This window comes from Ictidomys tridecemlineatus, chromosome 4, assembly GCF_052094955.1.
Source record: "Ictidomys tridecemlineatus isolate mIctTri1 chromosome 4, mIctTri1.hap1, whole genome shotgun sequence".
Taxonomy (NCBI): Eukaryota; Metazoa; Chordata; class Mammalia; order Rodentia; family Sciuridae; genus Ictidomys; species Ictidomys tridecemlineatus.
The window spans coordinates 189,776,263-190,046,417 of NC_135480.1; the positions used below are offsets into that span (position 1 = coordinate 189,776,263).

General features: G+C 43.5%; 5 protein-coding genes and 2 long non-coding RNA genes across 7 annotated transcripts; 1 reads left to right on the forward strand and 6 right to left on the reverse strand.

The window, feature by feature from the left end:
- Window positions 1-10,865: 10,865 nt before the first annotated feature.
- On the reverse strand, window positions 10,866-12,735 carry LOC144377334 (uncharacterized). The gene is made up of 2 exons (XR_013438232.1): window positions 12,444-12,735; window positions 10,866-12,296 (listed from the first exon to the last, which is right to left on the reverse strand). It is a non-coding gene; the product is annotated as an uncharacterized LOC144377334 (long non-coding RNA).
- On the forward strand, window positions 11,487-118,252 carry Snx30 (sorting nexin family member 30). Its single transcript, XM_005329699.5, has 9 exons — window positions 11,487-11,914; window positions 63,198-63,389; window positions 74,844-74,954; window positions 82,952-83,110; window positions 86,426-86,621; window positions 87,529-87,728; window positions 98,623-98,709; window positions 108,931-109,083; window positions 112,322-118,252. The coding sequence occupies exons 1-9, from the start codon at window positions 11,759-11,761 to the stop codon at window positions 112,379-112,381; spliced, it is 1,314 nt and encodes a 437-aa protein (XP_005329756.1). The 5' UTR covers window positions 11,487-11,758; the 3' UTR covers window positions 112,382-118,252.
- A 728-nt stretch (window positions 118,253-118,980) lies between these two features.
- Window positions 118,981-130,991, reverse strand: Slc46a2 (solute carrier family 46 member 2). The gene is made up of 4 exons (XM_021729411.3): window positions 129,536-130,991; window positions 127,392-127,475; window positions 126,847-127,003; window positions 118,981-121,804 (listed from the first exon to the last, which is right to left on the reverse strand). Exons 1-4 carry the CDS (start codon window positions 130,662-130,664, stop codon window positions 121,747-121,749), a joined length of 1,428 nt encoding a protein of 475 aa, XP_021585086.2. The 5' UTR covers window positions 130,665-130,991; the 3' UTR covers window positions 118,981-121,746.
- A 48,202-nt stretch (window positions 130,992-179,193) lies between these two features.
- Window positions 179,194-185,236, reverse strand: LOC101955209 (major urinary protein 4). The gene is made up of 6 exons (XM_078044981.1): window positions 185,152-185,236; window positions 181,623-181,839; window positions 180,552-180,625; window positions 179,783-179,893; window positions 179,403-179,504; window positions 179,194-179,231 (listed from the first exon to the last, which is right to left on the reverse strand). The coding sequence occupies exons 1-6, from the start codon at window positions 185,234-185,236 to the stop codon at window positions 179,194-179,196; spliced, it is 627 nt and encodes a 208-aa protein (XP_077901107.1).
- A 16,529-nt stretch (window positions 185,237-201,765) lies between these two features.
- LOC144376713 (major urinary protein 4-like) lies at window positions 201,766-204,714 on the reverse strand. Its single transcript, XM_078044982.1, has 6 exons — window positions 204,619-204,714; window positions 204,188-204,324; window positions 203,125-203,198; window positions 202,356-202,466; window positions 201,976-202,077; window positions 201,766-201,803 (listed from the first exon to the last, which is right to left on the reverse strand). The coding sequence occupies exons 1-6, from the start codon at window positions 204,712-204,714 to the stop codon at window positions 201,766-201,768; spliced, it is 558 nt and encodes a 185-aa protein (XP_077901108.1).
- Window positions 204,715-220,592: 15,878 nt separating this feature from the next.
- LOC144376912 (major urinary protein 4-like) lies at window positions 220,593-224,844 on the reverse strand. The gene is made up of 7 exons (XM_078045174.1): window positions 224,710-224,844; window positions 224,088-224,224; window positions 223,040-223,113; window positions 222,262-222,372; window positions 221,833-221,934; window positions 221,617-221,662; window positions 220,593-220,868 (listed from the first exon to the last, which is right to left on the reverse strand). Exons 1-6 carry the CDS (start codon window positions 224,803-224,805, stop codon window positions 221,637-221,639), a joined length of 546 nt encoding a protein of 181 aa, XP_077901300.1. The 5' UTR covers window positions 224,806-224,844; the 3' UTR covers window positions 220,593-220,868; window positions 221,617-221,636.
- Window positions 224,845-250,285: 25,441 nt separating this feature from the next.
- LOC144377335 (uncharacterized) lies at window positions 250,286-257,674 on the reverse strand. Its single transcript, XR_013438233.1, has 2 exons — window positions 257,018-257,674; window positions 250,286-251,765 (listed from the first exon to the last, which is right to left on the reverse strand). It is a non-coding gene; the product is annotated as an uncharacterized LOC144377335 (long non-coding RNA).
- Between the last annotated feature and the right edge of the window lie 12,481 nt (window positions 257,675-270,155).

Here is a 270,155-nt window from a genome sequence, read left to right on the forward strand (position 1 = left end):
ACGGGCTGGGGTTGTGGCTCAGTAGAATAGCACTTGCCTTGCACATGTGAGGCACTGGGTTGCATCCTCAGCACCACATAAAATAAATAAACAAAATAAAGGTATTGTGTCCATTTACAACTAAAAAAAATTTTAAAAAATACATATAGCTAATATAATAAATGCCCTAACAACTAAAAATATTTTAAAAATACATAGGTAATATAAAAAATAATAAATGCCCTTGAACATACCATCCAACCTAAATATAAAACATTTCAAGTACATTTGAATCTTCCTGGACATCAGTCCTCCATCATGTTCCTCTTCTCTTCCTCCACCTCTGAGGTAACACCACTTTCTTTTTTTTTTTTTTTCTTTTCTTTTTTTTTTTTTTGGTACTGGGGATTGAACTCAGGGTCACTTGAACACTGAGCCACATGCCAGCCCAATTTTGTATTTTATTTAGAGACAGGGTCTCACTGAGTTGCTTAGTGCCTTACTTTTGCTGAGGCTGGCTTTGAACTCTCAAACCTCCTTCCTCAGCCTCCCGAACTACTGGGATTATAGGAGTGTGGCACTTTCTTGAATATTTTTTTCATTGTTCCAATACATATGTAAACTTTTCCTACACTGAATCTCTAAAATATGTATTAAATTTTTCTCAATGTTTTAAACTTCATAAAATATACATTATTTTAACTGTTTGAGTTTTATAAAAAGCCAATAAAATGCTTTTTTTTTTTTTTTTTTTTTTGGTGCTAGGGACCAAACTCAGGGCCTTGTGCATGCAATGCAAGCACTCTTCCAACTGAGCTATAACCCCAACCCAAAAAGCCAACATGCTATACTATATACATGTATATCCTAAATATGTGAGTGTGTATGTGTGTGTGTGTGTGTGTGTCTTGCAATTTACTTTGAGTCTTTTCAATTTGCCTTTTCATTGATTACTTTCTACATGCAAGGCACCCTGTTGGGTAGTATGAATGATTCAAGACAAATCAGATAAAACCATTTTGTACCAACATTAGCTAATTTTGCCTCTTAGATTAGCTAAAAATGCAATCTTTCACAGGTATTTTCCTTTTGTTTGAAAGGAAGGTTCCTGCTCAGTATTCACCATCTGGTACTTATGTAAGACTGTAGCTTTGAGTTCATAAAATGCCAGTCTCCCTTGCTGCTACCCATGTGGCCTCTTGTAAGTATGTAGTTCTAAAAGAAATCATTTTATTATTGTGAGAAGTCTTTCATTAATTAGAAACAGGGATGATAATTTTCCCTAATTCACTCCTAACAGCTGTCAAATCAGCACATGTCCTACTACTGCATATGAAGATTAATTATCTTTACAAGATTTCCAAAATAAATATTTCTCAAAATTAAAAATTGCTTAGACTTTAGGTTTACAACTTAAACACAAACAAGACCGCAAAACTGGTAAATTTTCTAGTCAATGCATTAAATTTTGTGTGTCAATTGTTGTTTTGGCAAACTCCATTACTATTCACAGTGTGAAGAGGATGCCCTCAGCAATGGCATGGATTTCTTTGAGATTGTTTGCCTATGTGACCACATGGCCTACAGTAATTCAGTCCTCCCAACAGCCTGAAAATCCTTCATCCCAAGCAGGCTAAGGCAGAGTTTTAATATGATAGGTAAATTTTTGTCATGTTAAAATTCATTGTGATTCATTTCTGAATTTAAATATTACTTTAAGATTTTTTTTTCTTATTCTTTTTGGTGGCGCTTACTAAAACAGAATACAAATTCCTGGGTTTCTGGGCCAAAAATCTATAATGTTACTAAAACACAAGTATGTCTGGTAGAAACCCTGCCAAAGGTCATCAGATTGCGTCTTAACAATTATACCTTTAATTCATCTGGAATATATTAATTCTTTTTTATTAAATATCTTTTTAGTTGTCAATGGGCTTTTAATTAATGAAGTAATTAATTTATATGTGGTGCTGAGAGTTGAACCCAGTGCCTCACAGATGCTAGTTGAGCGCTCTACTACTGAGCCACAACCCCAGCCCATTAGAATATATTAATTCTTAATCTTTTCATAGCATTAACCAAGTAGACTCCTATTTCTTGACTAGATTTTGGGAAGAAATTTACTCCATCTCATGAGAGAGAAGACTCTCTTTCAGAAAGTTTTGGGGGAGATAAGTCCATGGGGATCAGGCCCAAAGGGCAGGAGCAAGGAGGAGGAGCCCTTTCAAAAGGCAGTGTCCCCATCAAGCCAGGCATGATTATGGCAGGGTATATATGTTTGTTCAGATGATGCTTTTAAACTAGCCTCAACCACACATGGCCTTCTTTTTCAAATAAAGAGTTGAGAGCTGGGGTTGTAGCTTAGTGGTAGAGCACTCACCTAGCACATGTGAGGCACTGGGTTTGATCCCTGGCACCGCATATAAATAAATGAATAAAATAAAGGTCCATCAACATCTAAATATATATACATAACATTTATATATATATATAAAGAGTTAAAAATGGGGTTCCAACAACAATGGTGATAAATGAGCCAATCTATGTTTAGTGACATGCTTCTGAAGACTAAAATTTAGAAAGCAGGGAGGGAAATAAATTTACTTTGGAGCAACCTAGTAAAGACTGCCTCAGCCAGGAGGTTGAGTTTAACATCTGTGGTGATAAACTGTGCATGTGCCGTTGATATGATGTGCTGAGAATGGCTTCTTACCTCTGTGGTCTTTTTCCCAGAAACTCAGGAACCCATTCTCACCAAAGAGAAATATAAGAGAAGCCCAACTGAGGGATATTCTGCAAACTGTTTGTCTAGTAGTTTTCTTTTTTTTTTTTTTAATATTTATTTTTTAGTTTTCGGTGGACACAACATGTTTATTTGTATGTGGTGCTGAGGATCGCACCCAGGCTGTTTGAGCCACATCCCTAGCCCTTCTTTTTTTAAATATTTATTTTGGCAGACACAACATCTTTGTATGTGGTGCTGAGAATCGAACCCGGGCCTCACACATGCCAGGTGAGCGCACTACCGCTTGAGCCACATCCCCAGCCCCCTGTCTAGTACTTTCCAAAACCATCAAGTAACTGGGCCCAGCTGCCTGTAACCCCAGCTATTCAGGATGCTGAGGCAGGAAGCCAGCCTGGACAACATAAGCGAGACCCTATCTCAAAATAAAATAAATAAATAAAGGTTTGGGGATGTAGCTCACAGGTAAAGCACTCTGGGGTTAAGCCCCTGTATTGCAGAAATGAACAAAACTGTGAAGGTGATTCTAAACAAGGATGGTCTGAGAATATGCCACAGACCAGAGGAGTCTAAGGAGTTTTGACAGCACAATGCAGTGTGGTATCCTGAATGGGATTCTGAAACAGGAACCACATTAGGGAAAAAACTGTTAATAACCTTGTGCCAACGATGGCTCTTTCCTTGTGACAAATTCACCATAATGAGGGCATAAAATGTTGTGAGATACTCTCCAAACTATCTGTCATTTTTCCGGAAATCTAAAGTCATTCTAAAATAAAACAGTTTAAATTAAAAGGGGAGGAGGTCAATTATTATTGCCAACCACATCCTTCCTGAGAGAATATGTCTAAGCCAAGACAGTATCCAGCATTTGGAAGCAGAGTTGGTACCTCTGCAACCTAGGGCTTAATTTGAGCAAATTATATAGGTGTTCAGGAAGGAATTTTGAGATGTCATTTCCCCTGGCCAAATCCTCACTCCCACCAGCTCAGAGAAGCCTTTCAAAACAAGTCAGTTCTGGCTGCCCTGGCCATGCCCTCCATCCTACCCTAGCAAGTGCAATGGTTCCAGTTACAGCAGTGCCCACCCAGGTGCTGCTCAGGATGACCCGAAGGCTCATCTTCTAGGTCTGCTAGTTCTGGTTTGTGAGCCCTGGCTCTTTTCTAGACTTTTGACACTTGCTTTTGCAATTACCCCTGTTCCCCTTGTTTTCGTGTATCACCAGGCGGCCAGCATCTTGCAGGGGTCATTCTTCCTGTGGAGGGGATAAGCCACCTGAGAAAATGGAGTCTGAAATAATTAGTGAAGAAATAGAAGAGCCAAAGAATAAGTTTTAAAAGCACATAGGATCTTCTAGGAGCTGGAACAGAACAATTAGAAAATGGCTCCAGTAGTTTTATTTAAGGGAGTACATCAAAGGCAGGGATAAAGTTTCAGGGGTGGAGCTTTGATTCATTATGTCTTGCAATCAACAGGTTGATTGGCATCTTGGCAGGTTACACCCATCTCTGAGAGGCTGTGTGGCTACAGCAGGTCACCCCATCTCTGGTGCTGTGTGGGACCTGGCAGAGCTGAATAGGACTCACACGTATCTGGGTGATCTCACCAGCAGAATTGCTGCTGGAAGTTCCCAAATACCAGATTTTCCTATTCAATGGGCTTCCATACCTATTTGGTCCACATAGTCCCCAGATGGCTCTCAACATTAGTGACCATCAGACTCCTTTTGATCTCCTAATCTTGGCCTCTCACTTTACTCAGCTCTGCACAATATCTTGATTTCTGTACTGCCTGGAGCTGCAGGTGGGAGATATTCCTTCCACCCTTCTTCACTTGCCTGAGTAACCCAGGCCCTGCTGGGACCCAGTAGAAAGGGGCAGATACTGTGCAGCTTCTCTTATCCTTGCAACAGAATGCCACCAACAGCTATATCATCAGATATAAAGGGCATCCTTCCTACTCTAGGAAAAATACAGGAGCTATCTAGATAAGAATTGTTATGGGTTTTAGAAATTTGTTCTTTTTAGTTATGACAGTAGAATATATTTTGATGTATTATATATACATAGAATATAACTTCTTTTAGTTAGGATCCCATTTTTGTGGTTGTACATGATATGGAGTTTCACTGGTTATGTATTCATGTATAAACAAAGGAAAGTTATGTCTGATTCATTGTACTATCTTTTCCATTCCCAACCCTCCTTCTTTCCCCCAATACCTGCTGTCCAATCCGGTAAACCTGTACTCCTCCCTCCCTCCACCTATTGTGAGTCAGCATTGGCATATCAAAGAGAACGTTTGACCTTTGTTTTGGGGGGACTGGTTTATTTCACTTAGCATGGCAGTCTCCAGTTCTATCCATTTACCGGCAAATGACATCATTTCATTCTTCTTTATGGCTAAGTAATATTCCATTATGTATATATAACACATTTTCTTTATCCATTCATCTGTTGAATGATACTAGGTTGGTTCCATAGCTTAGCTGTAGTGAATTGAGCTGCTATAAACACTGATGTGGCTATGTCACTGTAGTGTCATTGTAGTACGCTGATTTTAAGTCCTTTGGGTATAGGCCAGGGAGTGGGATAACTGGGTCAAATGGTGGTTCCATTTCAGGTTTTCTGATGAATCTCCATATTACTTTACAGAGTGGTTTCACCAACTTGCAGTCCCACCAACAACATGTGAATGTACTTTTTTTCCCAATTGTGCGTGTTTTTTAAATACCATTACCTTCTATCAGTAATTGCACTAATCTGATTTTATGATGTTTAGTATATGCTGTATTTTATCAAGTAAACAATGACAGTGTTTAGTTTTGGGTGTTCTACGCTCCCTAGGGGGTACTGGGCAGGAACCCATGTATCAACATGCCTGGAGAGTGGGGCTGGGGATGTGGCTCAAGTGGTAGCGCTGGCCTAGCATTGACGAGGCACTGGGTTCGATCCTCAGCAACACATAAAAATAAATAAAGATATTGTGTCCACCTAAAACAAAAAATAAATATTAAAAAAAAACCCAACATGCCGGAGAGTGCTGGGCAGCAGTGTTGCTCATGGACAGGAGACAGACCTTAATTCTAAAGCTGAAGAGAGATCCAGTGGTGAAGGCAAAACTACTTTTCTCCTACTTCTTAGTTAAATTACTAGTAATATCAAAACCTCCTGAGACACTTAACCCTCAGGGATCAGATGTGTGAGTTTCCAGGAAGAACTTAGGTCTGCCTTGACCTGATTTCAAGAAGCTGTAGAAGGAGTACATTTGGCAAGTGACAACTCCTCAAGGATGTGTCTGGGAGGAGCCAAGATTCACCAAGTGCCCTAGAAACTAAAAGCTGAATGAACCTTCATCCCAGCACAGGACAGGATGGCTAAGAAGTCTAGCAGAGGCCTGGGTTTGATTTTGGAGAAATGAGCTTTCCATCAGATAAAAAAAAAAAAAAAAAAAAAAACTTCTAGAAGTTTGCATTTATTGGCATTAATTCAAAGCTACTATTTCAGCCAGCAGAGGAAATCAGATGAATGAGTGTGTGCTGAGTGCAGCTTCCAGAGCTTGCCTCTTGCCTGAGTAGTGGTGACGGTGTCCTTCATCACAGGAAGCCCTGAATGGGACCAGGACAAACCGAGCCACCTCCCCTGTGAATCAGAGAATCCTGAAACTCCAGCATAATGGATAACCTTATATAGCTGGGGCATGCAAAAGCCCTGTCTTTTTAGCAAGTCATGCCACCTGTATCGATGATATGGAACAGAGTGTAATCTTCTTGGTGTGCCCCCAGCCCATCTTGCTCCACTGCCCACAGGTTAAGCTGAATGTTGAGGCCTTGTGCTCTCCCTGATCCCACCATCTTTGTAGTAAGGACTGGTCTGTGGGTCTGCCCAATCATTTATCACCTGGGTTACAGAGCCCAGGAGGGACTGAGCAGAGAAGGCCTGGCTGGAGCTACCATAGTGGAAGAATCTGGGGCAAGGATCTGGGAAAGCCAGGGGAATTCAGAGGCTTTGGGAAGGATCCGGAGCTCTGCCTTCAGAAGTCAGCAATGCTATTCTTCTTCTGTTTTGAAACTTTTCTTGCTTTTTCTCCTATTTTGTTTTTGTGGTGCTTGGAATCAAACATAGGGCCTTGCACATGCCAGGCAAGTGCTTTGCCTCTGAGCCACACAACCAGCCCGTTTTTTGCATCTTTATAAATAATTTCCTTTATCAATGATGCTAAGGCTTAAATTCTCCCCAACAAGAAAATTTGAATACTATCAATAGCACAGCAGTGGAGATTCTTGGATCCATCTTTTGGTGAATATACTTATGGATTTCTGTTGTGTTCTGGGGATGTAGAAAAGTTCATCTCCTACATGCCCTTTGGGGATCTTTCCTGATGAAGAACCAAGTACCATAGTGGGAACACATATCCACTAAGTAGGTTTTCCAAACTAACCAAAGACTCACTGCTGTTAAAACTCAATCAATGTCTTGGGCTGGGCTGGTCAGCTCAACATCTTCTTGAGCCCAACCTCTCTGATGGGTAACCATGACAAAGGAACATGTATCCACATCCACATAACAGGACCTGCTTTCATAGAAAGCTAGGAAGTAGGTATACTTCAAGGATGGCAATAAATTGCATTTGTATGGCCAGGTAAGGTCCAACTCCCAGGAGCCTGTAGGGTAGGCCAGAGCAGCTCAGGGAGCTCTGGGAAATATGCACTTCACTGTGATCCACTTCACAGCCAGAGCTATGAAATGAATCTGTCAACAGTCAATCTAGTTCATCTGAGTGCATCTCCTAAATGTTAAGTACCTGGTAGATGTTCAACATAAATAACCATAGCAGTTTAGGGGCAAAAAGATCCTGTCATACAATTTTGAAATAGACAATTTGCCCTTTCAGCAAGTTTTCAGAAAATAGGAAATTTCTTCAAAGTAAGCACTTTACAAATGCTATTTAAAAAAATGAGGTTTGGATGGAACTATGAGAACTGTGCTCCTCAAAGTACAGTACACAGACTGGCATTGGCATAAGCATCATGTAAGAGGTTGTTAAAAATTAATCTTATTTTAAAATTAATTATTGTGGCTGTGTATGGTGGCCTATGCCTGTAACCTCAGTGACTCAGGGGGCTGAAGTAGGAGGATTGCGAGTCCAAGGCCCGCCTGGGCAATTTATGGAGACCCCGTCAAAATAAAAAAAAATAAAAGGGTTGGGGATGTAGCTCAGTGGTAGAGTGCCCCTGGGTTCAATCCCTAGTAACACACACACACACACACACACACTCACACACACACACACACACACACACTCACACACACACTCACACTCACACACACACACTCACACCCACACCCACAACTAACACTGAATCCCACTAATATGTATAATTATAATGAATTAATAAAAAATTTTTAAAATGATTAAATTAAAAATTTTAAAATATTTCAGGCCCCATTCCAAAAGCAGAATCCTTTGGGTGAGGTCTGGAAATCTGTATTTAACAAGATCAGGTGGTTGTCAGGTACTACAAAGTTTGAAACTATGTTCATCCCTCCTACATGAGGGTCCCCATGCTTTGGGGGAGACAAGAGCCTTTTGAAACAGATAAAATGATCCTAACATTTACCCAAAAACTGCTCTGCTGGTTCTGGGACAAGTTCCAATTCTTGTTTGCAAAAATTTTTTAGATCTTGGCCTCAAGTGGACCTTGCTTCTTTCCTGGGACACCACTGGTTGAATTAAACTGCTCACAGTTTTGTCTTTGTTGGGGATTGCGCCTTCTCAGTTGACCCCTTGTTGAGACAGCCCTCTGTAGTCTACTACATGTCACTCTAAATGCTCTCTGAAAACCTCCTTTGTCCTCATCAGCCATCCACTTCAGAAGTGGTGGTGTTATTTTGAGGCAGGGTTTGAGATGTCATATAGAATAAAGCTATGATTGTATTGAAAACCAGGAGAGGATAAGCAGCTAACACAAACATGAAGAAGGCCCAAGCACATGTTGTACCAGGATAGAGAATGACAGCATGCTCCCTTGGGACTGCTTTGTTTCTGAGGTCTGGGTATTCATGCACAGAGCTGATAGGCTTGCTGATGAGGTTTATAGGGTTCCAATTTGGACCCCTAAATGGATCAGCTTATATGTCTACCATTCCATGTGGATGGGAAGGCCCGATGCGATGTTCGTGGGTACTGGTGGCACTGGGGACCTCCTCATCCTCCAACATCTTCATCAGAGCTCAGCCCTAAAAATCCAAACTCCTGTTCCTAAATTCCACCCAACACCACAGCCTTTTGCTCTGATACAGAAACTTCACATGCTTCCTCCTCTCCACCATGTTGTTTTAAAAACTTTTAATGGAAGCAGAATAATATGCTCTGGGACACTTTTTGTTATTTTAGTGACAATTTCCCACCATGAAAAAACACTTACATGCAACAGGAAATGGAGAATGTGAAAAGACAGGCCTTGGGCTAAATTTGAAGGGTGGAAACTTTCTACTAAAATATTTTCCATAGAAATTCACTTTCTTTAGTTTTGATGACTACCCACTAGATCATTGTGGCTAGATGCCACTGACCAACCAGGAAATTGGAAAATAAATAAAGAAACCGAGAAACTGTTTCATATGGCCTTTTAGAAACTGTTTTTTTTTGTTTTGTTTTGTTTGTTTTATTGGTTTTGTTTTTGAGTGGGAGCATAGAAAAGCTACATTCTGACCCAAACTGATCATACAGAGTTTGGAGTACAGCATATTTAATTACAAAAACTCTATGACTGTTATTTCATAAGACTACTGAAAACTTAAGGGAAAGGAAAGGACACTCAGGGGACAGGGCAGAGGAGCTGAGAGTGCACTTTCTGCAGCTCTGGAGGGCAAGTAAGAGTGGAGCTGCCTGCCTCCCCTCCCCAGAGTCCCAGATGTGGAACACCTGTGATATTTAAATACTGTATGCAGTATAATCAAATAATACATAATAAAATTATATATAATATTACTACTGCTAATATGCTAATATATAAGCTCTAGATTAAATTTCCAACTTATGTTAATGCATGTATGTCAATTTCACTGAAATATTTGAAGAATTGAAAACTGAGGACTTAATGGGTTAACATTTAGGGAGCATCTATTCCAGGCCAGCCTCCTCCTAAGACCATGATACAGTGAACCCTATTTAACTCTCATACCTACCTTTGTGAGTATGATGACCTGCTCTCCATCTTCTCCCTTTATAGGTTAGGAAACAGGTTTGTTGAGATTAACTTGTGGTCACCCACTTGTAGTGATTAAGCAGAAATTCAAGTGTGGATCTCTTTTCACTCAAAGTTCTGTGGTAAGATCTCTATTATATTAAGGTGGCCTGGTTGTTAAAATAAATAGCACCATTTGACAAGAAAAATCTGTTATATAAGTATAGAACACTCATTTCTAGTTATATGTATGCTATTTATCTTAATGATGATTCAGAAGAACAGATACTAAGGGTCTGTAAGTAGCTCTTGAACTTGAAAGTATTAAGTTTTACCTAACTCCAAGAGAACAAGATATTGGCATTCCTCTGAGGAATACAGCATTTAAAATTGTTGCCAGTGCCCTCTGAATCCATGTTCCCTAACCAAGGGAGATCCTTACAGGAGAAATAAAGATGACACTAGGGGACTATGGGTCCAACCCTATGGCTTCCAAAGACATAAGGGAAGGTCTTGGAAGCTCAGTGAGTCGCTGACTGATATTTTGGTCCATTTGAACACTGCTTTTTCCTCTACTTGTTTCTAGAGGAAACAGTACTGTAAAGACTTTAGTGAATCCCACCTCAGATCTGTCACCACTTTTTCACAAGTGTGTAGGAATGAATGGGTGGGGAAAAATACCTTCCACTAAACAACCCTACCCATGACTTTGCTGGAGGGATGACTGGTCTTACAAACTGAAGCTCCAGAGACAGGTAAGGTGGAAAAAAAGGTGTGAATTCACACCCCAAAGAGCTGGAAATAAGGTCTTGACTATCTTCACCTTGCCAGCAAAAAAGTTAAGAATGTAGCTCAGCCAAAGGCAAGGAAACATGAATGTATGAAAAATAACTTGAATCTCATAGTTTTTGCAAAAGATCATTTGGCCCAAAGTGTGAGTTTCAGAGCCATAAATCATTTGTAGCACACACTTTTCTTTATTGAAGGATGCTCAGTCTCCTGAGATTTCACTTTACATAAAACTGGCATAGCTCAGAAGCGAGATGGCATGAGAATCTATCTTAGCGTGACTTGGAAGAACCCCCCGCCTCACTCCTCCTGAATTCTGTTCTAGGTTCCCAACCCCATGTTCTCTAGCTCCTCTGAGCCTCATAACTCTTTATGTTACTCCTATGATATGCACTGTAATTCTTTCTATTTTGGGTTATTTCTGCGTGGGCCTTAGGGGCCAAAAGACCGTGATTCACTTGAGTGCCCCCAAAGCCCTTCACCCACAGACTGGCTGCCGGTGGGCACATCAGTAAGTACGGGTGGAATGGAACAGGATCCCCCAACGTCTTCTTCCACCTCGGCTTTCCGTTAAACATTGCTCTGAAGCTGCGAAGAGCCTCCGCAAGGCCTGCCTCCCGTTGGCGAGGCCGGACACTCGGAGGACAGGGCAGAGGGCTGAAGGCTCACTTCCTGCCGCGCGGGGGCGAGGGCGGAGCTGCCCGCCTCCCTCCGCACTCGTCCCTCCCCGCCTCCCCCGCTCTCGCTCTTCCCGCCCCTGGGGGCGGCCGAGGCACCGCGGGGGCGGGGCCGCGAGCGGGTGGGCGGCGTGGCGGTGCGGGCTGGGCGCCGGGGCCGAGGTGCTGGCGGACCCGCGGCGGGCTGGGGCGCCGAGCTGGGGCGCGGCGCGGAGAAGCCCAGCAGGCAGGACCAGGAGTCTGCGAGCCGCGGCTCCTACCAGGCCAGTGCAGGGACTTGGCCCGAACGGGGTCTCGGCCCGGGGGGCGCTCGGGAGACCACCGCAGCGGGCAGCGGGAGGAAGCGGCAGCGGCGGCGGCGCTACCGGAGCGGTGCGCGCCATGGCGGGCGGCCCCCCCAAGGCCCTGCAGTCCACGGGGCCCTACTCCCTGCGCGACATGCCGCACCCGCTGGCCGGCTCCAGCAGCGAGGAGGCCGTGGGCGGCGACAGCACGCCCAGCCCGGACCTGCTGATGGCCCGCAGCTTCGGTGACAAGGTAAGACGCGTGGTACTGGGGACTGGGAGCCTCCTTCCACCTCACGGGGTGGGGGAGGATAATTCTGGAGCCGTGCTGGGCAGGGACCGCGCCCACCCTGGCGCCCCTTCCCGGGGTACGGGCGTGCCCTAGCCCCCAGAACCCTCTGCCGCCCCCGTGGGGTCGCAGCTGCAGGGGAGAGCGGCCAGGAGAGGAGCTTCTCTGGCGCTGACTGGTTGAGCTCGGTGACAGCTGGTGGGGAGGGGTCCTGCTTGCGTGTTGGGGCGGGAGGCTGCGTGCGGTGCTCTGCTCCTGTGTCCTGGGATGGGGTCCCAAGTTCCTCCAGGTGCATCCCTGGGGGCTGAGCTGCTCAATAACTTGTAGCGCCTCCAGTTTCCTGGGACTGCAAAAAAAAAAAAAAATGCCGGAGTTAATGGCTTTCCGGGGTAGGACTGGGCAGCCTCGGGCTTGCGGCGAGAACTGTCTTCTTCCCCACTAGTCATGTGGGTGTGATCTTTGTTTAGGTTTGCTGTTTGCCCCGAGGAGTCACCTGACTCCGACCCTGGCCGCGGCGGGAGGAGAGTCTCGCTGTGGTTTTCTGTCTGGGGCTTCATTCACCTCCGACGGCCTACACACTGTTTAGGTTTGGCACAGGCTGGTTTTGTGGTTGATGGAGAGAAAGCTCGCCCTTTGACCTTCTTTGTGCAGAGAGAGGCTTCTGATTTTCTTAGAGTGACACAACCCTCCTGCTGCTGTGAGAGACTGTGAAGTCCTTTGCGGGGAAGGGAGGACACGTCTCCCCAGTCCCCATTTCAGCTGTGAGCAGGACATGAGCAGTGACTCTGTCAGTACTCCTGTTGCCTCTTGGTCATTAATTGCTGAAATTTTGAATTTCAGCACTTGTGAGGAGGGACAAGCACTAGGAGGATTTTCTCCTCCTATTAAAATACTAAATGAATTCTTCCTTGTCTCAATATTAATGAAATCAGAAGACATAATGTTCTTCTCCCCTTAGATGGAGGGTATGTGGTACAATAAAAATCAGTATGAGAAAATATGATTTGATGGGTTTACAATTAGAAGGATCTTGAGCACTCAAATTAGTTAGGGAGTGGGACTGATGTTATCTCCTAGAGGTTTGTAAAGCATTAGAAAGAAGAAAACTTAGGCTTGGTGTTTTTTTTTTTTCCCTTCATTTTATAGAAGATATATAGAGTATATGAGCACTTTCGTAGCTTGGAAATATCTTGCACGTATTTGACATTCAAAAACTAATTGTTGAATGGCTAAATGAATACTGTGTTGTTTCTTATGGACAGAGAAATTGATCTTAAATGGACATCTGTAGGATAGGAATTGAGGTTAAACCTTCTGATTTCCTTCTCAGTTCTGTGTAGGATAGTGAATCAATTATCTATTGCTTGTAACAAGTCCCCAAAATATAGTACCTGGAAATAATGTCTGTGGGTCAGAAATCTGGGAGTAGCTTCTCTGGGTGTTTCTCACCTAGATCTTTCAGGAGGCTGCAGTGATTTGAAGGCTGGATTGAGGGAGAATCGGCTTCCAAGTTCACTCATGTAGCTGTTGGCAGGCTTTAGTTACTCTGCATGGGGCAATTTGACATGGCAGCTGGTTTCTCCTAGAGTCAATGAGCCAGTCTTATATAACTAGCCTCTACTGTGTTCTGTGGGTCACGTAGACCAACACTGGTACAACGAGGGGAGAGGGTATGAATACCAGGAGGTGGAGATCACTGGGGCCATCTTGGAGGCTGTTTAAAATATGTGCTTAATGATTTGCTCGTGGGTGACACCTGACTTAGCAGTGTGATTGTTTCATTAATAAGTTCTTGGAGGGAGTATGCCCTGCACCACCAAGATCTGGGTGGGTCAAGAGTGAGGCACAAGTCTGATTACTGATGGCTTCCTTCCCAGGATCAGTTCTTTGAGAGAGACAATCTTGAAGGCACTATTATTAATTATTGGACAGCTATGGGGAAGATCTAAATAATACCAGTCTCAAGGGCCTGATTTATAGTAAGCCACTTTTCCTTAGAGGCTTAGCATTGTAATTTCCTTTTCTAACTGGGAGTAACATTTTCCTCCAATCTTGACTACACAGGTGTTCTTGTGAATTTCTGTAGAGAGAAGCTAGCAAGTGGCAGAGGTACGTCAGAACAGGAAGCCTACTCTTTGCCCTGCTTTCTCTTGCTTAGGCAGCCTGGGGGTCATTGGTGGGTGGGTGGGTAAGTCAGGTGCTGTGGTCTTTGGATTTTAGGATTGTGATGACAAGCAATCAGGGTTGAAGAGTGAAGGTTGGACAGGCTGCCCTCAGTGCATTGTTATTATGCAGAGGGGACTTGGTTCTGTGGCACAGGGTGGTGCTGTGAAATAAGATAACCTGGCCCCTTGGTCCAGCTGACACTCTGAATGGCTTCTTAGTGCTCAAGTAGGGCAGAGACCAAATATGGTGGATGCTCCATCCATAAAGTTCTCAAATCATTCAAACCATGGGGTGATGGAGGAATTCTTTATATTTCCCTAGGGTTGCTAGGGTTAATTCGTCTGATGCCAGCTAAACCCACAGGCCTTATATCATCACTTCTCTCCTCTCTAACTAAAATTTTAAATAATTCACTTGATGTATTTGTCCTCTTTTTACTTTCATCCATGGATTTCATCATGTTTCTCCTCTGACTCAGCCTCTGATTTCTGTATGCCTTCCAGAAGGGAATACCTAAACCCTCTTAAGCCCTGTTCTGTGACTAACACCTCTTCCCATATCCCCACCCTCTTTACTGAACTTGTCCTCCTCCTTCCTGCCCCCTTAGGTCACCTAGATTTCCCTGAAATCTTAGAAATGGAGGTGTCTTTTCATTCTATACTTCATTTAAATCAGGGCCAGGAGGTGGGCTTCAGGGTCCTTTCCCTCCATTCTCCATTGCCTTTTTTAAACCAAGGTCTGGTCTTTTGAGGATCATGTCATTTTTTTTTTATTCATTCAAAAAAAAAAAAAATAGGACTTCCTCTGAGCTAGGCCCTGTTCTAAGAACTTGAGATGAATAAACCAGCCCAGGTCACCCTAAACCTGCCCTCAGGGGGGTACATTTTGGTGACTTTGTACTATATTATGCAGTAAATGCCTTGGAAAAATGAAAAAGTTGAACGGGGAGGGGGTCTTCAGGATCACTGGCCGTGGGGAGGGGAATTTGGGTAGGCCTTACTGAGACTTGACGGAAATGAGAGAGTCAGCAGGTGGATGTTTGGAGAAGTGTCAGGTGGAGGGCAGCCGGAAGCAGAGGCCTGAGATCACAGGCCTGGTGAGTCTGGGAGACCTGGAGACCAGCGTGCCTGGGGCAGAGTGAGCTTTGGAAACTCACAAACCAAGGGGTACAGAGGAATCAAATTGCATTTGCCTTTGGCAGCGCTTCCCTGAGGATTTTGGCCTTGACTTTGAGTGCCACAGAGAGGGGGCTTTCCAGGGTCTGGAGCCTGTTTGGACTCTCGTGGTCAAAGGAGCAAACAGGCTGTGGAATTGGGAATACCTTGTTTGTGCTGCAGAATTAGGACTCCTTTAAAGGTCAGAAACCAAAGCATACTGATGAACCAGAGCTGGGAAAAGTCTACTGCTTCCTGTTGAAGAGGCCCAGGGACTTTGGCTTCAGGAATGGCTGGAACAAGGTATCCAGATGATGTTGGAATCTGTCACTTGCCATCTCTTGGCTCTGCTTTTTTCTGTACTAGCTTTTTTTTTTTTTTTTTGCCTCCTCAAGCTAGTGGAGGGATATGTTTCACAGACGAGCTTCACGGCTCCAGCAGAGAGCTCCTCTTTCCTGATAGTTCCAGTGAAAGCTCTGGGCTGGTGTCTTGTTGGCTTAAATTGGGTCAGGTACCTAAACCTGTCTTTGTGACTCTAATTGCTCAGACCTGATCTGAGCGCTTTAGCTTTGTAATGAGGAGAGGGATTTTTATTTTTTCTACAATAGTGAAGTATACAAGTGGAGCATTTAAAAATGTCTGGAGATTTTAAAGAATAAAATGTATCCGTACAGTTTAAAGAATAATAAAATGAATGTCCATAATAAGACATAGACTATTACAAATACTTTGGAAGCCCCTCTGTGCTTAGGAAGGAAAGAGATGGTTTTCACAGTAAAATCAAGGTGGGGGCCTAGCTCAGCCCTGGAGGACTTGCTGAGCATGCCTGAGACCCTGGGTTTGACTCCTCAGCACCAAACAGCAACAACAACAAAAACCCAAAGCAAAATCATGGTCTTCCTGTAACCAGAAGGAGGAGGAGTGCACGTAGGACAAGCAGGAAGCACTGAATGTTCACTGCTACCTTTTTCTTCCCTGTAATTTTCTTTTTTATTATTTTTATGCTGTGCTGGGGATTGATCCTAGGGTCTTGTGCATGCAGGCAAGTGCTTTACTGCTGAGCTGCATCCCTATCCCATTCCTGTCATTTTCTAACTTCATTACTGTTCACTCTCATTCATTAAAATCTTTAGCCCCTCAACTTACTGTCTTTTCAAAGCACATCCTCATCTTAGAGGACTTAACCATTCACATGACTGATCTGTCCGAGTCTCCAAAACTATCTATTTCTTGCCCTGTTTATCTCTAATCACTTTCACCATTTTTATAGCTCATCTGCCTTCTCTCTGGCCACACCCTTATATTATAATACCTACAGTTAGTCCAGCACTGAAATAATGCTATTAGATACCTTTAAAATGTTTATTTTGTGTATTTTAGGTATATAATGTGATGTTATGGGATACATAGAGGTAGTAAAAAGGTTACTGTAGTGAAGCAAATTAGCATATGTGTGTGCATGGAGGGCCAAGGGCAGCTAAAACCTCACTTTCTAGCCCAGTGAAGACCCTACTGTCAACACCTGAGTGTGCAGACCCCCTCTGTCACTGTTAGAATAAGCTTCTGTATCCTTGCCCAAAGGTTCACGTGTTGGGTCCATGGTCTCCGGGTGTTGGTAATGGGAGGTGATGTGAACCTGTTAGAAGTGGCTGAGTGAGAGATCCTTGTGTCTTTGGGGTCATGACCTATTGTGGGGTCCCAGTCTTTCTCTCTGCTTCCTGGCTCAAGATGTGACTTCTGACTCTCACACACACACACACACACACTCCACTACCACCCCACTGTGGGCTCCTCACCAGAACAGAGCTAATGCAGGTGCCATGCCCTTGAACTTCCAATTCTGAGCTAAACAAACCTTTCTTCCTTTTTTTTTTCCCCCCTAATGCTGGGCATTGAACCCAGGGCCTTTTGTGGCTAAGCATATGTTCTACCACTGAACTACACCCCAGCCTAATTTTTTTTCTCTTTATAAAATGAGTTGCCTCAGGCATTTTATTGTAGTAACTCAAAGCTGACATTAAGCCCTCTCAACTGACTCATTCCTATTCATGTTTAAACATCCTCAAAGTGAATATGAAGAGAAGTGCCCTGTCGCTCTCTTGCCCTCCATCTCATGCCCAATTTTGTGATTCCCCTTTATACTCTTTGAAAGGAAGGTTTGCTGTTCTCACCTCTACGCTGCTAACCTCTGACTTATTGCTCAGCCTCCTGCCCTCTGGTTTTGAATTTTGCTATTCAGGGACTGCCCTGACTCTCTTATTGCCAAATTCAGTAGGTGCTTCCTAGGTCTTATCTCACCTGGCCTCTTGGCAGGCAGCACTTGATCCTGCTAAAGTACTTGCCGCCCTTGGCTTCCTGTTTTAGAGTGTGCGCTCTGGAGTCAGGTCATCTGGATTTGAATCTCAGCTTCACCATTTATGATCTGGGCAACTGCAAATTGCTTAACTTCTCTGAGCCTCAATTTCCTCATCTGTAAAAAGAGAGTCACAGAAGTACTGTATAGCTGGGTTGATCCGTGAGTTTGGACAGTAGTGCCCGGCACATCAGGACGCTTTAATCAATGTAAGGTGGTGGTTATTATTCCTTGATATTCCAGATTTTCTTTCTGCATTTTTGTCTATTTGTCAGTTTCCATGTCCGTTGCAGTCCCATCAGGGAATAAAAAAGACTGAAGGTGTTTTGTATGGAGAGGCCGTAGTACGGGGAAGTAGTCACCTAGCGGGTGGAAAACCTAAGATGCCAAGGGCAGGTGAGGAGCCCAGAGAGCAGCCATGGCAGGAAGCTGCCGTCACCCTCAGGACCAGAAACAGTGAAGAAGGTGGTGTTAGCAGAAGCCGAGAGCTTCTGGGGGAGCTAGCCTGGAGGTGGGGCTCCTAAGAGCTGGAACCACAGAGGAAGGGGTCCTGGAGGGGAAGCTGCACGGCCAGGGACACTTGCCGGAGAAGAAGCGGGGAGTTGGGCACTGAGGAGAAACACCTGGCTGTTCTTGTCCTGCCGCCTGTCTTTCCTGTCTTTCACTGGCCCAGCTGTGGTCCTGAGTGGACCTGTGCCCCAAGGGGCGCCCGAGATTAGTTAGAAGGGTGCTGAGGGAAAGGGCTGCTTCTGTTAGATGGTGAGCAGCTGTTTCCTGAGTGGGTTATCGTGCCTGCCTAAGGATGAGCCAGAGAGGGAAGTGGAGCCCGGAGGGGAGAGGGCAAGCACGTGAATTCTGGGCCAGCTGTGCCTGGCTTCCTGGTCACAGGAAGTAGTCAATTCCCTTTTGTTTGATTTATTACTTAAAACTGGGGGGGGGGAGTTTGACAGTATATTTACCTTGAAATATGGAGTGAAAAGTTAGTTTTACTTTGGGAATGTTGAGGAGGGTGGGTTTAATTCCTGTCGATCAGACCCATTATTAAGGTATATGTCTGTGCATCGGTTCAGGTGGCGGAGGTGTGGCTTCACCGGTTTGTGAGGTTTGAGGGGACAATCAGGTGTGGGGTGGGCTTAGGTGTAAGGTGGTGTTATTATTCCTTGATATTCCAGATTTTCTTTCTGCATTTTTATCTTAGCCCACCCCACAAATAGACAGAAATGTAGAAAGAAAATCTGGAATACAATGTCAAGGAATAATAATAAATGCTAGTCCAGAGAAGTGATGCTCAGATTGGGAAGCAAGTGTGACGTGTACAGATGCCTGTCATGTGGTCTTATGAAGCCAGAAGTTCAGGAGCACAGCTCCCAAGGTGGGGTTGACTGTGCTCGCAGGAGGAGGATTGGGTTGGGCCATGTGTGGAGAGAGGGTCAGAGCATCTCAAGCAGGGACTGGTGCACGGGGACCTGGGTAGACAGGTCAGGAGGGGACTGCAAACTGTTCTGAGTGCCATGATGTGGAGGTTAGCTCCTTTCTTTAAGCAGCAGCAGCCTCAGAGGGTCTTTGAGCAGGGAAATGTGTGATCAGCGCTTAGGATGGGGAGGGACTGGCAGTGAAGAGGTACAGTAGGAAGGGGTTAGCCTGGCTCATGACTCGATGGGCAAGGTGCACCTTATGCAGTTGAGGGGGAGAAATAAAGAATGTCCATGCGCTTCTGCCCTTTTCAATGCTTATTCACTCAAATCACTCAGTAAAATTTCACTCTATGGGTTCTTTTTTTAAAAAATATTTATTTTTTTAGTGGTTGTTGGACACTATACCTTTATTTTTTTAATTTTTGTGGTGCTGAGGATTGAACCCAGGACCTCGCATGCGCGAGGCCAGTGCTCAACTCCAGCCCCCACTCTATAGGTTCTTTTTATTTATTTATTTATTTTTTAGTTTTCGGCGGACACAACATCTTTATTTGTATGTGGTGCTGAGGATCGAACCCAGCGCCGTGTGTTATGCCAGGCGAGCGCGCTACGGCTTGAGCCACATCCCTAGCCCGTGGAGCACAATTTTTCGTGTCTCTGTTTCTTAATCAAGAAAATGACAATCCTCAATGCTAGGCACTGAAATGGACATAATCAGTTCACAGCAAACAATTCTAGATTGATTCTAAGCATTGCAAACACACTTAATCATGCCAGGCTCATGACAGACATTCCCTCTGCAAGCTAAGCTCAAGTGTCACATCAAAAGTCTCAAGCCTTAAGCTCTAAGTCCAGCAGATGCACACTCACTCAGACCATGTGATCAGATCAGGAACCAAGGCAGGCTTCTCCTGGGGTGGAGCAGAGTCCTTGTCTCACCAGAGTCAAGAGGCTGCTGTAGTTTGAGAGCCCTGAGAACAACGCAGAGGATCAGGCAGATGAGAAGAGTTGGGATGTCAGTCCAGGTCCTCCTCAGGCTCTCAGGCTTGTGTGCATCAGTGTTGGCTGGCTGAATGTCTGTTCATTTGCTCCATCATTTATACTAAATTTGGGGGCTTATGACCACCCTTTCAATCCCTATCAGCTGCTACTCAGTGACGTCATTCGTCCTGAGGTTAAAGCATCTGGTCTGGTGGTCCCCTCCCTGATTTTCTTGCTTTTATCAGGGCGAGGGCAACAAGCCGGAGACTTCACTCTGAGTTTTTCAGGGTGGAGAGAAGTGACTTGTTTGTGCCTGGGGGCCATGCTGGAGGGCTCCATAGTTGTACCTGGTGAGATGCGGGTTTCAAACTGGAGTTTTAAAATGGAGTTGCTTAGGCTAAGGCCTAAGGCCATCCTTATAGCTGAGGTTGAAGTTGTTGCTTGGGAGAAGGAAGATTAGTAAAGATGATTACTTTTGGTGTCCAGAGGAGGACTGGTTTCCTAGTCCAGGGGACTAATGCTCAGACTGGGAAACAAGTGTGATGTGTATAGATGCTTCTCATGTGGTCTCATGAAGCCAGGAGTTCAGGACAGAGGTTGTCAGAAGCCGGCTGCTGGAAGCCTGCTTGAACAAATCCCATCTCAGGGAAGCGCTTCTTTGTCAAACAGACATGTAATCCCCACAGATCCAAACAGATGGGAGTGGGAGAAGAAGTGAGGCCAGAGTTTAGACAGAGTGGATGTTGAAATGAAAGATGTGACAGCAGTTTGAGGATTGAGCTTTGGTGGAGGCAAAGGAAGTATGTAAACATTAGCATGGCCAGGGCCACAGATGCATGTGTGATCCACTGGGCTTGTTTATTAGGTATTAGATCATATGGTGTTTCAGGCCTGCCTTGCCCCGCAGAATTCTTCATTTAGCTACCATAGAAGGGAATCAGGAATTAATGCCAATGTGTGAAGTTTTGTGTGTACGTAGAGGCAGGGGAAAGAGGGATTTTGGGGAAAAGTGTTTCAGGGTTCCTGTTAGAGAACATCACAGAGGTCGGGAGAGCAAGCTGCACGCTTGAGTGGCAGAGTACAGGTGCTTTTCAAAATTCTAGTCTCTTGAGCATCTGCTACGTGTTGGGCTCTGTGCTAATGCTGCAGATGTAGAGAAAGATTAAAAAAAAAAAAAGCCTTTCCCTTGAGATGTTCGTGGTCCAGTGAAGAAGAGAAACACACGAACAAATGTTTGTGTGTAAAAAGTGCTGAACTTATTTGCTAATTCTATGACTTTTGACAAATATCTTGACCTTTTTAATGCTTTTATTTCCCTGTCTCTATATTTTGGAATGTCCTACAGGGATGTTTTGAAGCTTAAACGAGTATTTTTAATGTTGTCTGCACTACAGGCTGAGCATCCCTAATCCAAAAATCTGAAATCCACAATGCTCTGAAATCTGAAACTTGAGCAATTTCAGATTTTGGATTTTGGGGTTGGGGATGCTCTCTCAGTAAGCTATGTGTAAGTATTCCAAAATCTGGAACTTTTCGTCCCAAGCATTTTTGGATAAGGGATACTCAGCCTGTATGCCAGTGCTAGATGGTGGTGTTGCCCTGGATGTAGACCCTGAGAACAGTTGCTGGTCATTTATTTGAGGGGTGAAGGAAACAGCATTAGAAGAGTAGGGGAAGTGACACAGGGAAGGGACGTTAACCACTAAAGGGTATGTTACCAAGCCAGTTTCCACTGAGCATGGACCAGCAGGGAGCCTCTCCGTGGTGAGGGAGCTAGGGCCAGCAGCAACTCTCATTGGTTATTGATTGAAGGCTGCTTGGGTGGGGTGTTTGGGTATTAATTCCCAAGCACTTGCCAACTTGCCCCGTGGTGAGCAAAGTAGGTTCAGCAGCCAGATGAAGCCGTTAGGCTGAGAAATGCAGGTGCTGGGGCTTGGGAGTCAGGTCACTGGGCACTGATAAGGGGATATACAGATGGGGCCCCAACAGCATCTGTTACAGTAATTATGAAAGTGATGTATGAGGAATAAAGCAAAGGTGACCTTGCTTAGGAAGAGAGAGTGGCTTTTCCAAAGAAGATAATGTTTGCATTGGAGAATGAAGTAGATGGTTTACAAATGGACAGAGGTAGGAAGAGCGTCTGAGGCCCCCAGAACCCCTCAAAACCCAGAATGGGTCATCACTTAGCAGTGTCAAGTAATGTACGTTGTGCACCAGGGGGTCAGAAAGGGATGCCTGGAGAGGTAGAAAGCATGCAGATTGTACCCTGTAGTGACAGATACTAAAGCCTGAGCAGTCTGGAGGTTGGTCAAGTATCACACAGGCAACAGCAGGACCATGTTGGTGGTTTTAAGAGAGGTTACTGTGATCAAGTCCCTAGCATGGATTGGATGGATAGAGCCTGGCTGTAGGGAGTCCAGGGAGGAGGCTGTTGCAGCAGGAGATGGGGATGCGCGGGGGTGGGGGGGTGGGGGGGTGGGGTAGGGGTGGGGTAGGGGGGGTGGGGGTGGGGAGGTGGGGGGGGGAGAAGTATTAAACTCGGGAGTGTATTGGTCAGTTTTTTGTTTTTTGGTTTTTTTGCACATGATAGATACCCAACTTGCATTAACTTCAACAAAAAGCCAAATCTGTTGACAGGCTCTTTTAACTATAGGAATGAGCGGAACTTGTGAATGCCACTGAGGGTTGGTATTCTCAGACCAGTTTGGTGCATGTCAGGAATCATGGCAACTGGTAGACATCTTGCATTCCTCACATTATATAGCTCTGCCTCCAGAGGGGTTGGGGAGAGGGCTTCTCTTCCCAGGGAAGAATGTCTTGGACTTGGAAATGCCCATCCTCAGACCAGACCAATCAATTGGACCTTGAGAGTCATGTACTGTGATTGGTCCAACTTGGCTCAGGAATTTCCTGGGCCAATCAGTTGTGGCTGGGGTAGGAGTCTGAAGATATAAATGAGCTCTATTCCAGCTACAGAATCCCAAAGGCAATCGCGAGGTGTGCTGGACAGGCGACAAAAGATCTCTACAGGGAAGACTCTGGTCATTGGCATTGTGACTGGCTAATGATGGCAAGACTAAAACAGGAATTTGAGAAGCAGGTCAACAATTAAAACTATATGTTTTCTAAGGCATATATGCTTCTTTTAAAAAAAGAAATATAATTTACATGCCATAAAACCTTTTTTTTTTTTTTTTTTTTTTGAGATTGATCTCATGATACCCAGGCTGACCTTGAATTCTTGGGCTCAAGTGATTCTCCTGCCTCAGTTTCCTGAGGGACTACAGACCTATGCCACTATGTCCAGCCACAAAATTAATCTTTTAAAAAATATTTATTTATTTATTCAGTTCATAATAGTTATATATAACATTGAGATTTATTTTGATATAATTATAAATGCATGGAGTATAGTTTGCACAATTAAGTCCCCAGTACTTAGGCTTAACCTCCCCCTTCTCCCTCTTGCTGTTCCCTTTTTTCTACTCTACTAAATCTATTTAATCTTTTTTTAAAAAATTAGCATCTTGTGGAAGTACATAATGATGAGACTCCTCATTGTAGTGTATTCATATATGTACATTGGAAAGCTAGATTCATTCCACTCTTTTTCCCTTATCTTGTCCATTCTCCCTCTCCCTCAGTCCCCTTCTTCTATTCCTCTGATTTTTATTTTATTTTGATGGAATCTCCCCATTTGTTTTCTCTCTTCCCCTACCCAATTTTAGACTAGCTTCTGCATATCAGAGAAAACATTCCACCTTTGACTTTGAGTCTGACTTATTTCACTTAGCATTATAGTCTCCAGTTCCATTCATTTACCAGCAAATGACATAATTTCATTCATTTTCATGGCTGAATCTGTGAGTATATATGTGGTATGTATGTATACACACACACACACACACACACACACACACACACACCCCACATTTCCATTTTTCTGTTGAAGGGCACCTTGGTTGACTCGATAGTAAGGATATTGTGAATTGTGCTGCTATAAATTGATGTGGCTGTCTCCCTAAAATATGCTGATTTTAGATCTTTTAGATATATATTGAGAAGTGGGATACCTGGGTCATATGGTGGTTCCATTTCTAGTTTTTGGAGAAGTTTTCGTACTGCCTTCCAGGGTAGTTGCACTAATTTGCACTCCTCCTAATGATGTATAAGTATACATTTTTCTTCACATCCTCACCAACATTTAAGCATTATACAGATTTAATGCAATTCCAATCAAAATTCCAATGATATTCCTCACAGAAATACAAAAAGCAGTCATGTGTCCATCATCTTTTCTGGAAAAATAAGAGACTCAGAATAGCTAAAGTAGTCCTTAGCAGGAAGAATGAAGCAGGTGGCATCATATACCAGATGTTAAACTATACTACAGAGCAATAGTAACAAAAATAGCATGGTTTTGGCACCAAAACAGACTGGTAGACCAATGGTATGGAATAGAGGACACAGAGACTAACCCACATAATTACAGTTATCTTTATTAGACAAAGGCTCCAAAAACATACCATACATTGGAGAAAAGATAGGCTCTTCAACAAATGGTTCTGGGAAAACTGGAGATCCATACGCAACAAAATGAAATTAAACCCCTATCTCTCACCATGCACAAAACTCAACTCAAAGTGGATCAGGGACCTGCGGCTAATAGAAGAAAAAGTAAGCCCAAATCTCCATCATATCGGATTAGACCCCTACTTCCTCCTATAGTGCAAGAATTAAAATCGAGAATTAATAAATGGGATGGATTCAAACTAAAAAGCTTCTTATCAGCAAAATAAACAATCAGTGAGGTGAATAAAGAGCCTACAGCTTGGGAGAAAATTTTTACCACTTGCACATCAGATAGAGTACTAATCTGTATATAAAGAACTCAAAAAACTTAAAACTCCAAAAAATCCAAATAACCTAATAAATAAATGGGCCAAGGAACTGAACAGACACTTTTCAGGTGATATACAATTAGTTAACAAATATATGAAAAAATGTTCAACATCTCTAGCAGTTAGAGAAATGCAAATCAAAACTACTCTAAGATTTCATCTCACTCCAGTCAGAATGGCAGCTATTATGAATACAAACGGCAGTAAGTGTTGGCGAGGATGTGGGGGAAAGGCACACTCATATATTTCTGGTGGGTCTGCAAAATGGTGCATCCAATACGGAAAGCAGTATGGAGATTCCTTGGAAAACTGGGAATGGAACCACCTTTTGATCCAGCTATCCTTCTCCCTGGTCTATACCTAAAGGACTCAAAAAGAGCATACTACAGGGTACACAGCCACATGAATATTTATTGCAGTACAATTCACAATAGCTAAACTGTAGAACCAGACTAGATGCTTATCCTTCAGTAGATGAATTGATAAAGAAACTGTGGTATATATACACAATGGAATATTATTCAGCAATAAAAGAGAATAAAATCATGGCATATGTAGGGAAATGGATGGAGTTAAGTGGGTAAATGGATGGAGTTGGAGAAGATAATGGTAAGTGAAGTAAGCCAATCCCAAAAAACCAAATGCCGAATATTTTCTCTGATATAAAGAGGCTGACTCATAGTGGGGTAGGGAGAGGGAACATGGGAAAATTAGACGAATTCTACGTAGAGAAAAGGGGAGAGAGAGAGAGAGGGAGAGGGCAAGGGGGTAAAAAAAGATGGCAGAATGAGATGGACATCACTACCTAAGAACATGTATGAAGAAGACCCAAGTGGTGTGAATGTACTTTGTGAACAAGCAGAGATATGAAAAATTGTGCTCTATAAATGTAATGTGAATTGAAATGCATTTCAAAAAATTGAAAAAAAATGTGAGGAGAGCTTATAGAATGGGAGAAGATCTTTTCCACTTATTTCTTAGGGCATTAATATCCAGAATATATAAAGAACTAAAAATTTAACACCAAAAAATCAAATAACCCAATAAATAAAAGCAAAGAACTAAACAGGCACTTCTCAAAACAAGAAATACAAATATCTAACCAATATATGAAAGAATGTTCAACATCTCCAGCAATTAGAGAAATGCAAGTCAAAACCACCTTGTCAGAAAGGCAATTATCAAGAAAATTCATTTTTTAAAGCATCCAACTTAGTGGTTTTTAGTATATTATTAGACACCCTGTACCTGCTAGCAGACACTCTGTTTCCTTTACTACCAACCCCTGGCAACTACTAATTGGCTTTCTTTCTCTGGATTTGTCTATATTGGATATTTTTTGTAAATAGAATTATAGCAATAGGTAGTCTTTGGGTCTAGCTTCTTTTGCTTTGGCTAACATTTTAAAGGTTCATTTATGTTGTAGTATATATCAGTACTCAATTTTCCCCCAGCTATATTGAATCATGGTTGATACAAATGAATATATTTAAGATATACAATGCAACGTTTTAATATATTTATAGATTATGAAGTGATTACCATAATTAAGCCAATTAACATGTCCATCACTTCATAATTACTTTGGTGATACCCTTTCGATCTCCCTTAGCAAATATAAAATACTTTATTATTATTTGCAGTCACCATGTTATATGTTAGGTCTCAAGAATTTATTATATAACAGAAAGTTTGTACCCTTTGACCTATCTCTCCCTCTTCTCCCTACCCACCAACATTATTATTATTTTTATGAGTACTGTTCTATTTTATGTATGAACCATATATTATTTATTCATTCATCAGCTGATGAATATGGGGCGTATATGTACTTTTTTGGGGAAAAGATATTAACTGTATTTTATATAATTTCATACAATAATTTTGACATTTGAAGTTAGTGGAAATTTTAATCATTTTAAGTGAATGTGCAATAGATGCTTTCCATTGACTTTTTAAAAATTGTCTTAACCATTTATAAGTGTGCAGTTCAGTAGTGTTAAGTCTATTCACATGTTGTGCAACAGTTTTCTAGAACTTTCTCACCTTGCAAAATTGAAACTGTGTACCTGTTACATGACAACTCCCATAGCTATCCTTCCCCTAGGATTTCCTTTTTTATATTCCATTATATATATATACCACATGTTTTCCATTCATACAGTGGATGGTATGTCACTTTTGCCTCTTCTGAAAAATGCTACAATGAGCATGACTCTGCAGGTGTCCCTTTTCAAGCCTTTTGGATGTATACCTAGAAGGGGATTGGTGGATCATATGGTGATTCTATTTCTAATTTTTTTGAGGAACCTCCATTCTGTTTTCCAAAGTACTGGTACTATTTTACAGTCCCATCAATAAGGTACGGGGTTCTGATTTCTTCACATCCTTCTTAAGGCTTATTATTTTTTTCTTTTTGGTACCAGGGATTAAACCCAGGGGTGCTTAATCACTGAGCCACATCCTCAGCCCTTTTTTGAATTCTATTTTGAAATAGGGCCTTGCTGAGTTGCTGAGGTTGGCTTTGAACTCATGATCCTCCTGTTTCAGCCTCCTGAGCTATTTGGATTACAGGCATGCCCCACTGTGCCTACCTTTTTTTTTTTTTTTCAAATGTTGTCATCATATTGGGTGTGAGGTTATATCTTATTGTGGATTTGTGGGTTTGATTTGCATTTGTTTGTTCTCTTTGTTTTTTTGTTTTTTTGAGTCTGCGTCTCAGTTTGTGCTCTAGAATGGCCACCATACTCCTGCCTCAGCCTCTGGAGTAGCTGGGATTGTAGATGTGTGCCACTATGCCAGGCTGTTTTGTATCTTTTCATATGCTTGTTGTCCACTTGTATATCTTTTTTGGAGATGTATCAGTTCAAGTCCTTTGTTCATTTAAAAATTAGTTTATTTGATATTTTTGTTATTGAGTTTTGGGAGTATATATATTCTAGATATTAATCCCTTATCAGATATGTGGCTTGAAAATATTGTATCTCAGTCTGCAGTTTGCTTTTTTATTCTATTGATTGTGTCCTTTGCACAATTTTTGTTGTTGTTGTTGCATAAGCTTTTGGTGTCCTATCTAGTAAATCATTGCCCGGTCCAATGCTATGAAGCCTTTCCCCTATGTTTTTTTCTAGGACTTCATAGTTTGAGTCCTGTGTTTAGGTGTTTTATGCATTTTGAGTTAAGATTTTGTGTATGATGTAAGATAAGAATACAACTTCATTTTCTCAATACTTGTTGAAAAAGATTCTTTTTCCCCATGGAAGGTGCATACGCTTTTAAATTTCATTCATTTCTTTCTTTTTCTCCCACATTTGTTATTGGTGCGTTTGATTGTACATAATTATGGGATTTGTTATTACATATTGGTACATCCACACGGTATAACAATATAATTTGGCTGGTATCACTCCCCCACCTCCCTCGCATTTCTCATCCTTTTCCTCTACTGATCTCCCTTGATTTTCTTGAGATCTTCGCCACTTTTCTTTTCCTTTTTCCTCTCTAGTTTCCACATACAAGGAAAAGCCACATCCCCAGTCCTTTTCGTGTTTTATTTTGAAACAAGGTCTTGCTTAGGGTCTTGAGTTGCTGAGGCCCTTGCTAAATTGCTGAGGCTGACTTTGAACTTGTGATCCTCTTGCCTCAGCCTGCTGAGCCACTGGGATTATAGGTGTGCACCACAGCGACTGGCTATATTATTTATATTCTTTTTTTTTTTAAAAGAGAGAGTGAGAGAGGAGAGAGAAGAGACAGAGAGAGAGAGAGAATTTTTAATATTTATTTTTTAGTTCTTGGCGGACACAACATCTTTGTTGGTATGTGGTGCTGAGGATCGAACCCGGGCCACACGCATGCCAGGCGAGCGTGCTACCACTTGAGCCACATCCCCAGCCCCCTTATTTACATTCTTGATGACTGCCATTTTGAGTGGTGTGAGATGAAATCTCAGTGTAGTTTTGATTTATTTTTCCCTAATTGTCAATGATGTTGAAATTTTTTTAATATTTGCAGCTCATTCATTTCTTAATTTTATATATATATATATATATATATATATATATGTATGCGTATGCACATCTATGCCCACCTTATTATAATCCTGGAAGTGCTGGGATCAACTTATTCTACCAGAGTTTGAGTACCTTCTTATAACATGTAAGCATTATTGGGAATTAAATATCTAAATTCTGAAAATGTCATTAGTTTGGCACAGGTCATTTCTCAGATATTCCAGGTAATTCTTCAACCTAGAATTTCTTTAATTAAAAAAAATCACTCTGATCCCCCTTACTGTAATTAAAGTAAAAGTGGGTGTGCAGTTGGCTGTTTCGTTGCAAAGATGGAAGCTTGCACCTTCCCCAGGACTGTGCAGATAGGACAGAGGTGTGTTCTGAGGAGCTGGTCTTGTCATCCTGCTGCCGTCAGCATCTATGCTGGGAAAGTGCAGTACAGCCGCTTCCTCTGAAGCACCTGTTCAGGCAGATCTTGTTTATTTCATGACCTTCATCAGCAGTTATGAAGGGCACTTGGACTTTTGTTCATTCCTCAGAGATTTATGTGGGCCTCTCTTGTGCCATGCCTGGGGATGTGTAGTTACATAGCCATGGCCTTACCTTGTAGGCACCCAAGGTCCAGGCAGGAAATACAAGTGAAAACTGCCCTTAATATGATGTAAGGGACGTCTCCAGAATGTCATGAAGGGGGATCATAGTGATTTTTTTTGCGTTAAAGAAATTCTAGGGTGAAGGAGGCCTTGGTTTACCTATTTCAGATAACAACTGCATTTTGTCTTTTAGATTAAAGGTCAGTTTGGGGGTTTCAAAGAGAATTTGCATGATTACTTTTTGGTTTAATGATTACGGGAAATTCTTTATTTCTTTTCTGCCCTTAGATTTTCTTAAGTATATAAAGAACAGTTACAGTTAGTGTTCTTTATCCCTGTATCCAAGATGAACTACATAGTTTGTGGGACCCATTGTAAAATTAAAGTGCGTGGCACCTTTAGGATAAGTATTCAGTGTTCCAAAATGGTGACAGCAAAGCATTAAACCCAAGGTGGAATCCTTCTGAGTACAGGGTCTGTCCAGCTGCATAAGATCGCATGAATGCAAAGCTGGCCTTGAGTGTATCCTTGGAGGTACGGGTTTCCAGGTTCTGTGAGATCCCCTCTTATTCATGCTGGTGTTCTAGGTCTGCCCTCTTCCCATTCTCTGGGGATGTTTGAGAATGAGCTGGGTCCTCTGGGTTTGTGTCTTCAGTCTTGGTGGACTGTGGGGCCTGCCTTGACTATTCCGTTTCCTGCCTTCCATCAGCCTTCATTACAGCATTCCATTTGTAGAAAAGCTTAACATGCTTGCTCTCCCCAAGGCCCAACCTTTTATATCATATCTGCTTGGCCTGATTTTCATTTCTCTTTCTGTTCCCTTTGTTCTTGTCTCTTCTGCATCAAGGGCGTCCGACTCATGGTCCCTGGGTTACCCTTGCCCTCTCCCGGAGGTAATAGTACTGTGTGTTCTGTAAGCACCGTTAGCATTTATGGAGCCCTGGCTTTGAATGGGAGCTTTCCTGCATTATTTCAGTGGACTACCCAATGGGGTAGCTACTGTCACATTCCCCTTCGACAGCAGGGAAAATAGGCTTTGAGAGGTGAAGTAACTAGTCCGCAGTTATAGAGCTAGAAGAGAGTGAGGGCTGTTCTCTTTTTGTGGGGAGGGGGACTACTGGGGATTGAACTCAGGGATATTCAACCACTGAGCCACATCCTCAGCCCTATTTGGTATTTCATTTAAAGACAGGGTCTTAGTGCCTCTTTGTTGCTGAGGCTGGTTTTGAACTCATGACTGCCTCGGCCTTCCGAGCCACTGGGATTACAGGTGTGCGCCACTGTGCCCAGCTTCAGGGCCCATTCTTGTAACCACCATCTTCATACAACATTGGCGCTGAATTGAGAATGTTACTTTTTTCCCCCAAGTACTTGGGATTGAACCCAGGGCCTTGCACGTGCTGGGCAAGTGTCCTACTACTAAGTTATCCCCAGCCCTTTTTAAAATTTTATTTTGAGACAGGGTCTCACTAAATTACCCAGGCTGACCTTGAACTTGTGACCCTCCTGCCTCAGCCTCCTGGATCATATTTCTTATACAGAGCTCAATCTTCAGGCTAACCTCTCTCCCCATCTCAATTCCATTTTTCTCCCCTTTGGCTCTCTTTCCACAGTGTACCTGTCTACCTTGTTAGAGGAGTTTTCAAAGGCTGCTACCTCACTTTCCCCGCCACCACCAGGCTCCTTGGATGAGTGGTCTCTCCATTGCTTCCATCTGCCTTGCCATCTGTCTCATCTTGCCTTAACATGCTTGTGTGGTCCAGGTCTTGCCCCATCACTCATGGCTTGAAGAGATCCAGTACCTGTTTTTGTTTTTGCTGTAAACTCCCAGGCCATCAGAGCTGCAGAGGCCATGGAAATCATCTACTTCAAGGCCTAACATTTTTTTTTTTTCTCTAGTGGACGTGATTTGGCAGATCAGAGTTTCCCAAACAGCTTATGACAGAGTTAGAGTTAGTCCCAGCTTTTCAGACCTCTGGTAAGGGTCTGCGTTAGTTTTGTGTTGTTAAGACCAAAAGACCTGACAGGGACAACTTAGAGGAGAGAAAGTTTGTTTTGGCTCATGGTTCCAGAGGTTTAGTCCATGGTCATCCAAGTCCATTTCTTCAGACCAAAGTGAGGCAGAACATTATGGTGGAAGGGAGGGTGTGACAGAGGAAAACCGCTCCATCCTTGGAAGCTAGGAAGCAGAGAGGGAGGGAGGGAGGGAGGGAGGGAAAGGGCCTCAGGGAAGATGAACCCTTCTAGGGCACGTCTCCAGTGCCCATCTCCTCTGGCCACTTCCTGTAGTTACCACTCAGTCCATTCAAACTAGGATGGGCTGATTAGGATACAGTTCCTAAAATCTAATCTTTTCACCTCTGAACATTTCTTCATTCATATAGGAGATTTGGGGAAACACCTCGTATCCAAACCATGACAGTACCTTTCTTGATTGACATGAACCAACCCTCTCCATTTTTCCTTTCTTGGTCCTTCCTCAGGGTCACCTCTGGTCACAGCTGTTTTCTGGTACATAGCAGGTGTTTGGTAAGTGTTCACAGAATGGGTTGACTGTCTTTTTACTTGGTCCGCCCTGGTCTGCCTCTGCATCCCTGAGCTCTCCCTTTTTACCTACCCAGCCGTGGTTCCCAGTCTTTGATCATTCCTCATAGACCCTATCTGGATGGCCTTTAGTTGGGCTTATGAGTCTCACAACTTCATTTCTAACTCCAAACTCATCTGTCAAACTTTTCTGTGATTCTTGTTTTTAGTACCTCATTATCACTGTGTGGTATGATTCTTTAAAAACCACACTTCTCTTCCCGAGACTCCCCTTTCTGCACAGGCAGCCCTATTCTTCCATGTTTCTTCGTTTCTCTTGTGACTGTCAGTATCTGCATCAAGCCTGTGATTGGCTGGCCTTGCCGTTTGGTGCGGCCTGGTCCCCTCTCCTGTAGCCAGGGTCTCCCTTCTTCAGGTTCTGGCTTGTGTATGCTTGTTATGCTCGAATTCGGGACCCCCAAAAGACCACCAGAGACCAAGATCCATGTAAACAGCAAAGAGGTGTTTATTGGGAGCCAGCTTGGTCCTCCACGCGCACACACAGCAACTGGTGACCCTGAGAGGCCCTGAGCCCAGGGTTTGCAGCAGTTTTATACACTCTTTGGAGAAGGCAGGGACCCCCACACACATCATAGCATCTCTTAGCAAATCATCACACACCGCAGGAAAATCAAATAACAACTCTAAAACATGATTAGCACATTCACTGGCGGGAACAAGTTGGGTAGGGGTGATTGGTTACTACAAGAGGGGGATTCATTTGAACTGATTGGTTTGAGCCAAGAGGGGTGTTCCTGCTGAACTACATGGTTTCCCAACACGTTATCAACCACCATAAACTACTGGGGGGGGGGTCATCTGGCATCCCAGGTATTTCCCTGTCTCATGCTGATTGGTGGCTGCTAGGGGGTTGCTATGGGTCCCCACCTAGCCTGACTGAGTCAGGGACACCTGGCGCAGCAGATCTCTCCTGTTATTTGTAGATAAACAATTTATTAGGGTGGGAATGTGCCTAGGAGTGCACTGTGGGTCTTTCCAAGGACAAAGGTCATGTCCCTTCCTTGGACAGGCTTTGCTCTGAGGTAGAGGCTGGTTTTTCAGCTGTTCCCCTCTGCTGAGACCTGCAGTGGCTCTTCATTGTTTACTCAGTGACAGTCTGAGTTCTTAGCCTGACTTTTTATTTTTATTTTTAACAATACCTTTATTTCACTTATTTATTCTTATGTGGTGCTGAGAATCGAACCCAGGGTCTCACACCTGCGAGGCCAGCGCTCTACCGCTGAGCCACAATCCCAGCCCCCCCCTTTAATATTAGTTGTTGAGAGACCTTTATTTGATTAATTTATTTATATTTATGTGGTACGGAGAATCGAACCCAGTGCCTCACACATGGTAGGCAAGTGCTCTGCCACTGAGCTATAACTCTAGCTCTTTTGTGAGCAGGGACCCATTCACCTCCAAGATCCTCTCTTAGGAAGTTATGTCCCTGCCAAATTATTTTCCTCTTGAGCTGCCTGGCATGTCATGTGAGTTCTTCAGCTCAGCTTTGCTAAGCCTGTTTCCTGTGTCTGTCGTCTAGTACAGTGCTGCTCTCTCATCCAAGACCTCTAAGGGATGCCTAAAAATATCCATAAGGCCAAACAAACCCTATTTATATTATGTTTTTTCTCTCTCTATATGTACCTATAATAAAGTTTAATTTTTAAATGCGGCATAGTAATTAACAATAACCAATATAAAATAGAACAATTATAGCAATATAATATAATAAGGCTTATATGAATATGGTCTCTCTCTTTGGATGTGGTGACACATGCATATAATCCCATTTGCTTGGGAGATGAAGGCAGGAGCACCACAGATCCCAAATGTTTTTGTGCTGTAAAACTGTAGAGTGCTGTTGACAGCAGGAAACTGAAACTGCAGATAAGGCAAGATTATAGTATTGCAGTAGAACTTTGCTGCCCAAGTGTAGCCCAGGACTAGGTGCACTGGCATCATCTGGGAGGTTATTGAAAATGCAGGATCTTAGGCCTGATTCCAGACCTACAGAGCCAGAATCTGCATTTTAACACAATCCCTAAGTGAATTGTGTGCATGTTAAAAATTGGGAAGCCCTGTTTTAGAACAAAGTTAGCAGTCTTGACTACACATTCAGATACTCTCGGGACCTTTTTAAACAATACTGATGCCCAGACCCCAGCTGTAGAATTTTGGGTCTAGAGCATGATCCATGGATAAGTGTTTTTTTTTTTTTTTTTTAAGTTTATTTAGATTATTCTAATGGGCAGCCAAGATTGAGATCATTTACCTTCAGATAATTCTCTGGTTTACCCAGAGGGAATTTGCCTTTAGGAAAGCACGCCTCCCTATTCATCCTCCCTGGTAAGAATAGTCTTCTATATGATTGATGGACGGAAGCAATTTGGCAACATCTGTCAAAATGACACTTACGTATTTTCTTTGATTTAGTGATTCCTTTTCTATCTGTGTCTATCCTACATATAAACTGGCGTATGAAGGGGAGAACTGTTCTTCTGTCTGCAGTCAGTATCCCTAACCACCTCTGTCAATGTCACTGGTCTTCTCATCTTTTCTTTACTTAGCACCTGCTGTGGGGCAGGCCCTGGGCATATTCCTTCCCTGAGAGAAAGGCTCAACAAGCGTGGTGTCAGGGCTCTCTTCCCTTTTCGGTGCAGCTGTTTCCCGTGTAGTTCCCGTGTGGTCATCCTGAGGACACAGCCAGAGCATCTCTGCTGCTGGGCGTGGATCATGTGCTACCCTGGCTCAGACAGGAGGAGCTGATCCTTCACCCGGCTTCTGGGATTTGCACTTTTGATTCCCTTTGTGCCTTACTGGCTGTTCTTCTCAGCCTCCTCATTTTCCTGTCTCTAAATATTAGAATGCTCCAGTACTTAGTTCTGATGTGGCCTCTTCATCTGCGTGGTGCCCATAAGCAATCTCATCTATCTTCACCACTATAAATACCATTGTGTACTGGTGACTCCAGTGAAAAACCCTCTTTTGAATTCCAGATTCCTATCTCCCACTGCAGTCTTGACATCTAGACCTGCATCTCCAACAGGCATCTCAAGCTAGCCTGACTGGACTGCTCTTAATTCCTTCTCGGAGATGGAAAAACCACTTCTCCCAGTTTTTCCTGTCTCAAATTGGTGCTTTCATGATTTCTTAGGCCAAAACCCCTAAAAACCTCAGATAACCTTGAAATTATCCTTAGTTATTCTTTTTCAGTCCATCAACAAATCCATTTGAACTATAACCAGAATCTGTTCACTTGTAACTCCGCTGCCGCTACCTTGACCCAGTCATCCTCATCTAAATCCACAGAATCCACACAATGCACGCCTGCATTACTATTATATCTTAGTAGCCAACTCATTAGTCTTCCTGCTTCCCACTTCGTCACCTTAGTCTGTTATCCACACATCAATCAGAGAGATTCTTTAAAACACCCAAACATAAGACCTGTCATGTCTTTGCTTGGCCTTTGCTTACAACCAGAAACTTTTCAGTTCTCTGTACCCTTCCAGTTCTCCCCAGTCTCCAAGGCACTCCTGGCCGCTCCTCTGTCCTCCACCCACTGTTTACCCCCTGGCCTCAGGCATTTTGCATTTGCTGTTGCTTCTGCCTGGAATGTTCTGTGCCCTGATCGCATCAGGGTTCATTCATTTATTTCAGTTGAGCCTTAAGTAGTTTTACAGCAGTTTACCCTTATCCATGGCTTTGCTTTCTGAGATTTCAGTTACACAGTCAATCATGGTCCAAAAATATTAAATGGAAAATTCCAGAAATACATAATTGTATATATTTTAAAATATATACAATTATGGATAGCACCCAGGACATGAATCATTCCTTGTCCAGTGTATCTGACTTGTGTATTCTACCTTCTCATTAGTTACTTAGGAGCCTCTAGGTTCTCAAATTGACAGTTGTGGTACCGTAGTGCTTGATTTAGAGTAACCCTTATTTTACTTAAGAATGGCCCCAAAACACAAGAGTAGTGCTGTTGGCAATTTCATTACAGCACATTGTTATAATTGTTTATTTCTTTAATAGTTATTATTCATCTCTTGGTATGCCTAAGTTATATATTAGGCTTTATCAGAGTTATGTATGTACAGAAAAAACATGGAATATATAGAGGTAGGTACTATCTGTGGTCTCAGGCATCCCCTACGGGGATCTTAGAATGTATACCCTATTGATAACGTGGTCCTATTATAGTAGTAGCCCCCGCCTCATTGCCAAATTATCTTCTTTTTTTTAAAATTGATTTTATTATTTTTAAAAAATACACGACAATAGTGGAATGCATTACAATCCTTATTACACATGGAGAGCACAATTTTTTGAGAGAGAGAGAGAATTTTTTAATATTTATTTTTTAGTTTTTGGCAGACACAACATCTTTGTTTGTATGTGGTGCTGAGGATCGAACCCGGGCCAGGAGAGCACACTACCACTTGAGCCACATCCCCAGCCCATAGAGAACAATTTTTCATGTCTCTGCCAATTATCTTCTTTACCCTACTTTACTTTGCCTCCCAGAACTTAGTCCACCAGACATATTTTGTTTATTGCCTGTCTCCTATATTATGCTATAAACTCCTTGAGGGTAAGTTCCTTTTCTGGTTTGCTCACTAAAGGTAATTTCAGTGTATTACAAAACCTAGATGAGGCAGGTACATAGATAATGGAAGTGTGTTAAATGATATGTGTACAAGGATATTTGTTGCTGTATTATTGTTGTATTTAAAAAATTTTTTTTTTAGTTGTTGATAGACCTTTATTTATTTATTTACCTGTGATGCTGAGAACTGAACTCAGTGCCTCACACATGCCAGGCAAGTGTGCTACTGCTGAGCCCCAGCCCCAACCCCCCCCCTTTTTTTTCTCCCTTAAAGCAGGATTGTCACAGCAATTTGGACCTTTATTTTACTTTATTTATATGTGGTGCTGATGATTGAACCCAGTGGGCCAGTGCTCTCCCACTGAGCCACACAACGCCAGCCCATATTATTATTGTTGTTGTTACTGATGATACTAGGGATTGGGCATGCTAGGCAAGTGCTCTACCACTGAACTAGATCTCCAGTCCTGTTACAGTATTATTTTTAATAGCAAAAGAAATCCTAAATGACCATCACCAGAGAGCTGGGGTTCTTTTGGCAGTACTGGGGATTGATCCCATACACACTTTACCACTGAGTTACATCCATGGTCCTTTTTATTTTGAGAAAGAATTTTGCTAAGTTGCTGAGACTGGCCTTGAACTTGTGACCCTCCTGCCTCAGCCTCCTGAGTCGCTAGATGACAAAGCATGTACCATTATACCCATTGAGAGCTAGCTTTAAGCTATAGTAATTTTTGGAAAGCAGTGTTAAAAAGAATAAGGTAACTCTGTATATACTGATATGCAACAACGACAAAAAGAAGTCAGACTGTGTATAGTCTGTCATTTGTGTGTGTAAATTCATGTGTAAATGTGTTTTCTCTCCTTGGAGGGATGCAGCTTTGCCTCGAAGAACAGAAATTTTCTGACCCTTGGAGAGTGTGATCTTTATACCTTTGGAGCTTATTTGACCAAATTAGGGAGAAAGAATCCTCCCTTTCTTTCTCCGTTCGGTTAATAATAGTCAATGTTGGTTATAAAGGAGCACCTAGACTAATCAAGCCCTAACCCTTTATCCTGTTTCAGAGAGTAGGGAGGGCTCTCGCTCATCCTCCAGTTGCCCCTGCTAAAAAAAAAAAAGAGTCAGGCAGCTCAGAACCTTAAGATGAGGCTTGGCTGTGACCAGGGTGATGGAAGACAGTGTTGTTCTCCTCCTGTCTGATCTGTCTTATCAAATTCCAGGAGTACTGGCTTGTGGTGGTTTACTCTTTTTCCTCCAGGTCAATTTGTGAAACGCCTTTTTGCCCTGGGTTAAATTCTTGGTTGGCCCCAGTTGTGAAGGAGGGCAGCACCTTCCCTTGCTTCATAGAGCTGCCGACTTACCGGTCTCCCATCTCCTGCTCTTGCCTCTGTTCTCTGGCCAGAGGACTGCCCTGGACATCACTGTCTCTGTGAAGAGGGAGGAGACATTGAGCCCAGCCACACTAGCTCTTTCCCTTTCTGGTTTCCCTCATAGCAAGCCTTACTCTGACTTCCCTGTAGCTTCTCCCCACAGAGAGGGCTGGCCACCTTTTCAGTAAGTGGAAACGAAGAATGTTTCTGTGAGGTGATTGTTAGTCTTTCAACTGATACCTCTTCTCTTTTTCTTTTTTTTTAGTTTGAGACAGGATATTGCCTGAGAGTCTCCCTAAATTGCCAAGGCTGGCCTTGAATTTGCAATCCCCCTGTCTCAGCCTCTTGAGTCACTGGGATTATAGGCGTGTGCCCCCCTCCCACTGGCCTGTCCTGCTGTTTTCCTCTCCAGGTGTGTGGAAAGGCCTGTCACATTATTTTAGGTTTTCTTGAAGCTTTTTGAGTAACCCAGAACATATCTTTTGTAGTATCCTGAACTAGACATTGTTTAACTTTAGTAATGTGTTGTGGCACTGACAGGTGCATCTGCAGATTTCTGTGCAAATGACTCTAGCGATGATTTGAGCAAAATGGTTTTCTCAAATTATTCTCTTAGACCTTACTGTATTCAGTGCTGAGTGTGAACAGAAAGGGTTATATTTCCAAAAGATATAAAAGATATATTGCATTGTGCCAAGATTATAATTGTAGAAGCAGGGTTTGTATGTCACATAGATCAGTGTTGGTGTCACATAGGTGAATGTATTTTCAAGTGTTGACTTAGGCATGTCTGTATCTTAATTTACAAGCAAAAATGCAACATTTTCCACTTTAAACTTTTTTTCCATTGAAATTAAGACGACGCTGTTAAAAAAGCCTCACTGCTGATGTATTAGTGGATCAAGGCAACTTCATCTGTCTATAGTTGCAGTGACTGGGTAGAGAATCTGTTCACTGTGAGAGAGAATGTCTCCAGCAGCTGAATGAATTAAGTCTGTTTGCTACCAAATATTTGTTCCAAAGTAAGGAAATCAGTACACTGTGTGAAGGAGTTTAGAACTATCACACGTGGAGATGTTATTTAGAGCAAGGTAGGTCAAGGGGTTTGGAGCTGAGGAGGGGGAATGGACCTTTGGGAGTCCGCTGAGGGAGTCTTGATATGGTCACTTCCTGGCTGGCAAGTCACTTCCCCCCTTTGAATTGTGATTGTTTCATCAATAAGATGGAGATAGTTCCTACCTCATAAGGGGTTGTATGAGATTATGTCCAAGGGGGTCCCAAGGCTGTTCTCATAAGTGATTCTCATAACTCATGCAAATGACATATTTTAGATGTTTGCAAAAGAAGCCTCTTGGCCTGTCTCTGATAGGTTCTGGTAGTGGGGATAGGCTCATCCTGCCACGTGAGGGGTACCTAAAGCACTCAGGAAGTAAGAGGTGAAATAAAAGAAAGACCCTCCAGAACAGGGAGGTTGTAGAGTGAAGGTTTATCATAAAACTGATTGCATTATAGGAAAGAGGGAGAAGACCCAGTTCTTGAGAAAAAGTGCATAAATTGAGGGGAAGAAACTCCTGAATCAGCTCTCCGATCCATTCACTATGACTTCAAGGCCAAGTCATAGAGAGCTTTAAAAAGTAAAACAATCTGCAACAGATATTTACAGTCGTGTTATATTTACATTATCATTTGATCTGATTATGATTATGATTGATCTGATCTCATTATGGCAGACTTTTTCATTTCCTCTTTTATTTGATTTTCTTCTTGTTTGAACAAGAGTGAATTACCCGGGGCTCATTCAACGTGATGATGTTGAAAAGCAAGAGAGGAGTCTTTCTGATGTGTGAGCTACATACCTGGAGAAGAAAGGGTTATTTCAGCTGGCAAGAATTCTTTCCCAGAGGAAATAGATGAGAGAAATTAGACTTAATCAGGAAGTCCATATTCCATTCACTTATTCATCAAATATTTATCAAGTGTTGGGTAATGTGCTAGGTTGCTTCTAGCCACATCCCCTATGGACAGCCATTGAATTGCAGGGCTTTTCAGGTTCCGGTTTCTTTTCTTCTGCTCCAAGATTGAAATATGACGATCTAAGGGTCTGGGGTTGTGGTTCAGCGGTAGAGCTCTCGCCTAGCACGTGCGAGGCCCTGGGTTCGATCCTCAGCATCATGTAAAAATAAATAAATGAAATAAAGCTATTGTGTCCAACTGCAACTAAAAAATAAATATTTAAAAAATATAAAGATCTAAAAACAAAATGATTGTTCTTTGCAATTTCTCATTGTCTATTGCCATTATGTAGGAAAGCTGTATTTTTCATATTTTATTTTGCATCTAGCCACCTTACTGAATTCCTAACGTGTTTTGAATAATTTAATTATCTTAGAAAATGTAGACTAACTTTTATTGCTTCTTTTCAAAGGTTTTTTATTTTATTTTATTTTATTTTATTTTATTGTGTTGATCTAAACCTGTGTAAATTCTTAAATAAATCACTGAGGGCCTTCTTGTTCCTTGTTAAAGGGAATATATTGAGTATTTTCCCATTATATATAATGTTTGCTATTGGTTTTTTGTCAAGTTAAGGTACTTTTTTTGTGTGTGTGTTCTGGTAGCGGGATAGCAATTCCACTCAGGAGCACTTGACCACTGAGCCACATCCCCAATCCTATTTTATATTTTATTTAGAGACAGGGTCTCACTGAGTTCTTAGCGCCTTGCTTTTGCTGAGGCTGGCTTTGAACTTGCAATCCTCCTGACTCAGCCCTCCAAGCTGCTGAGATAAAGGCATGCACCACTGCGCTGAGCAAGTTTAAGGTAATTTTTTCTATTCATAGCTTATTATTAAAAAAAAAAAAGTCAGCGGGCTGGGATTGTGGCTCAGTGGTAGATCACTCACCTAGCACGTGTGAGGCCCTGGGTTCGATCCTCAGCACCACATAAAAATAAAATAAAGATATTGTGTTCATCTACAACTGAAAAATAAAATGTTTAAAAAAATCAGCAATGAATTGTTGAGGGCCATTGCCAAGTAGGAATGACGCATCGAAATTTCCTTGCCATCGTACCCCGTGTTAAATGGACTTGCCTTGGAAATTCGCTGTGACATGTGTGTTGAGAAAGGCGACCCTGCTCAAGGACCAGGGTGGATCCAGGTTTAGGGTGTATCCTGCAGGTTTTAGGAAGTTCCCGGTTTAGGACAATTTGGCTTTAGGGCGTTCCCAGTTAAAGACAATCTGGGTTTAAGGCGGTACCAGGTTTAAGGTTATCCCTGCTGGGAATAGGGCGTATCCTGTGGCCTGAGTTGAGTTGGGATTGAGAAGGTATTTGGGATTCTAAGCCTGGTGGAGTACGTGAATTTGCGGGCAGAACCTGAATTTCCCCAGAACGTGTTTGTAGAGGGCCGGTGTGAGTTCAGGAATAAAGAATTGCTGTTTGAAATAAAAGCTGTGAGTGGCTCGTGATCTTGTGCCCAGCCAGACTGCGGCAATGAATGAAATGGGTTTAGTAAAATGCTGTCACAGTATTTATGGATGTAATTTGAATTTTCCTGTATTAATCTTTTAACCCATTTTTTCCTCCATCATCTTAGATGTAGAATATTTATGAAAACTTCAGTTGAATATACACTTAGGGTAACTTTGAAATAATATTTGAGTATTTATTATGTTGCAGAATTGAAAACTTGGGACTTAATGGGTTAATATGGTCAATTGATTTCTTAATAAAGAACTAATGTATTTACATTTATAGTTAGGATAAGTGCTACTTGGTCATAGGTTCCATCTGGTAATATTTCACATGGAATTTTGGATTTTTTTTCTGTTTATTATGCTTTTGTTTCTCTCCCTTTTCTACAATTCTTGACTTTGGTTTCATTGTTTAAGTTTGCTTTGTTCAAGTTTATTTTTCTCTATGGCTCTATTTCCTGTTTCTATTTGACTGATGTTTATAATTATATTTTTCAACCATAGGCAGATTTAGTACCTGTAGCTTTCTCCAAAGCAAAGAGGGATCTTTGGGCTTGTTTTTACTTCCCCTTCTAGATATTAATTTGATTGTGACTTTTTTTTTTTAAATTAATGTTCTGTTTAACGAGTACTTTTCTTAACAGTTGCTTCAAACTTGACAGAAACATAACACTATTAAGCCAATTCTCTTTTTTTCTTTTTCTTTTTGCAGTTCTGGGGATTGAACCCAGGGCCTTGCATGCTAAGCCTGGATGCTCCACTGCTGAGCCACAACTCCAGCTCTTGTATTTTTTTCTTGAACAAACTTTATTCTGATTTGTTTTTCAGTGCATAGCATTATGTCTATAAGTTAAGAGAGGGGCGGACAAGCCCTAGATATTATGCCTGATAGAACAACACCTGGGTGTGGTATATACATTATTCTTTTCTCCTCTGCCTGGAGATTTTTGCAGTCCACCTTTGCCCTGCTTGCAGGGATTGGGTAGGTGTGAACAAGGTAAAGGGTGGGGAGAGAATGGAGACCAGATCCTTGACTTTGCTCTTAGGCAGCTTTCTGTGGGGCAGTGGGGCTGTGGGGAAGATAATAAGTCAAGAGGCTGATAACAAGTCAAGACCCTTTTCAACTGAGGAAGTGGGAGAAGAGTTGCCCTGCAGATGGAGACTTTCCTAGCTGTTCCTAATGTAAAGGACGATGGAAAGTAAACTCAACAAGCCAAAACAACCGTTTACCTGTCGAGATTTTATTAGTAGGACCATAGCAGTCAGTCGCAGAAGAGAAGGGAGTAGAGACAGAGAGAAGAGAGGAGGGGGGGAGAGAGGAGGGGAGGGAGTAAGAGAGAGTAAGAGTAAGAGAACATGAACAGGGTATTGATATTTATGGGCTTAACACAGGATGAGGAGGAGCAAGGCGAGTGGGCTGTTACTTCTTCATTGGCTGAGAGTTCGCGCCACTTCAGGGATTGGAGGTGCACCATTCACAGGGATTGGATTAGCCGGCCATTCAGAGCATCATGGACCTGAGCTCCCGGAAGAGAAGTGCTCCAGACGCCATCTTTCCTGAGCGCCCAGAAGAGAAGCACTCCTGGGCCATCTTTACCAACACCTAAAATATTCCTTCCTGTTTTATTCTCCAACTTGTATTAGCAACTCAGCACTCCCAAGCCCTTTGATCACCTCCATCTTTCTTTCTGGGGCTTCTTCCTCCTTGTTGTCTCTGAATCCCCATCCCCCGCCCACCCGCCCCAGGCTCCAAGTAGAAAATTCTGTCTCTTTCCATATCTAGCATTTCCCACTGTGGCCCATTTAGGTTTTGGTTTCTCAACTTGGGTTAAATGCAATTTTTTTTTTCTGTGAATTTGATCCTGTCTGCTGAATCTCTTCCAGAAATTCCTCAAAGTTTCTTATTAACTGATGGCATCCTTCCCTGTGTCCTGGATTCATTTTTATGGGCCAACTCTTCCTTTTCTATTTCTTTTGTCATTTCCTGGGAACTTGGAGGGACCCAGGAGTCAAACAGAACTCAGCTCATCGTAGTGCACTTAATGTGTCTCATGGCTTTCCGCTGGCAGGGACGTAACAACCTCTCCAGCCAGTTTCTCTCCTTGTTTATTCCCCTTTCACATCATTTTAATAACAGCAGCAGCCATTGATTTGAGTGTTTGCTGTGTGCCCTGCATCATGTCACAGCTGATGTAATTGTTCTTTCATTTTTTGGCCCTGTTTACCAGGCAGACTTTGTTCTGGTTGTCTTCTGCAGCATAAGGGCCATCCCAAACTAAGGAGATTAACACACAAATTTATTGTTGTCTCTCATGCTCTGTGGGCCCACTGGCCTCAGGTGTTTTTGTCTTGGGAGTCTCGTGCAGTTGGAGGCAGATATTGGCTGGTGATGCAGCCAGCTGAAGACTGGTTTCCCGAGATGACTCACAGCTGGAGCTTGATTGGTGTTGCCTATGTAATGTAGTCATGTGGCTCAAGCATGGTGGATGGGTTTCTGGAGGGCATGTCCTAAGAACGAGCATTCTGAGAGAAAGGAAAAGGGCAAATTCTGGCCCATTTAAGGTCTGTGTCCAGAACCGGCATAGAATCACTTCCATATTCAAAGCAGTTCAAAGGCCTACCCAGATTCAGCAGGGTGGGCTGGGAGACTATCTGTTGATGAGAAGCAGCCAGGACACCTGGCAGGTAAGCATGTGAGATGGAAGTTGTCGTTATGGTCATGCCACAGACACCATGCTGGAGATACCAAGATAGTAGTACAGGCTCAGGCTTCCTCAACCTCATGGTTCAATGGTGGGTCCAGGCAGATAAACAGGCAGTGGTAAGGGATAGGTTTGGGGCATGGTGAGAGCATTGTGGGGTTACCAAGTGTGGCCCTTCCTGGGGACTGTAGTGGGGCAGTACATCATGGTGGAAGCATGGGGCAGAGGAAGCTGCTCACCTCAAGGCCACCAGGAAGCAAAAGAGCTCAGCATCCTGATTTCCTCTCCAAGGTCATCCCCCAAGACCTCATTTCCTCCGACTAGGCCCACCTCCTAAAGGTCCACCACCTCCCAAAGGTCCACCACCTCCCAGTAGCACCTCTGTGGACCCAGCCCTTAACACCTGGGCCTTTGGGGACGCTGATTTCAACTATAGCACCACCATTATACTTGAGTGCTCTCAGCTTTTAGTCTGCTGTGGTCATCCACTGCTTCTTCCTTGAGAGCCCTGTTCTGTTCCCCAAATAGTGAGATTTGTTATTGTGCCACCATGGGGGTGGGGGTTTTGTGGCTATGCACACGTCACTGTGTGCAGGCATGTACATTTGTGTGCACAAGGGGACAGAGTGAGGGGAGGGGGCAAATCCAGTCATGGCCCCAGAATACTTTGATTAAAGAAAAGAATGAACAGAGGTTTGGGGGGGACTTTCACAGCAGCATGGCTGTACTCACCACCAGTGAACTGTACACTTAAAAATATCAAGATGGTAGGTTTTGTTATGTCTTCTACCATGGTTTTTATAAAAAAGAGAGAAAGTTTAGTTTCTGCTTGGTACCGCCTAAGGAAATCATCCCAGGGTCCTGAAAAAACTTGACTTGTGTGTTTGCTAATGGCAGGCAGAAAAGGATCTCTGAGTCTTTTACTCAAAAAAAAATTTTTTTTTTTTTGTAATGGGGATTGAACTCAGGGGGGGTCTTTACCTCTGAGCCGCATCCCTAGACCTTTCATTTTATTTTATTTTTTTGTTTATTAATATTTATTTATTTATTTAGTTAGTTTTTGGCTGACATAACATCTTTGTTTGTATGTGGTGCTGAGGATCGAACCCGGGCCGCATGCATGCCAGGCGAGCACGCTACCGCTTGAGCCACATCCCCAGCCCCAAACCTTTCATTTTATTTTATTTTAAAATTTTGAGACAGGGTCCTGCTAGGTTGCTGAGGCTGGCCTCTAATTTGCCTCAGCCTCCTGAGCAGCTGGAATGACAGGAGTCCATCACGGTGCCCAGCTACTTGCACTTTTGGAGCTGTTTCCTCCATGCCAAGAAGGGGTTTCCTGCCTTCTCTATCTGGGCTCCTCCCTTGGTGCAGTAACACCATTGTGCACTGAATTGAAACTGGTCCCTAACCCTAGCTCAGCACAGCATTTGGCCGACTATCACTGAGTCCGGTGCTCCCCTGGGCGATTTTGAGGACTGCTTTCCCCTGTGCTTGAATGTGGTAGTGAGATGAAATTCACCAAGTGTAAATATGACCATCTGCTGTTGGTCACAACTGACAGAGGAAAAGTGCTTGAGTCATTGATAACAAATGAACGTAGTACGTGTCATGAATCTTTGTCCTTGGCCCAGGCATCGACCACTTAGGCCTGGCTGGGGATTGAAGACAGGCATCACTTCGGTTACCAGCATGTTCTGATGGTTCAGCCAGACAGTCCTCAAACTGCGCTGTCCTCATCCAGCCCAGAGTCCCCCGGTCTGTTGGCCATGTCCTTCCTTTCTCTTTTTGTTCTGAATAGGACTTTGAAAAGGACTCTTTGTTTTGGGGGTGTTGTCCTACGTATATTTTGAGTTTGGTGCAATAGAAGCAATGGTTTTGGAGTCAGAGGTTCCCATTTGATGGGAGAAATGTATGTTTTAATTTTCATGTTGTTTTTTTACTATTGATGTCAAACTGTTATTACTTATTGGTCATATTTACACAGTTGTTATCTTTCTTTTTTATTATTAGTTGTTCAAAACATTACATAGCTCTTGACATATCATATTTCATACATTTGATTCAAGTGGGTTATGAACTCCCATTTTTTCCCCCGAATACAGATTGCCAGTTGTTATCTTTCTTTTGGACTCTGTTTTTTGTTTTATGTTGATTTTTCAGAATTTTTAAACAGTCTATTGTCACATGTATCCAAATCTTTGTCCCAGTTTGCTGTTTATCTTTCAATTTTTACTAATTGTATTTTTTTGAGAGAGAAAGAAATTGTTAAATCTGTTAGTCTTTTCCTTTATGGATTCTGCTTTTGGTTTGGGGTTTGAAAATTGCCTTTCTCAACCACAACTATTATATACTATTATCATAGTATACTAGTCATCTAACTCAGAAGTCGGCAAACCAAGGCCATGAATTAATGTCTTTTTAAAAAAATTTTTATCTTTAACTTTTTATTTTGGAGTAATTATAGATTCACAGAAAGTTGCAAAACTTGTGTAAAAGGGGGTCCCAGATACCCTTTACTCAGTTTTCCCTAATAGTAACGTCTTATGTACTTGGATAACAGTACCAGGAAGCTGGCATCAGTGCAGTGCACAGACTCATACACATTTCTCTGGTTTATATGTACTCATATGTGTGTGTGTGTGTGTGTGTGTGTGTGTGTGTGTGTGTGTGTGTGTGTGTTTCTTTGTGCAGTTCTGTTGCATGTGTACATTTCTGTGCCCAGCACCACCATGATCAAGATGCAAACTGTTTACAATTACAAGGCCCCTTCTGCTACCCTGGTATTGCAACATCTACCCTCAATTCCCTCTCCAACCTCTTGCCACCATTAGCTTTAAGGGTGTGTGTGTGTGTGTGTGTGTGTGTGTGTGTGTGTGTGTTTTACACTTTAAAGGGCTGAAAAAAGTCAAAAGTGTTATATTTTGTGCCATCTGAAAATTGGTGAGTTTCAGGCTTCAGTGTCTATAAGTAAAGTTTTTTTGGAACACTACACCCACTTGTCTCCCTTTTGTTTGTGGCTGCCCCTGGCAATACAGCAGCCTACTGGAGATGTTACAGCAGAGGCTGTGCCATCTTCAAAGCTGAAAATATTTCCTCTCTTGATACAAATATTTTAGAGACTCTTAATATAAATCATCATCTATTACTCTGTTTTAAATATTTTTATTTAATTATTTGAACAACCTGACATTTGTTTTTGCATTTAGAATTAAAGAAGGTTGTTTCTTGCTTTATCCTTCTCTAAAGAGTTAACCAATGTTTACATCAGCATGAATCGAATACTCTATTCTCTCTTCACTATTTGAGTTCCACAGTTATTTCATATTAAACTCAGATCTGTTCCATCAGTTTAGGGGATGACAGTCATTAAGCCGTTTGGACGAGATACATAATACCCCAGAGTTCTCTGGGGATGAAGACCCCTGCCTTGTGCATTAACACTGGATGCTCAGGCCAGCTGTGCCTGTGCACATGGCATGTGGCGACTTGGGTTTACTTCTAAGTGTAGTCGCTATGGTGGGGTCTCGTTTTCTTTTCCTGGAGTCTGTGGGGGACTGATGATGACTAAATGGAGCTGTTAATGGTTTCTGTTACTTTATGTTGGATCTTCTCTGGAGCTTGGCTGGCTCTTAAAAATCTCTGGAGAGGAGATTTGGCTTGGTTTATTTCTCTGACATTGGAGTATCAGAAATTTCATTGTGTTAGGAAACACATACGAAGAATTGCATGCACCAGGCACTCTCTAATGCCCCAGATAAGAGAGTGAGTGTGGTAGTACTCAGAGTCTTTTTTCTGGTAGGTGCTTGTTCAGTGAAATCCTCTCTGGCACTGGTGGAGGATACTAGCCTCTGTGCCAAAGTCTGCAGGCTGGGTTCCTTGTGACTGCCTGCTGTTGATGAGTGACCTTGGGCCCATCTTCCAATCTCTCTGGTCTTTAACCTAGTCTCTTAGTGAAACAGAGATAATAAAATTTCCTCTCCACTTCCAAGTTATTTTAAGTGTTAAATGAGACCCAGTGTGTGAAGTGGTCTGATTGTATAGTGTCTGGCAGAGAGTGAATTTAGAATACTTAATTTCCTTTTTTTTTTCTTTCTGTTTTTTGGTACTGGGGGTTGAACTTAGAGGGACTTTACCACTGAGCAACATCTCCAGCCCTTTTTATTTTGAGACAGGGTTTTGCTAAGTTGCTTAGGGCCTAAGTTGCTGAGGCTGGCTTTGAACTTGGGATCCTGCTGCCTCAGCCTCCCAGGTTGCTGGGATTACAGGTGTGCCATGACACTCAGCAAAATACTTACTTTCTTAATCTTCACTTCCTTTGATTTATAGCTGTATGTGTAGATCACTATGAGAAGTGTGGGTTTTGTCTCCAATTCCTATAATCTTTCTTAGCTCCAAGAGTTTGCTCTCTATTTTGGGGGTTTGTTGTGTTTTTGTTTTTGAATCAACTTATAGCCCAAGTTTCTGGATGCTCTGTTGGCCACCTTTTGCTCTCTGCCAAGGGTGGGTTCAGATGTCCCAAGGAGAGCACTCTGGCCAGGTGTCAGGGCCAGGCTGTGATGACCGTCTGTGTACTGTTTGTGTATCTGGTCTCCTTAAATGAAATATGGTCAAGATTCCCCATGAGAGTTCCTGTGGGGAGAGCTGCTGGTCTTTGAAAGTAGAAAAATGGCCTGAGTCAGGTATCATGGAAACAGATTACTGAAGGGGAGTGACCTGTGGGAGGCAGCACATGGATACAGAAGGTCAAATGTCCAGTGACCTTGGCTTAAACCTTTGCTGAACACAGTTTTTTTTTTTAATATATTTTAGTTGTCAATGCATTATTTATATGCAGTGCTGAGGATCAAACCCAGAACCTCACACATACCAGGCAAGTGCTCTACCACTGAGCCACAACTTCAGCCCCTGAACAGTTTTTTCAGCAGGACTTGCCTCTTGTCATAAGGATGGAATCCATGGGCAGTACGTGGGTCCGTTGAACTTGGGTTTACTGGATTTTGCTAGAACTCTAGCAGTTTTTAATCCTTTGTAATTTACCTGTGTTTGAAATATGATTCCTCTGGTATGGCCAGGTTTTATTCTGCCTGGGAAACATTCACGAGAGTATCCTGGGCAGCTGACCTTAGCGTTGAGGGGATTTCTCACCTGTCCTTGCCTCTTCTGGTATCTCCCACACAGTTTAAGTACCACCGGGGCAGGCAACAGTGATAGGTGCTGGGACAGTTACAACAGCTCCCTAACTGTTCCTTCTCTCATCTCCTATATCGTTTCTTTATGTGTTCTGCATGCTTTTTCCTAATTTTTTGTTGGTAACACTTATGCAAGATTGCCACCACTTTCCTGTTTAAAAGCCTACACATTGGACCGGGAGGTAGCTCAGTCATAGAGCACTTGCTCAGCATGTGCAGCACCCTGGATTCAATTTAAAAAAAAAAAAAAAAAAAAAAAAAAAAAAAAAAAAAGCAGGCTTGAGCATTTAGAGTGCTTCTCTAGCTCTCAAACCTGTTATTTAAGATCCCTGAGTCTGGAGCTAATCTGCTTTCCTGGCTGGATTTCCCATCACTTCCTCCCAGTGGCTTATGTCCATCCATGGTGACTGGTCCTGAGTGGCGCCTGCTGCATTCACCCCCTGGCAGTTTTGCTGATGCAGTACTCCGAGCCAGGAATGTCTTCCTTCTCCTCTGAGTGGCTCTTCCCTCTTTACAGAGGGCTTTCACTTACAATCTTAATAATTTCTGTGCAGCTTCGCCAGGACAGAGTGGTCTTGGCATCTTTCTGCCAACATTGGTGAATGTAGGGGATTTTCTTACAACCTCAGAGCCAACAGGCGATCTGAGTTTCAGCCCAGCTGCCCTCAAGGAAGCCTTCTGCCACCCTAGGAAGCTCAGATCCAGCTCCCCTCGGGGAAGCCTCTGCCACCCTAGGAAGCTCAGGTCCAGCTGCCCTTGGAGAAACCTTGCTTCCCAGCTCTAGTACAGCAAGCAGGCTCTGCTTTACTCATGAATTTCTCAGGGTGTATCACGTTGCCATTCCCCATGCTGCATCCTGGACTAGCTCCCTCAAGTGGATTTCTTCTCAGCCTGCTTTCCTCTGCATCTGTAATAGCACCTGGCAGTAGGTGAGAGCTTGGTGTTTGGGTGAATATGTGTGTGAATAGATTTTGCATTCCATATCCTCTGGTTTGTGGTCTGGGGGAGTGTAGCGGCCTGGTAATTAGCTACTCAAGACTCCATGTGTTGGAAAAGCCCCTACATTATGTCTGTAGAGTAAATAGGGTCTGGTTATTATTTTGTTCCACTCCCTCTGCCATCTCATAGAGACATAATCAAGTATTTCATTACTTGATGAAAGGTGCTTAAAACATTATACATGTTTTAAGAATGTAATCTTTCAGCTAAATTTTGTCAGACAACAGTTATACTAGGGAGAGGCTTCGAGGAAAGGCATTTCTGTAATCTACCAGTGCCTTCCTCCATAATAACCTACACAAAAAAATAATGATGTTCTTTAATTTGGACAGCTGGTGTTTTTCTTCTTCATATATGAAGTATAAATAAAAGCATCTCTGGAAACCCTCCTGTTGATCCCTTGCATGCCAACTTCAAGACGAGCCTAGAGGCCTCTCCATATAGATGAGCGTCCCCTGGCCGTAGCCGTGCCACATGCAGGAGTGGGCTCCTTTCCGACTTTTCTTTATGCCTCAAAGTTTAAAGACAAATCAGTAGTAAGATTTTTTTCCCTCATTCTTTCCTTGACTCTCTTCTTTGTCTATCTGTGCTTCTCTGTCTTCTGTATGTGGTCAGAAATAAGAATCGCTGATCATCGGTGCTTATTTGCAAAGCTCATTTCTGGATCTGAGTTCAGATTGCCTCTATGGAAGGACAAGGCAGTCTTGAGTCATTTGGCAGTGGGGATCCAATTTGAGAAATGCATCCTTAGGGGACTTCATCCTTGTGTGAATGTCATGGAGTGCACTTGTACAGACCTAGATGGTGCTGGTAGGCTGTGTGGGTAGCCTATTGCTCCCAGGCTACAGACCTGTATAGTGTGTTACTATACAGAATACTGTGGGCAATTGCAACACAGTGGTAAGTATTTGTGAATCTAAATATATCTAAAAATAAAAAATCTACAGTAAAAACACAGTACAAAAGCTAAAAATGGTACGGTTGTATCAGTTACCATGAATGGAGACTGCAGGACTGGAAGCAGCTCTGGGTGAGTCAGGGGCTGGAGAGCAGATGTGAGGGCCAAGGACCTCACCTGTACCACTGTAGACTATAAACACTGTACTTGGTCTACACTACATTTATAATGAAACATTTTTCTTTCTTTAGTAATAAATTAACTTTAGCTCAACTGTAACTTTTTTTTTTTGCTTTATAAACTTAAAAAAAAAATTTGTAATAACACTTAGCTTAAGTTCCAGACCCATTGTTGTAAGAATACTTTGGCCCTTTATAATCTTACAGCACCACTGTCATACTTGTGGGTTGTTGACCAAAGCGTCGCTGTGTGGCACCTGACTATGTTAGGTTTAAGGCCCTTTTATGTCTCTGCATCCTCCTCCTTTCTTCTGCTTTCTTTACTTGTCTGATTAGGTAGTTATAAATCTCTTTTTCATAGTTTTGGTTTGGAATCATTCCTGCTTTGTCTTTCATTCCTTAATTTTTTGACTGGGTTGAGTACCTTTTTCTTTTTCAGTGACCATATGAACTATGGAAATAAAAAGGAATCAGCCACATTCCATGTGAGTCATGTCGGTAGGAATGTAGGAACCAGGTCTGGAGCAACCAGGTACCAGCTAGGTGGCTCTGTAGCCTGAAGTCCATCTGCACTTTTGGGTTGGAGGCAGGCACTCTTCACAATTCTAAAAAAGGCAACCATGGGGGAAATTGCCCCTGGCCTTGAGGACTTGCACAGCTCCTTCTTGGCAAGATGTGGATCTGAGTCATTAGGACATTGCTTAATGCCTCAGAACCAGTACTGAAAGAGTCCTGTCTTCTCTGCACGAGGAGAGGGAGATGAAGTGAAAACTTTTTCTTAGGGAAGTGGGGACTCTTTTAATATATTCACACATTTCCTTCTAGTATAGCATATTCTTGTCTTGGGTTGATTTTAGATTTGGGGTGTGGGTTTAAGGGCATCCTAGCCCCAAAAGTGCAGGGTGTGTGTGTCATCAGTCATTGAGTGTGAGAGTGCTCTACCAGAGGACAGCTTGAATTTGTGTAGCCAAGGGAATGCGAAATATGTTCTGTTTCTTTTTCTGGATCAGAGATACAGTTTAGAATCTGGAGTGCCTAGAGTTTTCCCATAGGTATTTTTAAAATTTTTTAGTTGTAATATGGACTCAATGCCTTTATTTGTTTTTATATGGTACTAGAATTGAACCTAGTGCTTCACACTTGTGAGGCAAGTGCTGTACCACTGAGCTACAACTCTAGCCCCTCCCATAAGTATTTTTGAGAGTCCAAAAATGATAGGTTCTGTCCCAAGGGAGGGTCACATTTGCTTGTGCACATGCAAATCCTGGCACATAGTTTTTGGCCCTAAGGTGCCTGTGGATTTCAGAGAGTCTGTGTTGTAAGGGGAACAGAGGTTTTTGGTAATCTCTGAAGCAAGGACACTTGTAACGTCTTGCTAAAGGTGAGGGCTTTACAGACACACTTGAGAAGTATGAATTCTGAGAACAGACTTTATTGTAGCCACTTGGTGCTAGTGGGGTTCTGCCCTGTTCTGTTCCTCGCTTGAGTGGTTTTTGCCTTGAGAAGGTTTGGCCTGGGCTGATGATTAATCGACAAGTATTTGATCACCAAAAGCCTAGGTAGCTCTCTGTGGAGTATTGCTGTTTTTAATCCCTTGTTCATGAAGTCCAGAATGCCTTTCCTTTGAACTTTCCTTAAGCACCTGGTTTGTTTTGTCAAACACCGAGGGAGTTTCATGTGAGTAGTACCGTGTCAGATGACAGCACAGAAAGATGGAAGGGTAGGAAAGGACCAGGCCTTGCTTAAGGGATCATTCTAGACACCTTCTTCCCAGTTGAGATGGAAGAAGGAATGTGGTGCAGGTAGCACAGCCCTGCAGGAGAGACACAGGCCTGGCACCTCCTGCACCAATCGGTGACCGTGACTTCATGCACATCACTTTGGAGCCTCTTCCTTTTATGTAACACACACAACTTGGGTGACTGCTGAGGATTTTGCACCTCAAGCCCTATGTGATTTGGGCACAGAAATATCAGTGGAGGAATGGATGCCCTAGCTTTTCAGGTTTTCCATTGGCAGGATGTTGAGACCAGGGTTGAGGTAGACAGGTAAGAGTAAGTTTTTAGGTAGCCTTCTCTTCTCCATGGATCTGTGCCTCTGGGAGATTTTAATCTTGCTTCTTAGAAAGCTGTCCGCTTGGACTTTTGAGTCCTACAGATGGCCTGATGTACTTGGCCAGCAGCAGAAGTGGAGTCTTCCAGGTTGTGGCTCTTGGTTTATCATCCATTAGATATAAACTTTTGGAAGTGACTCCCTTCCTTTAGTGAGGTGATTCCTCATCCAGGAACATCTAAGCTGAACTCTCTGTCTTGCTTTTCCATTTGGCACATGTGCTCATTTTTCTCCAGGTGCCTCGGCCTCCACTTGCCTTCCTCCATGCGTGGAGCTCTTTCATGACCAGTCCTGCATTACGTCCTTAGAGGTTTTTTGTGTCCTTATCCCCAACCAGGCTGAGTTGTTTAAATACTGATGTTCTCACTCCTGTTTTTTGGTAGCCTTGCACTAGCACTTTGGTTGACATCTGTAAGGTGTTCAGCTGTGCTGGAACCAGTGGACCCTCCTTGGAAGGAATATACAGGAATCATGTTTAAATTCAGCTGAGTGTTGGGGAGAAACTTTCCTCCCAAGAGTCACAGGAGAGTTTAGAGAAGGGAGTGCTAGTCTGGAGAGTTTTAGAAAGGGCTAATAACAGATACTGGAAACTTTGCCAAGGAATGTGGACTGGGGTGCTTTCATTCTGACTTCATTTATGATCTTGTTGGTTGGTGGTCAATGGGTGGATATTACTCAAGGGGTAGATTTTTTTCATTGAAAAGCTAGGGAAACATGTTCAGTTTCAAAATAGCTTACCAGCCTGTAAATAAAGGTTTGAAGCAAGTAGTCTCTGAACCAGTATCTAAAGAAGAGTCTTTGTCCTATAAGAAATGTTCCCAGAACCCCAGCTACTCTGGAGGCTGAGGCGTGGGGATGGCAAATTTGAGGGCAACCTGGGCAGCTTATTGAGACCCTATCTATAAATAAAAAAAGATGGGGATGTAGCTCAGTGGTAAAACGCCCTGGATTCAATCCTCAGTACCACCAAAATAATAATAATAATATAAAAATAAAAATAAAATAATAATAATAATATAAAAATGATAATAAAAATAAATGAAAACCCCAGAATCCAAAGTAGGAAATTGTAAACTTATCAGGGAAGATGCTAAGCCTAGAAACCTTGGAGTAGTGGACCTTGGGAACTGGGAGATACTCGTGCAAGCAACCTTGGAGGTTTTGGAGAACATTTGACATGAAGATTTGGGGATGGCATGGTATAGGGCATTGAAATTTGTATCAATAAGCAAGGAGGTCCCAGAACTTGAGACATACATTTGGATACCTCTGGGGGGAGGGTTTAAATCTTTGAATCTTTAAATTCCATACTGTTTTGCCACTGCTTCCTATCCAGATTTTAGACAACTTTTAAAATTATAAGTACTAGTCAGCTTTGCTGTGGTAATGAACAACTCCAAAAATTCAAAGGTCTGCAATAAACATTAATTTCTAGGTCATGTGACATGTCAGCTTTGCTGTGGTAATGAACAACTCCAAAAATTCAAAGGTATGCAATAAACATTAATTTCTAGGTCATGTGACATGTCAGTGGTTGAGTCAGCTTTGCTGCTCCCTCCTACAAGTCATCCCACTCTGAAGGATCAACCCTTACCTGGGACCCCTACTTTCAAGGTAGAGCAGAAAGAACAAGAGACTTGCTGGAAACTCCCAGTGGCTCACACAGCCCCCACTCTGCTTGGTTCATCCCTGTGCCTGAGTCATGGGGCAGAGCTGTGTCTCCCTGCAGGAAATCACCGGGCCATAGGAAGGACCGAGCTCCTCACAGAACAGGGGGTTAATCATTGCAGATGTTAATTCCATCTACCATGTCATCTGTGACCTCTACCTTTTTTATTATTTAGTAAAGACAGGTTCACATTTATCATTTTAAAATGGACAGAAAACATTTTCTTCCTGTTGTGTGTATTAAAATTTTAGATTTCTCTGAGAGAACTTGATCTGCTGCCAGGAAGTGATGTGGCAGATCACTATGTGTATTCCACATTGTGTGTTCTTCTAGCTCATCAATGCATTCCCTAGAATCTCTAGAGTGGTTGTGAATGCTAGTAAATACCAGGTGTCAGAATGAAGTTTCTGAACTTACTAGCTGTGCAACACCACCCCCCCACCCCACCCCCCCACCACCCCCCCCCCCGTTTCATTGTTTGCTGTTATTGATTGATTGATTGAGCTGTCATTTACATACCATGAAATTCACCATCTTGAAATATACAGTTGAATGGTTTTTAGTATATTCACTGGGTGGAGTAACCATCAGCAACTGATTCCAGAATTTTTCTTTCTTTCTTTTTTTTTCTTGGCAGAGCTGGAAATTGGATCCAGGGCCTCACACACTAGCCACATGCTCTACCATGGAGCTACATGTTCGGCCCTTCAGAATATTTTTGTCATCGTCAAAATAAATCCCATCCTCACTAAGCCATCTCTTCTGATTAGCCTCTCTGTCTCTCTGTCAGTGGAAAAATCTGCTTTCTGCCTCTAAGGATTTGCCTCTTATGACAGTTCACTTAGAACAATGTAATCAGTTTCATTGCTGATGTTTTCTGGTAGATACTGTGTTCTTTAACATATTTAAGAACTTTCCCTTTATAAATCCTTAACTTTACTTTGAAATTTTAATGAATGATACTTACCAGTGAATGATACTAATAAACATTTTGATAGTTGTGGACATGATTACCTTCAGTAGTGATTTACATATGCATTCAGTAATATAATGAATTGCAATAATAAATTTCCTGATGTTAAATCATTTTTGTTTTCCTAGAGTACCTTTGGCTTGATCCTGGCACGTTCTTCTTTTTAAAAATTCTTTTAATGTACCATTAGCTGTTACTTTATTGGCAATGTTTATATTTATATCTGATTTTCCTCTTTGTCCTAAATTTTTGATATCAGATATTAGGTGATCTTCATAAAGTGATTTGAAGCCAGGCACTGTGACACACACCTGTAGTCCCATAACTTGGGAGACTGAGGCAGGAGGATCACAAATTTGGTGCTAGCCTCAACAACTTAATGAGGTCCTAAGCAACTTAGGGTCTCAAAATGAAAAATAATAAAAAGGATTGGGGATGTGGTAAAGCACCTCTGTGTTTGATCATCAGTACATAAATAAATAAACAAATGATTTGAAAGGTTTCTTCATTTTTAAAAGGTATATGAGAATATTTGAGAATATTTGAATGAAGCAGGACTTACTCCTTGAAGGTTCATTAGAGATTAACTGTGAAACCAGGAGGGCCCAGCTTGTGTTTTCGTGGAGGTCTCTGATTCTCTGGCATCACTTCTTTAACCATATTTGTCTTCGGATTTCTGTCAAATATCATTTTCATTTTAGCTTCCTATTTTACTCTAGAAACATCTAACATACACATTTCCAAGCTTTTACACATTATTCACAGCACATCCTTATAATTTATTACATGGAGATAAGATTTATTTATTTTTTTTTCTTTTTTTTTTTTAATATTTATTTTTTAGTTCTTGGCGGACACAACATCTTTGTTTGTATGTGGTGCTGAGGATCGAACCCGGGCCGCACGCATGCCAGGTATGGCGCGCTACCGCTTGAGCCACATCCCCAGCCCCGGAGATAAGATTTAAATACTGATTTTTTTCTGTTCTTTTTCTTTTTTATCATTTCTATAATTGGTGAGGTTTCCTAAGTTTTACTTTATCAAATTCCTCTTTTAGAATTAAGTTTTGACTTATGACTTTTGCCTTTTTTGGTTTTCAGTATATACTTATGTGAGGTGAGCACTTTACTATTAAGCCTTGTCTCCAGATGCCATGTGTTTTTTTTTTTTTTCTTTTTTTAATGAGAGCACACAGTGAATGTGGTATAAGTGTTTTATTTCACAGGCTGAAGCTTTTTCATGTATATTTGCTCTTGAGGATTCTGTGGGACTTTGTTTTTTTTTTGTTGTTGTTTGTTTGTTTACATGTATCTGATATAAGGATGCAGGCCTGAAGAGTGGATTACTGGATTGCCATTGTTTCTACTTGATGTCATTAGAATTCTCCTTTGGGATCCTTATGTTGGTACCGGTTGAGCGAGCTGGGAGCGGGGAAGGGAGGTGGAAGGAAGACTGGCAGCATCCTGAGCATTCCCCTCAGGGAGACTTGGTCTGGCTCCTCTGGTGTCTGGACCACCTGTCGCCTGGCTTCCTTCTTGTTTTAGCACCTCTCCTCCTTGTAGAGCCCCGCCCCACCAGCATTTGCAGTCTTGCCTGTTGGACATCCCCAGACCTGCTGACCTTGGGGCCACCTTGTTTGTTCTTGACCCTTACCCTGCATTTCTACCCCTGTGGCCGGGATAAAGCACTGTGGGCAGGGAGCCCCCTACTGGTAGACCTTGCTTAGGGCGTCTACCTGTGCTTGTGATCCACTTCACAGCAGCCAGAAACCCTGGCTGTCCTCCTTTGTCCCATCATCAGACCTCCCATGTTCCCTTCCCTCCTGACAGTTGCACTTTCACATTAGGGTGCACATGAGATGGGGGTTCGAGACATTTTCTACCTTTTAAGTAGCCTTGATTACCTTAAGTAACCTGGCGGTGACTCGGGTTCAAGATGCCTCTTAGTTACTTTTCCAGTTATACCAATAGAAAATCTTAGAAGCTTTGGCATTTGGATGGCACCCTATTCTAGTTTCCAGGATCACTATGACTCCAGTTGCTGTATTTCTTGTCATTTTTCCCCACTGCTTTTTCTCTCCCATTCTTAAATAAGTATCTGGAGGAAGGAAGAGAAAGCAAAGACTGGTGGTCAACTCGCCAAGTTCATCTAGAAGTCTAGACCTACAGTTTTTGAACGAGTGTGTAACATTCTGTCTTATTAATATAAACACAATCATTTCCTGGTTATTGAGCCTTTGGGATTTTTTCCAGGTTTCATTGTGTTCTTTGTTCTATTTTGAACACCATGAACCCCCTCCCCCACTCCCTTACAGGGAATTGAACTTGGGGGCATTTACCACTGCACTACATGCCTACTTCCTTTCCCTTTTCTAAAATTTTCAGATAGGATCTCACAAATTTGAAAAGGCTGGCCTTCATGTGTAATCCTCCTGCCTCAGCCTTCCAAATCTCTGGGATTATGGGTGGGCACCACTGTGCCCAGCATGAATATCTTTGAACAGAACATTCTGAGATTTTTCCCTTTGAATTTGTTCTCCAAAGTGGTTTTAGGGGCTGGGGATGTCGCTCAAGCGGTATCGCGCTTGCCTGGGTTCGATCCTCAGCACCGCATACAAACAAAGATGTTGTGTCCGCCGAAAACTAAAAAATAAATATTAAAAAAATTCCCTCTCTCTCTCTCTCTCTCTCTCTCTCTCTCTCTCTCTCTCTCTCTCTCTCAATCTCTCTTAATCTCTCTCTTAAAAAAAAAACAAAGTGGTTTTAAATTTAACTTTACAGAGTTGGGTGAAGTAGCACACACCTGTAATCCTAGTGACTTGGGAGACTGAGGCAGGAAGATTGCAAGTTCAAAGTCTGCCTCAGCAACTTAGCAAAGCCCTAAGCAACTCAGTGAGACCCTGTCTCAAAAGGAAAAACAAAAAGGGCTGGGGATGTGGCTTAGTGGCTAAGATAGTCAGTTGATAAATATATAATAAATTTCAAATAGTGATAATTCCTGTAAAGAAAATAAAGCCCAGGAAAGGGGCTAGAGAGTAATGAAGGATACAAGGATACTTTTAGGGTTTATGAGTAGAGAAGTTCTCTCTGAATAGGTGTCAAATGAGCAGAAACCTGTTTGATAAGCAAAGAGGCAGCCCATGGAGATCTGTGGTAGAGGAATATTCCAAATAGAGAAAGCCAGCAAGTACTAAGGCCCTGAGGTCAGGATGAGCCAAGACAGTGCCAGGGCCAGAAGGAAGGCCAGTCTGTCCAGAGCAGGATGACCTGCGTAAAAGTGCTGGCCATGAGGTAGGAGGTAAGGGCAAAGACCAGTGGTGTTGGCGCTTGCAGACGGTGGGAGTTGGATTTCCTTCTGAATGTCATGGAGTGTCTTTGGGAGTTGTGAGCAAGGGTGTTGATGTTTTGTTTTACATTTTTAAAAGAGCGCTCTGGCTGTGGTTTGGAGAGCTGACTGTAGGGTAACTGAAGGAAGGCAGGAGGCCTTTCGGTTAAGCCAAGGGTTTCCCTCACTTCCTGAGCTGCCCCCACACCACACCTGCTCCAGAGCTCCGCAGAGCCAACCCCAGGGCTGGAGGACTGTGATGGGCGGAGAGACCTGGGTGGTTCAGTTCACCCAATCCCTTGCCCATCCCCTAGTACTTTCATGTTTACCCTCCATGTTTGTTTTTGTGGGGACCGTATCTTGAGAAAGTCATTTTGGGATAACTTGTATTAAGACCTTAAGGAAGATGTTAGCTTTCCTGGACTCTCTTTAAAAACAGAAGCTTCGTGTTTACCCACAGGACTTATGACCTGGGAGTGGAGCTGAAGGACAGTGTAGGGGCTGGAGGAAAGTCCCACAGAGGGAACTTCTGGCAAAAGACACTGACCTAGGAAGCAGAAACCCCATTCAACCTTTGGTGTGACAAATACTAGCGTCTATACATTTGTGCAAGTTACTTCATCTTTTCGAATCTGCTTCCTTACTGGTGGAGAAAATATCTGTTCTGCTGATCTCCAGAAGCTGCCCTGGGTGCAGTGAAAGCAGACCGCAAGCGCTGTGTGGTCCATGGTGGTGGCCTCAGGCTCAGGAGACCCGAGGCTTCTGTAGCCGGTAGTCTATTCCCATCAGTGCAAGTGATGTTCCAGTGAACACTCTGGAACCAAGGGGTGCCCGTGCTTTCCCTGGCTGTGTAGTCCCAGGAGGAAAGAATCTGGACTGCGTGAGGTCTGGTTCACCATCTCCCCTCCACCCCGTCTGGCCAAGGCAGTTCAGACCTGTATGCCGGCTGTTCCAGGAAGGTTGTTGGCTGAGGTCACCAGGGCCAGGTTAGGAGAGGCTCCTATAGTTGCTGCTGGACCTGGGGCGAGATGGCAGATAACCACACAGTGTGTGGATGAACCGACACAGTTACAATCATGGGAGAGTCGCAGTGTTTGTGCAGAAGTTAAAAGTGTAAATTAAAACTGTGAAAACTGCTTCAGTGCAGATACCTTCAAAGCAGTGGAGGAGGGAGAAAAGGTCAGGGAAGGCCTAAGAGGAGAGAGCATTCAATAGATTCCTTTTTTAAATTTTTGTTTACAGTTGTACTTGGACACAATACCTTTATTTTTATTTGTTTATTTTTTATGTGGTGCTGAGGATCACACCCAGCGCCTCATCTGTGCTAGGCGAGCGCTCTACGGCTGAGCCACAACCCCAGCCCGTCACTGGATAGTTTGGAAACCTCAACAAGAGAAAAGGGAGGGAGGGCTTTGCAAGCAGAGGTGGGAGGTGGGGAGAGCATGGTGGGTTCTGGTGTCCAGGGCTCGTGGGGAGCCGGAGCCCAGGCCAGCTCAGAGAAAGCCACCGTCAGAGCTGGGGTGGGCTTATCTGACAAGATTTTGTTTCTTTAGTGCAGTGTAGAGCCACTGGCAGGGCGGTCCTGAGGGCCTGTGTTTTGAGGCTGTGTTTATAAAATGTAAGGGTGGGCCCCTGTGGTGCCCAGCACGGTGTTTTGTCTGAAGTCGGTGTTTAAATATTTACTGAAATGACAAAGATACATGATTATCTCAGAGTTCCAGAAAAGATGATGTCCCCCACCCGATGTCCCAGGATGCTGGGTGTGACGCTGCATGCCCTGTGGTCTCAGCACACTGAGAAACCAGCAGGTGCTGCTGTAGCAAGGCCCCCACCTGAGGTGCGCCCTGCTGTGCTTTGTAGTCAGAGGTGGAGCTGAGGAGCAGTGGAGGGGACATCCAGGAAGCACCTTCTGCAGAGATGCCAGTAATGACAAAAAAGCGGTTTTGACTCGCTTAAGTATGCGATTAAATGATCTGGGGTTAGTGGCAAAGTGAGACAAAGGAAGGAGACTTTATTGTACTTTCTGTCCCCCACCAAGTTGGGTGACATTGCCCTTAATGCCAGGCCATGCTTTCCTCCACCTCGTCTCATCCCTCTTCCCAGGTCTCCCGTGAACTGGAGCTCGTGGGATATGACGGCTGGGTTGACCTCTTGTGTGCTGTGTGTCTCCTCACCTGGGGGCCGGGTCGCCTCCAATGTGCAGAGCTCCCAGAAGAGAGAAAGGGGAAAGTGCCTCCTTGCCCACCCAACCCATGGTCCAATGGCCCCCAGGTCACCATGGCCCTTTCCATTGTGTTGTGGCACTGTCTTGCCATGTCCCCTCAGTCTTTGTCTCCCAGTGATCCAGGGTGACATACAGAGGCCTCCACACCTAGTGCTGGACAAAGCACTGTTCTGTTATCAAACCTTGAAACCCAGAAGGGTGACTGTAAGACTGGCCTTCCTGTGTTACAGCCTTTGGGTGTTAAAGGGACATAATGTATTGAGGTAGCCACAGGCCTAAAGAGAGTGAGATTTATAGTTTTTAGAACTTTTCTTTTTCTTTCGTGGCATTTGCCTCTCTGACAGCCTCCCTTCCCTCTAATGTTTTTATCGTGGGAAATTTTAGTCATACAAAACAGGACAGATTGTGTGATGAACCTGCAAGCACCATCATCAACACCTGGGTGTCTTATATCATTTATACCCCCTTCCCCAGCCTTATTATTTTGAAGCAAATACTGGATCTCTTATCATTTCATCCATCATAGTTTGGAAACCTCTACATGAGAAAAGGGGAGGAGGGCTTTGCAAGCAGAGGTGGGAGGTGAGGAGAGCATGGTGGGTTCTGGAGCTGGTGCCCAGGGCTCGTGAATATATTTTAAAAGAAGACGACTGTAAAATCATGGCACTTCCATTATCATGCCTAATTGATTCCTTAATGTCGCCTGTATGCCACTGATCAGAATTCAGATTTCCTCGACTCATCTCAGAATCTTACTTTTTACATTTTGTTTCATTATTATTTTACCTGTGTATTGGTGTTATGCCAGAGGCTTGTTCAGGATTCAAATTGAATTTTTTTTTGGCAGGTGGGCCTCCTCTTGATGGTATAGACTTCTTTTTAGGAGGCACACAACTTTTAAACTTTTAATTGTCTCTTTGTGACAGATGATTGCGTTTTAAGTGTGTTGAGTATTTAGGAGGGCTCAGGCCTTTTAATGTTTACCTTGGCCCAGGTGGTGGTCTTAAGAAAGGGGAAAATGGAGTGCAGTGTGCTCAGAGTTATTTCTCTGGCGAAGTCTGACCATGGTGGGTGGTTATGTTCTCTGTCCCTGAACAGAGACACTTGCAGCTGGTCACCCCAGAACTTGTCAGAAGATGATTCCACTTGAATTGGGTCTGCAGTGCCACCATACTCTCTTTCTCTTGGTCATGAAAGATCTGTTTGCTCAAGAAATAATTAGTAAGGAGAGACTCAGATTTTTGGAAAGTAACTTTTGTATTTTAACGTTGTTCCTTGGTTTGGCACACTAGACAGTTGCTGAGGTTCTCCTGCGGTGTGTTTTTCTTCCATTTGTAAGGCAGTTCTTTTTTTCTTGTAGGATCTCATTCTGCCCAACGGTGGTACTCCAGCAGGGACTTCCAGTCCAGCTTCTTCATCTTCTCTTCTAAACAGACTTCAACTTGACGATGATATTGATGGTGAGACCAGAGATCTCTTTGTCACAGTGGATGACCCCAAGAAGCATGTCTGTACCATGGAGACCTACATCACATACAGGATCACCACCAAAGTAGGTTCCTTTGTTTTCTGATGCCCGGGTCTTGGGGAACTGGGGTCCTAACCCCGTGGTTTTCCATTGCCTTCATCCACCCTCTGTACAGCTTCATTCACCTTTATTACATTTGTAGGTGTGGTGTCTGCAGAGAGTGGATGCATTAAGATTAAAAGGATCACTCTGCCAGTGATTCTCCAGAAGCCTTCGGTTCAGGAATGGGGTGACATCATTGGTCCCTCTCGTTCTGAGGTTTCAGCATCATGGACTGTACGATACCGTTTCCTCCAGCTTGCACATAGCCATTGTGGACTATCCACCTTCTGGTTGTGTAAGCCAATCTAATAAATTAAACACATTGATTATTTACAATAAAAAGATTAAAAGTATCACATACACATAATCATTTTTTAAACTATTGAGATGAGGGAGAATTTGTGACCAAGGTCTTTTTGTGTGTGTGGTGCTGGGGATTGAACCCAGGACCTTGTGCATACGAGGCAAGCACTGTACCAACTAAGCTATATTCCCAGCCCTGTGACTAAGGTCTTTTAACCCCTATACGCTGACTTATTTCCTATCATGGTACTATTTAATGGGTTCATATTACGTTAACCTTGAAATTTTCCAGTCATTATATCTACCTAAATCTATGATGAGACCCTAATTACAATTTGTGGCCTAACTGAGGTTGATGGTTGGGGACAAGGAGTAAGAAGACTGGAACTGGTATTTATTGACTTTCTGCTAAGTCTAGGCAAGTAGCAGGCAGGGTAGTGAGATTTAATTGATTGATTCTCACAGCAATCCTGTGAGATCTATCTTTTAGCAGTGACTGTTTATCTGAGAACAGATAAGTAAGAGGACCAGCGAAGACTCATGGTTTTCTGCTATTTGGTCTTAACATATTTCTTTTTTTTTTTTAAATGAATGTGTTTATAATACTCATATAATTTTTTAAATATGATGTTTTTCATCCAATAAAAGATGGATAAACAAAATTTGAGTGTATTTCATTACATTTTTCTTTCCAAAGAATTTAAACAGGTTCAGAACTTATTAAACATTCATAATAATTTTTTTTAGAGAGAGAGAGAGAGAGAGAGAGAGAGAGAGAGAGAGAGAGAGAGAATTTCAATATTTATTTTTCAGTTTTTGGCGGACACAACATCTTTGTATGTGGTGCTGAGGATCGAACCCCGGCCGCACACATGCCAGGCGAGCTCGCTACCGCTTGAGCCACATCCTCAGCCCCATAAAATTTTTTTTATTCTACAATGAAAAAGAGAAAAGGAACAGTGGAGAAAAAAGACATGCTATCCAAGCTCTTCCTAACACCACCCATAAAGGCAACTCCATCTAGTAAAGCTTTCGAAATTCCTTGGCAATCTTTCTTCACAGTTGAGGAGACTGAAGTAGAAAGTTTGAGTAACTTGTTAAAGATTAGAGAATTAGGAAATGGAATTATAACTTGAAGGACTAGAAAGTCCATATTTTAATTTTTAAAATCCATATTCCACTTGTGAAAGAATAACTTTGGGGCTGGGTTTGTGGCTCAGTGGTAGAGTGCTTGTGTAGCATGTGTGAGGCACTGGGTTCAGTTCTCAGCACTGAATGTAAATAAAGAAAATAAAAGTCCATCTATAACTAAGAAAAATATTTTTTAAAAAAGAATAACTTTGGAGAGTGTGTGTGTGTGTGCGTGTGCGCGCACGTTCGTTCGTTCGTTTGTTCTAGTGCTAGGGATGGAGCCCAGGCCCTGCACCTGCTAGGGAAGAACTCTACCACTGAGCTACACTTCCAGCCCTGTATTATTTGTTGCTTTTGAAAGTTATTTTCTGACTATTTGAAATAGTACTGAAGTTTTAGGTGTGAAGCAGGGTTTCTTGACCTTGGTGGTATGGACATTTTGGACTGAGCAACACTTGGTTTTAGGGGGTTGTACTGTGGGTCAGTAGGTATTTTTTAGCATCATCCCTGGGCTCTGGCCTCTGGATGCCAGGGGTACCATCCTCCCCCACTCTGAGCCCCTGGTTGTGACAACAAAAATATCTCCAAATATTGACAGGTATTCTCTGGGGAACAAACTTTCTCCCTGGTTGAAAACCGCTAATCTAGATTATTTATATTATTAGGAAGAAAATTCACATTATCTCTGTGTATTTTAGAATAAAGAAGTCTTTTTGTCAGGAAACTATGTTATTTCTTGGTATTTCCCCTACCACAAACCACATAGTGAAAAAAAGACTTCTAGGTGATTCCAGATGCATTAATAGATGCAGTTACCTTTGTGGGTGGTATCAAGAAAAGCATGGATAACATTTCTTGTTTCTCTTACTGTGCCTTCTCTTTTTTCATTGTAGAAGAAAATTGATCTTTTACTGTGAAAGTTGAGTAGGTTCGAACCTGCTTAAATTCTTTTTAGAAAGAAAAATGCGATGAAATACATTCAAATTTGCTTCTTCATCTTTTATTGGATGAAAAATATTATATTTAAAAAATTATGCGAGTAATGTAAACACATTCATTGGGGAGGGAGGGAGGAGAAGAGAAGAGAGAGGGAGAGAACATGTTAAAGATCAAATACAGAGTAGAAAACCCTGAGTCCTCCCTGGTTGTCCTCAATATCTGTTCTAATTGAAAGTTGCCATTGCTAAAACGTGGTCTGTTCTTCTCATCTCTTTTCATTTACATATATACATGAACAGTTAGAATACATGTTATTTAGATTCTGGTGTCTTCACTTTCTCACTTTATCTTCAATTGACTGTATTTTTGAAGGCCCTTCCCGGTGCATACAACTGTATCTATCTTATTCTTCCCGTCTCTGCCTAATTATTTATGCAGTGATTAGGCCATTATCTTTTCTCTATGGACATTTAAGCCTTTGTCAATTTTCTGAAGTTACTTCCTGTCCTCTTCACCTGGTCCACACTTGAAGATCTGTCTGCACACGATGTCTTTCCTCATGACCATCCTGAGCAGGTGCTCACATGTGTGTTATTTCTTCCTCAGAGGTCTAGGACCATGTACATATTTTCAGGAATTATTTCTATTTATTTATTTTTACTTTGGCTGAACGTATTCTTCAACTGGTGGTCCATGAAATGCAAAACCTGTTTTTCTTGAATTGCTGCTACAACCAGGTGACAAGGTGACTGCCTTGCTGGCACAGTAACACTCTCCCAGGGTGACAGTTTTCGCCACAACTTGATTCCTATGCCTCCCTGCCCCGCTCCCCAAAGTAGATCCTGCAGGGAGGGCTTCTCTTAGCTGACTGATGGACTAGTACACCAGCCACAACCTACCAGTCTTTCTTAGGCCTCTTCTTTTTTCTTCCTTCCTTACCCTTTACCCTCCATGTTCTTATCTCTGCCCCTTTCCCTGGGATGATTCAATTTCCTACATGTGAGAAAATACCCAAGAGTAACCTTTTCCCACATTTTCACTTGGCTGGGGTGCCAGCACCTCAAGATGAACCTGGTGGGGAATTTTTACCTTTTTTTTTTTTTTTTTTTAATTTTAACATTTATTTATTTTTTCTTAGTTCTCGGCGGACACAACATCTTTGTTGGTATGTGGTGCTGCTGAGGATCGAACCCGGGCTGCATGCATGCTAGGCGAGCGCGCTACCGCTTGAGCCACATCCCCAGCCCCCCTTTTTTTTTTTTTAATGGTTATACATACTAGTTGGATTCGTCCCAACAAACTTACGCATGCATGGAAATCGATTTCCGTTCATGAGTCCCCCTCCCCCCTGCCTTTCCCTCAAATTTTACTTCTTACCATCCCTCTCTTCCACTTGTGATTCTATACCTGCGTTGTCTGCTTTTCCTGTTTCTAAAAGCACCGCCAGGTTGCTTGTCCTGGTGGTGCATTCAGAGCGTTCTTTCTGAAAGCTGTGTTAATGGATATGTAGGAGTGTGTGGGGATGAGAGAGGACACACAGGGACACAGGGCCCCACGCCTGATCTTGTCCTAGGTTTTGTACTTCTGTTGAGGTCCTCAGCAAAGTGAATGGTCAGAGGATGAGGCTGTACACATGCTTGCTTTATTACTTGGAGGTTTTGACTTCCCAGTCCTGATTCAGGTTCCTGTTGACCACAGGAGCTAACGTAAAGCTAAGTCTGAGAGCTGATCTAGGCAAAGAATGCTTCACCAAATCTATGCTGGTGGGAGGCCCCTAAGGCCCTCCCAAGGCAGGTGGCTCCTGCCGCTCTGACGTCTTCTAGAAAGAACTAATTATTGGACGCTGAGCATGTGTTATACTTTTTTTTTTGCAATAAAAACTGTTCAGTTATTATTTTATGTAAGTATAGATATTTTTAGAAATATAGATTTTATAGAAAAGTCAGAAGATGAAAGCTTAAAAACAAAAAGACTACCCATAAGGTCAGCAGCCAAAAAAAAAAAATCATTGATAACTTCTGGGCTATTTTCCTCTTATTTTTAAAAAATGAGTATCTTGCATGTGGCCAGTTCTCTTAATACGTTGCAGATATCTTTCTCAGCTAGCAAGCACCAGTAAGCACACTTTCAGGCCATCTCTTATAAGGTGGTACTAAGTGTTCTGTTTGGTGCATCTGTCATCATTTATTTTGTACTAAGTGCTTTACACATATTATTAATCTTCCCACTCGGTAAAGTAGATATTGATACTGTCTTTATGAATGAAACTGAGACACAGAGACATTAAGAAAATTGCTCAAAAACATAACTAATATGTGGTGGACTAGTGCTCGAGTCCAGGTTCCTTAACAATTGTGCTGTTTTCCACGACATGATTTGCCAGAGAGGATGGCTCTCACCCAGCACAGGAGGGCAGAACAGTGGTCCAGCTGAAATGGTCCATGTAGACATAGATGCAAGTTTGAGGAAACAGAGAGCCGCCTCCAGCTCCCTTGAGAGACCATCCTCTGACCTTTTACACTATTTCCCATCAGTCACCTCCCCAGCTCTTACCCCCCAAGGAGTACCTCTCAGATACTCAGTGGTCAAGAGAGCCAGGTTATGTCTAAGAATCACATAGTGGGCATTCGATCTAATGACAAGGTCATGGGTGACTAGGGTGACCGTTTCGTTGGTGTGGTGCAGAACCCAGTTTGCAGTGGGTTAGAGTGAATGAGAGAAGAGAAGATGTGAGTGTTGGTAGTTTGCTAGTGATCGAAAGAGTAAAGCAGAGAATATGAGCAATAGCTGCAGGAGGGGCATGGGCTCAGGGGAGGGGAAGGCTGTGTGTGTGAGTGTGTGTGTGTGTGTGTGTGTGTGTGTGTGTGTGTGTGTGTGTGTGTGAAGGATGAAGGAGACTTAAGTGCCAAGTAGACAGTTTTGGTAGAGAAGGAGACTTTGGGCTGCAGATTGACAGTTAGGAGGGAAGGTGTCAAGAGATGGTGCTCTGAGCATGGTGTGGTGGGGACTGGCCTCCCATGAGGGAGGCATAATTTTTCTGCACACTTTTTTTCCGTGGTTCTTGGAAAAAGAAGGGAAGCTCTTTTGTGGCAGGAAATTGAGGAGCTCTTTGCTTAGAGCTCCAGTTTTCTCCATGAATTAATGATGAGCTCTTCCCCTAAGAGTGAGGAGGAAGATTTGAAGTGGGCTTCAGAAGTTTTGAAAACTTGCACTGACCTTTTACTAACTGTGCGGAAAACAAGTGAGAGTTGAAGGGAGTATTAAGGTTGCCTGGTAGTGCTGAGGTCCAGCTATAGGCCATTGTGTCACTCTGATCTCCTTTTTTTTTTTTTTTTCCCTCCAGCATTGTGCTCACAGGGCCAGGCCTGATGAAACAGGAAGTGGCCAGTTGAGGTTCTGCCTGGGCTTGGACAATGGGAGGGAGCATTTAGATATGGAAAGTAAGGCACTGCCCAAGAAGGAAGGAAGGAAGGAAAGATAGGAGCGGACAGAATGTCAAGAGACTAGGTCAAAAGAGGCTGAGAAGACAAGGATGTCCACAGGTGGAAGAGCCTGAATCATAGGGGGTGCTCTTTAGGGAGGGAGATATGAGCGTTTCTGCCTGACTCCAGTCTGGGAGACCCCAGAGAGGAGGGAGACATGGTCAGCTCAGAGGCAGGTGAGGGGACCACCTGGATGGGAGGGCACGCAGATGATGAAGGGCTTTGGAGAGGAAGCTGGAGAACCAGGTGCTTGGGGAGCCGACAGGGAGTCAGTCCACCGCTGTGAGGAGGTGGAGGATGAAGGCAGCATGAGCCTGGCAGGGTTCCCGGGCAGTGGAGCAGCGCTGGGGCAGCTCCTGGCTTAGCTCCTGGCCTGGGGTGGGAGAGAATGAGCAGCACCCAAGGGATGGGCGGGCTGCAGGGAGGCTGCATTCTCAGGGGAGAGCCAGAGTTCAGAATCTGAGTAGGTCGAAGAGCCACATCTATTATGGAATGGATGTTCCCAAATAACTTGGGGGGAAGATCTTTTCTCAGAAGGAAACCTGGAGGAGAGTGAGGGTGAGTGGCCAGAAGCCTCCCCTGTCATCATTCTCAGTTGTTCTCTGAGGGTGGTTGTCATTTGATAAGCGAAGAGGACGCATTGATGGGGGACAGGTGTCACCTGGACTTCTCTGGCTCTTGCTATGGCCTGGGTGGATGCCACTTGTGATGAAGACCAATCTCTCTGGAGTGAGTCAGTTGTAAATTTTGGGTTGAGTGGACGTTCTTTGGAATGGCTCTGGGCCACAGCTGCTTGGCACGTCAACTCTTGGGGTGCAAGGGGATGCCTTTTAGGGTGGGGTGATGCCCAGGGAACAGACTGACTAGACCTAGGTCTTCCAAAGTGCTGAACTTCCAAAGAAGAAAATAGGAAAATTTCCAGAGATGCCAGAGATGAAGAAAGAGGTATTCATAGCAAGCGATGGTACTAATAGTAAAAATGAATACCTTTACTGTGACCCTGTTGCTCAGTTACCTGTCCTTCTGACTTCAGGTGTGTAATGATGACCTTGGATCTTTGTTGGACGTTCTAGCTTGTAGACACACTATATGGAAGGAAATAGATTAAAGTGCTGTCGTGGTTGTCTGTGGTCATGGAATTGTGTGGTTGGACATTTTCCTTTCATTTTTATTGCTTCTTTAGCCACCACTATTAGAAAACAGAGATAAACAGATATTTCTTTATTTTTTTTAATTATATCCTGAATTTCACAGAGGAAAAATTTATTACAAACTCATGCTTGGAGTTTTACTGATCTGCATATTTTATGAAGACTGTGAGTCATGCAGCTGGGTTTCTCTCCAGGAATCCAGTGATGTCCACGGCCCAGTTTCAGCCAGTGCATGGTGGGCAGGGAGTCTGTTCGGCTAGCCTCATTCCTGGCTCTGCTCTTTCTCTCCGTCCTTGTTTTTCTTTTATCATTCTCATCTACTTCTTTGTCATGTCATTCGATTATATTTTACATATCACTATGTCTTTTATAGAACAAGCTGCGGTAAAAATAAGGAAAAGAGATAGTGGGCCAGAGAGTGTGAGCATCCTGCTTGTGGTAGTTTTTACCTATCGCTTTCTAAAGCATCAGGCAAGTTTTTCCTGCAGTATTAAATCCCAAGTGGTACTTGAAGGAGCTATTAAAACTATGAACAGGGGCTGGAGTAGGGTTCAGAGGTGGAGCGCTGCCTAGCACGTGTGAGGCACTGGGTTTGAGGCACCACATAAAGATAAATAAATAAAAGTATTATGTCCATCTGCAATTGAAAAATATTTTTTAAAAAACCATGAACATGAGGCTGGGGATGTGGCTCAAGCGGTAGCGCGCCCGCCTGGCATGGGTGCGGCCTGGGTTCGATCCTCAGCACCACATACAAACAAAGATGTTGTGTCCGCCGAGAACTAAAAAATAAACATTTTAAAAAAAATTCTCTCTCTCTCTCCCTCTCTCTTAAAAAAAATGAACATTTTGTATGTTTTTGACTGTAAAAATATTGTATATGGATGATAAAATTTGGAAACAAGGATGATTATAAAGAGGAGTTTTCACTGTCAGTTCTAAACTTTTTTCCTGTTAAAAATTTTAACACAAGTGAAATAATAATGGATGTACAATGAATCTGGTATTTTGCTGGTTAAAACTATATTGAAGCATTTTTGTCATTAAAATATCTTAAAACATAATTACTGATAACTATAGAATAAATACACTATAATTTTCTTATAGTATTTTAAAATTGTTGTTCATATAGGTTGCTTTGATTCCTTTGCAATTTGAAATGATATTGCAATGCAGATCATCATAAAGATATATATGCCACTTCTTTTTTTTTTTTTTTTTTTGAGACAGGACCTAAGAATAAGTAACAGTATAATTCTCATAGTAAAGAATATTCATTTTTCTACATTAGAAGCTTAACATTATCACTCTATAGGAATGCTTCTTTGGTTATCTCTAGGCATCCCTGGACATTTTTTGTTTGTTTTGTTATAGCCTTGTTGTGTTGCCCAGGATGCATGATCTCCTCCTGGGCTCAAGTGATCCTCCAGCCTCAGCCTCCCCAGTAGCTGGGACTATAGGTACATGCCAACACATCCAGTTTCCCTGCTGCTTGTAAAACTTTCTTTTCCAAACCAGGCATGATGGTGCATGTTTGTAATTCCAGCAGCTCAGGAGGCTGAGACAGGAGGATTGCAAGTTCAAAGCCAGCTTTAACATTTTAGTGAGATCCTCATCAATTTAGTGAGACCCTGTCTCAAAGTAAAAAATATAAAAGGCTGGAGATGTAGCATGGTCAATTTCTTTTGGAATAAATCTCCAGCACCACCTGACCAAAAGAAAAACAAAAACAAAACAACAACAACAACAACAAAAAATACCCAACAAATCTTTCCCAATAGTAAATTCCTAGAAGTGTAATAACAGTGCTTAATGACATAAAAGAAAACCCGCAAAGGAGAGGATACAGGTGAATATGTGTATAAGCTTGCAGTGTGATGGCCTTCTGGTTGATGACACCAAAGCAGCTGCCTTAAGGGGAAGGGACACAGGAAATCTACTTCGTGACAATTGAAAGTTCTGTTTCAAAAAAAACCTTTAGAAATACAAAAGGCAAGTTGCAATAAAGAGCTTATACAAATGTAAAAGACTTGACCAAAAAAAAAAAAAAAAAAAAAGGGTGGGGTGGGGTGTGGGGAACCCTTGACAATAGAAGAAACGTATATGGCCAACAAGCATTTGAATATAAGAATATAAATTGCTTTATTTTTTGAAGCAGTGTGTTGATTAAAAATATGTATGTTCTTTCATCCAGCAATTCTGTTTTTAGGAATTATTTTAATAGAATTATCAGATAGGTGCCTACTGATGTTTATTGTAGCATTGTTTATTGTTTGGAAAGTTGGAAACAGAGGGGAGGGAAAGGAGAAATTCTGGGGAATGATGTTGGCCAAATTATTGTTACATTGTGTACATGCATGAATATGTAACAATCCTATTATGTACAAGTGTAATGCACCCATAAAAATTTGGGGGAAAAAGTTGGAAAAAACTTGAATGGGAATTTGGTTTAATAATTGTATAGCCACTCAATGGAACACTGTATATCTATTAAAAATAGTTATGTAGATCTGAACTTACTGACATAGAGAGATGTCTAAGATGTACTAAAGTGATACAGAAAATGAGTGAATAAATGAATGTTCATAGAAAAATATGGAAAGGTACAAACTCTAATGGGATTATGGCTGAGCCTTTAACTTATTTCTCCTGATGTTTTAAAGTAAGTATATATAGCCTGAATAAATAATAAATAGAAAGGAAAAAGGAAAAAAACCAGTTCCCCAAATGTGAAATTGGCTGAAGCAAAACAAATCTTGTGTTTTATTATGCTGTTTCTTGCAGTTATCAAATATTAATTTCATAGAGGAGAAATGTTACATAAAGTATAATTTCTAAAATGTATTTGAAAAACATAATAAAGAGAAATGGGCAGTTGAAAAAAAAAAAGAAGAAGAAGAAAAAGCCACAGGCTCCCATCAGTCCCATTTATAATGAAAATGAGTTGCTTTCACTTGTCACTTTTCAAAATGTCCCTTTCATGGGCTGATGATCATCAGTTCTCTGATGGAGCCTGTCTGTGGACACAGTGAGAGGCCTTCTCTCAGCAATCTTCTTACTATTGAGGAAACTAAGGCTCAGGGAGGCCGGCTGGTGCCTCTGGGATCTGGTGGGTACTAGCACTTCCCAGGCAGAGTTCTTCCCACCCTGCCTCAGGGTGAGTGTCCAGTGGCCTGTCCTCCACTGCTGTCATGTCATACCTGAAACTTCGTCAGGAGTGACTCGTTCTGTGGATTTAAGCATTGCTACCCATCCCTGCCTTCTGTGATTCCAATTCTTTGGGAGAGTCTTCTAATAATTTACAGAGAACCAAACTGAATGAATTTTTCCACATCTTCCCACCCCTGAAGTCCCCAACCATGGGGGAAGGTTGTGTTTCATGGGTGTTTGCTGATCTGGGACTTTGAAAAGACAGTCTAAGACTGAGTCCTGCACCTTCAGGGTTTTGCTCAGACTGTGAGCACAACTTTTGGGGAGGATGAGATCAAAATTTTCAGTGTCAAAACCGTTCACAGCCATTTCTTTGGATGACTCTTCCTTTTTGTCTTTTAAAGATTTTCTTGGTGTCTTGAATTAAAACAGAAATTTGGCTTGAAGGAGTGAATTTATAAAATGTCGCTTGAGCCATTTTTATCTTGGACTTTAATTTCTGAGATCAGTAACTGTTGGTGCCCTCCTAGGGAAAAGTGGCATGATTCTAATCAGTGAGTAAAAGTGTTGTTTTGATGTAAATCAACTTAATTTTATTTAACATTGGTTTTCTTACTTAAAATGCTGTTTCATGTTTTAGAAAACTAAACATTCAGGAAAGAAGATAAGGTTATTGATATTTTTATCTGGTACAGTGGTATTATATTATGTCCTAGATACTTTCTTATGCATCTAAAATACAGTATACTTTGAAGGTCGTGGTTCTGGCAGAATCTGGCAGATTAAGCAAAACCCTTTCTATTTTCCTTTAATCTGCCTCCTAAATGAGCAGTGATCCATTATCTCCACCCTTTACTTTCCTTTGCCTTTGGCAAAGCTTGTCAGCATATTTACTGGAAAGTAGAGACTCAATTTCTTTACACGGATTCGGAAATAGTTGCAATATCCTAAGTGGAATTATTCTGTGAAGAACATTCTGAGTTAAGCGTGGAGGAAATGAATCAAATGTTCTAAACAATTCTGAGTTCCATTTCCTGAGGGTAGGAAAAAACAAAGGCACAAAACCCCCCAAACCTGACGTTGTCATTCTGCCTCCTTGAATTTGTGGCTTCGACTGGTCGTTCATGTTGGTAAACTCCGCCACTTGGCTGGCACATCTGGTGGAAGGAACTTGTGTTCTTTCCCAGTTTGGTTATCCTAAGAGTGCTTTTTTCCTTCCCTCCAGCCAAGATATGCTTCTATTCCCTTATGCTCATTTTTTTCCATTTTCTTATTTGCAGAGTACTCGGGCAGAGTTTGACTTGCCAGAATATTCTGTTCGCCGAAGATACCAGGATTTTGACTGGTTGAGGAGCAAACTGGAAGAATCCCAGCCCACTCATCTCATTCCCGTAGGTAGTAAGTCAATACAACTTGTTCTCACTTTCCGCGAGTGATCTTGCCCCTTCCATTCCGGGTACACTTAGCCACATCTCTATGCCAGACTCCCCCATCAAATGTACGTAAAACACACTGGATAGTGTATTTCACCTTTTAGATTTTGATTTCTGATTGGCTGTACAGTATGCCAGTTTCTCAGGCGGGGTGGAGTAGATTTTCACTCTCATTATGGCAATGTTTTTGAGGAATGGAGAACTCTAATTCTCACTTGCTGCCTCTTTAAATGTCAAAGCTTGATAGCATAAGCCCTCCCCCAGATGGCTCTCTCCCCTCAGTGGCCACTGTTCTTGAGGTTTGGATAGCTGCCACCAGGTGAAGAATGATGCCTTAGATTGTGGCTGGCTTTCTTTGGACATGGGTAACTCAGGGAGCAGGAATCTGCCACACAATTCATTCCAGCCACAGTTCTTTAATTTAAAAGACAAACAAAACCACCTAACCCTATTTATTGAAGCAGCATAACATTTATCAACTTATGCCTACACATGTTTTTTTCTTTTTTATAGAACCAGAGCAAATGAAATTTCAAAGACTAACAAATCACTTAGCATGCACAAGACTGTGGATTTGATCCCCAGCAACACACACACACACACACACACACACACACACACACACACCCCAATATACGTATTAAATACTTTATAAAAAGTAGAAATAATTAGATCCTAGAGATTTGTTTGGGTTTTGGAGGTCTTTGGGCAGTTTGGGTCATAAATCTGTTTGGAAAGAGACTGATTTGTCCTGTAACAAAGTCCTTGTTTGAAAAACTTCTTAGCACTACCAATTTTCCCGTTACCATTGTGTCTTCCAACCCCCCCCCCCCCTTGGTTGTATGTGCTGTGAACATACTGGCCATGTCTTCTCTTCGAAGGTGGGAAAAGCCCTGTTGCTAGGGTTGGGGTACAAATGATGGGACCATTCTTTCCCAGAGCATCTCCTCTTTTCCCACCAGGTGTCCCCTCTGCTCTCCAAGCCTGAGGTTTTCCTTTTCTATCTTCTCATCACTTAAAAGCATGCCTGAAAAGTGAACAATTGTTTTTAAACAGTTGGAGCTGTTCTTTTTTTTTCTTTTTCTTTTTTTAAATATTTATTTATTTATTTTAGTTCTCTGCGGACACAACATCCTTGTTGGTATGTGGTGCTGAGGATCGAACCCCGGCCGCACGCATGCCAGGCGAGCGCGCTACCGCTTGAGCCACATCTCCAGCCCCCCTGTTTCTTAAATTAGAATCTTAACTTGGCAAAATTGGCAGCTAGTGAATCATTTTTTATAATAAACTTTTTATATGTCAGAACAATTTAAAAATCACAAAATTATTGTGAAGGTAGCAGAGAATTCTTATATATTCCACACCCAGTTTTGCTCATTATTAACATTTTATATTAGTATAACACATTTGTCACAATTTATGAACCAATCATCATTACTGTTATTTTTGAACATTATTAACCAAAACTGCTTGATTCAGAGTAGTTTTGTGTGGTGTCATTTTTCTGTCCCAGGACAGACCCAAGACAGACCCAAGACACCACATTAAATATCCTAGTCATGTCTCCTTAGGTTCTTTTTGGTTTTGACAGTTTCTCAAGCTTTCCTTGTTTTTTTGATGATGGTTTTGAGGAGTACTGGTGAGGTATTCTGTAGCCTGTCCCTCAGTTGACCTTAGTCTAATGTGCTTTTTCGGGGGTTAGATTGGAGTAATGTGTCCTGGAGAGGAAAACCACAGAGGTAAAGCATCATTCCTGTTGTAGGTATCTCTGTGGTTAACCTGCCTCACCTGTCTGGAGGAGCCACTTGTTGACTTTGTCCATTGCCGTTCTCTTGTTCTCTCCCTTTCTTTCCTGGGCTGGGGATGGAAGTGCTCTTTATGGGAGGCCCACAGTATGTTCCCCCTCCTGCATCTACTACTTTCACCAAGTGGCGCTTGAGATCAAAGGCTAGAGAGCGACACCTACTGGTGGAACATAGTGGCACTCATCCATCCACCTTGATGCATGAAGCACAGCATGGAAATCTCCAGAATGCCCAGGTGGATGCAGATCATCTCTAAGTATGGTTTCTTATGTCTGAGTAGAAACCGTAAGAAGGTACTTTAGAAGCCTGCAGAACCTTAAATTTCTTCATGAATTCTCAATACATATCTGAAGTAGAAGGAGATTTAATTTAGGAGAGCATCTCTGATTTAAATTTTAAAGTCAAACCAGAAGCAAAACTTTTTTCCCACACAAAAAAATCATTTTACAGAAACTTTATTGGTGTATAAAAACTGCTTTATTGGTATATAATTCATATATCTTACCATTCATTCATTTAAAATGTACAACTCAAAGGTTTTAGTATAATATTCAATTTTGCCACCATCATCAAATCAACGTTAGAATGTTTTCATCACCCCCAAAAGAAACTTTGAAGTGCTTAGCTCTTGATTTCAAACCCTCTATCTCCCCAGCATCTAGGAACCTTACCTCTACTTTTGTCTCTATAGATTTGTCTTTTCTGGGCGTTTCACATCAGTGGGATGATCATGATGCACTATGTGACTGTTTGTGACCAGGTTCTTTCTCTTACTGAGCATTGTGTGTTCAAGGTCATGCATGACAGCATCTGTTTCTGCTTCATCCCTGTGTTTGTCTATCCACTCACCCTTGATGAACATTTCAGTTGTTTTGCTTGTTTGGCTATTATGAATACTACTACTGTGAACATTGATGTAAGACTTTTTCTGTGGCCACATGGTTTTGTTTTTCTTGGGTCGATACCTAGGAGTGTAATTGCTAAATCCTAAGTAATTCTATATTTAATTTTTTGAGGAACTACCAGTCTGTGGCAATATCATTTTATATCCCCATATGCAGCTCATGGGGAGTTGCAGTTTCTCCACGTCTTCATCCATAATGGTGATCATCTGTCTTTAGTTGTATTCTTGCTTGTGAGTGGGAGGTGGTGTCTCACTGTGGTTTACACGTGCATTTCCCTGATGGCTAATGACGTTGGGCATCTTTTCAAGGGTTTGTTGGACATTTGTGTGTCTTAGAGAAGTAGTTATTCAGATCCTTTGCCCGCTTAAAAAATGGCCTTTTTTATAATTGAGAGGTCATATTTTGGGGGAGGAACTTCAGCAACTTTTTAAATCATGTGGGAAACTTTAGGGGCATGGTGGTGGGTTCCTGGTTTGTTTGGCGTTTTGTGTCTGCCTTCCCAAGTCTGCTGAGGTTAGAAATGTTTGAGCATGCCAGAGCTTCCCAGTGCTGTTGCTCAGGTTAGGAGTGTGAAGATAAAATCCCCACTCTGAAACCTGGGCTTCGTTGAAGCCATGTGAAGTGGTGGGTCAACAGCCATCCAGAGGGAGGCTCTGGGGAGGCACTGAGTTCTTTGATTTGCCTTTCCCGGTGGGTTGTCATAGGCTGCCCTTGTTTGCAGTCCCTGTTCTTCTGAACCTAGTAACCTTTGGAGCTCTACCGGAGAAACTCAACCCTCTGCTTCCTAGACCCGCCTTTCCTTTGCCTGAGTAGAATTACAAGATGGTTTATATTGATTGGACTTTCTCTCAACCCAGTCTTTTCTACTTTATCTTAACAATTCTGTCCTGTTGAACAGTAGCTTCCCTCTCCCCTTTATGTGGTGCTGGGGATTGAACCCAGGGCCTTGTGCGTATTGAGTATACAGTCTACTACTGAGCTACACCTCTGGCCCCTGTGTTTTACGGTGCTGTGACTTAAAAAAAAAAATATTGCTTTGTTCCTCAGGAATTTTAAAAACCAAAGAAATAACCATATGTGCTTAAAATGTCATCTTGTAACCAAAGTGTGTGAGTACGGTTGTCGTCTCATAAAAGCGCTTCGCTATGTTTTTCTGTATTATGTAACAGTTGGAGCCACCCAAAAGTATTTATTGCTACTGTTTTTCCCTCAGTGTTTTCTTTAAGCTTTATTGAAGTATAATTGGTACACACAAAAGAACCATGTGTGTCTTTAATGCCTACAATTTCATGAGCATGTGTGCACCATGATGCTATCACCACTTATGCAATAGACACCCACCACCTCCAGAATTTCCTCGTGTACCTTTGCTTGTGTGTGTGTGTAGAACACAACACTAGATCTGCCCTCTTGATAAGGTTTTAAGTGCAGAACACCGCATTGTTCTTAGGCATCATTGTTTCACAGCAGGCATCTAGACCTTGTTCATCTTGTATGACAGCAACTCTACACTAGATGAAAAATTCCTCATTTCCCCTTCCCCTCTGTCCCTGGAACCTCCGTTCTATTGTTTTGTTCTGTGTTTGCTCAGTGGTTTTAACCCTGCTCCATTTGCCAGTGCAAATGGTAGTTATGCAGCAGAGAGACTGATAAAATGATATCAGTGCAAATGGTAGTTATGCAGCAGAGAGAATGATAAAATGGGCAGGCGTAAATTCAGAAGATGAAGTGAATGTAGACACTTGACTGTATTTCACTTGGAAGTTTTCTTCATTTTTATGAAGGCACTTTATAGGAGGGCTATGTTTGCATTTTCTCTGCACCCAGTTTTCTTTTAGGTTAATACTCACAGGACTTAAGGAGAAGAAATTTGTAATTCAGTGACTTTTTCCTAATATGAAATGATCAATAAAAACTACACCTTCATTTTCTAGTTCTCTCTCTTTTTTTTGGTACTGTTAAATATACATACTTTTATTTTTTTCCAGTAGCTAAGTTAATAAGTAGTGAAACATTGATCGAACTTTCAAATACTTTAAATTAAACCAGGCTTGGCAATTATTCTTTATAGGGTCAAGGCCTTTAATCTTGATGTTCCTTTATTTATTTGAGAGTTATTTTTGCCTGGTAGCAGTATTTTCTACTAAACTGAAAAGCATAGGAAAGGATAGGTTTGTGTCATGAAGTGGGTGTGCACCAAGTATTGGATTGTATAGAAGAAACTGTTCAAATGCTGACAAGAGGAAGTTGGGCATTTCAAGTTTGAGCAGTAAAGCTTTGCAAGACAATCATAGAGGTTCAGAATGAAAACATTAAAGCATTTGTTTATGTGTGTCTTTCAACTATCCTTTTATAATGTTTGTGAATGCTTTATAATTATGTAATATGTAGTAAAGCAATGTCAGTATAATAAATAAACGTGCATATTTTGAAGGAAAAAAAAAGATTGAGCAACTAAAATGTTTGTCCAGATTTCTTACCAGAAATGTAGTGTTTCAGTGACAGTCTGTAGGAAATATGCTTTTATTTCAGAGGTTGCAAAACGGTTTTATAAACTAGTATAGAATATATGTCAAAAGTATTTTTTCCAAATACACTTGACTGTATTTCACTTGGAAGTTTTCTTGGAATGTCAGTACTTCAAGGCTAAAGCTTGAAAGATTTAACTGTAATGTTTTGCAAGTAGGATTTATTTATTTGTTGCAGATTCCAAACACTTATCTATAAATGTATCTAGTTTTTAAAAGCATTTCTGTTAGCAAAAATAACAAATACACTAACATACATAGATTTGGTGCATTGAGGCCCCACCATGGCGGTCTATCAGTTTAGGGCCTATCTTCCTTCATTTCTTTTCACTTTCGGAAATCTGCTCTAGGTCCTATTTTTTTTTAAGTGGCCTAAACAGTGCATATTTTTTTTAGAGGTTAAAAGTCCACGAGCAGTCTCATGGGCTAATGTTGAGGTGCAGACCAGGGCTGCGTCCATCTGAAGCTCTAGGGGAGGATCCGTGCCTGCTTCTTCCAGCTCTTAGAGGCACCTGAGTTCCTTGTCCTGTGGCCTCTTTCCATCTTTAAGGCCAGCAGCGTAGCCTCCTCTTGTCCCTCTGATGTCTGATTCCACCATCATATCTACTTCTGTTTAAAAAAAAAAAAAAGGGAGGTACATTCATTTAACATAAAGGCCATCACTTGAGCCATTTCATGGTGTAGTTGGGTGGCTTTTAGGCCATCATAATGTTGCATGACTGTCACCACTGTTCAACCCAGAACATTGTCATCACCCTCAGGATACCCCATGCCCACTGGCAGTCACTCCCCATGGCCCCTCTCCCAGCCCAGGCGTCATGACTCATGCTGCTAGGAATATTCGTTGTACAAGATTTTGGTGCAACGCTTTTTTTTTTTTTTTCTAACTTGGCTACACACCAGGGAATGGATCATATGGTAATTCTATGCTTAATCTTTTTTTTTTTTTTGAAACAGCCCAACTGTTTCCCACGGCAGCTGTACTATTTTATATTCCCACCAGTGCTGTATAAGGATACAGTTTTTCTACGTGTTTTCTTGCACTTGTTTCCTATTTTCTAATAACCATCCTAGTAGGTATGAAATGGTATCCTGGATTAAAAAAAAATTTAGCCTCAGTGATCCATGGAATTTCTACCCTGTGTCCTATTCCCCATTTTGCTTCTGTTTTCAGTGTTCACAAATTTAACAACCTCATCTAACATTTGTTAGGCCTCTCCCGTGTGCTTGGAGCTGTGTTGAGCTCTTGAAAACATGATCTCACTTACAGACTACAGACACACTTGACTTCACCATAGCCCAGGGTCCTAGGCACAAACAACCAGAAAGTAATAAAGATGAGGCTAAGAGCTGGTGTGTCCCATTCAGGATGTTTGAAATGAGGACAGACAAATTCCCAAAGCCATGTACTTTTGGGAATAATAACACTTAATACAGAAGGAAATCATTTGAAGAAGTTGTTTACCCTAGTGTTCCTTTAAATAATAAACTCTTGGTTCAACAGATGTAAGATCATCGAACTAACTCTGAAGAATGGACGGCTATTTCAGGAGGCTCTTTGTTTTGTGAAATGAGGCACAACCTACCACTGTGTGCTCCTTAGGTCTTCCTCCCAAGTCCTGTTCAGCAGAATCAAAAGACAGTTTGCCCGACTGACTCCTGACATAAGAACAGAAAAATGGCCACATAAATGGGGGGCTAGAAAGTCATTGTGATCATCTGAAAGCGTGGTTTCTGCATCAGATGTGGAGAGGGCAGAGAAACGCAGTCTTGACGGTGAAGTGCCAGAGCCGGCTTTTCTTTGGGTTGGAGGGAAGGTTGGGGCTTGAGAAATCAATGGAAAGAGTGGAAATCAAGTGGCTCTTTTCAAAAAGATGGAATGATTCAGGAAGTTGAGTGGAGAAGAGGTCAAGTCAAGGGATGGTTGGATTTTTTTTTTCTTCAGGTAGAGAACCAACCATATTTTTGTAGACTCCAGGAATGAAGCTGGATGAGCGGGAGATGTTGAAGATACAGGGAGGAGAAGGTGTAACTAATTGAGGGTGACAGGGGCATCTCGGGGAACCGATATGTCAGGGACAGAGATGAAACACACATTAGCTTTGGTGAAGGGTGTGCTGTCCACAGGCACCGGAGAAGCAGAGTGAGGGTGGTGCCGGGTGGACAGCTTTCTATGGAATCTCCATGTGCTGCTGAATTTCCTGAGGAATTTCCTCAGGAATTCCCATGTGCTGCTCTCATACCTGGTTCCCACTTTGGTTATCTGCTTAGCACAAAAAGTTGGGGCATGAGAGTGTCTGCCTGTAGGAACAGGAGGAGAACTGACTGGAATAAAGGAATTATCCTAAAGGACAACTGTACCTTAGTAGGACAGATCCCGTGGGGCTTTGGTTTGGGACACCGGCTGGGTGGCCTGCACCTCTGGCGAGTGCTGCATTTCCAGTCTTCTACCCAGGTGTGAGCTCCTTGTGGACTTCTCTGCATTTCAGGGGCTGTTCTACAGCGTTTTAGTCCTTGCATTGTGAAACCGAGAGGGTAGTTGTGATTGCTCCCTCTACCTTTCAGAAATCTTTATATCAATGACCACACGAAGATCCAGCTGATCAAGAAATGCTGTTCCTGGACAGATGGGTGGTAGGAATTATTTGCGAGCTTGGTGGTTTTTCCCCTGCACTGCCTCATCAATTACTGTGATATTTTTCTTCATGTTTCCGTAGCCACTTCCTGAGAAGTTTGTGGTGAAAGGTGTTGTGGATCGTTTTTCAGAAGAGTTTGTGGAGACCAGAAGAAAAGCTTTGGATAAATTCCTAAAGAGAATCACAGATCACCCTGTGTTGTCTTTCAACGAACACTTTAATGTTTTCCTTACTGCTAAGGTAAGGACACGGTTTTGTATATTCTTTCCCCACATTGTCATTCATAGGCAGGCCGGCCCTCCCTCCCTCCCTCCCTCCCTCCCTCCCTCCCTCCCTCCCTCCCTCCCTCCCTCCCTTCCTTCCTTCCTTCCTTCCTTCCTTCCTTCCTTCCTTCCTTCCATGGATTGAATCCAGGGTACTTAACCACTGAACCACATCCCCAGCACTTTTTAAAATATTTTATTTAGAGACAGGGTCTTGCTGAGTTGCTTAGGGCCTCACTAAGTTGCTGGGGCTGGCTTTGAATTAAAAATCCTCCTGCCTCAGCCTCCCAAGCCATTGGGATTACAAGTGTGCACCACTGCACTCAGCTGCATAGGTGCTTTCTTAAAAGCAGCTTTGATTTCTCACAAGCCACCTGCATGAATGGGCCTTTGCAGTAGGTTTTATAAATTGCTCAGTTTGGGGGGATGGGGGTGCCTGTTGGTATTAGCGTGGTTTCTATTTAGGGTGAAACCAGATCTTTTCCCTCCTGGACCTTTATTTTATTTATTCATATGTGGTGCTGAGAATTGAACCCAGTGCCTCACACATGCTAAGCAAGTGCTCTACCACTGAGCTAAAACCCTTGGAATAGCAGTGGAAGTTAGAATATTTTCATTTGCCAGAAGCAGAGATAAATGTTTACTTAAGCTCTCCTGGAACAATATTACTGGATTAGGCCAGTCTCACCAACAGTGGGCACAAAAGAGAGAGAATATTTATTAAGTGTTTGGTAAGGGCATTCTGCACAAGAACCTTGTGTGTAATTGCTTGTAGCCTTATTTTACAGATAAGGATTCAGAGGTTTGGGGCATTTGTACTTGTCAGGTGACATCACTAGGACTTGAAATTGGGTCTTTGAGGCTCCTGAGGCCACACTTGCCCTCTGTGTCATACGCCCTGACCATAATCCTGTTCTTATCAGGTGTGCATTATTCAAGCATTTACCAGTCCTACACATGGCCTGAGACTGTATATCCAGACTCAGGTTGGTTGGTTACCAGCTTTTCTCTGCCCTTCCCTTTTGGCAAAGCTGGCAAACTGGCCAAGAGAGCCTGGGGTGCCCCACTGTGATTCTGCAGTGTGGGGCACTTGCTCGGACATCACACTGGCTTTCCCTGCCCGCTGTGTTTAGTTTCAGGTATCAGATTTTCACATGAAGGCTGTGTGTATTATGTTCCCTGTTGGCAAGGGTATTGACGAGCACATACTGTCCAATTTTCTTTGTCAAAATTGTAAAATATTTAGAGAATACATCAGTACATATTTAAGACTTTAGTGACAGCTTCATTCTCTACCGGTGGAAACCACCTGGCAGAGACCTTCAGTTTAGTTTTGCTTTTTAACGTCGGTTGGGATTTATCCTTGTCGATGGCATCTCATTTATTGTTGTTTCCTCCCCATCCATCCACCCCAGACCCCCCTGCCTCCCACCGCCAGCCACAGGTCAAACGTGTACACTTTTATCACTTTTATTTTATTTTATTTTTTTAAAGAGAGTGAGAGAGGGAGAGAGAGAGAGAGAGAGAGAGAGAGAGAGAGAGAGAGAGAGAGAGAGAGGGAGGGAGGGAGGGAAGGAGAGAGAATTTTAATATTTATTTATTTATTTACTTATTTTTAGTTCTCGGCGGACACAACATCTTTGTATGTGGTGCTGAGGATCAAACCCGGGCTGCAGGCATGCCAGGCGAGCGCGCTACCGCTTGAGCCACATCCCCAGCCCACGTGTACACTTTTAAAAAATATGTTTCCTGGTGAACTGATCCTCAGATATAGTTTTTTCCAAGGTGTACTCAAAGTGAAGTCCATCCCGTTCTCCAAAAATGTAGTTCATTTTCTTACCCATGTTGCAGGTCATGTGCCCCAAAGGACCTCAAACTGCCTTCTTTATGGAATAAATGAGAAAGGGGTGGGGTAGGTTTCACCTGTGGTCATTAAGAATCAAAAAGATGGTAAAGATTGTGTGTATGAGGGGGGGAGGGGAGGAGGGAAGGGGAGAAGGGTAGGTAGATAGAGGGGAGAGGGGAGAGAGAGAGAGAATATGCCTGTTTATCTGTAGGCCAAGCCATATGAAAATGATTTTTAAAATGTATAGGGTCCTTCCTTTTCTCAGTGAGAATCCAGCTTCACATGAGTGAATCCAGGAGAGGTGCCTTTAAAACAGAACAGATCCAACCTAGCTCAGAATTACTTCTGGTGGTATGGTGGTGAGAAATAGATGCCTCATCCATTTCCTTTAAAACTGTTTTTGAAGGCACTGCTAAGTGACATAGCACAGCCTGAAGATGCTGTCTGTCCCTCTTAGAGTTTGGTGATGGGAGGAAGCACATGGCAAGCTCATGTGCTTTTTAAAGTTCAGATACAGTGTGTCATGCCACACGACTAAACCGGTCAGGGTCACTCCAAGTAAATTTTGGTTGACTAAATAAGACACAGAAAGTACCTTTTTGGGTTCAGTGACTGCTTCTTAGCCATAGATCCCACAAGGAGGGGCAAGGCAGGCAAGAAAGAGGAGGAGCACGCCTTGAACCCCGGTTTTACTGGGGAGAAGGCATTCAGATGAGGCAAGGGGGAGGGTTGCAACAAGTGGGTGTCATCCAAACCTTTCAGGTGACGCCCACTCCTGGAGCTGCCCCTTTCTTATCGGAGCCGAAGTAAGGTCCAGTTACACTGCAGTGTTCAGAACCTCTTTACTAAGGACTTAAAGGTGTGTACACAGCTCCTGTCCAGAGTGGGTTCCAAGACTCAATGAGTTTCCTGTTTTCGCCTTGACCTACCAAAAATTTAGGGTTAAGGCGTTGTGCTGTGACAGCATGGGTCCTTGCCTGAGTTTTCTAGCAGTGCTCCGCTCACCTTGCCTGCTTTCACCCTCTGCTCTCTGTTCTCCCTAGGTGGCTTCAGTGCGGGGGATGAATGGCAGAATCTCAGCTCTTCAGTTTTACTCATGAAGGCAAGATAGGGTATTTGTTGTTGTCATTTGAGGCTTTAAAAATCACGTTAGAACAGTGCCGTGTTTGAAGGGCAGCGAGCTCAGATGAGTGAAATAACTGCAGGGATGGAGACCAGCTCTGTGGACAGGGGTCTCTGGATAGCTCTGTGAACAACCAGGATATGAGTGTGGTTGTCCTGATGACAAGGAGGGGACACTCGTGTGTATGTGACCAGGTCCTCTATCTCAGCTCCTTGTTTTCTTAGTCTTCCATTTCCAAAAAAGAAACTGCCTGGAGAAGCTGGCCTACATAGCCTAGCCGCGTGCGTGATAGTATGCTTTGCATTTGTTCATGTCGTTCTTAGGACCTGAATGCCTACAAGAAGCAGGGGATGGCACTGCTGACCAGAGTGGGCGAGTCAGTCAAGCATGTCACTGGAGGCTACAAGCTGAGGAGTCGGCCCCTTGAGTTTGCAGCTATAGGTGAATACTTAGACACCTTTGCACTCAAACTGGGAACCATCGATCGAATAGCCCAGCGGATCATCAAAGAAGAAATAGGTGAGCACTTTGTTGAGACCCGATATCAAGCAAATAAATATGAGAAAAGGAGCTAGTTGTGACAAGAGCATGATTTTATACTCCATTCTTTGTCCCTCACCTCAATGTTTGTTTTTCCCATGCCAAACAACCGCTTCTGAGCCTCCTGGTTAATGATCAAGCTGACACAGGAAGCAGGCAGGAAAGGTTCTTTATCAGTTGCCATTCTTGGTAATTAAACAATGGCAACAGCATTCTTATGTCCTGACAAGAATCCTGGTGACAGGTGAAGGGCTGGATTTTCTTTGTGTGGGGGGGTGGGGAACACAACATTTTTTTTTCCTTTTGGTGCCTCTCCCCTCCTTTATCCAGAGGTAATGCCCTGTGGGGACCACAGAAATAGCTGTGGGCACTGTCTACTCCTAAGGGTCATGTAGAACAGAATCTGATGGGACAAGATGTTGGGATGACCACAGTGAGTGAGTCGGCTTATGGAAGACCACATCTCTTTTAGGAATATATGTTTTCTAAAATTGCATTGTTTTTTCATTGTGAATGAGTTGCCCACCCCCCTTAAAACACCCCCTGAACTTTTCTGAAAGTCTAGTAAAATACTGCTTCCCTCTATGGGGAGGCAACTGGTTATAGTTGAAGATGTTTGGGGGTGTGGCTCTTACCAGTTTTCCCCATGAAGCATCATGGTCCCCATTAACCTGAGGCCTGGATATCCTGATATTATCAGGTAACATCCGTTTTTAGAGGTTTTAAGAAGTCACGTTGGAAACAGTGCTGTGCTCACAGGAGAGTGTGCTCAGGTGGGTGAACGGCCAAGGAGACACATTATCATGTAGAGCACTCTTGGCTGTGTGATCACGAGGGATGGCCACCCAGCCAGACTGTAATTAGTCCTGTCCTCGGCCCCTTGTAGAGTACCTTGTGGAGCTGAGAGAATACGGGCCTGTGTACTCCACGTGGAGTGCACTAGAAGGTGAGCTGGCTGAGCCCCTGGAGGGTGTGTCGGCCTGCATCGGAAACTGCTCGACAGCCTTGGAAGAGCTGACGGATGACATGACAGAAGACTTCCTACCTGTGCTCAGGGAATATATTTTATACTCTGACTCCATGAAGGTAAGCTGGCTTGCCTCTTGTGCACTTAGGTGCTTTCTCGGTAATAGTCGTTATCAAGAAGTAATGGATTGTTGCCTGTTTGCATGTGGTACACATTTCCTTCTTCCTAGGAGGTCACAGATATGTGGACTGACATCATGGGACATATAAATAGAACACCTGGTGAACCAGTTATGTGAATTAAGTGAAGACAAAAAGTTTGGGAGAAAATTTTCTTTTGTAGTGCTGGGTATTGAACCAGAGACCTTGCACAAGCTAGGCAAGTACTCTACCACTGAGCTACATCCCCACCCAAGAAATTTTTATTAGTGTACTCTGAGAATTCAGGGAGATAAAGTGTCTCTTCAATAAGAATAGGATGTTATGGAAAAAAAATAATTAGATAATTAGAGCTCTTGGGAGTTTAAATATGCTAAAATAAATTTGAGGGGGTGAAGTTGGAAAATGACACTGAAGAAATCTTAGAAAGTAAGGTAAATAAACAAAAAGGTAGTTGCAAAGTAAAACAAAAATGCAAGTTTTCGTATAATAGAAAGTTAAGAGATTAGAGGATTAATCCCAAAGGTTCAATATCAGACTGAGAAGAGTTCCTGAGTGAGGGAATAGGGAAAACTTAGGAAAGGAAATTATGAAAGAAACAATACAAGAAAATTTTCCAAATTTAAAGACATAAATCTACATTTTGAACGAACATGCTAATTGCCCAGAAAAAGGAATGACAAGAGAACAACCCAAAGTATATTGTGAAGTTTAAAAACAAAAGTGGTACGATTTTGAAAGCCTTTGAAGAAAGAGGGAGGTGATAAAAAGAATAAGAATCAGAATGGCGTTGGTCCAGCAGCGATGGAGGAGAAAAGACAGAGGACCTACGAGGACAAAAGATTTCTACATCCAACTCTATATGCAGAGTAAGGGTGGAGTTCAGGATGGAATGCTTTAAAGCCCACACCAGAAACCTCCCGCACATGCAGAGACTGGTTGAAAGCATGGCCTCATGGCCTTGATGGTGGCATCAGTTAAAGAGAAAAATTTGTCTTCCTGACAACAGAAAAGGCTATGTAGCTCGGTTTGAACATCCCTAACTTCCCTTCCTACTTCCAAAGGAGACCTCTGAATTATTTGTCTGTCTCTGGGGCATTCCATTAAGATTGACCTACCAGGGACTGCTCAAATCTAGTGAGAAAGCTATCAGTCAACTGGGTTGTAAAATTGGAAAACCAGAAAAATCATAGAATTATGAAAATATTTTATAGTTTGAGAAGGGGAGTAAAAAATGAATCAATATTTATAAAGACTTTAAAAATTGTACTGTGGGAAATTTCAAGCATACACAAAAGCAGAGAGACTTAATAGTCTGACAAAATCCCATGTACCCATCATCCTACATCTGTCTTGTTCTATGAGGTGTGAATGTGTTAAGGCTCCTGATCCATGTTAAAGTGTAGACAGTGGAAAGTGGGGTCCTTTCCTGGTAGAATGAATCACAGTCTCACTGATACCATAAAGCTGCTAGTAAAAGGTTTTCAAAGGTAGGCTCTTGCCTGGATCTCACGGTGATCAGGAAATTGGTGTGAATTTCCTTACCTGTAGGATGAAATTGGTGCTGGTACTAGGATAAAGTTCAGGTGTGAGATCTTAAGTTTTGTTGGTCATCATTGGAACAGAAACTGAAAACCAAAAATTCTGGCTCCAAAGTGAACAGCTCATTTTCCTCTGTCAACATTGCTTTTTTAAAAAATGGAGATACACACATTGCATGTTTAATCCTGCAATTGAAACAAGTATGAAAGGCCTATGACTTACTTAAAATGAACCAAAATATTTCACGTTACTTATAAAGTAAGAGTGTCTGTTTTTGTGAACAAAACATATGTTTTTACAATCCCTGGGGGTGTCTCTGGATTTGTCTCTTATACAGACAAAAGCTTCCTTCATCAAAATGCTCCTTAACCTTGCTCAGGCTTTTTATCCAGTGCATGCACGGCATTGGATATGATAGTCCAAGTTACTTTGTTTTTACATGTGGCAAGAATGTTAGTACTTAATATGTATTTGTACTTGAAGCAAGATTTTGAATTGTCATTTTGCAGGGATTTATCTGGCATCTTTATTGAAACATTATTATACTGTGAAACATAAGCTTGTGTGAGTAATTGAAGTTATACATCAAAGAAACACGAATTCACTCTCTTTCTTCACCCCATGTGTGAGGCATATGTAGTGTGTTTCTTGTTTACTGAGCCTGAACAGAATTGCAGTCAGGCTAATGAGGCTGGGAGAAGGGATCATGCACAGTGCTGTCTGGAGAGGGCAGAACAGTTGCCTGGCCGTGTCTGTGACTCCCAGGCTTTGTCCAGGTGAGCTGAGCTAAACTCCACCTGCTGCCACTGTCTGCAACTGGAAAACACCTCTGCAGAGTGCTCTGGGTCAGACAGAAGTGATTGACTACAAAACCAAGACTACATTTAGGATTGTAAGAGCCCAAGTGGCCAGGACTAAAGACATTGGGACAGTGATAGGTGTCTTCCATGGCTCTCCTGCCTGTGAACATTACTGCCACCCCCCTTTCTGTTCCATTCCACTCCTTTCCTCCCTGTCCCCCTCCTCTTTCTTTTTTGTGCTGGGGATGAAACCCAGGGCACTTTACCACTGAGCCACATTCCCAGTCCTTTTTATTTTTTTAGGGTCTTACTAAGTTGCTGAGGGCCTCACTAGGTTGTTGAGGCTGGCTTTGAACTTACCGTCCTCCTCCCTCAGCCATCTGAGTTGCTGGGATCACAGGCGTGCACCACAACACCAAGCTGAACTTTGCTGCTTTTTAAGAATTCTTTTTTTTTTTGTACTGGGAAGTGAACCCAGGGTGCTTAACCACTGAGCCACATCCACAACCTTTTTTCTAATATTTTATTTTGAGATAGGGTCCCACTAAGTTGCTTAGGGCCTTGTTAAGTTGCTGAGGTTGGCTTGAACTTGTGATCCTCCTGCCTCAGCCTCCCGAGCCCCTGGGATTTCAGTCATGTGTCACCATGCCCAGCAAGGATTCTTAGCTAACTTATTTTCCTCTCTTTTCCTTCCTTCCTTCCTCCCTTCCTTCCTCCCTCCCTCCCTCCCTCCCTTCCTCCCTTCCTTCCTTCCTCTTTCTTCCTCTCTCCTTCTCTTTCTCTCTTCCTCCCCTTGCCCAAGGTCTTGCACATGCTACACAAGCATTTTGCCACTGAGGTATGTCCCCAGCCCTTTTTAAAAAATTTTATTTTGAGATGGGGTCTTACTAAGTTGCTCAGGCTGGCCTTGAATTTGCGATCTGCCTGCCTCAGCCTCCATTTTATTTTATTTATTAAAAAATATCCACTTATTTCTTAGTTGTAGTTGGACACAATACCTTTATTTTCTGTATTTTATATGTGGTGCTGAGGATCAAACCCAGGACCTCGCACGTGCTAAATGAGCACTTTGCCGTTGAGCCACAACCCAGTTCCTCAGCCTCCCTCCATTTTAAAAACAATTTTCTGATTTTTTTAGACATAAGTGAGACAGACTTTGCTATCACTATAAGACCTAAAATTGGAGAAGAAGGATTGCTGAAGACCTGGGTGTGACATCTTCCTTAGCAACTGCCGAGTGGGTTTTGGAACTGAGACGAGAGTCCTGGTTTGGTTTCAGTGGGGAGTCTGATGTGGTCACGTTTTGTCACCTTTTTACCTTGGTTTTGGATTAACCAAAGTATTTCTCCTTGTCATTTGAAGTTAGTGGCTTTTGCCTTAGAATTTGTTGAGGGTTGATTTGTCCCTAGATGGGCTTCTTGAAGCCCTCTTCTAGTAGGACTGTGGTTGGGATCCTCTCAGGGTTTGAAAGGACCCTTGGGATCACTTTGTCTAATTAGTTCATTTTGTTTAAGGAAACCCTGTAGGTAAAGCTTTTCTCTGTTCTTTGGCCACAGACAATACTCCCTAGTGGCTAGTCACCTAGTAGCCCTGTGATCACTACCTGCCAAGAGGAAACTAGGTGATCTCTAGCTTTTCAAATCTGTCTCAAATTGTATCTATTTAAGGACAATTGTGGCTGAGTACATTCTGTTCTCTTTGGAGATGGAGAGAGAACATATCAAAAGTGGGGTTGTTAGAGGCCACGTGGAACAAATGGAGCAGTGAGATTTTCAAGCAGGAAACAATGAGCACAACTTTAAAGATGGTTGAAGGCCTGTATTCCAAGGATGTGTGGAGAGAGAGCGCACGTGGAGCCTGTGGGGGAGGAGCCCTCAAGTCACACACCCTGTCGCACAAGGGCACATGTGAGCCCTTGGATGGATTTGCACAGAGAAAATTTCATTTATAGTTTTGCAGTACTGAGAATTGAAAGGCCTTATATGTGTTAGGCAAGTGCTCTTTCACTGAGCTACATCTCAGTCTTTGGATTTTTGTACCCTAGGGACTGTGTGTGTAAAATGTACTCAGTGTAGTGACAGGCAGAGAAAAACCATCTTACCAAATTCTTGCCAGTGCCTTCTGAGTTTATTGGGGTCATTATGCCCTGGCCAGGAGGCAGAGATGCTTTACTTAGGTCTTGCTCCCCACCCTGCCTTATCCATGGAAGATGGTCAGCAAGTATTTAACTGGATTTGATGGTTTAGTAAATTCAGAATATTTACAAATGTATAACTGTTGTATGTTGTGTGTCTTGTTATTTTCTGGAATAGGCTTATCTGTACATCCACAAGTAGCTTATCTTGGAGGTCTCAGTGGATGCCGAGGTGAGGTGAGGGTCTGAAGGAAGTTGAGTTGTCAGGGAAAGTCATGTGGAGAAAGTGGCTGTGGCTGAGACCTGAATGTCATGGAGGAGTTCACCATGCAAGGGTCTGAGGGTGGAGCATTTTAGGCAGAGGGAATAACTGGTGCAAAGCTGTGAAAGCAGAAATGAGCTTGTCTTTGTAGATCTGAAAGGCCAGTAGAGTGGAGGCTAGGGAGCTAGGTCAGAGGTGAAGTCAGAGAGCTGGGTAAGGCTCGTGGTCTTGTGGGTCAGAGTCTGGATTCTATCCTAAGAAACAGAAGGGAAATCTTTCTGTTTTATGCAGGGGAATTGTGGGGTGCAATGTTTACTTTCAGGAGATAGCTAGGGCTCCAGTACAGAGGCTAGATAGTCAAGAAGGGTAGAGGTGGGCCTCAGGACCTTCAGTGGTGCACAGGAGCCTGGGCTGGTAGTGCTGGGACTATAGTGGTAGAGCAGTGGATGGATTTAGAGCCTATTTTGGATGGAGGGCCAACTACACTTGCTGTATTAACCCATTACTTCCATCATCCTATGTATAAGGCATGTATAAAAACCTACAGAATTTTATAGGACACCTGTGAAATTGATCAGTTTAAGCTTTTTTTTTGTTTGTTTTAAAGGTATCCTGTATATAGAACGATAGGACATAATGTTTTAACATAAAGTAAGAAAGGGAGGAACTGAGGTTTTGGGCTTCAGCAACTGAATACATAGTAGTACCGTGTATTGGAATGAGGAAATCTAGGGAGGAACAGATTGAACAGATCGAGTTGATTGGCCATGTTGAGTTTAAAAATACCCCTTAGTCATTAAAGTGAGGATGTCATGGCAGTTGATTATAAGTTTTAGTTCAGTAAAAGAATAGGAATTTGGGAGTCACATTGTCTTGCTCCCCAAGATGGATGAGTTTTAAGTCTGCAAGGCTGAGGGAGCTCACCTGGGGAGGTGAGAGCAAGGCCAGCAGAGAGTTCAGGATTGATGGTATTTAGTGGGTCAGTGTCGGCCATTAAGAGGAAGGACTGTGGTTGGTGTTGTAGGAGGAAGAAAGTAGAGGATCGCTTTGGTGAAGCCCAGAGAAGTGCTCCTAGGAGAATGGGGTGAAGGATGACGGAGAGTTTTAATGGTGTGGAGGTCCTGGAGGTGCGGTGGAGATGTGTTGGCCCTGAGCTGGGAGGGTTCTTCTTCAGTTCAGGTGTCTGCTGCTTTCTTCAGCCTGCCCACCGCTGGGCCACAAGGTGGTGCTAATGAGCCAAATTACAGGGACCTGTCATTTGGGGACCTGGCTCATTTTTTACAACTTCAGGTGAAAACATAAAGCAGGATGTGAAATGTACTTGATGATCTTGAAGGATTTTAAACAAAAAGAAAAATATCAAAATTAAACTCAGATTCTCAATGATGATGGACTGAGTACACAATTAAACTACTACTTTATGAAACCCTACCAAAATGGCATTGGAAGTGAGTGAGAGTGTGTATGTGTGTGTGTGTGTGTGTGTGTGTGTGTGTGTGTGTTTATAATTTTTTTTTTTTGAGGGGGTGTGTGGTGCTGGGAACCAAACCCAGGGTCTTGTGCATGCGAGGCAAGCGCTCGACCAACTGAGCTATATCCCCGGCCTGACACTGAAAGTATTTAAAAAAAAAAAAAAAAAAAGCAGCAGCAGCCACTGGGTGTGTAGTCCCAGCAACTCAGGAGGCTGAGGCAGGAGAATCACAAGTTTGAGGCCATCCTCAGCAACTTTAGTGAGACCCTGTCTTAAAATTAAAAAAATAAAATAAAAAGGGCTGGGGATGTGGCTCAGTGGTAAAGCACACTCCTGGGTTAAATCCCCATTACCAGAAAAGAAGCAGCAGCTGCCCCCAAAGAGCAACAGGCAATACAATATGGGGAACCAGAAAGCCAATTGAGAGACGAGAAGTTATTTAGATGACTCAGTACCCCCCTCCCCGCCCCAAATTCAAGGACTGGAAGTCCACACCCCTCTGGGACAGGTGGAGTTGGGGCTGAAGAGGAGTTGAGAGTCTGAGGATCAGTTAGTGCTTCAGATTGTCCCCTCCCTCCTCACACAGGGGACACTGTCTCTTCTCCATGTGGACGAAACGGGCACATTCACTGTCAGAGGTACAATTAGAGGGGCTCTGGACCGCGGGACTTCAGGTACAGTTGAAGGCGTTCAGGGAAAGGTTGCTGGAAGTTGAGGTGTCATCACTTTCCCCTGCGAGGCTCCCAGCTTTCTGTCTAACAGGAAAGGATGACGGAGACTTTCACAGTGGAACTACCTGTGATTCCAGCTCCTCCAGAGGCTGAGGCAGGAGGACTGCAAGTTTGAGACCAGTCTGGGCAATTTAGCAAAACTCTGTCTCAAAATTAAGAGTGCTCCTGGGTTTCAACCCCCTGTATGAGGGGTAGAGGGGGCTTTTCTAGAAAATCTGAACAAGCCAAGAGAAGAGACTAAGAATACTGATATTGGTGAGGGGTGGGTAAGGGAGGGTCCCCATGAAAGGACCAATAGACTCCCTTCTAGAGAATTGTGAACAAGCCCTCTATGTGCAAAGAGCAAGGGTTGCCAGATATTTAAGGGAAGATTCTAGTATGAATATCAAAAGTAAAGACAAACAAGATAAAGATTGAAAGGGGAAAGTTCCTCCCCCACCACCCTTTTTTATTTTTATTTTTGTAGTTGTAGATGGACAGAATGCCTTTATTTTATTTGTTTATTTTTATGTGGTGCTGAGGATTGAACCCAATGCCTCACGCATGCTAGGCAAGCACTCTGCTGCTGAGCTACAGCCCCAGTCCAAGTTTCTTCCCCTTTGATGAAAAAAACAAAAAAATCATTGGTTTCTCCAGAAAGAGAAGTCACCACCATACAATAAGAATTTTTTAAAGTTCAGAGAACAGTGAATTCTTGGAAGTTAAAACCATGATAGAAATGAAAAAAAGAGAAATCAATAGAAGAATTAGAAGAAAAAGTTAAATTATGTATAACAAGAAACAGAAAGATGGTAGCTAGAAAAAAACATGAATATTAGAGGACCTTTAGCATCTTAATAACAGAAGCACAGGGGGAGGAAACAGAGGATGGGAAACATCAAAGGAGGTTGGAAATGAAGTAAAAAAGTATTGCCAATTATGTCTGAGAGAGGAAATTATGGATGGCGCGCACCATTTACATTTTTCTTTATTTTCCAAATTCGCTGTAGCAAATCTTCCATTAGGAAGCCCGGGTGGTTTCTGTATTACAACATTGCCCAAGGGCAGTGAGCTCACACGTAGCTCTTTCATGCAGTGAGTGTATAGAAGGAGCCTGTCTCAGGAGCAGCCTGAACTCATTCATTCATTCAGAAATTGCATGTCCGCCCGGACCAGTCATGCGTTCTCCCGACTGCAGGAGGACACTCTCCTAGAGGGCTACCCTGAGACAGGGGTTGTAGCTTTATCTCAGGTGAGCCTCTTTCTCCTGAACACCCAGCATCCTGTAGGCACTGCTCCTGGGTCTTTGGCATACCAGGGCTGTTGGGTTCGGCTAAGCCGTTCTTGTTGCTTCATGTACTCTCCATCCCTGCATCCAGCTGTCCCTCTTCCACAAAGATTGGAAGCAGCTGCCACCTATTGTTCTGGGCATCAGAGGACTGCTCTTTCCCCTCCCACGGTTTTTGGGCCCACAGCCTTGCCAGGGGGAGACACAGCCTGAGTTCCGGGGAAGGGGTATTAAGTTTTCCTGTAGACACTGACCATTGTGGTGGTGTTTTGTTTTCCTGGAAAAAATCCAGTGGCAACCCTGAGAGCCAAACCACAGAAAATGTCTGCGATCTGACTGTTCCAGACGGTTTGTCATTGTGGAATAAAGGCTTTTGCCATAAATTGGTCCTGAATGATGTGGTTGCAGACCTCCTAATAGCTATTATTAGTTTTTTGTAAACATTTGGATGACAGGTACTATGTTTCCAGTTCTTTGACTTTTTTTTTTTTTTTTTTTGTGGTAGAAAAGTCAGACAGGTCCAGAAATTGACAAGCCCACATGTACCAGCCAGCTGACCAGTTGGCCACTCACAGCCTGGCTTATGACTCTCTTTTCACCCACTCCCAACATCCCCTGCTGCCTGGATTATTTTAAAGCAAATCCCAGACATCATATCACTTCATACAAAAGTATTCAGTATGTATCTCTAAAATACCAACTGTTCCTTAAAGAAAAAGAACCATGTTGTCATCACACCTATGAAAACAAAACCCAATTCTTACTACGGTCACGTATCCAGTTAGTGCTCCAGTTAGTTAGTCTCAGTTACTGCTTTCATAGTCCCCGCCCCAAAACGTAATCTGAATAAGATCCAGACATTGGCTGAGATGTTCCTTACATATTTTAAAATGTCTTTCCATCCACTTCTTTTTTCAACTCACTTGTTAAAGAAACTGAGTCATTTGTCCTGTCTTAGTTTGAAAGAAACACTGAAAATCATGATGAAAGGCTCTGCATTTAAAAACAGGCATGGTCACACACGCCTGTGATCCCAGCGCTCATGAGGCCTAGACAGGGGGATCACGAGTTCAAAGCTAGCCTAAGAATTTAGCAAAGCCCTAAGCAACTTAGAAGACCCTGTCTCTAAATAAAAACAAAAAGAGGTGGGGATATGGCTCAGTGGTTAAGCACCTCTGGGTTCAGTCCCTGGTGCCAGCCCCCCTACCCCACAAAACAAAACAAAAACAATGTAGTGACCAAGAGAAGCTTATCCCATATTTCTAAAGTCGCTGTCTCTGTGTGAGGCCCTTCACACCCTCCTTTCTTGTTTGACTTTTCTCTCTGTGTGAGACACCTAGAGCTCTTTCACGCCCTGTTTGTTTCCTAGTTTGTTCCCTCTAGCCTGAAGGTCCGGCAATAAAAGGGTTCTGTGTGGTGTTCTTTGCTGAAACCCCGCCCTGGGATAGGCAAGGGAAGAGGCTTTAAGTCAGAACGGGATGACGTGGCATAAGGAGGAAAGTGTCCCCGCACTTCACCTTTTTGATTTGTCATGTCTGTTGGAACCAGATCCCTATGAAGTTCTGTGAAAGGCCCAGCTGTCCCTATCTTGTGCTGGCTCCTTGGTGATGGAGGGGCCTCTGTGTGGAGATGACATGGTCTGTTTCAGGCTTGGGTGCCATCTGATCGTCACAGGCTGGTTTGGCTGGTTTTACCTGCAGAGGCTGCGTGTTTGGGGTGGGAACCCATCCATCCTCTCGGCCTGTGGCCAACAGTGGCCAGAGAGCTCTCCACAAGGACAGTTATCTCCAATGGCTTGTTTCTATTCCAGACGGGCCCCTGGCTTTCTGTGTTGTGCTCAGGTTGTGGAACCCTAAGCTGGAATGTAGCAGGAAGAGGCTGGACAGGTCACTGCTGTGCTGTCAGCCAACAGTGGGGCCTCAAGCAGATCTTGCCATTGTCGCTGTACCAAGCCTCCTTGTCTGGGAAGCAGGGATAATGGCCCACAAGAACCCTGCAGAGGCGAAAGGTGACACAGGGATGTTAGCAAGATCCTCCTGCCAGCTGCACAAGAGGGCAGCATTCTGGCTGCTCCAGGGGAGGCCAGGACAGTGGAGGCTGAGGGGAGTGGCCAGGCTTACTGGGGGAAGGGGATGTGGCTGCATCTTAGGGCTCCCTTGTCTTCTCTGCAGGGTGGCAGGAGGAGACTCATTTAGACTGTTTTAGCTCTCCCCACCCCTCTCCCAGGGGCCCTGGCAACCTCATGGGGTCACATGGAGTAGAAAGCCCCACACTGGGCTGGCCTCGTTCCAAGGCATTGTCTTTGAGGTTCTTGCCACACAGGCGCAGCGAATGCCACTGCAGCAACTCATCTCCATTCTTCAAAGTGCTGGACTGGTGATGTGTGCTTCTTCTTCTTCTTCACTTTTAGCATCGGGCACGGTTATCTTGCTGGAAGGCTCAATCTCTAGGGCTGTTTCTCCTTCCTTCCCTCCTCTTCCCTGCTTCCTCCACAGTCCATGCCACATGTCATCCTGCAGCGTGTGATGGGGCCATCACATGGTGCTCTGATTTGGGAAGGGCTGGGGTGAAGGAGCTGTTGCCTGGATGTTGGAGGTCCCTTTGTGGACTCTGTGTTACATGCTTTTTCTCTCTATCTCTTCCTACAGAGCGTATTGAAGAAGAGGGACCAGGTTCAAGCAGAGTACGAAGCCAAACTGGAAGCGGTGGCTCTGAGAAAGGAAGACCGCCCCAAGGTCAGGGAAGCCCCCCGCAAGAGATGGGCTGCTCCCGGCTGCAAGCTGTAACCTCCCTGCTGGTGCTAAGTAACACGCCTCCCTAGATCTGTACGACCAAGGTGGTCAGTGTCAGCTGGGCTATGCTGATGTTATTATTTTCCTCCATCCTATTTCTGAGAGTTCCTAATGTGCACTAGGGGTTGAATTTTCTGCTGTTTTGTGGGTTTTTTTTAAAGAGACTTGCATCCCATTCACTGGTCGTTTCTTACTCTGTAAAATGGCATTACAGAGGGAGGGAAGAACAGTTCAGATCAGAGCTCTCAAAGTAAGGTTCAGTGATGGGGCCACAAACTGTTACTCACCCATGATGAGGAAGTCACGGAAGGCAGGAGAAAGTGCTTAGACATGAGCATGCAGCTGATGTGGCTGCGTGGCCAGTGGCCAAACCCCTCAGAGCATTCGAGGGGCGTGTTGTCCGACTGTAGTAGGGAGTTCGGAGGGTGCAGACTGCACGCTCCATGTGCACAGTAGGACTGCAGCTTGGCCGAATTAGGGGCAAAAGCAAGAGTCATGATACCAAGTGCACAAGGGCTTATAGTGTGCTAAGCTACTCTCATTTACTCTATACAACAACCATATGGTTTAGGTACCATTATTGTTCCCATTTAAGAGATGAACAAACCAAGGCCCAGTATCACATAACTTGCAACTGCTAGAGATAGGATGGTACCCTGTGTACAACTGTGGAACCTTGCCACTGCCACTATGTTATTCTGTTCCGTTTTTGTTTGTAATCATAAAGTTTATTTGTTTTCAAAGATAGGGATAGAGAGTGCTATTAAAAAGATAATAGTGGGGACCCAAGTTTCAGGGAAGTAGTTTAACATGAGAACTTTTCCTTTTCCTCCTTTCCTCCCTTTTACCCTCCCTCCCTCCTTTCTCTCTCCCTGACTCCTCCTTCCACTCTCCCTCTCTTCTACCTTCTGTTCTTCAGTTCTTCCATCCTTCCTCTGCTGTGGTTCTTGCTACTGCTGCTGACACCTACCTGGAAACAAACCAGCTTTTTTTATTCAAAACCCAAACTTCAGAAATGGCACTCCTTGTCTTTATGTAGTGCTTTTTAAAATATGAGTGATGTTACATGATGATGATGGTCATCTGAGGACCAGAGGGAAGGCATTATTCCATTCCCATTTCATGGGTGAGGGAATGAGTCACAAAGCACAATACATTGCCTAGCCTCTTTTATGCCAAATGTCTCCACATCCAATACACTGTACAGTAGGCATATAATGCATTCTTTTTATGTTGATATGCACGTCACCCATAGTGTGACTTTTCCACCTGAGGGTGAAGCGCTCTGCATCTTTTTTCTTTTAATATATTTTTTTAGTTGTTGTTGGACCTTTATTTTATTCATTTACTTATAATGTGGTGCTGAGAACAGACCCAGTGCCTGACACATATGAGGCAAGTGCTCTACCACTGAGCCACAACCCCAGCCCAGCTCTCTGCATCTTGTAGGGAGCTGGGCAGGATTTGGGCCCTTGTCCTTGGCCCAGTGCTGCTGGCGGGACCCTCCCTCTTGCTTCTCTTGTGGTGGCCTGTTAGCCTTCTTCCATCCTGTGTACCACAAGGGAGGCCACAAGGAAATACAACCAGGTGCACAGCTGCCTCTGTCTCCAGCTGCCTGTCCTGTTGGCAAGTTTGAAGCTGTCCCCATGATATTCTGGAACACTGTGCCATCGGCTGGGCCCTAGTCTCAGTCCCATTGATAAGAATGACATGGAATACTGCTTTTATATTTAAAACTTTTCCTTCTAATCACTTAGCCCCAAATATAAATGTAGAAGTCACTTCACAAAACCGACAAATGCTTCATGGTCTCATTTGAATGTGGCATCTACATAGAAATAAGAGTAGAATAGTGGTTGCCAGGGGCTGGAGACATCAAAACCTTCAGTTGCAAAATGAACTCGTGTCCCGGTTGTGGTGACAACGTCTGTAGGAGGCTGAGGTCGGGGGATCACATGAGCCCAGGAGTTGGAGGACAGCCTGGGCAACAGTGAGACCCCACTTCAGACAAAACAGAACCACCGCACGTTCTGGGGGATGTCATGTTCAGCATGGGTGATGATGGATATTACTTAATGATATGGCAGTCACCTCAAAATGTGTATGTAAATCAAATTCTACCCTTTAATACATACAATCTTTATTTGTCAAATATTTTTTTAACACTCTGGAAGCCACTTTTCCTGACTAGGGAGGGAAGGAGAGCCAGCAGGTCCTGCCGCTGGCCTGGTATAGAAACTGAGGATCCTGCGTGTATAGGTGTCACTTAAATAGTTTCATCAGCGTTTGCATGTGCCCAGCACTGAATAAGGCTTCTCAGAGCTTGTTCCGTGTGTCCAGGCCTGTCCTGGACATATTCCTTTCCAAAGACAGAAGCTGAGAGTGAGGAGTAATAGGCTGACTAGTTGTGCCCTCCTTGCTGTCTGCGGGAAGCTCACACCAGCTTGGAACAGTCTCAGGCAGAGGGAACAGCTGGCTTTGGCTCCCACATACCTCCCAGTCCCCTTGGCCTCCTGTTCTTGCTAGTGTGAGTGGAAGTCTCTCTTCCCAGTGTTGATTTCTTCCCCACGTGGCTTATCTCCTCGGCCACACAAATTCTTACAAGAGGGGGAGAATTTTTTCCAGCTAGTGAAACGAACAGGTTCCACACACGCCTACCTCTCTTCCTACACTGAACAGGTTCCACACATACCTGCCTCTCTTCCTACACCGGGTGTCTTCCCTCTGCCTGGTGGGAGTTTGAACCATGCCAGAGTTAATTTTATCATTACTTAGCAGGTGTGGCCATCATGGTGGTTTATCAATAAGTATAATCTAATAGCGCACTAAAATTGGGCCCCTGTTGGATCTGGGGTGGCAGCCACCTTGGTGGGCAGAGGATGGCTCATTCAGTAGCCTATCCAGGTCTACCATGGCACAGTAGAAAGGGATTAGAAGCCCAGGGGCTTGGGTTCAAAGCCAAGCTCTGTCCCCGAGGTTGCTCATCGCTCATTAATTAGCCTCCGCGAGCCTCACTGGTCTCGGACATGTGATCACTGTGATTGTGTGAAGTGCCCAGTGTTGTGTTTATCCTAGCAGCACATGAATCTCTGCTGCACATAGCTCTTGGTGTCTCCCCTGGGAATGCCGATGAACATTGTTTAAAAAAAATTTCTTTTTTTTTTTTTGCTTTCTCAGATCACAGTGTCTTAGACATTATTTCCTCATTCCCACCCCTCCCACACACCTCTCCCCCTTGACAGCAGGCAGAGAGACATGTCACAACAGTGCTCATAGGTCTGAGGCAGGGATGCAGGGAATGAGGGGCCCTGGGCCTGAGTGTGTCAACAGAAGATCTAAGAGCATCAGTGACTTGCTTCATTTTGAAGTGAAATCTTGAAACCATTGCCCCAAAGATGAGGGAACGTTGATTTTTGTGAGGCCGTGGGATGGTATTGAAACCTGATCACTTTTCTCTAACCCAGAGGAAGGAAGTGGCTTCAAGAGTCTCTGGCCTGGGTTTCGGGTTTCAAACTGGGGTGGTTGTCTTAGGACAGAGGAGTCCTAGGATGGGATTTTAGGTTGAGGTGTGTGCCCCACACTCCAGATGCCGAGCTGGGAGCCCTGTGGCTAAGGGAGGGTGACGAGGCCTCCAGTGCTGTGTGGAATAGAAGAATCATAGATTTTAAGTTTTGTTTTGTTTTTAGGCTTTGAGAAAGCTCAGCAAACACTGAGGTGGCTTTAGTCTCAGGCAAATGGATCTATGGATGGTATAGACTTAGTTTTCCTCATTTTAATTTTGAAATTGAGAAATTATAGGCATTTAGAAGGCGGCTGGCCATAGGCGTGTGTAAGTCTTAGAATTTGACCCTCCTTAGAAGTTTGGGAAGGCATCAGGCTATTACTAGAAACAAGAGGGGCCAGAAATTGTGTATGAAATTGAAGTTGAGGTATACAAACTTTAGTGTAGTCAGCAAGGGGAACTGGAGGGAAAGTTTATGTTTTACTTAATTTTGCCTTTGACCCTTTTCAATGCTAACATGTTCATGTATCATTAGTTCAGAAAAGAACAAAGAAGGGATTCCAGAAGAGGATGCTTTGCAAAATGTTTCCCATTACCTTCAAAAGGTCAAACATAAGGCAGGAAGGGGCTGTCTTAGGCCCTGATCTATAAGTGGTCTTGTACTGGGTACAGTGCCTGATGAACGAAAGGGAGATGTATCAGGGGAGGTGAGGGCATGGCACTGTGAACAGTGAGCATGGGTGTGGAGATGAGCAGGCGTGGTGTGTGGAGGTGAGATGAGTGGGTGTGGTGTGTGATGAGTGGGCGTGGCACGTGGAGATGAGTGGGTGGGCATGGAGGTAGGTGGGCATTATGTGTGGAAGTGAGTGGCATATGGAGGTGAACCAGTGTGTTGTGTGGCGACAAATGGAAGCAGAAAATAAAATGTCCTGAGCTTCTCAGGTTTAGAAGAAGAGACGTAGGAACTGGGCTTACCTGGTCAACCCAGCCCTCTTAAAAGCTGTGCGCCTCCCATCCACATGGGAGGCTGAGACGTGTATATCATTTGAGCTGGTGAGTTTGAAGCCAACTCTGGGTAACATAGTGAGACTCTGTCTGAAAAAAGAAAAAGAAGAGAAAAGAAAAAAGAGAAAAATGCTGTGCACCTTTATAAGCCCCGAAAAGCACCAGGAGGGCGGACATTCTGCAATGGGGAAGGTGTGGCAGGCAGCAAGAACTCTAGTTTTAAATTGCAGCCGGGACACTTATTAATATAGAGCGGCTGCAAACTGGGGAACTAAGCAACGCTAGCTACCTGTCATCTCCAGACATGTCTGGCAAGTGGGGAAAGAGACACCTGACAGTTGCCAGTTCTCTCCAAAGCAGCTATCATCTCCGCCTGTGTTAGAAAGCCAGACAGGCTCAGCCACAGGAGGGCAGAACTCGGTCATCTTTCTTTGTTCTCTTTAATTCCGGCCTTCTGTCCAAGGGTTTCCACTTTAGAGAGGAGGCTCCAGGGCTTAGGGAATCATGTAGCTTGTGTGCCAGAGCTAACAAATGGTGGGGCTGGCATCCTCTCCTCACCAGGGTCCCGGCCCCAGAAGTATTTGCATGTGGAAGGGAGGGCTCTGGCTTTGTAAGTCAGTGGAGATGAACCTGGAGGGACTGGGGAGAGACCGTGGACCTTCTCTTGGGTCTTGGATCTCTGTGTCCCCAGTGTCTCCCAGTCTTGGTACAGGTGAGTTCACAGCCCTCGTTTCTTGCTGTATGTGCTGTGACTCATCTTAGCACTTGCCTTGCTCTCTGGTCTCACCTGTTTGTTTTTTGTTTGTTTTTTACCCTGTCTATGTTTTCTCAACTTTTTTTTCGCAGCTCACATAGAAACTGAAAATATTTGTATGTTACACTGGGATAAACAGACAAGGTTGCTGGGAGCTGGAGGTCACTAGCCTGTTCACTCTGGCTTCCCTGAGGGCTGTGGGGATCGGTGTGGCTACTCGTTGTACGGTGCCAATCGGGGAGCTTGGCCCCATCTGCTTGCTCAGAGCCTGTGGCCTAGGAGACAGCCATCCTGAGTCAGCAGAGCTGTCCTTGATCCTGGCACCTGTCCCATGGAAGCCATGAGCACACCTCTCCCCCAGGTCTTGGGATTTTGTCCGCCTTGTTTAGTCTTGAGGGATTTTATTAACCTATGGTTGTCATGGGAGCAGACAATTTGACATGTGCAGCTTAGCTTCAAGGAAAAAAACTTAAGAGATTTATATCCTTGGGCCCCACATGTGAGATGAGCTCAGGAATACCTTTATAAATGACTGTTGAGTCAACATAGGTCCCCACCCTGCTCCCCAAACGCACAAATACACAATCTCATCCCACCGGAGCCTTTCCCAGCCCTCCCAGCCATTACATATTCTGTAAAGTGGATTCTGGTGAGAGAGAGAGGGGAACCTATGTGAAAAATGCCATTTGGTCCTTGATTCAGAAGCTTTGGGTCTTTGAGGTCTTATGTGGTGATGTCTCTTTTCTTCTGGGGTCTGCAGTAGGCACCGCCCCACCACAGGCACCGAACATTGCCATATCCACATCTTTCAGCTATGAGGAGCCTGACTTAACCATCCCTCGGTCACAGAAATGAAAACATTGAGATAGGAGGAACGCTGGATGTGACTAGTCAGTAAAGTATTGTCTCTTGCACGCTGTCCAGTAAGAAGAGCAAGAAGAACACAGGCCTGAGTGTCAGCTGCAGCGTTCCTCTTCTTCATAAATCTGGGGAACTTCGCAATCTGGTAGCTGCAGACAGATTGCTGGTTCCCTTTACTTTCTTCTTTTTACCCACTTTCCTCTCCCTCCATCCCTGGGCTTCTTTGGCCTGTTCTTTTTGATTCACCTCCTGCTACTTCTGTGCCTGCCTTTCTTAGGGATCTTTGCTGAAGCCTTTATTAATTCTGTAATTACAGGCTTCTTCGTGGATCTTCCCTTAGGCCCTGCCTTCCCCATCCACCTTTTATTCCCTCTCATATATTTTTTTTAAATGTTGTTATATACATAACACTAAATTTGCCATCTTGACCAGTTTTAAGTGCACAGTCAGTAGCATTACATACACTCACCTTGTTGTGCAGCCATCTCTTAAACTCTTCACCTTGAAGAACTGAAACTCTGCAGCCACTAGGCAACTCCCCCTCCCTCAGCCCCCTGGCAACCGCTGTTCTACTTTCTCTTTCTAAGTACTTCAACTAAGTACCTCATGTAAATGGAATCATGCAGTATTTGCCCTTCTGTCGACTGCATATTTCACTTTGTACTCCAGGTTCATCTATGTCATAGTGTGGGTCAGAATTTTTTTCCTTTCTAAGGTTCAGTAATACCCCATTGTATGTCCATACTGTGTTTTGTTATCTGTTGATGCATCAATGGGCACTTGAGTGGTTTCTTCTTTGGCGATTTTGAATAATGCTGCTGTGGACATGAGTATCCAGCTATCTCTTTGAGATCCCGGTTTCGGTTACTTTGAGTATATATCCAGAAGTAGAATCCAGCAGGATCATGTGGAAATTCCATTTTTAATTGTTGGAGGAACTGCCATACTGTTTTCCATTGTGGCTGCACCATTTTATCTTCCTGCTAACAGGGCACAAGGGTTCCAAGTCCCCATGTTATTGTGGTTTCCGTATTTTGATAGGTGCTTCCCTGTGCATGTGAGGTGGTATCTCATTGTAATTTGGAAATGCATCTACCTCACTCATGATCGGTGATTGGAAGCCTCTTTTCATGTGCTTGTGGCCATTTGGCTGTCTTCTGTGGGAAAATGTCTATTCAAATTTTTTAATCCATTTCTTAATTGAGTTCTTTGGTGGTTTGTCTTGTAGCTGTCTCAGCCTCCTTTGTGGAGGGAAGTCTCACTCTTCCCATGGGTACAACTCCCTCCTTGCTGTGGACCATGGACCTGTCCTACATCCTAAGTCCCTTTGTGACCTTATTGTTGGTCCAGTCATCTAGACTAGAAACTTAAAGCTCCTTTCTGATTTCCTGTATCTTATTTCTCAGGGTCAGTTGGTTGCCAAATCTGTCAGTTGTCTCCACCAGTTTGGTTTAATCCATCCTCTCCCTTCTGGTGTTACGGCTACCGCCTGGTTCCAGGGTGTCCAGTGTAACCTCATGCCAACATATGGTGAGGTGCTGACTCATCTTTCAGGTCTGGTGAAATCTCAGGGTGGGGTAGCATGGGCAAAGGGTGGCATCAAGTTTGACAAAACATATTTAGCAATATAACATATTTGTAAAATGGAAAAAAATCCTTTTTTTGGAATACATGGAGTAATAAAATATTCTTGAGTGGGCTGTGTAAAGTTAGATTCCTTTGTGGATAGCAATTTATAATATTATACTGATATGAACTAATATTTGTTGAGAGTTTAGTATATGCCAGGCAGCAGGTGCTTTACAAGTACTATGTCACTGAACCTCACAACAGTCTTATAAGGTGGATAGATGTTTATCCAGAAAAAGAAACCGAGGTACAGAGAGGCCCAAGTCACACATCTGGTAAGTGATAGGAGTGTTATTCAAACCTGGGAGTTTCAGACTAGTGAGAGGAAGTGGGAGGCCTTTTCTCTTCTCCAGAAGGGGTCATGAGCTAAATGGGCCTCAGAAAGACTGGCCTTCAGGGAAAGTTCCAGGATCCAAATCCTCTAACCCCCATCCCCCGTCTCACCAACTGGAGAGAGTTCTCCAGAATATGCCTTTGTGGACCCCAGGCCTGTGAGCTGTCCCTCCAGGGGGTCCAGGTACCTCCTAGCCTCTCACTTGCATGTACTTCTCCCTCTTCACTGTCATGTCCCACTTTCTCATCTTTAAAGTCATCTCAGTGCCACCTCCTCAAGGAGGCCTGACCCTTCACCCTGTTTGGACTCCTCGCGCTGCTCCTCCTCCGTGTGAAGTGAAAGTGCACGTAACTTCTCACCTCAGCATCTAGGCTTGTTCCTTTTTCTTCTCAAAATAACTGCAGGCAACTTGAGACAGAAGCTGCCTGTGAGACCTAAGGACCTTTGTGTTGCTCAGCGCCAATGTGGAGTGTGTTGTTGTAATGACAAGCTCGATATTTTCTGCATGGAGGCTCATGAAGGCTACTTTGAAGAAGTCTGCTCTTTCTTTTAGAAGTTCCTTTCTCTTAAGTTGCCAGGAAGTCTTGATATGTCTTTTTCTCCAACTCATCCTTGTCTCACTCAAGTTTAGTTCTCACCAAGCACTTTGGAGCCCCTTGCCGTGGCAGATGGCCAAGCACTGAGAAGGAGTCCGTGCCCTCGGGCCTGGCCTTGCTGGGTAGGCCTCGTTCTGACCAGCTCTTTGCCCATAGGCTTGGTGCTGCACTTCCTTGATTGGCCGAGATTGGCTCTTGGGCACAGCTTGGAGACATTCAGGTTCCTTGTCCTCAGCACACAAACCTACAGAGTCTCATTGACCCAGCTTTGGGCATGTCGACTCTCTGGCCACCAATAGGGTCTAGTGGAGCACTTGAGTGAGGAGAAGCAGTCCTTGGGCTTTGGGAACCGCTGTGACCAAAAGGCCCTTGCTGTGGATGAAACTCACCAAAGCAAAGTGAAAGTGAAAGTCCTCGTAACTTCTCACCTCAGCATCTAGGCTCCTGTATCAAGTGCCACGGTCCCTCCCTGCCCCCCCCCTTTTAAAAAATACTTCACATTTTAAAAATACCTCTATTTTACTTATGTATTTATTTATTTATTTTTTTGTGTAGTGCTGAGGATTGAACCCAATGCCTCACAAGTACTAGGCAAGTGCTGTACCACTGAGCCACAACCCCAGCCCCCCTCCCCCCACAGTTCCCTTTTTTTCTTTTTAACTTTATTTATTTATTTATTTATTTTTATGTGGTGCTGAGGATGGAACCCAGTGCCTCACACATAGGAAGCAAGTGCTCAACCACTGAGCCACAACCCCAGCAACAGTTCTCTTTTTTGAGAAAGTGTTCTGGATCTCATTAAGAAAATCTTGAAACTGCCTGCTCTGTTTGTTTTCTCTTGATACACAAAAATGGTTTCCCTCCTATTTTCTCAGGCCTAACCTCACTGTCACTTCATTTGTGATTATCTGCTATCTAGAGGAACATGAACAAGTCTCCAGTGTGTGTGTGTGTGTGTAATGGAGGGGTTCGGCTGAGGAAGCTGGCGGGTGGTCTTATTATCACAATTGATTCTCTGATTGATTAGGAAAGGCAACATGAAACATTGTAAGAAATGGAATAATTCACGGGATCCGAGGAAACCTATTTCTCTTCTAGTTCCAATGTGGGACACAGAAGAAAAGCAGGGCAAAACCCAGTACTTGCTATGTATGTGCAAAATCTGCACCCATTTGTTCAGTTTGGATGGGTGAATCTTGAAAGGAACCAAACATATCTGACTCTGAGTTGCTGTGTTTCTTCTCCCTGCATGGCAGTGGTGGTTTCCCACCTGTGTCTCTGTTGATTGGAAGATTTAGGATAGGAGAGCCCTTTCCAGAGATCCTCTTCAGACCCAGAAGCCCAGATCCCTGTCTCCAAGGGAGGGAGCCTGTTGATGACATTTTAATGTAGCACTTTGGCCTCCCACAAATCTGTGAGCAGAGGCGCCCCAGGCAGGAGTGGCCTGTCACACAAAGCCCCCGTGTGTGCCTCCCGCTTCCAGGTGCCCGCAGACGTGGAGAAGTGTCAGGATCGGATGGAGTGCTTCAACGCCGACCTGAAGGCCGACATGGAGAGGTGGCAGAACAACAAGAGGCAGGACTTCCGGCAGCTGCTCATGGGGTTGGCTGACAAGAACATCCAGTATTATGAGAAGGTAAAGGTGGGCCCGCCAGAAACCGGGAGCAGGGACCCTGCTCCTCCCATGTCCCTCCTTTCTTCTCTCCCTCTGACCTGTGTTGCTTGCTCAGCTGTGGGCTCAGGAGCCCTAGCACTCACTTGGGCTCCCCTCGCACACACTGTGGAAGCAGCAGCTTCGTCTTCTGTGCTCGCTGGTCCTAGACCCTGGCTGCTCCCGAGTCAGTCAGACCTTCTGTGCACGGCTGCTGCCAGACGGTGGAGGCCCTGGGATTACTTCACACTGCCCTGTGGTTCCACATACAGGGCTCTTCATTGTCATTGTGCCACAGACCTCTTTGGTCATCTGATGAAGCTGATACGCCCATGATCAAAATACTGTTTGTTTTTAAAAATAGACTTTAAAATACTGCTTCTAAATACCTAAGGAAATTTACAAAGAGAAACAATTCTATTAAGAACAGTTTTATTCATGGATCCCCTTGCTCCGGTTAAGCCCCCACCCCCACAAATGGTGGTTCCTGTCAATCTACAGCCCTTCTCCTCAGTCACAGTTCGCCCCTAGTGTATCCACCTCTAGATCATTTCTGCTAAAGAATCCTAATGTTCCTTAAAAGCCTAAAATTAGAGAGACTGGCACGATCATAGTTCAACAAGTAACCTGTGGGCACGACATCAAACTTGGAAACACAGCAGCCTCCCAGCTGTGGACAGGGACTGACTTGGCTCTTCCACCACAATCCTAGAAACAAACTCAACCTAAGTGAGAAGAATTCATCTTTTTTGAGGCTTTGATGGTCTGGCTGCTGCTCGGACGCTGTGTGTCTGCATTGTCTTCAGGTCTCTTGGGGGAAGGCTAAGGAAACAGGCATGGAGTGGCTCTCCCTGGTCAGCTCTTAGGAAGGGCTGATTGACAGCAGGAGGAGAAGCATACTCCCTTCCTCTTGGCCTTTCTCATGGAGCCCCTGCTGCGGTCCTGGGCTGGTGCTAGATCAGAAGTGTTGCTTGTGTCATCTCATTAAATTCAAGTCTCACTGTCAATGCTGGGAGCTTTAGGACTCTCAGTTGAAAGCTCAAGAAACCAAGGCCCAGCGAGGTTTAAAAAGCTCTGTCTGAGCTGACGCAGCCTGTGAGCGAATGCACTAGGTTTGTGGAACTGTTGGGTCCAGAAGTCTAGGTGGGTCCATCACTGTCCGCCTTGGGGATGGTTCCCTCAAGAATAGCACAGAGGTGCCCAGAGGTGGAAAGTTCACCCCATGTGAAGTTGCAGCCTCGTTCCTCTGCTTACCGTGCTGTTGGAAAGGTGCCTTTTTGTGCCTGTCTCTCTCTCTCTTTTTTTTAATCTGTGGAATGGGAGTGATCCTTCTCCATAGAATGATTGTGAGGATACTTGAAATAAAGCACCTGAGCATGCCCAGCACATGGTAGGCATTTAGTAGACATTACTTCCTTAGTAAATGTTACTGTTCAATGGCTGTCCCACTTCTCTAACTCGATCCTTTTGTCTCCTTCACTCTTCTGAAGCTGAATTCCAGCAACCACACAGCCCTAGGACACAAAAACTCAGGTCTCATTGTCGGGGTCTTCCCATTACACCACCACTAACAGGGTCGCTATCTTGAGGTGTGGTTTGGGGTCTTCACCTATATTTGACCAGTGCTTTTTATGTATTTGCTATGTGAAAGATACCGTATCTACAAAATTAATAATAGCCAGACCCTTATCCTTAAGGATTAAGTCTGTTGGAGGATTAAGTATTAGTGAAAGAAGCCCACTACCAAGAGTGAGCTGTGTATGCCAAAGGAAGAGAACAGGAAACCGAGAGGAAATACTAGGGGGCATAATTCAGATGAGGGAAGGAGGGGGGCAGATGGAATGGGCAGATGAGGTCAATCTGGAAGTAACATTTGTCCTGAGCCTCAGAGACAGAGACCTGGAGCATGGGTATTCCAGACAGAGGGAGCAACATATGCAAGGTTCCTGGGGTAGGAAAGAGCGTGGCACACTCGGAGACTGGAAAGAAGAAAGTTGCTCTGGCCTCAGTTCCTCACAGCTGATGTAGAAAGACTCTTTCAGATCTGAGGTGGTGGACTTGGAAGAGTAGAACCCAGATTGCCATGGACCACGCTCGGAGTCCCTGGCGGGGAGCAAGCTCCTTGAGGCTCTCCACCTTCCTTGGGTCAGGCTTCTAAGTCTGGCTTCTCTAACCTCAGAGTACCAAGGAGGGCGTCCAGGACCAGTTTCACCACTCCCATTTAATCCAGCTTGACCTGATGTGTCTCCTCCTCCTCCCATCTCCCCAGAGCTCCTCCCCAGATGACCTGGCACAGAGGTTACCCTGGGCTGCTTCGAAGAAAGGCCCAGAGCTGTGGGGCCGTCCTTCCCTTCATGCAGGAGACTGCTGAAAGGGAGAATTATTTCTCTTAAGCAGCTGCAATCAGAGGGCAGAGCCAGACTCTCCTAAGTTCTTGGCCTGACTCAGGATCTGGGATGAAGAGATGGATGCAGTGGAAAGGGCATCTGTTTACTTTTGTGTTAGAATCGTGAGTCATGAGCACTGTCTCGCTTAAAAGCAGTGTGTCTTGGGCCAGTGATTTAACCCATTCATTTTCCTCGTCTGCAAAGTAGGTGTGCATGTAATAGATAATAATTCCACCTCACAGAGTTGTTGTGATAAAGAGTGTAAATGTGTAGCAGTGTCTGGACAGAATATAATTGCATCGTTGGGTCTCCTCCTCCCATGCCTCTTTTGGAAGATCCAAGAGTGGTCCCAACAAGCAAATCTGAGTTTGGTGGAGAAGAGTAGATTGTCCACCCACTCTGCCTCAGGTGACTGGTCCAGTTGTAATCCTGTGCTTGTGCAAGCCCCACATACCTGGAACACTGTCGCCATCCATATGGAGAACCTAGGCCTCATCAAGGGCTTCCTCCTGGTCTCCGTTTTGCTTTTTCAAGGGGAAGGTTTTCTTCCAGTGACTCCATTTCCACTCACTGGGTCTGAGCTTCAGGCACCGTGTTGAATGCATGTAAGCCTTGGCGGGACACTGCTGTCTTCCTTAGAGATGGGGATGACACATTCCAAACAAACACCTGTCACCTCCCCTGTTGACAGTCGTTATGGATAATACACACAGGTGTCATTAGACAAAAGTGACCCAGCAGGATTGTCAATGAAAGGGTCAATGAGACCAGAATTAAGAAGCTGACCCTGAAATCTGAAACCCATTGCTGATCCTCTGTGAATGTTGTCGTTTCAGTGCCTCATGGCGTGGGAGTCAATTATTCCACTGCTGCAGGAGAAACAAGAGACCAAGTAGATTGCTCCTTGGAACAGAGACTCTTCTACCTACACAGGACTTGACACCCTGTACTGGAATGTCCCTGCAGTGCTGGAGAGGTGGCATTTGGGAAACAACGCAGAAGCACCTCTTGTTTGTGTATTTCTCTCGCCCCCTTCACCCCACAGTTGTTTTTGATTTGTATTTATTCATTGGTGGAGTCCGTATGGCTGTCATCATCTCTCAGCAAAAGAAGCATACCTCCATGTCACTACGAAGACTTGAAACCGAGCTTCACGGCAGCCCACGCCTGAGGCTGTGACTCTCAGGCTGTGACTCTCGTGACAGCTTCCTCTTTTGAGACAGCCGAGTTGCTTGTTGCAGGAGGGGACACGGGTCTTGCTTTTCAAGGTCATGGAGGAGGCACTAAGAAGAGGCCTCTGGCTTGCTGTGAGCCTGGCGGCTCTGCAGTTGACCTCTGTGGGTGTTGACTTGCCTCTGCCTAGAAGGAGGTGTTGGCACCTCCACAGAAAGTCCTTAATTTACGGTGGCCTGTATCTGTGAGTGTGGCCTGCTGCCTGTTTGTGATGAGTGACACGTGTTGTAAAGTCTGTGTCCACATGCATCCATGCTTGAGTAAGCAAGCCTTGTCCTTATGCGATGCCTTGGTAAACTGGGGGATGCTCCCTGATCTTGCTTCTGATACCAGAAGGCAATAGACTAGAAACTTTCTTGTAAAATGAAGAAAGGTGCATTTTTCTCTGTGAAGGCCTTCAATGTTTTTCTTTGGCCTGTTAATTGTCAGCAGTCAGGATTAGACCTCTCGTTTGCAGTCAGAGTAGTCCCCCCGTTGTTGAGATTGGTGGGCATATCCCGAGCCCCACCTGTGATGTCTGCTTTGTGCAGTTTGCCTTTACCTCACCAAAAATGCTGAGCTTAATGTTTCCTACGTGTCCACTGGACATTTGGGCAATCTTGTGGTGAGGGGGGCGAGTATGTTGTATTGTCATGACACAGTTGAAGTTGGTAAACTCAGTGTGAATGTTCTACATAAAGTGCTTTAACCCTTAGGATTTCCTAGTCAGGAAGAAAAGTCAGTACCAGCAGGGGCCTCAAAGGTGACAGGCATGACAGCGCACTCTCTGCTTCTAGCTAAACTGAAGTCTCAATTTGCAGCCGAATTCCTGGGTACAGCTGGTTGTGTTTAGTCTTCGTTTTGAACTGTTACCAGGTTTACTTTCCAAATCACCACAAAACCAACAGTCCAAAAGGATCTCTCTTCAAACTCACTTTTTCCCCCCTCCTGAAAAGAATCTACGTGAGTTATATGATTGTTCTTTCACTTGTGGCTTATGCTTATAAATCTGTAAATCTAAGCCTCAGACAGACAGTAGTTCGTTGTTTTAAGTGAAGCAGTCAGGACTCTGCTTCATATGCAAGTTAACCTGCAAATGCCGGTCAACGTGCTGCATATTGAAGTCACTTTATTCCACTCTGACATCAGAGTTGACTTGGGGTCAGCCACAGCTGGGATACTGTTGGAGCAGCAATCGGACAGCAGAGGGATGTTTGGCTGTTCCATCATGTTTGACAAAGTCAAATTTGAAATGATAATTTTTACATCCATCGGTACTTGCTAAGCTCCATCTGTGCCATTCTAAAACCTTTTGATGTGAATTTTCAGTTTGGTACAAATAGAAATGATTCACGGAAGCGGAAGGGCAAGAACAGTCCCTCTATCCCCATCTCCGGTGACTCAGCATTTCATTCTACCTCTTGAACCATCCAGTTGGTGTGGGTGTGGATGTCCTGGTCCAGCCTGAGGGTGCGCTGGTAGAATTGGGGTATGCATCTAATCATTGACAGCCCTGTATTGATATTTGGCAGAAGACACCAGCCTGACCCAGCAGTGAATATTCATTTTTGGAACATGTGAATCTTTGCTTCGTGGAATGTGTGCTTTAAAAATGTCGAAGGTAACAGATGTTTGGAAAGAACCATGGAAAGAGCTACAGGGAAACCAGAATCTGAGAGCCTGCTAGTTGCCAAATTCCAGAGTCATTCCTATATAACGGTTACTTGGGAAGGAAGTCCGTCCCTCAAAAAACACGCATCAGTCTCCTTACTAGGAGACATGGGAGGGGGATCCACAGTCTGTCTCTGTGGAAGGCAGAGGTCTGGCTCTGCGGGGTTCGGGCTCCTTGAGACTTTTTCTTGTGCTTTGTCTGGGCCCCATGTGGTGCTCTGTGCTTTGAGACACCAGGAAGAGCTGCAGCATTACGACCTCCTTCCTCCAGGCATGCCGTTGGTAGCAGAGTCAGGAAAACCCTGTGTGTTAGACTTGCTTGGAAGTCACGTTTGTCCCTGACTTCAGACTGGCATCTGACAAGGTGAGGAACTCTGCCCAGAAGGAAGAGGGAAAAGAGAGCGAAGGAGGCTCTCCAGCCCTCCCGACTCCATGGCTCCCTCTTGCCCCTGAAGCTCAGCAGTCCCAAGCACTGGTCTGTTTGTCTTGATCAAGCAAAATAGAGATTCACTATGAGAAGCAGAACTGGGAGACTTCTGTGCCAAAGACTGCCGCAGAGAGGCCCCAGTACCCCATCCTCCTTGAATTCACAGAGCTGCAGTGCTGAGATCACCGACTCCTCTCATATTTATCATCCATGAGATTCTTGCTTAAGGGTGCCCTTTACCCGGGGCAGTTGGACAGACATGTGTTGAGGAACAGTGAAAAGTTGCCCCACGCAACTGTCCAGGTCCTGAAAAGAGAAGAGTTTCCTTCACCCAGGTTAAAAGTCCCGGGATGAAGGCAGAAGAGAGAATTCCTAGAAGCCAGAGCAGATTTTAGAGATGCAAATGATGTCAAGCAGAAAGCAGTTTTGGTGTTCACACTGTGGACATTGCCTTTGCTCGTCAGTGTGAGGGTCCATAAGAAGATTCTGGGCCTCTGCTCAGAGCAAAGAGCCACTGCTCTGAAATGAGGAGGGAACACACGACCCAGCCTAGTTTGGGTTGGGTTTCATCCTTTGATAAGGCTTTACCAATGATGGCTGGCAAACTTTCAGTGTGATCGGGGAGATGATGGGTTTGGTGTCTCACCAGACACCTCTCTCTAGTTGAAATAACAAACAGCCCGGCTCTGGGGATCGTGGTGAATGTAAGATGTCTGTTTTCATGCCAAATTTCAGCACCCCCAGAGTGTGCTCTGGATCTTGGTCGGGGGTGTTCTCTGGGTTGCCCCCCCAGCAAGGGGAACAGAATGGTCGCCTTTATTGAGGGACCAACAGGAAGTTCCAACTCAGAGGTGGGCATGATGGCCCCTGGCAGTTGCAAGGGAGATGTCTCTCTCAGGAAGGGAGCCCAAGGGACACCAGGAGTGTGTGTGGCTCAGTCCTGCCATTGATAGCGTTGAAGCCAAAGGTAGCTGGCTCTGTTTTGATGAGACTGTCTCTCCCCTGGATCCGGAGCTGGCAATTGGGGAGGGAGAACATAGTCAAGAACAACCTCCGGGCTGTGTGGGCCTCGGCTGTTTGGGTCTTGGGGTGGGCTGGAACTGGCTAGTTGTCGTTGCTAGAGACCCTACAGGGTGATTCCTCCCAGAAGCTCAGCTGCCTGTGGTCAGGGCAGGGCACATTTACTGGGACCTCACCTTCCCAGACACCTACTTTAAGGTCTTGTAGCAACTGAGTAAGTTAATCATCTGGCTGGGGTGACATCGCTCTGGCCATCCTCGTTTATGGGAGGATATTGGAATTTGGGTTTGCCTTCTCCCTTTCAAAAGCCCTCAAGATGACAGCAGATTGGACACGCCCTATTATTGCTGAGGTGTCTTTTCAATCCAGATGACAGGTGGCATTTACTAGTACATTTGAGGAAAATGTCCTCTCCTAGGCCAGACTTGCAGACGGACCGGGGTGTGTTGGAATTGCTCTCCTCTTCCTTGTTTTAATAATCTAGGAATCAAATTTTTCACCACCCTACTCTGGGGGTTTTTGTTTTAAGTATCCCCAACTTGCACATATCAGAGTGTTCAGGAGCTGTCTGCATTAAAGGGAAAAAAAGGTGGAGTGGGGCTGTGTTCTAGGGGGGTGGACTGCTCTCTTAATCATTTGAGTTTGAAGTGTGTCCTGGGCATGACTGTCCAACCCTTAACTATGTGGCAGAAAAATGTTATCCAGGTAGTTTGTCCTGCTAGTCTGTGAATAAGTGCTATGAAAAACAATAACTTTTAATAAACCAAAAAGATATTTGTTTCATATAAACATTCTGTGTATTTAGCACTTGAAAAATCAACAAATCCAGAATTTAAAAATAATGCCACAAGACTGTTAAAAGCCTAATTCTACTTTTGAGAATTTTTCAAGACCTAATATGCCTTATTCTTCCACTAGTGTTTTTAAGATTCTGGATAGAAAGTTTTAGATATATAGTCAGCCGTTCAGCTTAAATACTAGAGATCTAACGTAGTCAGTCCTCAGTCCTCTTAAAGAAAAAAGCCAGAAAGTGAGGGTCAGAATGAGGTGGCCTTTGGGGAGGAGAGAAGTAAGCATAGATATTGCCAAATGATGTTTTTAATAATGCAAGGACTCCCAGGGACCACACCACCTCTTGTCGTTTTAAAGTGTGAAATATTAATTCAGTGCCTTTTGGCATACTTTTGATTATAGAGGTTACAGTATCAGCTTTGACAAATCACAGCTCCAGAGAACTCTATAGATAATGACAATATTGAAGGCTTACCCTGATTCTGCAGAACAGCTTTTGAAGGTAGTGTGAGGATCTCAGAGGGGCATGTTTTGGATGGAAAATCTCCACTGGTTGAAATGCCAAAAACATATTCTGTTGACTCACATAATTGAGTCCACTTCAGCAGAGCTTTTGTTATTAAACCAGAGATGAACAGTGTTGTGTATGTGCCTCCCCCAGGAGGGCTGTTCCTGCCCCCCACCACCAAATGATTCTGGGCTCTTTCTAGGCTGGGCCAGAGCAACCAACACCTACCTGTCCACATTCCTACTGGACAGGTTTGTTCACGGTCGTAGATCAATCTTTCTTTCAGAAATGGTACTAGGAGAAGGAAAGGGAATCACGTATTCCTCTGTGTAGAAGTGGGGAGGGGGAGAAACAGATTGCAGACCAGAATGTGAATCTGTATCGTAAATCTGTATCATGTCGCCTGGGCCTTCGTCGGGGAACAAACCAGCATCTCTGAATGGTCAGCATTGTCCACCGGACACCCCTGAGCCTGTGCGCCTATCCCATCTCTGTGAGTTGGGATGCATTGAGAGGTGACCTACCCCTGATATACTCCCACGAAATCAACTGCCAGCAAACTTTCTAACTTGTATTTTAACTGTTAAAAAGAGATTAAAATTTTACTTAGGACATTTCCAAATTATGGACTGTTTTTTTTTTTAATTTTAGAAATTATTCTTTATGTTTAAGAGAAAAAGAAAACTCCTTCTGAGGTGTTGATGAAGTCCTCTGTGTAAATGTGTCGTCTTCTCTTCATGCTGCCATTAAGCCAAAACAAAAGCTGTGAATATAAAAAGTGCTCAAGAAGAGTGTGTGTAGATGAGAAAGCAGTTTATTTCATTAAGCTACCAAATGTTAGAAAGAATGTCACCTTTTTTTCTTGTCACCCAGAGATTATGGAATGGGGGAGGGGAGTTGTTTTTGTTGAATTTTTGATGCTGGCACGAAGTTTTTTGCCCACTTTTTTTCATGTTATCTGTGTATTAAAAAATCTGTTTGTTGTTGTTTACTATGGAATTAGTATTTTACATTTTGAGGTAAATAAAGAATTTGTATTGCTTGATAAACTATTAGCTTGTAAATTCAAACAAAGTTTCTTTACCTCAATTAACTTAAAGTAATGGACCAATAAATCTATAAAAGATGCTTTCTTTATCTTGACTCCTGTTATCTTTTGTACCATTGTAAGACTGGACAATATGATTGCTACCTCTTTTGTTTTCTTATTTTCTGAACAAAATAATTTGCCTATAAGAATCAAATATACAGAGCAACAGGAAAAAATATAGCTATGTAATTGAACTATTTTTATTCTCTAGTTCTTTATCGATCCAAACTCAGTTTACCCTCTCCTACATCTTACAAATTGATGCTAATTTGGGGAGATGAAGAAATTACCTAGTATAGTGACCATGGTGATTGATAGGTAGCTGACAGCCAGCCCAGGCATTACAGGAGAGATCTCTTCCTGCACCATCCCCTGGCAAAGCACATTATATTCTTGTCCAGGGCTAGTCACTTCCTGACATTTTGCTTGCTAGGAAGTTTTTGAAGAGTTTCATCAGTGTTAGAGTGTCTTGCTCAGAGGCAAGAGTGCTTGTTTGTCAGAGTCCAGCTCTGACAGGGGGTCTCAGGAGATGAATGGATGGTGAGGAGTTGATGAAAGGGGGTAGAGAAACAACACAGACACAAAAGTGAAGATGCTGAATTCCAATCTTGTGAAGTTAATCATATACACTTTTCATTTTGGCAGGCTCACAGTACTTTGTGGTTACAAAACAGGAATCATTATTCAAAGAAACAAAATATTACATAGATACAATTAGATAAGAAGAATGTATCTTGGCTTATGAATAAGCAAGCATTTTTACTTTCAGTTCATGTTTTGCTTTGAGCTGTTTCTGCTTAGTTACCTTTTAATAAGAGTTAGAAATGTCCCAGACTATTGGCCTATACCTTGACTATTCTTTCTTGAATTACTGACCAGAACCAGGGCCACGGTTGTGGCAAGTGGTTAACTTGAAAAGAGAGGCTACTAATTTAGTCAAACAAGAGTAAGAGCACCAAACCATTGTGCATAGGAACAAGTTGCCCAGTCCTAAGCACTAATCTGTCTTCTTAATATTAATTATTCTTCTCTAGATTTTAATTTAATTTCTCAAAAACTTCCTTGACTGTTTTTCCTATAGGGGGTTTTTCATTAAATGTTAACAATTTACGTTCCACAGCTGAATCACTGCATTTAGAGCAAACAGATCTATGCTTTAGAAGTAGTTGCATTAATTGGGAAAGTCATATTTTTTTCCTTCATACTTAATGGTCATATGAGAAGTGGAAATCATACTTATTAAAGGATTACAAAACCAAACCAGCCCATTCCCAGAAACCTACTGCGCTCCTCCAGAGGATGGACGCCTTGCGCCATCCCCCTCAGTAGGGCCTTGCCATTGCCTGGATCAGGGGAGGGGCCAGCACTTGTTTATGTAACAGTGTCTATGTGACAGTGGCAGTGCTTTGGAAATGGACTTGACAATGGTGCTGAATTGCCTTTCTGAGAGTAGACATCATTAATTGAAGACAGCAGTTGTACAAAATGAGACAGCAAGATGGGATAAGAGGGAGATTTGGGATCCAATCTCAATCTTTCTATTTACTAACTGTGAGACTTAGGCAAGTCACATTTCTCTGAACCTTCGGGATTATGATCTTTGAAAAGAAGTCAAGCCTTCCTAGTAGGGTTGTTGGAGGGACTGGCTGTAATGCACTCAAAGCCCCTAAGTGTACAGTGGGCACTCCTTTTGAAAAGACTCTTCCTGTTGTGTAAATATGGCCAACTCAAATATTAAGGATAACAACCTTTCTGTTTTTAAGTAGACCTTTTTTCTTTCTTTTCAAGAAGACATTGAGATAGGATGCTGAAGGCCTGGGGAACAGATAGGAATAGATGGCAAAAGCCATCACAGGAAGTGATAAAGAGAAGGAGGAGGAAAAGAGCAGCTGGATTTAAGAGATTTCTGTGGTCAGGTGATTTGGAAACTTCCAGGCTGGGAGCTGAAGGTGATGCTCTTACCTGAAATCAATTGGGAGAGAACAAATAAAAGATATAGTAGGCGTGAGGTGGTGGAGTGGGATAAGAATAATTAGTTTTGGATGTATCCGGAGGTGGAGATGTTGACTCAGCTGTTGAAAATAAGAGTTCTGGAGTCCATGGGAGTTGACCCGGTTATCTGAGGAGAGGATCAAGGACAGGGCCTCAAGAATTAAGGAAGCAGGGAGAAGAGGAGGAAGACTGAAGAAACATTCTTAGAAGAGTCAGCTCTGTAGGTTGGAGTGGTGGTTCAAGAATTTGGCAGCTTACAGAAACGTCAGCTGTTGGCCCCATGCCTAGGGTTGGATTTGAGGGGGGACCCCCAGTTGGCGCTTCTAACAAGTTCCCAGGGGATGCTGATGCCTCTGGTCCAAGAACCCCTGGGTTAGAGCATCTAGTAGGAAGGTCACTGGGAACAGGTGAGAAGGTTTGAAACTGCTGCTCTGATGGCAGGTAGGGTTGAAGAGGAGCCAAGATCGGGGCCTTGAGAGTCTAGTTCAGGCTTCTCAACCACAAGCTGAGAGCAGGGTCAACGTCGGCAAATAAGGAAATTCCCTGGCCCTTAAAAGCAAGTTCTTTGAGAGCAGGAATGGAGAAGCTAATGATTGGATTCATTCGGGGTGCTGTCCCTCCTCACTGCTACAATGAAAAAGACCTTGGGATGTGGCTCATTAGTTAAGTACCCCAGGGTTCAATCCCCCAGTCCCCCTAGCCTGAAAAAGAATGCCATAGCCCTAGAGTTATAGGGGGAGTCTGACTGGGGAGAGGATGATTCATGCACTCATACTATGAATGTTGATTTTATTTGGATAAATCTGCATTTATATATGTAAGTAAAATGGACAAATAAAAGTAATTCAGAATAAAATGGTTCTTCTCATATCCCCTTTCCCTTCATACTTCTGCTTTGGGAGGTATTGGTGACTGAAAATATTCAATTGAATATTCCATTAAGGAAGTTCTTAAAATTGTTTCTTAAGAGCAACAGTGAGGAGGGCAACATTGCCGCTCCGGCCTGAGCTCCATTGCTCTCCTGAGTGTTCAGCTAACAAGGCCTCAGGAAAGAAAGCTAACTTTTTTTTTTCAAGGTTTTATTTTAATTTGAAAGATACTATTGTTTACACAAAACTGTTGCAAGTTCTTGTAAAATATCCCTCTCACATTCCCCCAGGCTGTTGAAAATGAAGGCTTTTGGTTCACCCAAGTGACCAGTCAGCCTGTGTTGGTGCCCTCCAGACAATCCCCAGAAGAAAGGGTGCCCGCTGGCCACAGCTGCCCTCTAGGGCCTGGGTTGGCTGTGCACACAGCCTGCACCCACAGAACCTAACCTTTGCCTAATGGGCATCTGAAAGCTAAGAAAGTTCTTCTATCACTCAGAAAGTGCTTACCCCACCCACCAGGGACCCCTGAGCCAGAGCAGATCATTCAGAGGCTGATTCTGGCTGGGACTCGGGTTTCTTGGGCAGTGAGTTTGCTGTGGTCACCAATTCTCTGGACCCTTCCTTGTCTTCAAGGGAACTTGGCCATGGCTGGTGTTTTCAGCTTCTGCGGGTCAGTGCCTTCATTTCTCGGACGTGTTTCCATATTGCAACCATGGGACTTGTTTATTGGCCACGATGCTGAAAGAGTTTGCAACAGAGTTACAAGAGAACAGCTGGAGTTGGGCAAGGGGGTAGCTCTTCACTCCCACCAGTGGTGGGGATGTCTCTGGCCACTCTTTATCACGGGAGAGCGAGAAGCTGTCTCCGTTATGACATCAGCATGCTGACACTGGAGGGGACTTCTCTCACTCTGGGTTCCTATCAGACCTGTGATAATGAACTTCTCCCTCTTCCCCCATCACATCATGAGCCCTTTGCATCTATATTTTCTTGGACTCTCATCTCCCTCCTGCTTGATGACAAATTCCATGCAGAGCTCATGATGAGGACTGAACTTCACTAATCCAAAACAAATTAGCTGCCTCTTCTGGTTTCCATAACTCCTTTATCTCTCCCATAAATCTAGTTTTAAAATATCAATAATAAATGGAGACATAGCAATTAGGATCTCTGGGTTGAAGTCCTGGATCTGTGTCCTGAACCTCTGGGGCCCTTGCTTTTCTCATCTGTGGGAATTCCAGGATCCTCGGGTTCTAAGCTCAAACACGGCTCTCTTGACGGATGCACAACACCTGGCACTGCTGAGTGGGGTGTGAGCTTAACTCCAAGCCTTCCAAGGGAAGCTTGAGAGAAACTCTGAACACTGACTTCCCACCTGCTATGAACCCTAAGGCCCTACCGAGGGAGGCATTTACTGTACTTCCAGCAAAACTCCCCGTATTACAAGGCTGGTAAGTGGAAAGGCTAGACTTAGAGGCTGCCAGCATGGGGGGCCACGTAAACGATGCCTTGCAGTCCTGACTTTGCAGCTGATGCTGACTGTGGACACCACAGAAGAGCTGCATGTCAATGGCCAGCTCCAACTTCAGGGTCAGCTAACAGGCAATCCTGGGTGTGAGTGGTCAGTAGTGCTGACTAGTAGGTGCCACAGCCTCTGGCCCAGCATTCATTCATTCATTCATTCACTCAACAAATCCTTCTTGAGCACTTCTTATATGCCAGGCTCTTTGCCGGACACAGTGGATACATGGTACGCCACAGAGCTGCCCTCAGGGGGGCTGTGGTCTAAGGGCAAGTGTATTAAACAGATAATCATTAAGTGGTCTTCAACTATCATGCTATGAAGGAAAAACAGAGGAAGCCTTGGGAACATATAGTAGAAGAATCTAATTCAGACTGAAAAGAGGAAAATCCTCTGTGAAATATGACAAGTTCGAGTCTCTGCTTCCTGATCTGCAAATGGAGACAATAGCAATTACCTCAAAGGATTGTTTAGGAAGGTTAAATTAGTTAAAAGATATGAAATGATGTGTTTTGTTATTATAATTTTTCAAAAGAGATGGGTGTGATTGAATGTGGGTTTGTAGATTGGAGAAGATGAGGTCATTCTCTTCTTACAGCTTCTGTCTTCTCTATGCAGTGAGGCATGTGCTGAGTGCATGTGTGTTGGAGGTTAGCAGGACAGGCTGACTGCACAGGTATTTCCCCAGCACCTCTGAATTGCATATAAAGAAGAGCAAGTAGGAGAAGGCAGGTTCTCATAATAGCATGAAATTAGTTCACTTTGGTACTAGGAAAGGGCAGGACCACAGCCCCTCCGGATTGCAAATAGACTGTTGGCAGTTCTGGCCCAGGGACCTCTCCTGGCATCAAAGAGGATTTATACTGTGATGGTCCAGCCTTCTTCACTCCGGTCCTCTTCGGCTCTAACACGCCTTCCTGTTTATTTTCTTTCTTTTCCTCGAATTGAATCTACCACTAAACTACATTTCTAACCCTTTTTTATTTTCAGACAGTGTCTCGCTAAGTTGCCTGGGCTGGCCTCAAACTTTCCATCCTCCTGCCTCAGCCTGCTGAATGGCTGGGATTGCACTTATGCGCCACCTTGCTGGCCTCTTCCTGGGTTTTCTGTCAATGGAATGTCTTTCTGTGGTCCTTTCCTGTTGCTTTCACTCAATGATGATATAGCCTGGCCTCTTTCCCTGTAAGAATTTTTCAGGATCTCATTTCTTTATGACTTCATGGGCAGGAAAGGTAATGGAAACACTCTCTTATGCTGGAAAGTTTCCATCTTGTACATTCAAATTACCTGGAGAGCTTTTAAAAATTCCTGCACCCTCAGCTCTAGGCAGAACTTTGCTCTCTTTTTAAGGGTCTCTTTAGGGGACTCTGGCACCTTGGTAAAGTTCACACCTACAATTCCAGGTATATCCTTAAGGTCTCTCTACCTCCATCAAAGTCATCTAGATGGCAGCTGGCTACAGAATAGCTGAATTTTTAAAAAAGTTTCCATTTCTAATTTTAACCTATGATCTGATCAACAGTGACAGTTGTCTAGAAAACAAGCTTATCTCAAAACAAGTATCCCACAGTAAATGCTGCTGAAAGTTGCTTTATACTATCTTAGAATTTTTTAAAAAAAATTAGTTAAAGTTTTCCTTTCTCTCATCTCTCCAATGAAATAATATGAAATTCAACTTTTCATGTATGTAATAAACCATTATGGTTACACACAAAAATAAATAAATAAAAATCCCTGTACCAGGACTGTGCCCCAGGTCATCTGAGGAATGTTCTCTGTGGGGGGGTGGGGGGGTGGTCCTGAAAGCAGTAATTTAGAGAAACTTCCCAGTTGTTCCAGTGTACGGAGAACTGGCTTTGTTTGCTTGTGTCTCTGTTGTTCTGCGTCTGCAAAAGTGAGCAGTTAAAGTGCCTCATCTCCACGAGCACAAGATTAGTTCCTTTCCAGGTTCTCTCCTGCTTCTGCGACATAAGATCACGACAACGCTGTGTGGCTAATTAAGAGCCTGTGCCTGAGTATGACTGAGCCCGAGTGCACTGGAATGAAGTATCAAGGACAGCACCTCTTAAGGGTGGTACTTGGGGTTTCTTCATGAAGGCAAGGTGTCTTATTTAGCACACCCAAAGCAGATCAAACTGCAGAAAGCAAGTAATGAATTTTCTCATGACTTCCATTTGTCAGCTTGTCTGTATGCACACATTAACTACCAAAATTAGTTTGTTGTTGTTTTTTAGTGTTTGCCAGTGGAATAGAACTGACGACTTTTCCAGTGGACAGAACTGCTTATGTGTTACTCGGCTGGCTAAGGGGCTGAGGCTCCCAAGAAATTTTTGTTGCCTGCTAGCTCATCAGTCCAACCCACTCAGCCAGGACTCCTATGAAAAGGCCCCAGGGCTGGACAGTCCAAGGACAGATCTGGTTCAGTCCCCTTCCAATAAATGAGACCGGGTCATGGCCCTCTGCCTGGCCAGATTCTCTCAGTGATTTTATCTTCACATCTTATTTTTCCTCAATTAAGAAATAAACTAAAGAGGCTTAATAATTGATGTCTTCTACCCCAGAAGGCTCAGATTTCTGTGCAGCCAGGGACCTGTATTATGATGGGGTGTGAAAATTTCAAAAAGGGGTTTATCACTGTCCCCTTGCAACCTGCCCTCGGTTGATTTCTACTCTGCAGCCTTCAATCCCATCGTTATTGATATATATAGCACTCTCATGGGTTACTGGGCATGTACCTTTAACATGCAAACCCATATCAAATCCCTTGTACTTTATTGTGGCTGTATTTCTCCTGTGGCTATATCTGTCCTCTGGAGGTATATATATATATAATCTATATGCATGTGTATTTTTTTCTGCTCTGGCCAGGCAGCACGATACATGAGAGCCCCTCACTTGGGAGGAAGGGGAAAAGGGCCAAAACTATGGTGTCCAAATGGGAGCCATTAGCCACATGCGGCTCCTGAAAACTAGAAATGCAACTAGCCCAAACTGAGATGTACTAGAAGTATAAAAAAAGTAAAATATCTCTGGTTAATTCTGTAAGTTTTTTCCATGTTGAGATATTTTGAATACCCACTGTGCTGTTAGTATGATTAATTTCAGTCACTTTTAACCCCCCCCCTTTTTTTGGTACTAGGAATTGACTTCTACCACTGAGCTACACTCTTAGCCTTTTTTAAACTTTTATTTTGAGACAGAACTTTCACTAAATTGCTGAGGCTGGTCTTGAACTTGCCATCCTCCTGCATCAGCCTCTAGGGACAGTGGGATTGCCACAGCACCCATCTCATTTTATCTTGTAAAAATATGGCTTCGTAGCCAGACGTGGTGGCACAAGCCTATAATCCCAGTGGCTCAGGAGGCTAAGGCCGGAGAATCTTGAGTTCAAAGCCACCCTCAGCAAAAGCAAAGCTCTAAGCAATTCAATGAGACCCTGTCTCTAAATAAAATACAAAATAGGTCTGGGAATGTGGCTTAGTGGTTGAGTGCCCCTGAGTTCAATTCCCAGTATCCCCCCCACCCACCCCGCTCAAATGTGGCTTCCTAGCAAATTTAAAGCATGCGCATGACTTGCCTGTGTGACTCACACTCTTACTCCTACTGAATGGGGCTGGCTGAAGGCAGAGCTGTCTTTACGTTCTGTGGACCACGCTGGTTAGTGCTTTGTCTGAGACCAGTATTCCTCTCCTTTACTTCTCAGCCCTCCTCCTACCTGTTACCTCCCTGAGAGTTGCTTGCTGTCATTTCACAAATGACACTGTTCCCCCAGAGGAGGCAAGAGCACTGCCTAAGGCCACAGGGGAGCTCCATCAGTCCCGAGCAGATCTTCACGCACTGAGCACAGAACCCTTGCAGAGCCCAGAGAAGAGCGTATCTGGAAGGAGGCGGGACGGCTCTCACCTAAGGGAACCTAACAAAAAAGGTCCCAATGGTTCAAGGGAGTTTCTAATGCCAGCTTCTAATTATAAGGAAGTAGGCGAAACTCCTATAAATAAATTGTCGTTACAAAACCACCAGGAAGTGAGCCAGCGGTTGGGGCTCTCTGTTCGTTATTTGTGATTCTGGAATTCCCAGATGGCCAGATTACCAGTTTGAGGGAACCGAAGGATGTTTTCTTTATGAGCGAGTCTGCTCAGAAGTGGCTGCACTGATACTGAAGATAAATCATCCTGAGATGGTTGGGGTAGAGATGGTCCAACAGTCCTGTCCTAAGCACCAGGGCCCAGCCCACAGAGCCACACCAATCCACTCTTACCCAATCGGGACAATGGCCAGGAAGGAGAGGAAGGAGGAGAGAACAAAGCAGGTGCCCAGGAACTTGTCCATGGTAAGCTGATAGAGGTTGTTATACACGGTGGATGTCACCACGCCGGTCAGAGCCAGGGACAGCTGCAGTATGACGAACACCTTTCCTGTGGAGGGACAGAGGTTACCAAGAAATGTGCTGTTGTTCCCTCTAGCTGCATCTCTGGGGAGCTCTCGGGGACCCCTTTGCTCTCCCAAAGACCCCTTTTCAGTCTCCAAGGCTCACCTCATCAGGAATCCCACCTCCCTCTAGCCGAATTTTCCCGAAACCTATTGACGACAGGGTCTTTCTTCATAGCTTTTCAGTGACTGACTTTCTGAGACTTTCCCACCCTCCGGTCTTCACTCCTGTCCTGGATGGAAACCACTATGTTCCTAATGTACTTGAGGATGCTTCTGGAACTTTCCCCAATGTCTTCTGCAAGCCGGTGCTTCCAGCTAAACAGCTCTGAAACAGCCCTAGCAGAAGATTCTGGAGCGGTTTCTTTCACTTACCGTAAGAGGAGCCATTGATGAGTTTGGACATGGCTGAACGGATGGTCGTGATGGGGATGAGGGCGAACAGCATGACGGCACGGGCTGTAAGAGATCACACACAGCACTCCTCACTGTGGCCCAGCACTGGCCAAGGAAGAGATCAGAATAAGGCAAAAACTATCCAGTCCCTCAGCCCACAGTTCCTACAGGGCTTGACCAGAAAGAAGCATCTTTTTTTTTGCCAGAAAACTAGTGTCCTGCATGGACCAGACCATCACTCTCAGCTCTAAGTGAACTGTTGATGCTGAGTACCAATATGCAAGTTGACACGGAGACTGAGGGTGAAGGGGGGTATTTTTTTAAGGGTTTTTTTTTTTTTTTACATTTTTATTGGCTTGAACCCAGGGATCCTCCACCACTGAGCTTCATCCCCAGCCCTTTTTATTTATTTATTTAGTTTATTTTGAGACAGAGTCTTGCTAATTTATTTAGGGCCTTGTACAATTGCTGGGCTAGCCTCAAACTTGGGATCCTCCTGCCTCAGCCTCCAGAGTTGCTGGGATTACAGGGATGTCCCCCACTCCCCAGGCTGAAGGGATCTTTATTGGCAGAGTTTAAATGGTTTCTAGGGAGGGAGCTGATGTTGTCAAATTGACCCAAGGCTCTTCTCCTGGTCTCCAGGGGACAGAAGTGAGAAGTTCCTGACCTTATTATTTCTGAATACCTCTGGAAGGCTGTTCCAGGAGCTCTGGCAAACTGCTTCCAGAAATGTTTCCCCTAATATTACTGCCACGCACCCCTCGAGCCCTGCTGTTAGCCAGAAGCTGTGTGTATGTGTGTGTGGGGGGGGGGGGTAGAAGGAAGGGAGGGAGAAGTGTGTGGGAAGAGGAATGTTCTGTCCTTTGCACATGGCTTTCTTAACTAGGAACTTACCAGGGGTCATCTTGTCATTTTGTTAGGTCTTTTTCTGAGGCGTGTGATCTGGACCAAGGGACACTCCTCTGATAGTTATCTAGAGTCATTCTTCCCAATATGTTAGCCACATGGGCTATTTAAATGAATTAAAATAGACTTTAAAATTCTGCTCTAGCCACATTTCAGGTGCTCAGTAGCCACCTGTTGCTAGTGGCTACTGGATGGGACAGTCGAGATACAGGTCATCATCATCAATGTAGAGAGCATCCCTTGGAGCACTAGTGGAGGGCTCTTTGCTTGTGATTGTCTGATTTCTGTACTCAGATGGAAGCTTCATTTTGTTTCTTTGAGGGAATTTATTTTACTGGTTGTAGAAGGCACTTATTAAGAATTTTTATGCAGCTGGGATTGGTGGCGCACGCCTGTAATCTGGAGGCTGAGACAGGAGAATCTCGAATTCAAAGCCAGTCTCAGCAATGCTGAGGCACTAAGCAACTCAGTGAGACCCTGTAACTAAATGACATACAAAACAGGGCTGGGAATGTGGCTCAGTGGTTGAGTGCTCCTGGATTCAATTCCTGGTTAACTCCAGCACCCCGAAAACAAAAAGTAAAAAATAATTTTTCATGTATTGTTTAAAAGCCTTTGCTTGGTTGCCAGTGATTTAAAATAAGGGATCATTTGAGTTAGGTCTTTTAAAGTTGGGGAGAAGAGCCAGGCATAGTGGCACATGCCTGTAAACCCAGTGGCTTGGGAGGCTGAGGCAGGAGGATCTCGAGTTCAAAGCCAGCCTCAGCAAAAGTGAAATGCTAAGTAAGTCAGTAAGACCCTGTCTCTAAATAAAAAAAATACAAAATAGGGCTGGGGATGTGGCTCAGTGGTTGAGTGCCCCTAAATTCAATCCCTGGTACCCTCCCCCGCAAAAAAAAATATGGAGAAGAACCTCAGTCCCATTTCCATTCAAGTCCATCCTGAGCCTTCCCAGCCTTCCCTCTGACTTCAGGTACCCCTGACCACACTTCCTTGACCTTATAGACCTACGGGTACCATTCTGGCATTGTTTCAGCCAGCAACACAGACAATACAATACAGGTATAAACACAGGTGACTATAATCCTGTCTCCTTGTGCGTTTTGGATAGCAGGTTCCATCACTGGTGCTGAGCTGGGACAAGGTCCTAGACCCCAGTGACCCTTGTGTCTGCTCCATTACTCATAGGGCCAGCAATCCAAGAAGGCCAGACTCACCAACATAGAACATGTATGTCTCTTTCACAAAGGCCAAGAGGAGGGCTCCTGACCCGAAGGAGACCATCCCAATCATGATCATGGTGGTGTCCTGGAAGCAGCGGGAGAAGACCAGGACGCCCAGAAAGCTGGTGATGAAGATGATGTACCCGGAAGCCATACCATAGCCCACCTGCACTTGGTTCCAACTGAGAGGCTCCCTCAGCACAAAAAGAGGCATCATGTCCACCGTGCCCACTACAGCCAAGTCATAGATGATGGCACCCACAAAGAGCAGGACAATGATGGTTCTTTTGGGTCTGCCTTTTTCAGGAGGTGGAGTGTGCACCACTACATTTTGCTTTTCTGGCCGATCAGGATCCAGGGTGCGGTAGGTGCCCACTATACCAGACTCCGTATCCACTGCAGGGAGCTTCTTGTTGGCCTTGGCTATGGGTTCAGGGACCTTGAGCACCAAGAGGCTATAGAAAAGAGCAAAAGTGGCACAGCCTACGCTGCAGGCTGTCAGCACCAGGCCCTGCCTAGAGTGCCCGATAATCTGCTTGAAGAGATGACCCGAGGCCATGCTCCCGCAGAACCCCGCCAAGCCCAAGACCAAGTCGATAACAATGAGGCGCAGGGAGCGGCGGCCTTCAGAGGAGCCCAGAGATCCCAGCGCCATGACCCCGGACCAGAAAGCGGAGAAGCCGCCGCCCAGCCCGTTGAGCGCTGCACCCGCGTACAACACTGCCACCGGCCAGTCCAGCAGCACCTTGAGCAGCAGTGTGAGGCGGGAGAGCAGGAAGCCCAGCAGCGACACGCAGATGGAGATCTTGCGGTGGTAGCGGTCGCTGAGCCAGCCCAGCCCATAGGCGGACAGCAGGGGCGTCAGGCCCACGACGAGGTTGTAGATGATGTAGAAATTGGAGATGGCCTTCTGCTGTTGTTCCTCTGGATCCCCCTGGGGCGACGGGCTGGTGCTGTAGTTGGAGGAGCCCCCGGCTGCGAAGGACGCTTTCACCACCAGGAGTAATCCCGCGTCGTAGAAGGAGCTGGCCACCTGGGAAGAGGCTACCACGGGCTCGATCCAGGTCCTCACCTGGAAGTGAGGGGGGTGGCCCCCCCACCGGCAGGCGACCTCGGGACCCATGGGACCTCTTCTGATGGAGAACACCGGGGTTTGCTGGCTGCAGCGACGGGGAGATGTTGCCAGATTCTGCAACTCGGAAGGGTCCGGGCTCCGACCCAGAGTGCGGGTGTGCGCCGCGCGTGCTGCTGCGCACCCGAGCCAGGCGAGCGGAGTGAGGGCGCGGAGCGCGCGTGAGAGCAGCCACTTCAGCAGCCAAGTGACCTCCCCGGCCGCGGCCACTCCTCCCCACGACAGAAGGAGCCGCGCCCCGCCTCCGCCTCCGCCCCCGCGGGCCCAGCGGGCTGGCGACACACCAGAGCAGGGAAGCAGGCTCTTCGGAGAGCACAGCGAGACCGGCTCCAGCGCGCCCGCCCGCTGGCCGCCGCGTCACGCTGCTCCTGCGAGCGCGGCCGCCTGACCAGGGCCGAATTTCCCCCCAGCCAAGCGTGCCGGGACCTCCCGCGGGCCCCTAGGGGTTGTCACTTCAGGGGCTGAAACTCACCTGAGAGGGCGCCCTGGGACCTGCCCAGGGACCGTTTCCAAATTCTACTGTCCCAGGAAGACAGGTTTGGGCGAGGGCGGAATGCCTAGGCTTCTGCCTGGGATAAGCACTCGGGTACGAAGCTTTACTTGTAGAGTTTAAAAGCAGCAGGACCCATGTGGGGAGCTAGTAGCACAGACTTTGGGAAAAGTAAGCCCAGGAGCTCCGAGGCCCAGGGCCCTTCCAGGGCCAAGGCCTTTGGGGGAAGAGCGCTACTTTGTGCTCCTGCGGTGGTGGCCCCCACTCAGCAGGTGCCTCAGCTTGGGGCTCCTGCCTCAAACTCTCAGCCCTAGTTGTCCTCCTCCAGATGATAAAATTGGACTCTGTAAGACCTGGAGCCTCCTGGAGAGGGCAGGGACATCTTGCCTAGAGTGGATTCCCCAGGGACCCCTTGTGCTTCTTAGTTCCTGGTCTCATGGGCTCACCCCCCTGGGCTGGTGGGAGACCTCTCCCCTAGGTGGCCTTTCATCCCCCTTTAAGTACCCACTTCTTCAAAGAGGACCATGAGGGACAGGGTCAGAACACATTAAGGAGCAAGAGACTCTCCTCCAGGGATGGAGAGTCAAAAACACATTGCTTCTCTCCCAACGCCCATGGCAGCATGGGCAAATGGGAACCCAATGTCAGAAAGACAAGTTCGAGTCTGCAGGAAGAGTCTGAAACATCAAATGGAAAATGTCCTCATGTAGGGAGTAGGAATTAGATAAATTATTTTTTAAATAGATCTGTGCCCCTTAGGTAGTTTTTATGGGGGCTATAATGTCCCTCCTTACCCCTGCCTGCCTCTGCCAGCCCCCTCATGTCCAGATTCAGATAGCTCTGCCTTCTGCAAGGGTAGAGAGGCAGCTAGTCTCAGTCTAAAAGATGTGCCCTGTGGACCTGCTCAGCAGCTCCCCCCACTCCCCGCCTGGTTTCACCAGCCATGTCTGGCTCTCCCACTCCATTCCTATCCTATGTTTCCAGAGGCTGCAACACACAGCCCAACCAGCCTGCTCCAGTGAGCAGCGGAGGCTGCAGGGGATGGGTGGGTTGTGGGGAAAGGTAGATTTTGCAATCAGATACAGCTGTGAGAACGACCTGAACTAGAAGGACCACTCTGGCCACCTGATCAAGGAGTCTGTCTGTTCTTGGGGCTCCAGACAGTAGGAGGCAAACTGGGTCCCCTCTGGGAGGTGAGTGGGGCCTCAGTTCTTCTCACGCTCTTGTGAAATTTGAAGGGCCTTTGACTCACTTCAGATCCAGGACAGGTCTAGTGGAATCAGGATCATGAGGTGCTAGCCAGCTCTGAGACCCTTCAGGCTTGAGACCTGAGTCCTCTGGCTTGATAATGAGCTAGAGTCAGGACAGCTGGTGTCCCTCTGGTTGTGGCTACTCTGGATTGGATTATATTCTTGTCATGTTCCTGTACCCTTCTTCATCTCTGAATGCAGGCCTCAACTGAGCTAGCCCCTGGTCATCCTCCATGGACTAGACTTTCAGCAAGTTGAAGGGCATCACATTAAGACAGTTTAGAATCTAGTCCCCAGCTCAAAAATGGATTCATTAAAATGCAAAGGTTTAAACTCTTCTTGTTTTTATATTGACAAAGGCACACTATTCCAGGAGAAAAGGGACTAAGAAGAAAACTGGCAGTTAACATTTACTGAGCCCTCACTATGTAGTAAGCACTTTACATGAATGAAATTGTCACTGGAATTATATGTGACACTGAAACCGGAGAGGTTAAGTCATTTGCACAAGAACACACAGCTAGTGAATCAGAAAGCCTATCTCTGTGGGGGGGAAATATAGGTCACAGAGAAGATGTCCTCTCAACCAACATGGATAGGAATGTTGGAGAGGTGCAGAAACAACATAGTCATGACGTAATTATTATTGATCAACATTGTATTGCATAAATGAAGAACAAGAGGAGTGGTTGGGAAGTTTATTTATTGGACTTATAATAACATTCAATACATTTGTTTTGATGGCCCACAAACCTCATTTTAGAAAGAAAAAGTCATTGTGATTGATTGATTGATTGATTGATTGTCTCAGGGACTGAACCAAGGACCTCTCATGTACTTAACAGGTGCTTCACCACGAAGTTACACCCCCAGCTGTGGAAAACATTTTCAATGTTAGAAGACAAAATCATCAGGCCCAGCTTTTGCTGAGAGGGAAGCTCTGTGCCTGAGTCAAGGATGGGAAGCCCACACCCTGGGGTGGGGCTAGGAGGACAGAGGAGGGACAAGGGAGGGGGAGAGGAACAGAAGTGTGAGGAGGAAGTGAGACTAGGGGCCCTGGTGGAAGGGGCCAGCATGGGAACCCCTGGTGTCAGGATGGTCAGAAGGACTTCAGTAGAATAGGAGTGTCCAGGGATGACTGTATATATTTGTTTATTTATTTTTTGGGGTACCAGGGATTATACTCGGGGGCACTCAACCACTGAGCCACATCCTCAGTCCTATTTTGTATTTTTTAAATTTAGAGACAGGGTCTCACTGAGTTGCTTAGTGCCTCGCCATTGCTGAGGCTGGCTTTGAACTCGCAATCCTCCTGCCTTAGCCTCCTGATTCATTGGGATTGCAGGCATGCACCACTGCACCTGGCCAGGGATGACTTTAAACAGCTTGCTGTTCCATGTGCAGAGGAGCCCCTTCTGCTACCTCCTACCCCTCTGCTCAGCTCTTTAGAAATCATCTACTTAGGAGTGGACAGTGTGAGTGAGTTTTCTATTTGATAGAAACCGGTGAGTGGTATCAGGGTTGACATAACTGAGATCACGCGGGGAAGCAGGGGAAGGGGTGGCCACAAGAACACAGATCTAACAAGGATTTCTGAAATCTGGGGTGGGCTTTGGACGTTTACAGGCTCTGAGACTGGGGAGCCGAGCCATCTGAGGGGCAGAGAGACGCTCGCAGCTGCTGTGCAGGTTATGTGGATGAGGAAAGCACTCTCTTCCAGAATTTTAGATGCTGGGGTAAGACTTTCTTAAAGAAAAAAAAAATCAAGAACAAAGAAAATAAGATACCCTCTGAAACATACATATATATAATGGAACAAAGAAAGATGTACAAGAAGAGACAGCTCTTGTTAGTGACCATCCACGCTGTGTCCTTCAAGTGTTTCTCAAGGGTCCATTGCTACATGCAGGGCACCCCAAGTCCCCTTTTCTAGTCACTAGCAATCTTCTAATTGTGATTTTACTTCCCAAGTGTAGTTGCAGACAGGAAGAAAGTGTTTTAGTTACTGGGATACTGCCAAATTATTTCTCTTAGTCAATTAGTAAATTAGCATTCTGTTTATTTATCTAAGCTTCTTTCTAGCTATTTCCAAATTCAGTGGTTTATTTGTCATTCCTGTATCATCCATCCACCCACCCAACCACCCACCCACCCATCCATCCACCCTTCCACCCACCTGCCCATCCATCCATCCACTCATCCATCTATTTACAAGCATTTATTGAGAATCAGGCCCACTAGTAAGTACCAAGTAGGCAAAATCTTTTGCCATTAAGAATCTTTTCCTCTGAAGAGTTATTAAAAGGCACTTGTGCTAACACTATCAGATCCGTTTAAGGCACAGGGACACTGAAGCCATGCCACAACTGGCTTAGGGGTATTCCTCTCCACTCCAGACTTTCCTACCAACTTGAATGACCTCTTGAACAACCTGCTCAACACTGTCAAAGAAGAAAGACATGGGTCGTTTCTGCTGCCCAGTGCACATCCGATCCCCTAATTCCTACTTCCTGCTTCCTCTGATGATCCTTCCTCTAATCTCCTCAGTCATGTTTTCCAGAGAGTTTCAACTTTCCCCACAAGTGTATCACAAGTGGACATGAGACTCAGATCTGCCTCATCACAGCATCGTGTACCAGTGTTTGCAGAGTTAGCCCAGAGATGGGAGTGTGACCCGAATTTGGACTAATAAGATTGTGGCCCAGACTTTGGCTTAAATAGTTAGGCAAGAGACACTTTCTTTTCTGCTGGTTTTGGACCAAGGAGGAGGAACGTCTGATGCTTTGCTACCACTAGAGAAAAGCTTGCTTGAGATTGGAGCCAATACAGAGGAGAAAAGCAGAAGTAGAAAGTGCAGAATCCACGTCCTGAGCTCATGGATTCAGCTATGCCCAAGCTAAAGTACCCCTTGACTTCTTTTGTAAAGTTTTTTTTTTTTTTTTTTTTTTTTGTAAGCAGTGCTAAGGATCCAACCCAGTGCCTCACACATGCTAGGCTAGTGCTCTGCCACTAGCCCCAGCCCCAGCCCTCTCCTTGACTTTTTAATAACAAAAGCCATTGTGTTTGATTTTCTGTCATTTGCAAGTGCAACAAGATATCTGATGGAGTCAAACCCGTGGTCTCTCTTCTCTAGTGACCTCTGCTCTTCTTCAGCTACAAACTCCCTTAGATCTTGGATCTGATCATCAGCTGTATCTTTGCAAACTCCAGAGCCATTAACTCAAACCTCCCACTCTCTAACGACAGCCTCCTTTCCTTCTTTGTTCCTTATTCAGCTGTTCTCACTTCAATGATTCTTTGATCTTGTCAGGACCCAGTGATCCCTAGAATAATATGTGATTTTCTACACCATTAACTTTTTCTTTTCTTCTGTTCTTTTACCATCTGACTTCATGGTGCATTGCATTACTAACACCCTTGACAGAGATCAGGCTCGCTGGCTCTGTCTTTTTAGTGTGTGCTGACATTGAGGAATCCAATTTTGTGGGGCATTCAGGTAGTTTAGGACTGTCAGGGGACATCCCAATAGGGAAGATTGACACCTCTATCAAAGTACAAACTCCAATCTCAAACATGTCCTTAAAACTACCCAGCCATCCTGCTGAGCTCCCCCAGACAACTTGTCTTCATTCCTTCTTCAAAACCCTTACCTTCGACCTTTGCCATTCCTTTCAATCTTTCAAACTCTTCTACCCTCGTTTTCCCCTGCCTGACACTCATTCTTGAGTATTTCTCAAATCATTTTATTCTGGGGGAAAATTTGAAATAATTTTCAGGTTTCAAGTAACTCCTATGTAAAAATTATTCAATGTAATATAATTTGATGTGATGCAATGCAGCTTGTGCTACATTAACATGGTGATTAAAGTATAGATATCACCAGGCACCTTGGAGCACACCTGTAATCCCAGTGGTTTGGAAGGCTAAGGCGGAAGAATTGCAAGTTCAAAGCCAGCTTCAGCAATGGAGTGAGGCTCCAAGCAACTCAGCAAAACCTTGTTGCTAAATAAAATATTTTAAAAAGGCCTGGTGAAGTAGCTCAGTGGTTAAATGCCCTGGAGTTCAATACCTGGTGCCCCCCTTCCAAATGTAGATATAATAACATTGTCAATACTCTTTGAGTAGAGAGTGGTATTTGTCTTTGGACCTGTTTATCCTGCCTTAACTCAGCCTGTCATTTTGGTGTGGTTCCCCCTACCTACAATGGAAATAACTCTAAGCAATAAATAGGAATGGGGGAGAGAAAATTTCAGTTTTCTTATCATTTTTGATTTTCTACTTAAACAATATCAATATGGGCTTAACTTCTTATCAAAATTTCCACTCTATAAGATATTAATGAGGTATGGTATGTGTAAGGATGGTTTTTCCTATTTTATCTATGGGGTGTGAGTCCACATATTATAGTTTTAAAAAATTCTCAAAAGAACTGTTGAAGTTAACAGTCATGTCGTCATTCAAAACTTCTAAAATTTCCATCTGCAAAAGAGGCTAGATTCTAGCCTCTTGCTTTGAAGGAAGCACTATATTGTGAATACCAAACCTTCTTTTTCTTTCTTTAGGAATATTATTATTATCCAAGTGTAGTGGCACACACCTGTAATCCCAGTGGTTCAGGAGGCTGAGGCAGGAGGATCCTGAGTTCAAAGCCAGCCTCAGCAAAAGCAAGGTGCTAAGCAACTCATTGAGACCCTGTCTCTAAATAAAATACAAAATAGGGCTGGGGATGTGGCTCAGTGATTGAGTGCCCCTGAGTTCAGCCCCTGGACCCCCCAACATTATTATTATCATTATTATTATTATTATTATTATTATTATTATTATTATTTTTACAAGAGAGGTGGGAATTCTCAAAGAGTCAACAATGGACGTGGCCCTATCAGTACAAATTCCAACACAGTTCCCTAAGACAGATCCTTTGTTTCCAAACATGCAGACAAGATATTGAATACATCTTGGTCTTTTTCTTTTTTTTAAGGACATCTCTTTAAAGTACAATTTTTCTTTATCATCAGCTGTGTATCCAATTGTTATTATTATTGGTATTTTTTGCAGTGTTGGGGGATGGAACCCAGGGCCTTGTTCATGCCTGGCAAGTGCCCTACCACTGAGCCACAGCCCCCCGCTCTTCATCCCTCACTAATCTACAAATTCTGTGTCGTGAATTTGATTGGTGAAGCCTGCTGATTCTTCAGCTCAGATAGAGAAGCTGTTATCTTTCAGTTGATTACCCAAGATCTCTTTAGCACTGTGTTGTCATCAAGACATCAACCATCACATTGTTTTAGGAGTGAAACCTCTTGAGATTCCCCTCTTCTACCTTGTTCTAGCATTTGACCCTCGCTGTGAATTTGCATGCTAATATTAGGTTCCCCTCACTGTGGCTTTTCATTTCCTCTTTTTTATGTTCACATTAATTCAGAATGACAATCCCAGTATCTTCTAAGTTTTGACCTTGAATGGAAAATCCTCTGAAAACTCTGGAAAACGTTCACACAGATGGGAGACTTGCAGAGAGGATAGGAACCTGTGGGGCAGAGGGCTGGGAGAGTGGGCGGAGCTAAAAGGCTTGGTGCTGCTGCAGGCGGGATGCTCTAAGGGCCAAAGTCCCCACCTTAGGAAACTTTAGAGACTTGAAGTTCCCTGATTTAGGGAGTGAGGCTCTGAGCCACATTCCTTACTCAACACTGGAGATAAGAAAAGAAAAAGAAAAAGAAAATCTCCACAATGTTAAAAAGGAAAAAGAAAAAAAAAAAAAGAAACAAATGTTCTGAACTTGAAGCTTTGTCTTCAAAATTGTGCTGTGTCTTAGGTGGAGCACAGGGGATTTTTCAGGGCAGTGCAGCTGCTCTGTCTGATACTATGATGGTGGACATGTGTCATTATACATTTGCCCAACCCCCCATATGCACACCAAGAGTGAACTCTAATATAAACTATGGACTCGGGTGATTATTTTTCAGTGGAGGGTCATCAGTTGTAACAAAGGTATCACTCTGGTGGGGATATGGGAGGCCATGCATGGTGGGAACAGGGGTCTATGGCAAACCTCTGTACTTCCTCTCAATTTTGCTGTGAGCATACAAATACTCTAAAAAAATGGGAAGTGTTGGTGCACACCTGTAATCCCAGCTACTTGGGAGGCTGAGGCAGGAAGAGAGAAAATTCCAAAAAAAAAAAAAAAACCCAACAAAGCAAAAACCAGCCAGCAAACACACACAACTTCGCTGTGTAATTCAGGAAGCAAAGGAGGCAAGACATTTCAAAAGGCAGCCTTCCTGCCATTTAATGGCTGAAGTAGGTTTACCCCTTGACCTGACAATATTCTCTTATCTGTACTTTCATTTTCTGTCCACTTTTACTTTGTGAAACTGAAAAAAAAAAAAAAAAAAAAACCAGATCTGGGAGGGATGCGACTGTCACAGGCCTGGAAACAACTCTGCAATGAGCTTGATAAAATTGGACACCCTCACTGTCGGATTTCACAGCGCCAACGGGCCAGCGAGTCCCCAGCCCTGTGGAGAAGGCTGAAATGAAAAGCACAGCACAGGCATTCCCCACGTGGGGGTACTGCCCAACGTGGAGAGCTGCAGGACCCAGGAGAAGATCAAACGCGTCTGTTTCCCCTTCTGGAAACCAAGCTAATGTTTTGGAGTTGGGCCGAGTCACGTCTCTGGGGCCGATGTTCGCTCCCCAGCACTTCCCTTCCCCCAGGGGAGAATGGTGGAAGCATCTCCCAGAAGTCATTGAAAGTTTTGGTTCTCTAATGGCATCTTTCCTGTTTGCCTTTGATTCAATGGAGTTGTTCTTATTTATTCTTCCTTAGAATGTCCCCTCTGCATTCAACAAGATTTTGAGAAGGAGAAGTCATGCACCTCTCTGCCCATCTTCTTGAGATAAAAGCCACATTCTATCTTCTGGGTGCCCAGGTTCACAATACACATGATTTGGGGCTCATTTGACACAATCCCTACTTGTGATTGTAATATCCACCTTCTGTGCCCCCACATTAAAGGAAAAACATGAAACTAATATGGTCTCTTGCACGGATACTTAGTGCTTAGGAAATTGTATCCTTTGAACTCATCACTTAAAAAAATTGTGATATGAAATACATTCTGTTGGTTATGGGATAAGAATTCTTGCCATGATCACCTACAGATTGTTAGGTGGCAAGACAGAAGCATAGAAAATGGAAGACATCTTTCATGCTAAATTGTTTTCTAGCATGAAACTTAGTATTGCCATTTCCAAGGTGAAAATATAGATATGTGTCGCATTCCTCGTGATAAAACACCCAGGGTCACTCCAGGGGAACTGGGCTGCATGAAATAACCACACAAGAGACAGAGATAACTTTTTCTTTGGGGGTCCTGTGATGGCCTCTCTGACCCTAAGGGTCCTCAGAAACAGAGAGCAGGAGCCATGCTGACCCCTTTTATTGAGGAGAAGCCATTCAAATGAGGCAGGGGGTCAGGTTTCAAGGGGCTGAGTCTAGCTTCATGATGTCCACTGTCAGCAGGTTGAATGACACCTGGGAAGGCCACACAGAGAAGGGGACACACAAAGGGCATTTTCCATGGAATATTCTGTCCCCAGCAGGGCAAGGGGTGATATCACCAAGGAACAGGTGAGCGTAGCTCCATCTCTGGGGCTGCAGGAAGGCAAGCGTATGCACGAAGACACATTTTGCTACATTTTTACGACTTTCAAGATCAGGGCCACTGTCTAGGGCCACTGTGATACGGCCAGATCACGGGAAGAGACTGATAGAGCCTCACCAATCAGGAAAGGAAAATGCTGGTCACATAGTGCAACGGCCTCCCACAGATATGCCCCGAAGAAAAAAATTAGAACCCAATCCAACAATAAGTTACAACCACGTAAACAATCTGGAGTTTTGTCTTTATTTATTTATTTATTTATTTTTTAGAGAGAGAGAGAGAGAGAGAGAGAGAGAATTTTAATATTTATTTTTTAGTTCTCGGCGGACACAACATCTTTGTTGGTATGTGGTGCTGAGGATCGAACCCGGGCCGCACGCATGCCAGGCGAGCGTGCTACCGCCTGAGCCACATTCCCAGCCCCTGGAGTTTTGTCTTTAAATTTGATCTTCTCTCCCCACATAATAAGTCCTGGGCATTTTCCATGTCATCAAATAACTAGTTGGCATTCTTGACCGCAAATATGAGAAAAAGTAGAGTCTTGTGTAGCTCATAGAGCTGACATTGTAAACTCTAAACTCTGATTTATTTTAAGTATTTTGGTTTTTATTTGGTAACATTCTGGCAACCAATGAAGTTATAAAAAACATATTTGTCATCATGGTAGTCTTGCTTGTGCTGAGGTAACAAATCCTAAACCCCAGTAACTTAAAATAACTGAGATTTATTACTCTCAGGCTACCTCAAATATACCATCAAGAAAGAGAAAAATCAGCCCACAGAAAGAAATAAAATATTTTCAAATAATATGTCTGGTTAGGGAGTTTATCTAGAACCCTTACAATTTCTCCAGAGAACATATACCAATGGCCAATGAATACGTGAAAAGGTATTCAACATCACTAGCCATCAGAGAGGCCCCAAACACAAACCATTTCACACCTTATAGTCAAAAAAAAAAAAAAAAGAACCTATAATAAATTTTCTCTTTTACTCTGGTGGAATGTAACTGGTACAGCAGGAATATTCTTGACAATTCCTCAAGAGGTTAAGTAGTTTCAATATGACCCCAAAATTCCAGTCTTAGGCATATACCCTCCATAATTAAAAATGTATGTCTGTACAAAGACTTGAACGTGAATGTTGATAGCAGCATTATTCAAAATAGCCAAAAAGTGGGAACAACCCAAATATCCAATGAATGGATAAGCAAAATGTGGTATATTCATGTAAGGGAATATTATTCTACCATGAAAAAGGAATGTTCTACTGGTACATGTTAGGACCTGGGTGAAGCTTGAAAATGACCAAAGTGAAAAAAGTGAGACGGAAAAGGCTCCATATACTACAGTTCCATTTACACAAAAATCTCCAAATTGGCAAGTCCATAGAGATGGAAAGTAGATTGGTGGTTTCCAGTGGAAATGGGGAGGGACATTAGAAGTATCTGCTAATGGGTTCTGGGGTTTCTGTTTGGGGTAATGAATATGTTATGGAGTTAGTGTCTGCAGAACTTGGTGACTATACTAAAATCCACTAATTTTTACACTTTAAAATGTTGAATTTTTGTGGTATGTGAATTTCATCTCAATAGATTTTAAAAATTGATTCATAAAGAAGATTCTTCAATTTCATTTTTATTAAGGTTTTATTAAAATTTTTAATTGAAAAAATGATCTGCATTTATGGTATACAACATGATGTTTTGATGTATATAAATCCTGTGGAGTGATTTATCAAGGTAATTCATATAATGCATTATCTCACATATTTATCATTTTTTAACGTAGAGAGAATACTTAAAATCTACTCTTAACCATTTCCAGTATAAAATATGTTGCTATTAACTATAGTCACCATGATCTACAATATTTATTTATTTATGTTTGGTACCAGGGATTGAACCCAGGGGCATGTAACCATGAAGCCACATCTACATCCCTTTTAAATATTTTATTTAGAAACAGGGTCTCCCTGAGTTGCTTTTGGACCTCACTAAGTTGCTGAGGCTGACTTTGAACTCACCATCCTCCTGCTTCAGCCTCCTGAGCCACTGGGATTACAGGTGTGCGCCCCAGCACCCGGCTTACAAGAAATCTTTCGTTAGGGTTTTTAGTGGTGTCTCAAATGATTTACGTAATATAATTTTATAATTCTCTTTGTATTCTCTAAGGGACAGAATGATAACCAAACATTTAAGCCATCGAGAGATTTAATATATGCTTTTCATATATGATGAAATCCTGTAAATTTCATTTAAAATGTGATCAAAGCATCATTTTAATTTTTTTTGCCGGTGATTTAAAACTGTTCTGGAGATAGTTTCTGAATAATTGTAACTCATGATTCAGTTTATAATCATGTGCACATTTGTGTAATTGATAAATGAATCATGATCTTTCCAACTGGAAAGGTGCCGGAAGGCGGGCCCCCGTCTGATTTAGTCTCCACGGGCTCCTGGGCACCAGGTGTCCGTGGCAGGTTTTCATTCAGTGAAGATTTGGGAAGCAGGGAATAAATGTGTTCCAGAGCCTGAATCGCAAAGCTTTTTCTAAAGCCACTGGGACTTCCTGGTCAATGATGAAGGATACTAACACAGAAGGAGGGTCAATGGTCACACTGACAGAATTACACAGTGGGATGGTGGTTGCCAGGGGCTGGGAGGAGGAGGAGGTCGGAGCTGCTCATCAGAGGGCGTCAAGTCCATAAAGCTCTAGATGGAGAAGCTCCAGAGCTGCTGCAGGCCACTGTCCCCGAGGCCCACAGCCTGAGCCACACAGGAAAAAAACGCACAGAGGTAAGATCTCATGCCAAGGGTTCATACCCCAGGAGGGGAAGGAGGAAGCAGAGTTAAAAGAGAGAGAAATTAAAAGTGCATGGATATTCTGAACTCCATCCTTTCTCTGTCTTGAGAATGTCCCTTTTTAATTTGCTGGGCATTTCTGGACAGCTCCAGATGACCAGCTGTTATTGGGGGTTTATAACATACTGTTCTTTCAGTGTCTTAAAATATTCTTCATCTGGGCTTTAGAATAGCATTCCATCTAACAGGGCTTTTCTGGTTCTCTTCTCTACTTGGGGGCTTCACTTCCCTGTAATCATGCTTAGTTTCCTTTCTAAGTCTGAAGACCCTCCCTTGCCCAGTAAGACAGTAGCGTAGGGCCTGGGAGTGCAGGCTCTGAAGTGGGCTAGCACTTGGGTCCTGGCTCTGGTGCTTATTGGCTGTGCCATCCTAAGGTCTAGCTCCCCTGATTCTTCTCATCTGCAAAATGGGAATAGCATTTAGACCCATGTTAAATTCGCTGCAGGTCTAAATGAGTTACAGCAGGCTGTATGTTTAAAATAACTGCAGTAAAAGTTGGTTTCTGTCATCATTGGCCTGCTGGAGCCAGATGTTTGTTTACCGTGTTCCTGGTGTGACTGGTTGCAGGCTTCACTCTTCCTGTTGTGTTTTCATTCTGTAATCATTGACTTTGCAACATCAATTTTATCTTTGGTGTTCATCTTAATCTCTAGCAGCTTTGGCATGTTGAACTTAGTCTTTTTTAAAATAATTTTAAAAAATATATTTTTAGTCATAGTTGACACATTTTATTTTATTTATTTATTTTTATGTGGTGCTGAGGATCGAACCCAGGGCCTGGCATGTGCTAGGTGAGCCTTCTACCGCTGAGCAACAACTCCAGCCCCTGTTGAGCTTAGTCTTTATTGGACCCCTGAGACTGTATTGAGAGGCGCACTGAAGGGAACTAATATCCAGGCCATTTGAGGACCTTGCTTTAAAGACTCATGCTTTTTAAACAGGAGGAAAGTTCTAGGTGGGGTGGAGCAGAAAAGTTGGTGGCCCGATGCATTGCTAAAGCTACTTAAAGGGCTGCCATATTGATGTAGAGTTGACCCTTCTCTGTGGTCCCAGAAGAAAGAGCTGGAGACACAGATGTAAGTTTGGGTTTGGTAGGAGGAAGGAACTTCAAACCCACCTTAGTGCAAGCCATCAACTTCTCTCTCCTTCTGCACTACAATAACTTCTGTCTGGTTTCCCACATCTGGAAGGCCCCCTCCAGAACATTAGCCACATTGCAGCCCAAGGGATTCAAGCACAAATACAATCTGTCATTGCCCTGCTTAGATCCCTTCAGTGACTTCCAGCTACTCTTGGAATAAAGATCAAAGTTCTTCTTTTGACCTAGAAGGCCTCCCCGTCTGACCCTCCCATGTCCCCAGCCTCCACTCACTGGTCCTCCACCACACTTACAATGACCCAGCTTCTCTCCATCCTTCACTTCCTCAAACTCCCTTAGGGCCTTGGGACATATTTTATCTCTGCTCATCACACTCCTCTTCCATTGTACCTGGAGCGCCTCTGCTCCCTTCAGATGTTAACTTGGCCGTTCTGTCCTCGGAGGACCTTCCTTGAGCTTCTTGTGTTGGTTAGTAGGGGTTCTGGTAGCAGCTTGTACCTCTCATCTCTACGTTTATAATTTAATGTTTTTTGTATGAGTGTTAGTTTAATGGGGAAATGTCCATCCATGGGTCCTGAGATAATGTCTTTTTCTTCTTTCTCTCACCTCAGACCTCAGCATGGAGCCCAGGAGCTGACACACGAAGCGTGTTCAATAAACTTTTGAAGGAATGCATAACAGAATACCTTACATTTTTTTAAAAAATTTTTTTAGCTGTAGTTGGACACAATACCTTTATATATTTAGTTTTATGTGGTCCTGAGGATTGAACCCAGGGCTTCGCACATGCCAATCGAGTGCTCTACCGCTGAGCCACAACCCCAGCCCCAGAATACCTTACAAAATAAGTGGGAATCCTATTTCTTTCACTGCAGATGTTTTAAACTAAGACTATGTAAACGCAAAGCTTTTGTTTTAGAACCTGAGTCTGTAATTCCAAGAACCTGTAATAAAGGTCTCCTTGGCTAAGAAAGTGGTAGTGAGTTCAAAGAACGACCATGTCAACCTTTGAACCATTGACATGTCATGTAGTTGGAAAAAATACCTGTGAGCCACCTAGTGAGCAGAGGAAAGGATTTTTTTTTTTTTTGCTACTCATTGCTCATTTATTCTATTATGCACTAATAAAACCGTTCTCATAACCTACAATGTCAGTGTGCCTTGTGGTGCGTGGGCAAGATGGCATCTCTGGCCTTCAGGGAAGTCACAAGCTTTTGGTGGACACAGGTGAACAAAAGCTCACAGGTATTTGCGATGAAGGTGGCTGGAGGTGTGTTTTCAAGAGGAACATTGCTTAATGTGGTTATTGGGAAGGATTTTAGAGCCAACAGGAGGGAACTGATAGAAGAATTAGGACAGAGAGGGATCTGTGTCAATAATGGATCAAGATCCTCCATGAAGAAGGGGGGATGGTGGGCTGTTCTCCCTTTGAGCTGGAGAAGTCTGCAGGGCAGAGATAAGACAGACCAGAAGTAGATGAGATGCGACATGGGAGGAGAACATTCTGGAAGTGAGCATTGTCTTGGTGTTTTGGGACAGTTCTGAGCTTTTAAACTACCCAAAGATAAATACTTCCTCCCGCCCCTGTCCCCTGTGGGCAGTGGGAACGGGATTGCCCTGGGTGGAATGGGCTGGCTGAGAGAGAAAAGCTAAGGGAAATAAAATGCCAAAAAAGGTCCCCACAGAACACAAAAAGTTTCAAAGACAGATTGAGCTTCTAGACACAAATGGAGCCCGCGCCTGCTTTATTTATATTGGGAAACATCAGAGATTCTATAGAATGTTCTTCTCCAAAAGAGGTTAAAGATGGGCTTAGGCCCATCTCCAGAGATACTATGAGGAACCTTCCTGGCAGAGCAGAGGGAAAGGTATGGGCATTGGGCAGTCTATTGCTGGTGGGAAAACCAGGGAAAGTTCCCAAGCCAGGCCCGCCTGTCCCTGGCTACCATGCCCACGGGAGATCCTCATGTATTTCATGGATGGCTTCCCGCACTTTTCTACTGAACATGTCTTGGGAAATATCTTGCAAGGCAAGTTTTCTCAAACTTCCTGCTTCACCACAAAATGAGATCTGCTCTAGTTGATATCTGGAATAAGTCTTTTTTTCCCCTTCCCTTTTACATTTATTTATTTATTTAGATTCTGGGGATGGCACCCAAGCCCTCAGGCATAGGAGGCAAGTTGTGTATCTCCAAGCTACTTCCCCAGTCCTGAAGTTAGAGATTCTCGACTCTCTTTCTCTGACACATAGCAAGCCAGCCAAGCCCAGATACATAGAATACTTTTTTGGGTTTTGGGCTCAAAGGAAAAATAATTTCTCCTTTTCTCCTGTAGTGGATAGTTGAATCCTCTACTCTAAGGTTCCTCCTTTTCCAAAACCCCATCTCCTAGCATCCTGTTTTGATCTTTGGTTCTCGGCCCTTCTTAGCTCAGTTTTTTCTTCACAGGTAGAGGATGGGGCTCCGGAGTCTCTCACTCTCTCAGGGCCTCATCTATTATGTGCTCAGAGAAGGGGCCAGAAACTTGATCCCCCCGGTTCAGGAGTTTGTTATCAGTTGTCTCTTCCATGTCTACCATGAAGTCTTGCCTCAGAAGAGGAGGGGTAATCATTTCTGGGAGATTCAGGGACAACTGGCCAGAGAGGGTACCTGCATGCCACTGTGGAAGCCATGGGAAGAACAGTGAGTGTGTGTGTGTGTGTGTGTGTGTGTGTGTGTGTATGCGCACGCGCACGTGTGTAGGAGTGGCAGAGATGTTGAGTCTAGATTTGGAAAGGGGGTCCAGGTGGGCCTTGGGAGTTTTCAGTTCCTGCAGGTTAAGGACCAAGAATCTAGAGCCCTGGAGACTGAGAGAGATTTGGGGCTGAAAGTAGGCCCAGGGTGTTTGTCCACAGTCTAAAGTGTACACGGTCTTGTGGTCGGGAGGTAGCATGCCTCCAGAGGAGGTGCCCAGAACGGGGCACAGGTCAAGCTCAGAAAAAGCAGGTGCTGTGTGCATTGAGAACAACCCTTTCGTCTACCTCTTGTAAGTACAGTATAGGGCTTCTCCGTTGGCACTCCACGGGCCAGTGCCTAGTAGCCTTAAAATCATCTCATTCCTTACGCTTAGTAAGGAGTGTTAAGTAAGTCTCCCAGCTGACAGCTTGGCCAAGATTAGGAAGCATTAAGCTGGTTACTCATCCCTTTCTCTATAAGCCACCCTCAGTGCATATTCCATATCCTACCTCCTTCCCACCCGACTTGGTCTCTTGTTAGTTCTGCTGCCTCACCTAGGTAGCAAAATAGCTTTACTTAACTTGTTCTGTAAAAGATAAAAATGAATTGAGAAAGAATTTAACCTACATAGCATTAGGGATAATAAAGTTTTAAAAAATATATCATTAAGAATAAGATAAATATTCCCAGCTTTAAAAAATAGGTGTCTTGGTTGGCTTCCCCAAGAAGTAGACGAGAGAGAGAGAGAGAGAGAGAGAGAGAGAGAGAGAGAGAGAGAGAGAGAGAGAGAGAGAGAGAGAGGGGAGATATTTATGTGTAGGAGGCGTGTTGTGGAGACCTCTGGGGATCAACATCCCCAAGGGAAGGAGAGAAGCAGTGACTGTCAGGGAGGAGCCTATTGTGACTCAGTTACAGTAAAGTCTCCCTGATTTTATGGGGAGCTGAGATGATTCTTCAAAGTTGTTCCACTTGGAGGCAAAAGGGCCAAGCCTTTATGCTCCCTGTCACCACTGGGTTCAGGCTGCCTGGGAGAGAGGAGGTGTGACATTAGCCTAGGTCTCTCAGAGAGAGACTCAGACAAGAGCCGTCAGCCGTCAACACAGAGGATAATGCATTGGCCTTCCAGGGTGATCTGGACAGAGCAGCACAGCAGCCACTAAACAGGCAAATGAGGAGAGACGGTTTACATAGGAAGAGATCACTGTGACAGTAAGAATGTAAAAACAGATGTCCAACCTCGTTAGTAAGGAAAAGTGACAAATTAAATAATATGTCACTGTTAGCCTATCAGATTCACGATTTTTAAAAGATACTGGCCATGGATAAAGAAATCAAAACCAGCATACAGTACTTTGAGATTCTGGGGCGGGGATGGGTGATTGAAGATTTGGACTAATCGTAGTTGAAGCCATGGGAAAAAACATGGCAGCCAAGAAAGAGTGTTTGTGAAGAAAACAAATAACTCCACCAGCTCAGAGAAAAATTAAGACAGGAGACATAGTACTAAATGTATTTAAGTGTCCAGAAGGCTTTATCCCCATGGGAATTTACAGAGGTTACCTTTCTAAATATCAATAACAAAAGACTGGGGTTATTCAACCCCAATAACTTCTGGGGTTAAAATATAATTTATTATAGAGATAGAAATAATATGAACTTTTGTTATCTTGCCCAAATTCTCAGTCCCATAAAGGATAATCATACTGGATAATGTGCTTACTGGAGGATGCCTATGCCAGACACAGAAGAGAGCTATCAACTATTCAGAAACCAGGTTCTGATGTGCTGTTCAGCCCTTGTAGAGATGGGACATCTGCCCAAGAACCATCAGATGACCACAGAGTCAGGATTATCCATTATGCATTGTTCTTTTTTTCCAGACTACTTAATTTTAAGAATGGGTAGACCCAGTAGTAATGGGTCCTTCGTGTGATACAGGGCACAAGTAGGGTCAGAGGGCACCAGCAAGCTGTAAGAGCAGGTAGCCCACATCCCATGCCATTCAGTGCCTCTCCCTCAGCACCAGTCACACAGGGGATCTCTTATGATCACTGATGGAGTGGGGGAAAGGTTGAGGCTGGTTCACAAGTAGGTCAACTCAATATGTCAGCCCAAGCCAAAGGACTGCTGTTACACCACAACCCCACTCGAGGATGGCATTGAAAGGTAGCAGTGAGAAATCCTCCCCTGATGGAGAGGTGCACCTTGTCGTGTAAGTTTACCAAGGATTGCATGGGTTCATGAGCAGTAGCAAATGGTCTGGCTCGTGGGTTAGGGGTCTAGAGAAGGTAGATTAGGAGATCAGGAACAAGGTGGTCTGGGGAAGAGGCATGTGGGTGGACTGACAGGAGATGTGAAGACCTTTATTTTCCATAGGCATTGGCTCATGAAAGCATCCATTATTGAAGAGGTCTTACTCAACCAACCCAGGTGACTCAGCCAATTGACATCATTATCTACCTGAGTGTTGGCATAATGAGTTCATTAACAGAGTAGCCATGGTGTTGGAATGGAGGCTACATATGGTCCAACAGCTGATCTAGCTATTGCTTCTGCTGAAAATCCAAACTGTCAGCAGCACTGACTAACAAGGAACCCTGATACAGGAACATGCTCTAAGGAAATGAACAGCCACTTGGTGGCCACTTGACTATATCAAATCTGTTGCAAAAATAGAAAGAGGAGCTGTCATCTTGACTGGGATCAAGTGGGGCTTCAGCTAGCACCAAAATTGGATTCCTGGAGATCAGCAAGAGATCAAAGCTAAAGATTCTACTTCACACAAAAGAGGAAGGGTAATTGTCATATGACCATGGGAGTCACTAAGTCTATCACATTCTTCATCACCCAGAACCCACCAGACCATTAGAATAGCAAACAGCTTCTCTACGAGCAGCCAAGATCTCATTTTAGAGTTAACACCCCATGAGGAAAAGCTACCACCCTTCTAGGCAACCTCAGTCAATGTCCCCAGGGTCTGGAAATTAAGGAATAGAAGTAGATGTGGTTCCACTTTCCATCACTCTCAGCAAACCTCCTAGGGATGTACACTCCCCTTCCCTATAGTGCATTAACTCTGCAGGTCTAGAAGGGAACACTTCCATCCAGGGACACAGTGAAGATCCCATTGAATCAGCTATGGCCCTTGCTGGGGCATTTCTGGTTCCAGTGTCAACAGAAGAGCAGGCAAAAAATGAAACACAGTGGGGTGTGGTGGAGCACCCCTGTAATCCCAGCAGCTTTGGAGGCTGAGTCAGGAGGATTGCGAGTTCAAAGCCAGCCTCAGCAAAAGCGAGGCACTAAGCAACTCAGTGAGACCCTGTCTCTAAATAAAATACCAAATAGGGCTGGGGATGTGGATCAGTGGTTGAGTTCCCCTGAGTTCAATCCCTTGCAGCCCCCACTGCCAATGAAACACAGGAATAATTAGAGCTGTTGCCACTCAATGGGGCAGGAAAGAGTATGTTTGGTGCCCAGGTGATTCATGGTGACTTCTTGGTGTTCTTGTGCCCAATTTTAATGGCAAATGGACAAGGACAGCAGCCATAGCCTCTGAAAGACAAGGTTAGTTGGAGTTAGGATACCTTAGGGTATCTAAGTGTCCAGTACCTTAGACTTATCTAAGTGTCCAGTACCTTACACAAGCACAGTATCCAAAACCGTTTTCCTTTAAGGGATTGAGAATTTGGGCAGGTTAACAACAGTTTATATTATTTATTTCTTTGGCAGAAGTTATATTTTAACCTCCCAAGATCAGTCTTTTGTTATTGGTAGATATGAACCACAACTGGTCGTTGCACACCTTACCTCATCATTAACTTCATCACTACTATTACGCCTTCAAGCTCCCCACTCCTAGTCTAACCCGCTGAATTTCCTTACCCTGCAGTTAGGAATTTCCACTAAAGTGCCTGATGCCTTTAGCACTTTTCTCTCTTTTTCATTTTCCCTGAGCTGGTGGGGTTATTTGGTTCTTTCCATATGCTTTTTCTGAGTGGTCATGTTATTCCGATGTTCCCAACCATAAATATTCCAAAACTTCATCCATGGCCAATATTTTTTAAAATCATGAATCTGATAAGCTGAGTGATATATTGTTTAATTTTTCACTTTCTGTTACTAATGAAATTGAAGACAATAGTGTCAAAATAGCTATTTATGAAATGGAGAAAACCCTTAGGAGAGTTTATCTGAGATTTTCTTTCAGGGAGAGAACTGTCTTTTGATACTGAGGATTGAATGCAGGGATGCTCAACCACCAAGCCACATCCCCAGCCCTTTTTTATATTTTATTTAGAGACAGGGTCTCGATGAGTTGCTTAGTGCCTCACTACTGAGGCTTGCCTCAAACTTGCAATCCTCCTGCCTCACCTCTTGAGGCACTGGGATCATAGGCATGTGCCACCATGCCCAGTGAGAACTGTCTTTTGGTTAAGGGCTTGCATCAGTAAACTGAAGGAGGTTGGGATACAAACTATGGCTTCAAAGTTGAATGAATTGCTCTGCTACAATGGAGAATACTTGGTAGGGAAGGATAGAGAGGAAGTGATGGAGAGAATATGATGAGATGGGATGTTTTACACAGGAGAATCAACCAGTATCTCGTGGTTAAATGATATTTTTTAAGAACAGGGATATCTCAAGGTCAACATCAGGTTGATTCCATTACTGAACTTGCTTCCAACTTTTGAGGAAATATAACGTACTCAAATGAATTGTGTAAATGGAATTTTTGGTACAAATTGTGGAAGGAGCTGGAGGCAGCTCACAAGGAGGCTAAAATGTGGAAGCCAAGCAAACATGAGAACATATTCCCGAGGAAGTTGAGAAATGTTGATAAAAGTTTGATCTTCCAGAACGTGGAATAGGAGTCCAACCATTGGAGGTTGGACTCCTACCAATGGTAGGTTGGACTTACAGGTCTGGGCTACGAGGCCCTGCCTAATGGCTGGATTACACTACTGCAGAAGTGACCTAGCAGGGAAGTTTGAAAATGGAAGTTGATTTTAAATTTCTGGGATTGGAAAGAGAATATTTTTATCTAAAGCAAAGTTTTGCAATGCTTGAGGCTATCGAATACATATGGTATCATTCCGTTGGGGACTAACAGGGTGAAGGGCAATGATCCCAGGTCTGGATAGTGAAGTCAGTATTTCTCTGGTGATTTCTGAAGTCAGAATTTCCTCCTAGGAGGAAACCCAGTTACAGATCATCAAGAAGCTGAAATACATCAGGGATATGAAGTTCTTTTCCAGTGCATCCGGGCCTCATTGTGACGCTGACGCTCTGTTCTCTGCTAATGATCCTGTGACAACTGCCTCACAGCAATTCCTCTGGCAATGGGGAATTAACTGTCCCCGAGTTCAAAGGTACAAAAGGGGACAGAGAAAAACCTTTCTTAGTATCTCCAGGGATGGGGCGGGGGCCTTGAAATCATATCCATGGCCTTTATCCTTCTTTGGGGTCATCGGTAGCATGATCTGGTATAAAGAGGAGACCTTATTTTATCTGCTAGGTAAGAGAGTACTGTTGGGTCCCTGAGGTTTCTTGGAGTGGTCATTTCTGATTGTGTGAAGTTTTGCCAACCGTGGATGGAGGGCGTGTCTCTCTTGTGACCAGCTACTCTCTTGGGGTCCACACTGGAGTGACTCTAGAGCAAGTCCTGTATTAGGGTCTGTAAACAAGTCAAGATGGCGCCTGGCATTTTGCCAGAGGGAGTGGTTTGTGAAGTAACGCTATCGAGCCATTAAGTGTGGAGATTCCTTATTGGTTGACTGCTGTATCTAGTTTATGTTAATTAGGATAAGCTGTGTGGAATGTACATATACCCGTCCTGTCCTACAATAAAGGGCTCCCACTCCTGCTGTATCAATGTACACAAGTTGCTCATCACCCCCCCCCCCCCAGTTGGTGGCCCGTTACGGGGAGCCCTGGGACACTCGGGGGTAAGTGAAGGAAGAAAAAGCTGCCCTTCCATAGATAGGACGGGAGCAAATCTGCTCGTCCCTAGACAGATAGGGCGAGAGGAAAAATGGCCATTTTGAGAAAATGGAGAAGATTGATACAGTATGTTTGTGTCTTGTTTTGTCTTGGTGTATTGTATTGTCTTTGTGACGAAAATATGGAAGGGGTGTTAAGTAAATTACTAAGGGAAGGAGTCACCCCAGTGGAACCAAGAATAATTAGGGCATGTGTTGATGGAAGCCTGGGAACTCTAGTCAGAAAGAAAAAGAAAGTTCAGAGGAGGAAGGATTATCAGGGAAAAAGTTGCAGCAAAAGGCTATTACTGAATACTTTTCGTTACTGGAGGGTGCGTGAATCGGGGAGGTGGCTGCCACGTGCGGGAGCCGGTCCTGGCGCAGCAAGGACTTTCCAAGCTGCCGGCTCTTCCCCGCCCCTGCCCAGGGAGCCGGACGCCACTGCGAGAGCCCAAATCCAGACCTGACCTGGAGGCACAGTCTCACAGGCTCTTGCTCCCTGTGCCCAGTGGCAGTTTGAGTCCAGGACGCTCCCTGGGACTCTCCCCGGGAGTCTGGGACGCTCCCTGGACTCTCTCTGGGCCATCTGGGGCTGCCCGGGATGTTGCAGTCGAAGGACAGCCGATCATTTCCAAGGCCAGTAACTACAATGGTTCTCCCACACCTGGAAGCTAATGAGTAATGAGCACCATTAAGGCCTATTTCAAATGTAAAAAACCTTGAGAGAATGTACTGAATTGTTCAGAAGGTTGTTTTCTTAGTGCCTGCTGGAATACTACAGGATTTTCTTTAGCATCATTGCCGGGAGTTCCTGCCTTCATCCCAGTGCAGGTGAGGACGAGGGTGGAAGAATTTCCAGTGTTGCTGAGAACTGCAGGAGACTTCGGATCAAGCTAGCTGCCTGCAGAACTTACCTGGACTGTGATTTCCCTGGACTAATGATAGACCCAACCTGATCTTTTATTAAATTGGGAGCCATCTTGCCACAAAGCCATGAAAAGCCAATTTCAGCTTTACTATAAATTACTGCAAACTCTGAACCTGCTTGGAATGCCTGCCCGTGCCTTGAACTCACCCATGCCTGGCTCTCTGACCGGATAGCAGCCCTGTCTGAAACTTTAGTGACACCTCATAAATATTGGCCTTCCCTGGCCAGACAACGACCCTCTCTGAGGCTCTAATGGTCTTCATAAATTCTGATGTTGGGGCCAGCAAAAAATGTAAACTACCATTTGTGTGATGCTTGTCAGAGTTCTGTTATCTGTAACCTCCCTTTGTGTAACTTTCTGGGCTATAAAGCTGGGCTGTAGGAAAGGTGGGGATGCTGTCTTGTTCCCACCGTTTTGGGAGGAAAAGGCAGTCCGGCCGGTCGAAATAATAAGCTTGCTTTAATTTGATTTTAATTGGAGTCAGTGGTCTTTTCTTGCGTCCTGGTCTAACACTGTGAGTTAATCTATTGAGACACTGCTTTACCTGGACTGAGACAACAAACTGTAATCTACAACAAATTGTAACTCAGTATCTTTGCTAACGGTGTCATTGCTGGTATAATTTTTCCAAGGGCTTCTTGCATGGAGCCATCAATTGGCTTGGTATTGTGACATTTTGTATCCTCCCCTTCTGCTTATAGCAGATTATTTATGGTGTTTGTGTAAAAACCACTATGGTTGTTATTTAAATTAAACAAACAAAAGGGGGAAAAGTTAGGGTCTGTAAACAAGTAGCCTGGCATTTTGCCAGAGGGAGTGGTTTGTGAAGTAACCCAGCGAGCCATTAAGTGTAGAGATTCCTTATTGGTTGACTGCTGTATCTAGTTTATGTTAATTAAGATAAGCTGTGTGTAATGTATATATACCGCTCCTGTCCTACAATAAACGGCTCCCACTCCTGCTGTATCAATGTACACAAGTTGCTCGTCACCCCCCTGGTTATTTTGCTGCAGCCGGACTGCGGCAATCCTGGACCATGACACCTTCCTTCTAGGCCGGCCTCAAACCCAGGCTAAAGCTTTGTAAAGAGTTTTGTGATTTTGCTACTGTTCCCACCCTTGGAGCAAAAATCTTCTTGATTCTTGAGGTTGTCTGGTAGTTGAGATATGTTTAAGATGTGACCTGAGTATGATCAGAAAAATCCAAGTGTAATCTAGAAAAAGATCACAGGAATATAAAGTCTAATTGTGTCATTTAAATCATGTGAACACAAAGCTTTATCATGCTATATTTGAGAAAACAGTGCCCTTAGGTGACTGGTTTGGTTTCATCTGTTAGTAGATGTAAGTTCCCTCGTTCATTCCTTCCCTCATTGGGGACTTGGCTTGTGCAAGGCACTTGTGATGTTAGGGAGATAGTCCACAAGATCACTTTCACTTCTGACACAATTGCAGTTCCTGAGACCACACTCAGCTTACTGATTCCCTTGGAGGACTCACAAAGCTCCCTGAAAGCTGTAATACCTCCAATTACGGCTTATTACAGCAGAAAGATGTAGAATAAAATCCACCATGGGAAAATACGCCCAGCGCACAGCGTCCAGGATATTTCTAAGAGTGGAACCAGAAGTGTCCTCTCCTAGCAGAATCCTGGGTAGCCCAGCCCTCCTGGCAACGGTGCAGGAGTGTTGCCAAGCGGGGAAGTTCGCCTGAGCTTGGGGCCAGAGCTTTTTTATTGGGGCTCCATTGGGAGGACTTGGTTGACAGCCTGTGTGGTCTGACCTTTGGTCTCCAGCCCCTCTGGAGGTCAAGCTGGTACTGTGTGGCCCCAAATTACCATCATAATCATACTGTTAGACCATCTGGTGGGGCCCAAGGCCCCCAGGTCAGCTAAAGCTCACTTACCAGGCGGGGGTATCCTAAGGACTTGGAGAGCCCCCTCCCTCCCAGTAACTGAGGACAAAGTCCAGACTTCCTTTGGGGTAAGGTTAATTTTTAGCTACACAGAATGTTCTAGGCTCTGGGGATTTAGCATCCATAAAAACAGACACAAATTCCTGTCTTCTTGGAGTCCACTGTCATATTTAAAATGATCTCAAAGTTGCAACTCCAAGCCCCCCACCACTGGCTTATTAGCTTGAAATACATTATTTTCCCAGGAACAGCATCCCAAATAGTCCTAGACATTTCCAGGGACACTTGCAAATGGAACTCACTGAGGACCACTTATTGTCCTGATATCCTGAGTTAAAGAGGAGAGGACAGATGTTTTCCTCATAGGTGAACAGAATGCCTGCCTGCCATGCCTTCCACTGGGGCTCCCTCTTGCTGCTTGGCTGGGCTACCAGTGACACAATCTGTTCTTTTGCACGTTCGCTCTCTTGCTTCCATAGAGGCCTAACCCTGGATCCCATGCGCTGTGCTTGGAGTGACTGCTCACTCCAGGCTCCAGGTTTGTGGTTCCATCTGGTTTGTCCTGCCCGTGTTCTTATCTGTGGTTACTCTCTTTCCCAGTTTGGAACCCATTATTCCAGACTCTCTAACCCACGTCCTGCGTGGGCTACAGAACCAGGGTCACTCAGGCGTACTGAGCTGGCATGAATGAATCACGCAGACACGGAGAATACCATCCTCGGGGTGTTTCAGTTCAGCTCCTCTGTGTCAGCTGTAAGGTCTCACAAGGGGCAGGGGAGGAAAGAGAAAAACTCAGGAGGCAGCCACTGGTGTGGGGGGGAACACCCTAAACCCTGGTTTTTATTGAGGAAACCATTCGATAGAACATTTCTTCCAAAAATGGTAAGAGGGTAGTATTACAGGGGGGCAGCTCACTCCCATTGGGTAACACCCACCCTCTGAGCTGCACTCCCCTGCTGAGCAGAGGTGAGATCCACCTGCTTTCCCACACAGCGGAGGCCAGTCTCACGCATCCAGCGCTCAAGGCCAAGGGTGCTCAGCTCCCTTGTGGCAGCTCCTGACGAGATCTAGTCCATGACAGGTCTGAACACATGTTCTCTGACACTGGGGGACCAGACCACCAGCCCCCTCTTCAAAGCTGGGAGAGCCTCGGTGGCCCTGGAACGGAGCAGGGCCTGCAGCTGGAATAGCAGTGCCCTCCCTTGAAGGGCAGCACACAGCCAGGAGGTCTCAGAAATGGCAGCAGGAATGTCAGCTGCACTGACCAAGGGTCCTGTGAAGGAGAATGGCTGCCAGGGGAGATTATGGGATGTACTACTGGTCAAAGGAGCCGGCTTATAGCACGGGAGTGGTCGTCAGGGTTGCCTTTCAGGGGATCCGGGAGAGACAGGGTCAGCTTTCAACAGCTGCCAAGTCCAGCACAAAGCCATCTTGCAGCAGCGTCAACTCAGCGGGAACATTTTTGCTTCTTTTGCTCCTTCCCTCTCCTGTGGTCGGTCACTCCATCCCAGAGAGGCCAGACGCTGCTGTTAGGAATCTGAGAGGACAGCAATGGGGGCAAGAGAAAAGGACACTCCCAGAAGCCCACAGTTTGCCTTCAGTGACCTTAGCCTGAGCAGCAGGGAAACGACATCTTGATGACGAGCGTGGAGACGTTGACACCTTATTACAGAGGACATGCTAATTTCAGAGTCAAGGTTACCTATGTGTTTACTTAAAGTAAACCTGGCGTATGGAGATATTTTATTAAATGATCTGGTATCTATGAGGCCACTGTGTACAGACAAAAGGGGGGGGGTATTTATGTCGGCTTCTCTTCCTTCTGGCAAAACATTTGATCTTACTTCCTTGGCCTGCAGCACCCCTTAATCACAGGCTTTTGAGCTTTGGACCAGTGGGTTCAGTATGATCCCCCAGCAGTATCTCCCAGCCTGGTTTGCTTCCAGCTTGGACAATGTCCACCAGAACCATTTTAGTGGTGGTGGGGGTGGGGGGATGTACTTAAAGTGGAAAATATGTTAATTAACACTCATCTGCCCTTATGCAAGGCTGTATAAATATTTCTCAGTGTTTAGGTGTTGTTTATAAAGTTAAAATGGTATAAAATTAACTTTCTCATAATTTTGTCTATAAAGTTAAAATGGTATAAAATTAACTTTCTCATAATCCATTATTACATATCATGAATTCTGCTCATTTTATAATCAAATATTTGGAAAGTATGATTTTTGGATTTGTACCTTTAAGGGGAACTAGTATAAAGACTTCTTACTTAAAATCATGATTGGGCTGGGCACAGTGGTGCAGGACTATAATTCCAGCAGCTTGGGGGGCTAAGATAGGAGGATCAAGAGTTCAGAGCCAGCCTCAGCAATGGCAAGGCACCAAGGAACTCAGTGAGACCCTGTCTCTAAATAAAATACAAAAATAGGGCAGGGGAGGGTATGGCTCAGTGGTCAAGTGCCCCTGAGTTCAATCCCTGGTACCTCAAAATAAAACAAAACAAAAAGAACGTAATTGGGACTCAGGGTATAGCTTAGGGGTAGAGTGTCTGCTTTGTAAGAGCGAGGTCCTGGGTTGAATCCCCAGCTCCAGCCTCAAATCAACAACAAAGTAAAAGAAAAGAAACCCAAACATAATCTGAGAATTAACAAAATAGGTGCCCAATATCAGCATGTTCTATGTAAGAACCCCATATTTTCCCACCAATTCCAAACCTATAAGGATTTCAGAATTTGTGTTTTTTTTTTTTTTTTTTTTGTGTACTAGGAATTGATCTCAGGGGCACTGGACCACTGTGCCCCATCCTCAGCCCTATTTTGTATTTTAGTTAGAGACAGGGCCTCACTGAGTTGCTTAGCGCCTCACAGTTGCTGAGGCTGTCTCAGCTTCCCGAGCCTCTGGGATTACAGGCGAGCGCCATAGCGCCCGGCAAGGGTTTCAGCATTTGGTAAACAAAGTCCAGAGACATATTAATCTAGCTGTTCAATCAAATTAATGCATAATACTAGAATATAATGAAAAACTCTATTGAAGCAATTACTGTATAATTCACACCACCCCAGACTGTTTCTGTCAGGTCAAGTCTGTTTGGTAAAAACAAGAGAAAAGATGGCTATTAAAGGTATTTGCTCCTCTTTATTTGAGGCAATCACTAAATGAATTATCTTTCTCACACAGATGGTGGCAATTTGGAGAAATCTCAGAACAAATGGGCATTCCAAATCAATGATGCCACATGAATTTTTGTCTTCTTTTTAATATTTTTTTTTTAGTTGTAGTTGGACACAATACCTTTACTTATTATTTATTTATTTATTTATTTATTTATTTATTATCATGTGGTGTTGAGGTTGGAACCCAGTGCCCTATATTTGCAAGGCAAGTGCTCTACCACTGAGCCGCATTCCCAGCTCCAATTTTTTGTTCGAAGAAGGGACTTGGCTCAGGTTGACTGTGGTGGCAGCAGTACTGGGGCTCTAATTTGCATATGGTGGTCTAATTTGATTTACAAGCTAGCCTGAGAATTTTTTAAAATTATGTTATATTTTATGCCTAAAGGCCATCTGCTGCGAGGGATGGCCCCTTTAAAATATTGCCCATGTGTGAAAGGAAGTGTGCCCCCTGCCCGCCCCTTGTAAAACTATTAAGAAACTATGTGGGCCAATTGCAAAACTGTGTAATAAATTGTTTCTACAGACATATCTAAAGGGAACAGAAAGGCAAAGTGTGTGCCTAAATAAACAGTTTAAAGGCAAGGATCCTGATTACTGGGTTTGGGGCCACCTTCCTGGCCACATTCACTTCTGAAGAGTGGACAGGCTCGTGGCTGGACCCCCAGGCACTGAAAATCTGTTCTTCTCCTTTAAAAAAAAAAAGTCTTTTTTTTTTTAGTTGTGGTAAGAGCACAGCCTGAGATCTCCCTCTGAACAAAACCCTCAGAGTGCACTCCCTCCTTGGTGGCTACAGGTACAAGGAGCACAGGCACAGCAGAGGGCTGGTAGCCTTGGAGACCTGTCCTCGTCCTCTCTACCTGGACTCCTGCATCAGGCGGCTGTAGGTCCCCGGCTCAGTGCTGTCCTGCTAGAGCCCCCTCTCCAGCGCCCACAGGGTACCTGCCCCAGGCAGAGCTCCCACCACCTACTCCCCCGCCTAAAACCCTTCTCGGCTCCCCATTTTCTGCCAGAAAGAAGTGCCCACATCCCTCAGCATCAAGACCTCTGGTGGTTTAGCTTCTGTAGGGGTCTGTTTTCCTTTACTGAGTCCCGGAGGCTGGGCTCTTTACAAAGAAAAAGAGTGTTATTTAGCTCATGATTGTGGAGTAAAAAGTCCAAAAAACATGGTGATGAGATCCATGTCAACATTTTGGAGGCCAACGTGTGCATTTCTATGATGGGTAGCATGTTAAAAAGCTTTATTAAAAGTTTATGCTCTTTAGCATCCACTTCTACCCCAAGAAGTATATTCTATAGAACCATGCATTTGAATGTATATACACACATTATTCATATTCTTATAAAATACCAAATATTACAAGCTTCTATTTATTGATAGGAACACCACTCTACAATGATAAAACTGTTAGCAATATGTTTTGGCCATTTAAAAAAATATTTTTAGGGAAAATTTAATTGTGACAGAGTATATGTAGCATACAAATTTTCCATTTTAGCCAATTGAAGTATGCTATTCATTAGCAATAATTACATTCACAATTTTGTGCAACCATCACCTCTGTTTACCAAATATTTTCATCAACTTAAACAGAAAATGTAATCATTAAGCTATGATTCTTCATTTCCTCCCTGTTCCCAGACTCTGGTAACCTCTAATCTACTTTCTGTCTATGAATGTGCACATTCTAGATATTTCATGTGATTGGAATCATGCAATATTTGTCTTTATGCTGGCTTATGTCACTTAACATACTTTCCAAGTCCATCTATGTTGTAGTAGTATTAGCACTTTTTTCCTTTTAAGGGCTGAATAGTATTTCCTTGCATGTCTATACTACATTTTATTCATCTGTTGATGGACACTTGGGTTGCCTCCATATTTTGGCTGTTGTGATTGATGCTGCAGTGATTGAATGCTGCATTCAAGTATCTCCATGAATTCCCATTTCCAATTCTTCTATTTATTGCCTAGGAGTAGAATTGTAAGGTCATATGGAAATTATATGTGGAGCATTTTGAGGAATTGCCAGTTGTTTTCCATCTTGGCTTTACCATTTCATTCCCTCCAGTGTTGCGAAAGGTTTCCATTTCTCTACCTTCTCACCACTTGCTATTTTTGAAAAATTATTGGAGCCTTCCTAATTAGTGTGAAGTCATGTTTTGTGCTAGGTTATAAAATAAAAATAAAAAATCATATTTAAGGTAAGGTACAATGGTATATCCTTCCAGATATTATATACCACCAGAGGTTAACTTTCTGGATCCTTCTCTTCATCAATTTTTTTAGTCCAATAAGTAATTCTATTCCTTGGACTTATTAAAGGCAGCCCAGAAGGGGAAAGATCCTTTAGAATTACTTAGGGTGGGCTTCCTCAGCAGGTCCCTGAGTGAAGTTGCCTGTGTGTGTGTGTGTGTGTGTGTGTGTGTGTGTGTGGTGAGTGGTGTCTACTCTTATTGTCTGGGGAAAGAAAACAACCTGACCTCTGTGTTTTGAGGGCTTAAGAGAAAAAGTGGAGTGGATCTCAGGAAAGAAGGCAGTTTGTGAGGTGAGGGACATTTTCTTTTTATCTTTCTTTCTTTGTTTTGTTTTCTCCTCCTCCTCCTCCTGCTATTTTATTTTATTTTTTTGCAGTACTGGGGAATTAATCCAGGGGTGCTCTACCACTGAGCTACATCCCCAGTCTTTTTAAAAATTTTTTTTGAGACAGGGTCTTGCTGTTTCCCAGGCTGGCCACCAACTTGTGATCCTCCTGCCTCAGCCTCTGGAGTCAATGGGATTACAGATGTGTGCCACTGAGTTAGTGGGAGACCCTTGACCTAGATCTGATTCTGGACTTCTAGGGCCCACTAGGATGTGGGAGGTTGGCTGGGGTTGGGAGAAGGGAAGGTGACCATTCAGTACGGTGCCATTGGGAGCACGGAGCTATTTTGCAATTGGCTCTTCTCAATCTTCTCCAAATCACAAGCTAATGCAGTTGTTTTGTAGATTAAGATATTAAATCAAAGAGAAGTTGATTATGCTTTACCACTGAGAGATTGCTTTTTTTTTTTTTTTTTTTGGTACCAGGGATTGAACCTTGGGGCACTTAACCACTGAGCTACATCCTCAGCACCCCCAACCCCCTTTTTGTATTTTATTTAGACACAGGGTCTCACTGAGTTGCTTCAGGCCTTGATAAATTGCTGAGGCTGACTTTGAACTAATCCTCCTGCCTCAGCCTCCTGAGCTGCTGGGATTACAGGCTTGCACCACAGGCCCGGCTGGAGACACTGCTTTTTAGGTGAAGTCACTGCAGGAAGCAATAAAAGAAAAAGTATCTTGCAGTTCTCCATCTCATCTTAAAAAAAAAAAAAAAGCAACCCTATCAGCCATCAGCCATAGTAACTTTCATTTGAAACTTCAAGTAACAGATGAGCAGCCAACCGTGCCCTGAGAACAGACTTCCACATTTATTCCTACATCACTGATTTTCCATGGTATAAAGTTCCATGGTATAAACTTTTGAGGAGACAGTTGTTTTATCAAATGCCCCACCTCTGGGTTTATCTGATCATTTCCTCATACTGCTATGTAACCTTTCTGAATCTCTCGAATCTCCTGTAGATTGAAGACAAGTGACAAAGGCTTCACTTTGACGTAAACTTTATTTATTTATTCCTTTTAGCAAGCATTCATCACAGGTGATGCAGTGTACCTCACACAGCACCTCAGAAGCAGCTGATGTGAGATTGTCCTAGTTCTGGTGATGCTTAATCACGCCATTCAGACGGCGACCGCCAGAGGTCGCCATCGTCACACAGCTCTTTCCTTCTGCAATTATCCAACGACCTTTGGAGTTGCTTGAGAAACATTCTTGTTGACCCACATTATTGTTTAGAGTTTTAAGGTACGGCCACCCACGCTTTCGTGAATTTGGGACTGTCTTTGCCATCTTGATGCAGCGCTTCGGAATTTATCTTTAAGTAGCTCAACGTATGAAAATACAAATGCCAAGCCCTGATTTCAAGGAGCCATCTGCTTGATGGAGGAAGGATCACCTTAGCGTGAGAATTCAGTAAGCTGAGCTGGTCCTCCAAAGTGGAGGCGTCAGAGACCCTCTGATCTGCAGGACACAGAAGTAAGACCAAGTAGGAGGGAGGATTTTCTTTTTCTCTTTTTAGTTAGGGTCTATTTCTTAGTGACAAAACTCTTTCTAAATATTGGTTCTCCCTGGGCCACCCATTTCAAAGATGAGGTCTAATCTTCCTAGAGTGTAAACTTCAACCTCAAAAGATAAAGTTTTGTATTATTTGATTGATGCCTCTATAGCCATGCCTCTCAACATGTTTTGGGTCATGAACATTCATAGAAAGTGATAATATTGGCATGAAGCACTGGGCTGTACTAAAGTGTATTTTGGGGTATCCAGGTGGGATTTGATGAAAATATTAGAAATATTAAATATTAGAAATATTAAATATACAATTTATATAAAAACTTCAAAGACAATCTTGTAAATTTTTTAATTGAAAACCTCCAACATTTTTACTATCAATTTTTTATTCTTGGAAATGCCCACATGAAACCCATAAGATTTTGAGTAAAAATCTCTTCAAATTGTTGCTAGTTCTCATTAATGAAACACTGCATCAATAAGTGATGAAATATTTAACTACTTCTCCTTATAACCATTCAAAATTTCCCCAAAGTTGAAGTTGTATTTAGCATCGATTCTTTCATTGACCAATGTAATACTGAAATTTTATGGGAAATCAATTTCAAGTCCAATGGAACTTCTTTTATATTTGGTATTTCAAATTTTTAAAGTTCTTATTAGCATATAATACACACAAGGTTAGAATGGTGGTTCTCAAGCTAGCCTGGGCCACACTGAAAGAACATTTCGGCTACAATGTCTCATCTATGTTTAAAGGTGGATTTGGGGTCCCACTGCTTAGGATTTCAAATAAAAGCAGAAGGAGTAATTTACCAAACCTCTCCCTGCTGGTCATCCGGCTTCGGTAATTAGCATTTGCCAATCTTCTGTTATGTATTCCTGCTCCATATTTTAAAATTGTTATCAGAGTAGTGTAAAGCAGTTCCTGCCATTGCAAACACCTCACCATCATTATATTTAACAGAAATCTACATAATTCCTTTATATTAGGTAGTACTCAAATTTCTCATTGTCTCACAAGAAGCATTTTATTCTGCTGAATTATTTGAATCCCAAGTCCACCCACGGCGTCTGAACATTGCTTTGTAACCCTCTCTCTCTCTCTTTTTTGTATCCCTACAATAGTGCCCCCCCTACCATCTTTTTGAATCGAATCTGTTGGCTGCTTCCTTGGCCTCCCACATTTCCTGACATGTTTGCTAGAGCTGGAGTAGATTCAGACTCAATTCCTTTTCAGGCATGAAGGCTTCGTGGCTTGAGCCTTTCTGGAGGCACCACATCAGGAGGCAGAGTGTCCAGCTGTGCCACTTTGGCAGATGCAAAAACTAATAATTCCATTCACCAGGTGACGGTCTGATCCGTCCATTACATAGCCTTGGCAGCTCTTCTCCTATGGTTTCAGCATCCCTTGATGACTGTTTCCTAGATGCAGGATTCACACTGGGAGTTGCAAAATACCAATTTCTCACTCTGTCCTTCCCTTTTCATTTATTAGCTGGAATGTTTCTGTAAGTAGGAACTTCTTCTCCTCAACTCCAATACAGATTTTACAGAAAGGGCAGACAGATATTTGATTCCTTCCCTTTATTTATTGTTTTTCATGGTATTGACTTGTCCTACCATCCTCCAGCAATAAGGTTTAAAATTTTTTTGGAAGTGCCATTTCATAATGACACCTATGTTTATGTACTTCAATCTGTTGCTGTCATCTTCCCCTTTGGTGCTGACATTGTGGGGTCCTCCTCTGTTTGTTCCTGAGTGCTTGTGGACAAGTGGTCTTTACAGTTTCCTTGCTTTTCGGTGTCCCAGTGTATAGCCTGTCTTATTGAACAGCTGTTTCTCCAAAGAGTCTTGATTGCTTAAAGAGGATATTCATTTAACAGTCCCACCCCATTATATTTGGATTATTAATAATAATTACTTAAACTTTAAATAGTCTCATTTTTTTTGTTTATCTGATCTGTCATTTTCTGGGTGAAAAAATTCCATTATGATTATAATTTCACTCATTTCCATTTATTATTCCAGAGATTTATTAAGATGAAAATAACTATGGAAGTGAAGAAACATATGCAATAGATGTATGAAAAACATAAACTAAAAGGTTGATTTCCCAGGGAAGACTCATTTTTGAGAGGGTTGGGGGTATGCAGGAAACTTGAGGATGGCGAACACTAGATTGTGGGGATTGTTTTCATCTTTCCAGGATCAATTAAATATTTAAGTCACTGAAAAAGTGTAAACGAGGTTTTCCATGGAAGGCTGTTGAGGAAACATATTTTGACAGGTGGCTAAAACCAGACACTGAGACTCTGCTTGAGGGATTTCAGCAGGTCAAAGAACTAGTGAGTCGTTTCTCTGCTCATCCTTTGCAATCTTCCAGGTAGGTCCTGGGCCAGCCTCGTCCAATTCCCTACACAAGGAGTCATTCCTATCAGAACCACATGACAAATCTGCTGTTGATCAAGTAGAGTCTGGATTTCAGCTGTCCAGCCTGAGCCATGAGATGTGAGATTGCACTGAGAAGTGGGAGGTGGAGCTGTAGGAACTGGGGCAGGTCCCTTTATTATGGGGACTACTGATTCACCAGGATTCAGCTCATTTTATGTCACAGAAAACTAGTTTTTTGCCTCAAAATTCTTGAAGATGTCTTGATGGGTGGCCAAAATCAGACATATATATATTTTGCCAGTAGCTGCCTTCAGTGATTAGAGTTTCCTAAGATTGGGGTTCTTCAGTTGTGATGGAGCTACTCTGCAGCATCTAAGCCTGCTCTATGATGCTGCCATGGGACTTGGGATGGGGGAAAGGACACTTGCAGACTAGAAGCTCAGGCTGCCTGCCAAGCAGTAAGTAACAGTCTTTTATCTCTGACCCAGGAGTGTCGTGTTCTCTGTCTAGCACCCATGACACAGTGACAGGCTAATTTGTCATTTTGTAAGTAGATACTCAGATACTTCATAGGTCTCAAGTTTCAACATCGAGACTGGGATGCTGACAGACTTGGCTTTCTGGTAGAGAAGAGACAAAGAACTTTTGTAACCTGGATTAGGGGATATGAGAAGCAAGTACCCTAGGACATTTGCTCTATCTGGGAGTGGATGTTTTGCCCATTTGATAGGGTAAGTGTCTCCACTGTGCTGCCTGTTAAGATGGAGGAGTGGGAGATAGGATGGGGCAGCCCCAATAGTGTTTTGGGTTGTTCATACTCTTCCCAGTGGGAGGGAGAAGAGTCAAGGGGTCCCCTAAAGGGATACAGAGTGTTAGATGAACAACAAAAAATATATATAAGTCAGGTTAAGCTATGAGCAGAAACACAATAAATGAGCCTTGTTTGCCAGTGGAGGGCCATTCTCCCTACATGCCCTGGGCCCTCCCTTCTCTCCACCTGCAGGGCAGCCATTTAAATGAAAAGGCCAAGTATGCTGGGGAACTCTGGGTAAGGAAAGGACAATGACCCTGTTGAACACAGGCACCAAATCACCCTACTACTTGACCTTGTGCTGAAAAGGGTGTCTGGGTGTTTATCAAGAGTGATGGGTTTTATCAAGGTCACGCTGTGGTCTGTGGAAGGGCCCTTGGTGTTCACTCTGTAGATGGTTTTCATTGTGTCCACATGTGAACGTACAGTATGAATCCATTTGTTATGTGTATGTGTCTCCTCATCCCAGAAGGGACTGTCCTGATTGGGGAAGAGTTACATATAAATGAGAGCTAGGGGGACAAAGTCCACGGCCATTGCCACTAGTAAGGGCATCAGGACTTAGCCCAAGAACCTGTACCCTTTGACGTTCACTATGTAGATACCCTGTTGGTCGGCAAGTCAAACATCAGTGACCCTGACAGCCATGTGATCACACCTGCGTCAGCAGGTGAGACTGGCAGACCTGTATTTCAGGGTGCTATGTAAAGTTTCTTAGGTCTATGTGGGTGGGCTCACGGTTTTTAATGTCTGTGGAAGTCAAGAGAAAATACATACTGTCTCTAGTCCATCTCTCCAAAGGAGCCACATGCCTTATTGGATTCATTGGGCATTGGAGACAGAACAAGTCTCTGATTTTTTTTTTTTTTTTTGGTACCAGGGATTGAACCCCAGGGCACTTAACCACTGAGCCACATCCCCAACCCCTTTTGTATTTTATTTAGAGACAGAGTCTCACTGAGTTGCTCAGGTCCTTGCTAAATTGCTGGGGCTGGCTTTGAACTTGTGAACCTCCTGGTGCCACTGGGATTACAGACATGTGCCACCTCACCTGGCTGTATGTCTCTGATTTTCCTCAGTTGGAGCCTCTAACAAAGGGAAGCAGTCTCCCTTGGGAGGTACCATTGGGGTTTTGGACTTGTGGTCCCTCTGACATGGCTACCTGGGTAGACTCCTTTTGGAAAGCAGCTCTTGGTCGTTACTAAGTTCTTGTTGAAATGGAACACTTGATTCATGGCCTTGTGACTATTGTCTAGAAATTCCCCTTGGGGATGGTTCAACTTGAGTTCATAGATGAACAAGGTGGTAGAGCTGTGGTTATAGCTCAGAGGTAAAGCACTTGCCTTGCATGTGTGAGGAAGTGGGTTTGATTCTCAGCACTACATAAAAAAAAAATAAATAAAATAAAGGTTAAAAAAGTGTATTTTTTAAATTATGAACAAAGTGGGATGGTCCCAGAAGCCTCCTTAAATATGGACACGGTGTATTCAAGAATGTGGCTGTCCTGACTCAGTGGCATCTTCATTTTTCATGGGAAAATTCCTCCAGGGTAACGTTATTCCCCTGCTACTTTGCTACCTGAATCACGACTGCTGGCCCAGTGTGTCCTCCATTGGGCTTGCCTGGGCCTGGCTCAGTGAGGTCTGGTTTAGTTGAAACCAAGCAGAGTCTAATGAGCTGATGTGACTGCTTGGCCCAAGCCAGCCATGCAGAGTGGAGGGTGGATATGGTCTTCCCACTCAGGGAGCATGAAATTGGCCTAGTGGGCTGTTGCCAATGGCATTTGTTCTGCCACCTGGAAAAGAACAGATTGGCAGACCAAAGAGGCCCTTAAACCTGGAAACAAACACTGTTTGCACGCTGAATGATCTGGGTTACTCACTCTGATTCTATGGCTGGTTCTGAGGCTGATCAGAATCAGGCTGCTGATTGAACCCGTTTTGGTTGCAGAGTCTGTGACTACAAGCCCGATTGCTAATTCTGCCCAAAGTTGACCCAATTGCCTCTTGTTGGTGGGGGGCACATCACGAGGGTGTCTCCCTCTCCTCTGCCCAGCACGCTGACGCTATTAGCTCTTAGAGCCCCTCAGGGGCTGTGCTGTCTTACCATTGTCAATACCTCTGCAGATTATTGATGAACTTGGACTACAACAAACACAGAGGCCCAGGGGGTGAAACTTGTTAAGTTTTCTAAGAATGTCCTCCTCTCTTTCACCTTTCCAGGCAGAAGGTGTGGGTGTGAGAAGGGAATGATTGAATAAAGGGTGAGACTGAAGCCATTGGAATGGGACTGCAGACTCAGTGCAGGAGAGGGACAGTCACCAATCAGGCCCAGCACAGGGAGTGCCTGAGACTGGGAAGTGAGCAGGGAGGAGGGGCCTTTCCCAACTGTCCTGGACTCTTGACAGGAGGAAGACAAAGGATCCTGCAGTTTTCTTTACAACTGATGTCAACTCCTTTTTAAAATTTTGCCCTGTTGCTGGGGCCAGAGAGCAAAGACAGCATTCTTTGTCCTTTCTCACGTTGCACATCTTACCCACTGTGACAGCCTGTTTCTTCTCTTTCCAAGGGTGTCCAGAAACTCGCTGCTGCTCCTGTTTCCTGCTTCCACCCTGGAGCCAGCATGGACTGCGGCAGGGATGGTGCAACGTGCACTTCTGACCCAGCCTTCCTGATGTCCCCTTTGCCAGCCTCTCTCCTGGGCTGGAGCCTTTGTCCCAAGGATCTCTGCTCTTCTGGGTGTCCCCTGCACATGCTGAGCTTCAGTTTTCTCTGTTTGCTCTCGGCCCTGGGGCATCTGCTGACCGTGTTCTAAGATTAGAGTCATCTGCTCTGCTTTTATTTCCTCTGTCATGTTTTTCATCTTTGAATGCTTCTGTTGCAACCTCATCCCCCCCCACAGACCTTTTAATTCATGGTGTTTTAATAGGGTTTCAGCGAGGAGCACAGACAATCATATACCCCCCCCCCCAACTTGGAGTCCTAGTGGTAATTTCTTAATTATAACCAGATTTAGCACATAGATAATTATACTATTCCTTAACATTACTTCCAAACATTTTAGTATAAGTATATGACTTCATAAGCCATATCTCAAAAGCACTAGAAACACTGCTACAATGTTAACGAATGTTAAATACACTCAGAGAGTGGCCTGAGGAAGTGGAAGTCCCTTGAAGATGGAGCTAATGGTTCTGAGATGGAGAATATGAAGAATCCTTTGGACACAGAACTCAATTGCCCAGGAAACTTGCACCCTGTTCTGTTTGTATCTGAGTACTCTGAGAATATTACTCAGCAGTGAAAAGAAATGGACTATTTATAAACACACAATGAAAGTGAATGTCAGTGACGGCAGAGTGGAAGCAGCCACCTCTCAAAGAGTACCTGTGATGGTTCCATTTGTATAAATCTACAAAATGCAAACGATAATAACTATATGACTCAGATTTTTTTGTTGCTGTGGCACAGCACTAAGAAAAACTAAGACAGGAAAGATTAATTGTGGCTCACAGTTTCAGAGGTCTCAGTCCACGGTTGATTGGCTCGGTTGCTTTGGGCTTGAAGTGAGGCAGGACATGGTGGAAGGGTGTGGAAGAGGCTCAGGGCAGCCAGGAAGCAGGGAGTGGGGCGGAGAAGGGGGAGGGGGAGCAGGCAGCTGGGGAACCCCTTCAGCAGGGACTAGGGAAAGAAATAGTCCCCAAGGGCAAGCCCTCCCCAGAACCCACACCCTTCAACTAGGCTCCATCTCTACAGTTTCCACCACCTCTCAACAGTCCCTTCAGTCATGGTTCCACCAATGTATTAATCCATCAGTGAGGTTAAGGCCCTTGTAATCTAGTCACTTCCCCCAAGCCTGGTTTTTAAAATGGCCGCATTAAGGACCAAGGCTTTAACACAGAAACGTTTGTGGGACATTCCAGATCCAGAGCATAAGAGTGACAGAAGACAGATCCCTTGTTGTCTGGGGTTCAGGTGGCACTGCAGGGGGACAAGGTCACAAAGGGACATGAGAAAAGTTCTGAGGATGACAGCTACACTCCCAATCTTGACTGTGGTGAGGGTCTCAGGAGACAATTCCTATTTATTTATTTATTTATCATTTCACAGTAGGATGCATTTTGACATACTGTACACAAATGGAGCACAACTTCTCAGTCCTCTGGCTGTACATGGTGCAGAGTCACTCCAGTAGTGTGATCAAACATGTATAGAAGGTAATAAGATCTGTCTCATTCTACCTTCCTTCCCATCCCCACAACCCCTCCCCTCCCCTCACTCCCCTCTACACAAGCCAAAGTTCTTCCATTCTTCTCTATCCCCCCTCCCCACTATGGATCCACATCTGCTTATCAGAGAAAATATCCAGCTTTTGTTTTTTGGGGATTGGCTTATTTCACTTAGCATGATATTCTCTAGTTCCATCCATTTACCTGCATATGTCACAATTTCATTCTTCTTTAAGGCTGTAATATTCCATTGTATATTCATCTGATGAAGGGCATCTAGGTTGGTTCCATAGTTTAACTATTGTGAATTGAGCTGCTATAAACACTGATATGGTTGTGTCACTATAGTATGCTGATTTTAAATCCTTTGGCTATAAATGTAGGAGTGGGATAGCTGGGTCAAATGGTGGTTCCATTCCAAGTTTTCTGAGGTATCCCCATACTGCTTTCCATAGTGGTTGCACCAATTTGTAGTCCCACCAGCAATGGATGAGTCAATTCATATTTAAACTAATGAAAGTTGACACTTCATGTACAGTCCATTGTGCACTTCAAAAAGTTATTTCAAGGGGCTGGGGTTGTGGTTAAGCAGTAGAGAGCTTGCCTAATGTGGATGAGGCACTGGGTTTGATCCACAGCACCACCTACAAATAAATAAATAAATAAAATAAAGGAATTGTGTCCACCTACAACTAAATAAAGTTATTTCAAAAAATAGCAAATAGCCTTTCAAATAGCATTTTCACAAAGAACCTCTGATTTTCATGAACAAATTTCTGATGTGAAGCAGGAAACGCCCATATTTGGAAGACAGAATTCATGACTTCCCCACACTGCATTGAGTCCTTAGAGGGGCTGCAGGGATGAGGCCCTTGGTTCCTAAAGGCAGTTCTGAGGGAGGCAACTGTATCTGCCTTTCCTCCCGGGCCCTGGAGCCTGATCGGTCTCTGCGTCCCTATAGCCCCCTTGGGCTGCATTTTTACTCCATGCTCGCGCCGGCCTGGCTTTTCAAGTCAGTAGAGAATCTGAGAAGGCCAGTGTGAGCCCTACCTAGGGCTTCTTAAAAATGCCTGGCCCAGGGACACCGGCTCAGTTTCTGAGCAGCAGAAGGCAGCAGCGGTGAGGAGCCTGCAATGCTCGCAGTTGCCCGAAAGAGGGCGCCAGCCGCCCGTGGACGCCATAGGAGCACGGTGCTGGTCACCCACGTGGGTCCATCTGCAGGAGCATCCCGCTATAACATAGGAGAAACCTGAGCCAGGGGCGGCATGGAGGCCACCTGTGAGCCCACCTAAGGTCTTTGTTTGTATTTTGGACCAGGGATTGAACTCAGGGGCACTTAACCACTTAACCCCAGCTCGCCCTCCCTCCCTCCCTTCCTTCCTTCCTTAAGAATTTCCTTTAATATTCTTGTAGTAGTATATGTTTTATCTCACAATTGTTAGTTTTTATCTGAGAAGTTGAGTTATAATTAGGATCTTAATGTCCCCGTTGAGCCTAACCTCTGTGTCAGTTTTAATTAATTTATACATTTCTCCTCATTGGGATCATATTTTCCTGCTACTTTATGGGTCAGGTAACTTTTTAAATTGAATACCAGACATTGTGATTGGACCATATTTATTTTTATACCTATTTTGGAGGGTACTGGGGATTGAACTAAGGGACACTCAACCACTGAGCCACATCCTCAACCCTATTTTGCATTTATTTAGAGACAGGCTTTCAGGCTTGGCGAAATCAAAAAATCACTCCAAGTGGAAAAGGGAGACAGAGGAAAGAAGCAGAGAGAGGGTCAGGCCAGAAGGACTTGGCCTGGTGCTGGCTCTGAAGACAGAGGAAGAGGCCAGGAGCCAAAGGACTTCAGACTCTGGACGTGCTAAGAGGGAACAGGTTGTTCCAGAGCCTCCCAGAGCTCGCAGCTTAAAACTCTGCTTTCTTTACTCCTTTCTTTTCTTCTTTTCTCTCGTTTTTTGGAGAAATTTGAAAAACACAGAACACAGGAGGCAGAAAATAATAATTACTGCTTCAGTTTGGGTCTGAAATGCCCCCAAAGGCCCCTGTGTTGAAGGCTTGGTCCCCAACTTCTGGTGCTGTGTGGGGGTGGGGGATTGTCAAGGGCCAGGCCTAGTGAGGGGTCTTCAGGTCACTAGAGAAGTGCCTTTGAGTGGTCCCAGCCTGGGCCCCCACTTTTGTCTCCCCAGCCAGGAAGCAAGAAGCTCCACTGTATGCTTCTGCCATTCTGTGCTGCCTTGACACCGGCCCATCCAATTCTGGGCCGAAAAATCAAAAGCTTGGACCAAAATAAACGTTTTCACTTCATGAGTTGATTTTTCTCAGGTATTTGCTATAGTAATGGAGAACTGACTAACAGTTACCCACACATCTACCGCTCAGAAAACAACGTGGCATCTTGTCTTTCATTCCTACATAGTCCATGTGGAAAATCACCAGTATAAAAATCACTGATATGGATGGTCCCCTCTGATTACCACCCCAACTCAGGAGTTGACTCTATGGAGAGCACGTATTGTGGTTCTGATCCATTTTCATAATTGAATGCCTTGCTGTTCAAAGTGTGGGCCATAGAGCAGCAGTTCTGGTATCACCTGGGAGTCTGGGAGAAAGCCGAATGTCAGGCTGCACACCAGACCTAGGGAATCTGAGTCCAGGTCTCCATGAATAATGAGTTGCATTGTCCTCTATTCTGGCCTGCGTCCTGCACAGGTGGTGGAATGAGGGTTTCCTCTGTGGGTAAGGGGCTGGCTGCGAAATAAAGCAAAGAAAGAGAAAATGGTGAAGAAACCACAGGACCCAGGAAGTAATTTTAGAAAGTGGGTGTGGGACAGCTCTTCTATTGCCCAAGTTCCTCATGGGACACGGAGTCAGGGTCAGTCAATGTGAATTGGGCTGGTGGTAAACAGACCACACAAACGCAGAAATACCTTTTCAGGGTTCAAAGAGGGCTCTGAGGCCTAGCTCCCACCCTGGAGGGCAAGGGAACAAGGGAGGCAAGAGGCTGAGAGCAAGCACACCCCAGCCCCTGTTTTTATTTAGGGAGGGACATTCAATAGAAAATTCTACCCAAATAAGGGAAAGGGATTGTGTTACAGCAACCAGGGGATATGGCCCTGTCGCATTGGGTGAGCCCACTCCCAGAGCTGCACTCCCTAGTGAAGGTGAGGCCCATCTGCCTCACACTTCAGGGGATGCCAGTTGCACACCCCATTACTCAAGGCTAAGGGGCGTGCTCAGCTTCTGGTCAGGGCAGCCCCAGACACTCTTCCACCTTAGGGGTCCAGCTTCCATACTGGAAAAAGAGAGAGAGTCTGTGTTTGCTTTATTTATATGAGGGAAGCATCAAAGATTTTTCCATGGAACGTTCCTTTGCCAAATAAGGTAGGAGGTGAGCTATCCAGTTCCCAATGGATTATGCCCAAGTCCAGAGGGAGCTTTCCCATTAGTAGAGCAAGGGCAGAGATCTCACGCTTTAGGCAATCTACCCACGGAAAAGCGGGAATCATTCCCCAAGGGAAACCTTAGTCCCCCATGGCTCAGTACTGAGTAAAAGACCACTCAGGTAGCCTCATGGGTGGCATCTCATACTGTGTGTCATGTAAATTTTATATATGATATTGTGCTTCACCTACTCATTCAAATTTGTTTTCGAAATTTAATTATGTTAATAGAGAACAACAACTTTAACTTGTTGAAGAAAATACACATTATCTGCTGATAATGAAATCTGTTATCAATATGTTAGTGACATTGATCTATTGCATTTGGGTACAAATACTCTCTCGATTTTAAAATTTCTTTTTAGATGTTGATGGACCTGTATTTTATTCATTGATTTATATGTGGTGCTGAGAATCTAACCCAGTTCCTCACACATCCTAGGCAAGCGCTCTACCACTGAGGCACAAACTCAGCCCCAAATACCGTCTCTTTTTTTAAAAAAAAAAAAGGAGTGAAAGAAAGAAATAAAGAAAGAACTCATTCTCCAGAGACATCATGGTCACCAGGAGCCTGCATTTCCCCAAAGAAAAGCCATTACTGTTTATGGCCATAAGACTAATTGCTGTGAACTTGAGGCAGGAGGGGATGCTGAGTTTACAAAGTCCTGAAGTCTCAGTGTCATGGGAATGTTCAAAGTAAATTAAACAAGCAAAATGTACATAATAAGGGCTGTCTATCTCATTTGGATTAATATTTGTTTCCTTAATATCTTTAAGGAAACTAACCAACAAATACCCCCAGGCTTTTATCTTTATAGAACACAAATTGCTACATGTTTTTGAGGCCCTCTACTGACCTAGACCTTCATCTTCATTTATAAGTGCAGTGTCTGGCTTTATCATGATCTTTATTAAACACATGTAGCTGCAAGTCTAGCTCAAAGAACATGCCACATGGGAGTTGACTGACTAGTTAAGGCAATTGATCAACTTCAAAATGCATGGCCAGTAGACTTGCAGAAGGTAGGTATTGGGTATCAAAAATTGGGTATCACCATGGTGCACACCTGTAATCCCAGCAGCTCAGGAGGCTGAGACAGAAGGGTAGTGAGGAGTTCAAAGCCAGCCTCAGCAACAGCGAGGCACTAAGCAACTCAGTGAGACTGTGTCTCAAAATAAAATACAAAATAGGGCTGGGGATGTGGCTCAGTGGTTGAGTGCCCCTGCCTTCAATCTCTGATACGAAAGACAGATAGAGAGAAAGAAGAAGAAAATAGGAGGAGGAGGAGGTGGAGGAGGAGGAGGAGGAGGAGGAGGAGGTGGGGGGAATATGAATTCAGGCATAACAGCCTGGAAATCTGCTACCTCTAGTTATATGTTGGCAAAACCTTTGGTCAAATGTTTGCTTGCTGTTTTATGGAAGATGCAGCATGTGCCAACAAAGGCTGTAGAACTGGGATCTAGATAAAAAAAAAATTAAGGGTGTTGAAAGTCTGGTGTGGTGTAGGCAGTTTCTTGCTGCTTTCAGCAAAACTCACAAGAGGGAGGGGCTGGGCTAGAGGCAGCCAAGGTGCAAGTGAAGGGGCACAGTCGCAGAACATCACTAAAGATGCCCTCCCTACCTGCAGCTTCACTGGAAGTTGACTGAGTGCCGCTGCTTTGGGATCCCAAAGTGAAGCATTGTAAGCATGACAGGAAGTGGGTGTCAAGGCTTAGTAAGAGATAAAGCTGCTGCCATGACAGGTAGGGAGACCGCCGGTGAAGACGAGATTGAAGGACCCATCCCACCCAAATCTCTTGCTTTAGATGTTGTCAAACCTCTGTTAAAGGAAAGGGTGGGCAGATCATAGAGGCTGACCTAGACCATGGCAGAGTTTTCAGGCTTAAATTTTTCTAAGAGTACAGTTATCTGTCCATGGGAGAAACCAAGAGGTCAGTGCACCAGAAATCTACTAAGCTTTTGAGGAATTTGTATTGTAAAAAGAAACTTGGACCTAACCAATAGCCAAAGTATGTGGTATTTAATTCTGAAAGTAATCTCTCTAAACCTGTGCCAGCAGGAAGTGGGCAGTGGCCATGAAGGAGGATGAACTTGGAGGAACCTCCCAGGGAGGAGTGGAGGGAAGACCATGCTTCCCCACCATCTATTTTTGCTTACCTCTTACAACTCAACTTTAACCCCTGAGGATGAGGACATTGTCCTAGGGAGTAGTGTATAGAAAGAAGTGGGTTCCTGAATGACTGCAGGGAACATTCACTTCAGATGTTCATAGGGGAGAAATTAATCCCACCTTCATTAAACCATACTGGATTACACCTGCATCTCTGATAGCAGCCCACCTAGATAGACTGATGGTATGTTCAACAGAGATAAGTAGCTTTCCCCACTAAATTCATGCCTCCAACTGACGGGATTCAATGGCAGTTCCAGTTTTCCATTGCTCAGGCCAAAATCCTTGAAGGCCTTCTGTGTTCTGGCCCCTGATGGGTACACAGTGTCAAACCGAGCCTTGCATTTGTGATTCAGCCTGGTGCTTCCCCTTCATGGAGGACACCTGTGTTCTTGTCCTAAAAATGTTAATACCCTTCCACCAAAGACCACTAGGAACACATGTGTAGGTCAAGAAGTTGGCTTTACTGTTGCAGCTAGAAAGAAGACTCACCAAGGGGAACTGGGCATCTCAGAATGAGTCTTAGAGAGAACCTTCTATAGGATTTGGGGAGGTCCAGAGGAGCTCTAAGTTGGGTGTAATCAGAATTACAGGGACAACTTGATGGTTAGAGAGCTCAATAAAGCTTACAAACAAGAAATGCTATAGACATAAATCTGCAATTGGCAGAGAAGCAGCTATGACTCAATTTAGCCAGGAGAGAATCGTGTTAGTGGATTGCAAAAGTATTTTTCTTTTTTTGGTCTCAGAGTGCCCTTGTTTCATGTTCATGGTATTTTTTGAAATGGTTCATGTCTAGCAGAACAATCTAGAGCCCAGCCATGAGAGTCAGGCCAGCTGTGAAAACACTGAAGTCTAAATGTGAGAGTCCTGCCAGTCCCAGGAGATTAAGGGGTGCTTTCCCTAAAGTTTGGGAGTTTTCGCTTCTGCAATCACAGGCCCAAGGCCTGTTTCTGTGACTCCAGGTAGTGGAGAGGAGCTGTCAACTCCCTTGGAGTTAGGAGTGGGTCTCCCTGGCTCACCTCCTGGACCTTGGAGGTGCATCTTCAGCCTTAACCCTTGCCTAGCTTTTGTGACACTTGCCCCCAAACATGCATCATTGGCTCAGATCTGTCCTCAGATCCCAGAGGACAGCATTGCTCGGCCCCGATTACTCTCTGGTTCCCATGCGGTTTCCCCTTTTTTTAATTAGAAAGGGATTGCTCTGCTTCTGTTCTATTGACATTCCCCTCTGTCTTTGAGTTTTCTTAATATTTCATGTCTCATTTGCACAAAATATTTGGAGTTGAAGGGGGTGGATCCTGGTGTGAACTGTCTTGATCTGGGGATAGACAAGGGACTTTTCATGACTTTCTCGGGGCTTATTTTCTTGGCATGTGGTACTGCCCACCATTTCCCATCATCAATGTGGCTCTTGCTACCATTATTTATTATCTAAGTATTGTCCGGGACATTGGAGAATATTTAGAAAATAAACAAATAGCTTTCCTGTCCATTAAATGCCACCATTAAGAAATGGCATTTCAGCTGTGGTGGCATGTGCCTGTACTAAGGAGGCTGAGGTAGGAGGATGGCTTGGTCAAGGGATTTTGAGTCTAGCCTGGACAACATTGTGAAACCCATTTAAAAAAGGAGGTGGGCAGGATCCTACCATAACTGGTGGGCTTTCTACGTAGCCTTTTGCCATACTTTGGCAACCAGACCAAGTATTGAGGAGGAATACAGTTGAACCTGATTTAGTTTTCTGATCTGGAGACACAGAGAGATACAGGGAGCTTCAAATGTAGATAGTGTTCTCTCATTAACCTTTGAGCCTATGATGACAGAGCCTTTATTTTAGCACAAGACATGCCCAAACCACACTGAGCTGGTGTCAGTGACAGCACTGCTACTCTCTCAGTGACACATTGAAAAAGAGAATTCTAGGATAGAGGAACAATGGAGCGAGTCTTGTATTCTTACTATATGAATAATGATCTTATGGGGTCACTAAAAATATGCAGATAAAAGGGCAAGCAGCCTTCAGGGGACTTGGGAGGATGGTCTGAGGATTACTGCAGGAGAAGGGAGAATCCTGAAACACAGAGTAGACTCTGAGACACTGGAGGAGGATTTCTGGTGCTGGGACCAGGAGGTCCTCTCATCCTCCCACTTTAGCCTCACATTCTCCCAGAACAAGGACGAGTCACAGGACTACAGGGCTGATCATTTATTGAAGGGGTAGAGAGAGACCTTCTTCATGTAGAGTTGACCTGGGTGTGGCAAAGAGAGAAATTTAGAGAAAGCCTTTGATTCTTGGTGAATGGATGAATCTTCCTCAGCAATCCAGGAAGATCCTCGAACTCCAGGATGACACATTCATATGTGACAGTGGTGGAAATCAGGTGACAGAACTTGTCATAAGATGGTGTAGCAATGAGGAAGGAGATAGATGATGCTGGAGCCCAGGTGAGGAAACTTTCCCTCTGCCCTGAAGAGAACACAGACACTCATCACTCATTCCTGGGATTGAACTGAGGACAAAGGGAAATTCTTATCTTTTTAACCCGGGTCTGTCCTTCAGATTGGAGGACAATGGAAAGATGAGTCAGTTCCATTCTGGAGTGAGAAGTCAAGGATGTGCAGAGTCAGAGAAGATATTCTTATCCTAACTGGAAGGTGAGATGGCTTCCTGGGCTTGGAAGATGGACCACAAACACAGATTCATATTTATATGGGTTTCGTACTCACACCCTATTATTGTTAGTCCATTTCAACCTTCATGTCCTCATAACCTTAAGCTCATTATCAGTAACTGAGTCTTTTCCACCTGCATCCCCTGCACGCAGCACTCTGTAAGGAGCACGTCACTGCTTCCTCTTTTGGTTGCTTAGGCCATTTGTGCAAAAGTTCATGGTAAGACTAGGTCCTGACCCAAGGTCATGCAACTCAAAATTGTGTACAATTTGGTCATGTGTACCTCCCTCTGCAACAAAGATAGTTGGAAGGGGGAAAAGTAAATTGGGTAGGAGAGCTTCTCATTGCCTGCCATCTGTGTGCCATTGCCACAGCACATTGCCCAGGGCAGAGCACCAGATGTGTAATGCCAGTGGGCTTATAGAGAGTACAGAAAGCCCTCTGTGTTGTTTTTCTTCATGCAATCTTTGGGCACAAGTCCCTAATGGTTTTGGAAGGCACCATTCCCTGGTCCACCCCCTCTGCATCAGGGACAGAGATCACCTACCTGGAGACTCAGGACTGTGCTCCACCTCGAGCCTGGATACAGCGGTCTGCAGAGGCAGAACAGAAGACATTCAGATAGACAGAAGCCCCATTATATTTCCCTAAGAGAAATTGGATGCTTCTCTATGTTGGCACAAAGGAGGCTGATTGTCTTCCCTTGGATTTTCCTTTTCTGAGGACGTGAAGTTCGGGAGAGAAAGCCAGCTAGCTAAACTTACCAACAGTGGTCAGGTCCAATATGTTTTCCTTAACAATTCCGTATTTTTCACACACAGTCACAAATTTCTGCTTGAGTTCTGAGCTCACATCTGGTGCTCGACCTGTGGGAACAGTGACATTACTGCTGTGACATATGTCTTGATAATAAAGGAGAATGAGAGGACAGGGCTCTAGGAGAAAAGGAAAATGGATGGTGACAGTTGTATGTCAGGACCTGTTCTGAATCTGACATCAATAAGACATCTTTGTGGCACAATGAGAGATTTCATTTCACAATGAGAGAGGGTCTGGGATAACCTTGGGGAGATCATTTTGTGTCTAGGGTCCTTCCTTCCCTTTCCTCCCACCCAAGATGAGTGTCAGCATGAAAATACTCTACCATAGAGCTGCATCAGTTGGAGTGTATTTCCATGATTTTCATTTATTAGGTACAAAATAATATAGTTACAATAGTCCGTTTCAAGTACTTTAAATGTATTATGTCCATCATCTGTGAAGAAAACAGAATACAGCTCAGAACTTCTTTGGTTTGTGGGAAGCAATGAAAACTTTTTACCTATTCTTGCCCATGAAACAAACACAATGCATCTTCTAGAAGACTCAGTGAAGATGTCCAATGCCTGGGCTTCATGAAGGACTTCTAAAAAGGACACTGGTAAATAGACCATGAGTGTAGAACATTCAGTCTCAGCAGCAACTCACTCTCTATCGTCCTTTCTGACACCTGTCCACCTCCCTCACCATCTCTGTCAATAATGCTATCTGTCTTCCCAATAAGCCCTCTGGAATTACATATCTGGTGCTACATCCTTGGCTATATGTGTGGCAATGGCCACCAGGCATAATCACACCGATGGCAGAAAACGAGAAGCTGTCCTACCCGTTTACCTTTCCCCTCCTGCCAATTACCTCTGTTGCAGAAGGAGGTACCTCTGACCAGACTGCATTCTTTCTTTGATGGTATTATAGGAATTGGCTTTTGCACATAAGTTTTTCCTATATACAGGACCTTGGCTATTAGATGGCCCCTATTTTATTACTTTAATGAGAATTAATGAGTCATTGATAAATATCCTGATATTATTGGAGTTCAGTAATTTCTTGCAGTTGGAAATATAATTTAGAAAGAACATTTGTGGTCTACTTACAATCAACAGAATATACACCATCCTCTTCTGTTTTGTCACAAACAAACTCAATTGCAGCACATACTCCATTTATACTGTAAAAGAGAATGAGTTGATGCCCAGGACATATTGACGAGGCTGGCTTCCTCGTCCCCTATTCTACCTCTAACCTGGGTTTTTGATTCCACCTAACTTTTGAATATTTTTTGTGCAATTACCAAACAGATTTTCTTCATAATTGTTTCATTTACTTTGATACTTGGGAAATGACTTAAGAAGTGCTTGAACTGCTTGTCACCATTACTACTACGACTTCCCATACTTACTACTAATATACCACAACAAAACTCCTTAAGATCATTAGCTAAGTATGCATAAAGGTGCCTCTCAGTTGTGTTCTTTATGAACATCACCTGACTCAGCCCTCACAATAAATCAAGAGGGAGTATCTTTATCAAAAGCTTTTGTCCATGCAAAATGAAGGTAGGAAGGGCTGAATTGTTTTTTGGTACTAGGGATTAACCAAGGGGTGCTTAACCACTGAGATGCATCCTTAGCCATTTTTTAATATTTTATTTAGTGGCAGGGTCTCACTAAGTTGCTAAAGCTGGCTTTGAACACATGACCCTTCTGCCTCAGCCTCTGAGCCACTGGGATTAAAGTTGTGCACCACATCACCTGGTCAGGGATGGGTTTTCTTGGTCAACAGCTGGTAAAAATCAATTCCGTCTGTTGATTCTAAATCACATGCTCTTGAACTATTCCATATTGTCATGCTAACCTTGATTCTGATACCCCTCTGCCCTCTGCATCCCCCACTTCTAATCAATTTACTCCTGTAACCAACTCTTTATCCATGAATCTTGAAAACTCCCAGGTCTATAAAGTCCTGGGTCAGTTCAACTGAGGGACTGTGGTTTTGGATGCAGGTTCAATATGTATGTGCACATGTCTGTGTGCATGAGTTGGTGTGTACATGTGTGTGTGTGTGTGTGTGTGTGTGTGTGTGTTTGTGTGTGTGTGTGTGTGTTTAGGTTTAAGATTATACCTTCTCTGTCATTTTCATTTTCCAACTAAAAAAGCCATACTTACATTATATGGAATTTAAAGCCTAAGGAAGAGTTCTTCAACACATGGATATATTCCACAAAAACCCTCAGGCTACCATTTTCTTCTATCTTATCCTTATGATCAGAGGCCAGGAGAATGGAATACCACTCCCCTGAATACTGCAATAAATAAGAGAAATGGTTAAGTGAGAAAAGCGGAGAGGGAAGGCCACAGACACTCTTCTCCTTGAACTCTTGGCCTATGGGGCAGGGCTCAGATGAGAAGAGGGAATTAGAACTCAGATCATTTGAAAGGACACCTAGGACATTTCCACTGTCTCTTCAGTAAAAACGGAAGTCCCCAGCCCTTTTGTTGCATTTTAATATGGCACAGTTGCTCTTAGTTCAGGTCTGAACCCACTCCTTTAACATGCCACCCTTCAACGTCAAAAGTCGTAATGCTCCACAGTTTTACCTTGGACGGATCTAAGTTGCTTGTCACAGCATCATGGGTTCCCTCTGTGTGAGCACAGATCAGGGTCAGTCCCAGACTCAGCAGCAGGAGCTTCATCTTGGTAAGGAATAAAACTGTCTCCTCAGAGTCCCCAACAGTGAGCACGTCCCCACTCTAGCTCCACCCCAGCTCTTCTACCTTTTTATCTAAACGTGGTGTTTTTTTTTTTTTCTGTCCAGGTGCCTCCACCTTTCCTCCTTCCTGTCCTTGGAATGGTCTTTCATTCCCTGGGGTGAAGCCAAGGATTGTTCCTGCTCTGTTGAAACTTGGCTGTCCCCCCTCTTTTAAATTTATGGAGGGACCTTACATTTCTCAAAACATTCCCATGAAGAGTCATGGATGCTCTACCTGGGAACCAGAGCTTCCACTGGGAACCAGATTTAACTGTAGGTCTGGCTTGTTGGACTCAGAAAGCTCATTGTAAGTGGTGGGAATGAGCACCATTGGGAAATGAAATGTGTGGAGGGTTTGCTCTGCTGTTCACCTGGGATATGTCCTTAGGTGAATTACTCAATTTTTCACAAACTTCAGAAACAATGAGACTGTGTCTACCAAAGATGCTGCAAGCATTAAAACAGGGTTGAATAAAACAATGTCCTTAATGTTTGGTATCTTATATTAAGAACATTTAAATTCCTTTCCTTGTTCTCTGAACCAAATCACTGCAACCTTCTGTCTCCCCACATAAATGGACAAGTATTGAATTCTGAGTAGGTCTATGCCACGGGCCCATATGAGAATAGAAGCACTAGAGAGATCATTTCCAGAGGGACCCCAAGTCCTGACTACAGAACTGGGTGATGCTGGGGAAGTGGTGTCCTGCAGAAAGGACTTACAAACGCAGGTGCTAGAGCCATGCAGACCAGGTGTCATTCCCATCTCTGCTATACCAAAGCCATAGGAAAGACTTTAGCCTCTCTGAGCCTCACCCTCTTAGTAAGGACAATCATTCATGACAGATTACTGTGAGGGTCCAATGGGATGATGCCCATAAACCCCTCAGCACAGTGTCTGGCATAGGTGGAGCTGGTGGGGTCAGAGCATACTTCCTGGGAAAGATGGGCCTTGGGGTAGGTTTTGAATGTTGTGGGGTTGGAGATGTGGAGAGCATGCAGGGACAGCATTCCACGTGAGAAAACATGGTGGATTAGATCCTGTACTGCCATCTAGGTTTTTAAAAGCTCTGGCTCATTCTTACCCCTTTTCTTAACTCTTACATCTCCAGTAATTAAAGCATAAGAAGATTGAACACAGGCCCAAAGCCATTGCAGGAACCCTCTTTGCAATTGCTGCCTTTAAGTCAGGCATAGGACTATCTGTATAATGTAGGAAATTTGAGGCTTCAATTAAGCACCAAATATCATTTTGGATATTGCCTTTGCTGAAGGTTAGGATATTATCATTGAAATTTTCAGGGAACATAGCATCATGAGAGAATGGCTTATGTCCACAAATATAGTCAATATGGAGACAGACATAAGCCTGAAAGAATACACCAAAATATGTAGAACTCAAATTATCATTAAATAAGAAATGACAGTTATAAATGTAAATGTGAGTATTTGCTGTGTTTCTGTTCTCATGACTAAAAGGCTCAGGGGTCACTCCAGTTAAACTGGGCTAACTGGGCTGCACGAAATAACCACACAAGAGACACAAATACCTTTTTCTTTGGGTCGCTGTGATGGCTCCTCTGACCTTAAGGGTCCGCAGAAAGAGAGAGAGAGAGAGAGAGAGAGAGAGAGAGAGAGAGAGAGAGAACTTGCTGACCACTTTTATTGAGGAGAAGTTATTCAAATGAGGCAAGGGGTCAGGTTTGAGGGGGCTGAGTCTATCTTCATGATGTCCACTGTCAGCAGGTTGACTGACACCTGGGTATGCTGCACCCAAGGGCACAGTAAGAGAAGGGGACACACACAAGGCACTTCCATGGAAGATTCTATCCTAAACAGGGCGCGGGGTTATATTACAAAGAAACAGGTGAGCATAGATTCCCCCATGGGGCTGTAGCAAGACACACCCATGCACAAGAGACACTGACAACATTTCTGTGACTGAGCGCCTCAGCACCCAGCCAGGGAGTGTGACCCAGTGACATGTAAGGTTGGTCTCCCACAAGTATTTGCCTTTTTAAAGTAGCATCATCAGGTTGCCAGGCTTGATTTGGCCTTTATCATATGGCTGTAAATAACATCCAAACAATAAGGAGTCATTTAAATCATATGGATTTTTAAAGATTCAGAATGATAGCGTATCTAATCTTATTTTTGTTTTGTGAAAATAGTTTTAGATAACTCAATCAAACTTTTAGCTTCTTAGATCTTTTGCTAAGTTATGAATCCAAATTCTACGTGGTCAATTGCAAGTTTCCTTTAAGAAGTAGAAGTGAAGCATTCAGTGGTAGTGCTTTCACACCAAGTCCTCTTGGCTTTGGACTTTCTATAGAAAGTGGCATCTTGATGTGACTGTCTTTTATCAATTTTTCAAATCAATCTGAAATATATCTGTCACGTCTCAGGATTTCATGTTGCACTGGCAAAGCCTTTGCATAGTTCATTCATTTAGGAAAGATGCCAAATTTTATTGTAGATTAATGAGGACAGTAAAATATTGGTGGATATTCTGTGGCAATTACTGGCTTGTATGGAAAGTTGTATTTCAATAATCATTCTCTTTTGACACCTGTCCAGATATGTACACAGAGTCTTCAATTCTTAGGATCAGTATGATTGGCTGATCTTGGTCCTTCCCAAGGTGACTTTTCCATAAAAGGTACCTTTAAATAGCCAGTATGACATTATGAGACCAACATATAGTTAGGTTCCTACTGTAGCTAGAATGCTGAAATCCAGTCACATGGAGGTGTAATGTGAGTATCTATAAGATCATCCATCATACGAGTATCATTAATAAATATTGGGTTGGACTCTCCTGTCCACATTGTAAGGTGCATTAAAGGGGGCCTGGGGCATTGAAGACCAGAGAAGTCTTTCCATAGATTTCCTCACCTGGCAGCTCATGAAGCCTGCATGGCTGTAACATTGGGGTTGGGTTTTACCTTCCCGTGTCAGGTTTTTCAGTGGTTTCCATGATGACAGGTTTAGATTCTCCCCTTTTAAATCTGATTTAACATATTGTACCATGTTCACCAGCAGTAAGATCTTAGTATCACAATTTAAAGAAATTGTTTAAAATATTTTTGTGAGATTTATCATGGGCATGTACAGTCCTGTTTTTCCCCCTTTTTATTGATTAAAATTGAAGAAAAGATTGATATAAGTTAGAGTATCATTAACCTTAATCTGCATATAATAGTCTAGTATAGTAAAAGTATTTTAATAATAAGAATAGATTTATTATCTTTAGTTGGCCGGGAAACTCGGCAAGGGTTATTAATTGGGCATGATAAGGCCAATATTATTGGGTTGGAAAGGAATTAAAGAAAACTTAATTTTTATCAATTATATGATTTGATTTTGATGTTAATGGAATTATGAAATGAAAAAATAGTATAATAAGTTGCATGTAGACATTTATATTTTGAAACTAACTTTAAATGAACTGGAATGATTATCTTAACTTGGAATGAGGTGAGAGGCAGAGTTTTATCTTAGGAGAGGTAACCTCTACAAAGGACATCGAGGGTATAAAGAGACACATTTTTAGAATAAGAAATGTCTATGGGTACTGAGCATAGGAAAAGCATTTTATGTATTGTTAATAATAAAAAATGAAATAGAAGATTGAATAGGCTTTTATTCACCAATCTAGGAAAAACTGTTATTATCATTAAATGTAATGTTGATCTAAGCTTGGGGAATCACTACCTTAAATATTGATGGGTAAAAGCGAGTCAGTAGTATTATTTAGGACAGTGATGTAATGAATTATTTGGGAAACTTTAGAATTTGATATGGCATTGACCCAACAATGACATCTCAAGGGACTTAGGTCAAAATAATCTTTGTGTATAAAGATATAGTGGTAGGAATATCTTTAAAACTTTATTTAAGGTAGTAAGATCACTTCCAATAATAATGTACAACTTATAATGATTTTACAAATTTAGAAAATGTCAACATGTCCTGTAGGGCCTAGCCTTACTCCCACATGGAGGAAAGTTCATCTTGCTCATTGTGCAACAGGGAAGTCCTAACACGGAATATTATGTTTGGAGGCAAAGTGCTGTCAGAACACTAGCGAGTGCAGTTTACCTAACTCAGCCAACAGACATCATTAGCAACCTGAGTGTTGGCATAATGAGTTCATCAACAGAGAAGCCATGGTAGTTGAAATGGAGGCTACATATGGTCCAACAGGTGATCTAGCTATTGCTGCTGCTGAAAATCCTACCTATCAGCAGCACCAACTAACAAGGAACCCTGATACAGGATCATGCTCTAAGGAAATGAACAGCCACTTGGTGGCCACTTGACTGTATCAGATCTCTTGCAAAATAGAAGGAGCAGCTGCCATCCTGACAGGGATCAACTCATATTCTGAATGTGGGTTTGTGGGATTCAGCCAACATGGAAATTGGATTCCTGGAGATCAGCAAGGGGTCAAAGCTAAAGATCCTACCTCAGACAAAAGAGGAAGGGTAATTGGCATATGACCATGGAGGTCACTAAGTCTATCACATTCTTCATCACCCAGATCCCACCAGACCATTAGAATAGCAAACAGCCTCTCTAAGAGCAGCCAAGATCTCATTTTAGAGTTAACACCCCATGAGGAAAAGTTACTACTTTTCTAGGGAACCTCAGTCAATGTCCCAGGGTCTGGAAATTAAGGAATAGAAGTAGATGTGGTTCCACTTTCCATCACTGTCAGCAAACCTCCTAGGGATGTACACTTCCCTTCCCTATAGTGCATTAACTCTGCAGGTCTAGAAGGGAACACTTTCTAGAAAATAGTGGGAGAAATAACCTGAATCAGAAGAACAAAGACAAGCCGAGGCAGGAGAACACAGGGGCTGGGTTGGAGGCTGGAGCAGGGCAGGGAAGACTCCCAGGCAGAATGAGGTCCCCCAGACATGAGCATGTGCTAGCCCCCTGTGAGCATGTTAGGCTCCATGGCAGAGGAGCATTCCATACCCATCAGCTGAATTTGAGGGGCAGATCATCCTGTGCTATATGGATGGGCTTGAGAAATCCAAAAATCACTCCAAGTAGAAGAGGGAGAAGCAGGAAAGAAGCAGAGAGAGGGTCATGCCAGAAGGACTTGGCCTGGTGCTGGCTCTGAAGACAGAGGAAGAGGCCAGGAGCCAAAGGACTTCAGACTCTGGACGAGCTAAGAGGGAACAGGTTGTTCCAGAGCCTCCCAGAGCACACAGCTTAAAACTCTGCTTTCTTTACTCCTTTCTTTTCTTCTTTTCTCTCGTTTTTTGGAGAAATTTGAAAAACACAGAAAACAGGAGGCAGAAAATAATAATTACTGCTCCACTTTGGGTCTGAAATGCCCCCAAAGGCCCCTGTGTTGAAGGCTTGGTCCCCAACTTCTGGTGCTGTGTGGGGGTGGGGGATTGTCAAGAGCCAGGCCTAGTGAGGGGTCTTCAGGTCACTGGAGAAGTGCCTTTGAGTGGCCCCAGCCTGTGCCCCCACTTTTGTCTCCCAACCGGAAGGCAAGCAGTTTGCTTCACTGTATGCTTCTGCCATTCTGGGCTGCCTCCATACAGGCCCATCCAATTCTGGGCCGAAAAATCAAAATCTTGTACCAGAATAAACGTTTTCACTTCATGAGTTGATTTTTCTCAGGTGTTTGCTATAGTAATGGAGAACTGACTAACAGTTACCCCCACATCTACCACCCAGAAAACAACGTGGCATCTTGTCTTTTATCCCTACATAGTCCATGTGGAAAATCACCAGTAGTAAAAATCACTGATATGGATGGTCCCCTCTGATTACCACCCCAATTCAGGAGTTGACTCTATGGAGAGCTCGTATTGTGGTTCTGATCCATTTTCATAATTGAATGCCTTGCTGTTCAAAGTGTGGGCCATAGAGCAGCAGTTCTGGTATCACCTGGGAGTCTGGGAGAAAGCCGAATGTCAGGCTGCACACCAGACCTAGGGAATCTGAGTCCAGGTCTCCATGAATAATGAGTTGCATTCTCCTCTGTTCTGGCCTGTGTCCTGCACAGGTGGTGGAATTAGGTTTTCCGCTTCGGGTCAGGGGATGGCTATGAAATAAAGCAAAGAAAGAGAAAATGGTGAAGAAACCACAGGACCCAGGAAGTAATTTTAGAAAGTGGGTGTGGGACAGCTCTTCTATTGCCCAAGTTCCTCATGGGACACGGAGTCAGGGTCAGTCAATGTGAATTGGGCTGGTGGTAAACAGACCACACAAATGCAGAAATACCTTTTCCAGGGTTCAAAGAGGGCTCTGAGGCCTAGCTCCCACCCTGGAGGGCATGGGGAACAAGGGAGGCAAGAGGCTGAGAACAAGCACACCAAAAACCCCTGTTTTTATTTAGGGGGAGACATTCAATAGAAAATTCCACCGAAATAAGGGAAAGGGATTGTGTTACAGCAACCAGGGGGTGTGGCCCTGTCGCATTGGGTGAGCCCACTCCCAGAGCTGCACTCCCTAGTGAAGGTGAGGCCCATCTGCCTCACACTTCAGGGGATGCCAGTTGCACACCCCATTACTCAAGGCTAAGGGGCGTGCTCAGCTCCTGGTCAGGGCAGCCCCAGACACTCTTCCACCTTAGGGGTCCAGCTTCCATACTGGAAAAAGAGAGAGAGTCTGTGTTTGCTTTATTTATATGGGAGAAGCATCAAAGATTTTTCCATGGAACGTTCCTTTGCCAAATAAGGTAGGAGGTGAGCTATCCAGTTCCCAATGGATTATGCCCAAGTCCAGAGGGAGCTTTCCCATTAGTAGAGCAAGGGCAGAGATCTCACGCTTTAGGCAATCTACCCACGGAAAAGCGGGAATCATTCCCCAAGGGAAACCTTAGTCCCCCATGGCTCAGTACTGAGTAAAAGACCACTCAGGTAGCCTCATGGGTGGCATCTCACACTGTGTGTCTTGTAAATTTTATATATGATATTGTACTAAACTTACTCATTCCAATTTGTTTTCGAGACTTAATTATGTTAATAGAGAACAACAACTTTAACTTGTTGAAGAAAATACACATTATCTGCTGATAATGAAATCTGTTATCAATATGTTAGTGACATTGATCTAGTGCATTTGGGTACAAATACTCTCTCGATTTTAAAATTTCTTTTTAGATGTTGATGGACCTGTATTCTATTCATTGATTTATATGTAGTGCTGAGAATCTAACCCAGTTCCTCACACATCCTAGGCAAGTGCTCTACCACTGAGGCACACACTCAGCCCTGAATACCGTCTCTTTAAAAAAAAAAAAGAGCGAAAGAAAGAAATAAAGAAAGAACTCATTCTCCAGAGATATCATGGTCACCAGGAGCCTGCATTCCCCAAAGAAAAGCCATTACTGTTTATGGCCATAAGACTAATTGCTGTGAACCTGGGGCAGGAGGGGATGCTGAGTTTACAAAGTCCTGAAGTCTCAGTGTCATGGGAATGTTCAAAGTAAATTAAACAAGCAAAATGTACATAATAAGGGCTGTCTATCTCATTTGGATTAATATTTGTTTCCTTAATATCTTTAAGGAAACTAACCAACAAATACCCCTAGGCTTTTATCTTTACAGAACACAAATTGCTACATGTTTTTGAGGTCCTCTACTGACCTAGACCTTCATCTTCATTTATAAGTGCAGTGTCTGGCTTTATCATGATCTTTATTAAACACATGTAGCTGCAAGTCTAGCTCAAAGAATATGCCACATGGTGGAGACTGACTAGTTAAGGCAATTGATCAACTTCAAAATGCATGGCCAGTAGACTTGCAGAAGGTAGGTATTGGGTATCAAAAATTGGGTATCACCATGGTGCACACCTGTAATCCCAGCAGCTCAGGAGGCTGAGACAGAAGGATAGTGAGGAGTTCAAATCCAGCCTCAGCAACAGTGAGGCACTAAGCAACTCAGTGAGACTGTGTCTCAAAATAAAATACAAAATAGGGCTGGGGATGTGGCTCAGTGGTTGAGTGCCCCTGCGTTCAATCTCTGGTACCAAAGACAGATGAGAGAAAGAAGAAAATAGGAGGAGGAGGAGGAGGAGGAGGATTAAGGAGGAGGTGGGGGGAATATGAATTCAGGCATAACAGCCTGGAAACCTGCTACCTCTAGTTATATGTTGGCAAAACCTTTGGTCAAATGTTTGCTTGCTGTTTTATGGAAGATGCAGCATGTGCCGACAAAGGCTGTAGAACTGGGAACTAGATTAAAAAAAATCAGGGTGTTGAAAGTCTGGTGTGGTGTAGGCAGTTTCTTGTGCTTTCAGCAAAACTCACAAGAGGGAGGGACTGGGGCTAGAGGCAGCCAAGCTGCAAATGAAGGGGCACAGTCACAGAGCATCACTAAAGATGCCCTCCCTACCTGCAACTTCGATGGGAGTTGACTGAGTTCCGCTGCTTTGGGATCCCAAAGTGAAGCACTGTAAGCATGACAGGAAGTGGGTGTCCAGGCTTAGTAAGAGATAAAGCTGCTGCCATGACAGGTAGGGAGACCGCCGGTGAAGACGAGATTGAAGGATCCATCCCTCCCAAATCTCTTGCTTTAGATGTTGTCAAACCACTGTTAAAGGAAAGGGTGGGCAGATCATAGAGGCTGACCTAGACCATGGCAGAGTTTTCAGGCTTAAAAGTTTTCTAAGAGTACAGTTATCTGTCCATGGGAGAAACCAAGAGGTTAGTGCACCAGAAATCTACTAAACTTTTGAGGAATTTGTATTGCCAAAAGAAACTTAGGCATAACCAATAGCAAAAGTATGTGGTATTTAATTCTGAAAGTAATCTCTCTAAACCTGTGCAAGCAGGAAGTGGGCAGTGGCCATGAAGGAGGATGAACTTGGAGGAACCTCCCAGGGCGGAGTGGAGGGAAGACCATGCTTCCCCACCATCTATTTTTGCTTACCTCTTACAACTCAACTTTAACCCCTGCAGATGAGGACATTGTCCTAGGGAGTAGTGTATAGAGAGAAGTGGGTTCCTGAATGACTGCAGGGAATATTCACTTGAGATGTTCATAGTGGAGAAATTAATCCCACCTTCATTAAACCATACTGGATCACACCTGCATCTCTGATAGCAGCCCACCTAGATATACTGATGATATGTTCAACAGAGATATGTAGCTTTCCCCACTAAATTCTTGCCTCCAACTGACTGGATTCAATGGCAGTTCCAGCTTTCCGTTGCTCAGGCCAAAATCCTTGAAGGCCTTCTGTGTCCTGGCCCCTGATGGGTACACAGTGTCAAACCAAGCCTTGCATTTGTGATTCAGCCTGGTGCTTCCCCTGCATGGAGGACACCTGTGTTCTTGTCCTAAAAATGTTAATACCTGCTGAGAGCCACAGCTGAGTCTGTATGGCTCCTGGGCATTTTGCCAACAGTATTGATTGACATGCGAGGCATTATCCGCCTCTGCCGCTACTTTTGCGTTCTCGTGGTATTTTTGGACTTCCTGCGCTATTTTGAGTTCTCACGGGGATTCCCCTGGGGTTCCCGTTGGTTGGCGAAGTGCAGGAGGAGGGATTTCCCGGGGAGCATTTTCCGGCTGGGGGTTCCTGCAGGAGCCTCGTGGCTGGTCGGGAGGATTCCCCAGGAGCCTGTGTGAGGTTTTTCCTGCAGTTAAAAAATAAAGTTTGTTCCTGCTTCAGTGGCTCGTGATTTGTGCCCAGCCAGACTGCGGCATTTGGCGGCCCGCACGGGGAACGTCTGAGGCTTCTTCGGGGTAAGTGAAATTGCTTGCCCCTAAGGGAAGGCAAGAGAATGGGTGACCATTTTAAAAAAGAAAATGTTCTTGCTTTGATTTGTTTTGTTTTTGTTTCAAGCTGCCTATCCCTAGAATTTTCTCAGGCAGACTGGGAAAAATGGTTGGCTCAAGGTTTGAAGTTGTTTGCCCCTGAGGAAGAGATAGAAATAGACCACAAATGTACATGTCAAGAAAATAGGAAAATTGATACAATGATTTTTTGTTCCATTTTTGTTTCATTCTGTTTCAGTTTTGTTTTGTGTTATCTTATTGGGTTGCGTTATCTTTGTAACAGATTAGAAATTAGTAAAAAACAAACCGAAAGAGTGTTAAATAAATTGTTAGAGGTTCAAACCATGGAGAAAGACAATTTAGATCAAGCAAAAGAGAAGGTCTCTCAAGCTAGTCAGACAGAGGAAGAAAATTTAAAGGAAGAAAGCTTAGAGGAGAAACAGCTATTAGGGAAAAAGCTACAACAGGAGGCTGCTACTAACACCGTTCTACCACCAGAGGGCGTAATTCAACCAACAGCTCCACCTATGGAGATAGCTGAGTGGCCCTCAACCCCCTCAACCCCTGTAGTTGATAGATGGGATCCTGAGACAGGACCTCAAAGATTTGCATGCCCTGTACTTGAGCAGGCAGGAGGGCAGCGAATTCACCGTGCATTAGAGTTCAAAACAGTGAAGCAGTTAAAGGAGGCTGTAACAACCTATGGTCCTCAAGCACCCTTCACTGTAAGCATGGTCGAATCCATTAGCAACTTGGACATGACTCCAGCAGATTGGGATAGCGTGTGTAAATCTGTGCTAAATGGAGGACAATATTTGTTATGGAAGGTTGCCAATGAGGAATTTTGCAGGGAGACAGCTAGGCGAAATGCAGCAGCCGGTTACCCTCAAAGAAATCTAGATATGTTGTTAGGAAAAGGACCTTATGAGGGTCAACGGCAACAAATTGAATATGATCCTGGCGTATACGCACAAATCGCTGTAGATGCGGTTAGGGCATGGAAAACTTTACAGGGGCATGGAGATTTACAAGGTCAATTATCTAAGGTAATACAAGGAACTAATGAACCTTACGCTGAATTTGTAGATAGACTTATTCAAGCAGCTTCCAGAATTTTTGGGGATACAGAACAAGCAATGCCATTTATAAAACAACTGGCTTATGACCAAGCAAATCGTTGCTGCAGAGAGGTCCTTAGACCATGGAGACATGAAGATTTAAACACATATATTAAATTATGTAGAGACATTAATGAACAAGGACATGTCTTGGCAGCAGTACAACAGGCTTTAGATGCCATGCCAAAAACATGCTACAATTGTGAACAAACAGAACATTTTAAAAGGAGTTGCCCCATAGGAGGAAGGTTTAACAAAGTTAGGTATCAAAGGAATAGAACACCGGATATTTGCCCATGATGCCGTAGAGGGAGACATTGGGCTAATGAATGCCGTTCTCAAACCACCATAGAGGGTACTCCATTATCAAGAAACAGACAAGGACCAGGTGGTTACCCACGATATCGTGGAGAAAGGCATCAGGCTCCATTGCCAAAAAACGGACAGGGGGGCCCAATGCTCCAGGGCCCACGACCACAAATGTACGGGGCACTGGAGGAACCCAGAAACACCATGGAGGAACCCAGCAACACCATCAGGGTAGTGCCCAGGGCACACTATCCATCAGATCTCTCATCAGACGAACCAGAGGGAGCGCAGGGTTGGACATCTGCGCCTCCGCCAGAGCAGTACTAACTCCAGAGATGGGAGTTCAAATCATTCCCACAGGGGTAAAAGGAACTCTTCCCCAAGGAACAGTAGGCTTATTGTTAGGACGCAGTTCTTCTACGCTAAAAGGACTTATGATAAGTCCCGGGGTAATTGATCCCGATTATGAAGGTGAAATAAAAATTATAGCTAGTTCTCCAAAGGGTATATCAGTAATTTCACCAGGAGATAGAATAGCACAGTTATTAATAATATCCAGCCTACATGATAAATTTTCCAGTAGTACTATGGAAAGAGGTTTTAGGGGTTTAGGCTCCACAGGTGTAGATTGGGCTATGCTGTCTTTGAATTTAGATTCTCGCCCAATGCTAAAACTAAATATTCAAGGACATGAATTTAATGGGCTACTGGATACAGGTGCAGACCTTAGCATCATATCTCGTCAAGAATGGCCAAAACATTGGCCATTACAACAAGCCACTCAAACGCTTCGAGGCCTAGGAGTGGCAACTAATCCCCATAGAAGTGCAATGGTCTTAGATTGGAAGGATCCTGAAGGATGTGAAGGAACTATACAGCCATATGTATTGGATCATCTTCCTATAAATTTATGGGGACGAGATGTCCTAGATCAATTAGGTTTGACATTAACAAATAACATCAATCCAAATATGCCCACTATTAGGGCTAGACAAGGTTTCAGGGAAGAAAAAAGATTAGGAGAACAAGGTATAGCAGCACCGATTCAAATAGATCAAGGAATAAATAGACATGGACTGGGTTTTCAGAAGGGGTCACTGAGGCAATAAAAATTACTTGGAAATCAGAAAGACCAGTATGGGTTCCTCGGTGGCCCCTGACTAAAGAAAAGATACAAGCAGCCCATGACCTGCTCAAACAACAATTAGCGGAGGGACATATACAACCTTCTGTATCTCCCTATAATACTCCCATTTTTGTCATTAAAAAGAAATCTGGTAAATGGAGATTATTACAAGATTTAAGAGCCATTAATAATGAGATGGATATTATGGGACCTGCTCAATCAGGGATTCCCCAATTGTCTGCTTTACCAAAAACCTGGTATGTTTTAGCTATAGATATTAAAGATTGTTTCTTTTCAATTCCAATTCATCCTGAGGATAGTCCACATTTTGCATTTACTATCCCTGCACTGAATCATGAAGGTCCTGATCAGAGATATGAATGGAAAGTGCTCCCTCAAGGGATGGCTAACAGCCCAACTATGTGTCAAATTTATGTTAACAAAGCAATCCAGCCACTTAGAAATCAAAATCCTGAACTACAAATATTTCACTATATGGATGATGTATTGTTAGCACACAAAGATAAAAACACATTGCTAGACTGTTATGCCACACTTACAAATTTATTAAAAAATTATAATCTAGAGATAGCAATAGATAAAGTACAATTAAATTTTCCAATTAATTATTTAGGAGTTCTATTATCCTCAACCATGGTCCGTCCACCTAAAATTCAAATACGAGTAGATCAACTCAGATCACTTAACGACTTTCAAAAGTTATTAGGAGACATAAATTGGATAAGGCCTTATCTAGGCATACCAACAGGAGAGTTGGGACCTTTATTTGATATCCTAAAAGGTCCATCAGATCCAAATTCACCCCACATATTAACTCCTGAAGCAAGAAAGGCATTAAAAATTATTGAAACATATATGGAAAATATGCATTTGGATAGAATTGATATAAGTTTGCCTTTATTATTTATTGTACTACCAACAAAAAATATTCCTACAGGAGTATTTTGGCAAGAAGGTCCATTATTGTGGGTACATTTATCTTATTCTCCTAACACTATTCTTACTAGGTATCCTGAGGCTGTAGGACAATTAATACTCAAAGGAATAAAAGCAGCAAAGGGAGTGTTTGGAATTTCTCCCAATAAAATTATTACTCCATATACTATGGATCAAATTGATGAGTTAGCTAATGAGTTAAATACTTGGGCAATAATCATGTGTAAATCTAATGTTTCATTTGATAATCACTTACCATCTAATCCTTTGTTGTCTTTTTGGTCTAAGCATCCTGTAGTTTTTCCAAAAATGACAAGAAAAACACCTATCATGAATGCTCCAAATATATTCACTGATGGGTCAAATAATGGTACAGCAGCAGTAGTTACCCCTGATCAAACTTTTACATTTTTAGTACCCAAACAATCAGCTCAAAAGGTAGAGCTTAATGCAGTTCTACAAGTTTTTGTGATGTTTAAAGATTCTGTATTTAATTTATTTTCTGATAGTCAGTATATAGTTAATGCTATAGTATCCCTTGAAGATGCTGGTAGGATTTCCCCTTCCTCTACTGTTTTCTCTTTGTTTTCCACTATACAAAGTCTAATCTGGGACAGAAAAGATCCATTCTTTTTAGGACATATCAGGGCACATACAGGGTTGCCTGGAGCCCTTAGTATGGGCAATGATTTAGCAGATAAAACTACACATGACATACATATTTTCTCTACACTAGAAGAAGCTACACATTTTCATAAAAGGTTCCATGTTAATGCTAATACTTTACAAAAGCGTTTTAAAATAACTAAGCAACAAGCTAGACAAATAATAAAACAATGTCAAAATTGTGTGACCTTTTTACCCCAAGTTAATCTTGGAGTCAATCCTAGAGGACTGATACCTAACCATATTTGGCAGATGGACGTCACACACTTGCCAGAATTTGGAAAATTAAAATATTTGCATGTTACAGTTGATACCTCTTCCGGATTTTTGATGGGCTCCCTTCATGCCGGAGAAAAAACTAAAGATGTTATAGCTCATTGCTTACAAAATTTTGCCACTGTGGGTGTTCCAAAACAGTTAAAAACAGATAATGGTCCTGGTTATACTTCTACCTCTTTTAAACAATTTTGCTCATCATTTGGCATTACTCATATAACAGGAATCCCATACAATCCTCAGGGACAAGGCATAGTTGAAAGAGCTCATCAAACTATTAAAATGTACTTATTAAAGCAAAAAGAAGGAATTGGAAAGGGGTATATATCCCCCAAAGATAAACTTAAAATAACCCTTTTTACTCTAAACTTTTTAAATTTGGATTCATCAGGGCTTAGTGCTGCGGAAAGGCATATGTGTCCAAAAAATGTACATAAGCCTAAGGTACTTTGGAAGGATATTCTAACAGGACAATGGAAAGGTCCTGACCCAGTGATTGTCTGGAGTCGGGGTTCTGTTTGTGTGTTTCTACAGGGAGAACAACAGCCGATTTGGATTCCAGAGAAACTAACCAAAGTGAATTCTATGGACCAACACAAAAACGAAAACAAAAAAAGGTGATTTGACTCAAATCCATAACAGCTGATATCCAGAGCTCCAGTTTGGCTATTCTTACATCTACAACAATAATTAACCAGGATGCTTTTTTCAATATTTATTTTATTATTGCCTTTTCCCACATCATAAAGTTCTATTTTATTTTTGAGCTCATACAGACCTAGGTTAATGTTTTTCTGATCAGTTTTATTTTTTGACTGTGGAGTTTTTAAACATTGCAATGGAGATTTCACCTACGTAAAGCTACAAGGCCTTTACTATTGTCTTATGTGTTGTATATTATGTGTGCACACTTCTGTTTTGTGTTGTATGTCTGTATGTGTGTATGTCCATATATCTTATATGAGGAGCGCTCATGAATAAATGGATCCGAATTTTTTTTAATTTCACGTGATTTTAATGGTTTAATTTAGATTGGGTAAACAGCTGTTGAAAATTGTTTTAATATGTGAACAAATAAGGAGGTTAACAAATCTGTTTGTTTGCTTTCACCTTTCCTTCTCACTATATTTAATAATCCTGTTCAGGATAATGTAAATTGTTCAAAAAATTGTTTTCTTAGTGCCTGTTGGAATGTTACATAATTTTTTTCCTAGCATCATTGCCAGAATTCCTATCTTCATCCCAGTGCCGGTGAAGACAAAGATAAAACCAAACTACAGCTTCTTCGGTAGTTATCACAACAAACTGTATAAACTGATGCATCAGTGAATAATAACTCAACAAGTAATGCTCAATCAAGGAGTCGATTTACTTTGGGAGGAAATGGACATATTGACAGATTCCTCTACTTTGAACTGCTTGCAGAACTTGCCTGGACTATATGTATCACTTGTATGCATTGTGAACTATCTGTTGGTACAGCAAATTGTGGTAGTGCTGGAGTATTTTTGCTGATGGCGTCACCGGTGGTACAATTTTTCAAAGGAGCCCTCAATTGGCTTGGTGTCATGGCATTTTTCATCCTCCTCCCTTCTACTAGTGATGGTCTAAAGTTTGGGGGCCAACAGAGGTGAGGCAAAGAACCTCACCCCCCCACTGGTGCAAAGGCCTATCCACAAGTATGGCTATATGCTGGACCGGTAGTCAGTGACGGGTATGATCCGATTGCAGTGGTACCAACCTAAGACAGGAGGCTGACGCCTAGAGGTCAGTTCATCCGATGACGGGTAAGGACCATATGTTGAATTGGACTACCTAACAGGCACGGTCCCTAAGCCACATTACTTGCTGTTTAATTAAACAGAAGGGGGGAGATGCTGAGAGCCACAGCCGAGTCTGTATGGCTCCTGGGCATTTTGCCAACAGTATTGATTGACAGGCGAGGCATTATCCGCCTCTGCCGCTACTTTGGCGTTCTCGCGCTATTTTTGGACTTCCTGCGCTATTTTGAGTTCTCACGGGGATTCCCCTGGGGTTCCCGTTGGTTGGCAAGTGCAGGAGGAGGGATTTCCCGGGGAGCATTTTCCGGCTGGTCGGGAGGATTCCCCAGGAGCCTGTGTGAGGTTTTTCCTGCAGTTAAAAAATAAAGTTTGTTCCTGCTTCAGTGGCTCGTGATTTGTGCCCAGCCAGACTGCGGCAAATACCCTTCCACCAAAGACCACTAGGAACACATGTGTAGGTCAAGAAGTTGGCTTTACTGTTGCAGCTAGAAAGAACACTCACCAAGGGGAACTGGGCGTCTCAGAAAGAGTCATAGAGAGAACCTTCTATAGGATTTGGGGAGGTCCAGAGGAGCTCTAAGTTGGGTGCAATCAGAATTGCAGGGACAACTCAATGGTTAGAGAGCTCAATAAAGCTTACAAACAAGAAATGGAGATAGACAGACATAAATCTGCAATTGGTGTAAAGCAGCTGTGACTCAATTTAGCCAGGAGAGAATCGTGTTAGTGGATTGCAAAAGTATTTTGTTTTTCTGATCTCAGAGTGCCCTTGTCTCATATTGGTATTTGATGAGATGATTCATGTCCAGCAGAACAATCTAGAGCCAGCCATGAGAGTCAGGCCAGCTGTGAAAACACTGAAGCCTAAATGTGAGAGTGGGGCCAGTCCCAGGAGATTAAGGGGTGCTTTTCCTAAAGTTGTTGCTTCTGCAACCACAGGCCCACAGCCTCTTTCTGTGACTCCAGGTAGGGGAGAGGAGCTGTCAACTCCCTTGGAGTAGGAGTGGGTCTCTCTGGCTCAGCTCCTGGACCCTGGAGGTGTATTTTCACCCTTGCCTCGGTTTTGTGACACTTGCTCCCAACCATGCATCATTGTCTCAGATCTGTCCTCAGATCCCAGAGGACAGCTTTGCTCTGTTTACTCTCTGGTTCCCACCTGTTTTCCCCTTTTCTTTCTTTAGAAGGGGGATTTCTCTGCTTCTGATCTATAGACTTTCCCTTCTGTCGTTGAGTTTTCTTAATATTTCTTGTCTCATTTGCACAAAGTATTTGGAGTTGAAGGGGGGGGTCTCGGTGTGAGCCGTCTTGATCTGGGGATAGACAAGGGTTTTTATGACTTTCTCTGGGCTCTATTTTTTATTGTTTTTATTAGTCGCTCAAAACATTACAATGATCTTGACATATATCATACATTTGATTCAAATGGGGTATGAATTCTTATTTTTCCCACGTGTACAGATTGCAGGATCACATTGGTTATATAGCCACGTTTATACATACAGCCATACTAGTGTCTTTTGTATTCTGCTGCCTTTTCTATCCCCTTCCTATCCCCCGTCTCCTCCCTCTCATCATCTCTCTCTACCCCATGTACTGTAACTCATTCTTCTCTCTTTCCCCCCCCTTCCCCCTCACATCCTCTTATATGTATTTTTTGTATAACAGGGAGGGTCTCCTTCCATCTTCCCAACAATTCCCCTTCTCTCTGGGCTGTATTTTCTCGGCATGTGCCTACTATTTCCCATCATCAATGTGGCTCTTGCTACTGTTATTTATTTTCTAAGTATTCTCTGGGAGATTGGAACATACAGTCTGGGCCTCAAGTTTCCTGTCCCTTAAATGCCACCATTGAGGAATGGCAGGCCAGCTGTGGTGACATGTGCCTGTACTAAGGAGGCTGAGGTAGGAGGATGGCTTGGGCAAGGAACTTTGAGGCTAGCCTGGACAACATTGTGAAACCAATTTCAAAAGGAGTGGGGAGGATCCTACCATAACTGGTGGGCTTTCTACGTAGCCTTTTGCCATACTTTGGCAACCAGACCAAGTATTGAGGAGGAATACAGTTGAACCTGATTTAGTTTTCTGATCTGGAGACATAGAGAGATACAGGGAACTTCAAATATGTAGATAGTGTTCTCTCTTTAACCTTTGAGCCTATGATGACAGAGCCTTTATTTTTGCACAAGACATGCCCAAACCACATTGAGCTGGTGTTAGTCACAGCACTGCCACTCTTTCAGTGTTACACTGAAAAAGAGAATTCTAGGGTAAAGAAACTATGGAGCGAGTCTTGTATTCTTACAGTACACATAAGGTCTTATGGGGTCACTAATATATATGCAGATAAAAGGGCAAGCAGCCTTCAGGGGACTTGGGATGATGGTCCAAGGATTACTGCAGGAGAAGGGAGAAACCTGAAACACAGAGTAGACTCTGAGACACTGGAGGAGGATTTCTGGTGCTGGGACCAGGAGGTCCTCTCATCCACCCACTTTAGCCTCACATTCTCCCAGAACAAGGACGAGTCACAGGACTACAGGGCTGATCATTTATTGAAGGGGTAGAGAAAGACCTTCTTCATGTAGAGTTGACCTGGGTGTGGCAAAGAGAGAAATTTAGAGAAAGCCTTTGATTCTTGGTGAATGGATAAATCTTCCTCAGCAATCCGGGACGATCCTTGAACTCCAGGATGACACATTCATATGTGACAGTGGTGGAAATCAGGTGACAGAACTTGTCATAAGATGGCATAGCAATGAGGAAGGAGATAGATGATGCTGGAGCCCAGGTGAGGAAACATTCTCTCTGGCCTGAAGAGAACACAGACACTCATCACTCATTCCTGGGATTGAACTGAGGACAAAGGGAAATTCTTATCTTTTAAACCCAGGTCTGTTCTTCAGGTTGGAAGACAATGGAAAGATGAGTCAGTTCCATTCTGGAGTGAGAAGTCAAGGATGTGCAGAGTCAGAGAAGATATTCTTATCCTAACTGGAAGGTGAGATGGCTTCCTGGGCTTGGAAGATGGACCACAAACACAGATTCATATTTATGTGGGTTTCATACTCACACCCTATTATTGTTATTCCATTTCAACCTTAGAGTCCTGATAACCTTAAACTTGTTATCAGTAACTGAGCCTTTTCCACCTGCATCCCCTGCACGCAGCACTCTGTAAGGAGCACGTCACTGCTTCCTCTTTTGGTTGCTTAGGCCATTTGTGCAAAAGTTCATGGTAAGACTAGGTCCTGACCCAAGGTCATCCAACTCAAAACTGTGTACACTTTGGTCATGTGTACCTCCCTCTGCAACAAAGATAGTTGGAAGTGGAAAAAGTAAATTGGGTAGGAGAGCTTCTCATTGCCTGCCATCTGTGTGACATTGCCACAGCACATTGCCCAGGGCAGAGCACCAGATGTGTAATGCCAGTGGGCTTATAGAGAGTACAGAAAGCCCTCTGTGTTGTTTTTCTTCATGCAATCTTTGGGCACAAGTCCCTAATGGTTTTGGAAGGCACCATTCCCTGGTCCACCCCCTCTGCATCAGGGACAGAGATCACCTACCTGGAGACTCAGGACTGTGCTCCACCTCGAGCCTGGATACAGCGGTCTGCAGAGGCAGAACAGAAGACATTCAGATAGACAGGAGCCCCATTATATTTCCCTAAGAGAAATTGGATGCTTCTCTATGTTGGCACAAAGGAGGTTGATTGTCTTCCCTTGGATTTTCCTTTTCAGAGGACGTGAAGTTCAGGAGGAGAAAGCCAGCTAGCTAAACTTACCAACAGTGGTCAGGTCCAATATGTTTTCCTTAACAATTCCATATTTTTCACAAAGTTTTACAAATTTCTGCTTGAGTTCTGAGCTCACATCTGCTGCTCGACCTGTGGGAACAGTGACATTACTGCTGTGACATATGTCTTGATAATAAAGGAGAATGAGAGGACAGGGCTCTAGGAGAAAAGGAAAATGGATGGTGACAGTTGTATGTCAGGACCTGTTCTGAATCTGACATCAATAAGACATCTTTGTGGCACAATGAGAGATTTCATTTCACAATGAGAGAGGGTCTGGGATAACCTTGGGGAGATCATTTTGTGTCTAGGGTCCTTCCTTCCCTTTCCTCCCACCCAAGATGAGTGTCAGCATGAAAATACTCTACCATAGAGCTGCATCAGTTGGAGTGTATTTCCATGATTTTCATTTATTAGGTACAAAATAATATAGTTACAATAGTCCGTTTCAAGTACTTTAAATGTATTATGTCCATCATCTGTGAAGAAAACAGAATACAGCTCAGAACGTCTTTGGTTTGTGGGAAGCAATGAAAACTTTTTACCTATTCTTGCCCATGAAACAAACACAATGCATCTTCTAGAAGACTCAGTGAAGATGTCCAATGCCCGGGCTTCATGAAGGACTTCTAAAAAGGACACTGGTAAATAGACCATGAGTGTAGAACATTCAGTCTCAGCAGCAAATCCCTCTCTATCGTCCTTTCTGACACCTGTCCACCTCCCTCACCATCTCTGTCAATAATGCTATCTGTCTTCCCAATAAGCCCTCTGGAATTACATATCTGGTGCTACATCCTTGGCTATATGTGTGGCAATGGCCACCAGGCATAATCACACCGATGGCAGAAAATGAGAAGCTGTCCTACCCGTTTACCTTTCCCCTCCTGCCAATTACCTTTGTTGTAGAAGGAGGCACGTCTGACCAGACTGCATTCTTTCTTTGATGGTATTATAGGAATTGGCTTTTGTACCTAAATTTTTCCTATATACAGGACCTTGGCTATTAGATGGCCCCTATTTTATTACTTTAATGAGAATTAATGAGTCATTGATAAATATCCTGATATTATTGGAGTTCAGTAATTCCTTGCAGTTGGAAATATAATTTGGAAAGAACGTTTGTGGTCTACTTACATTCAACAGAATATACACCATCCTCTTCTGTTTTGTCACAAACAAACTCAATTGCAGCACATACTCCATTTATACTGTAAAAAAGAACGAGTTGCTGCCCAGGACATATTGATGAGGCTGGCTTCCTCGTCCTCTAGTCTACCTATAACCTGGGTTTCTGATTCCACCTAACTTTTGAATATTTTTTGTGCAATTACCAAACAGATTTACTTCATAATTGTTTCATTTACTTTGATACTTGGGAAATGACTTAAAAAGTGCTTGAACTGCTTGTCACCATTATTAGTACTACTTCGCATTCTTGCTAGTAATATACCACAAGCACTCGTTAAGATCATTAGCTAAGTATGCACTAATGGTGCCTCTCAGCTGAGTTCTTTATGAACATCAGCTTACTCAGTCCTTACAATAAATCAAGAGGGAGAATCTTTATCAACAGCTTTTGTCCATGTAAAATGAAGGTGGGAAGGGATGAATTTTTTTTGGTACTAGGGATTAACCAAGGGGTGCTTAACCACTGAGATACATCCTTAGCCATTTTTTAATATTTTATTTAGAGGCAGGGTCTCACTAAGTTGCTAAAGCTGGCATTGAACACATGACCCTTCTGCCTCAGCCTCTGAGCCACTGGGATTAAAGTTGTGCACCACCACACCTGGTCAGGATGGGTTTTCTTGGTCAACAGCTGGTAAAAATCAATTCCGTCTGTTGATTCTAAATCCCATGCTCTTGAACTATTCCATATTGTCATGCTAACGTTGATTCTGATACCCCTCTGCCCTCTGCATCCCCCACTTCTAATCAACTTACTCCTGTAACCAAGTCTTTATCAATGAATCTTGAAAACTCCCAGGTCTATCAAGTCCTGGGTAAGTTAAACTGAGGGACTGTGGTTTTGGATGCAGGTTCAGTATGTATGTGCACATGTCTATGTGCATGAGTTGGTGTGTGTGTGTGTGTGTGTGTATGTGTGTGTGTGTGTGTGTGTGTGTGTGTGTGTGTAGGTTTAAGATTATACCTACTCTTTCATTTTCCATTTCCCAACTAAAAAAGCCATACTTACATTATATGGAATTTAAAGCCTAAGGAAGAGTTCTTCAAGACATGGATATATTCCACAAAAACCCTCATGCTACCATTTTCTTCTATCTTATCCTTAAGATCAGAGGCCAGGAGAATGGAATACCACTCCCCTGAATACTGCAATAAATAAGAGAAATGGTTAAGTGAGAAAGAGGAGAGGGAATGCCATAGACACTCTTCTCCTTGAACTCTTGGCCTATGGGGCAGGGCTCAGATGAGAAGAGGGAATTAGAACTCAGATCATTTGAAAGGACACCTAGGACATTTCCACTGTCTCTTCAGTGAAAACGGAAGTCCCCAGCCCTTTTGTTGCATTTTAATATGGCACAGTTGCTCTTAGTTCAGGTCTGAACCCACTCCTTTAACATGCCACCCTTCAACGTCAAAAGTCGTAATGCTCCACAGTTTTACCTTGGACGGATCAAAGTTGCTTGTCACAGCATCATGGGTTCCCTCTGTGTGAGCACAGATCAGGGTCAGTCCCAGACTCAGCAGCAGGAGCTTCATCTTGGTAAGGAATAAAACTGTCTCCTCAGAGTCCCCAACAGTGAGCACGTCCCCACTGTAGCTCCACCCCAGCTCTTCTACCTTTTTATCTAAACGCGGTGTTTTTTTTTTTTCTATCCAGGTGCCTCCACCTTTCCTCCTTCCTGTCCTTGGAATGGTCTTTCATTCCCTGGGGTGAAGGCAAGGATTGTTCCTGCTCTGTTGAAACTTGGCTGTCCCCCCTCTTTTAAATTTATGGAGGGACCTTACATTTCTCAAAACATTCCCATGAAGAGTCATGGATGCTCTACCTGGGAACCAGAGCTTCCATTGGGAACCAAATTTACTGTAGGTCTGGCTTGTTGGACTCAGAAAGCTCATTGTAAGTGGTGGGAATGAGCACCATTGGGAAATGAAATGTGTGGAGGGTTTGCTCTGCTGTTCACCTGGGATATGTCCTTAGGTGAATTACTCAATTTTTCACAAACTTCAGAAACAATGAGACTGTGTCTACCAAAGATGCTGCAAGCATTAAAACAGGGTTGAATAAAACAATGTCCTTAATGTTTGGTATCTTATATTGAGAACATTGAAATTCCTTTTTTTGTTCTTTGAACCCTATCACTTCAACCTCCTGTCTCCCCACAATAGAAGGACAAGTAATTAATTCTGAGAAAGTCTATGCCATGGGCCCGTATGAGAATAGAAGCACTAGAGAGATCTTTTCCAGAGGGACCCCACGTCCTGACTACAGAACTGGGTGATGCTGGGGAAGTGGTGTCCTGCAGAAAGGACTTAAAACACAGGCTTTGGAGTCATGCAGACCAGGTGTCATTGCCATCTCTGCTATACCAAAGCCATAGGAAAGCCTTTAGCCTCCCTGAGCCTCACCCTCTTAGTAAGGACAATCATTCCTGACAGATTACTGTGAGGGTCCAATGGGACGATGCCCATAAACCCCTCAGCACAGTGTCTGGCATAGGTGGAGCTGGTGGGGTCAGAGCATACTTCCTGGGAAAGGTGGGACTTGGGGTAGGTTTTGAATGTTGTGGGGTTGGAGATGTGGAGAGCATGCAGGAGCAGCATTCCAAGTGAGAAAAACATGGTGGATTAGATCCTGTGCTGCCATCTAGGTTTTTAAAAGCTCTGTCTCATTCTTGCCCCTTTTCTTAACTCCTACATCTCCAGTAATTAAAGCATAAGAAGATTGAACATAGGCCCAAAGCCATTGCAGGAACCCTCTTTGCAATTGCTGCCTTCAAAGTCAGGCATAGGACTATCTGTATAATGTAGGAAATCTGAGGCTGCAATTAAGCACCAAATATCTTTTTGGATATTGCCTTTGCTGAAGGTCAGGATATTATCACTGAAATTTTCAGGGAACATAGCATCATGAGAAAATGGCTTATGACCACAAATATAGTCAATATGGAGACAGACATAAGCCTGAAAGAATACACCAAAATATGTAGAACTCAAATTATCATTAAATAAGAAATGACAGCTATAAATGCAAATGTGAGTATTTGCTGTGTTTCTGTTCTCATGACTAAAAGGCTCAGGGGTCACTCCAGTTAAACTGGGCTAACTGGGCTGCACGAAATAACCACACAAGAGACACAAATACCTATTTCTTTGGGTCGCTGTGATGGCTCCTCTGACCTTAAGGGTCCGCAGAAAGAGACAGAGAGAGAGAGAGCACGTGCTGACCTCTTTTATTGAGGAGAAGTTATTCAAATGAGGCAAGGGGTCAGGTTTCAGGGGGCTGAGTCTGTCTTCATGATGTCCACTGTCAGCAGGTTGACTGACACCTGGGTATGCTGCACCCAAGGGCACAGTAAGAGAAGGGGACACACACAAGGCACTTCCATGGAAGATTCTATCCTAAACAGGGCAAGGGGTTATATTACAAAGGAACTGGTGAGCATAGCCTCACCCATGGGGCTGTAGCAAGACACACCCATGCAGGAGAGATACTGACCACATTTCTGTGACTGAGCGCCTCAGCACCAAGCTGGGGAGTGTGACCCAGTGACGTGTAAGGTTGGTCTCCCACAAGTACTGGCCTTTTTAAAGTAGCATCATCAGGTTTCCAGGCTTGATTTGGCCTTTATCATATGGCTGTAAATAATATCCAAACAATAAGGAGTCATTTAAATCATATGGATTTTTAAAGATTCAGATTGATAGCAAATGTAATCTTATTTTTGTTTTGTGAAAATAGTTTTAGATAACTCAATCAAACTTTTAGCTTCTTAGATCTTTTGCTAAGTTAAGAATCCAAATTCTACGTGGTCGATTGCAAGTTTCCTTTAAGAAGTAGAAGTGAAACATTCAGTGGTAGTACATTCACACCAAGTCCTCCTGGCTTTGGACTTTCTATAGGAAGTGGCATCTGATATGACTGTCTCTGTGTCCTCTATTCTATACCATTGGTCCACCCGCCTGTTTTGGTACCAGTACCATGCTGTTTTTGTCACTATTGCTCTGTAATATAGTTTGAAATCTGGTATCGCTATACCGCCTGATTCACACTTCCTGCTTAAAATTGCTTTTGCTATTCTGGGTCTTTTATTTTTCCATATGAATTTCATAATTGCTTTATCTATTTCTACAAGAAATGCCATTGGGATTTTGATTGGCATTGCATTAAACCTATAGAGAACTTTTGGTAATATCGCCATTTTGATAATGTTAGTTCTGCCTATCCATGAACAGGGTATATTTTTCCATCTTCTAAGATCTTCTTCTACTTCTCTTTTTAGGGTTCTGTAGTTTTCATTGTATAAATCTTTCACCTCTTTTGTTAGGTTGATTCCCAAGTATTTTATTTTTTTGGAGCATATTGTGAATGGAGTGTTTTTCCTCATTTCCGTTTCAGAAGTTTTGTCGCTGATATACAGAAATGCCTTTGATTTATGCGTGTTGATTTTATATCCTGCCACTTTGCTGAATTCATTTATTAGTTCTAGTAGTTTCTTTGTAGACCCTTTTGGGTCTTCTAAGTATAGAATCATGTCATCTGCAAATAGTGATAATTTAAGTTCTCCTTTTCCTATTTTTATGCCTTTAATTTCTTTTGTCTGTCTAATTGCTCTGGCCAGTGTTTCGAGAACTATATTGAATAGAAGTGGTGATAGAGGGCATCCCTGTCTTGTTCCAGATTTTAGAGGGAATGCCTTCAACTTTTGTCCATTCAGAATGATGCTAGCCTGAGGCTTAGCATAGATAGCTTTTACAATGTCAAGGTACGTTCCTGTTATCCCTAGTTTTTCAAGTGTTTTGAACATAAAGGGATGCTGTACTTTGTCGAATGCTTTCTCTGCGTCTATTGAGATGATCATATGGTTCTTATCTTTAAGTCTATTGATGTGGTGAATAACATTTATTGATTCCCGTATATTGAACCAGCCTTGCATACCAGGGATGAATCCTACTTGATCATGGTGCACAATTTTTTTGATGTGTTTTTGTATTCGATTCGCCAAAATTTTATTGAGGATTTTTGCATCTAGGTTCATTAGAGATATTGGTCTGTAGTTTTCTTTCTTTGAGGTGTCTTTGTCTGGTTTTGGAATCAGGGTGATGTTGGCCTCATAGAATGAATTTGGAAGAGCTCCCTCTTTTTCTATTTCCTGAAATAACTTGAAAAGTATTGGTATTAATTCTTCTTTAAAGGTTTTGTAAAACTCCGCTGTATACCCATCCGGTCCTGGGCTTTTCTTGGTTGGTAGTCTTTTGATGGCTTCTTCAATTTCATCCATTGATATTGGTCTGTTCAAATTGTGTGTATCCTCCTGACTCAGTCTGGGCAAATCATATGACTTAGGAAATTTATCGATGTCTTCACTATCTTCTATTTTATTGGAATATAGGTTTTCAAAATAATTTCTAATTGTCTTCTGTATTTCTGTAGTGATATTGCCTTTTTCATCCCGTATGTTAGTAATTTGAGTTCTCTCTCTTCTTCTCTTTGTTAGCATGGCTAAAGGTCTGTCGATCTTATTTATTTTTTCAAAGAACCAACTTTTAGTTTTGTTAATTTTTTCAATAGTTTCTTTTGTTTCAATTTCATTAATTTCCGCTCTGATTTTAATTATTTCTTGCCTTCTGCTACATTTGCTGTTGTTTTGCTCTTCCTTTTCTAGGGCTTTGAGATGAAGTGTGAGCTCATTTATTTGTTGGTTTTTTCTTTTTTTGAGGAATGACCACCTGGCGATGAATTTTCCTCTTAAAACTGCTTTCATTGTGTCCCATAGATTCCGATATGTTGTGTCTGTATTTTCATTTATCTCTAAGAATTTTTTGATTTCCTCCTTTAAGTCTTCTGTAACCCATTGATCATTCAGTAACATATTGTTCATTTTCCATGTGATGTAGGATTTTTCCTTCCTTCTTTTATCATTGATTTCCAGTTTCTTTCCATTATGATCAGATAAAATGCATGGTATTATCTCCACCCCTTTATATTTACTGAGGGTTGCCCTGTGGCATAATATATGGTCTATTTTTGAGAAGGATCCATGTGCTGCTGAGAAAAAAGTATATCCATTTGATGATGGTTGATATATTCTATATATGTCAGCTAAGTCTAGGTTATTGATTGTGGTATTGAGTTCTATAGTTTCCTTATTCAACTTTTGTTTGGAGGATCTGTCCAATGGTGAGAGAGGTGTGTTGAAGTCACCCATAATTATTGTGTTGTGGTCTATTTGATTCTTGAACTTGAGGAGAATTTGTTTTATGAATGTCGCAGCGCCATTATTAGGTGCATAAATATTGATAATTGTTATGTCTTGTTGGTGAATGGTTCCTTTCAACAGTATATAATGTCCTTCTTTATCCCTTTTGATTAACTTAGTCTTGATGTCGATTTTATTCGATATGAGGATGGCCACCCCTGCTTGCTTACGAGGACCGTGTGCGTGGTATATTTTTTCCCATCCTTTCACCTTCAGCCTGTGTATGTCTTTTCCAATCAGATGTGTCTCCTGGATGCAGCATATTGTTGGATTTGTTTTTTTAATCCATGATATCAGCCTATGTCGCTTTATTGGAGAGTTTAAGCCATTAACATTCAGAGTTACTATTGATATATGGTTTGTACTTCCATCCATGTTTGATTATTTATCCTTTTTTTTTAAAAAAAAATTTAGTTTGTTTCTCCATGATTATTTTTCCCCTCTCCCTCTGTCTTTACCGAGGCACTTCCCTCTGATGGTTTTGGTTATTGTTTTTCATTTCTTCCTCATGTAGTGTTTTGCTCAAAATGCTTTCCAATGCTGGTTTTCTGGCTGCAAATTCTTTTAACTTTTGTTTATCATGAAGGATTTTTATTTCGTTGTCATACCTGAAGCTTAATTTTGCTGGATACAGAATTCTTGGTTGGCATCCATTGTCTTTCAGTGTTTGAAATACATTGTTCCATGACCTTCTTGCTTTCAGTGTCTTTGATAAAAAATCCGTTGTTAACCTTATTGGTTTACCCCTGAATGTAATCTGTCTCCTTTCTCTTGTAGCTTTTAATATTTTCTCTTTGTTCTGTATATTGGATATCTTCATAACAATGTGTCTTGGCGTTGGTCTACTGTGATTTTGTGTGCTCGGTGTCCTATATGCATCTTCAATTTGTATATCAGTTTCCTTTTTTATTTCTGGAAAGTTTTCTGTAATTATTTCATTCAGCAGGTTACTCATTCCCTTGGTTTGAATCTCTGTACATTCTTCTATCCCGATGACTTGTAAGTTTGGTTTTTTTATGTTATCCCATAACTCTTGGATGTTTTTCTCGTGATTTTTTACCAGCCTTTCTGAGTTGGCTAGACTCTTTTCAAGATGAAATATTTTGTCTTCATTATCTGATGTTCTGGCTTCTACTTGCTCCACTCTGTTAGTGATACTCTCAATTGAGTTTTTAATTTGGTTTATAGTTTCCTTCATTTCTAAGATTATGGTTTGATTCTTTTTTATAATCTCTATCTCCTGATAAAGGTGCTTAACTTCTTCTTTTATCTGTTTGTGTAATACATTCTCAATGTGTTCTTTCGCTGCTTGAATTTGCTGTCTCGTATCCTCTTTAAGGTTCCATTCCATCTGTCTAAGGTGTTCCTTGAGTTCTTTATATGACCATTTTTCTGATGACTCTAGGTCCTCCTGAATATTTAGGCTGTCCTGCATTGTTTGTACTCCTTTTCTTCCTTGCTTTTTGAAGCTGCTCATGTTACTTCTTGTTCTGTTTGACTGCTGAGTTACTGTTTACTCCTATAAATTTATTTGATGCTTGGGAGGAAAGGTATTAGAAGGGAAGGGAAAAAGTCACTAAAGAGAATGAGAGTAAGCAGGTAGAATTCAAGGAAGGGGGGGTAAGATAATTGAAAAGAAATGAAAAGACAAAAGAAGAGAAAAAAAAGGAAATAAAAGAGAAAAAAAAATTTTTTTTACTAATAAAAAAAATTAAAATTAAAATTGGAAGAAAAAAATTGTAAAAAAAAAAATTAAAAAAACAAGAAAGAAAAATGAAAATGAAATAAAACCCGAAATCAAAATTTAAAAAAAAAGAGAAAAAAAAAAAAGAAAAAAACTAATAAATGCAGTCTTAGAGTTTGATTAACTTCTCTTCCAGTAGGTGGCGCTGTGACCACCAGGCCAAGTTTCTCCTATCAATATGCGGAAACCAATCACTGTGCAGCCGCTCCTCCTCCCAGACTGGGCAAGTCTCCAATCCTGGGTGCCTAGGGCGTCCTCTTGTGTCTAGTCACTTCCCCACTTTTCCTCTAGCCAGGCCCCTCTCACGGGTGCCGCTCACCACAATACTGGGTACACGCCAGGTCTGCTGCTCCCGTGAGCCCTGTAGCCACAGGTTTCAATGAAGTTATCTCCTCCGCCGCAGTCTGATGACGTCAGTTGTCTGCCACGGTGGTATCTCTTGCAAATGGCGACAGTTCGTTTCCCTTTGCCGGGTGACCAATGCAACGGGTGGGTCCTTACTGTCTCTCCCAAGCCCTGTTTCAAACCTGTGGCCACTACCTATGAAGGCTCGGTTGGCATTTACCTCCGTAGGATCAGAAGGGCTGACCGGTTGTTTCAGCCGGATGGATTAGTGCTGAGTCACAGCTGTTTGTCTGCGGGAAGCAGGCGAACGGGAGCTTGAATTCAGCCAATCCAGGTTCAGTGTGTGTTCTGAGAGGCCCAGACTGCTCGCCCCAGATCCACGTCAGCTCAGCATTGCCTAGTGATCCTGAGCAAACAGAATTAGGCTGTTTACGACTCCCTGTGCCTGCACAGCTGAAGAGGTCAGAGAGTTGATCTCTCCACGCCCGCCGCCATGTTGGAATCAATAGTCATTCTCTTTTGACACCTCACCAGATATGTACACAGAGTCTTAAATTCTTAGGACCAATATGATTGGTTGATATTGGTCTTTCCCAAGTTGACCTTTCCTTAAAAGGTACCTTTAAATATAATCATTATGAGACCAACATACAGTTAGGTTCCTACTGTAGCTAGAATGCTGAAATCCAGTCACATGGAGGTGCAATGTGAGTATCTATAAGATCATCCATCATACGAGTATCCTTAATAAATATTGGGTTGGACTCTCCTGTCCACATTGTAAGGTGCATTAAAGGGGGCCTGGGGCATTGAGTCCAGAGAAGTCTTTCCATAGATTTCCTCACCTGACAGCTCATGAAGCCTGCATGGCTGTAACATTGGGGTTGGGTTTTACCTTCCCGTGTCAGGTTTTTCAGTGGTTTCCATGATGACAGGTTTAGATTCTCCCCTTTTAAATCTGATTTAACATATTGTACCATGTTCACCAGCAGTAAGATCTTAGTATCACAATTTAAAGAAATTGTTTAAAATATTTTTGTGAGATTTATCATGGGCATGTACGGTCCTGTTTTTCCCCCTTTTTATTGATTAAAATTGAAGAAAAGATTGATATAAGTTAGAGTATCATTAACCTTAATCTGCATATAATAGTCTAGTATAGTAAAAATTTTAATAATAAGAAGAGATTTATTATCTTTAGTTGGCCGGGAAACTCGGCAAGAGTGATTCATTGGGCATGATAAGGCCAATATTATTGGGTTGGAAAGGAATTAAAGGTAATGAAATTTAATTTTTATCAATTATATGATTTGATTTTGATGTTAATGGAATTATGAAATGAAAAATAGTATAATAAGTTGCATGTAGAAATTTATATTTTGAAACTAACTTTAAATGAACTGGAATGATTATCTTAACGTAGAATGAGGTGAGAGGCAGAGTTTTAACTTAGGAGAGGTAACCTCTACAAAGGACATCGAGGGTATAAAGAGACACATTTTTAGAATAAGAAATGTTTATGGGTACTGAGCAAAGGAAAAGCATTTTATGTATTGTTAATAATAAAAAATGAAATAGAAGATTGAATAGCCTTTTATTCACCAATCTAGGAAAAACTGTTATTATCATTAAATGTAATGTTGATCTAAGCTTGGGGAATCACTACCTTAAATATTGATGGGTAAAAGCGAGTCAGTAGTATTATTTAGGACAGTGATGTAATGAATTATTTGGGAAACTTTAGAATTTGATATGGCATTGACCCAGCAATGATATCTCAAGGGACTTAGGTCAAAATAATCTTTGTGTATAAAGATATAGATGTATGAATATCTTTAAAACTTTATTTAAGGTAGTAAGATCACTTCAAATAATAATGTACAACTTATAATGATTTTACAAATTTAGAAAATGTCAACATGTGCTGTAGGGCCTAGCCTTACTCCCACATGGAGGAAAGTTCATCTTGCTCATTGTGCAACAGGGAAGTCCTAACACGGAATATTATATTTGGAGGCAAAGTGCTCTCAGAACACTAGCAAGTGCAATTTACCTAACTCAGCCAACAGACATCATTAGCAACGTGAGTGTTGGTATAATGAGTTCATCAACAGAGAAGCCATGGTAGTCGGAATGGAGGCTAAATATGGTCCAACAGGTGATCTAGCTATTGCTGTTGCTGAAAATCCTACCTATCAGCAGCATCAACTAACAAGGAACCCTGATACAGGATCATGCTCTAAGGAAATGAACAGCCACTTGGTGGCCACTTGACTGTATCAGATCTCTTGCAAAATAGAAGGAGCAGCTGCCATCCTGACAGGGATCAACTCATATTCTGAATGTGGGTTTGTGGGGCTTCAGCCAACACAGAAATTGGATTCCTGGAGATCAGCAAGGGGTCAAAGCTAAAGATCCTACCTCAGACAAAAGAGGAAGGGTAATTGGCATATGACCATGGAGGTCACTAAGTCTATCACATTCTTCATCACCCAGATCCCACCAGACCATTAGAATAGCAAACAGCCTCTCTAAGAGCAGACAAGACCTCATTTTAGAGTTAACACCCCATGAGGAAAAGCTACCACTTTTCTAGGGAACCTCAGTCAATGTCCCAGGGTCCGGAAATTAAGGAATAGAAGTAGATGTGGTTCCACTTTCCATCACTCTCAGCAAACCTCCTAGGGATGTACACTTCCCTTCCCTATAGTGCATTAACTCTGCAGGTCTAGAAGGGAACACTTTCTAGAAAATAGTGGGAGAAATAACCTGAATCAGAAGAACAAAGACAAGCCGAGGCAGGAGAACACAGGGGCTGGGTTGGAGGCTGGAGCAGGGCAGGGAAGACTCCCAGGCAGAATGGGGTCCCCCAGACATGAGCATGTGCTAGCCCCCTGTGAGCATGTGAGGCTCCATGGCAGAGGAGCATTCCATACCCATCAGCTGAATTTGAGGGGCAGATCATCCTGTGCTATCTGGATGGGCTTGAGAAATCCAAAAATCACTCCAAGTGGAAGAGGAGAAGGAGGAAAGAAGCAGAGAGAGGGTCAGGCCAGAAGGACTTGGCCTGGTGCTGGCTCTAAAGACAGAGGAAGAGGCCACGAGCCAAAGGACTTCAGACTCTGGACGAGCTAAGAGGGAACAGGTTGTTCCAGAGCCTCCTAGAGCACACAGCTTAAAACTCTGCTTTCTTTACTATATTTTTTCTTCTTTTCTCTCGTTTTTTGGAGAAATTTGAAAAACACAGAAAACAGGAGGCAGAAAATAATAATTACTGCTTCAGTTTGGGTCTGAAATGCCCCCAAAGGCCCCTGTGTTGAAGGCTTGGTCCCCAACTTCTGGTGCTGTGTGGGGGTGGGGGATTGTCAAGAGCCAGGCCTAGTGAGGGGTCTTCAGGTCACTGGAGAAGTGCCTTTGAGTGGCCCCAGCCTGTGCCTCCATTTTTGTCTCCCAACCGGAAGGCAAGCAGTTTGCTTCACTGTATGCTTCTGCCATTCTGGGCTGCCTCCATACAGGCCCATCCAATTCTGGGCCGAAAAATCAAAATCTTGTACCAGAATAAACGTTTTCACTTCATGAGTTGATTTTTCTCAGGTATTTGCTATAGTAATGGAGAACTGACTAACAGTTACCCCCACATCTACCACCCAGAAAACAACGTGGCATCTTGTCTTTTATCCCTACATAGTCCATGTGGAAAATCACCAGTAGTAAAAATCACTGATATGGATGGTCCCCTCTGATTACCACCCCAATTCAGGAGTTGACTCTATGGAGAGCTCGTATTGTGGTTCTGATCCATTTTCATAATTGAATGCCTTGCTGTTCAAAGTGTGGGCCATAGAGCAGCAGTTCTGGTATCACCTGGGAGTCTGGGAGAAAGCCGAATGTCAGGCTGCACACCAGACCTACTCAATCTGAGTCCAGGTCTCCGTCAATAATGAGTTGCATTGTCCTCTGTTCTTGTCTGCGTCCTGCACAGGTGGTGGAATTAGGGTTTCCTCTGCAGGTAAGGGGCTGGCTGCAAAATAAAGCAAAGAAAGAGAAAATGGTGAAGAAACCACAGGACCCAGGAAGTAATTTTAGAAAGTGTGTGTGGGACAGCTCTTCTATCGCCCAAGTCCCTCATGGGACACGGAGTCAGGGTCAGTCAATGTGAATTGGGCTGGTGGTAAACAGACCACACAAATGCAGAAATACCTTTTCCAGGGTTCAAAGAGGGCTCTGAGGCCTCAGCTCCAACCCTGGAGGACAAGGGGAACAAGGGAGGCAAGAGGCTGAGAACAAGCACACCCCAGCCCCTGTTTTTATTTAGGGAGGGACATTCCATAGAAAATTCCACCCAAATAAGGGAAGGGGATTGTGTTACAGCAAATAGGGGGTGTAGCCCTGTCACACTGGGTGAGCCCACTCCCAGAGCTGCACTCCCTAGTGAAGGTGAGGCCCATCTGCCTCACACTTCAGGGGATGCCAGTTGCACACCCCATTACTCAAGGCTAAGGGGCGTGCTCAGCTCCTGGTCAGGGCAGCCCCAGACACTCTTCCACCTTAGGGGTCCAGCTTCCACACTGGAAAAAGAGAGAGAGTCTGTGTTTGCTTTATTTATATGGGGGAAGCATCAAAGATTTTTCCATGGAACGTTCTTTTACCAAATAAGGTAGGAGGTGAGCAATCCAGTTCCCAATGGTTTACGCCCAAGTCCAGAGAGAGCTGTCCCACTAGTAGAGCAAGGGCAGAGATCTCACACTTTGGGTAGTCTACACTCGGAAAAGTGGGAATCATTCCCCAAGGGAGACCTAAGTCCCCCATGGCTCAGTACTGAGTAAAAGACCACTCAGGAAGCTTCATGGGGGGCATCTCACACTGTGTATTATCTAAATTTTATATATGATATTGTACTACACTTACTCATTCCAATTTGTTTTCGAGATTTAATTATGTTAATAGAGAACAACAACTTTAACTTGTTGAAGAAAATACACATTATCTTGCTGATAATGAAATCTGTTATCAATATGTTAGTGACATTGATCTACTGCATTTGGGTACAAATACTCTCTTGTTTTTTAAATTTCTTTTTAGATGTTGATGGACCTGTATTTTATTCATTGATTTATATGTGGTGCTGAGAATCTAACCCAGTTCCTCACACATCCTAGGCAAGTGCTCTAACACTGAGGCACAAACTTAGCCCCAAATACCGTCTCTTTAAAAAAAGAAAGAAAGAAAGAAAGAAAAAAGAAAGAAAGAAAGAAACTCATTCTCTAGAGACTTCACAGTCACCAGGAGCCTGCATTTCCCAAAAAATGCCATTACTGTTTATGGCCATAAGACTAATTGCTGTGAACCTGGGGCAGGAGGGGATGCTGAGTTTACAAAGTCCTGAAGTCTCAGTGTCATGGGAATGTTCAAAGTAAATTAAACAAGCAAAATGTACATAATAAGGGCTGTCTATCTCATTTGGATTAATATTTGTTTCCTTAATATCTTTAAGGAAACTAACCAACAAATACCCCCAGGCTTTTATCTTTATAGAACACAAATTGCTACATGTTTTTGAGGCCCTCTACTGACCTAGACCTTCATCTTCATTTATAAGTGCAGTGTCTGGCTTTATCATGATCTTTATTAAACACATGTAGCTGCAAGTCTAGCTCAAAGAATATGCCACATGGTGGAGACTGACTAGTTAAGGCAATTGATCAACTTCAAAATGCATGGCCAGTAGACTTGCAGAAGGTAGGTATTGGGTATCAAAAATTGGGTATCACCATGGTGCACACCTGTAATCCCAGCAGCTCAGGAGGCTGAGACAGAAGGATAGTGAGGAGTTCAAAGCCAGCCTCAGCAACAGCAAGGCACTAAGCAACTCAGGGAGACTGTGTCTCAAAATAAAATACAAAATAGGGCTGGGGATGTGGCTCAGTGGTTGAGTGCCCCTGCCTTCAATCTCTAGTACCAAAGACAGATAGAGAGAAAGAAGAAGAAAATAGGAGGAGGAGGAGATGGAGGAGGAGGAGGAGGATTAAGGAGGAGGTGGGGGGAATATGAATTCAGGCATAACAGCCTGGAAACCTGCTACCTCTAGTTATATGTTGGCAAAACCTTTGGTCAAATGTTTGCTTGCTGTTTTATGGAAGATGCAGCATGTGCCGACAAAGGCTGTAGAACTGGGAACTAGATTTAAAAAAAAATCAGGGTGTTGAAAGTCTGGTGTGGTGTAGGCAGTTTCTTGTGCATTCAGCAAAACTCACAAGAGGGAGGGACTGGGGTAGAGGCAGCCAAGGTGCAAGTGAAGGGGCACAGTCGCAGAGCATCTCTAAATGATGCCCTCCCTACCTGCAGCTTCGCTGGAAGTTGACTGAGTGCCGCTGCTTTGGGATCCCAAAGTGAAGCATTGTAAGCATGACAGGAAGTGGGTGTCCAGGCTTAGTAAGAGATAAAGCTGCTGCCATGACAGTAGGGAGACCGCTGGTGAAGACGAGATTGAAGGATCCATCCCTCCCAAATCTCTTGCTTTAGATGTTGTCAAACCACTGTTAAAGGAAAGGGTGGGCAGATCATAGAGGCTGACCTAGCCTATGTCAGAGTTTTCAGGCTTAAATGTTTTCTAAGAGTACAGTTAATCTGTCCATGGGAGAAACCAAGAGGTTAGTGCACCAGAAATCTACTAAGCTTTTGAGGAATTTGTATTGTAAAAAGAAACTTGGACCTAACCAATAGCCAAAGTATGTGGTATTTAATTCTGAAAGTAATCTCTCTAAACCTGTGCAAGCAGGAAGTGGGCAGTGGCCATGAAGGAGGATGAACTAGGAGGAACCTCCCAGGGCGGAGTGGAGGGAAGACCATGCTTCCCCACCATCTATTTTTGCTTACCTCTTACAACTCAGCTTTAACCCCTGCAGATGAGGACATTGTCCTAGGGAGTAGTGTATAGAAAGAAGTGGGTTCCTGAATGCCTGCAGGGAATATTCACTTCAGATGTTCATAGGGGAGAAATTAATCCCACCTTCATTAAACCATACTGGATCACACCTGCATCTCTGATAGCAGCCCACCTAGATAGACTGATGATATGTTTAACAGAGATATGTAGCTTTCCCCACTAAATTCTTGCCTCCAACTGACTGGATTCAATGGCAGTTCCAGTTTTCCAATTGCTCAGGCCAAAATCCTTGAAGGCCTTCTGTGTCCTGGCCCCTGATGGGTACACAGTGTCAAACCGAGCCTTGCATTTGTGATTCAGCCTGGTGCTTCCCCTGCATGGAGGACACCTGTGTTCTTGTCCTAAAAATGTTAATACCCTTCCCCCAAAGACCACTAGGAACACATGTGTAGGTCAAGAAGTTGGCTTTACTGTTGCAGCTAGAAAGAACACTCACCAAGGGGAACTGGGGGTCTCAGAAAGAGTCTTAGAGAGAACCTTCTATAGGATTTGGGGAGGCCCAGAGGAGCTCTAACTTGGGTGCAATCAGAATTGCAGGGACAACTCAATGGTTAGAGAGCTCAATAAAGCTTACAAACAAGAAATGGAGATAGACAGACATAAATCTGCAATTGGTAGAGAAATAGTTGTGACTCAATTTAGCCAGGAGAGAATCCTGTTAGTGGATTGCAAAAGTATTTTGTTTTTCTGATCTCAGAGTGCCCTTGTCTCCTGTTGGTGTTTGATCAGATGGTTCATGTCCAGCAGAACAATCTAGAGCCAGCCATGAGAGTCAGGCCAGCTGTGAAAACACTGAAGCCTAAATGTGAGAGTCCGGCCAGTCCCAGGAGATTAAGGGGTGCTTTTCCTAAAGTTGTCGCTTCTGCAACCACAGGCCCACAGCCTCTTTCTGTGACTCCAGGTAGGGGAGAGGAGCTGTCAACTCCCTTGGAGTTAGGGGTGGGTCTCTCTGGCTCACCTCCTGGACCTTGGAGGTGCATCTTCAGCCTAAACCCTTGCCTAGCTTTTGTGACACTTGCCCCCAACAATGCATTAGTGGCTCTGCTCTGTCCTCAGATCCCAGAGGACTTCATTGCTCGGCTCCATTTACTCTCTGGTTCCCATGTGGTTTCCCCTTTTCTTTCATTAGAAACGTATTGCTCTGCTTCTGATCTATAGATATTCCCCTCTGTCTTTGAGTGTTCTTAATATTTCATGTCTCATTTGCACATAATATTTGGAGTTGAAGGGGGTGGGTCTCGGTGTGAGCTGCCTTGATCTGGGGATAGACAAGGGACTTTTCATGACTTTCTTTGGGCTTATTTTGTCGGCATGTGGTACTGCCCACTGTTTCCCATCATCAATGTGGCTCTTGCTATTGTTATTTATCTTCTAAGTAATCTTGGGGACATTGGAACATGCATTCTGGGCCTCAGCTTTCCTGTCCCTTAAATGCCACCATTAAGGAATGGCAAGTCAGCTGTGGTGCCTGTACTAAGGATGTGCCTGTAGAAGGATGGCTTGGGCGAGGGACTTTGAGGCTAGCCTGGACAACATTGTGAAACTCATTTCAGAAGGAGTGGGGAGGGGAGGATCCTACCATAACTGGTGGGCCTTCTACGTAGCCTTTTGCCATATTTTGGAAACCAGACCAAGTATTTGAGGAGGAATACAATTGAACCTGATTTAGCTTTCTTTCTGGGGACAAAGATAGATACAGGAAGCTTCAAATGTAGATAGTGTTCTCTCATTAACCTTTGAGCCTAAGATGATGGAGACTTTATTTTTGCACAGGGCATGCCCAAACCACATTGAGCTGGTATCTGTCACAGCACTGTCACTCTCTCAGTGACACACTGAAAAAGAGAATTCTATGATAGAGAAATTATGAAGCAAGTCTTATATTCTTAGAGTACACATAAGGTCTTATGGGGTTACTAATATATATGCAGATAAAATCGCAAGCAGCCTTCAGGGGACTTGGGATGATGGTCCAAGGATTACTGTAGGAGAAGGGAGAATCCTGAAACACAGAGTAGACTCTGAGACACTGGAGGAGGATTTCTGGTGCTGGGACCAGGAGGTCCTCTCATTCACCCACTTTAGCCTCCCATTCTCCCAGAACAAGGACGAGTCACAGGACTACAGGGCTGATCATTTATTGAAGGGGTAGAGAAAGACCTTCTTCATGTAGAGTTGACCTGGGTGTGGCAAAGAGAGAAATTTAGAGAAAGCCTTTGATTCTTGGTGAATGGATGAATCTTCCTCAGCAATCCGGGAAGATCCTCGAACTCCAGGATGACACATTCATATGTGACAGTGGTGGAAATCAGGTGACAGAACTTGTCATAAGGTGGCATAGCAATGAGGAAGGAGATAGATGATGCTGGAGCCCAGGTGAGGAAACTTTCTCTCTGCCCTGAAGAGAACACAGAAACTCATCACTCATTCCTGGGATTGAACTGAGGACAAAGGGAAATTCTTATCTTTAAAACCCGGGTCTGTCCTTCAGGTTGGAGGACAATGGAAAGATGAGTCAGTTCCAATCTGGAGTGAGAAGTCAAGGATGTGCAGAGTCAGAGAAGATATTCTTATCCTAACTGGAAGGTGAGATGGCTTCCTGGGCTTGGAAGATGGACCACAAACACAGATTCATATTTATATGGGTTTCATACTCACACCCTATTTTTTTTCCATTACAACCTTCACGTCCTCATAACCTTAAGCTCATTATCAGTAACTGAGCCTTTTTTACCTGCATCCCCTGCACATAGCACTCTGTAAGGAGCACGTCACTGCTTCCTCCTGTGTTTGCTTAGGCCATTTGTGCAAAAGTTCATGGTAAGACTAGGTCCTGACCCAAGGTCATGCAACTCAAAACTGTGTACAATTTGGTCATGTGTACCTCCCTCTGCAACAAAGATAGTTGGAAGGGGAAAATTTAATTGGGTAGGATAGCTTCTCATTGCCTGCCATCTGTGTGACATTGCCACAGCACATTGTCCAGGGCAGAGCACCAGATGTGTAATGCCAGTGGGCTTATAGAGAGTACAGAAAGCCCTCGATGTTGTTTTTCTTCATGCAATCTTTGGGCACACGTCCCTAATGGTTTATGAAGACACTGTTCCCCGGGCCATCCCTCTGCATGAGGGTCAGTGATCACCTACCTCGAGACTTAGGACTGTGTTCAACCTCGGGCCTGGATACAGCGGTCTGCAGAGGCAAAAGAGAAGACATTCAGAGCAACCTTCCCTATTATTTTTCCCTAAGAGTAATTGGATGCTTCTCCATGTTGGCACAAAGGAGGCTGATTATCTTCACTTGGATTTTCCTTTTCTATGGACATGAATTTCAGGAGGAGAAAGCCAGCTAGCTAAACTTACCAACAGTGGTCAGGTCCAGTATGTTTTCCTTAACAATTCCATATTTTTCACAAAGCTTTACAAATTTCTGCTTGAGTTCTGAGCTCACATCTGCTGCTCGACCTGTGGGAACAGTGACATTACTGCTGTGACTTATGTCTTGACAATAGAAGAGAATGAGAGGACAGGGCTCCAGGAGAACAGGAAAATGGGTGGTGACAATTGTATGTGAGGACCTGTTCTGAATCTGACATCAGTAAGACATCTTTCTGGCACAATGAGAGATCTCATGATCTCCCCTCAGTGAGCCTGAGGACTCCCAAAGGTATACATCTGTCTTCAGTGGGGAAGAGACGGTCTGGGATAACCTTGGGGAGATCATTTTGTGTCTCGGGTCCTTCATTCCCTCTCCTCCCACCCAAGATGAGTGTCAGCATGAAAATACTTTACCGTAGCCCTCCAGCAGTTGGAATGTATTCCCATTATTTTTATTTATGAGGTAAATAATAATGTAGTTATCATAGTCCGTTTCGAGTACTTTAAATATATTATGTCCATCATCTGTGAAGGAAACAGAATACAGCTCAGAACTTCTTTGGTTTGTGGGAAGCAATGAAAACTTTTTACCTATTCTTGCCCATGAAAAAATACAATGCATCTTCTAGAAGACATATGTAATGCCTTCCATTTGTAACTCCCTGGGCCTCATGAAGGACTTCTAAAAAGGACACTGGTAAATAGACCATGAGTGTAGAGCATTCGGACTCAGCAGCAACTCACCCTCTATCGTCCTTTCTGAGACCTGTCCACTTCCTTCACCATCTCTGTCAATAATGCTGTCTGTCTTCCCAATAAGCCCTCTGGCATTACATATCTGGTGCTACATCCTGGGCTATATGTGTGCAATGGCCACCAAGCATATTCTCACAGATGGCAGAAAACGAGAAGCTGTCCTACCCAGTTTACCTTTTCCCCTCCTGCCAATTACCTTTGTTGTAGAAGGAGGCACGTCTGACCAGACTGCATTCTTTGTTTGATGGTATTATAGGAATTGGCTTTGGCACCTAAGTTTTTCCTATATACAGGACCTTGGTTATTAGATGGCCCCTATTATATTACTTCAATGAGAATTAATGAGTCATTGATAAATATCCTGATGATATTGGAGTTCAGTAAATTCCTTGCAGTTGGAAATATAATTTAGAAAGAACATTTGTGGTCTACTTACATTCAACAGAATATACACCATCCTCTTCTGTTTTGTCACAAACAAACTCAATTGCAGCACATACTCCATTTATACTGTAAAAAAGAACGAGTTGCTGCCCAGGACATATTGATGAGGCTGGCTTCCTCGTCCCCTAGTCTACCTATAACCTGGGTTTCTGATTCCACCTAACTTTTGAATATTTTTTGTGCAATTACCAAACAGATTTTCTTCATAATTGTTTCATTTACTTTGATACTTGGGAAATGACTTAAAAAGTGCTGGAACTGCTTGTCTCCATTATTACTACGACTTCCCATACTTAGTACTAATATACCACAAGCACTCGTTAAGATCATTAGCTAACTATGCAATAATTGTGCCTCTCAGCTGAGTTCTTTATGAACATCACCTGACTCAGTCTTCACAAGAAATCAAGAGGGAGAATCTTTATGACCAGCTTTTGTCCATGGAAAATGAAGGTGGGAAGGGATGAATTTTTTTATGGTACTAGGGATAAACCAAGGGGTGCTTAACAACCAGGATACATCCCCAGCCAGTTTTTAATATTTTATTTAGTGTCAGGGTCTCACTAAGTTGCTAAAGCTGGCTTTGAAAACATGATACTCCTGCTCAGCCTCTGAGCCACTGGGATTAAAGTTGTGCACCACATCACCTGGTCAGGGATGGGTTTTCTTGGTCAACAGCTGGTAAAAATCAATTCCGTCTGTTGATTCTAAATCCCATGCTCTTGAACTATTCCATATTGTCATGCTAACCTTGATTCTGATACCCCTCTGCCCTCTGCATCCCCCACTTCTAATCAATTTACTCCTGTAACCAACTCTTTATCCATGAATCTTAAAAACTTCCAGGTCTATCAAGTCCTGGGTCAGTTCAACTGAGGGACTGTGGTTTTGGATGCAGGCTCAGTATGTATGTGCACATGTCTGTGTGCATGAGTTGGTGTGTGTGTGTGTGTGTGTGTGTGTGTGTGTGTGTGTGTTTAGGTTTAAGATTATACCTATTCTTTCATTTTCCATTTCCCAACAAAAAAAGCCATACTTACATCATGTGGAATTTAAAGCCTAAGGAAGAGTTCTTCAACGCATGGATATATTCCACAAAAACCCTCATGCTACCGTTTTCTTCTATCTTTTCCTTTTGATCAGAGGCCAGGAGAATGGAATACCACTCCCCTGAATACTGCAATAAATAAGAGCAATGGTTAAGTGAGAAAAGCGGAGAGGGAAGGCCACAGACACTCTTCTCCTTGAACTCTTGGCCTGTGGGGCAGGGCTCAGATGAGAAGAGGGAATTAGAACTCAGATCATTTGACAGGACACCTAGGACATTTCCATTGTCTCTTCAGTGAAAACGGAAGTCCCCAGCACTGTTGCATTTTTTTTTTTTTTGAGAGAGAGAGAGAGAGAGAGAGAGAGAGAGAGAGAGAGAGAGAGAGAGAGAATTTTAATATTTATTTTTTAGTTTTCAGTGGACACACATCTTGGTTTGTATGTGGTGCTGAGGATGGAACCTCGGCCACATGCACACCAGGTGAGCGTGCTACCGCTTGAGCCACATCCCCAGCCCTTCTGTTGCATTTTAATATTGCTCTTGTTCAGGTCTGAACCCACTCCTTTAACATGCCACCCGTCAATGTCAAAAGTCGTAATGCTCCACAGTTTTACCTTGGACGAATCAAAGTTGCTTGTCACAGCATCATGGGTTCCCTCTGTGTGAGCACAGATCAGGGTCAGTCCCAGACTCAGCAGCAGGAGCTTCATCTTGGTAAGGAATAAAACTGTCTCCTCACAGTCCCCAAGAGTGAGTACGTCCCCACTGTAGCTCCACCCCAGCTCTCGTTTTTATCTAATCGTGTTGGTTTTTTTTTTTTTTCCTGTCTAGGTGCCTCCACCTTTCCTCCTTTCTGTCCTTGGAATGGTCTTTCGTTCTCTGAGATGAAGCCAAGGATTGTTCTTGCCCTTTTGAAACTTGGCTGTCCCCCCTCTTTTAAATTTACTTAGTGACCTTACATTTCTCAAAACATATTCCCATGAAGAGTCATGGATGCTCTACCTGGGAACCAGAGCTTCCACTGGGAACCAGATTTAACTGTAGGTCTGGCTTGTTGGACTCAGAAAGCTCATTGTAAGTGGTGGGAATGAGCACCATTGGGAAATGAAATGTGTGGAGGGTCTCTGCTCTGCTGTTCACCTGGGGTATGGCATTAGGTGAATTACTCAATTTTTCACAAACTTCAGAAACAATGAGACTGTCTTTACCAAAGATGCTGCATAGGATCTTTGTTTATCACAAGCATTAAAACAGGGTTGAATAAAACAATGTCCTTAATGTTTGGTATCTTGTATTGAGAATATTAAATTCCTTTTCCTTTTTCTCTGAACCCAACCACAGCAACCTTCTGTCTCCCCACAATAAATCGACAAGTATTTAATTCTGAGTAAGACTACGCCATCGCCCATATGAGAATAGAAGCACTAGAGAGATCTTTTCCTTCAGAAAACCTTCAATGAAGTTGAAGGAGTGCTTCATGTACTCAGATGCTTAGTTTCTATGAGCACATGATAGGATCCAACTGAGTGACCCCAAGTCCTGACTAAAGTACTGGATGATGCTGGGGAGGTGGCACCATACAGAAGGGGCTTTGGAATCATGCAGACCTGAGTGTCAATCCCATCTCTGCCATACCAAAGCCATAGGAAATACTTTAGCCTCTCTGAGCCTTAGTTCCCTCTTTATAAAGACAATCATTCCTGACAGATTACTGTTGGGGTCCAATGGGACGATACCTGTAAACCCCTCGGCATAGTGTCTGGCATAGGTGGAGCTGGTGGGGTCAGAGCATACTTCCTGGGAAAGGTGAGGCTTGGGTAGGTCTCTGAATGTTGGGGAGGGGGATTTGCAGATGTGGAGAGCATGAGGGAACCACATTCCAAGTGAGAAAAACACTATGAATTAGATCCTATGCTGCCAGCAAGGTTGTTAAAAGCTCTGGTTCATTCCTGCCCCATGCTATTGGGCCCCCAAAACAGAAAGAGGCTGGCATCCTGGGAGAAGGTGGCACAAGGCAATATACCTTGTAGCTGTGGCTTTTTCCTTGTGGGACAGTTTAAAAGTCATCCCGCCCCCCCCCCCCAAAAAAAAAACCAACAAATCACCCCAGCCTCTTGTGTGATCATTCCTCGTTTGTGCTCCACTGACATCCACTCACTGGTATTTTGAAGCCTATGCAACTTCAGCCATGATAGGTGGCTCTGTGTTGTTCTGGCCCCATAATGGAAGGACTGAATTTGACAAATGGTGTCAGAGGGCATGCAGTTTATTTCCACCAGTTTGTTCTCTGCAAATAGATCGCAAACTGTGAGCCAACAGGTTTTGAAAGTGAACCCCACTGTTCCAGGTTTCTGATGCTGGGCGGGGAGCTGACTACCCTCGCTGCATACACCACTGCTTACTAGGTCTCTGTCCCACTTCTCCACCACTCCTAACTGACTCTGCACTCCCCAGTGCCACGTTATACCCTTCTGTTTTTATTCAGTGTGAGAAAGCAAACTCCCTTCTGAAGATTTTTCTTGTTCACCTTTATACCTGTGACGTAGTGTCACCTTTGGCATGTTTGTCCACAAAACCCTATTTTTAAAGCACTAAGGATTCTTGTTACTAGAAAGAAACTTCTAGAAAATGCTTTTGTAAAAAGGAATATTACCATCAGGTAATATTCAATGACTCCTAATTTATATTATTGGCCACAGCAGTAGAGAGAGCTTAGAACTGAAGCCTACTCTATGCTAGGCCTCTGCCTGGCACTTTGAGTGCTAAAGTGATAAACAAAATGGGACTGTGCCCTCAAGAAATTCCTGGCCAGGGTAGGGAGTGATTTGAAAGCAACCCAACTACAAGACAAAGAGTGAAAAAATGGTATGGGAAAATGGGAGCCAATGTAGAGGAAAAAGAGGAGAAGAGAGAAAACATGATTAGGTCCAATTAAACATGGATCCCCCAATGCCTGGTACAGAGCAGGAAGATGAGCAGAGCTTTACCTAAGGAGCACAGATCCCCAAGCAAGCTGCAGTAGACTCTGGCTCTCTCCTCCCACATCAGAGAGGGAAATGGGTGGTCTCTGGGAAGGGAAGAGTCTGTGCTTCTGGCAGGGGCTAAGGGGTGGGATTTAAGCCCCCGAATAGAGTACTTCTTCCTTCAGCCATGTGAAGAGCAGCACTCTGGTGAGCATGTCTCTGTGGGTACAGTAGTAGCAGAGGGACAGAATGTATTACTCTCATCTGTCACCACCCCAGAGAGCTAGTCTTCAGAACTTCTCTTTCATGGGTCCAACTAAGTATGGGCCTGACTCAAGAGTTGTTCCAGGGCTGGATTCCATAATGTATACATATATCAAAATATCATGTGGTATACCATAGACATATATGATTCTTACTTGCTAAAAAATTTTTCAAAATGTAAAGATTACCAGAAAAAAGTCATCGCAGCCTCTTAGGAACAAAATATTGACAACTGAATCCAAACTACTATATTAACAGTCAAGTTACAGCAACTAGTTTGAGGTCTTTAGAATTCCACAGACTTGAAGCCATCTGGTGCTCAAAAGAATGATCTTGTTCAAAGTCATATTTGCTGAGGGAGCTCCGAGCATAGCCTTATGTCAGGAGTCCTTGTTCAAAGACAAATAGGTATAATGGGAAAATACAAAAGTTGCAGTACCGATTCCATCTGTCCTGGGGCCAGAAATATAAAAATAATATTTTGACGCTGGAAATAAAGTAGGAATTCAAGGAAGAGGTAGATAAGTGCTTTACAAATATTACTTCATTGAATCCTCATAAGGACTCTTCACGGTCTGTGCATTATCCTGTTTTACAGTGGTGTAGATTAAAACTCAGAAAGGTTAAGTAATCATACCAAGGTCTATCAGATCCCAGAGCTCTTCCTCTTCTTATTAATTCCAGTACACGGATTAGAGCTCCTTGTTGCTAACATGAAGGGGAGAGGGTTATGCAGAAGCAACAGGAATAAGTAATACTGTAGACCCTGAGAGGCCACTGCCTGGTAGTTGCTACTAAAGAAACCCCATGGAGACTCCTTTAACATGCAGTACCATAGTTGTCACTGTGAAAGTCTGATAAAGTGAAATGTGAGTGACGACTCTCTCTTGGTTCACAAGCATTTGATGTGTGGGTGGATAATTTGGAGGTTATTGCTTTTCTAATAAGGACTTAGAAGTTAGTTACATAGCAAAAAGCAAGAACTATTCCCTTCCATTCATGACTTTGAATAAAGTACCTGCTCACCAACGGTATTAAAACTCTTCTAGCAAACACCACAAATAGAGCATTTTATAAGTGACCCAAAGGGATGATGACAGTTTTCCAGGTAGCTGAGAAATGATTGGTCCAATTAATGACTGACCCAGCACAGGGTGAGGAATTTATGGAGTTCAGATATGACCAGATAACAATCCATTTGTATTTACTTGACTGACCAAGTAACTTGACTGAAACTAACTAGCTAATTGGAAATGAACTTAGTGACCTTGTCCTCAGTCACACCCTTTCTTGAACAAATCATTCATTGAGAATAGCAGTGGAAACATTCAAGTCATGCTACATGATGACAAGGCATATTTAGTGCCAAGAAGAATAACAATGCACACAAGCTTGTTGATCTGGGTGTAAAATGGAAGTATTCCTTGGTCCCCTCGGGGCCAGGATGATCATACAGTCTGCTGGCGCTGACTCAAGACCAGTTCTAACTACGTGCTCTCATCAGGGACAGAAGGAGGCATGGTGCTATCGACATCCACCTAGGTCAGTTGGATCCTCTAAAAACACAGACCTAGGAGCACAAAGAGTACTGGGGAGTAACTCTAGTGAAAGGAGCAAAAAGGAAGCAGAATTAGCAAAGCAGCTGGAGGTAGATCTAACAATATTTCTGTCAGCCCAGGAAAATTCTGGAGCATGTTAGAGTGGTAACACAGTTTTGTTCAGGCACTTGCTGGGGACACCCTCAGAGAGACCTCAACTCCAAAGTTGAGGTGGATCTGGGTGAGTTCACAGTGGAGGCCATCAGCTAACCACACTCCTCACAACTAGGCCACAAGTCTCTTCTTGGGAAGGGAATCCAAGTGATGCATCTATGTTTGACAAACCATCCTATTATCTCAAAACAGGTCATTTTTCCTAAGAGGTTCAGACTCCTCTCTGGAGAGAGGGAGAGGTGGAAGGATCCCCTTTCCTCCTTTCTGGTTGGAAATTTTTGCTACAGTGAGGGTTCGTGTATATAAGAGAACGGGGAATCCCAGTTTGTGTTGTCTCCAGGTCCCCTCATTAATAACCATTAAGTGCTTACTTACCTGTAGCCCCGGGGACCCAGAGTAACATCCTGAAGTCTCTCAATAGTTGATCATTTAAGACTAATTTAGTCTAATGGCCCCAACACCACCAGGTTTGGGGAGGGAGAGAGAATCCAGCAGGGGAAGAACCAGTCTTGCATCTTTGACCCTGAGGGGAAAAGGTCAAGGATTCCCAAATATAGTCACCCATGTTACGATTTCACCATAGGGGCACTTGATTTTAAAAATAAGAAAATTTTGCTTCATACTATCATTGTGAGGGTTTGATGCAATTAGTTACCTAAAGAGGTTGGGACAGAACTGGTACAAAAGTGTGTTCCATTAATGAAAGCTAATCATATCCTTTTTTTTGATTAATTTATTTATTCAACAAATGCCCACCATGTGAACCTACTATGTCTAAGCACTGGGAATACACTACTGATCAAAATAGCTTCTATCCCAATAGTTTCACCCTTCTAGAAGCCAAGCTGTGCGAAAGCTGAAGTTGTACCTTCCATGTGAACCCTTGCCTGAGCTGGGCCCCTCAGAGCAAAGCTGTGCCCAGGCCAACACCAGTAGCTTGGTCACAGTTAGATACGGAAAACCCCAAGATAGTGTGGCCTGGGAAAAGGGAGTGACAAAGAAAGACACACATTGAGAGCTTTCATCTCTCCCAAGGTAAATCCTTTTCAGAGTCTGGCGACTGGTAGGGAGAGAGCATTTCATCAAACCTAGAATGACAATCTCTAGGAAACACTGATCTTTTCCAAGATAAGTCCTCCCCAGGTTCTGGCCACTGACTCTCAACCCAAACCCCAAATTTTCTAAGTCCTCAAACTGACCTGCTCACTAAATCACCTCTCAGTGTAACCTGTATAAGCCCAAACTCTTCCTTTGGCCACTGGCTCATTTTCCACCAGGAGAGTGGGTCCATTCCTGTGGGTGTAATCTCTTTCCTGAATAAAAGGCTGAAATGATCCATGGAGGTTGCGTCTGGCCTGGTGCTTTTGTGCTAACAGTCACCAGCAGCAGCCCCACCATCTGCCGGTGGCTCACCTGCTGCTGCACCATGGCAGCCAGGTCTGATGGGCCAGATGACAACTGTGGCTGTGGGCTCTGCTGTTGAGCACAAACAGGGTCACACCATCCTTGGGTCTTTAGTGGGGAAGTAAAGCTGAGCCCTCAAAGCCTGATATCACTTACCTGGAGCCTCGGGGAACCCAGCCAGCACAGCAGCAGCAAGCTTGGTGGCCCTTAACGTTCATAAGATAAAACAATTTTTGTAGTGTGTCCAGAACTGATAAACCCAACCTGATCTTTTATTAAATTGGGAGCCCTCTCACCACAAAGCCATGAAAAGCTAATTTCGGCTTTACTATAAATTACTGCAAATTCTGAACCTGCTTGGAATGCCTGCCCGTGCCTTGAACTCACCCATGCCTGGCTCTCTGACCAGATAGCAGCCCTCTCTGAAACTTTAGTGACACCTCATAAATATTGGCCTTCCCTGGCCAGACAATGACCCTCTCTGAGGCTCTAATGGGGCTTCATAAATTCTGATGTTGGGGCCAGCAAAAAATGTAAACTACCATTAGTGTGATGCTTGTCAGAGTCCTGTTATCTGTAACCCCCTTTTGTGTAACTTTCTGGGCTATAAAGCTGGGCTGTAGGAAAGCTGGGGCTGCTGTCTTGTTCCTGCCGTTTTGGGAGGAAAAGGCAGTCCGGCCGGTCGAAATAATAAGCTTGCTTTAATTTGATTTTAATTGGAGTCAGTGGTCTTTTCTTGCGTCCTGGTCTAACAAGAACCAGGGTGACATTAAGTTTTGTGAGGGATTCGGTGAGGTGCTGAGACAGTGCAGCATTGCAAAAGGATTCATCTGCTCAAGAAGTTCAATTGAAGAAGTGGAAAATCGGCTCTGACGACCAAGTTACTTTAGATTAAAAATGTAATTGATAGTGAAAGTATGAAATGTAAAACCTCTTAACAGCTTCATTGTTTCTGAATGGCAATGCAAGAGAGTATTCTGATGTCATAGAAGCTCACTGAGTTGGTACAGAATTGGAGTTATTTGTGTGGCTTCTTTAAACCAGCAGTTTTAATGCAGTTCTTTGTGAGTTAATTAGAAAGATGATTTTCTTAAAATAAAATAAAATAAAAAAACTCCAATCCTTGCCTTTGTGAGTTTCTACAGTAGTCTTTTTTTTTTCAGGTGGTGGAGGGTCTCACCCATGTTTCAGGCAGGTGATGTAATTGGGGTCCCTCTTCAGGGAGTGGGCTGGCTGTGGAATTAAAGCTAATAAAGAGAAAATGGCAAAGAACCCCCATAGTACAAGAGAAGTAATTTTGCAGAGTGGGAATAGGACAATTCTTTGCTCTTAGGGATAGGGCTTCCACATAGGAAAGAGAGCGATGGAGCCTGTGCTTGCTTTATTTATATGGGAGGACATCAAAGAACATGGAATGTTCTTTGCCAAATAAGGTAGGAGGTGGGCTGTCCAGTTCCCAATGGGTACGCCCCACTCCGGAGCTATGGAGTTGTCTCACTAGTAAAGCAAAGACAGAGATCTCATGCCTTGGGCAGTCTGACACACATGGGAAACCTGGAATAGTTTGCAAGGAATAAAACCTAAGTCTCCTTGGCTCAGTACTGAGTAAAGACTCCTCAAGTAGCTCACGGGTGGCTTCCACACATTCCCCCTTTTTACTTTGCAAATGTAGTGATGAGCTGTTATTTCAAGTTCCCGGATTCTTGTTCTGAGCAAGTGACAACCTATTATCACAGTACAAAAGAGAATTAATACCATACATATTATTCCAATCATATACCATGCAGAATGTTTCAGCATGTTTCCAGGATTAAAGCCATTTAATTCTTGAAGTATTTGATTACCTAGAGCCACAGGATCCAAAAGATAATTTTTTTTTAATATCCTGGATGTGGCCTTGTAACTCAATAAGATCCAGGCTATAATTATTGCTCTGCCAAATACCCACTAGGTGATTTTAAATCTTTTCTCAATCCCATTGGGAAGCATTATATTTAGCCACAGTAACACAGAAATGTTTATAATTAGCAGAGCATTTAAGCCTTCCTTAAATGTGGTAGATAGTTCATTACCAACATTTATGACAGTAGCTTCCAAGGCATCCAATTTAGTTTCAATATCTTCAACAATATTTATCTGATTATGGAGGGCTTTGGAAGTATTTTGAGACAAATTTTTAAGAAAATTTGCATGCTGAATGTTTTGAGATATAGCCACTGAAGATGTAACTGCAGAAGCAATAAATGAAATTAAAGCAGCCACTACAAGAATTATGAGACCAAGAGCTCACTTAGGTCTGGCTAACTGAGTACGCATCCGTTGTAAAACCTGAACACCAGCATCTGCATACCTTGGTTTTGAAATACTGGCTGGTAATATGACAAAGGAAGGTTGGTAAAGGATTAATGTTCCTTTACCTCTGTTATATCTAGTGATGAAACTAGTTAAATTGCATTTTTTACAGGCTATAAGATATTTATCATCCCTTTTCTTCACTCTTATATTTCCAGTAATTAAAGCATAAGGAGATTGAATACAGGTCCTGCAGGCCATAGCAGGAACCCTCTTTGCAATTCCTGCCTACAAAGTCAGGCAAAGGACTATCTGTATAATGTAGATAATCTGAGGCTGCAATTAAGTGCGAAACATCTTTTGGATATTGCCTTTGCTAAAGGTTAGTATATTATCAATGAAACTTTCAGGAGTCATAGCATCATGAGAGAATGGCTTATGTCCATAAATATAGTCAATATGGAGATAGACATAAGCCTGAAAGAATACATTAAAATATGTGGAACTCAAATTATCATTAATAGGAAATGACAGTTATAAATCCAAATGTGAGTTATTGGCCTTTTAAAAGTAGCATCAATCAGGTTGCCAGGCTTAATTTGGCCTTTATCATATGGCTGTAAATAATACCCAAACAATAAGGAGTCATTTAAATCATATGGATTTTTAAAAAGTTAAAATGTGTGGGAGGCCGACATAGCATGTGACCAGAGTTTGCTTCCTCTCCTGATCTGTGTGGCCCTGTCGGTCACCCCATGATCTGGTTCCTAAGTAACCAAAGATGGTAGCCCGGATCTTGAGGGTAGAGAAGACGCAAATGTGTCTTTGTGCATGGGCCTGCCCTCCTACATCCCCAGAGATGGAGCTACGTTCGCCTCTTCCTTTGAGATACTCCCCTTGCCCTGTTTGGATTAGAATGTTCCATGGAAACGCCCTTTGTGTGTCCCCTTCTCTTGCTCTGCTCTGGTTATGGCCTTCCTAGATGTCCTTCAACCTGCTGACAGCAGACATCATGAAGCTAGACTCAGCCCCTTGAAACCTGACCCCCTGCCTCATTTGAATGGCCTCTCCTCAATAAAAGAGGTCAGCATGTGGGGACTCTCTCTCTCTCTCTCTCTCTCTGCAGACCCTTAAGGTCAGAGGAGCTGTCACAGCTCCCCCAAAGAAAAAGGTATTTCTGTCTCTTGTGTGGTTATTTCGTGCAGCCCAGTTCCCCTGGAGTGACCCTTGAGTGTTTTAGTCACAAGCAATGCAGCAAATGGTGTCTCTGGGCGGGCAGGTTTGAGTGTTTAAGTTGCCAGGAATGTGAAAAAAAATGATCATATATCTAATCTTATTTTTGTATTCTGAAAATAGTTTTAGATAACTCATCATATTTCTAGCTTCATAGATCTTTTGATAAGTTAAGAATCCAAATTAAACATTATCGATTGCAAGTTTCCTTTAAGAAGTAGAAGTGAAGCCTTCAGTGGCAGTGCGTTCACACCAAGTCCTCCTGGCTTTGGACTTTCTATAGGAAGTGGCATCTTGATAGAACTATCTATTATCAATTTTTGGAAGATCAATCCAAAAATATGTATGTGCAAAGAGCATAGGAAAAACATTTTATGTAATATTAATAATAAAAAATGAAATAGAAGATTGAATAGCCTTTCATTCACCAATCTAGGAAAATTACTATTATCATTAAATCTAATGTTGATCTAAGCTTGGGGAATCAGTACCTTAAATATTGATGGTAAAATCAAGTCAGTAGTATTATTTAGGATAGTGATCTAATGAATTATTTGGGAAAATTTAGAATTTGATATGACATTGACCCAGCAATGACAGTCTCAAGGGACTTAGGTCAAAATAATCTCTATGTATGAAGATATAGTTTTATGAATATGTTTAATAAAATTAAGGTAGTAAGATCACTTCAAATAATAATGTATAACTTATAATTTTTTTTACCATACGATTTATTTTTTTTTAGTCATACATGACAGCAGAATGTATTTTGACATAATGCATACATGGAATGTACATACATCAATCATAATGTCTATTCTATTCTGCTCCCTTCCTATCCCCCCCACTCCTCCTCTCCTCTCCCATCCTTTCTCTCTATCCAATCTAATTATAATGATTTTATAAATTGAGAAAATGTTCACATGTTCTGTAGGGCCTAATCTATTACCCACATGGAGGAAAGTTCATCTTGCTCATTGTGCAACAGGGAAGTCCTAACATGGAATATTATGTTTGGAGGCAAAGTGCTGTCAGAACACTAGCGAGTGCAATTTACCTAACTCAGCCAATAGACCTCATTAGCAACCTGAGTGTTGGCATAATGAGTTCATCAACAGAGAAGCCATGGTGTTGAAATGGAGGCTACATATGGTCCAACAGCTGATCTAGCTATTGCTGCTGCTGAAAATCCAACCTATCAGCAGCACCAACTAACAAGGAACCCTGATATAGAATCATGCTCCAAGGAAAGGAACAGCCACTTGGTGGCCACTTGACTGTATCAGATCTCTTGCAAAATAGAAGGAGTAGCTGCCATCCTGACAGGGATCAACTCATATTCTGAATGTGGGTTTGTGGGGCTTCAGCCAACACAGAAATTGGATTCCTGGAGATCAGCAAGGGATCAAAGCTAAAGATCCTACCTCAGACAAAAGAGGAAGGGTAATTGGCATATGACCATGGGAGTCACTAAGTCTATCACATTCTTCATCACCCAGATCCCACCAGACCATTAGAATAGCAAACAGCCTCTCTAAGAGCAGCCAAGATCTCATTTTAGAGTTAACACCCCATGAGGATAAGCTACCACCCTTCTAGGCAACCTCAGTCAATGTCCCAGGGTCTGGAAATTAAGGAATAGAAGTAGATGTGGTTCCACTTTCCTTCACTCTCAGCAAACCTCTTTAGGGATGTACACTTCCCTTCCCTATAGTGCATTAACTCTGCAGGTCTAGAAGGGAACACTTCCATCCAGGGACACAGTGAAGATCCCATTGAATCAGCTATGGCCATTGCCGGGGCACTTCTGGTTCCAGTGACAACAGAAGAGCAGGCATATGATCATGGGAGTCACTAAGTCTGTCTGAAAAAAATGAGACACAGTGGGGTATGGTGCAGCACGCCTGTAATTCCAGCAGCTTGGGAGGCTGAGGCAGGAGGATTGCGAGTTCAAAGCAGCCTCAGCAAAAATGAGGCGCTAAGCAACTCGATAAAACCTTGTCTCTAAATAAAATACCTATTAAGGCTGGAGATTAGCTCAATGTTTGGGTGCCCCTGAGTTCAATCCCCAGTAGCCCCCTGCCAATGAAACACAGGAATAATTAGAGCTGATGCCACTCAATGGTTGCAGGATGGATATTTTGGTGCCCAGGAGATTCATGGTGACTTCTTGGTGTTCTTGTGCCCAATTTTAATGGCAAATGGACAAGGACAGCAGCCACAGCCTCTGAAAGACAAGGTTAATTGGAGTTTGGATACCTTAGGATATCTAAGTGTCCAGTACCTTAGACTCATCTAAGTGTCTAGTACCTTACACAAGCACAGTATCCAAAGCAGTTTTCCTTTAAGGGATTGGGAATTTGGGCAGGTTAACAATGGTTTATATTATTTCTTTCTTTGGCGGAAGTTATATTGTAACCTCAGAAGTTATTCTCCAGTCTTTTGTTATTGGCAGATAAGAACCACAACTGGTGTTGCACACCTTATCTCATCATTAACTTCATCACTACTATTACGCCTTCAAGCTCCCCACTCCTAGTCTAAACAGCTGAATTTCCTTACCCTGCAGGTAGGAATTTCCACTAAAGTGCCTTATACCTTCAGCACTTTTCTCTCTTTTTCATTTTCCCTGAGCTGGTGGGGTTATTTGGTTCTTTCCATATGCTTTTTCTGAGTGGTCACGTTTATTGCGATGTTCCCAAACTACAAGTATTCCAAAACTTTTCCATGGCCAATATTTTTAAAATCATGAATCGGATAGGCTGAGTGATATATTGTTTAATTTTTCACTTTTCGTTACTATTGAAGTTGAACACAATAGTGTCAAAATAGGTCTTTATGAAATGGAGAAAACCATTAGGAGAGAAATCTTTATCCAAGATTTCCTTTCAGGGAGAGAACTGTCTTCTTCAGTGTCACTCGGGTGAATTGGGCTGGCACAAATGAATCACACGGACACAGAAAATATCTTTCTCGGGGTGTTTTAGTATGACTCTGGGCCTCAGGGTAAGCTGCCACAAGGGGGGCAAGTGAAAAACATGGGAGGCAGAGGGGAGAGAGAGAGAGAGAGAGAGAGAGAGAGAGAGAGAGAGAGAGAGAGAGAGAGAGAGAAAGAGAGGAGGGAGGCGAGAAAATGCCCAAACCTTGGTTTTTATTGAGGAGAGTGGTTGGATGGAACATTCCATCTAAAAATGTAAGAAGGTAGTATTAAGGGGGCAGCTCACTCCCATTGGGTAACACCCACCCTCTGAGCTGCACTCCCCTGCTGAGCAGAGGTGAGATCCACCTGCTTTGGCTCCAGTGGAAGCCAGTCTCAGGCATCCAGCGCTCAAGGCCAAGGGTGCTCAGCTCCCTTGTGGCAGCTCCTGACATGGCTCTTTGAGATCCAGTCCATGTGACAGGTCTGAACACAGGTTCTCTGACACTGGGGGACCAGACCACTGGCCCCCTCTTCAAAGCTGGGAGAGCCTCGGTGGCCCTGGAACGGAGCAGGGCCTGCAGCTGGAATAGCAGTGCCCTCCCTTGAAGGGCAGCACACAGCCAGGAGGTCTCAGAAATGGCAGCAGGACTGTCAGCTGCACTGACCAAGGGTCCTGTGAAGGAGAATGACTGCCAAGGGAGATTATGGGATGTACTACTGGTCAAAGGAGCCGGCTTATAGCACGGGAGGGTTGCCTTTCAGGGGATCCGTGAGAGACAGGGTCAGCTTTCAACAGCTGCCAAGTCCAGCACAAAGCCATCTTGCAGCAGCGTCAACTCAGCGGGAACACTTTTGCTTCTTTTGCTCCTTCCCTCTCCTGTGGTCACTCCATCCCAGAGAGGCCAGAAGCTGCTGTTAGGAATCTGAGAGGACAGCGATGGGGGCAAGAGAAAAGGACACTCCCAAAAGCCCACAGTTTGCCTGCAGTGACCTTAGCCCGAGCAGCAGGGAAACGACATCGTGAGGACGAGCGTGGAGACATTGACACCTTATTACAGAGGACATGCTAATTCCAGAGTCACAGTTACCTATGTGACGTAAAGGAACCCCTGGGGTATGAAGATATTTTATTAAATGATCTGGTATCTATGAGGCCACTGTGTACAGACAAAAGCAGGAGTGTGGGGTGTGTTTATTTAACCTTCTCTTCTTCCTGGCAAGATATTTTGATCTTACTTCCTTGGCCTGCAGCACCCCCCTCACTCACAGGCTTTTGAGCTTTGGACCAGTGAGTTCAGTATGATCCCCCAGCAGTATCCCCCAGCCTCGTCTGCTTCCAGCTTGGACAATGTCCACCAGAACCACTTTAGTGGTGGTGGGGGTCGGGGGATGAACTTAAAGTGGAGAATGTTAATTAACACTCATCTGCCCTTATGCAAGGCTGTATAAATATGTCTCAGTGTTTTGATTGGTCTAGATGTTGGCTATAGAGTTAAAATGTATAAAACTAGGCTTCTCATAATCCATTATTACATATCATGAATTCTGCTCATTTCATAATCAAATATTTGTAAAGTGTAATTTCTTGATTTGTACCTTCAAGGGGAACTAGTATAAAGGACTTCTTATTTAAAATCATGATTGGGCTGGGTGCAAGAATGTAATCCTAGTGGCTCAACAGGCTAATGCAGGAGGATCAAAGTTCAAAGCCAGTCTCAGCAACCAGTGTCTCTAAATACAACACAAAAATAGGGTTGGGTATGTGGCTCAGTGGTTGAGTGCCCCTGAGTTCAATCTCTGGACCCCAAGACTAAACAGAATAAAGAACATGATTCAGTCCTGACCATGTCCCATGTGGGTGGTGGATATGGGATTCCTCTGTATGCAGTAGGCTGGGAGTGAAAAGACTACATGACACCAAAGTAATTTTTTTTTTGTAAACCAGGGCTAGGACGACTCTTTGACCTTATGGCCGAGCTTCCACACTGGGAAGAGAAAGAGAGAGTGATCCCTCAGTTTGGTTTATTTTTCTATGGAGCATACAAAAAGTCTTTTCCATAGATTACTCTTCACCAAATAAGTCAGGGGGTTGGCTGTCCAATCTCACTAGGTTATGCCCAAGTCTGGAGCTATGAGGAAGCAGACTTCCTCCTCCAGTTAAGGCAGTGATCACGTGGGTCCTGCAGAGTGGGAGGAGCCAAAGTGCAATGCCAGACCAAAACCTTCTTGGCTCAAGGCCCAGTGAAGATGCCATCTATAATAGCTCAGGGAGGCCCCCACAATTGCTATTGGGTGTGTAGCTCAGGGGTAGAGTGCCTGCTTAGCAAGTACAAGGTCCTGGGTTGAATCCCCAGCTCCAGCCTCAAATCAACAACAAAGTAAAAGAAAAGAAACCAAAACACGCTCTAAGAATCAACAGAATAGGTGCCTAACTTGAGTCTTTTCTATGCAAGATCCTCATATTTTCCCACCAAATCCAATCCTTTCAGGATTTCACCATTTGATTAACAAGGTCCAGAGGCATACTAATCTAGCTTTTCCATCAGATTAATGCATAACTAGGATATAATGAAAAATCCTCTTAAAGCAATTACTGTCTAATCCACACCACCCTAGACTGTTTCTGTCAGGGCAAGTCTGTTTGGTAAACACATGAGAAAAGATGGCCATTAGAGGTATTTGCTCCTCTTTATTTGAAGCAATCAGTAAATGAATGATCCTTCTCACACAGATGGTGGCAATTTGGAGAAATCTCAGAACAAATGGGCATTTCAAATCAATGATGCCACATGAATTTTTGTTCGAAGAAGGGCCTTGGCTCAGGTTGACTGTGGTGGCAGCAGTGCTGGGGCTCTAATTTGCATGTGGTGGTCTAATTTGATTTACAAGCTAGACTGAGATTTTTTTTCAATTATACTATTTTATGCCTAAAGGCCATCTGCTGCTGAGGGATGGCCCCTTTAAAATATTGCCCATGTGTGAAAGGAAGTGTGCCCCCTGCCCGCCCCTTGTAAAACCTATTAAGAAACTATGTGGGCCAATTGCAAAACTGTGTAATAAATTGTTTCTACAGACATATCTAAAGGGAACAGAAAGGCAAAGTGTGTGCCTAAATAAACAGTTTAAAAGCAAAGATACTTATTACTGGGTTCGGGGCCATCTTACTGGCCACACTCACTTCTGAAGAGTGTAGAGGGTCCTGGCTGGACCCCCAGGCACTGAAAATCTGTTCTTGTCCTTTAAAAAAAGGCTTCATTTGGGGGTCTGGGGTTGTGGCTCAGTGGTAGAGTGCTTGCCTAGCATGCGTGAATCACTGGGTCCAATCGCCAGCACCACATAAAAATAGAAATAAATTTTAAAAAATCTTTATTTTATTGTGGTAAGAGCACAGCCTGAGATCTCCCTCTGAACAAAACCCTCAGAGTGCACTCCCTCCTTGGTGGCTACAGGTACAAGGAGCACAGGCACAGCAGAGGGCTGGTAGCCTTGGAGACCTGTCCTCGTCCTCTCTACCTGGACTCCTGCATCAGGTGGCTGTAGGTCCCTGGCTCAGTGCTGTCCTGCTAGAGCCCCCTCTCCAGCGCCCACAGGGTACCTGCCCCAGGCAGAGCTCCCACCACCTACTCCCCCGCCTAAAACCCTTCTCGGCTCCCCATTTTCTGTAGAAAGAAGCGCCCACATCCCCCAGCATCAAGACCTCTGGTGGTTTAGCTTCTGTAGGGGTCTGTTTTCCTTTACTGAGTCCCCGAGGCTGGGCTCTTCACAAAGAAAAAGAGTGTTATTTAGCTCATGATTGTGGAGTAAAAAGTCCAAAAAACATGGTGATGAGATCCATGTCAACATTTTGGAGGCCAACGTGTGCATTTCCATGATGGGTAGCATGTAAAAAAGCTTTATTAAAAGTTTATGCTCTTTAGCATCCACTTCTACTCCAAGAAGTATATTCTATAGAACCATGCATTTGGATGTATATATACACACACACAAACGCTATTCATAATTTTATAAAATACCAGATATTACAAACTCTTGTTGATTGATAGGAACACCACTCTACAATGATAGAACTGTTAGCAATATGTTTTGGCCATTTTTTTCATATTTTTAGGGAAAAATTTTGTTGTGGGCAAAGTATATGTAGTATACAAATTTTCCATTTTAGCCATTTGAAGTATGCTATTCATTGGCACTAATTACATTCACAATTTTGTGCAACCATCACCTCTGTTTACCAAATATTTTCATCAATTTAAACAGAAAATGTAATCATTAAGCTATGGCTCTTCATTTCCTCCCTGTTCCCAGCCTCTGGTAACCTCTAATCTACTTTGTCTCTATGAATATGCACATTCTAGATATTTCATGTGATTTGAATCATGCAATATTTGTCTTTTATGTCTGGCTTATGTCACTTAACATACTTTCCAAGTCCATCTATGTTGTAGTAGTATTAGCACTTTGTTCCTTTTAAGGGCTGAATAGTATTTCCTTGCATGTATATACTACATTTTATTCATCTGTTGATGGACACTTGGGTTGCCTCCATATTTTGGCTGTTGTGATTGATGCTACAGTGAACATTAGCATTCAAGTATCTCCATGAATTCCTGTTTTCAATTCTTCTATTTATTGCCTAGGAGTAGAATTGTAAGGTCATATGGAAATTACATGTGGAGCATTTTGAGGAATTGCCAGTTGTTTTCCATCTTGGTTTACTATTTCATTCCCTCCAGTGATGCGAAAGGTTTCAATTTCTCTACATTCTCACCACTTGCTATTTTTTTTAAAAAATTATTAGAGTCATCCTAATTAGTGTGAAGTCATATTTTCTGTTAGATTATAAAATAAAAATAAAATCATATTTTAAGGTAAGGTGTAGTGGTCTATCCTACTAGAGTTTATGTACCATCTAAGATTAAATTTCTGGATCCTTCTCTGTTGGGAGCCGCTCTTGAATACATGCCCTTTGGTCCTGAGCAAGAGACAGTAAACAGTTATTGCCTCCTACGATAACCTGGCCTCACCTCCGCTGGGATAATGTGATGTGGCTCCAGGAATAGGTTAACCCAATGGGGTTGAGTCACACTCACCTGTTCCTTTGTAATCCTATCCTCTGCCCTTTTTCGGATAGAATGTTCTAAGAAACAGCATCCCCCAATAAAAGCCAACTCCAGAATGTTCTCTCTCTCTCTCTCTCTCTCTCTCTCTCTCTCTCTCTCTCTCTCTCTGTCTCTCATCAGCCTCTCATGACTTTCTCTTGCCCCCCCCTTGTGGGAGCCTGAGGCCAGGAGCCAGGAAAGGTGTACTGAACCTTATAAAAAGTATTCCATGCCTATGTGGTATTTTGTCACCCAAATTCACAGGAATGACTTTGGTTCAGTTGCCGACATTGAAACATCCTTCAGAGATGTTTCCACCCTGAGGAGTGGGAGCTTGGGACTCTGACCAGCCATGGTCATTAATCATGGCACTAATTCTAACTCCTGAAATGGGCCCACGACAAATCCCTGTAGGGATTCATGGGCTGCAGCTGCAAGTTACCATAGGCCTCGTGCTGGGGTGAAGCAATTTAACTCAAAGAGGAATTCAAGTATTGCCAGGTGTTATTGATACAGATTTCAAAGGAGAGATCAGGGTTACGGTTCAAATGAATTGCGTTATCAGCTTTTTCCAAGGGATGTGGTAACACAATTAATATTCTTGCCTTGTCACTGTGTGAAGGGCCAGGCGAAAACCCTGAGTTCCGGGTCCCCAGACTGGGCTGATTGGGCTCAATTGATTAGACAGGCGCTCCCTCGTTTGGCTCTTAAAATCAACCATAAAAATTTCAGAGATGTGCTCAATGCTGGAGCAGACAACTCAGTTATTTCTGGCAGGTACTGGCCAAAGAAGCAGCTTTTACCCACGGCACCTGCCAGCTTAGAAGGTATTGGCCAAATTTCTCAACCTGCACAGAGTGCTCAATATCTTCCGTGGGAGGGTAAAGATGGTAATTCTGGGGTCTTTAAACTCTGTGTCCTAGACTCTTTGCCATAAATTTATGGGGTCGAGATTTTCTAAGCAGCTTGGGTTTGTTATTAATAACTCCAAACTCCATTGTGTCATCTCAGGGAAAGTCTGCAGGGAATTCACATGAAGGGTATCACCTACAACTCAGTCTCCCCAGCGCAGACTAGTTAATTCACCCAGTCAGAATTTCTGGCAGGGGCACTGGCTTTCTTCCTGAACCCCCCCCCCCGCAAAAAAAAAACCAGCAGAAAAGTTTAACTGGCTTACAGAAAAGCCCATATGGGTTTGTCAGTGGCCCTTAACAGGGGAGAAACTTAAAGTAGCCAATAAGTTGGTCCAGGAACAACTTCAGCCTGGCCATATAGAACCTACTTTTAGTCCATGGAATATACCCATTTTTGTAATTAAGAAAAAGTCTGGTAAATGGAGGTTGCTGCAGGTCTCAGGGCACCCAATCATGTCTTTGAGCCCATGGGAGCTTTACAACCAGGGCTCCCTTCTCTTACAGCTATTCCTTTCCATTATCATCGAATGGTGCTAGATGTAAAAGATTGCTTTTCTCACTATACCTTTATATCCAGATGATTGTAAAAAAATGCTTTTAGTGTTCCAGCAATAAGTTTTAAAGAACCAGTTAAAAGATATTGCTGGAAGGTGCTGACCAGCTCTAAAGACAACATCCACATTCTCTGCCTCAACCTGGCATGCCAATTCTCTTGGCCAAGTGGTTGCCCAGTAATTGTCTATTATCCTCCTAACTGAAATCATCTACCATGAACTTTTGAAAACCCATAGAAAGATGTTTCTGAAATACTAATTTTCAAGAACAGTAGCCCTGTTTCTTGGGACACAGTTCCTAAAGTTCTGTCTCAGGATGAGAGTCAAATGACAAAGTCCTCTAAGCCAAGATCACAGACTTGGAGTCTTCCCCTTTGTCCTTGAAACCCCAAAATAACCCCAGAGTGTTCTTGTTTTATATTTACTATGAAAGTTTACTTGACATTTATTGATTTTCTTCCACTCAGGCTAAGGATATTTGTGATATTTAAAGGGAACAGTAACAAAACTACTTTAAAAAACTCAAGTCACACAATCACATGATTTAATAACCATCTTATTCAAGGCATTCTAATGGGCTCTGCTTGATAGATTTGTTTATTTAGGTGAAAATGTAGTACAAAGAGCTACCATAAGCAGGGGAAAGGCCAGCATCTAGAAAAAGAGTCAGTTAACATTTTTTTGTTTTGTTTTTCCCTAAGTGGATAAATAGGGAAAAGTCAAGAGGTGAAACTGAGGATATTATATGAGTATTTACATAGCAATATGAATTTGGAATCTTCCAGGATAATAACACAGGGCTGTGATATTGATGCAAGAATGTACCAGTTGATCAAGGGGGCATGTTGAGAAATTAGTGGCATCCTATCTAAGTATGTACATGGATTTATTTTATGATAAAAGTAGCAGTAAAAATCATGGAGCAAAGGCAGATTATTTAGTAAAAAATGGAAGGGAAGCTAGATTTCTAATGAATCTGACACACCGAGGTGGATTTCAGATAGACTAAAGACTTCACTGTCTTTTGAAAGAATGTGACTGAAAGGTCCAGGTTTTCAAAGCTTGGTCCTGCCAGGTGCTGTGGTGCACACCTGTAATCCTGGCAGCTCAGGAGGCTGAGGCAGGAGGATTTAGAGTTCAAAGCCAGCCTCAGCTACAGTGAGGGGCTAAGCAACTCAGGGAGACCCTGTCTCTAAATAAAATACAAAACAGGGCTGGGGATGTGGCTCAGTGACGGAGTGCCCCTGAGTAAAATCCCTGGTAACACCACCCCCTAAAAAAAAAACTTGATCCCCAAAAGGCCCTGGCACACTGATTTGGTTGTGTGATGTGAGTGTGCTTTTCCTCTCACTTTGCCTATGATCCCACACTGCACCTGAGATGAGTGTGACTTCCCAAGATGTCAATCAATCTGCTGACCACAAGACATCACAAAGCAAGACTCCAACTTTTGAAACACTATCTCCTGCCTTATTTGGCAAAGAACATTCCATTGAAGCTCCTCTGTGTCTCCCCCCTATACAGAGATTATGGGTGCATGCCCTCTTTCCAGCGTTGTCCAGGGTGGAGCTGACCCTTAAGTTTCTATAGTCGTCCAGCCCTTGATCTTAGAAATTCATGCTCCTGTTCTGCATGGTTTCTTTGCCATTTTCTCAGTTTATTGCTGCAGCCAACTCCTTTGAACCCAGCTCATCTCACCAGCCCAGCCAGCTGTCGTGATTTGGAGACCCTGCTTGGATGTCAAGGTAATTGGTGAAGTGTATATTGTTAAGCTCAGCCCTCTCTCATAGTTAAAGCTCAATTATTGTGGATTTTGGGGGATTCTTATTGTGGATTTCTTCTATTTTGAAATATTAACATGAAAAGTTTTTAGATCTATGTACTGGGAATAGATGTTTAGAGAGTAAGAGAAGAGAGGAACGATTTTTTATAGTGGGCCATTAATATGAGGAACTTCTCTACTTCTAAAGAAACAAATATTAGTTTTCAGTTTAAACTGGACCAATAGAATCTGCTGAGCTTGCTGAATCCTTATTGTATACTGCGATCACATAATCTGTGTCCCTGCTGCTTCTCTGGGACAGATGTGGGACTTTGGCCTGCTGTTCCCTATGGGGGTCTGTAACTTGTGTATACACCCACCGCTGGCAATATTTTTGCCCCTTAGATAACCTTAGTCTGGCCAAACTCGGGCTGCCCTAAATACTAATAATGCTGATGTCTGCAACTTGAGCCCACTTTTGGGTGGGAGGATTTTTAAAAAGCCCCACGGGAGCACTGGTGCTGCAAGGGGAAGGCACCAGGGAATGATGCTGAAGGTGGCTCGCAGACACAGGAACGCAACTGCCACTACCCATAGACTCCTGCCCCCAAGGAACGATTGGGCAGCATGGAAAGAGCCTTGGTTGGCCCAATAATATTAGCCCTCACAGAGCTAATGTCAAGTTTCATGGCCAACAAAAATAATAAATCTTTTCTTTTTTTTTTTTAAGAGAGAATGAGAGAGGAGAGAGAGAGAGAGAGAGAGAGAGAGAGAGAGAGAGAGAGAGAGAGAATTTTTTTAAAAATATTTATTATATTTTAGTTCTCGGCAGACACAACATCTTTGTTGGTATGTGGTGCTGAGAATCGAACCCAGGCCGCACGCATGCCAGGCGAGCGCGCTACCACTTGAGCCACATCCCCAGCCCATAAATCTTTTCTTATTATTAAATACTTGTACTATGTAAAACTATCGTCTATGACTTAAGACTAATGAAACTATGAATTATGCCATCCTTTTATTCAATTTTAATAAATTAAAAAGGGGGTAAACAGGACATACATGCATTAAATCTTACAAAAATATTTCAAAAATTTTCTTAATTATGATACTAAAAGTCCTACTTCGGCTGAACATAGTTCAGCAATTTAAATCAGATTTCAAAGGATAGAATATAAACTTGTCGTCTTAGAAATGGCTGAAAACCTGGCAGAGGAATCTCCAACCGTAGTTACTGCTGTAAAATCTTCACCAGGTGCCAGGGAAGAAAAACCTATGAAGAGACTTCTGTGGACCCATTCTCCACGTCCACCTTTACTGTACCTTACAATATGGACTGGAAAATCCATCCATGTGACTGGATTTATTTATGCTGGTTATAGTGGTCAGCTACCCACATGTTGGTCCCATAATGATGATTATCTGAGGGTATCTTTCAAAGAAAAGACAGTATATGGGAACCTAAACCAGCTAATCTTGCTGCTCCTTAGAATTTAAGACTATATTTATACATCTGGAGAGTTGTCAAAATAGACAGTTTTATTGAAATAGAATTTTCCCATATAGGACAGTTATTTACATAGAATATCCACCAATATATTATTGCCCTAATCATTCTACAATAGAATTTGGCACCTTTCCTAAATGGATGAATTGTGCAAATATCTTGCCAATACAACATAAAGTGTCTAGAAACACTGGATATATTTTAGATTGGTCTCCTAGAATTGACAAACAACAATTACATAAGATGCCATGACTCCTGGAGGCTTTGTTGGTAATACTCTAACCTTCAGCAATATGTGGCATCCACAAGGATGTTTGGTGCTTAATTACTGCCCCAGATTTTTTTTCATTACTGACAGATCTATGCCTGATTTTGTAGGCAGGAGTTGTAAGGAAGGTTCCTTCTATGGCCCCTGGCCTGTGTCCACTCTCCTTATGCTCTAATTATTGGAAATGTGAGAATTAAAGAAAGGATGGTAAATATTTTGTAGCCTGTAAAAAATGCAATTTAACTAAGTACATCACTAGTTATAATAGAGGGAAAACCCCACATTGATCTTTTATCAACCCCCTTTTGTCTTATTACCAGACCATATTTAAGAACCATGGTAAGCTGAAATTGGTGTTCAGGCTTTGCAACAGGTGTATTCCCATTAAGCAGACTAAGTGAGTTCTTGGTCTCATGATCCTTAGAGTGGCTACTTTACTTTTATTCATTGTTTCTACAATTAAAACTTAGAACATGTGAATTTTCTTAATAATTTGGCTAAAATACTTCCAAAGCTCTCCATAATCAGATAAATTTTAATGAAAGAATTGAAACTAAGGTGAACACTCTAGAAACCACCATAATAAATATTAGAAATGAGCTTTATGCCCTCAAACTTAAGGAAAGGCCATGCTGATTATAAATATACCTATGTTACTGCAGCCAGATACAATGCTTCCCAATGGGATTGGGAAAAGATTAAAAATCTTCTAATGGGTATTTGGCAGAGCAATAACAATAGGCTGGATCTTTTGGAGTTACATCATCAGCCTCAGGGGTGTGTTCCCCCAGGGGATGGAGAGTTTACACTTTATGTATAGAACAAGAGCATCCTCACAGTCTTCTTCCACCTCTCCCCTCCCAGACCTTGTGTTCTTTTGGTCCCACAGTTTACATTGACCTGTTAAAACTGCACACTACATTGTTATTATGTTGTTTAAACAGTCAATTACTGTTTCTGGTGCTCCTCGCTACTTTGGACAGATTCCTAACTTTATCTGGTATCATTTTCCTTCTACCCGAAGGATTCCCTTTAATATATTTGTATATGTTTTATCTCACAATTGTTAGTTTTCATCTGAGGAGTTGAGTTATATTAGGATCTTAATGTTCCCCTTGAGCCTAACCTCTGTGTCAATTTTAATTAATTTATACATTTCTCCTCATTGGGATCATTTTCCCTGCTTCTTTATGTGCCAGGTAACTTTATAAATGGAATACCAGGCATTGTGATTGGATCATCTTTACTTTTGTACATTTGTGGGTGGGGGATACTGGGGGTTGATTCAGGGCCACTCACCAGTTGAGCCACATCCCCAGCCCTATTTTGTATTTATTTAGAGACAGGCTTTCACTGAGCTGCTTAGTGCCTCATTGTTGCTAAGGCTGGCTTTGAACACACCAACCTCCTGAGCCACTGGTATTACAGAAATGCACCACTATGCCCAGCTCTATAAATATTTTTGAGCTTTGTTCTGAGATATAGTTAAATTACTTGGAAACAATTTGATCCTTTTGGATCTTGCTATTAATATTTGTTAGGTGGGAGCAGAACAGCATTGAATCTAGAACTAATTGTTCATTCTGCTGAGAGGAAATTTCTGAGCACTCTGCCCAGGGCCCTGTGGATTCTGAGGTTTCCCACAGGCTTTCCCCAAATGTGTCTTCTGAGTACTCTCTGTTCCTAGACTTGAATTGGCCTGTCATCTTCTAGTTGTCTTTTAATTGTGTCTTTTTGTTATAAGGAGAAGAAAAGGAAGGGGAAGAATGTTGAGAGCCACAGCCAAAGGGGCCCCAGCAAACTTCCAGCTGCCAGCAAACTTCCAGCTGCCAGCTGATGATTGGCTCACAGCGGCCCCAGCAACATCTAGCTGATTGGCTCCTCTGTGGTGATGTTCATTGGGCTGTTTCCCTGCCCTTCAGACTGCCAGCTGATGATTGGCTCACAGCAGCCCCAGCAACATCTAGCTGATTGGCTCCTCTGCGGTGATGTTCATTGGGCTGTTTCCCTGCCCTTCAGACTGCCAGCTGATGATTGGCTCACAGCAGCCCCAGCAACATCTAGCTGATTGGCTCCTCTGCGGAGCTGCTCATTGGGGGACTTCTTTGGCTCTGCCCACACAACCCAGCCAATCGGCCTCAAGAGCAGGAGGATTGTGGGAGGTTGAGAGGCTGGTGTGGGGGTGAGAGGCTTGTGGGAAGCTGGTGGTGGCAGTTGGGCTCTGAGGGTTTTTTCCTGAGGAGCTGTTTTGTTTGGCGTTTGTAGTTCTAAAAATAAAGTTAGTTTCTTTTGACAAGTGGCTCCTGAATTGTTCCCAGCCAGACTGCGGCAGAAGAAAGCAGTAGAAAAATGATACTTTCTAGAAAATAGTGGGAGAAATAACCTGAATCAGAAGAACAAAGACAGCCCAAAGCAGGAGAACACATGTGCTGGGTTGGAGGCTGGAGCAGGGCAGGGAAGACTCCCAGGCAGAATGAGGTCCCCCAGACATGAGCATGTGCTAGCACCCTGTGAGCATGTTAGGCTCCATGGCAAAGGAGGATTCCATTCCCCGTCAGCTGAATTTGAGGTGCAGATCATCCTGTGCTATCTGGATGGGCTTGAGAAATCCAAAAATCACTCCAAGTGGAAGAGGGAGACCGAGGAAAGAAGCAGAGAGAGGGTCATGCCAGAAGGACTTGGCCTGGTGCTGGCTCTGAAGACAGAGGAAGAGGCCACGAGCCAAAGTCTCTGGATGTGCTAAGAGGGAACAGGTTGTTCTAGAGCTTCCCAGAGCTCACAGCTTAAAACTCTGCTTTCTTTACTGCTTTCTTTTATTTTTTACTTCCTTTTTTTGTGAAGAAATTTGAAAAATGCAGAAAACAGGAGGCAGAAAATAATAATTACTGCTACAGTTTGGGTCTGAAATGCTCCAAAGGCCCTTGTGGTGAAGGCTTGGTCCCCAACTTCTGGTGCTGTGTGGAGGAGGTGGGGAATTGTCAAGAGCCAGGCCTAGTGAGGGGTCTTCAGGTCACTGGAGAAGTGCCTTTGAGTGGCCCCAGCCTGTGCCTCCATTTTTGTTTCCCAACCAGGAGGCAAGCAGTTTGCTCCACTGTATACTTCTGCCTTTCTGTGCTGCCTCCACACAGGCCCATCCAATTCTGGGCTGAAAAATCGAAAGCTTGGGCCAAAATAAACATTTTCACTTTATGAGTTGATTTTTCTCAGGTATTTGCTATAGTAATGGAGAACTGACTAACAGTTACCCCTGAAAGACCCCCGAGACCCCAACCCAGAATGGAACACGCGAGTCACTGGATGCAATCAGCAGGAGGAATTTATTCACATAGGCGCCTATGGATGCAAAGCAGAACCTCAGCCGTGGCTTAGGCAGCTTGCATGCATGGGCTCGGGGTTACAGGATTTTTATAGGTTGCAAGGGACAAGATTCCAGCTTAGCACAGTAACAGCTACTTCATTGGCCCCCGTGACAGCTTAGCACAGTAACAGCTATTTCATTGGCCCCCTCTCAAGCTCCCCTAAAAGTGGTTATAGGGGGGCAGAGTGGTTTTGGAGACCCCACCCACGGGTTCCTATTTTTGTCCTCTTTTGCTCATGTTTGCCCCTCTGGAACATCTCGTGGTTTCTTAACTGTCTGGGACATCTTGCGGTTTTGACATGAGGGTATTAACGTATGGGTTACAACATGGGGGGTGTGGGGCATGGGTTGCGGTTAGGAGGAAGCATCTTGTGACTGCAGAGCAAAACGTTATATTTCTTAACATTAAGCTTAAGGCTTTGAGGCTGGGGTCTTTCATTCCCCCCTTTTCTTTTATCAGGGATATAATCTTATATCCATAGATCTGCCTGTTCGGGTTCAGATTCAGCCTGTTGTTGAAGCAAGTGATATTGCTGGGTAAGGACCATGGTTTGTACTACAGAAAGCCTGTCTTTTATAAACTGCATCAATTTGTTAAAAATACAGGGTCCAAACGTTAAAATCAACAGCAAGATAATCAAGGGTCCAGCTATAGTAGATAATAGAGTAGTCAGCCATGGGGACTTATTGAACCAGCCTTCAAATCAACTTTGAGAGCTCCGCAGGGATCTTTCCCGTGCATCTAGTCTTTTCTCTGAGTTTTGTCATGGATTCCCTTATTACCCCTGTATGATCTGTGTAAAAGCAACAATTTTTTTTTTTTTAGGGCAGCACAAAGCCCTCCTTCCTTTAAGAACAATAAGTCTAGACCCCGTCTATTTTGCAATATTACCTCTGATAAGGAGGTTAAAGATTTTTCTAAAGCAGTTACAGAGGTTTCTATTGCCCTCAGATCTTGCTGTACTGCGGCTTCTAGGATCCCCAACTGTCTGGGACTTTCGGGGGTGCGGGGGGGGGGGGTTATACAAGTGGTGCCTGGCAGCTGACATGGGGAGAGCTAGACATAAAGTGAATAAAGTCAGCAGCGAGTGAGTCTTATCTTTAGCGGGTTTTGAGTGCGCTGCAATTTCCATCCTGAAGAGGTGTTGGTTGTTTCCAGTGGATGAGCAGCCTTTACATGAGAGGCGTGGATCCAAGCAGAGATGCCGTCCACCTTGACTGCAGTAGGAGTCGTAAGCAGAACAGTATAGGGTCCTTTCCACCGTGGTTCAAGGTTCTTGCTCTGGTGTCTGCGTACCCAGACGGTGTCTCCGACTTTGAAGGGATGTGGCAGCGATGGGGTTTTAAGTTCCTCTTTGTATGCTGCGGCTAGAGGCTTCCAGACCTCGTTCTGAACCAACTGCAAGGCACGCAAATGAGTCTGCATAGATGGGGCGAGGGAGGCACAGGTTTCAGTTTCATAAAAGTTAACAGCAGGTGGTGGGGCACCGTACAGAATCTCAAATGGGGTTAGTCCCTGTGGGCCTGGGGTATTTCGGGCCCGATATAAGGCTAAAGGCAGGAGCTGTACCCAGTCTCTAGTGCCAGTTTCAAGCGTTAATTTGGTCAAGGTCTCCTTAATAGTTCTATTTATTCTTTCTACCTGTCCTGAACTTTGGGGTCTGTAAGCACAATGTAATTTCCAATTGATCCCCAATATATTGGCCACCATCTGACTTACCTGGGAGACGAAGGCAGGCCCGTTATCCGATCCAATTGTCCTAGGAACCCCATACCTGGGAAAAATCTCTTCTAATAATTTCTTTGCAACCACCTTAGCAGTTTCATGTCGAGTCGGGAATGCTTCTGCCCATCCGGAGAAGGTATCAACAAAAACTAGAAGATACTTATAGCCATACATACCTGGTTTGATTTCAGTAAAGTCTATTTCCCAATGGGTTCCAGGTTTATGCCCTTTTATTCGAATTCCGATTCCAATCTTGTTTTTACCAGCATTTACCTGGGCACATGCTTGACAATTTTCTGCTGTCTGGCGAAGAAGTTGATCCCTGTTTGGGAGATATAAAGTACCTTCCCCGCGGTCTAAAAGTTCTTTCATCTTTTTAGCTCCAAGGTGTGTGAGTCTGTGTAGGGACTTCACTAGTTGTTTTGCATCTTTAAGGGGCATGATAGTCTTTCCTTGATATTTCCAGGTATTGTCCTCTGGGCTGTAGGTAGCCCCCAGTCTCTGTATGACATTTAAGTCCTTGTCTTCATAGACCCATTGTTCTTCGTGGTTAGCATGCGGTGGGTCTACTTGTTGGGGCAATAGAGTCATTATTAAGAGCTGTGGCCCTAGAGCTGCTTTCTTGGCTGTCTCATCTGCTAATCTGTTCCCTTTGGCCTCTGGAGTGTCTCCTTTCTGATGGCCGGGACAATGCATGATACTTAATTTCTTAGGCAAAAATAAAGCTTTAAGTAAAGCTAATATTTCAGTCTTATTTTTGATTTCTTTTCCTTCTGAGGTTAGTAATCCTCGGCGCTTGTAAATTTCCCCATGTATATGAGCAGTGGCAAAAGCATATCTGCTGTCTGTGTATACATTTAGCTTTTTCCCCTCTGCCAGCTTTAAGGCTTGAGTCAGAGCTATCAGTTCTGCCCGCTGAGCTGACGTTCCGCCCGGAAGCGCACTCGCCCATATTACCTCAGATTCGGTGGTGATGGCTGCTCCTGCTCGTCGTTCTCCATTGAGCAGATAACTGCTTCCATCTGTGTACCAAACCAGCTCCGCATCCTTCATTGGTTGGTCTGTGAGGTCTGGCCGGGTCCCCTGTGTTTCTGCAAGAATCTGCTGGCAGTTGTGAGGATCTGCTTTTTCCGGGAGAGGCAGGAGGGTTGCTGGATTTAATGTCATCAAGGGGCCGAACTGAATTCGGTCAGTATCCAATAACAAAGACTGGTAATGGGTGAGTCGGGCATTTGACATCCAGCGGTCGGGTGGCTGGCGAATTATGGTTTCAATGGCATGAGGGGTTAATAGGGTTAATGGCTGTCCCAAAGTCAGTTTGGTGGCATCCTTAATCAGAAGAGCCATAGCTGCTATCATCCGGAGGCATGGTGGCCATCCGGCTGCCATTGGATCCAATTTCTTTGACAGGTAGGCTATAGGACGCCTCCAGGGTCCCAGTTTTTGGGTTAGAACCCCTTTTGCATAACCCTGTTTTTCATCTATAAACAGATCAAAAGGCTTGGTAATGTCTGGCAGACCTAAGGCGGGGGCCGATAAAAGAGCCAATTTAATTTGTTCAAATGCCAATTGATGTTCCTCAGTCCAGGTAAAGGAAATACCTGGTTTAGTCAGTGGATACAAGGGGGCTGCTATCTCAGCAAACCCAGGAATCCAGAGTCTGCAGAAACCCGCAGTTCCTAGAAATTCCCGCAGCTGCTTGGGACTCTGGGGGGTTGGTATATTTGAGATAGTCTCTTTCCTGGCAGCTGTCAGCCAGCGCCGACCATCATAAAGTTCATAGCCAAGATAGGTAACCTTTGTCTGACAGATTTGGGCCTTTTTTGCTGATGCCCTGTACCCCAGTAGTCCCAAGGTTTGCAACAATTCTTTCGTACCTGTTAGGCAGTCTTCTTTGGAGGTTGCAGCCAACAAGATATCGTCCACATATTGAAGCATAATTAAGGAAGGGTGTCTTACCCGAAATTCAGCCAAATCTTGATGTAGCGCTTCATCAAAGAGTGTTGGGCTGTTCTTGAATCCTTGTGGTAGTCTCGTCCAAGTCAGCTGTCCAGAGACCCCTTCCTCGGGATCTTTCCATTCAAATGCAAAAAGGGCCTGACTTTGGGGAGACAGTCTTAGGCAGAAAAAGGCATCTTTCAGGTCCAAAACAGTATACCAGGTATGGGTCGGAGGCAAGGTGCTGAGGAGATTGTAGGGATTTGGCACTGTGGGGTGAATGTCTTTTACCCTTTTGTTAACTTCCCTTAAGTCCTGGACCGGTCGATAGTCATTAGTCCCTGGCTTTTTGACCGGTAGCAGCGGGGTGTTCCAGGGCGACCGGCAAGGCGTTAGAATGCCTTGATCTAGGAGGCGTTTGATATGCGGCTTGATGCCTTGGTAGGCCTCCCTTGACATAGGATATTGTTTAATATTAATAGGAGTTGCAGTGGCTTTTAGCTGTATGACTATTGGAGGTTGTTGTTTAGCTATTCCCATTCCTCCAGTTTCTGCCCAGGCCTCCGGGTAGGAACTAAGCCAATAGTCCATGTTTTTAATAGGTAGAGAGGACTTATCAAAAAGTTTGTATTCATCTTCTAGTTTGAAAGTCAATACATGCAAGGGGGTCTGATTTGGCCCGGTGATAGAGACATCCCCGTCTTTGAAATAAATTTGGGCTCTCAATTTGGTTAACAGGTCTCTTCCTAGTAGTGGATACGGACAATCAGGCACATGCAGAAACGAATGAGAAACCTTACCTGTGGCAAGGTGTACTTCTCTTTCGGTAGTCCATCGGTATGGTTTGCTCCCGGTGGCACCTTGGATCCATGTCGTTCTGTGGCTTATGGGTCCTGGGGCTTGCGTCAGCACTGAGTGTTGGGCTCCCGTATCCACTAGGAAGGTCACAGGTTGCTCCCCTACTTGTAGGGTTACCCGGGGCTCAGGGGGGAGCTCCTGGCCCTGACTCCTTCAGTCTTCATCTAATGCTAGTAACTGCAAGGCCCGATTTGCACCTCTTCTAGGGTTGGGGGGTCTCTTTGGGCAGTCTTTTACCCAGTGTCCTTTTTCCTTACAGTAGGCACATTGGTCTCGGTCTACATGGGGTCTGCTCCGTTCCCTGTCCTGACTTACTTTGTCTCCCTGACGTCCTGCCTGAACTACAGTGGCCAATATTTTGCTTAGTTCCCTGTTACGCTTTCGATCACTTTCTCTTTCCCTTTTGTCTGACTCTTCTCTAAGCTTAAGGTCTCGTTCTTCTTGCATCTTCCTGATTCTATCCTCTCGTTCCTCTGGAGTTTCTCTCTTGTTAAATATCTTTTCTGCTTCCTTCAGCAAATCTGTTAGAGAGAAATCCTGCAAATTATCCAGTCTTTGCAACTTAGTTCTGATGTCTGGGGCAGACTGCCAAATAAATGCCATAGAGACATTTCCTTTCTGATCCTCACTATCAGGATCGAAGGGTGTGAACCTCCGATATGCCTCTTTTAGTCTTTCTAAAAATGCTGTTGGGCTCTCCTCTGCTCCCTGAATAGTTTGTCTTACCTGGGCCAAATTAGTGGGCCGACGCCCTGCTCCTTGGAGACCCGCTATGAGTAACTGGCGATAGAGACGTAGGTGGTTCCTACCTGCTTCAGTGGTATAGTCCCAGTTTGGCCGGGTTAAAGGAAAAGCCTCGTTAATCAAATTTGGGAGTTGGGTAGGTCGCCCATCATCCCCTGGTACATTTTTGCGAGCTTCCAAAAGAACTTTTTGTTTCTCCTTGGCTGGTGAGTCACTAGAATAGATTCAATCAGAGAGGTTAAAGCTACAGGGTCTTTAGCAAAGGAAGGATTATGAGTTTTCCAGTTATAAAGGTCAGAGGCTGAGAATGGCCAATACTGATATTGGCCATTGGGACCCCCCATTTGCCGCAGGGGGAGAACTCTAGAAGTGTCCCCTGGTGCAGTGTGATCCCGTCGTCCTCGGAGCCGTCCCACCATGGGGGATGGATCTGGGGGAGCACTGGCTGTTGGACCCTCTTGGTCATCTTCTTCTTCCTCCGAGGAAGGTGGATTGGACCCAAGGGCTGGCAAGGGCTGGGGCTGATAAGGAGGAGGCTCATCAGCTAGCAGGTCAATTAGGGCTGAGTCTTCTGGTGGCAAAACCTTCTTTGGTGTTGCCCCTGGCTTAGTTGAAGTTTCAGATTTGTCGAGAACAGGATAAAGTTGGGAGGTTTGAGGGGTAGAGGTGGAGGAGGAGGAGGAACTGGAAGGAGAGGGGCAGAGGGTTCGAGGGGAGAAGAGTGAGAAGGGGACTTAGGAGGAGAGAAAGGAGCCACCCAGGAGGGTGGCTTGGAAGCTAAATCTTCCCAGGTAATAATATAGGGTATTTGATCAGGGTGTCCATGAGGACCTTGGATGAAGATTCGAGACTTCACCTGTAAGATAGAATCAATGTTAAAGGTTCCTTCAGGAGGCCAGCTGGTATTGAATGTTGGCCATTCTGAGGCACAGAGAGTTTTTCATTTTTTTTCTTTTTGACCGTCACGGACAGGTTGTTTGCGCGCTTTTGGACGTCCTGCCAATGATCTAAAGTAAGGCTCAAAGGGGTAGTTAGAGTGTTCCCCATATTTCTTTCAGACAGAAAGTAGACAGACAGACACAGAAGTACAAAAACGAAACTGAACGGGACAAACGCTGCGCGGTGCCGGCAGAAACCGAAAGAATCAGATGGCTTGGGAGAAGTTAGTACTTCTCTTTCGCCTACTAAGACAGTGTATCCTTCAGAAACACTGGGGGCCCCGAAAAAATGGACCCTTCGGATCCCTGGGACGTCTCCCAGGGTGGCAGGGGAGAAGTCCGAGCCAAACCTCAAATTAGCTCCTTCTCAAGCTGCCTTCAGATACTGAGCTACGCGTAGACTTCAGAATACAGACGCTGCGCAAGACATTAAACATAGAGACAGAGAGCTCGTATTTGCCGGCTTACCTCCCAGTGAAGTCGAGTGTCCTCCGGATTTGGGTCTGGGTTGTTCCGGTGATCCTGATCCCGGACGAGCCCCCAAATGAAAGACCCCCGAGACCCCAACCCAGAATGGAACACGCGAGTCACTGGATGCAATCAGCAGGAGGAATTTATTCACATAGGCGCCTATGGATGCAAAGCAGAACCTCAGCCGTGGCTTAGGCAGCTTGCATGCATGGGCTCGGGGTTACAGGATTTTTATAGGTTGCAAGGGACAAGATTCCAGCTTAGCACAGTAACAGCTACTTCATTGGCCCCCTCTCAAGCTCCCCTAAAAGTGGTTATAGGGGGGCAGAGTGGTTTTGGAGACCCCACCCACGGGTTCCTATTTTTGTCCTCTTTTGCTCATGTTTGCCCCTCTGGAACATCTCGTGGTTTCTTAACTGTCTGGGACATCTTGCGGTTTTGACATGAGGGTATTAACGTATGGGTTACAACATGGGGGGTGTGGGGCATGGGTTGCGGTTAGGAGGAAGCATCTTGTGACTGCAGAGCAAAACGTTATATTTCTTAACATTAAGCTTAAGGCTTTGAGGCTGGGGTCTTTCACCCCCACATCTAACACCCAGAAAACAACGTGGCATCTTGTCCTGTTTTCCTACTTCTTTTATCCCTACATAGTTTATGTGGAAAAATCACCAGTAGTAAAAATCGCTGATATAGATAGGTCCCCTCTGATTACCACCCCCATCTCTGGAGTTAACTCTATGGAGAGCTCATATTGTTGTTCTAATTGATTTTCATATTTTAATGCCTTGCTGTTCAAAGTGTGGACCATAGAGCAGCAGTTCTGGTATCACCTGGGAATCTGTGAGAAAGCATAATGTCAGGCTCCACACCAGACCTACCGAATCTTGTGCAATGGCACCCATGAAATATTAGAGCGTTTTCACTTAGCCCTGAGCTAGGGAGATTTAGGTTTGGCATTGCAACCTATTTTGTGCCTCCTCCCACTCAATGGTTGCAAAGCATGTGACCTCTGTCTTGGCTCAGCTAAGGAGACTGCTCTCCTGGCTTCAGAATTGGGTGTAACCCATTGGAAACTGGACATTCCACAGTAAGAACAGAGGCAGAAGCAACAAGGTGAAGGGGCAAAGTAAAAGGGGCTTCTCATCTGAGCTGCCAGCTTTATTTATATCCATTGGTTACACTAAGTCATTGACATCATTAGCACATATTGCTCATTTTATAAATTTACTGTTATTGTGCACAGGTTTAGGTGCAGTGACACACTGGTGATGTCTAAGAGAGTTCTTTTATCCCAGAAGCTGAGTGTCTGAGATTAAGGTTGAGGCTGATAAGACTCTAGCACAGAGCCCCATCATGGAGGACATTACCATAGCAGCTAGGCATTGAGCATGATTTAGTCCTCTTAGTAGTCCCAGGGAGAAACTGTAGAATATTCCAAGTGTGGATAACAGGGCGCCTGTTACCCTCTGGGAGTTTGGTCATCAGAGGAATGCTGCCTTGTACATACTCACAGCCAGAATCCCTACAGCTCCCTTTTCTTTTATGTATGGCCTTTTGGATGAATAACACTTGTTTTTCTTTAATGTTGGTGGAGACAAAAAAATAGGGTAAGCATTGATGGCAGTAAACACAACATAACAATCCCAGTATTAGTAAACATCCATTCATGAATAATTGTTTAATCCAAGTAAAATTGGGTAACCACGAAGATAGTCAGTCTAACAAATCTAAACCTCCATCATCCTGTTGGACTTTTTTATCGATGTTTTTAAGACACTCTAACTCCTGTGAAATGGAGTTACTATTATCACTTAAATTAAAGCAACACATATTGTTAAGTTCAGGACAGCCTTTATGATGTGATAACAATAAATAATGAATTGCAGCCCGATCAGAGCTTGACAATGTTGTTTTGCTCTTCACTTAGGATATTGATTATCATAGAGGTATGATTGATATTTTTACCATAGCACAGGCCAATTTCATGATTGTTTTGTAAGACTGAAAGCCCAGGGATGCCCACCAAGGAGAATGTTAAAGCTTCAAATTCTGTCTTAGAGAGAAGCCTTACTGAATCATTACAGTTTTCATCAAGGAGGATAGTTCTTTTATGAATACACTGTGCAGGATGGTGGCCTATCAGATTCTGTGGGGATGGTAGAAACATCATCAGTTGGCTAAGACAACAATGGGTACCATGAGACATATTAGCAGGTATATAATTAAAGTTATATATGCCCCAGAAGAAAAGAACCCCCCTGGTGGTAAGGGAATATAACCATTTCCATACATGATGGGCTCCACCTTGGTAAGTGAAATGAGGGCTGTCCAAAAGGAATAAATTTATGTGTAAAGTCTCAGCACAAATGTCAGTTGCCTTTAAGGCAACAGTGGGTGTAAGTAACATCAAAGCACTGGGGGTTAAGCATACTGAAGGTTTCCCCAATTATAACTCTTTGTAGGATATTGGATTTTGGATGCCTTCTTTGGAGAATATCGTCATATTTGCAATTTCATGTGCCGGATGGAACACAGGAAGAAGGCAAGAGACCAATACACTCCCTATATTCATATCCTGATGGATACAAGTCTCAGATAAATTGACAATTTTATTCAGGCAAACCCAGATATTATAATGGGCTCTAGAAGTCAAGGAGTCTGATTTAACTGGATTCCCTATAGCTGGGGTACAACAGCAGAACATTATCAGAAGAGTCAAAACATTTACAGAGTTTTATGTAAGTTCAGCAAACAAAGCAGTAACCAAATTTCCCTGATTGCATTCTAATCCCATTTGAGCTAACAGCTGTTGATCTGAAGCAATTAATGATTTTTTATCCTCCGTAAGTCATCAAAGGTCGAGTATCTTGGGGCCCTCTGTGGTGTTCCTTCTCTTTCAAGGAGAGAGATCATCCTTTTATTTGGTGGAATCCTTCTCACCCAGGGTCAAATGAAACTTGGGGGTTGGGTGGTGAAGTCCTTGATGCCAACTTGTTATTGACAGTTTTCACACACTGAACCAGAATCCAAACCGGCCTGTTAGTGTAAGCACAGCAGCATATCCTTTTCCCCATGTGCTCAGAGGCACAGGATCCTGCCACCCTGGATCTGGTGGAATCCTGTATTTTACATACATTTTTGGCAATAGTTGTTTGGAAATAAAGTGTCTATCCAAGGCAGATGACCAATTGTGAGTATCATTTTCATATTGCATGTTGAGTGCATAACTGTAAATAAAGTAATATTTAAAGCATTATTAACATGAGAGAGGCTAGGTCCCCTTTTTGTTTTTGTTTTAAGAGGCATATCTTCAGGGTACAATGTGCTTGTTCAACCAAGGATTGTCCAATAAGATTATGAGGAATTCAAGGGGTTAAAATTATATTCCAATGAGTACAAAATTGTGCAAAAGCATGAGATGTATATAAAGGGGCATTATTTGTTTTTAACCAAGCAGACTTGCCCATAGTGGCAAAGCAGAGAAATAAATGGGAAATGCAAGCAGATACCTTTTCAGACCTATAGGCACTAGTCCAAATAAACCCAGAATGAGTGCCGATAGAAACATGGAGAAAAGAATAAAGATGAAAGGGAGGGAAATGGCTAACATCCTTCTGCCAAAGTGCATTAGAATGCAGGCCTTGTGGATTTACAGATTCCCACCTAGGAGCCTGGAAATGTGTACAGTGAGAACAGTTATTAACAATGGTATGAACCTGATGGGAAGAAATGAAAAACATCTTCATTAGTGAGTGGGCATTTTGATGAAAAAAATCCATGAGATTCTACAGCATCTGAAAATAAAGGATAAAAAGATCTCACAGTAGTGCCTCAGTGTTACCCCATGTCAGAGGTCCAGGAATCCTGGTGCGGCTGCATATATGATCAAGGAAGATAGGGGATGTATGATTCTGTAAAAGAGTTTGAAGAGTTAAAAAAAGAGAGAGTAAATTGGAATCCAAATGAAGGGATAACACAGCTACATAAATATGAGGAACAAGTTTAGCTATACACTGAGAATCTGTAATACGTTTAAAGTAGTAGGAAATAATCTCAGCGCCAAAATAATGGCGGCTAATTCAGCTCACCGAGGAGAGATTTGAGGCAGGGTATAATAGCCAGTTCATTAGTAAAAACAGATACTACCCTTCTTTGTTCACCTCCATCTCTATATGTCATCAATCCATCTGTAAGAGGAATAGTAGAAATCAAGGAGGAGGGGGAATGTATAACTGACATATCAAAGAGAAGAGTCTATCATGAGGCCTATGAAAAGTAATTGGTGCTAAAAAAATATCTGTTAATACAGCTTGATAATAGGAGGAGAATTGTAAGCATTGGAGATGTAAAGTTTTTCCATAAGTAAGGTATAGAACATGAATGTCTGTGCCTGTTGGGATAAAATTCTAGTGTGGCCATCAGCAACCAGTTGCGCATACATATCAGCAAAATGCAAAACATTATGGCCTGAAAAATGAGGAGAGTATAAACATTTTAACATATAATTTCTTATTATAAATGACAATTACTGCTGCAAAACCATGGGTTTTCCAATGAAAATTACTACGAATATTGGCACATTTGATACAGAAAGTCGATCCATCATTACTATTGACAATTTCTTATTAATTTTTGTAAAGTTTGTTTTAGAGGAGGAGTCAGGTAAAGGGTGGATGAAAGGTACTGTTGTTTCTTTAATATCTGGAAAAAAGGAGGCAGCATATCAGTAGTTAATGGAATATTAGGGCATACCCAGTTCAAATGTCCTAGAAATTGCTGTAAGTGAGCCAAGGAAAATTTAGAAATAAGGGTTAAATTTGGGATGTGAGGAATTGAATATCTTTGAAGTAATGTATGTCCCAAGTAGCTGATAGGGATTTGACATTAAACCTTATCTATTCTTTTGTTTTCTTTTCTATTCTAAGTATTGTAATAATACTTCCTGTAACAAATGTAGAATTTCATCTGTGATGTTTTGTCCTTCAAGTAAAATATCATCCATATAATGATAAACAAGTAAGTGAGGAAATTTCTGATGCAAAGGGAGCAAAGCATTATTAACAAAATATTGACATAATGTTGGACTGTTTAGTATCCCTGGTGGGAGAACTTTCCAATGGAAGCTATTAGCAGGCTTATGATGATTAAAAATGGGGAGAGTAAAGGCAAATTTTTCCTAATCATCAAGAAAGAGGGGAATAATAAAAAAAACAGTTCTTTAAATCAATGACATATAGAGATAAATTTTGAGGAATTACATTGGGTTTGACAATCTACATTGGAGTGGGCCCATAGGTTGGATACCTTTATTAGTTTCTCTTAAATCTTGAAATAGTCTCCATTTTCCTGATTTCTTTTTTATAACAAAAATGGGTGTACACCAAGGACTAGCAGAAGATTTATATGTCCCAATTGTAATTGTTCTTGAATAAGGGCCTCTGCAGCTGACCCCTTTTCCTTTGACTATGGCCAGACAGAGGTGGTAACTTTCCAATTTAGTGGTAAGTCAGCCAGAACTGCAGAGGCCCCTACAAGAAAAGGCAATTCCTCAGACACTTGAAGTTTTCCATATAGGAAAAGGTATTGCCATAACATATGGTCGAATATGACTGATGATTTGTTGTGTGTTGGAAGGAGCCAAACATCGCAACCCCAGGAAGCTCTTGGATACCTGCTCTTTACTGCCCCCTATGCCCCAGACCAGGGCAGCCTTTTGAAGTGGCCATGAATGAGGCCATACCAAAAGAGGAATTATGGTGACATCTGCACCTGTATCTACAGTCCTGTAATTGGCTGATCATTTAATCAAAGGGTCAAATAAGGTCTACTTTCAGTGATTGGAAAACATGCTCCTCCAATGACAGTGGAGGCAAACCCTGTACTTCCCCTTTCATTTAAAGGTTGTTGAGCTGGAATATAAGGGACTACAATCAATTGAGCAATAGAAGATCCTTTGGGGAGGCTTAAAGGCATATGGGACCACACCTGGATATATACTGTACCAGTATAATCAGAATCCATCATCCCAGGAATGACGACTATTCCTTTTTTAGCAATATGGGAACGAGGCAAAATTAATCCAAGAGTTTTCTTCGGTAAATGCCCTTGAATCTGCGTGGCAATTTTACATACCTCCCCAGGAAGTTGTACTTGGACATCTTTAGCAATAATTAAATCTATGCCAGCGCTCCCTCTAGTGGCACGAAAGGATATCTGGAAGATGTTCTGTTTGAACTGGAAGCATTCCTGTCAGGGATGGGTTGGAAAAATGGATTCCCCTTCTTTTTGCCTGGGTTTGCATCGTGGATGGACCCAAAATGGGTTTCCCAACATATCAGTTTTAAATCGACATTGATTGGCCTAATGAAAACCTTTTTGACATATAAGGCACTTTTGTTTGGGATGTTTCTGAGTTCCCCCTTTTTGAAGATGACCCGTTTCCTTTAATTTTAACATAATTATCAGGGGGTTTAAAGTAGTAGCAAGCAAAGCGGCTTTATGAATTTCCATCCCTGCATTCTGACTTGACTTTATCATATCTGACAAAGTAGAATACAATTGAATAGACTTCATTACTTCTTTGCAATCTTGTTTGGCATTTGTATATGCCAATTGTTTGATTAAAATATTAGCAGCTTCGAAGTTATCAACCTGTTGCTCTATTACTTTGGTTAAGTGATTAACAAAATTTATGAAGGGCTTTCTGGGAGTTCGTTGGATTACTGCAAATGACTTAGAGGGGTCCTGTTCTAATGAGCAATGGCAGGGACAGGCAACTGAGCTTGTTGATGTAAAGCAGCCCATTGCCCAACTCTGAAAAGATCATCATGATTAATGTTTATGTTTCCTTGAGCATTATCTTCAGCCTGGACACAAGCCAAGATAGAACACTCTTGCAAAAACACAGTATTCTGAGCAGGAAAAGTAACCATTTTAACTAACGCCTTCCAATTACAATGACTAAGGCATATCCCATTCCTAGACCCTTAATCATATTGAGGGTAAAACTACTATTTATGCCACTTTCCTAAACAGTATGTCATAATTCTTTAACTTCAGGAAAAGGTAACTGCTCATGTTCTGCCTCGTCAGTGGGACCAAGCCTAATAGGACAGATGGCTAAAGGATGTGTTTCTCCCTCCTCCACCACCACTTGCCTCAAGCACTCATTTAAGCAAGATCTAGCTGGAGCTAGCTGTGGCAACAAAAGGGGGATGGTGCAGAGATAGCTCTGTAGAGGTCATTATTGGGGGAGATCTAACACTGGGTGGAGGAGACGTTTGCTGAGCAATAGAAATTTCAGAAATAGCATCACGACAAAGATACCAAACACGCAGCACAGGCACAGGAGCTTGTGGCTCCTCCTGAAGGTTTTTACCTGTATCTTCCCAATTTTTTGAATATAAAGAACCACTTTCTTGGTACCAGTGGCAAAGAGAATCTATTTCTGCCAGCAAAGCAGCAAGGTCAGCATTACTTATGGTAGGTCCAGCCTTGAGAAGTAAATATGAAATTTCAGCTCAATGACAGCATCAGATAGGCAATTTCCCATAGCTTACCAGTAGAGAAAGGTACCAGCCCATGAAAGATGCATGTCAAAAGCCTCTTCCAGATGATAAACCACTCCCTTCCCCTGTTAACACGTCTGTCTGCCAGGGTTCCGTTTTGAGTGCCAGATGTAAGAAAAACAAAGACAAAAGTAAACAAGGTGCAGGGGCAAAGTAAAAAGGGCTGCTCATCTGAGCTGCCAACTTTATATCCATCAGTTTCATTAGGTCATTGACATCATTGGTATATATTGCTCATTGTATAAATTTACTATTATGTGCACAGGTTTAGGTGCAGTGACACATAGGTGTTGTCTGAGAGAGTTCCTTTATCCCAAAAGCTGAGTGTCTGAGATTAAGGTCAAGACTGATAAGACTCTAATACAGAGCCTCCTCACCAAGGCTATTACCATAGCAGCTAGTCATTGAGCATGATTTAGTGATCTTACTAGTCCAGGGAGTCAACCACGTGCCCAGCACGCTAGCTTCATAATAGAGGTTCGAAGCATAGAAATTAACTATTGAGTTTAAATTAAAGAGACATGACTCTCAGTTACCTTTTATGCCCAGCTCAGAGACAGCTCCTCCTAGCTCCTGCCTCCAGCCACCTAATACGGTAGCGAGGTTGACACGAGAGGCTGGCGAGAGAGAGGGAAACACGCCAGGGAGTGAGCTTTTATTGGGGAACAAAAAAATTCAAGGGAAAATTCCATCTAATGAAGGTTGAGGGGGGAGCATTCCAAGGTCAGGGTCAGTGATTGGTCTTCAGGTCAGTGGTCAGGCACGCCCCCACATGGACAAGCCCTCGCACCTGGGGCAGGGAAGGGAAGGCTCTGACACCATGTGTCTAAGCGCCTCACACCCAGCCAGGGAGGTAACTCAAAGCACATGCGAGAATGGCTTCCCACAAGGGAGAAACTGTAGAATATTCCAAGTGTGGATAACAGGGCACCTGTTAACCTCTGCTCACCAGAGGAATGCTGCCTTGTACATACCCACAGCCAGAGTCCCTACAGCCCACCTTAATTGGTGAAGAACTTCTATGGAAAACCTTTGGTATTTCCTCCATACAAACAAAACAAACACTGGCTTTCGCTCTCTTTCCAGTGTGGACACTCGATCCCTAAGATCAAAGAGCCATCACATCCCTGCTTTCTAAATTACTTCCTGTATATGTGGTTTCCTTGCCATTTTCTCTTTCTTAACTTTTATTCCCCAGCCAGCCTGTTTCACCCAGAGGAAACCCAAATTCTATCACCCGAGTGTGCAGGACATGGGTGAGAGAATCTGAATATAGGTCTCCATAAATAATGTCTTGCATTGTTCTCTGTATTATGTAAATTTTATATATGGTATTACACTGTACTTATCATTCATAATTTTTTGAGATTTAATTATGATAAGAGAAAACTAGTACCTTCACTTTAACTTGTTGAAGAAAATACACATTATCTTGCTGATAATGAAATCTGTCATCAAATCAATATGTTCATGGTATTGATCTATTGCATTTGGGTTAAAATAATCTCTCTAAAAAAAAAAAAAAGAACTCATTTATTCTTCGAGGACACCACAGTCATAAGGAGACCACACTTTCCAAAGAAAAGCAACTACTGTTTATGACCATGAGACTAATAGCTATGAACCTGGGGCAGGAGGGGATGCTGAGTTATAAAGTCCCAATGTCTCAGTGTCATGGGAATGTTCAAGCAAAATGTACATAATAAGGGGTATCTACCTCAATTGGATTGAGATTTGTGTCTTTAACTTTAAGGAAACTAACCAACAAACATCCTCAGGCTTTTTTCTTTATAGAATTCAAATAACTCCACATTTTTGAGGCCCTCTATTGACCTAGGTCTTCATCTCCATTTATAAGTGGAGCGTCTGGCTATATCACAATTCTAATTAGCTGAGTCTAGCTCCCGGGCTAGCTCAAAGAATATGCCCTGCTGTGACATGCAACTGAATGAGTCAGGGTCACTCCAGGTGAACTGGGCTGGCTACTAAATAACCACACAGAGTCAGAAAATGCCTTTCTTGGTGTTCAGTGGCAGCTCCGCTACTTCAGTTCCCACACAGGAGGCAAGAGAGACAGACAAAAAAAAAGAGAGAGCATGCCTGAAACCCTCCAACTTATTGAGGGGAGGACATTCGAGAAAGTTCAACCCAAATAAAGCAAGGGTTACTTGGTGGTGTCTTGTGATCTGCAGATTGACTGACACCTTGGAAAGTCACGCCCATCTCAAGCTGCGTGGGGATCATAGGCAGAAGGAGCAAAAAGGACACATATGTCACATATCCCAGTCAGAGCAGCAGCATCACTCCAATCCCCTCAGCTGCTCAAATGCTCACAGGTCACACACACAGCCTATGGCTGGCTCAAGACAACGCCATGTGGTGGAGACTTTCTAGATGAGGCGATGTATCCAACATCAAAATGCATGGCCAGTTGACTGGAAGAAGATTTTGAAGAATTCAGGTGTTGACAGGCGCTGTGGCACATGCTTGGGAGGCTGAGACAGGAGGATTGGCAGATCAAAGCCAGCCCCAGGAACTGCAAGGTGCTAAGCAACTCAGTGATACTGTCTCAAATAAAATTAAAAAAAAAATAGGGCTAAGGATATGGCTCAGTAGTTGAGTGCCCTTGAGTTCAATCTCTGGTACAAAAAGAATGAGAGAGAGAGAGAGAGAGAGAGAGAGAGAGAGAGAGAGAGAGAGAGATTCAGCTATCACAGCCTGGAAAGCTGCTACCTCTAGTTACATGTTAGCAAAACCTTTGTTCAAACATTTGCTTGCTGTTCTATAGAAGACGCAGGCTATAGAACTGGGGACTAGATTAAAAAAAAAAAAGCAGGGTGTTGAAAGTCTGGTGTGGTGTTGGCAGTTTCTTGTGCTTTCAGCAAAACTCACAAGAGGGAGGGGCTGGGGCTAGAGGTAGCCAAGCTGCAAGTGAAGGGGCACAGTCACAGAGCATCACTAAAGATGCCCTCCCTACCTGCAGCTTCGCTGGAAGTTGACTGAAGGTCGCTGTTTCGGGATCCCAAAGTGAAGCATTATAAGCAGTGACAGGAAGTGGGTGTCCAGGCTTAGTAAGAGATAAATCTGCTACCATGACAGGTAGGGAGACCACTGGTGAAGACAAGATTGAAGGACCCATCCCACCCAAATCTGTTGTTTTATATGTCATCAAAGTGGCCACCATTAGAGTAAAGGAAAGAGTGGGCAGATCATAGAGGCTGATCTAGACTATGGCTGACTTTCCAGGCTTAACAATCAATCAACAAATATATGAAAAAAAATGATCATCATCTCTAGCAATCAGAGAAATGCAAATCAAAACCACTCTAAGATTTCATCTCACTCCAGTCAGAATGGCAGCTATTATGAAGACAAACAACAATAAGTGTTGTCGAGGATGTGGGGATGCCGCAGTCTGGCTGGGCACAATTCAGGAGCCACTTGTCAAAAGAAACTAACTTTATTTTTAGAACTACAAACGCCAAGCAAAACAGCTCCTCAGGAAAAAAACCCTCAGAGCCCAACTGCCACCACCGGATTCCCACAAGCCTTTCCCCCACCCAAGCCTCTCCACCTCCCACAATCCTCCTGCTCTTGAGGTCGATTGGCTGGGTCGTGTGGGCAGAGCCAAAGAAGTCCCCCAATGAGCAGCTCCGTGGTCTGAAAGGGCAGGGAAACAGCCCAATGAGCAGCTCCGTGGAGGAGCCAATCAGCTAGATGTTGCTGGGGCCGCTGTGAGCCAATCATCAGCTGGCAGTCTGAAGGGCAGGGAAACAGCCCAGTGAACATCACCACAGAGGAGCCAATCAGCTAGATGTTGCTGGGGCCGCTGTGAGCCAATCATCAGCTGGCAGCTGGAAGTTTGCTGGCAGCTGGAAGTTTGCTGGGGCCCCTTTGGCTGTGGCTCTGAACAGGGGAAAAAGGCACACTCATACATTGCTAGTGGGACTGCAAATTGGTACAGCCAATATGGAAAGCAGTATGGAGATTCCTTGGAAATCTGGGAATGGAACCACCATTTGACCCAGCTATCCCTCTCCTTGGACAATACCCAAAGGACTTAAAAACAGCATACTACGGGGACACAGCCACATTGATGTTTATAGCAGCACAATTCACAATACTTAAACTGTGGAGCCAACCTAGATGCCCTTCAGTGGATGAATGGATAAAAAACATTATATATATATATATATATATATATATATATATATATACACACACACACACACACACAAAATGGAATTTTACTCATCATTAAAAGAGAATAAAATCATGGCATTTGCAGGTAAATGGATGGCGCTGAGAAGATAATGCTAAGTGAACTAAGCCAATTCAAAAAAAAAAAATGCCGAATATTTTCTCTGATATAAGGAGGCTGACTCATAGTGGGATAGGGAGGGGGAACATGGAAGGAATACGAGAATTCCAGATAGGGAAGAGGGGTAGGAGGGAAAAGGAGGGGCCAGGGGATTAAGAAGGATGGTGGAATATGATGGACATCATTATCCAAAGTACAACTACGAAGACTTGAATTGGGTATCAACATACATTATATATAAACAGAGATATGAAAAATTGTGGTATACATGTATAATAAGAATTGCAATACATTCCGCTGTCATGTATTTTAAAAAAATAAAACCAATAAAAGTAAAAAACAAAAAAAGAATTGCAGGGACAGTTCAATGATTGGATAGCTCAATAAAGCTTATGTACAAGAAATGTAGATACACGGGCATAAATCTGCAATTGGTAGAGAAGGAGTTGACTCAATTTACCCAGGAGAGAATCATGTTAGTGGATTGCAAAAGTATTTTGTTTTTCTGATCTCAGAGTGCCCTTGTCTCATGTTAGTGTTTTATGAGATGGTTCATGTCCAGAAGAACGATCTAGAGCCAGCCATGAGAGTCAGGCCAGCTGTGAAAACACTGAAGCCTAAATGTGAGAGTGGGGCCAGTCCCAGGAGATTAAGGGGTGCTTTTCCTAAAGTTTGGAAGTTGTTGCTTCTGCAACCACAGGCCCACAGCCTCTTTCTGTGACTCCAGGTAGGGGAGAGGAGCTGTCAACTCCATTGGAGTTAGGGGTGGGTCTCTCTGGCTCACCTCCTGGACCTTGGAGGTGCATCTTCAGCCTAAACCCTTGCCTAGCTTTTGTGACACTTGCCCCCAAACATGCATCATTGGCTCAGATATGTCCTCAGATCCCAGAGGACAGAATTGCTCGGCCCCTTTTACTCTCTGTTTCCCACGTAGTTTCCCCTTTTCTTTCATTAGAAAGGGATTGCTCTGCTTCTGATCTATAGACATTCCCCTCTGTCTTTGAGTGTTCTTAATATTTCATGCCTCATTTGCACAAAATATTTGGAGTTGAAGGGATGGGTCTCTGTGTGAGCTGTCTTGATCTGGAGATAGCCAAGGGGCTTTTCATGCCTTTATCTGGGCTGTATTTTCTTGGCATGTGGTACTGCCCACCGTTTCCCATCATCAATGTGGCTCTTGCTATTGTTATTATTTCCTAAGTATTCTCTGGGAGATTGGAACATGCAGTCTGGGCCTCAGCTT

What these genes read in the sequence shown, in the direction of transcription:
- Snx30 (XM_005329699.5), top strand. Translation starts at nt 11,759, where the DNA reads ATGGCGGGCGGCCCCCCCAAGGCCCTGCAGTCCACGGGGCCCTACTCC. An exon ending in CCCGCAGCTTCGGTGACAAG is followed by an intron (nt 11,915 to 63,197) that starts GTAAGACGCGTG and finishes TTTTTCTTGTAG; the next exon opens with GATCTCATTCTGCCCAACGG. An exon ending in TATACTCTGACTCCATGAAG is followed by an intron (nt 87,729 to 98,622) that starts GTAAGCTGGCTT and finishes CTCTTCCTACAG; the next exon opens with AGCGTATTGAAGAAGAGGGA.
- Slc46a2 (XM_021729411.3), bottom strand. Translation starts at nt 130,664, where the DNA reads ATGGGTCCCGAGGTCGCCTGCCGGTGGGGGGGCCACCCCCCTCACTTC. An exon ending in GACATACATGTTCTATGTTG is followed by an intron (nt 127,476 to 129,535) that starts GTGAGTCTGGCC and finishes GATCTCTTACAG; the next exon opens with CCCGTGCCGTCATGCTGTTC. An exon ending in CATCAATGGCTCCTCTTACG is followed by an intron (nt 127,004 to 127,391) that starts GTAAGTGAAAGA and finishes GTCCCTCCACAG; the next exon opens with GAAAGGTGTTCGTCATACTG.
- LOC101955209 (XM_078044981.1), bottom strand. Translation starts at nt 185,236, where the DNA reads ATGGTACAATATGTTAAATCAGATTTAAAAGGGGAGAATCTAAACCTG. An exon ending in GAAAAACCTGACACGGGAAG is followed by an intron (nt 181,840 to 185,151) that starts GTAAAACCCAAC and finishes CCTGCCCCATAG; the next exon opens with GCCAAGAGTTCAAGGAGAAG. An exon ending in TGGTGTATATTCTGTTGATT is followed by an intron (nt 179,894 to 180,551) that starts GTAAGTAGACCA and finishes TTTTCTTCACAG; the next exon opens with ATGATGGACATAATACATTT.
- LOC144376713 (XM_078044982.1), bottom strand. Translation starts at nt 204,714, where the DNA reads ATGAAGCTCCTGCTGCTGAGTCTGGGACTGACCCTGATCTGTGCTCAC. An exon ending in TGGTGTATATTCTGTTGAAT is followed by an intron (nt 202,467 to 203,124) that starts GTAAGTAGACCA and finishes TTTTCTTCACAG; the next exon opens with ATGATGGACATAATACATTT. An exon ending in ATTGGACCTGACCACTGTTG is followed by an intron (nt 201,804 to 201,975) that starts GTAAGTTTAGCT and finishes CTGCCTCTGCAG; the next exon opens with ACCGCTGTATCCAGGCTCGA.
- LOC144376912 (XM_078045174.1), bottom strand. Translation starts at nt 224,805, where the DNA reads ATGAAGCTCCTGCTGCTGAGTCTGGGACTGACCCTGATCTGTGCTCAC. An exon ending in GGCTTTAAATTCCACATGAT is followed by an intron (nt 223,114 to 224,087) that starts GTAAGTATGGCT and finishes TCTTTTTTACAG; the next exon opens with TATAAATGGAGTATGTGCTG. An exon ending in CCAACTGCTGGAGGGCTACG is followed by an intron (nt 221,935 to 222,261) that starts GTAAAGTATTTT and finishes CTGTTCCCACAG; the next exon opens with GTCGAGCAGCAGATGTGAGC.